This window comes from Schistocerca piceifrons, chromosome 5 (assembly GCF_021461385.2).
Source record: "Schistocerca piceifrons isolate TAMUIC-IGC-003096 chromosome 5, iqSchPice1.1, whole genome shotgun sequence".
NCBI lineage: Eukaryota > Metazoa > Arthropoda > Insecta > Orthoptera > Acrididae > Schistocerca > Schistocerca piceifrons.
This window is the reverse complement of record NC_060142.1, coordinates 409,691,922-409,927,965: the sequence shown is the minus strand read 5'-3', so window position 1 is coordinate 409,927,965 and position 236,044 is coordinate 409,691,922. Positions and strand designations below refer to the sequence as shown.

At 43.2% G+C, this 236,044-nt stretch overlaps 1 protein-coding gene across 1 annotated transcript; it reads left to right on the top strand.

The window, feature by feature from the left end:
• Positions 1-21,735: 21,735 nt before the first annotated feature.
• On the top strand, positions 21,736-219,943 carry LOC124799036. Its single transcript, XM_047262573.1, has 13 exons — positions 21,736-21,747; positions 21,824-21,927; positions 26,277-26,331; positions 36,363-36,500; positions 48,275-48,438; positions 70,693-70,765; positions 75,645-75,758; positions 78,917-79,012; positions 87,679-87,841; positions 99,687-99,771; positions 110,096-110,231; positions 117,186-117,237; positions 219,890-219,943. The coding sequence occupies exons 1-13, from the start codon at positions 21,736-21,738 to the stop codon at positions 219,931-219,933; spliced, it is 1,236 nt and encodes a 411-aa protein (XP_047118529.1). The 3' UTR covers positions 219,934-219,943.
• The last annotated feature ends 16,101 nt before the right edge of the window (positions 219,944-236,044 follow it).

The following is a 236,044-nucleotide window of genomic DNA, read 5'->3' as shown; positions in this document are numbered from 1 at the left end:
CTGGTCCAACTGAGGCGCCAGGTGGAAATGGCATGGCAAGCCGTTCCACAGGACTACATCCAGCATCTCTACGATCGTCTCCATGGGAGAATAGCAGCCTGCATTGCTGCGAAAGGTGGATATACACTGTACTAGTGCCGACATTGTGCATGCTCTGTTGCCTGTGTCTGTGTGCCTGTGGTTCTGTCAGTGTGATCATGTGATGTATCTGACCCCAGGAATGTGTCAATAAAGTTTCCCCTTCCTGGGACAATGAATTCACGGTGTTCTTATTTCAATTTCCAGGAGTGTATGTGGGAATCAACGCCCCAAGGAAAGGGATGGTGTCATTGACGCCCTTTATGCCTCTCCATGAGGCCTTTTCGTTTCTGTTGAGCGGCGGTATGTCTGAAATGTTTTCCTCGGCCAACCATGACAACAGCGCGTGGTTTCAACGCTAGGTGTCGCGGTTTTGACCTTCATCGCAAAGGGTCAAAAGAGTTAAGAGGGGCTGTGACGACCGCATCGTACGACACCTCTACGGTGTCGTTGGGAAGAGCTGTGGTGAAATTTGGTGATAACGTGACATTATCAACCCACGTTCAACGCCACACGAACTTCTGAGCTGTGGCCGTTTTTCCGCGTGTGTTGCCACATCGCTGTTCGAAGCGTCGACGAGACTCAGGGTGACGTCGCAGGGCGCCCCACATTTACATCATTACAGGGGAAGGTTGCAGCCAACTTTGAGTCAAACATCAAAGTTATTCGTCGGAATGGGAGACATTTAAGGGGTTTCGAAAAAATGATCCTTTAATTGGGTTGCGCAGTGTAGTTCTGCGATGCTTTGAGGGTGTTTCTCGTACCATTAGTAGGCCAACACATTCATGTTAGCGTAAATAGGAACCGACTTGTTTATTTTAACGTTCTCTGACAGCTATCTGTTTACAGTGTACATAAAACAGCAATAACCAATGAGAGAATGTGCTTGGTCATGCCTTCTGTTCTGTTCACCGTGTCCTATCACTCTGCTACCTCGTGTGTCAGATGAAGTCGACGATTGCTGTCGGTAAAGCAACAACTTAGATTCCTTTTCGTTTTTTTCGTTGTTTCTCTGGGCGGTGTATTTATTTGGTAAGACAGAATTTCCTAAATTAGTTGCGAAAGTGCCCAGAAAAGTGGTAAGACTATTACCATCCTGCTAAGAAAGCCATGTACTACACCTGAATTTATCCAGATCGGATATTATCTGCATGTACCAAAATGTAACGCTGTTTTTGGGTTTGTAAGCGATTATAACCTCCAAAACGATCTAGGTAATTAGTAACTTTTATCCCATGTTTCTCTGTTCCCTGAACAGAACTCTCGTTTCGTGCAATAATTCCTTTAGTTCTTAACGGGAATTAGTAATACTTTTAGCGCAAAAGATGTAGCAATTAAAAGAGAATCCGCAGGCTGATTTTAAAGTTATTTGTTTACTGTTTTGTAAAACATTGAAAAAGCCGCAATGAAGCCCCACTGCGAATACTGGTCTCAAACAGGGGATGAGTAAGTTGACGTCCGTAAGCAGCTGGAAATCGCATTGGCCGCTCGGGATTAGCCGAACGGTCTGAGGCGCTGCAGTCATGGACTGTGCGGCTGCTTCCGACGGAGGTTCGAGTTCTCCCTCGGGCATGGGTGTGTGTTCAAAAATGGCTCTGAGCACTATGGGACTTAACATCTGTGGTCATCAGTCCCCTAGAACTTAGAAATACTTAAACCTAACTAACCTAAGGACATCACACACATCCATGCCCGAGGCAGGATTCGAACCTGCGATCGTAGCGGTCGCGCGGTTCCAGACTGAAGCGCCTAGAGCCGCTCGGCCACTCTGGCCGGCATGGGTGTGTGTGCTTGTCCTTAGGATAATTTAGGATAAGTAGTGTGTAAGCTTAGGGACTGATGACCTTAGCAGTTAAGTCCCATAAGATTTCACACACATTTGAACATTTTTTTATTGTTAAACCATTGGGAGCTTCCTAAGAGTCGGGTACCAGACATACCAAAGGTACCTCAAGTTTTATCCTCTCCTGTGATCCTGTCTGTAGTACAGGACATAAGGGATCTATCGGTATTAGTCCACTAGAGTGAGAGTGGCGAATCAGCAGTAGAGCTTGGCACCCCGTACAGAGGAGGCAGGGGCAGAAACCTCTCAGCAACAAGTCTGAGGTCCTGTCTTTCACTAAAAACGAAACTGGCAGTGAGATTAACGTCACCTGTTTCGGAAACCAGCTGTGTCGTGAGTCAAGACGAGGCAAATGCAATAGGCTAAAGGTCAATTAATCGTCAGTAGTTCAAATGTACTTCTGATGAAAACTGCCGATACGGACACCAGGTGCACTCAGTGGAAGTGGGGTTCTGTGTTGCTCCATAGCACTAATAAGACATCATTGAATTAACAGCATTTATTTCCGAGAGTTTTACAATCACTCTGTGTTCTTCCCAGAGCGACCTAGCAGCGGACATGCTGTGCTCGCCTTGCACAGGTGATGATATGATGATGATGATGATGATGATTATTATGATGATGATGACAGTATTTGGCTTGTGAGACGCTCGACTATTTGGTTATCAACGGTCACACAATTTCCTAATCTTTTCACTGTCCAGTCTCGCCACTTTCCCGAATGATGAAATGATGAGGACAACACAAACACCCAGTCCCAGGGCGGAGAAAATCCCCGACCCGGCCGGGAACTGAAGCCGGGAACGTTGCACAGAGGGAAAGGGTAGTGTGTCAGCGCCCGGCGAGGAATATGATGGCACAGCCCCAGGTCAATGGCGAGGCCCCGACGCCGGAGGGTGTGGCGGCCGGAGCGTCACTGCAGCCTGTCGTTGCTGTGGACGTCTGTCCGAGTCTCAGCGCTCTCGTTGAGAGCAGCTGCGCTTAGGAGCGGCCACAATAATCTGCATGCCCCTGTTGTCAGTTGCTGGGTGATGTCGTGTGGGCAGAAGACCCAACTGCGACATGGAGGATAGACTAAGAGGCGATGCCAACATGCAGCTAGTAAGGTAGTACTTTTACTGCTCCCAAAGTAACCCACTCGCAGATGGGCAGATCGGTTCTTCATCCACGGAGGGTTGACCTGCCCCTCGTGATTGTCAGGAATGTAGCTCACAGAGGTGATGTTTGTTTGGTTTGTCGAGCGCTCAACTGCGCTGTCATCAGCGCACCGAGTTGAAGTTTCGTCCACAGCAAGATGGCTGCGGACTCCAAGCAGTGGACTCCAAGCTGGCAGCGGCTGGCAACACACTGTCGTATTCACCAGGTAATCCCCAAAACTAGCTGGCCTTCCATCCGTATCAGCGATGGAGATGAGTGACCAGACTCTGAGAGTGAGCGGAAGGTACATCTACATCTACACGGATACTCTGTAAATCACATTTAAGTGCCTGGCAGAGGGTTCATCCAACCACCTTCACAAGTCTCTAGTATTCCAATCTCGTATAAAGCGCCGAAAGAATGAACACCCATATCTTTCCGTACAAGCTCTGATTTCCCTTATTTTATCGTAGTGATCGTTTCTCCCCATGTGGGTCGGTGGTAAAAAAATATTTTCGCATTCGGAGGAGAAAGTTGGTGATTGGAATTTCGTGAGAAGATTCCATCGCAACGATAAACGCCTTTCTTTTAATGGTTTCCAGCCCAAATCTTGTGTCATTTCTGTGACACTCTCTGCCATATTTCGCGATAATACAAAAACGTGCTGCCTTTCTTTGAACTTTTTCGATGTACTCCGTCAGTCTTATCTGGTAAGGATCCTGCCAATAAAACGCAGCCTTTGGTTAGCCTTCCCCACAACATTTTCTATGTGTTCTTTCCAATTTAAGTTGTTCGTAATTGTAATACCTAGGTATTTAGTTGAATTTACGGCTTTTAGATTAGACTGGTTTATCGTGTAACCGAAGTTTAACGAGTTCCTTTTAGCACTCATGTGGACGACCTCACGCTTTTTGTTATTTATGGTCAACTGCCACTTTTCGCACCATTCAGATGTTTTTTCTTAATCGTTTTGCAGTTTGTTTTGATCTTCTGATGGCTTTATTAGTCGATAAACGACAGCGTCATCTGCAAACAACCGAAGACGGCTGCTCAGATTGTCTCCCAAATCCTTTATATAGATAAGGAACAGCAAAGGGCCTATAACACTACCTTGGGGAAAGCCTGAAAACACTTCTGTTTTACTCGATGACTTTCCGTCAATTACTACGAACTGTGACCTCTCTGACAGGAAATCGCAAATCCAGTCACATAGCTGAGACGATATTCCATAAGCACGCAATTTCATTACGAGCGAGGCGAGGGTTTTATGGTAGCCGAACATACCATGCCCATGTACTGGTGTCAGAATGTGCTCCTGTTTTGGAACCAGTCATCGTTCTTGGCTGGCCTAATGTTTAGCTTCAGAGCTACAGGGTGTCCTTTTATGCAAAGTTTACAGCTTGAAAAGCATTTTTGCATCGTTTCTAGGTGTGGTAACTACATCCAGCTCATTTGACAAAATTATCGTTTTGTCCGTTCTGCCCTGTTGGGAAGATGCTGAATCACGTGTTCTTGACACTGTCTCTCCTACAGTCTGAGGCAGTAAACTCACTATAGTACTTGTTTGTATTTCAGCTCTTCCGAGTGTTGACATTGGTTACGCCACTGTCACACACTGGAGGGATGTAGTCCACTTAGTGTTGTCAAAGTTGGTTATTCCTCAATTACCATTCTGCTGTGAAAAAAAAGAACTATGCCTATCGTCTGGAATGAAGTCATACAAGGATAATTTCAACGACTGGCAGAGAAGGCTGAGAAGATCAGGCTTGCACACATTGTTATAACGAAGCTCACGACTTGCAGCATTCTTCTCAAAACAATCGGGGCCTCCTGACTCTGAGACAAGTGGAAGCACTGAACCAAAGACTTCGAAGGTTCTGCGACTTCCTGCACTTATGCCGTAGGGTTGATAATTGTACAATTTCCTAAATGGCCCATGTGTGCACTATACATCAGAGGCTGCTACCAAGGTAATTGACTGTTTGTGGGGGTGCACAAAAGGATTTTTTTTAGATTAGCCGACTTTCCATCCAGTGTAGATAAGGATAGCTGTAGGGAACTCGTAAATGTCAGTATAAGATACAAAAAAAAAATACGCAATACAGGCGAGAGTGTGAAAATCATTGTGATTAACTGCCGAAGCATTCTAAACGAAGTGCCAGAGTTTGAAGTGATCCATTATACAAGGCATGGAAAGCTGGTTAAAGCCTGAAATTGATAGTAGTGAGATATTTGATGATAACTTAAGTGCATATCGATAGTATAGGTCATTGGTAAAAGGAGGAGGCATATTAGTCACAGAAAACAAGAAACTTACTTTCAATGGGACTGAAATTGAAACGGTATGCGAGATTGTCTGGGGAATACTCAATATCAAAGGTGGACATAAATTTATATTCGGATCCTTCTATCGACCAACAGACTCCAAACCTCAAGATGTGAGTTCCCTAATCATATTGTTATCGTTGGAAGAGACTTTAACCATCCAAAAATGCAACGGGAAAATTACAGTTTTGTAAGTAGTGTGCGTGACAAGATGTCCTGCGAAACATTACTCAATGCTTTGTATGCTACCTACTTAGAACAGATTATTCAGAATCCCATTCATGTTGGGAATATATTGGATCTAATAGCAACAGACTTGACCTCTATGACGATGTCCACTGTGAAATTTTCATCAGTGACCATGAGGCAGCTGTAGCAGTAATGATTAGCAAAGTACAAAGATCAACCAATAGAAGTAGAAGACTTTCTATTTTTAGTGACCTAGATAAAGAGGCAGCAGTGTCGTATCTCAGTGAGGAATTCCAAACACTTAGCTCTGGAGAGGAGCATGTAAAAGGACTGTGGCTTAGGCTTAGAAGAATAGCTGACCACAGACTTAATAGATATATACCTACTAAAACAGTTCATGGTGAGAATGACCCCCCAGGGTGCTGTAACTTCCTGTGTACACTTTGTGGTTCCTTAGTGGATACAGGAGTACGGAACAGACGCAGTTCGTGGACAGAGAAATCGGGTATTAATTTATTCTACGTCTAATATCAAATAAAAAGTAACAAGTAAATTTGTTTGCTGCAGTTGCAGCGCCAGTTGCTAACAGTTGATACGAATGTTGAAAAACATACACGTACAAAGGTTTACAATTCAGTTCTTCTTCAATACAATAACGGTTCTATAGATGAGGAACCCTGATCGCTATGAAAATCTGTAAATGTTATGAACTGCAAACACACAAAATTAGTAGTCAAAAACGTCATTGGTCCCGGGTTCGAAACCCGCCATCGCTTAGATTTTGATTGATAGTTAACATCGGCAGTCGAAGACTTCCAGCGTAAGAATTCACCATCATTCTGCCAACGGCCTTGTCAAAGAGGGCAGAGCAGCAGACAGAGGTTCAGGGCACTCTCCTGCCCTTGGGTTGGGAAACTGCCCCTAAAGGCGAAAGAATCAGCAATGATCAACGGCACGAGGATGCAGAAGACAATGAAAACCACTGCATTAAAGACACATAACGTGTATTCACAGAGAATGTGGCCTGTAATTAAAAAAGCGTCATGATGATCTCTTCAATTGGCAAAAGATTCAGGAATAGTTCCCCGTTCGGATCTCAGGCGGCGGACTGCGAAGAGGAGGTGACCATAAGAAAAAGACTGAATAATCAAAGGAATGTCAGAAGTCTCAACGTGGTAGGTAAACTAGAAAATCTGAAAATGGAAATGCAAAGACTCAATCTAGAAATAGTAGGGGTCAGTGAAGCCAGATGGAAAGAAGACAAGGATTTCCGGTCGGATGAGTCAACAGCAACAGAAAGAGATATAACGGGAGTAGGATTGGTTATGAATGGGAAGGTAGGGCAGAGAGTGTGTTACTGTAAACAGTTCAGTGATAGGGTTGTTCCGATCAGAATCGACAGCAAATCACCACCGACGACAATGGTACAGCTATACGTGCCGACGTCGCAAGCTGAACATGAAGAGATAGAGAAAGCATATGAGGATACTAAAACGGTAATACAGTACATAAAAGAAGATGAAAATCTAATAGTCACAGGAAACTGGAATGCAGTTCTGGAGGAAGGAGTAGAAGAAAAGGTTACAGGGAAATATGGGCTTGGGACAAGGAATGAGAGAGGAGAATGATTAATTGAGTTCTGTAATAAATTTCAGCTCGTAATAGCGAATACTCTGTTCAAGAATCACAAGAGGAGAAGTTATACTTGGGAAAGGCCGGGAGATACGGGAAGATTTCAGTTATATTACATAATTGTCAGGCAGAGATTCCGAAATCAGATACTGGATTGTAAGGCTTACCCAGGAACAGATGCGGACTCAGACCACAATTTAGTAGTGATGAAGAGTAGGTTGAAGTTTAAGAGATTAGTCAGGAAGAAACAATATGCAAAGAAGTGAGGTACGGAAGTATTGATAATGACGAGACACGCCTGAAGTTCGCTAAGGCTGTAGATACAGCAATAAGGAATAGCTCAGTAGGCAATACAGTTGAAGAGGAATGGACAACTCTAAAAAGGGCAACCACAGAAGTTGGAAAGAAAATATAGGTATAAAGAAGGTAACTGCGAAGAAACAATGGGTAACAAAAGAAATACTTCAGTTGATCAGTGAAAGAAGGAAGTACAAAAATGTTCCGGGAAACACAGGAATATAGAAATACAAGTCGCTGAGAAATGAAATAAATAGGAAGTTCAAGAAGGCTATGATGAAATGGCTGCATGAAAAATATGATGAAGTCGAAAAAGAAATGATTGTTGGGAGGACAGACTCAGCATATACATAGGAAAGTCAAAACGAACTTCGGTGAAATTAAAAGCAAATGTGGTAACATTAACGGGAATTCCACTGTTAAATGCAGAGGAGAGAGCGGATATGTGGAAAGACTATACTGAAGGCCTCTATGAGGGGGAAGATTTGTCTGATGTGGTAGAAAAAGAAACAGGAGTCGATGTAGAAGAGATAGGGGATCCAGTATTAGAATCAGAATTTAAGAGAGCTTTGGAGGAATTAACATCAAATAAGGCAGAAGGGATAGGTAACATTCCATTAGAATTTCTAAGATCGTTGCGGGAAGGGTAACAAAATGACAGTTCATGTTGATGTGTAGAATGTATGAGTCTGGCGACATACCATCTGACTTTCGGAAAAATATCATCCACACAATTCCGAAGGCTGCAAGAGCCGACAAGTGAGAGAATTATCGCACAATGAGCTTAACAGCTCATGCATCCAAGTTACTGACAGGAATAATATACAGAAGAATGGAAAAGAAAATTGGGGATGTGTTAGATGACGATCAATTTTGCTTTAGGAAAGGCCAAGGCACCAGAGAGGCAATCCCGACGTTGCGGTTGATAATAGAAGCAATACTAAAGAAAAATCAAGGCACTTTCATAGGATTTGTCGACCAGGAAAAAGCGTTCGACAATGTAAAATAGTGTAAGATGTTCAAAATCCTGTGAAATATTGGGATAAGCTATAAGGAGAGACGTGTTATATACAATATGTACAAGAGGCAAGAGAGAATAACAAGAGTGGACGACCAAGAACAAAGGGTGTAAGACAGGGATGTAGTCTTTCGTTCCTACTGTTGAATCTCTACATCGAAGAAGCAATGATGTAAATAAAAGAAAGATTCAGAAGTGGAATTAAAATTCAAAGTGAAAGGATGTCTACTATAAGATTCGCTCATGATATTGCTATCCTGAGTGAAAGTGAAGAAGAATTACATGATCTTCTGAATAGAATGAACAGTCTAATGAGTACAGAATATGGATTGAGAGTAAATCGAAGAAAGACGAAAGTAATGAGAAGTAGCAGAAATGAGAACAGCGAAACATATCAGGATTGATGCCTACGAAGTAGATGAAGTTAAGGAATTGTACTACCCAGGCAGCAAAATAATCAGTGACGGACGGAGCAAGGAGGACATAAAATGCAGACTAGCACTGGCAAAAAGGCCATTCCTGACCAAGAGAAATCTACTAGTATCTAACATAGGCCTTAATTTGAGGAAGAAATTTCTGAGAATGTACGTTTGTGGCACAGCATTGTATGGTAGCGAAACATGGACTGTGGGAAAACGGGAACAGAAGAGAATCGAAGCATCTGAGATGTGGTGCTACAGACGAATGTTGAAAATTAAGTGGACAGACAAGGCAAGGAATGAGTAGGTTCTGCGCAGAATCGGAGAGGAAAGGAATTCGTGTAAAACACTGACAAGGAGAAGGGACAGGATGACAGGACATCTCTTAAGGCTTCCATGGTAATAGAGGGAGCTGTAGAGGGCATGAAGTGTAGAGGAAGAAAGAGACTGGAACACATCCAGAAATAATTGAAGACTTAGGTTGCAAGTGCTGCTCCGAGATGAAGTCTGACACAGGAGAGGAATCGTGGCGGGTCGCATCAAACAAGTGAGAAAAAAAAAAGAAGTCGATGTTTGAACTTAAGTAGAACCGTCGCTGGAGCTCCGGAGAGGGGATGCTTGCATGTCATTGTCAGCGGCGTAAGCATTTGTGGCAGCGCCGTCATACCGCGCAGGTCGCATCCGAGGGGACACGTAAGAGAATTGAGGATACTGCAGAGGTTCCTGTCCACGAAGACTAGCCGAGGAGACAGCGTCGATGACCATGGGAGAGGCGATCTGCGGTGTTGATGGCAATGGCGTCGCAGATGGTCAAGCGTCGACCTCCGTCGACGAGACGGCCGCAGGTGGACGCGCCGTTCGGTATGCTGCGTAGGAGGCTGCGTCACGGCGGCCGGACGCTGTGATGTGAAGAAAGCCGAAACAGTTTCATCTGCGGCAGGATTATTGAATTCACTGATCCGTACATGATTTTGGTGGCGCTGGTACGTTCCTGCACAGCCGTAAGTGGTATGCTGCACACTGCCAGCTGATATGAGAATGCCAGGTTCTCACAACTGTGGCTTGTTGTACACTCGATATTGAACTCTGCCGTTCGAGTGAAACTTTTTGGGGAATTCTGAAGTTAGCCGGCCGGGGTGGCAGAGCGGTTCTAGGCGCTTCAGTCTGGAATCGTGCGACCACTACGGTCGCAGGTTCGAATCCTGCCTCGGGCATGGATGTGTGTTATGTCCTTAGGTTAGTTAGGTTTAAGTAGTTCTAAATTCTAGGGGACTGATGACCTCAGATGTTAAGTCCCATAGAATTCAGAGTCATCTGAACCTTTTTTTTTAATTCTGAAGTTGGAGCAGAGCGGTAAGGACGCAGCAAATGCAGCAAGCTCTGATGTCCTCTTGCTGGCGAAATGTCAGGTGCAGGCAAAGTACGATATGAAATCAAAAATATGAGCAAGGCATCATCACACGAATGTGGAGCTCAAAGTTTTGACTTCTGCGTCGTGAATGTTCGAACGAAACGTTCGACCTTGCCGTTAGACTGCTCGAGCGTTTGGGATCCCTATCAGGTCGGATTGAGGGAGGACATAGAAGCAATTTAGAGGTGGGTTGCTAGATTTGTTACGGGTTGGTTTGATCATCACGCGAGTGTTACGGAAATGCTTCAGGAACTCGGGTGGGAGTGTCTAGAGGAACGGAGGCGTTCTTTCCGTGAATCGCTACTGAGGAAATTTAGAGAACCAGCTTTTGAGGCTGACTGCAGTTCAGTTTTACTGCCGCTAACTTACATTTCGCGGAAAGACCACAAAGATAAGAGAGATTAGGCCTCGTACAGAGGCATATAGGCAGTCATTTCTCCCTCGTTCTGTTTGGGAGTGGAACAGGGAGAGAAGACGCTAGTTGTGGTACGAGGTACCCTCCGACACGCACCGTATGGTGGATTGCGGAGTATGTATGTAGATGTAGATGTAAGGTGCTGTCCTGACATGCTGTATTCTATTTTGATTGCAAATTTGTGAAAATTCCTTTCAAGAAAAAGGAAGTCAAATGTGAAGAACAGTCGTTTGTGGCAAGCCTTCGAGAGAAAATACATAAGCAAGCGCCTTGATAGCGCTGGCGGTATTGGTGAAATGCATTGGTATAACAAAAGGGTATTTGCTGTAACATTGACCATAATCAACCAATGTGTTTGCCAAAAGGAAGCAATGCGACAATGTGCCGTCACAAATCGTATTTGCTTAACTAAACCAATCCATGTATAATGATGACGCGCCAGCCGATTGGTGCGAACCCAGTGACCTCTGAGTAGAAGACTTAACACTTGCTGTTGCAACGAGGCGTCGTTAACACTCCTGTCTGTTAGTTAGGCGTGTGAAGCAGAATTAGACAATTCACAAGAGGGAAACCGCTGCGTTTCACAAATTACCTTTGCACTAAGGGATCGGGAATATATTTTTGAGAGCACGGTCGATCTCTCCGAGAGCAACTTTTTAGTAATCTTGGTGACTGGTCATGCTCCATGGTTTGTGCGACCCACAGTGAATCAATTAGAAAAGAATCCAGCACTTGGGAACCAGAAGAATCAATCTGTAAACGAGAAGCTTCCGATGCGTCAAATGCTGCAAGTGTGCCGACAAGTAAACGACACAATATGTCGGCATTTGCATGTTGCGCCATCGGGCGGTACACAATTTCATACTGGTAATTTGACGTTAATAGAGGCCAGCACTGAAGCTTTTCCGCAGTGCGCTCGGGAACTTGTTTCGACTGAAGAAACAATGCAGGCAATGGCTTATCGTACGTGAACAGGAAAAATTTTCTGCCATACAAGTAATGACGACATTTTGTGACACCATATATACTATAGTCAGGGCTTCCATCTCCAGCTAACCATAATTAATCTGAGCTGTGTTCGAAGTTTTGGAAGCAAATGCGATGGGGCGTCCTGTGCTCCCAGTTTTGAGGAATAAAACCGCCCCATTGTCATGGGACGAGGCATTTACAGCAAGAACAAGTCGTCTGAGCGGATCGTAGTGCATAAAGAATGTTGATGGAGCAGTGCATTTTTCAGTCTTTGAAAAGCTTGGTCACAGTCTTTCGTCCAACGGAACGGAATATTTTGGCGTCTCAGGCGATTCACAGGCGCGGCAATTTACGCCACGTAAGGACTATATTTCATGTGAAAAGTCAATGCTCCGAGGGCACCTTCAGTTCACGTAAATTCTTACGAGATGACTATTTCTGAATTCCTTGCAAATGTTCTGTCGAAGGACGAGCGCCACTGGCGTCGATGTGTCCTACGTAAGTATTCAGTCGTTGTGTGGAAAAATATTCCTGAAAATTACACTCAAGGCCCGCCTCAGAGAGAATTTGAAAAAGGCAGTCCGGATTATGAAGGTGTTGTTCCAATATTTGTCTGGAGACGATTATGTTATCAAGGTAATTAAAACAAGAAGGCACGTTACTTGTTTTAATCGACGCAGACGCGAAAGCACATTCGAAAGATAGGTGCTGATATTGAAACAAGCCAATATGAGTGTTCAGAACAATAATTCTCTTTGTCTCGTCGTCCAATGGTAAATTAAGATAGGCGTCTGCAAAATCAGTTTTTGAGAAGAACTTTACTCTCGCTAAGCGATCTAAAATTTTCTCAATACATTGGAGCGAGTGGGAATCAATAACTGTCTCAATTTACCGTGCGTTTGAAATCCGTACTAATACGAATGTTCCCATTTGGTTTACGAATGCCGACTAAGGGTGTTGACCACAGAAATAGGTTTTAAGACACCAACAGATTCCAGTCGCTGAATTTATGTAATAACGTCGTCGTTAATGCATGCGGCACAGGCAGTGAGCGGCAAAATTTGGGGTGCGCATTAGCTTTCAGCGTAATGTGAGCGTGAAAATCTTTTGCACATCCCAGAGTACCATCGAACAAATGTTAATACTTGTCACAGGGTTGTTGGATTGTGGCATATGAAATTTTTTTGGCGATGACATGCACATTTTACTGTATGTCTAATTCGAAGGAAATAAACGCATCCTTATTGAAAATATTTGAACTCGTGCGTGAGCGAACTACACTGACAGACACTTCTTCAGTCGTGTTTCTGTGTTTTTCAGTTCAGTGGCACGTTCCAAACACTGGAATGCTGTCGCAGTTGCGCTGTTGTAAGCGATGAGGTGCAGATTCGATGTTTGCGAAGGTGGTTGGCTGATGTTCTCGTGTGTATCTAGATTAAGCAACGTGACAGAAGCTCTGATATCTGTTTGACAAGGTACTGACTGCTTACAAATTTGCAATGTAATCCACAATTTTCGGCGTTTTCTCGGAATACAATTGTCCATTTCGTGTTGTGAAAAACTGTTCTCTGTTTCCACATGCAAGCTGGAGCGCTTTCGTGAACTTCGAGACTGGGAGAGCCTGCCTGAAGTGTATGGTATTGCCTCTGAACGCGCGTGTGTGCGTTTTCTACATCTTCGCTTATCTGAGTTTTGAGCAGGACGAGGCGCAGAATTTGAACATGAAATGAAATCTATTTTCATGTGTTCCTGCTTTTCATTACTTCGCATTATTCCCGTGTGAAACAGAGGAGGGCCTTCTAACCTTTTGCAGGCAGACCCGTTTTGTATGGCCCGTTCGATGACAAAAATTGCACTCAGCTTGTCTTCAGATAACGGGAGACATAGCATTTCACACACGACTTCGCTTTGCGCGGTGCTGAGTGAGTGGAATTAGCGTTGCAGCGGCGCGGCAAACGCTGTGTGTGGTTGTGTCCGGCCTTGTTTACGCGCTGCTGATTTGCGAGTGCTGGGGCCATGGCTGTGGCTGGGGCATGGGTTGGTTGTCTCAAGTGAAGCGATAACTGGTAGGAAGAAATCTTGCTCCGCTAAGTGTAGAACTCCGCGTGCATTTATAACTTAGTTCACTGAGGCTAGGGTTGCGATGCTTTAGAATATCGGCAATCAATTTGTTACGCGAAAGAACTTGCCCCCCTTCTAATAGCCGTGTACCGCAAGTCTCTAGAGGAACAGAAGGTTCCAAATGATTGGAAAAGAGCACAGGTAGTTCTAGTTTTCAAGGAGGGTCGTCGAGCAAATGCGCAAAACTATAGGCCTATATCTCTGACATCGATCTGTTGTAGAATTTTAGAACATGTTTTTTGCTCGCGTATCATGTCATTTCTGGAAACCCAGAATCTACTCTGTAGGAACTTAAGTAGACCCGCCCTTGCAGCTCCGGAGAGGGGATGCTTGCTTATCATTGGCAGCGACGTCAGCGTTCGTCGCAGCGCCCTCATACCGCGGTGGCGGCTGTAGGAAAAGCGGCCGACAGGATAGCGGCCCACACCGCGCATGGTATGCAGTCACTGTAAAAAAACTTCTAAAGGAACAAAGACCACTGTAAAATAAATGTAAAACAAGGCAAAGGGCTAGAGATTGCGAACTGCTGAATGAAACGCATTTGGATGTCAAGAGGGCAATGCGTGAAACCTTTAACGACTACCATAGTAGAATATTAATGAAGGATCTCTCACAAAACCAAAGAAACTCTTTCGTTCCATTGGACCCGTAGCATAGTATACTTCAGTATAAGACATAATGAAAATGGTGCTCCAAAACTAGGTGCAAGAACGTTGTATATTTCTTTAAATAGTTTATACGACAGGCATGTCTCACCTTATTACTATTCTCAAGTGATCAGTGAAAATAACATTGGTAAGATTATCTCTACGTAAATCGTGTCTGTTGTGTTTACAATTGCATTGGTACTTACGTCTAGCTGGAAGTGACGACCATACTGCATCTATAGTAATTTTTTTTGCCATGTCTTGGTTAAAATATTACTTTTTGTGCCTACAGAACGTAAAAATACGTTTTTGTCAGACATTTTGACAGTTCAGTTTTGACAGTTCTTTCCTATACGTTAACAAAGTATATACAGCTTACCAGAGATGATGTTACATTATGTTGTTCTTAGTTTGCCCTGAATTTTATCTATGGTCTTTGTCAATTTTGTTTACCGTAAGATTATATCTTTTCTTATTCTGTTATGTCAATAAAGTTTTCGAGATAGTATTTATGTTTAAAATCTGTGTGTACATTTAAAATTTCGTGTGGGTATTCCCTTGTATCAATATAAATTTCCAGTTCTTCGAGAATGTTCATAACAATACTTTCGGTATTTTGCATAATATTTCTAACGCAGTTTCGATTTTCCCAGTTTTGTGGTGTTGAGTTTTCAGATGTAAGTAGAAGCTTGGCGGATTACTATCACCGTTTGTAGTGTGTTCTTTAAATCTGACATTAAAATTTCGTCTCGTTTGGCCAATAAAGAAATTGTGAGAGCTGTATATTCCAGAAGTGGCATATCATGAGATTTGGTTGTGCTTGAACGTAATTTCCTTAGAAGAGTGTTATTTGTACAGAAAGCCAGTTGTATGAATGTCGATTTAAACAGTGTATTTATCTTATTTGATATTCATCCTAGGTAAACTGTCGGTATGTAGGTTGTTCCATTTTTTGTTAAGGTTTCTCTGGTAAGATGTATGTCATCATGTAGCAGAAATTGTGGAAAATGAATTACATAAAGCGAAAATACATAAGAAACAAAAGTTAGAACACATCACTCTTAAAGTCATCAATCAAAAATTACATGCAAACGATGCAATTACAGTAAAATCGAACATAGGAAATTATGCCGTTATAACCAACCAAAATGACTACATACGTAAATAAAGTTATGACATTTCTCGAAACTAACATCACAGAACCGTCACATAACACAGTAAAGAAACACAAAGCACAACTAAAGAAAAGGATTAAATTGCAATGTAATACTAACGAAATACTTAAAGAAATAATATATTATTAAGAACTCACGCACACCAACGTTACATGCTCAACCAAAGGTACATAAAATATCGACTCCGATTCGGTAGTTTGTGAATTACACCAGTAGCTCTATAAATTTGGTAAGTAAAATATTGAACAAACTACTAACTGAGCTGTATACATACAACAAGAAATATACCACAAAAAATTCACGTAGTTTAGAAAGAGCAATAAAAGACATACAGATTCCACCTAATGGCAAATTTGTCTCTTTTGACATTAAAAACATATATACCAACATACCAGTACAGGAAACAATAAAAATTCTATTACAGCACAAGAAAACTTTTATTGCAGACGTCTATTGCAGCTATTTATGAAACCATAGATCTACTTAAAACGAATTTATCACAAAATTATTTCAAATTCAATGAAAAAATCTACACCCAAGCAGATAGAGTAGCTATGGTAAATTGTTTGGCCGGTACAACTGCAGATAATTTCTCAACACATTAGAAGAAAAAGTTTCAGCTCACAGTAGCAAATAATTAATAAGATCATCTACTTTTATAGATGCGTAGATGACAAGCTAATGCTGACTGATGGAATCAATACAGACATCAATAATATCCATCAAGCATTGAACAAACTCCATCCCAATATCAAATTTACTATGGAATTGGAAATAGACAATTCAATAAACTGTCTTGACCTGAAAATTAGCAAAGACAACAACCGCCGCCCGAATGACATACGAAGAAAACCTACCATCACAGATAGTAAACGCCAGCTCTTGCGACCCTAAAACACAAAAGCAGGCCTTCTTCCACTCCATAAGTAACAGAACAATTGATTTACCTCTAGAACAACCAGCTACACAAAAAGAAATGAGAAGACACTGTCATTTTGATCTAGACATACTGACAAAATTACACATCAAACACAGAAAACTGAAACCCACCACAATACGTGATGACAAGAATCGTACCAGAGAAACTTTAACAAGACAGAGAACAACATACACGTGTCGATTGCAACAATTTCTATGTTGGCTAAACCGGACGAAATTTTACTACCAGATTTAAAGAACACACTAGAAACGGTGATAGTAATCCGTCAAGCTTCTATTTACATATGGAAACTCAGCACCAGAAAGCCGAGAAAATCGAAACAGCGTTAGAAATATTAGATAAAATACCGAAAGTACTTATTATGAACATTCTCGGAGATCTGGAAATTTATATTCATACAAGCAAATATCCACACGAAATTTTAAATGGACATACAGATTTTAATCATAAATACTATCTCAAAAGCTTTATTGACAGAATACGAAAAGATATAGTCTTAGGGTAAGCAAAATTGCCACAGACCATAGATAAAATTTAGAACAAACTAAGAACAACGTAATGTAACATCATCTCTGGTGAGCTATGTATACTTTGTTAACATATAGCATCGTAGTAAAGAACTGTCAAACTTGAACTGTCAAAGTATCTGACAAAAACGTAATTTTACGGATTGTAACTACAGAAAGGAATATTTTTACCAAGACATGGCAGAAAAAATTTACTGTACATGCAATATAGTCGTCACTTCCAGCTGGACTTAAGTACGAATGCAATCGTAAACACAAAACATACGATTTACATAATCTCACCAACGTTACTTTCGCAGGTCACTTGACAATGGCAATAAGCCAAAACTGGCCTGCCATGTAAAATATTTAAAGAAATATATTACCTTATTGCAGCTAGTTTTTGAGCATTCATTTTAATTATTCAAAGGACTATTAATATGTATTGGGTGTTAGTGGTACAAAAGTTAGTGTCCAGATATTCATCAACTGGACAGAGACTGAAACAGAGAATAGCAAAGCAAAAGCAGAAACGCTGAACTGTATTCTCAAATGTTCCTTTACAAATGAAAATGCACGGGTAGTGCCCCAGTTTAATTATTGCACCACTGCAAAGTTGAGTGAGTATTTGTTAGTGTCGTCGGTGTTGGGGAAACAGCTGAAATCACTGACATCGCACAGAGCTACAGGGCCCGATGGAATCCCTATCAGATTTTACACCGAATTTGCGGCTAAGTTACTCCCTCTTGTAACTATAATCTACTTTAGATCCCTCGAACAAAGAACCGTACCCATTAGTTGGAAGAAAGCACAGATCACATCCGTCTGCAATAAGGACAGCAGAAATGACCTACCTCCCAGTATCCTTGATATTCGTTTGCTGTGTTAGAACAGATTCTGAGCTGAAACCTAATGAGATATATTTAACTGATTATGTGGTACAGAACTCGCGTTTTTCTCACATGATACCTGAAACCGATACATCGAGACGGTTAGGTAGATGCATATTTCTCGATTTCCGGGTAAGCAGTTGACTCAGAATTACATCTATTCTTATTATCAAAAGTAGTATCATATGGCGTAACGAGCGAAATTTGAGACTGGATTCAGGATGTTTTGAGGGGACGCAGCTTGATGAATTGTATGGAGAATTATCGACAGATGCAGAATTAACTTCGGGTATGCTCAGGAAAGTGTGTTGGGACCTTGGTTGTACATGTTATATATTAATGACCTTGCAGATAATATTAATAGTAACCTCAGTTTCTTACATATGTTGCAGTTGTGTACAAATTGCACAGGTATATCAATCAGATCCTGGTAAGATTTTAGAGTGGTGTAAATATTGGCAATTCGCTGTAAGTGATCAAAAATGTAAAACTGAACACTTCACAAAACTAGAAAAACGTTTTTATGTATTCTATTTAGATGTGTACACTTTTTTATGAGTGTGGTGCTACCTCTGTACCAATCTGGCCAGGTGGTACGACTTTATTAAGATTATGTTCCGTTCAGTTTGATTATTTGTTTAACATTCTATCCCGCCGTTACGTGATATATTAGTTGTGTTTGACCAGTCTCGGCGGGTTCATTTGACGAGATATGTGCTTCATGCTTCATTCTAGCAAAGAACTTTGTTTGGTTTCTAAAATGTCGTAAAAGAAAAATTTTATGTTCAGTAACTATTTCTTATTCACAATTAGAATCGTGCATGCTAGCTGTGTAGGGATACGAAATGGAATGGTCACATAGGTTCAGCGAAGGTAAAGCGGATGGAAGACTGCGCTTCATTGGTAGAATACTAGGGAAATGCGATCAGTTAATAAAGAAAATTGCTTACAGATCACTCATGCATACCGACAGAAAATTGCTGACTTGCATGGGGCACGTACTAAACAAAACTAATACGGGATGCTGAACGCTAGAGAGAAGGACAACACTAATGGTCACAGGTCTGTTTCGGTGAGTGGGAAAATGTCACAGAGATGCTGAAAAACTGAACTGGCAGACACTTGAAGATAGATGCAGAGTACCATGAGAAATCCTCCTTACAAATGTTCAAGTACCGGCTTTACACGATGGCTAGGAATATACTATAAACATCTACGTGTTGCTCCCATAGGGACCGTGAGAACAAGATTGGATTAATTACAGCACGCACAGCGATATTTAAACAATCGTTCTTCCCACGCTCCATCTGTGAATGGAACGGAAAGAAGGAGCCCTAATAACTGGTGCAGTGGTAAGTTCTCTATGTCAAGTATAGATGTAGATGCAGATGGAGAACGCAGCTATTGCTGCCGCAGCGATATTGTGTACGCAGACAAACGTGGACCGCCAACATTCTCCCCCTCCCACGCTCGATCCTCAGCCATTTTGTTATTTTGATCGGGGCATAATTTTTGCCCGATGCACATGCTCACTTCAAATGTTTTACACGGTCTATCTGCAAAGGATATAACACTTGCATACATCTGCAAACCAAATGTGTGTGATTCCTTGTTCGTGTTACTTTTATTAGTACCAGGAGTGTATTTCTGTGGAGACTATTATGAACGGTTGTAGCTCGCCACACTGACTGGTTTATATCTACATCTACATCTACATCTACATGGATACTCTGCAAATCCAGTTCTGGCAGGTGACTCATCGAACCACCTTCACAATAAACATCTATTACTCCACTCTCGAGCAGCATGCTGAAGAAACGAACACTTATATCTTTCGGTGCGAGCTCCGATTTCCGTTATTTTATTATGACGATCTTTTCTCCCTCTGTAGGTCGGCGTTAACAAAATATTTTCGCATTCCGACGAGGAAGTTGATGACTGAAATTTCGTGAGAAAATCGCGGCGCAACGAGAAACGTCTTTGTTTTAATCATGTCCACCCCAAATCCGTACCATGTCCATGATACTCTCTCTCCTATTTCTCGATAGTACAAAACATGCTGCTCTACTTTGGACTTTCTCGGTGTACTTCGTTAATCGTGCCTGGTAAGAATACCACACCGCGCAGCGGTACTCCAAAAGAGGACAGATAAGCGTAGTGTAGGCACTATCGTTAGCAGATCTGTAGCATCTTATAATGTTCTGTCAATAAAACACAGTCTCTGGTTCGCCTTCCCCACAGCATTTTCTATGTTTCTTTCAAATTTAAAGTGTTAGTAATTGTAATTCCTAGGCATGAAGATAAATTTACGGTCTTAGGATTTGATTGATTTATCGTGTACCTGAAATTTAACCGATTTCTTTCAACACTCATGTGGATGGCATCACAATTACCGTTATTTAGGGACAATTTCCAATTTTCGCACCATATAGATATCTTTTCTAAATCGTTTGGAATTTTTTTGATCTTCTTATGACTTTACTGCATGGTAAACGACAGTGTCATCTATAGACAACCTATGACGGCTGCTCGGATTGGTCCTAAATCGTTTGTACAGTTAAAGAACAGCAGAGAGCCTGTAACAGTACCTTGGGCGACTCCAGAAATTTCTTATGTTTTAGTCGATGACTTTCCGTCAGTTACTACCAACTGTGATCTCTCTGACAAAAAATCATGTATCCACTCGACTAAAAGACGATATTCCGTAAGCATGAAATTTAATTACAAGCCGCTTGCGAAGTAGCGAAGTACACTGTTGAAAGCCTTGTGGAAATCTAGAAATACTGAATAAATTTGAAATTGCTTGTCAATAACACTGGACAATTCGTGCGAAAAAAGAGCTAGTTATGTTTCACAAGAACTATGTTTTCTAGGTCCGTGTTTACTGTGTGTCCATAGACCGTTCTCTTCAAGGTAATTCGTAATGTTCGAACACAACATATGTTGCAAAATCCTGCTGCATATCGCCGTTAATGATAAGGGCCTGTAATTTAGTAGATTACTCCTGTTGCCTTTCTTGAATGTTGGTGTGACCTGTGTAACTTTCCAGTCGTTGGGTACGCATATTTCTTTGAGCGAGTGGTTGTATATGCTTGTTGAGTAAGGAGCTACTGCACGTGGCCACCGGTGCAGGCCGATCGGCGGAGTCGTGGGTAGTGCTGGACGTCCGTTGGATCCACACGGCTGGGTTATAACCGTGATACCTATCCACTGCAGCCTCAAGCAGTGTAACCGAAGCCATCGCAGCCTGGAGCCGAGAGCATCTGCACACAGCAGTCACACAGTCCCTATCTATACTAAAGAACGTGGAAAACTACACTACACAAACAAAGAACTATCGACATGTGCTATGAAACTGTACTGTATACACTGACGAAAACGCAAGAAGTGAGTCTAATAAAGTAACATAATATGCAGAGACAGAAAAACTAAACCACCAAAGCGCACAGGAGACCCTAAATAAATCGCTCGTTATTAGAAACTTGTAATACGTCACAAAATCGGTTTATTTTCCGACACAAACGAAAACACGAGAACTGTGTCTATTGAACGTTCAATTAACACGTAGAAACTCGAGAAACTAAACAACTGAAGCACACAGATGAAATTATACAGTTCGCTCCTGGTTAGGAACTCGTAAAATGTCACAAAATCGGTTACTTCCCCTTTGTTGCTTCTGCCGGCTGCTGCTGCCTGACTACATCGGTACTTTTGGACTGCAGAATGACGTCCGAGGTATGAGGGCTGAAGGAGGCCTCTCGCTGTTGCAGACGGCGCGTTCTGCGGCGACTGCCCGGTGGCGGACCCGCAGCGTAGCGTGGGCGGCTCGGTGCTCATCCCGTTCAACACGGGCTGCCGGAACGAGGCACGCTGCGAGTCCGATCTGCGCCTCTCCGTGGACGCCTCCTGGCAGCCGTGAGTCACTCCCTGTATCACATACTACTGTACATCCGTTTTTACGATGCAACAAGTCGTCTTCGACTACCGCGCACTTCTCGACGTTGCTTCAGCCTTCAATCCTCCCAGGATCTTTCCGGTGCTTTCTTTGATGTCATCTACCCACCTTCTACTTGGTTTTCCTCTAATCCTTGACTTCTGCCTTTCCAAGCGTTACAGTTTTTTCTAGTGAATCTTTAGCCCTCATGTTATGCCTAATGTACCTTATTTCCATTGGTCCGCAGTGATGTTTTTCGTTTAATTTGCCAGGACTTATTTGTTACTTTTTTTCACACCTTGTAATCCTCAGGACCCTTTTCCAAATCCACACTAAAGAGAATCGATTTTTTTCTGATTTACTTCTTTCAGTCTCTGCGAGTCATATCCGCACAAAACTATGCGGGAGCTGACAGTTTGTGATCTGTATTTTGGTCAGTAGTTTGTAATGGTACTTGAATTACGTAACCATTATGGTACCTCACCTGAACTTCTCGATACCAGTAATATTCTACTGTATTTCTGTTAACTACTTAACATATTTCTGAAACAACGTTCAGATTTGATTTCACTTTTGATACATCGATATGTTTATATTGCAATGATATTATTCTTATGTGTATTCTTTCTTTTGTCATTATGATCTTTGACGTACTTGTAACTCTGATTTTTGGGAGCGTAAGCGAGTTAGTTGTTGAGTTGTTAGAGAGTCGGACCTTGAGAAAGTCAAGTATTGGACGTCATGTTGGAAAGACGCATAACGTAGTCCGCTTACAAAATGTGAACTTTAACAGTGACTGTGAGAGAGATGTTTTCAAGTATGTTTCGTATTGTGAAGTGATGTTTTGTGTTTACGTGATATTGCAATAAAAGCAATTAAAAGGAAGTGTAACTTAATTTCGGAGTGCTGATTATTCTTTTCCATCACCACTGTCCAGAAAAAGTGTAACCTTCAAGGATGGTTTGTGAAGCGCATCTACATAACTTTTGAATATAGCAGAATAAAACCTAGGCCTCTTTGCATCCGAGCTTGGAATCATAACCACCTACATTTTCAACGATTGAGCCATGATTTTACGACGAGGCCAGCGGGGGAAACACAAAAAGATGAGTGCCTAGTTTTTTTATTATTACATGAAATGACTTTATTAACTGTGCTCTAATGACACCTGCCACATAATAACTTAGTTGTGCCCGAAAATGCAGTATTTAGCAGCGTGAGCAACACCACAATCGTTATTAAACGCTGACCTTTGATGTGGTAGGGTTGTTAGAAGTTGCAGTTTCCTTTCCATTAGCTACTTGCGTAATTTAATCGTTGCACCCTTTCCACGTTGTAGCCTTCTCATTTCCTCAGTGCAGCAGTTGCTTTTTGCTATCGTAAATTTTATATATGTACATCTATATTTTTCAACTTCATCAACGATTTCTCCATCTTCATTCATTTTGTCGGAATTTTTATGTCCTCTAATTTAGTCCTAGGTTAAATTTTTCACACTATTTTCATGTTTTTCCAACATACTTAAGGGGGTTTTCCGGTCAAGAGGTTTCAAAAAATTGTTTATTTTATTTTGACTCTTTACAATCTTAAGTACATGTGATCGAAGGGATGTTGTCGGAAAATTATTCTTTATATCTGAAAATCATATTTCAATGGAAGCATGCACATGCCCTCTCGATGCTAAGGCTGAATGCGAGTCGGATCGATATCTCCTTCTCTGTGAAGTTATTGTAAAAAAAAAATGTGTGAAATCTTACGGTACTTAACTGCTAAGGTCATCAGTCCCTAAACTTACACACTACTTAACATAAATTATCCTAAGGACAAACACACACACCCATGCCCGAGGGAGGACTCGAACCACCGCCGGGACCAGCCGCACAGTCCATGACTGCAGCGCCTTAAACCGCTCGGCTAATCCCGCGCGGCAAGAAGTTATTGTAGCGTTGTAGGTTGAACAACATATCAATATAGGTGTACTTGCCCACAAAATGTCTCAAATATATGCTTTCCAAAAAAGTGGCATGAAAGAAGCGGTCATGGCAACACATTATAACAGGTGTTCAACGAATGACAATTCGCAGCAAACTGAAATGAATGGGACACTGGATACTTTCGAGTATAAGCCACCATTAAGGAGTTAAGTTATTTAAGCTATCGCTGATGTATACAAACATCTGACAGACATTAATTTGATCGAGAGATGCCTAGGAGCCTGTACGGAGAATAACAATGAAGCACTGAATTCATTTGTTTGAACTTACGCTCCAAAACATGTTTTCTGGTGCAAAAGTCGCCCAAATTTCTAAAAATCGGGCGTGCGTCATCTTTAATGACGGATTGAAGGGTGTCCTGCATAACATGGGAGTCAAGGAGATCGTTATCAGAGCTACGGTTTGCTCATTCGTCGTGGAAAGGGAAGAGAAACGCCTCAAGCGTTCGGACCGGTGCTCCTTCCAGAGCGGCGTCAACGTTAGAATAAGGCCTAGAGACACTCGCGCTTTAGAAAATGGGGTCTTCGAATTCAAGAGGAAGATTTACTGTATGACCCAGAAATAACAAAGTAATGGTAAGTTGAAAGATTTTGAAGTTATATACCTAAAACTCGAACTCAAACCTTTAAGTCCGCATTACTCGAGACAGCGTTTGTTTAACTGGTTTGCATGATTAAAAAAAATGACTCGGTAAAATTGGATGACTTGTAATTTTGGCGTGAACCTCAAAAATCAATTGATACTTTCATAATGTTTGTTATTTTCTTAAAGGCAACAAAATACACTCCTGGAAATGGAAAAAAGAACACATTGACACCGGTGTGTCAGACCCACCATACTTGCTCCGGACACTGCGAGAGGGCTGTACAAGCAATGATCACACGCACGGCACAGCGGACACACCAGGAACCGCGGTGTTGGCCGTCGAATGGCGCTAGCTGCGCAGCATTTGTGCATCGCCGCCGTCAGTGTCAGCCAGTTTGCCGTGGCATACGGAGCTCCATCGCAGTCTTTAACACTGGTAGCATGCCGCGACAGCGTGGACGTGAACCGTATGTGCAGTTGACGGACTTTGAGCGAGGGCGTATAGTGGGCATGCGGGAGGCTGGGTGGACGTACCGCCGAATTGCTCAACACGTGGGGCGTGAGGTCTCCACAGTACATCGATGTTGTCGCCAGTGGTCGGCGAAAGGTGCACGTGCCCGTCGACCTGGGACCGGACCGCAGCGACGCACGGATGCACGCCAAGACCGTAGGATCCTACGCAGTGCCGTAGGGGACCGCACCGCCACTTCCCAGCAAATTAGGGACACTGTTACTCCTGGGGTATCGGCGAGGACCATTCGCAACCGTCTCCATGAAGCTGGGCTACGGTCCCGCACACCGTTAGGCCGTCTTCCGCTCACGCCCCAACATCGTGCAGCCCGCCTCCAGTGGTGTCGCGACAGGCGTGAATGGAGGGACGAATGGAGACGTGTCGTCTTCAGCGATGAGAGTCGCTTCTGCCTTGGTGCCAATAATGGTCGTATGTGTGTTTGGCGCCGTGCAGGTGAGCGCCACAATCAGGACTGCATACGACCGAGGCACACAGGGCCAACACCCGGCATCATGGTGTGGGGAGCGATCTCCTACACTGGCCGTACACCACTGGTGATCGTCGAGGGGACACTGAATAGTGCACGGTACATCCAAACCGTCATCGAACCAATCGTTCTACCATTCCTAGACCGGCAAGGGAACTTGCTGTTCCAACAGGACAATGCACGTCCGCATGTATCCCGTGCCACCCAACGTGCCCTAGAAGGTGTAAGTCAACTACCCTGGCCAGCAAGATCTCCGGATCTGTCCCCCATTGAGCATGTTTGGGACTGGATGAAGCATCGTCTCACGCGGTCTGCACGTCCAGCACGAACGCTGGTCCAACTGAGGCGCCAGGTGGAAATGGCATGGCAAGCCATTCCACAGGACTACATCCAGCATCTCTACGATCGTCTCCATGGGAGAATAGCAGCCTGCATTGCTGCGAAAGGTGGATATACACTGTACTAGCGCCGACATTGTGCATGCTCTGTTGTCTGTGTCTATGTGCCTGTGGTTCTGTCAGTGTGATCATGTGATGTATCTGACCCCAGGAATGTGTCAATAAAGTTTCCCCTTCCTGGGACAATGAATTAACGGTGTTCTTATTTCAATTTCCAGGAGTGTAGATCGATTTTCAGTACCCACTTTTTCAAGTGGCCGCCGTTTTGAAATGCACTTCAGAAATTTGATTTTCGAAGTTCACGCCATAGAGAATTTAATTCTGATAATCCACGTATGTTTAATTCTGTTTGCAGACCTATAGTTCGCCCTCAGTCGTGCGAACCGTTTAGCTACGCAATCCGCGCACAGGTATTTTGGCCGGCGCTTTTTGTTGCCAAGGTTCATCAATTTATAGGCCAAAAATTGTTTACATAGTATTTAAGATATGTACTTGCGTTTGTTGATAATGGTTTGGACGAAAAAATATTCCTTTGCAGAAAAAAGGTGAATATGAGCATAAAATAAGGCTCCGAGACCGGAAAACACCCTTAATGTCATTTTCACTGCATGCTATAAGTGTTGTGTCATCTGTCAAAGATTATTGATTAAACTCACTCTAATCTTTATTCCAGTTTCTATATCTGTTAGATCTGCAGTTCTCATTAGGCATTCACCACACAAACTGGAAGGAAACGGAGATATATTGCGTCCCTGTCTGGCTTCTTTTCCTATCTCGAAATCTTCTGTATATTCCTGCTTTTTTGCTGTTGCTTCTTGGTTATTTTATAGGTTTATGAACAGTTGTGTAAGGTGATCTGATATCTCGAAAAGCCCAGTACTTGCCTGAGTTTAGCATAACTTACACAGTAAAATGCTTTGCTGAGGTCTTTTATGTTATCTAGCTTTTTCCATGATTCATCACACATTCTTCACTGGGTCACTTGTCATTCTACCATCTCTGAACCCTGCTTGTTCCCCTGGCAACTCTGGGTCCAAATATGGTTTCAGTCGGTTCTAGATGATTTTCAAGAAAATCTTATTATCAGTTGATATAAAAGATATTGTTCTGTAATTTTCGCACTTTTCTGGCTTCCCTTTCTTCAGGGTTGGTACGTAAATTTTTTTTCCAGTCTTTATGCCACATACAGGTAGACCAATTTTTGGTACAATTTTTCAGTTGCTTAATTTTCTGCATTTTTTATAATCTTTGTTTGGAGGCCATCAAACCCTAGAGTTCTTCTTCCTACAATTTCTTTTAGGGCACGTCTAACCTCCTCTTTTATACTTGGGTTTCCTGCTATACCACATTGTCTCGTGATTGTCTTTCATACATTTATTATTTTGTATAAGTTTTCCGCAAGCTCTACGCATCTTCTAAGAACATCATTCCTTTTAACTGGCATCTCACTGTTATTCCCTTCTACCAAGCGCATAGCAAGCTGGAATGTTTTGCTTAGGCATTTGATCTGTTTGACCATGTCCTTTCTTACCCATTTTTATTGTTTTTCTGTTACTGCACATTTTTTTGGGGGGGGGGGGATATTTCTATTTGTCTTTTCTAGCTTGGTTTTGGAATTCGTCATTGTGCCTTGTGATCGCACTGCGAACCCCTCTTGCATCTTCTTTCCCACCAGTATCAGTGGCTTTTCTGACAGCCATGGTGTTCCGATTCGCTTTTCGTCTGCACGAATGATTATGTCAGCCGATATTTTACTTGTTGTTTTAATGTTTTCCCATAACTCGTTTACATCGCTGTCGACATAACCATGTAATTTGAACCTGTCCGTTTTCTCTACAGCGTAATTTTCTAAAATACAGGGTGACCCTGTAATCCATTATAATTTGAAAACTCATTAATTCACGGAATAATGCAGGTAGAGCGGTAAAAACTGACACACGTGCCTGCATTGTCATGGGGTTTTACTGAAACTAAAACCGAGGGCAAAAACCGGCCAACAGGTGGTGCTGGACCAATGAAATCCATTTTACATTCTGAGGATCTGTCAACTCCCACAACTGCAGAATTTTGACTACCGAAAATCCTAGTATTGTCGTGGGAACCCCACTGTATAATGGGAAAGTCACGGTGTGGTGTGGATCTGTTACATCAGTCGTGATTGGTCCCTTTTTCTTCGAGAAAATGTGGCGTGCCGCTTTTCCAAACGTCAGCGTGACTTGTGCGAGGTACGCCAACATGTTACGGAATCGCGTCATCCCCGGCCTGGCTGATATACACCTGGAAGGTACGACTTTTATGCAGATGGCGCTCCACCCTATATTGCTAACCATGTGAAATATCTCTTGTCTACATCGTTTGGTGGCGATCGCGTGCTGAGCCACCACTTCTGTTATGCTTGGCCTCGCATGTCTCTAGACCTCAAACCGTGCGATTATTGATTGCGGGGTTACCTGAAGTCGCAAGTCTACCGCGACCGCCCGACCTAATAAATGATGCTAAAAGACAGCACCCGGCGGCATTTTCTCACCATACCTACTGATATGCTCTACTGTGTTGTTCACAACATTGTCCCTTGACTAAAGGTATTGTTGATGACTGACGGGCCGACATGTTGAGCATTTGTTATAAATATCATCGTCTTTCCTACGAATTAATTGTTATACTAATTATTGCTTTGTATCATATGAAGCGCCAGCTGTTTGTCATTTTGTGCACTTTTCTTTTGGTTTCAATAAAATCCCTTGTCATTTAAAGCATGTGTGTCAGTTTTTACATCTTAACCTGCATTATTCCGTGAAGTAATTAAATTTTCAAACATTAAGGGACTTTTGGTTCACCCTTTGTTTTCAGTCTCGTACTTAGCGGCTTGCATGATGTTTTTAGGTTATCCAACTTCATCTGAACCCTGGATACAAGTAACTGATGGTCTCAATTGCAGTCTGCACCTTGTAACGTTCTTGATGTCCGGACGTTTTTTCCGTGATACGTCGTCAATTTTATTTCTCTATAGTCCGTTTGGCGATGTCCATGCGTATAGTCAGCATTTATAAGGTCTGAAAGATTTCATTTGTTAACAAGTGCGAAATATCATCTATATAACGCAAAAGCCAAAGCACGAGCAATTTAATTTCTGGTCCGGTCAATTCTGGGTTGCTTAAAACCCATCTTTTCTTCAGTTATTCGAACGCAGTTTGCGTATTAGCAATTTTAACGTAAGGAAGTCAGAACCGTGTTCGAACATTATATACCCCTTAGTCTTTGGGTCATCTTGATGAAGATGCTTGGATCTGCAAAAAACAAAATGTGTGTGAAATTTTATGGGACTTAACTGCTAAGGTCATCAGTCCCTAAGCTTACACACTATTTAACCTAAATTATCCTAAGGACAAACACACACACCCATGCCCGAAGGAGGACTCGAACCTCCGCCGGGACCAGCCGCACAGTCCATGACTACAGCGCCTTAGACCGCTCGGCTAAGCTTGGATTCTGCTTCAAGAGCAGTTTCCCTTTCGGTTCCCACTGTGGGGCCGGAAGTCAGCTGCCACAAAGACACTATTTGGTCTACACAGTTCTTAAAACATACCGGACTGGTTTGGGAAATTGAATGATGTTAAAAAGAAAGAGTTAAAAATATGTAAAAACTGTTGATGAATATGGTGATGTTCACGAGGGGTTGGCTGTGCACTGCAGATGAATGAATAGTTGCTGCTCCTGGTAAGTGTAAGCGAAGGGATGAGTGCCCACTTATTAATCACTGGAAAGAGAAATATAAGGGGCGTATCAAAAAGTTTGCGTTTGAGGGCGTCACCGCAGTATATGCAAAGTAGCGCTACGTGGGTGCGGTATATGCGGAGACTTGAACTATGGCGACGTTATTATCAAATGCCTCTAAACGGGACCAACGTGCTGTTAATCTTTTGTTGGCTGCCGAAGGACAAACATCCATAGACAACCACTGAAGAATGGAGAATATGAATGGGCCAGCCATCATATCTGTTGGAAGACACCGTTGGTTGGATCGTGCGACAAGGTGTTGAAAGCTAATTTCTTGTTAAGAAACGTGAAATACAGAGTTGAACCTTTTATCAGTGTCGTTTAACATGTATGTCAAAGAAGCAACCAACGAATTTACACAATTTAAAACAGGAATCAAAGGTAAAAAGCAACAGACAACTACGCATGAAACATAGTGCTTGTCACTGGTAATAACGAAAGCTTCGAAGAACTGATGAATAGAATGGGAAGGCTAACTAAGACGGAATATTTGATAAGAAACAAATGGAGAAAACAGTAATAAGTCATTCTAGAAAAAAATCATAGAATTATGAACCAGCGGGAAAATGCTCCTTATGGAGCACAGAAAGGGTGAGAATGGTCCTGTTTAAAAGTGTGAGTGATAAGTGGTATATCAGCTGCCTCCTTCTACCTTCCTCACCACATTTAAGAATTCTCGCAAAAATTACGGCATGCGAACTTACTCGCGCTCTTCTTAACAAGCAACTCACCTCTCGCTCACACAAGCTCTCCTAATTCTGGTCCACCCAGATAGCTGAATGGTAAGCGTGACGGGCTGCTGTCCTCACGGACCCGGGTTCGATTCCCGACTAGGTCGGGGATTTTCTCCGCTCAGGGACTGGTTGTTGTGTTGTCTTCATCATCATTTCATCCCATCCGGCGCGCAGGTCGCTCAATGTGGGGTCGAATGTAATAAGACCTGCACCAAGGCGGCTGGACCTGCCCCGTAAGGGACCTCCCGGCCAATGACGCCAAACGCTCATTTCCATTTTTCCTAATTCTAACTCGCTCACACCCACTGGTCCATCACTCTAAGTCGCTCGTACCCATCCACTCCCACTTCCCCATTCTCACTCATTCATTCAGCCCAACGCATTGTGATTATCTCTTTGTGTCTCGCTCTAGCTGTCACCGTGTCCTGTCTCACAGCCACCGTGTTCTTCATTCTGTCCTACTACTTCTGTCTCCTCTCACTGTCACTTCTTCCTCTTGCTCTCTCTATCCTCCGCTACCTCATTCATTCATTCATCCCCACTGCTTCTGTCTCTTCTCATTCTTCATGGTAACGCACCTCCCCATCTCCCCAATGTCGTAATGCAGAACTTACACCAACTCAATTGGGAAACACTCAAGCACCTACCCTATAGCCCTAATCCCTCCTCATGCTGTTATCACGTCTTCGTTCCCTTAAAAAAGGCCTTAAAGGATCGACGATACCTGTCGGACGAGAATGTGCAGCAGCTGGTTACGGATATTTCTTCACACAGCAGGACACAGTGTTTTATCAAACGGATGTTTTGAAGCTGGTGCGTCGGTAGGATGATTGCATCAATGCTCACGGCGATTATCCCATATGGAATACCGATTCTGGACTGTACGGCCTTCGATCAGAAACCTTTTTACCGTCCTTATAATACAAGTACACCCAACAAGAGCCTGCTGGGCGTTTTTTAGTAACATTGCAAAGGTTTTTAGTTGTCGAGTGGAAGTTAGAGATGTGGAATGGGACACTGAGAAGGAGGCAGCTGTGAGTAGATTTGTGGAGAGAAGAAGAAAGCTTGAACTACAACCGATAAGAATGATAAATTTCTGTACGCATTTTTTGATCAGAAACCAGACGCTATCTTGAGAAAGCTTGTGCAGTGGATGGAGGAGAGGAGAAGGAGATGTGTGCTGGCAGATGCGTAGGAGTGACCAGGTTGGACCGCGATGGGATTTTTCTGATTGATAGTTTCCGAATGTGCTCTATGAATTTGAAGCCGACTTGCAGGGAATTATAAAATTTGTAATGTGCAGAAGTAAATGTGGAATCAGCAAAGGTAAAGGGATAGAAACGGTTTTTGTTGGTGTGAATGACACTGAAAGGCTGTAATTCCCATGTTCATATTTAACTTGTTGTGAGCAAACAAAAAGGTTACAGAGGAAAGTTCCTAACTACTGCGAAGAGTTCCTTCACAGAATAGAAGGAATGTGTCACTACCACTGCTTACGTCTGAAGATTTGGAGTTTATCAGGTAGATTTTCAGTTCTGCTGGTAGCCTATTGAAAATTAAACGTCGTTAACAGAGGACACTCTGATGAAGGAAGTGTTATTGATGTGTAATTCAGTTTTACGCCTGTTGTTCACAGAATAAATGGTACAGTTTGTTCTGAACGAGTCAGTAGTGTCAACAACAAGTACCATATGAAATATTTGTACAGGGATGGAGGAATTTAGTTTCGAGACACCTTAAAAAAACCTCCTACACGGTGTTCTCGAACGGACACCGCAGGCCGTTATTCAGTGCTCTCTCGAACTATGATTGCATTAGCGGATTATCGAAGTTTTCCAGCTTTTATCATAGTACGGGCAGCTCTTTTCGGACTTTCACCGTGCTTCTACTACACAACCAGATGTTCAACCGGGGAACATCAGATCACTGAACTGCGCTTTTACAAGGTGGGGCGTGTCTATGTTTCTATGGATGTGTATTGATGAAAATGAATAACTTGATGAAATACGATAATAATACAGGGGTTATTTCTCTTCAAATCAATCAACCAGATCGTATCGTCGAGCGCAAGTTCTGCGTCCGTTAGGTAGATCATTATGAAATACTGAGGCAGTCTGTATTCGAAAGCGAGGAGTGTCGTACTGTGGTGATCACACATGTTTTTCTCCTGTAACTGTAACAAATCAATCATCTACATCTCCTTGAAAATGAAATGCGTCAGGCATAAAGAGGAATCTCACCAAACGTCGTTTAAACCAAGGTTTCATTTCTAAATGGGGCAACGCCCCCTGAGAGATATCATTTTCTTTCTTCTTATTCTTTTAAAACTATTATTCTTTTGTAGTACTGCTAATATCCCTGAGTCTCATCAAAACTGAGGTGGCTGCCCAATAAAAAAAATTATCGAATTTTTTTATCATCAGTAGACGTACTTTCAAAAAAGAAAACAAAAATCAACACTTGAATCATATTTAGACATTTGACTCGTTAAATGGAAAGTGTGGAAAGAAACAGACAGTACAAGAAATCTTATACTGTATTGTAAAGTTTGTGTCATGTAACATCAGATTATAAAATAAATTTGGGATAGAAGAGTAGATTGGATATGAACTTGACAGAAGCAGGCATAGAAATTAACACGGTCAGATCAGAGGCATGAACGAACAAGGGGGCTACTGAAATAAGTAATGTGGTAGAATTAATGAGGAAAAGGCCTTAGACGACACCAAAATAAGTAATGTGACAAAATTAAAGAAGCAAGGTCCTTAACAAAAAGGGATAAGAATTGAGGTAGGTGGCGGGGGGGGGGGGGGGGGGGGGAAGGCGGGGAGCTGCCAGAGAGAGAGATACAGAGAGAGAGATATAGAGAGAGAGAGAGAGAAAGAGAGAGAGAGAGGGAGAGGGAGGGTACGTTAAGAGAAGCCATTGAAGAGCCTACAACATATTCGTAGTGAGAGAACATACAGGGAAAGACTCCCAACGCCTCCACTGGCCCTCTAAGGAACATCTGAAGAACAACACATCAGAGTAGCCAATAAGGCGACTGAGAAGCCGCTCAACATTACGTCATGTCCAGGACAGGCAGTCTAAGGGAAAAGTGAGAAGAAGCTGTAGGACCGAGTGTGGAGAGGCAATCAGTAAGCAGTCAGTTATGGAATTAGACGTTGGAGTCAGTAAGAAGTAGTTACAAAAAGACACAGCCAGGGTTGCACGCTGGAGTCTCTGGGATGAAGTTAGTTAGGTGCAGAGCTCTGCTGGTCTTAGAACTGTACGAGGATCCCATTAAGCAGACAGAACGATGACAAATAGTCACTGTCACTGTAGTAGGAACTTGCTGCGGGAGTGGAAGCACCTCTGCTAGGGAAGTCATTTGTGTACTTAGAAATTAATTTTATGAGAAGTGCAGTCACTTAATCATCCTTCTATGCTATACATACACAACCAATGGCATTTCGTCCGGACAAGCAAGTCTCCCTGTCACTTCGATCAACAAGATGAATTCGCTTTAGCACGGACCCCAGTCGCTCACCGAACGGGACAACACAATGGTTAGCATAATGGACGCACATTAGGGAGGACGGCGGTTGAAATACGCCCCCGGTCATCCTGATTTAGGTTTTCCGTGATTTCTCTAAATCGCTTAAAGCAAATGCTGGGATGGGTCCTTTGAAAAGGCTCTATCTATTTCCTTTTCCATCCTTTCCTAATCGGAGCTTGTGTTCCGTCTCCAATGATCTCGTTGTCGACGGGACGTTAAACACCTCCTCCTCCGCCTCCCAATCGCTCAATCCCTTGCAAAACCCATGCTCTGGACACGACTCTAGCAGTTTTACTGCATCCAATGATATTTTGGTAAATATTCCCCTTATTTTTCTCTGTCTATTTTGGTGCCGCCTCTCCAGTGACGATGGGATACTAAAAGTAGCCGGAAAAATTTCACGCAATAAATTCACTTGTCCGGAACCAGCGCAAAACAACTCCATTTTACAAGTGAATGTGACACTAGCGTTTGAGAATGTTCTTTGAACCGGAAAATCCTATAGAAGATCCTAGCAGGGAGATTGAAACATCGATTATGCAAGAAAAAATTGAAGAGGAACATAACTTGGAAGACTGTACCTTCAATAACAATTTTTTTTTCTTTTTGATGGCCTCATGGTGGAGCAACACCTTTAGAACCCCATTAAATACAAGCTGATTGAAGTTCACATTCAGACAACACATTGGAATGTTCCCGATTCTAACATTAACATTATCGTCATCATCCTGAACAGTTTCCAGCGCCAGGCTAAGTCTGCTCGCAACATAAGCCTCGCCACCTAGTCCACCATCTTTCTGTGTTCACTCTCATCCAGTCCTTGTCTCTTTTTTCAACACACTCTTCCACACCTTTCAGCCATCTACTCATTGGTCTCTCTCTTGGGCGTTTCCTTCACGTCTCCATTTCGTGTATCTTCTTGGTAATCCTCTTGTATCCCATTCTCTTTAAGTGCCCATACCATCTTAGCCTCGATGTTTCTATTCTGCTCTGTAAGTGTTCTTCTTTCACTGTTTCCCTTACCTTTCACATTCTTCATCCTATCTCTCCTTGTTACTCTTATTCTACTTCCGAGGAACTTCATTTCACACGCCTGTTACCAGCTTTCATCTCTTTCGTTCATTACCCATATTTCAGGTTCTTAGATCAGTATTGTGATGCAGTAACTTCAATATATATATATATATATATATATATATATATATATATATATATATATATATATATATCCTTCTTATTTCTTCCATTTACCTCTATCACAATTACTAAGTACTTGACACTTCCACCTTCTTCAGTTGTTCACCTCCGTATTCCGTATTCCGCTAGTTGGTCTATCTTTCTTTTTGGTTGTAACCAGGATCTCACATTTTTTTACAGTAATTTTCACTCTATACTATCTCACAGTTTCTTCCCAAACGTCCAGCTGTTCCTGAATTCCACCTCCCTGTTTCCCGAGATCATCTTCTCTTCTCCAATTTTTCCTGCCACCTTAGTCATTATCTTATCCAAGACCACAATGAAGAGGAGAGTTGAAAATACACTTCCCTGTTTCATACCACATGTTTGCCAGAAGGAATCCATATTTTCATTTCCCACTTTCACACAATTCAAACTTCTAAAGTACATATCCTCAACTCTACTTATTGTCTCTTTTTCCACACCCTTCTTTTCTAGTGGTTTCCAAACCTTACTTCTACAGACGCTTTCACATGCCTTTTCTAAGATTAACGTATTTGGCAAAATCTTCTTTTCTGCCAGGCCCGCAGCATAGAATATGTCACGTAATGAGTAATCCCAGGTTAGCTGCAAATGGTTTAATTAGAAACGCTTCTTCTTTACTACAAGTTTGCTTCGATTGTAGCGCCATTCTAGAGTAAACCTGTAGATGTTATATCTGGTGAGTCTACTTACTTTTATAAACATTGAACATAAATGTCAGTATGCATAAATAGATGCCACATATTGCATCAGTGAGAAGAAGTCGACTATTTGTAGCTAGATCGTTATAATCAAATAAGTTTTGTTTTTACATAATATTTTCGTGAAATACTTTTGACATCTAGATTGACAGTTTATTCTCGGTTGTGCTTTACCTTTGCAGTGTAATCTGTGCTAGTCAGTGATGCTAGTTGCGTTTCATTACAACTATAAATTTATTATCATTTGTATCTATTGTTATCTTTTACTTTCTGTCTTGTTTGGAAATCTAGGACGGATGAAAGACAAAGTAAAATACTGCACGTGAGGTAACACCGCTGCACGCCGCTCCTTCCGCAGGTCCGTAGTGGGCCAGGGCGAGGCGCTCCCGGTAGAGCTGTTGGCGACGGTGGAGAACACGCCGGGCTACGACACGGCACACGTGGCCGGCGTGCGGCTGGAGGCGGCCGTGCAGCCCCCGGAGGCGGCGTGGGGCGGCCTCCGCCTGGCCGACACCAGCGGTGCAGACTGCGAAGTCCTGCCCGCCCCCAACGCCTCCAGCATCGCGCTACGCTGCAATCTGCGCATGCTCAAGATGCGCCCCGGCTGGAGGGTACGTCACCTACATGCAAGCCGTTATGTTACTTACAAGCCAATTCCACATTCATTTACCCAGACGCTTCACAAACCAAAAGTTACAATTTTTAAGCAACTCAGTTTTTTTTTTCATTATTAATATTGCAAAAGTAGGCCAAATGTGGTATCTAAATAGCACTGACGTAACGAACAATGTAAAATAAAGCCGAGGAGAGAATTTTTCTGTGAACTTACATAATCCAATGAAGAGTGTCCAGACACCCTTATGTAATGCCCAATAGTCCACTAGATGTCACAAGAGGTGTAACCACCACTGTAAGAAGAGACACCGAGGTGACAAAACTCATGGGACACCTCGTAATATCGTGTCGGACCTCTTCCTTCCCGGCGCAGTGCAGCAACTCGACGTGGCATGGACTGGAAAGGTCACTGGAAGTCCCCTGCAGAAATTTTCAGCCGTGCTGCCCCTATGAACGTCAATTATTGCAAAACTGTTGTCGGTGCAGGGTGTTGTGCACGAACTGATCTCTGAGTTACGTTCCATAATTATTCGGTGCATGGAGAGCTGCATCAAACCAGTCTCAGGATTGAAGACCACAACAACAACAACAATTATTCGATGGTATTCATGTCGGGCAATCTGGGTGGCCAGATCATTGTACTGAATGTTCATCAGACCAGTCGCGAACAGTTGTAGCCTGGTGACGTAAAACAGTTGTTTGGGAACATGAAGTCTATGAATGTCTGAAAATGATCTCGAAGTATCCGAACGTAAGCGTTTATAGTCAATTATCGGTTCATTTGGACTAGAGGACTCAGTCCATTCCATGTAAACACGGCCCATACCATTATGGAGCGACTACCAGCTTGTGCAGTGGCTTGTAGGCAACTTGAGTCCATAGCTTCGTGGGGCCTGCGTCGCACTCGACCCCGACCATCAGCTCTCACCAACTGAAATCGGGACTCATCTGACCAGGCCACGGTTTTCTAGTCGTCTGGGATCCAACCGATATGGACACGAGCCCAGGAGAAGCGCTGCAGACGATGTCGTGCTGTTAGCAAAGGCACTCGCGCCGGTCGTCTGCTGCCATAGCCCATTAACGCCAAATTTCGCAGAACTGTCGTAACGGATAGGTTCGTTGCAAGTCCCACATTGATTTGTGCGGTTATTTCACGTAGTGTTGCTTGTCTGTTAGCGCTGACAGCTCCATACAAAAGCTCTTCTCTCGGTCGTTAAGTGAAGGCCGTGGGCCACTGCGTTGACCGTGGTGAGAGCTATTGCCAGAAATTTGGTATTTTCGGACGCTGTGGATCTCTGAATATCGAATTCCGTAACGATTTCCGACACGGAATGCCTCATGCGTCTAGTCGTTACCATTCCGCGTTCGAAGTCTTAATTCCAGTTGTGCGGCCATAATCAAGTCGGATACGTTTTGACATGACTCACCTGAGTACAAGAGCGCTCCACCAACGTTCAGCCCTTTTATACCTTGTGTACGCGATACTGTGCCATTTTTATATGTGCTTATTGCCATCCCATAGCTTTTGCCACCTCAGTGTATTTTGTTATCAGTGGAGATGGCTCTGAGCACTATGGGATTACATCTGAGGTCATCAGTTCCCTAGAACTTAGAACTACTTAAACCTAACTAACCTAAGGACATCACACACATCCATGCCCGAGGCAGGATTCGAACCTGCGACCGCAGCAGCAGCGCGGTTCCGGACTGAAGCGCCTAGAACCGCTCGGGCACACCGGCCGGCTATCAGTGCAGAAGCAATGGCACAGAATAAAGGGTCAGGAGAGCTCACTGAACTCGAACGTGGTGAAATGGAGTTAATTACGATCTCTTAAATCAGCCGGGAAGGGCTGGACCGATGGGTATTTTACACACTTCATTGACAGGTACAACACAATTTTATTTTACGCAGTTCCAATCACATATCAGCCAACTAAACTTTTATTTTTATTTTTTAAATTAATCAAAAGGCCAAGCAATGAGACTCGCTTAAAACTCAAAGCCAATTTCAATAATTTACAGAAGATTTAAGATGAACTTTAACCCAAGATGACTTCATATTCTTTAAGACAAGACATGTCCTATACACGTCACAGGATGTAATGAGGGTAAAGCAGTAATAAAGGCAGACGTAAATCTAAACAGCAGTACCAGAATAGGTCAGAAGGGCCTTAATTACCAAATGGTGAGAATAATACATGATTTAAACCTGACAGATTAGAAGTCATGATCCTCTCGTCAGTACTGCTCTGTGTACATTTAGTATGATTGCTTCTAAAAGCCCTGTGTCGTATACTGATATTCATGACATGCTCTACACATTATTTAAGTAATGACAATTTTCATATGGTGGATTAAAGCATTTTAATCCTTATCCGTGAAGATGGTCCATAACTGAAACCAGTTGATATTTGGGTTTAAACCAAAAGCAGCTGATGGTCAAACATGCATTTTATAGATTAGCAAGCACCTGACACCATATTTAAAACAATGAAAATCAATTTAACTCTAAAATCTAGGCAAGATAATTTTAAACACAGGAACACATCAACTGAAGATTTAACACATGTCCAATAACACAAACCTAATTAGGTTATAACAGATTAAGGTATAGTTACGGATCCAAACACACGCCAAAATTTGCTAAGGTGAAGGCAACAAGCTAACAGATACAAATTCAGAATTATGCCAAGTATAACCTTAACTTGAACAGGAACATTAAGTAGTGTGTCTGCGGTTGAAGGAAACAATTCAAAGACAGACAACGGTGGCGAGAGCTGTCAAGTGAATGCACTCCAAATGACATAAACAAGAGGCTAAGCAAGCTGACGGAGCATAAATGGGGCCCCTTCGTGGGTAACATGTATCAGCAGTGCAGTACAAAAGTTTTCTGCAGCACAGGTAATATTAATTAGGATTCGCACAGACAGTCGTGCATCAAATAAATATTTCTTAGGATAGAATTAATTAATTTGAGTTCTTACAAAAGACCATTACAACTTATCTGCTTTTTTAATAAGTTAACCAAAATATTTAAGAAACCCTCTACAAATACTTTTAAAAAATAATTACATCAATAAAATAGTAATATCAGAAAATTTTCTGTTTTAGTAAACCATCAAATCAGCCACAAGGGCACTCACATGACATTCAAAGCTCATCCCTATACATATTAGTCCACAGCAGTTCGGAGAAAACAGATGCGTCCTGAAGAAGACTAAAATTTATCTGAGCCACTTAAATAGAAAAGACGCCCTATATAATTTCTTACACAGTACAGGCCTTTAGCACTAGCTTCAAGGAAACCAGAACAACAAAATCAAATTATAAACAGGTCAATAAAATTGCAAAATTACCACACATTCTGACATAAACTATTAAATATCCGTGGTAACTGGTAATACTAAACATTTTACTGCGCCTCCAACTGAAAATCGCATGACCAATAATTTACTTTCAAAATCAGAAGAATTGATGGGAGGTAGGCAGGAACGGGTAACGCATACACTAATGCACATTGCTAACCTTCGAAATAAGCTTTCTACTGGAACACGGTGCTTTACACTGGCTAAAGGTTCACAAAATGGCTCTGAGCGCTATGGGACTTAACTTCTGAGGTCATCAGTTCAAATGGTTCAAATGGCTCTGAGCACTATGGGACTTAACATCTATGGTCATCAGTCCCCTAGAACTTAGAACGACTTAAACCTAACTAACCTAAGGAGATCACACAACACCCAGTCATCACGAGGCAGAGAAAATCCCTGACCCCGCCGGGAATCGAAGGGTCATCAGTCCCCTAGAACTTAGAACTACTTAAAGCTAACTAACCTAAGGGCATCACACACATCCATGTCCGAGGCAAGATTCGAACCTCTGACCGTAGCGGTCGCGCGGTTCCAGACCGTAGCGCCTAGAACTGCTCGGCCACTCCAGCCCGCAAAGGTTCACAAGCGCCACGTATGCATAAGGTTAACACAGAAATTATAAGACGATATCAGCCAATGAATGAGTCTAAAATGTCTAGCAGATGTTGGAATCACATTACCCTTCGAAAACTATGGAGACACGTGCGTCCGACCCAACAAGCAGAAGGAAGACAGACCAAAATGACAGTGAACACTGCCCTGACAGCTCGGCGCCCTTCTCATAAATCAAAGCACAAACCACGTCGATATTCAATAACTTGCACCGGGTATCATGACCCCAATATTTGTCACCCGCTAACACCCCAGTGAAGAGAGCCCAAGGAAAGTTCGTTACAGCTTCGTTCCTCGGCTCAAACTGCTCAACAGACAGGACACCACGCCCGGAGCCGCCACAGCAGAGGGCGCTGCGCTCCAATGGCAACATGTTAATCGAAGATCATAAGAATAGTTATATCGATGCATTGCGAGAAAGGCGCCATCGCTCACGTCGACTAGTCATTGGTTGTCTCCTTAGTGGCAAATCCCTCAGGGTCATTTCAGTTCTTCCAAAGCAGCCCAAGTCGCCTGTTGGTGGTGTGATTGTGAAGTGGAAACGCGAGGGAGCAATCACAGCTGAACGAAGACCAGGCACATATCATGCACTAAGAGGCAAGAGCCGTCAAGCATTGCGGATGAGGGGGCTGTGTTGTAAGAAATAACATGAAATCAGCAGAAGGAATCATTCGTGAGTACCAAAATGATCCAGCATTCTAGCAACTGGGAAAATGACTGTGCAAACGGAGTTAATAAGAATGCGATATACCGATCCAACAGCTCCTCAGAGACACATATTTTTGTAGTTGTGCTAAGCGACGCTGGTGGTTTTAAGAGCGACGGCACTCGACAGTGGATGACCGGAAACGAGTGATGAAGAACGCTATACCCTGTGCCAATCCAGTGGAAGGGTTTGGGTTTGGCGAGTGCCCGGAGAACATTACCTGCCATCATGTGTAGTACCAACAGTGAAGTATGGAGGAGATGGTGTTCCAGTATGGGGTGTTTTTCGTGCCTAGGATGTGGTGCCCTTATTCCACTTGAGACAACGCTAAATGCGGAAGAATATGAACACATTTTACAGCATAGTGTACTGCATACAGTGGAGGAATGGTTTTTAAACGATTATAAACTAACAGCTTAATAAGGCACGCTGTCATGAAGCAGCATCTGTGAAGCAACAGTTTGTGAACAGTAGCTTTTCTGAAATGGACCGGCCCGTCCGGAGTTCCGAGATGAACCCAAGATAACAGCTTTCGGATGACTTAAAACGTCGAGTCCAACGTCACTAATATCTCTGGTTTTGGCTCTTACAAATAAGAGCTCTTGATGATCGGTTCTGGAGAAGGAATAGACTATCATTGCTTCACACAGACACATCATTCAAATCATCCCCACTAGATTTCAACCTTCCTATTATCCACGTACTGGAACCCACCGAGTATGAACGAAACAGATGGAAGAAGGAAGGTGCGATATCGGGCTGTAGGGTGGATGAGAAATGACAATGAGGTTTTGTGAGCTCCTCTCAGGTGCACAGGCTTCTGCGACGTCTTGCGTTTCCATGGAGAAATAGATGTTCGTTTGCATTATTTTGGTGACGAACATGCTGAAGTGGTATCCTCAATTTCCCAAGGGCAGGAGAACACCCTACAGAGTTAATCGTCACACCACGAAAGATGAAATCAAACAGAATAACCCCTTCAGAGTCCCAGGAGACCATCGCTCTGACTTTACCGGCTGATGGTTCAGCTTTGAACTTTTCTTCAGAGGAGAGGTGGTGTGACTCCATGCACTGCCGTTTTGTTTCCGGTTCGAAGTGATGAAACCATGTTTCATCGCATGCGATGATGTTCGACAAAAAATTGTCACGATCAACCTCGTATTGTGCAAGTACCTCCGCACAGATGGTCTTCGTTGCTCTTTATGGTCTTCTGTTAGGCGGCGACGAACCCAGCGGGCACACGCCTTTGAGCACCCCAACCAGTGGACGAGTGTGTCAGAGCGACCAACAGAGACGCCAGTCTGTGGAATGGAGTTCCACATCTGTTGCACTTCGTCGGTCAATACAGCGGCGATTAATGCTGTTTGTGGATGACGCTGGAGTTGTCGTCCGATGACGTCCCGTGTGTGGTCGATTGGAGAGAGATCTGTTGATCGAGCAGGCCAAGACCCCACACTCTGTAGAGAATGTTGGATTACAGCAGCGGTATGTGGGCGAGCGTTATCCTGTTTAGAAACACTCCCTGGAACGTTTATTCTGAATGGCGGCACAACAGGGCGAATCAGCAGAATTACGTACAAATTTGCAAGCAGAGTGCGTGGAATAACCGCAAGCGTGCTCCTACTGTCATACGAAATCTTACCCCAGACCATAACTCAAGGTGTTGGTCCAGTGTGCCCAGCCCTCACACAGACTGGTTGCAAGCGCTCATCTGCGCTCCTAACCAACACATAGCCATGAATGGCACCGAGGAAGAACCGGCTTTCATCAGAAAACGGAACAGACCTCCAGCCCCCTCTCCAATGAGCTGTCAATGACACAACTGAAGTCGCAAATGGCGGTGGTTTGGGGTCAGTGGCATGCACACTAAAGGGCGTGTGACTCTGAACTGTCCTTGAAGTAACCGATTTGTAACCGTTCGTTGTGTCACTGTGGTGACCACTGCTACTTCAATTGGTGCTGCAGACGCAATGCGATGCTCCCCAGCCATACGGTCTTCCCTCTCGGTAGTGCCACATGGCCGTCTGAAGCCCGGTCTTCTCGCGACCACACCTTACCGTGACTACCGCAGCTAGCTGTTATGTACAGTGACTACATTCCTGATATGTCTTTCAGCAGTATCAAGAAAGGAAAATCCAGTTTCTCGTAGCCCTCATACACGAGCTCTCGTTCAGGCTCGGTGAGATGCTGATAATCGCATCTTCGTCGTCTTAAAGGCTTTCTTGACTAACATCGATTCACTACGTCCAATCTCTTAAGTAACAAACGCAAACCTGATTTGCATCCTCGTAGTGGCGCAACTAGCGCTACTCTTAACCTACTGGCGTGAATATTGAATAGACGTTATGTTTCGGATGAAGAAAAACGCTCACCAATTCCCTTTTATGTTCCACAGCATCTTCTTGGTGCCGCGATTTTTTTCCGTAGCTGTATGTTGCGTCCATATAAGCAGCATCCTCAGAGAACATTTATTCTCTTATGAGGTTTGTGGTCAATAATGTCACAATATGAGAATAGCGGATTCATAAATATAAAACAAGAAGAAAGAATGACTTACGCTATTTGTTATTCAGCCTTAGTATGTAACTTAACCAGTAGTGTAAAGAGTGTAATAGGTGATACAATTAGCCTGAAACACAAACCGAAGTCATATTTACTTCACAACTCTTTCTACTGATGAGAAGAATTTCTGAATGTGTAATAATAAGCACACCGGACAAAAAATTACTCACTCAGGAGAAATCGTGCTGATAATGGCCGCGGTTCAGCGGAGAAGAGCATCCAAAAGTTACTTTATGAATGCCATATCCAGCTCGAGTCACTCATTGAAGATTAATTTTTCTGACGGGTTTGATGTGACCCACCACAAGTTCTTCTCCTGTGTCAATCTCTTCATCGCATAGTAGAATTGCTCCCAACGTCCTTAATAATTTTATGATTATATTTCAAACTCTGTCTTCCCAAACAGTTTTTCCCCGTACACCTCTCTCAAGTACAATTCAAGTTACTCTTTGATGCCTGAACTCAATATGTTGTGTCATACTGCCTACCGCCTTGTCATTGTTTTCCAAACATTGCAGATACCTCCTCATTTCTTGTTTTATCAGTCCATCTTAATTTTTAGCATCCTTCCACAACGCTACATCCAAAATGCCTCGATTCGCTTCTTTTCCAACTTTCCGAAAGCTCGTCATTCACTTCCACACAATACTATGCCACAAACGTACGTTCTCAGAAATTTCTTTCTCTTCTTAATGCCGATGTTTCGTACTAATAGACTTATTTTGGACAGGAATGTCCTCTTTGCCTGTGGTAGCTTGTTTATGTAATTCTAACTATTACTCTAGCTGTCATATGTAAATTTGCTTCCAGTGTAGCAGACTTCCTTCATTAATCTACTTCGTAGTCCCCAAATTTGGTGTTACGTTGATCGCTAATCTCATTTCTGCTACTCCTCTTTACTTTTGCCATTTTTCGGTTTACTCTCAGTCTATAGTCTGGTTTCTTTAGACGGTTCATTCCATTCAACAGGCTCTGAAATCCTTCCTCACTTTCACGAAAAATAGCAATGTCATCAGCGAATGTTTCCTTTGACGTCATTTCACCCTGAATTTTAATCCGACTCCTGAACCTTTCTTTCATTTTCGTCATTACTTCTGCGATGTACAGATTGAACAGTACGGAAGAAAGACTGCATCCCTGTCTTACAGCCTCTTTAATCCAAACACTTCGTTCGTGGTCTTCCATTCTTATTGTTCCCTCTTGGTTCTTGTAGATGTTGTGTATTACCTGTCTTTTTCTATAGCTTAGGCATGTTTTCCTAAGGATTTCGAAAATCTTGCACCTTTTTACACTGTCGAACGCTTTTTCTAGATCGACAATCTTATGAACGTATCTCGACTTTTGTTAAGCATTTCTTCCATTTTTAAGCGTAACGTCAGATCTCAACGGTGCCTTTACTTTTCCTAAAGCCAGGCTGATCCTCGTCTAATAGATTTTCAATATTCCATTCCTCTACACATTATTCTTGCCAGAAACATGTGTGCTTGGTGTTGTAAAGTTGAATGAGCGCTAGTTCTCAAACTTATCTGCCTTGCTATGTTTTGGATTGTGTGGGTGACATTTCTTCGAACGTCCTATGATATATCTCCATACTCACAAATTCTATAACCCAACTTGGATAGTCGTTTGCTTGCTACTTTTCTCTATGATTTTAGAAACCTCGATGGAATTTTGTCTATACCTTTTGCCTTATTCGATCACAAGTCCCGCCAAGTTCTGTTAAATTCTATGTCTAATACTGCGTCCCGAACATCTTCCATATGGATTCCCACTTCATCTGGGCCGGCCGCGGTGGTCTCGCGGTTCTAGGCGCGCAGTCCGGAACCGTGCGACTGCTACGGTCGCAGGTTCGAATCCTGCCTCGGGCATGGATGTGTGTGACGTCCTTAGGTTAGTTAGGTTTAAGTAGTTCTAACTTCTAGGGGACTGATGACCACAGCAGTTAAGTCCCATAGTGCTCAGAGCCAATTACCACTTCATCTGTTGCATCAGTTGATTGGTCCTTTTCCTCCTACAGGCCTTCAATGTACTATTGAATAGGAATGATGCGACTATTCGACCATGTTGGCAAGAATGACTGAACCATGGTCGAATACAGTGTCTATAAGGAACCGGTCGACCTAGAGAGACAACGGAATGTGAGGACCGAGCAATCGTCGGAGAGGCAATCAAAGCCACTGAATTATCATTATCATCGATCCGACGTACAACTGGTGCTTCAGCGACCACAAGGACCATTAACAGCCCGAAAGGATGCTGAGCTCACGGCGCCCTTTGTACTGATCACTACTGACCTCTCTATACCAAAAATCCGTTTTCAGTGGAGCCGCGCACATTCGGCCTGGACTCTCACTGACTGTGGTAGAATTGTCGTCATTTAAGAGTCCTGCTCCGAATTAAGCACCGATGGACAGCGAAGACGTGTCTGTAGGCTCCCCGGACATTGGTGGGACACCAATCTGTCTCCCACAATATGGCCCGACAACAAGGATTGATGGTCTGGGGTGCCATTATATTTCGTAGCAGGATCCGTTCGGTTGTCATCCACAACACCGTTACGGTACAGCGTTACTTCGAATATACACTACTGGCCATTAAAATTGCTACACCAAGAAGAAATGCAGATGATAAATGGGTGTTCATTAGATAAATATATTATACTAGAACTGACATGTGATTACATTTTCACGCAATTTGGGTGCATAGATATTGAGAAATCAGTACCCACAACAACCACCTCTGGTCGTAATAACGGCCTTGATACGCCTGGGCATTGAGTCAAACAGAGCTTGGATGGCGTGTACAGATACAGCTGCCCATGCAGTTTCTACACGATACCACAGTTCATCAAGAGTAGTGACTGGCGTATTGTGACGAGCCAATTGCTCGGCCACCATTGACCAGACGTTTTCAATTGGTGCGAGATGTGGAGAATGTGCTGGCCAGGGTAGCAGTCGAACATTTTCTGTATCCAGAAAGGCCCGTACAGGACCTGTAACATGCGGTCATGCATTATCCTGTTGAAATGTAGGGTTTCGCAGGGATCGAATGAAGGGTAGAGCCACGGGTCGTAACACATCTGAAATGTAACATTCACGAAAAGACCGAGACGTGTAACGAATTGCACCCCATACCACCACGCCGGGTGATACGCCAGTATGGCGATGACGAATACAGGCTTCCAATGTGCGTTCTCCGCGATGTCGCCAAACACGGATGCGACCATCATGATGCTGTAAACAGAACCTGGATTCATCAGAAAAAATGACGTTTTGCCATTCGTGCACCCAGGTTCGTCGTTGAGTACACCATCGCAGGCGCTCCTGTCTCTGATGCAGCGTCAAGAGTAACCGCAGCCATTGTCTCCGAGCTGATAGTCCATGCTGCTGCAAACGTCGTCGAACTGATCGTGCAGATGGTTATTGTCTTGCAAACGTCCCCATCTGTTGACTCCGGGATCGAGATGTGGCTGCATGATCCGTTACATCCATGCGGATAAGATGCCTGTAATCTCGACTGCTAGTGATACGAGGCCGTTGGGACCCAGCACGGTGTTCCGTATTACCCTCCTGAACTCACCGATTCCATAGTCTGCTAACAGTCATTGGATCTCGACCAACACGAGCTGCAATGTCGGAAACGTGATGTACGTATTTCTCCTCCTTACACGAGGCATCACAACAACGTTTCACCAGGCAACGCCGGTCAACTGCTGTTTGTGTATGAGAAATCGGTTGTAAACTTTCCTCATGTCAGCACGTTGTAGGTGTCGCCTCCGGCGCCACCCTTGTGTGAATGCTCTGAAAAGCTGATCGTTTGCGTATCACAGCATCTGCTTCCTGTCGGTTAAATTTCGCGTCTGTAGCACGTCATCTTCGTGGTGTAGCAGTTTTAATGGCCAGTAGTGTATTATATGCCCCGTCTTTTTGCCCTTTATCGACAGCCATTCAGGGCTTACATTTTAGCAAGATGACGATTGCCCTCTAAACGCGAGAACTGCTGCTGCTTGTCTTTGTGCTTGCCAAACCATCCCTTGGCCAGCAAGACTGCTGGATCTCTTCCCAAGTGAGAACATCAGTGGCATTACGGATATTTCGCTCCAACCGTCTCGGCATTTTGATGAGCTCTTGCGCCAATGGGGCAGAATTTGGCACGATATCACTCAGGAGGACATGCAACAACTCTATCAGTCAGTGTCAATACGAATAACTGCTTGCACAAAGGACAAAGGTGGACTACCGCGTTATTAAATTTCTTAATTTATAACACTCTTTCTCTTGAGTATATCATCCGTATTTCTGTGAAAGAGTAATCATTTATTTGTCTGTACATGTACATCACATATACCGATTTCCGTCCCATTGGGATAATTCCGTGCTGGTGCGTCGCTTTTCTCTCTCTCTTAGGCGTATTATCTGAAAAAAAAAATTGTTGGATTTTAATTACTGAACGATCTCTGTATAAGCTGCTTCCAGTTGTATACTGAGCCTGTACGGTGAAAGCGATTGTGTTGTGCCCGCAGGAGACGGTGCGGATGAAGGTGGCGCTGAAGGGCCAGGCGGCGGGCGTCGCGACGCTGAGCTGGAACGCGACAGCCTTCCTGCGTGGCCACGAGCTCCGCCCGGAGGACAACCAGCGGGTGGGCGCGCTGCGCCTCGACGCACCGGCGGGACTCGCGCTCACCGGGTAGGCCTCGCCTGCGCTCCCCGACAGTCCCCAACTCCACACCGTCGCACGGTTGCCTCCACTCTCATTTAGAGCTCCTATATAACAGCCTCAGTCGTCCGCCATGTGCGCGTGATTAGCCGAGCGGTCTAAGGCGCTGCAGTCATGGACTGTGCAGCTGGTCCCGGCGGAGGTTCGACTCCTCCCTCGGGCATGGGTGTGTGTGTGTGTGTGTGTTTGTCCTTAGGATAATTTAGGTTAAGTAGTGTGTATCTTAGGGACTGATGACCTTAGCAGTTAAGTCCCTTGAGATTTCACACACATTTTTCTGTCCGCCATGTTTTCCCCGTCTCTGAGGATTCAGCAGTGTTTACCTTGTTGGTGGTTAACCTATTCGCACAACGTTTTAGAGAATTTCATCAAAATATTTGATATTGCTTGTACGAGGTAAACCAAACAGTAATTAATATTAATAGAAATATATAGAATGTCGTTTCTATATAGAAACATAGATTTGGAACTTGTACATATTAAATGTAGTGAGTTAGGAACTCGGTACCAATGTCGTCCCATATGGGTGTTACACAGCAACAACCTGTGACTATTTATTAACTTTTCCTGTATATAGCCGCTTGTAAAAGAGCTGTTTATTTTTTATTCAAAAGGATGTACTTTACGAAATGCCGCATCTTCATTGTACAGAAGTGTATGGGGCGAGTATAATTCCATCTTGCAGTGAAACGAATTTTTATTAAAGCACCACTAACCATTAAAATTGCTGCACCACGAAGATGACGTGCTACAGACGCGAAATTTAACCGACAGGAAGAAGATGCTGTGATATGCAAACGATCAGCTTTTCAGAACATTCACACAAGGTTGGCGCCGGTGGCGACACGTACACCGTGCTGACATGAGGAAAGTTTACAACCGATTTCTTATACACAAACAGCAATTGACCAGCGTTGCCAGGTGAAACGTTGTTGTGATGCCTCGTGTAAGGTGCAGAAATGCGTACCATCACGTTTCCGACTTTGATTAGGGTCGCATTGTAGCGTATCGCGCCGGCCGGAGTGGCCGAGCGGTTCTAGGCGCTGCAATCTGGAACCGCGAGACTGCTACGGTCGCAGGTTCGAATCCTGCTTCGGGCATGGATGTGTCTGATGTCCTTAGGTTAGTTAGGTTTAAGTATTTCTGAGTTCTATGGGACTGATGACCTCAGAAGTTAAGTCCCATAGTGCTCAGAGCCATTTTGTAGCGTATCGCGATTGCGGTTTATTGTATCGCGACATTGCTCTTCTCGTTGGTCGAGATCCAACGACTGTTAGCAGAATATGGAAGCGATCGGTAATACGGAGGGTAATACGGAACGCCGTGGTGGATCCCAACGGCCTCCTATCACCAGCAGTCGAAATGACAGACATCTTATCCGCATGGCTGTAACGGATCGTGCAGCCACGTCTCGATCCCCGAGTCAACAGATGGGGACGTTTGCAAGACAACAACCATCTCCACGTACAGTTCGACGACTTTTGCAGCAGCATGGACAATCAGCTCGGAGACCATGGCTGCGGTTACCCTTGACGCTGCATCACAGACAGGAGCGCCTGCGATGGTGTACTCAACGACGAACCTGGCTGCACGAATGGCAAAACGTCATTTTTTCCCATGAATCCAGGTTCTGTTTACAGCATCATGATGGTCGCACCCGTGTTTGGCGACATCACGGTGAACGCACATTGGAAGCCTGTATTCGTCATCGCCATACTGGCGTATCACCCTGCCTGATAGCATGGAGTGCCATTGGTTACACGTCTCGGTCACCTCTTGTTCGCATTGACGGCACTTTGAACAGTGGACGTTAAATTTCAGATGTGTTACGACCCGTGGATCTACCATTCATTCGATCCCTCCGAAACCCTACATTTCAGCAGGATAATGCACGACCGCATGTTGCAGGTCCTGTACGGGCCTTTCTGGATACAGAAAATGTTACTGCTGCCCTGGTCAGCACATTCTCCAGATCTCTCACCAATTGAAAACGTGTGGTCAATTGTGGCCGAGCAACTACAGCGTCACAATACGCTAGTCACTACTCTTGATGAACTGTGCTATCGTGTTGAAGCTGCATGAGCAGCTGTAACTGTACACGCCAACCAAGCTCTGTTTGACTCAATTCCCAGGCGTATCAAGGCCGTTATTACGGCCAGAGGTGGTTGTTGTGGGTACTGATTTCTCAGGATCTATGCACCCAAATTGCGTGAAAATGTAATCACATGTCAGTTCTAGTATAATATATTTGTCCAATGAATACCCGTTTATCATCTACATTTGTTCTTGGTGTAGCAATTTTACTGGCCAGTAGTGTAATTTCATGTCATATAACCAGCATTCATTTTATGTACTTCATGACAGATTTGTTGCTTGCTGAGTTATGGTAAAAAATTATTCTTTAAAGTAATGCTACTTGTGCAGGTACCCTCACAATGACCAATCTGCTATAAAAATATCAGAATTTTCACTCTTTTTACCGTGCCTATATAAGAGATTGCGTTAAGCGGTATTCAGTTTGTTGGTGTATGTTTATGATAAGACGTATAAATACATCAAAAATATTCCTATCCACTTGACCAATTGCGAAAAAATCTGAGGAATCGCTAAATTTTGAGACGAACTGCTTCAGTTTTCGACTGGGAAGAAATGCAACTGCATACAGCTGGTTTCATGTTTATAATTACTTCTATTAACTTACATTGAGAATACACAACTTAGCGTCGAATGGTTCCAATTGTCTCTCCGTCAGTTTATGGTCCATATTTTTCTTCATTCAGGGTGACTAGGAAATCTAAACACGTGAAAACAATTTTTTCATTAGTTAATGCAGTTCACAGTTGTGCAACTACCGTTATTTACGAAGTATTTTTAAGTACATTTAATTAGAAGTCTCTTCTCGCATCGTGACTCGTATGTAAATGAGTACGAATATCCTATACTTTGGGGAAAACATGGCGGACATTTTAGCTCACGTTGTAGGAGTCGTACTGTCGGTCTTCCAGCTCACATTATTCGGCCCAAGAGCCAGATCGCTATAAACAACGAATTCAACGGGAAAGTCATGTGGACCGTGACACCTTCCAGACACCAGTTTACCAAAACCGTTTATCTTCGTGAGAATAAAGTGAAATACACTCAATCAATTGCAGAAATCAAAGGTTTATTCAGGACCCCTGACCTAGGTATCGATGTCTTTAGAAACTTCCTCTTCAGAAGTATCAATGTTTAACTCTACAATAGTTGATATTGTACATATGTTGAAATATAGATACACAGAAAAAGTGAAACATAACTCACTACCTTACAACGGATTACATTATCCAACCAATAAGTGTGAATAACACTGGTCCACATTGGGTTTTTTGCAGGAACCAAAGTAGACGGTCTTTGTAGATTTCAATGCCCTTAACACGAACATGTCGATAAAAATTCTCTGCTACCTCACGGTTACGGGATTCTACGTTGCACGTATATTACTGTCGTAATGAATACAATATATATACATCAGTTAAACCTCACGAGTTTATTCGTGCCGCTTATATTCTTTCCTTTTTGGATGGTGTCTGGAGCATCTCTCTGTAGTATCTTGCAGAAAAAACCAACATAGCAGTAGCCCATCATCCTGTGTACCGCTGTTCCATGAGGGAAATCTCCTGGTGGAACCGCTCGCCCTGATCTTCACTGAATGCACCATACTTTACTGAGAATACATCGAGGTGGAAGTGCAGGACGTGCATCTTCAGGGTCATGTTGCATCAATCACCTTATAAGGATGAATTTGTTTGTCCACAAGATCACTGTATTTTTCGGTTCTAGTGTTTCCTAAGAACAATGTCGTCATGTTACGAAAACACTGCCAGGCGTGCAGCTGATCAGGAATTAGAGTGGACTCAGTGTGCATCCGCAAACAGCTGTCGTATCTGTGGATCAATTAATATTCCCTTCATGATCTTCTCTTTGCTGGATAGTGGAAACTTATATAAATAATGAAATGCTGCTCCATTCCTGTGCACAGTCTTAATAAATGCTGTCATGAGTCACAGCTTAATGTGTAATGGTGGGAGAACATTTTTGTTTGGATTCCGTAGAGATTCTTCGGAAATATTTTTTGACCTAGGCGCCAGAGTCGTTCCTGAAGGCCATCCCCTCTGTATTAATATTTCTCTCTTCCGTGGCTGTCCCGTTCATACAGGTAGCAGCAATTGTTATTGTAACCTCCTTGTAAAGCCAACAGCATTACAATGACTATGAAATCGCCGTGTACCAGCCATTCACGCTTACTGTAATTAACACAGTTTACAACTGCTTTCAACATGGTGTAATTTTCCGTAGCTAAGGTAACATATGTGACAGGAATGATGGCCCTTAATACTATTCTGTAATAGTGCTGCCCTCAGGCTTGTTTTTAAGCCATCTATAACGACTCTCCTCTTGCCTGGTTTGTATGTAACGTTGAGGCATTTCAACAAACCTTCAATGTCACTGCATAATGTGGTGTCATCCTCAGAACTGAAATGACACTCAAATTTTTATGTGATTCTCCCGAAACACACACATGTACTGTGACATCGAGAAGGCTCCACTGCTGCAGTCGTGAGGCCCAGAGTTCCGTTTTACGCTTTGGAGGATCTAAATCCATAATGAGGTCACTGAGTCCACATTGCGTGGCTTTGTGTGATTCTCCAGATGACGAAGTTGGTATAAATGTAGGGTTAGTGTCACTAGAAATTATTGCACTTTTTCAGCTCAGTATGTCTATTCAGTATCACCGCTATCACTGATTGTCATTGGTACATGTGGGGGAACAGGAACTGGTAAATGGCAGATGGGATGTCAGTATATCTTCCTCTTGGTATTGACTCCTTTCCTCAGGAGACGTAACATACAAAAATAAGAATCCCATGCATGATTTGTAGGTCACCCCAAATAGTAGGCACACAGAACTTAATGTAGACTTTTTACCATTTACCCAAGCATTCAGTGTAGAAAAACATGTGGCATAACACTTGTATGGAGCCCACAATTTATCTTGCCCCCCAACTCGACAACCTGAAATACAAGGAATATGCTTCTTTCACTGCATTAGTCAATGGTCGCCTTCTTGAACCTCAAATAACATCGGCACAAATGTAATAAAAGTTATCTGGTTTGTCACTGCAGGTACGGCACGTTTTTGTGAAAGCACACATAGGCAGAATAACAATGTTCTTGAATTTCAACGCTTTACCTGACATAGATTCACCTCCAACCACAACGATGCTCGTTCCAATAAGAAGTGAACTAACGCAGTAGAACAGCAAGCAACTGTGACACACGACAACTAATATCTCGTCTGGTTTCTACATTCGACAATGCTCATGTGACTGGATGGTGCGCATATGAGTCATGGTATAAAGCAGTGTTGCCAGTTTTTCGTGGAAGCGTCCACCTCACTAACTCACAGCATAGGAAACCTTGTCACAATGCCCTTGCATGTAGCTCTTATAATGTCCCATAACTGTGATTGTGAAATGTAAACACATTATGTACTTCTAACCCTGAGATAGGAGACAAGTTTAACCTTGATATACGTTTTCAGTGTATATAAATCTGTAACCCAAAAAATAAAAGGGGAAATTTGTGGACCAGTGTTTTTGTTGTACGGTAGTGAGGTGTTTCACACTTTTGAATAAATCTTTCACTGCTGCAACAGCTTGGCTGTATTTAACTTTATCTTCATGAATATTCCATTCTAAAATTATAGCATTTAGCCAAATTCAAGATTTTAGAACCGTTTATACTTTATACGTATTATTTCCGAACTTTTTAGTCAACATGTAGAGGATGTTGGAATAAAAGAGAGTTCCAATACTACCTGTCGACTTTGACCACTGACGTCTTCACAAGCCCCGAAATGTAACAGAAGCATGTCTTCTAAATGTTGACCAGGACATCAATAATTCTCATGCAGTGAAAATACGAAACATCAATTACGGAATTTTGTAAATTTTGCATGGTAATAAATATTTAACATAATCGGATAACTGTGGGAAGTTGTAAGTTATGGGCGGGAATGAACTAAAATGTAAAATAACAATAAAATCACAAAAAAACCGAAAATATACACATAAAAAACCGAAAACCGTAATACCATGGTTGATATAAAAAAACGCAAAAAATTAGCAAACTATTGAATCTAAGTCGCACTGAAATCATTACTTTGACCTATGCACTCAACTAAAAAGCATGACACCAGTACAGAAACCCAAAATCCGTCACTAATTCAGAAAGGAAAAGTGCGATACCAACACAGTTGGCTAAAACCCGCGACAGTTAAGGAAACGCGGTATTAGTAACATCACTTGACCTACGCAGCTCAACTAAAAAGCCGGATGCCAATACAAAAATCGAAAAACCGATACCAATATAGAAACCCAAAATGCTATACCAATACAGTTACACAAAACTCGCGACAGTTAACGAAACACGGTATCGAAAACAGCATTTGACATACATATTCAAATGAAAAGACCGATAAAAGAAAAGTCTGTGGCGAAAGCCCGTGACCGGGCTATTGGTCTCGCTCTAGCATGAGTACAGCTTTCCATCGCCGCGACACAGAGAAATAATAGTTCAACAGCACTATAACGCACAAACTGAGCCTCTATCTCTCAAACCGAGTAGCATGCCGGGCAAAAATTGTATACCGTAAAGGAAAATATATTTATAAGAAATTACAAGTACACGTAAGTTACAATCACTGTTTAGGCTCGTGATTAGGACAACTAAACGTAGTCTCGTTGTCTTCTGTTCAAGTAATTAGATTTGTAAACGTAATAATATCCCCATGCCACCACAATTCACAACGCCCTCTACAAACTCAATGCAAACTACAACTTAGAAACTACAAGTACCCTCAAGTAAAAGAACCCAACGTTGCGCCGCTCAAAGCCGACATCAACATCAAAGGCTCAAATTGACCCAAATAACGTAACGTGAACGGTAAGGGTCTCACACGCTCATGAGTCCATGAAGGTTGAGTAATGCAAGACAGACTTAAACGAAGAAAAACATCAAGATTTCTCGTTTTCAAACGTGGGCGGAAGTGATCGAAACAAACAGTATTCACTCAAATGACATCCTTGCATTGCCCTAGTCTGCACACTGTTACAATCATACTGGTAAGTGAAATGCTGATAATGTTGGGTGCACACTTTGATTTTATATCGTGTAAATTATGGCTTTATCAAAGCTGGGTTATTGTTATTTTAAAATGGTTACTGTCATTATTACGAAAATCCTTAGTATGTGTGTGACTTTAAAGTGTTTACTGTTATAATAACGAAAATCCTAAGTATATGTGGCATGTTGTGATGATCTGTACTGAAAGTAAAGTAATTTACATTTTGAACACCTACAATAAAATTCTGGAAGGGATGAATGGATGTAGACGCCTCTCTGATCTCCCTCCCCACCGCTCCCCCCGCGCCACCGACGCGCCTTACCATATAAGATGAAGGTAAATCATATTTTCACATTTGTAAAAGTATCCTAAAATACGAATACACTGTGACCACCCACAGAACTGAAATCTATATCGGCACCTGCTGCTGAACACATGCGATAAGGTTCGGCGCTGTCGTTTAATATACAAAACAATAGCTTACTCAACAAAATTTGTGATTGTATTCAGGACTTCCGAGCAGATAGAACACAACACTTCGATTTTAACGGTACAAAATCGACAGTAGCCCAAGGGAATGATATAGAGTCATTACTGTTTAAAATACGCAAGTTTATTCGAAAAATGAACACGTTTAATTAATTTTTATTCCGCAAAATATGATTTGGATGTGAATAATCTGCTGTCCGCAACCGAGAAAAATGCCTGCGAGAGGAATGCGGCAGCATGTTGGGCGTGCACTGTGGCGTAGTCTGTAGCAGAAAATGCCCGGAGTTCTAAAAATATTGTCGTCGAAGCAATTATGTGAACATTGTGTAGCTTACTTGTTTACATGTATACTATGTGATTATACTAAATCGTCATACATATTCACTTTGCTCGTACTTCTGGAATAATAAAGGTCGAATTCTTCATTTGTTTGGCCATTGTATTAGTAGCTGCTGAACAAATAATGCATTAATTCAGCTACTGTGTTATGTTTGTTCTACCAAGGTGGATCCTTTCCCTCCCCTATACTTTTGCTAGGCATATACTTCTCTAGCATATGGTGGACAATACCTTTAAGTTCCGACCAAAGATGCTCAATGTCTTTGTGTCCCGCGGTGAATACTGGTACTTGGAGCTGATTATGAAGATATCCCCGAATGGTGCAGTGGTTAACGCACCTGCCTGCCAAGCAGCAGATCCCGGGTCTGAATCCGCATGTGGTACACGTTTCCACTCGTCCCACTGAGTCCGCTTAATGCCCCACTGCAGCGGACACCAGTGATCCCCTTCGATTTACATATACTGTTTCACAGCTACAGAGTCTGCGTTTTGTCTGTTCTTTCGGACATAGAATTAATAGGTGTTGGTGAAGCACATATAATTCACGATTTACGTGAATAATTACGCATCGAATTACACATGTTTGGTATTTAATGTATAACACCCTCAGGCCACGTGCTTAGAATAATCGACAGACTGGAGCTGCGGTCACTGCTAGACTCTCGCTGGGTGACAGTGTACTGTTGGCGCTGTTGGGCGGGGCTGCCTTCAGTCTAATCTCGTTCAGATATAAAAAAATCCAGAGAGGGCAGTTGTTTATAGTGACTTGGTCGAATATTGCAAGGGAACATACTGATTGAATGCGAACAACGAAACATGACACAGCAGGGCATCGGGTCTGCTAGTAGGGCAAAATTTTTAGGTTAGCCAATATCACTCACCCTTGGAACTCTCAAGGCGGAAAGAAGTGAGGGAAAGGACTGTTTCCTGCTTCCCCCCCCCCCCCCTCCCCCGCGCCACAACTCATCCCTCACTCGTAGTTTTCAGAGCAGCTTCAGTAGGCACCACTGAAATGATAAGGATCTAAGAATCTGTTTACTACTGCTAGAGCGCAGATACTTGGCTAATCGACCACTAGAGTACTCGCGGGAACAGACAGCCAGTCCGTGCAATATGGCTGCCATGCAACGTAAGGTTTTCTGCGTTTTGAGTTTGGAAGGAGTAAGTTCGCAGTTTCAATGCAGAGGGCACTTTCCCTCCGATTCTGTATATTGATCCTCCAACTAAGAGAAACAGAAGCCGTTGCTTTAAGTAATTTCAGCAAACTGGATGTCTCTCCAAAGGAAGACACGCGGGTCATCTGCATGTGTCAGATGAGGACAATTCGTCAGCTGGAGAAACGTTGAAACTTTATAAACTGTTTTTTGTGATGTTTTTAACTTTATGTTTCCATCTGATATAGATTATTCGTATCCGCTTTATATTTAGTGAAATAAAAATTCTTTAAAATAGGTCCATCGTATTGAATAAGCCTGTATATAAATTTTGTAATGGAAGCTTCACCAGGCTGAGCGCATATGATGCCCTTCTCTGGAGGAAGAATGCAACGTGAGAAGTCTCTAGCGAGACGCAGGACAGGAAGACTGCAGGGGATCGAAGATTTGTGTTGCAAATGTTAGTTGATCCTTAAAGTAAATAATTATGAGATATTGTGCACATTTAGGGGTAGGAATCCGAAGCTGTCCTATTACATTAAAGGCTATAAATCACTTAAACGAATATACAACAAAAAGTAAAGTATAACAGTAAAATACCGTGAAAGAAGTGGCTTATCAGACACTCGTTTGAACCATTTTGAAGTATTGCTCATCAGTATAGGACCCTGATCGGGCTGGATTAACGGAGACACAAGTAGGAGCGGCACTGTACACGACAAGATCTTTTAGAATGAGCGAAGTGGCAAAGGCTACAAGAGAGGTGTTTTGCATTATGGAGAGATTTACTGTTAAAATTACGATAACATAGGGACCAAGAAGAATCGGGCAGAATATTATTTCCTCCCACAAATGTCTCACAAAATGACCACGAGGAGAGAATCACGAGAAATTAGAAGTCATACGGACAGAGCGTTAACAATGACTACGTAGTTGCGACACCATTTTTAAAAAATGACCGCTTTTAGACCCGTCACGTCTAGAGACTACAAAGGAGCACAGCTCTAGAAATTAAAAAAAAAATTGAAAAACCACTGTTTTGACAGCAGTTTACCAAAAATATGATCGGATAGTAGTCAAATACTATGTATTTGAATGTTTGAGTGATACTGTACACGAATCTTCGTTATTAATCATAAAAGAAGCACCCATGACGAATTATTACCCACCCCCAGCCCACATGATGCTAAAACCATGTAATAGGTTCTAACACCGAGTAACACCCTCTCTAGCCTTGATAATGGTCTCAGTTCCGCGAGGAAGAGCGTCCACAAATTTCTTTAAATACACCATATCCAGCTGAAGCGACTTATTGATGATTAGATTGTGGGGTGTTGAGTACTACCTTCACCCACTGTTCCAAATAGCTCCCAGACACGTTCTGTGAAGTTCAGATCGGGAACTTCAGCGGAACAATAGAGGTGCGACAAGTTACCTGTGTGTCCTGCAGCGCAGGAACGTATGAGTACAGCTCAGTCATGGCGACTATTGTCGTCTTGAAAGACTGAAATGTCCACAGCAAACCCGCCATGAACACGTAAACGAAGTAGCAACAGCTGGTTGCCAAGAATACTGAAATATACCATCCTAATTCATATTCACAGTTACCTGAATGGGTGGCCCTAAGTTATGATATGAAGAACCCCCGCGCAAAACAGTACAGTACCACAATGAGATTTTCACTCTGCAGCTGAGTGTGCGCTGATATGAAACTTCCTGGCAGATTAAAACTGTGTGCCGGACCGAGACTCGAACTCGTGACCTTTGCCTTTCGCGGGCAAGTGCTCTTGCCCGCGAAAGGCAAAGGTCCCGAGTTCGAGTCTCGGTCCGGCACACAGTTTTAATCTGCCAGGAAGTTTCAGTAAAGTACGACGTCTGGTCTGTACTACACCCAGCACATACTGCGGGCTGAGCATCTCATTGGGCCATATATGCAACTAACGATTGGCAAAATGGCGACTCGTCGGACCATAGTACCCTCTTCCAGTCAGTCACTGTCCAGATGCTGCGTTATTTGGCCCATTGAAGACGAAAAGCTTTTTGTGCCGCCATGAGCAATGGTCTTTTACGATTTACCGACTCCAGATGACAACTGCATGCACTTTCCTTCCCAATGTTCGCTCGGAAACGAGTTTAGATACTCTTGCATTTACTAACAGCAGCACTTCCTGTCAGATCTGGAATTGTCATTAAGAAGGCGTGAAACTCGTCTCCAGTGCGGATGTTTTGATGACCACTGATATGATGCTGTTTCAAGCCTGCGAATAGCACAATTTGAACAGTCTGCGTTGATAAACTAACAAACGGAGGAACAATTCAAGGTGTCGTCGCTTGCACATACAAACACGATGGGTCTTTTCTGCCATTCTGTCATGTCTCGCCGTCACCCCATCTTATACGCTGATTCCATAAAACCGACTGGCGTGTTCATAGCATAGCACTGTCATTACTTACGTCAGCGGTGGAGGGTCACATTACCGCACGGTACCAGTTCGACACTGCACACAGCGTTTCAAAAGCCCCAGAGTGCTCTTTTAAGAGGGGTGGCTAATATATTTCTTGTAGTCTTACGTACACCAGCATTTATAGACAGGTGCAAGTAGGTAACCAGTACAAGGCAGTCCATCGTAAGTACTGTATGTGTTCAACCAAAACAGAATTACAATATACACCGTGGTATATGATACGTACGTTTAATAAACTGATTACAACAATGAGCCGAAACCAGTTACTGGGAATTGTGCAGCGTTTGTGATCAAGACGGACATTTATGAATAAAGTACCAAACATAATCACGGAATGGTTTACAGACTTTACGACTTCCGTTAGTAAATATCGTAGCATTAGATTTCCTCAGCAACATTCTATGTCAGTTTATAATTCTTGTGCTAAGTAGAAATTACACAGGTGTGCAAGAATATGTAATGGCTTGACGTTCCGTTTGCATTGGATTCCAGCAGTGAGTCACAGCATTAGTCCCACCCTATCTGGCCTTCGATGTGTCTGCCCTAAACAGAGATCGCAGGCCAAATCGACTCGTTTGGGGGAGAAACAAAACTTCACAAATGCACGAGCGTAATAGAGTTTTCGCATTATCAGCCTGTCGACCTATGTGTTGCTTAAAAATGTTATCGTTTGCTGCAGTACAGTTGTCGTTGAACTTCGATCGTTTTAATAATAAAACTCATCTACAGAGAGGAGTTTGAGGAGCCGCCAGGGCAGCCAAGAGCAGTCCGCCTTTAGCCGCGGAGCAGCTCGGACTTGGTTACGTCCCGGCTGCGAACGTTCGCGGAAGTAGCGGTGTTTACACCGTCGTCACTCGCGTGTGTTACTGTTTGAATCGAACGCAATGGCACACAATTTCGGAAAAAGCACGACACAGTTCACGTTCTGTAACGAGTATGCAAGACCGAAGGCTTTCGAAATCGAACGTTTCTTGAGGTACGAAGTGCATCTTAATTATACGGAGATTATTGGAATTCATTTATCAATCGTGAGCAGCACTCTTTACGGAAAGATGATTGATGACGCAGCATGCGATAGGATCATTGAAGCCGCCACGCGAGTATTCCAGTTCCGACACTCCGAAGGTCATATTGGCGAAGTTTTAGTTGCTCATTCGGACCTGGGCGTGCGTGCGATTCGAGTCTTCGAGCTGCCTTTCGAGGTACCCGAATCATTGGTCACTGAATCACTCCAGCCATATGGCAGAGTTATTAGTCATACGGCCGAACGTTGGGCAAGTTTTAGCACGTATCCAGTGCTCAATGATGTCCGACAGGTGCGAACTGCCCTTACGAAACATGTGCTATCGTACATAAACATCGGCGGCTGTAGAGCTATTGTCATCTATGATGGACAGCCCCGGACATGCTCTGGGTGTGGTGGTGAAGGACATCTTCGATCTGCGTGTATGCAGAAGAGACTCGTGCAACTCCCCAGCGGAGACTTCCAGCATCCGACTACACCAACGTCACTGCCGATGACTTACGTGACGGCGCTTCGCGGGGAGGCGACGCCGAGGTCGGAGCGCACTATCGAACCGACGCCGCAGTTGATTGAGGTGCCTTCGGACCCCACTGACGACGGAATGGCTCCGACCAACCTCCAATCTCAGACACTACAGGTGGTGCAGAAAGAGGATGACAGCATCACAATAGGCGTGGAAGCTGAAGTGGAACGGCTCCAGGGCGTTGTGGCGGCGGCGAGAACGCAGGAGATGCAAGATTCGCGAACACCAAAGGCCGAGGTTAGGGCCCGCAAACAACGCTCGCCAAAGCGCCGCAAGAAGCGCCGACTAAACTCTGCGGAGACGCTCCCTTCTCTTCTTGGGAGCCCAGATGAGTCTAACACTATGGACCTGTCTGACTTGGAACCACAAGCTCCGGATGTCGCAGACCATATGAATTCGGACAGTGAAAAGATGTCATGTCGTTCAGACGACGCACCCGCTCAGGGGCCTGCTACCCCTTCTGCGGCGGAGTCTAAAGCTGCGAAAGAACAACAGATGTCACACATCAATGCGCACAAGAAAATTTGGAGCACCCCAATAATATCAGCTGGTATGAGCAGGACGACGAAATCACCGATGTGGACCATTCTATTGGTGGGGTCTCGCATCCGTCCGCATCTCAAGAAACCTAATGCCGCAGGTACACGTCCGTCGGGCGACCCTCTGCGGATGTTCAAAGGGACTATCGACACGGTGAAACTTTGTCATTTTAACATCATGTGGAGATGACAGCTACTCGATCCCAGGCATACAGAATAGGGACAGTGAATGTAAATACCATTAGATCGCCCGTGAAACAGCAGTTGTTTAGGGACATGGTATACGCGTCGAATGTGGATATACTGATGGTGCAGGAAATTTACATTCCTGAGTTCCAGGAAGTACATGGATACATCTCTTACACCTCGCCGCACTCGAACAACGACAGTGGAACGGCGATATTGGTCCGGGCCGGGATTCCGGTTCGCGACCTGGCTTATCTACCTTCGGCACGAGGACTGGCGATAACTGTTAATGGAATTCGCATTCTCAATGTTTATGCCCCTTCCGGCACAGACAACAGACGGGCGCGTGCGAGATATTATTCGGAAGAGATTGTGCCCTTATTTACCGGCAGATTCGATCATTTCATTATAGGTGGCGACTTCAGTTGTGTTTTAGTCCAAAAAGACCAGACTCCACATTACAATACCTGTCGTGAATTGCATGTGCTATGCCGGGATCTGGAGTTAAGTGACACCTGGGACATGATTCATAGGAACCGTGAGGGATATACTTTTTTTATCAGTCACTCAGCGAGCAGACTCGATCGAATATATGTTTCGGTTGGCCTACAGGATAAGATGGTCGACGCGGAACGATGGCCTGCGGCATTTACTGATCATCTGGCTTACATTTGTACCATATCACTCCCTAGGCAAAATGTGTGGAGAAGCCGCGGGACATGGAAGCTCAATTCGTCACTTTTGGCGGACCCAGAATGTCGTCAGAGAGTCGAGGAGGTATCGGCCACATGTCAACGCCGTCTACCAACATATACCTCCGTGCTTCAATGGTGGCTCGAGTTACTAAGCCGGCAATAAGAAGAGCTCTAATACACTATGGTCGGGATAAGACGAGATGGCAAAGAGACACTCTTGATTATTATTACACCATGCTTCGTGAGCTGTCCTTCCAGGTGCCGTCTGCAGAACATCATGCGGAAGTTCATCGGGTCAAGGCACAAATCCTATCGATCACTCGACGACGACTGGGTGGCATCCCAGTACGGGCAAGATGTCTCGACACCATCTCTGGGGAACGTACCTCGATGCACCATGTGTCGCGGGAACATAAACGTTACCGCCGGGCATTGGTAACAGTGCTCCACGGTTTAGATGGCCGTCAACTGACAACACAACAGGACATTGCAAATGAATTTTTAGAGCATTTCCGCCACCTCTATGCCGGTACACCGACGGACCGTCGGATGGGGGAAGAGATACTGCAATATCTGCAAACGACACTGACAGAGACGGATAAGGCAGCGCTTATGGAGCCACTCACAGAAGACGACATAAAGGTGGCACTCACAAAAGGAGCGGCCCATAAATCACCAGGGCCAGATGAGATTACGCTAGAGTTTTATCGAGCATTCGTGGACATGATGATGCCACAGTTGGTGTCGATGTACAATGAGGCGATGCGTCCGGACATGCGTCTACCGTCGGATTTTGTGACGGGCTTTCTTCTTCCTATCCCGAAGATGGCGGGGAGTCGCAGTGTTAATCAATGTCGGCCTCTCACTATGCTAAACGCCGACTATAAAATCTTTGCACGATTACTAGCGTCTCGTCTCAAGCTGGCGATATCCAGGACAATATCCCCTGATCAGGCTTGCCTAGGGGTGCGAAGCAACATCTCGGCGTTAAGTGAATACCGTGACGTTATCACCCTTGCGGAAACGTGTAAAATGCGAGCAGCGATGATATCTGTGGACTTCGATCGTGCGTTCGACAGGATAAACCATGACTTCTTGGCGTCAGTCACGAGCCGAATGGCAATTCCACCTGTTTTCATCTCCATCGTTATGAGGCTAATACGAGGGGCTACATCAAAGGTGATTGTAAACGGTCGGGAAGCGGGCTCGATTCCTATTAACAGCTCAGTCCGACAAGGGTGCCCACTCTCCATGATGCTGTTTGCGATAGCGCTTGAGCCGCTGATGTGTGTTATGAGGCGCTCACTTACTGGGATAGCGCTTAATGAGAACTCTTTCGTTTGTCGCGCATATGCGGACGACCTGATCCTTCTTGTCAGATCAGGACATGAAGTGCGTCAGGCTGTTGAACATCTAGACTCTTACGGGACGGCGGCAGGCAGTGTCGTTAACATGACGAAATCCAAAATTATGCACATTGGACGGGGTCTGGAAGACGTACCGGGACCATTTCAGGCGGTGGAATCGCTGAGATGTCTGGGGATCACATTTACCCGTTCACTACGGCGGTCAGCGGCGGCGAGTTCAAATGGCTCTGAGCACTATGGGACTTAACATCTATGGTCAGCAGTCCCCTAGAACTTAGAACTACTTAAACCTAACTAACCTAAGGACAGCACACAACACCCAGCCATCACGAGGCAGAGAAAATCCCTGACCCCGCCGGGAATCGAACCCGGGAACCCGGGCGTGGGAAGCGAGAGCGCTACCGCACGACCACGAGATGCGGGCCGGCGGCGAGTTCTCGGCGGCTTCTGCAGAATGCTCGTCTGACGATACGCAACAACTCACTGAGAGCCTTTGACATGATCCAACGTGTGGCATACACTAACGTTCACATAGCGTCACGACTGCCCCATTTAGCGCAGATCCTACCAATACTGAAGGGTATTGCAGACCGCCTCATGGCTGCCTTTGGTTACTATGTTAGTACTGGGATGTTATTTAAGATCAAATATGACACGTTAACGCTACAGTTCCGGAACGGTGGCCTCAACCTCACAAACGTGCGAAACAAAGCTCTGGCGCTTTACATGCGAGCGATGATACGAAATTGGCAACAACGAAAGCATACTATAACGTCAGCTCTGATAGAAGTACTTGTTTCGCCTTCATACGAACCCCCTATTGCAGTGGGCAATATTTCACCTTCTCTTGTACACATTGCCTCATTTCTTCTTGATTACAGTTAAGTTCGTCTGAAAGTACCTTCGACGAGAATATCCATGACTCAGGAGATGGATCACCATAGCCGCAACATAATGGAATTCAAATACCCGTCGAGAACGTAGAACCACATTTGGTGTGCAGTGCATACTCCATTATTGTCAACAGCCGCGAGATTGATGTGGTATATTCTTATAAACCGTAAACTTGTGACCAGGAGTCGATTACATACAATTCATATGGTCGATTCTCCCCTTTGCACAAACTGTGGACTGTTAGCAACGGAAGACATTGGTTTAGTGTGTGGCGCAGCGAGGGACGTCTGGATGCTGACGCGTCGAATACTGGCCTTCCTTCGGCGCACTAACTACACAGAAATCACATCGGATGTACTTTTTCTACCAGACAAGACCTTTTTTCCCAAACAAAAGACATATGCGGTCAATTGGATCGCTGGCCATGCGACGAAATATTTGTATTCGTACGATATTAAGTCCGTGATGGATTATTGGATGTACACTCCTGGAAATTGAAATAAGAACACCGTGAATTCATTGTCCCAGGAAGGGGAAACTTTATTGACACATTCCTTGGGTCAGATACATCACATGGTCACACTGACAGAACCACAGGCACATAGACACAGGCAACAGAGCATGCACAATGTCGGCACTAGTACAGTGTATATCCACCTTTCGCAGCAATGCAGGCTGCTATTCTCCCATGGAGACGATCGTAGAGATGCTGGATGTAGTCCTGTGGAACGGCTTGCCATGCCATTTCCACCTGGCGCCTCAGTTGGACCAGCGTTCGTGCTGGACGTGCAGACCGCGTGAGACGACGCTTCATCCAGTCCCAAACATGCTCAATGGGGGACAGATCCGGAGATCTTGCTGGCCAGGGTAGTTGACTTACACCTTCTAGAGCACGTTGGGTGCCACGGGATACATGCGGACGTGCATTGTCCTGTTGGAACAGCAAGTTCCCTTGCCGGTCTAGGAATGGTAGAACGATGGGTTCGATGACGGTTTGGATGTACCGTGCACTATTCAGTGTCCCCTCGACGATCACCAGTGGTGTACGGCGAGTGTAGGAGATCGCTCCCCACACCATGATGCCGGGTGTTGGCCCTGTGTGCCTCGGTCGTATGCAGTCCTGATTGTGGCGCTCACCTGCACGGCGCCAAACACGCATACGACCATCATTGGCACCAAGGCAGAAGCGACTCTCATTGCTGAAGACGACACGTCTCCATTCGTCCCTCCATTTACGCCTGTCGCGACACCACTGGAGGCGGGCTGCACGATGTTGGGGCGTGAGCGGAAGACGGCCTAACGGTGTGCGGGACCGTAGCCCAGCTTCATGGAGACGGTTGCGAATGGTCCTCGCCGATACCCCAGGAGCAACAGTGTCCCTAATTTGCTGGGAAGTGGCGGTGCGGTCCCCTACGGCACTGCGTAGGATCCTACGGTCTTGGCGTGCATCCGTGCGTCGCTGCGGTCCGGTCCCAGGTCGACGGGCACGTGCACCTTCCGCCGACCACTGGCGACAACATCGATGTACTGTGGAGACCTCACGCCCCACGTGTTGAGCAATTCGGCGGTACGTCCACCCGGCCTCCCGCATGCCCACTATACGCCCTCGCTCAAAGTACGTCAACTGCACATACGGTTCACGTCCACGCTGTCGCGGCATGCTACCAGTGTTAAAGACTGCGATGGAGCTCCGTATGCCACGGCAAACTGGCTGACACTGACGGCGGCGGTGCACAAATGCTGCGTAGCTAGCGCCATTCGACGGCCAACACCGCGGTTCCTGGTGTGTCCGCTGTGCCGTGCGTGTGATCATTGCTTGTACAGCCCTCTCGCAGTGTCCGGAGCAAGTATGGTGGGTCTGACACACCGGTGTCAATGTGTTCTTTTTTCCATTTCCAGGAGTGTATTTACAAGAACAACACAAGTTCATACGGAGTCATACGAAATACAGGACTTACTTTTCCAATTTTTTAGGAAGTGTTTTTCGCAATCCACCCAACAACTGGGTGTCCCAGAACTGAGAAGTCTCCTGTAGCAGAACGACTAGAGACAGTACTGCGCGGTTCAATTATATCGGCATACAGCACACTGAGAAGACAACTGGCCCCTACCTGTTGGCCCCAGTTATGACTAGATTATGTTAACTTGAAAAAAAAACACACACACACACACACACACAGACACAGACACACACACACACACACACACACACACACAACGATGGTAAACACCTAAACCCCCTCAGATAATGGTCCTTCGAATGGTCGACGCGGGAGAAATACATGCCGCCCATAATGGCAGAAATGGTCAAGATTATATGGCTTTCTGCCAGATTTATGATGCGACACCGCTTGCTGCAGGGATTGTGATGCAGATGATAACTTCATTTTCACTCCCGCCCGTGACTAGGATTGTCATTTACTTTATTCATGCTACAAACAAAAAGAAAAAAAAGAGGGCGGCCTTTACGTTGATTTTATGGTTTCCAAATTGTTTTTGCTGTCTCGATACTTTTCTTATCCGTAGGACAGCACAATTGTACGAATAAAGATTGTTTGTTTTGCCTGCCTTCCTGTTCCCCACCCCCGCCCCCCCCAAAAAAAGTGGTCGCATTGTTGGACCATAAAGCGGAGGAACCGCGTTTTTATTTTTATTTTATTTTTTCTTTAAAAAAAGTTGGAAAAAAACCAAAAACAACAAAAAAGATAAAAAAAATTGGTAGAGCACTTGCCTGCGAAAGGCAAAGGTCCCGAGTTCGAGTCTCGATCATTACTTTAAAAAAAAATTAAAAAAAGAGCGCTAACTCGCTGCTTCCTGGACTTGGGTAGGCGCGCCGACCCTGGATCGAATCCGGCCGGCGGATTAAGGACGACGGCTGGTGTGCCGGCCAGCCTGGATGTGGTTTTTAGGCGGTTTTCCACATCCTCCTAGGTGAATACCGGGCTGGTCCCCACGTCCCGCCTCAGTTACACGACTCGTAGGCATTTGAAACACATTCACACTATTTCACGATTTACACTAGAAGCAGACAGCTGGGGTACACTACTTCCGTCCTGGGGGGTATGGGGTGGCAGCAGGAAGGGCATCCGGCCACCCCTTAAAATTAACAATGCCAATTCCGTACATAACCCCGCCGACCCTGCGCACGATGTGGGATAAATGCAGTAGCAAAAGAAGAAGAAGAAGAAGAAGACAGAGAGGAGTTTGAGAGATTGCCACATTGCGATCATTCCAACCCACCGCTTCAGTTTGCTACATACATAAACACAAAATGGTTCACACCTCCACAGAAACAAAAAAAAAATCTTACAAAAATCAAAAATTGATTTTCTAAGTTTACTGTAACTACTGCTCTGCCGAACGTAAGGGCGAAATAGATGAATTAACAAGTCGGTGGAAGTGAATGAAAGTGTAGGAGCATGTTTCCAGAAATATCCAGCTCGTGCACAGAAAGGTGGACGGCACATAGCGTGAAGTCGACATGACTTTAGCGCCAAATGCGGCTGGCCCCGCAACACCAAACCGGTTGAAGCAAGTTGGAAAAGATACTGTGTGTCAATCAGGGAGCAGTTACGGTGCACCGTCGTGCTGTTCTTCATTACAACATGGCCTGTAGACAGTATTTGGATGGTTTCGCAAGGGGAAGAATCATCGGGAAACGAAGGAGTGTGATATGTGGCGACTGGTATTGTTCATAGCGTTGTTTCACATGTATGGGGAGCGTTCCGAATTACAAGCACCGCTGCCCGAAGTCGACAACGATGAGCTACAGCAGCAGATGACCACTACATTGTGCAACAGGCAAGAAGGGACACACGTGAAACACCGGATGCAATTGCAACTTCACTGAATAGGAGAAATGCATGACACGCAACCTCGCGCCCCAGAGTGGCACGGCGACTGCATTGGAGTGGTCTGCCCGTCGACCAGTTCGTTGGCTTCCGTTGACACTCGCACATCGGCGGTACCGTTTGCGATGATGCCAAGAGCGTAAGGACTGGACCAACGAGGACTGGGATTGCGTGTCCCTCTCGGTTGAGAGCAGATTCTGGACGTACCCTCATATGAGGAGAGATGGGAACACTTAACGCATCCAGGAGCATTGCTGAACGTGATCGTTTTGGTGGTCCAGATATTAAGCTGCGGTGTGGCGTAGTGTTGCACAGGTGTGCTGACCTCCAAATCTTTGAATACGCTAGACTCACTGGTCAACGGTATTGTGATAATGTATTCCTTCCCCCTACGCGTCTTTTCAGGGACACATTCAGTGCTCGCTTCACTTTTGTGGATGACAATGCGCGACAGTATCCAACAGCGCAGGTGGAGGCGATCCTGGAACGAGAGGATATTCGGCGAATAAACTGGCTCGCCCATTCCTCCAACTTAAATCCCATTGAGCACGTGTGGGATGTGATGGGAAGACGTATTGCAGGACGTCCATATGGACTGGCGACCGTCCAGCGGTTGTCAACCGCGCAGCTGAAGGAATGGCGCCTCCTACCACAAGAACTCCTTTCCAACCTTGTGGCCAGCGTGGGAGCGTGTTGCAGAGCATGCATTTCTGTCCGTGCTGTTCACACATCCTATTAAGAATCTTGACCCATTTTCTATCACGTCCAGGGTGCCTTTATGAATCACTGTGATTTAAAAGCAATTATCGTGTTTGTATTAAGGTGTCATTTCTATTCGTCTCACTGCGAATTTATTTCCGTTACCTTCTAAATTATACCGTAACAGTTCTTTCTATGTATGGCCCAAGTTCATCGAGCTATGTTGCTTGGCAGTGAAACATCATGTGAAAGTTACTTTTTTCCTTAAATTTTGCACACCAGAGTCCGCAGCTCGTGGTCGTGCAGTAGCGTTCTCGCTTCCCTCGCCCGGGTTCCCGGCTTCGATTCCCGGCGGGGTCAGGGATTTTCTCTGCCTCCTGATGACTGTGTTTTGTGTGCTGTCCTTAGGTTCGTTAGGTTTAAGTAGTTCTAAGTTCTAGGGGACTGATGACCATAGATGTTAAGTCCTATAATGCTCAGAGCCATTTGAACCATTTGCACACCAGAGTATAACATAATTTCTGTTACGTTCATTTAAATATGAATTTAGACAGCAAAATGATATTCAAGATGCAGGAGGAAAAATGACTTCATAGAAACCGCTGTATGGTTGAAACTTCCTGGCAGATTAAAACTGTGTGCCGGACCGAGACTCGAACTCGGGACCTTTGCCTTTCGCGGGCAAGTGCTCTAGCACCTGAGCTACCCAAGCACGACTCACGCCCTCTCCTCACAGCTATACTTCTGACAGTACCTCGTCTCCTACCTTCCAAACTTTACAGAAGCTCACTTTATGGTTGATGAAATTAACAAACTTATCTTTTCTCATTCCAGAGGCACAGAGCCACGCTACATTTCTGCTGTTTCGGATGGCAGGGAAAGTTACAAATTCACACAGTTCTTCAGGGTAAGTATATCACGTAAATAGTCGTCTGCGTAACACTTAAAAACTTCATTACATTGACTTGCCTAACAGTGTCCCACAAGCTACTATTGTTCATATTTATATATCAGATTATTTACCCTCCTTGGCTCTTGCTAGTAAGGCAGAAACGAGGCTTATATTACGTTGGTCAATTTCATGTGTGCTTTATATGTGGGCAAATCACAGATCAATACAATACGTTGCGACTGTTGTTGAAACATACGAACATGGTTATGTCTTCCCTCATGACAATGACGATAAATAATCCGAAAGTTATCAGTTTACCCATTCGATGTGGAATGGGTAATCTAGGGTCACATTCAATATTTCCAGAGCGAGTAAATATACCGACATGCGATTTTCGCTAAGTTATAGCGTACGTCTCTTGGCACCCGAAAAATTTTTTAGCTTTTGTACCTGTCGGTGTATTAAACTGACTTTTTTTTTAATGGACCTGTAGACATTTTTCTATGGCACTGGAAAGAGCATATGGAGAGATGTTCAACGACATAACATGTGTGAAACTTGATGAAATAGTAACAAGATGACAGCGTCGCAAACGCAGACCGCTGTCCTGCCATCAGGAGAAGGGGTCCCACTAATGTTTGCTCTTTAATGCAAAATGAATGCGAATAAATAATTCAGGAACGGTTCATGTGTTCACTAGTGCACTTGAAGCGCATCGGTCGGTGCTCTGCTGTTGCCACGGTCAAACAAGATGTTCGGATTTCCACAATGTATAGGGCAGTTAAAATGTCATTATGGTCTTCGTTTATGGCGATTATCGGCACACTATTAGAAAAGCGGTGCAACCATATGCTAAAATATATCCTGTACTCACCGAGATGTCACGATCTACCTTGAAAAATACTATTTGAAAAATTCATGAAAATGGATGTTTGACAAACATAATGCACCATCGCAGAAGATGAGCCTCTGATGAGAAAATATGACTAAGCCTTTAATAGCGGTACCAGGTAATCCATTTCAGTACGAGGCATTCCGACCGTATGAGCGGAATCAATCAAAACAGTCGTCTGCGAATAGTACAGTCCAATGCATTTTATCTTGTCCACATTTCTTTTGATCAACAGTTTCATGGTAATGACTGCCAAAATCGGTTAGAGATCTAGTAATGATGTCAACGATAACTGCAACATGATGCGGCGCTTCTATTCAAAACTTTTTTACAGGTGAAGCATCGTTTACAAATCAAGGGCAGTTTAATCTTAAGGTAATATAAAAATCCATGCTGGCTGAGAGAAGTGGAGAAGCAGCTACTTTGACCTGTCAAAGTGTGGTGCGTGCATTTCAAAAATCGCAGCGTTGGTCTCTGTTTTACTGATGAGACTCTAAATGACCACAGATGTCCCTAACAGGTATGTCGCAGTTATTGGATATCCCACAAGACATAAGACAATCCATATGGTACCAGTGTTCCTGGTTTACCACAAATTCCTCACAGAACATTTGGGGACTGTCGGTTCGGTCGTTTAGGAAACACCAAACGGCCTGAACGTTTAGCAGACATATCGCCTCCGCACTTATATCTGCGCGGAAAACTGAAACTAGAGCCTGCGAAGAAACGTCGACGTCTCTTAAACACCTGAAACGACGTATTATATGGGGTATGCTGCGATAAGTTTCAGTGGGCAGTATCGCCAATGTGGTATCGATTTGTAGTATGCATCCATGTTCGAGGTCAACATTTCTAGCACTTGATATGAGTGATAATAATGATCACACGAACCTTCACTAGTAGGAAAAACTTCTGTGAGTTTTTTCCGCTTGACGCCACGATAGTGGCCTGCGGCGTTATTGTCTTGTTACTATTTGATGAATTTCCACTTGTAATATCTCTTTATATTCGATGAATTATTCTGATACAATTCTACCCTTGAATGACGTTTACTAATTTTCTATCTTCATACTCGCAGAATACATGAGCAAAGTAGTTTCATACAATAGCTATGCCATGAGCGCATAATTATTCTTTGTAGTACTCTCTCTGGTGGTTGTTAGAGATTGTCTTCGTGCCGATTAGCCTGAGCATTGTTTGAAGAATTGTAATCTGAATATTGAGATTTATGACAAAAGATAACTAATACGAAATTGTACGAGTCAAAGGGATATATATATATATATATTGCTCCTTCATACAAAAGGTCTGTAACCATTTACGTTATTTGACAGTTGAGAATTAATGATATTCTGATATTCATCGATATATTGCGTAGTGGTTAATCAGGAGAGAACTTCCGAAAGACTGGATACGAACCTGCATTTAATAATCCAAGAGCTCCATTACTTCTTCGGAAGGTTAAACTTCATCAAAGCCAAATATCCGCTCTGAGGTTTCCCGACTGATTATACAACGCTCCCAAAAATACGAGGCATTTTATTTGTACAGATTAGCAGACTGCTGCAAAGCACGAGCCTGCAGAGAAGAAGAATCATCGCCTGATTTCATTCCAACAAGTAAAATTTCTGAATCATTTTGAGTGACTGAGCTATGACTGTGTTTTCTATTATGAATGACTGATTGCTCAAACGAATTGGGAACTACATAATTACATAGATAGGAGGAAAAATTACACACTTATCTCGTCTATCCAATTCCACGGAAAACATATAGTTAGATTAAATGAAGTCAATTCAAAATTAGTTAAAATTAGCTTAAGTTACTACACGAAGTCGCACAAGGAGCCTGTGACCAATATCTAAACTCTGAGCACGTCTTATTTCTTTGGATTCTTAGGTGGTTAAAATCACCAGATTACTTGCTGCTAAAAATTATATTTGCTTAAGAGTTTCGGGCATACACTATGTGATCAAAAGTATCCGGACACCTGGCTGAAAATGACTTACAAGTTCGTGGTGCCCTCCATCGGTAATGCTGGAATTCAATATGGTCTTGGTCCACCCTTAGCCTTGATGACAGCTTCCACTCCCGCAGGCATACGTTCAACCAGGATGACAACTTCCACTCCCGCAGGCATACGTTCAACCAGGTGCTGGAAAGTTTCAAGGGGAATGGCAGCCCATTCTTCACGGAGTGCTACACTGAGGAGAGGTCTCGATGTCAGTGAGGCCTGGCACGAAGTCGGCGTTCCTAAACATTCCAAAGGTGTGCTATTGGATTCAGGTCAGGACTCTGTGCAGGCCAGTTCATTACAGGAATGTTATGGTCGTGTAACCACTCCGCCACAGGCAGTGCAATATGAACAGGTGCTCGATCGTGTTGAAAGACGCAATCGCCATCCCCGAATTGTTCTTCGTCAGTGGGAAGCAATAAGGTACTTAAAACACGAATGTAAGCCTATGCTGCGATAGTGCAAACAAGGGGTGCAAGCCCCCTCCATGAGAAACACGACCACACCCTTAACACCACCGCCTCCGAATTTTACTGTTGGTACTACACACGCTGGCAGATGACGTTCACCGGGCATTCTCCATACCCACACCCTGCCATCGGATCGCCACATTGTGTACCGTATTCGTCACTCGACACAACGTTTTTCCACTGTTCAGTCGTCCAATGTTGACGCTCCTTACACCAAGCGAGGCGTCGTTTGGAATTTACCAGCGTAATGTGTGGCTTATGAGCAGCCGCTCGACCATGAAATCTAAGTTTTCTCACCTCACGCCTAACTGTCATAGTACTTGCAGTGGATCCTAATGCAGTTTGGGATTCCTGTGTGATGGTCTGGGTAGATGTCTGCCTATTACATATTACGGCCCTCTTCAACTATCGGCGGTCTCTGTCAGTCAACAGACGAGGTCAGCCTTTAAGCTTATGTGCCGTATGTGCCCCTTCACGTCTCCACTTCGCTATCACATCGGTAACAGTGGGCCTATGGATGTTTAGCAGTGTGGATATCTCGCGTACAGACGTACGACCCAAGTGACACCCAATTACCTGACCACGTTCGAAGTCCGCGGAGCGTACCATTCTGCTCTCCCACGATGCCTAATGACTGCTGAGGTCGCTGACATGGAGTACTTGGCAGCAGATGGAAGCACAATGCACCTAATATGAAAAACGTATGGTTTTGGGGGTGTCTGGGTACCATGAAAGTGCAAGCAAAACGTGTAGATGACATTGAGAGTGAAACAGTTAAAAACTTTCACACATAAATTTACATACCGTATAACGCGCCTTAATTTGTAGTACAGCCCCACATAATCACATTCTTCTCATTGATGTTAAATTTATGGTGGGTTGCCGTTACAAAAACTAACTACAAGTACAACACCTGCGACAACGTGGCATACTGTGTGGTTGATAGAGCGTTGCCTCTACTGTAATGTGGGAAATTCAGGCTGCTGTTCCGCAGTGCAGATCCAGTATTTTCATCATTGTGCCACTTCACTTTTTCTCTATTTTCTCATTGACTTCGACAGCTTGTTTGTTGACATGATTCGTTTTTGGTACATGCATTTGAACTATAAGAACATTTTAATTTACATATAAAGATCATCTAAACGCTGTTATACGAGTAGCTATTTAATAATTTTTCTCCATGTTAGTTGCTCTTCTTCCAGCATATTTTCTATGTTTAGGCAGTACCCGTTGTTCCAATGATATTTTAAAAGTCTTTGAACAAACTGTGTCTGTTGTAATAAATTGTAGCTATTTCAACAATTTTTTTTTATCTTTCGGAATGATGTGCTCGTATCTGCTTTTGATTTAGTCCTATTATAGGATGTTCAGTGTTGTGTATACGCCTGGATGTTTTATTCGTATATGTGTGTAATGGCAATGTACAGAGTTTAATTCTTTACCATCTGTAAATTGAAGCTGCGGGCTGCATGTGTGATTTCAATACATGAAGTGAATCTGTAATTCATTTGTCAACAGGTTATTAACGCTGGCGCGTACCGTCTGCAGAGTTTCAACTTCAGCTTGCATTTACCTCTGGGGCTTGACTACGAAGGGCGGCAGTACGGTGGGATCCACTACGAAACGCCGAAGGTAATAATGAGCCCTGAGCAGACTTACCCTCTTGTACGTCCGTGAAATTCTCTCTCCTATGCTGAAACAAAAAATATGGCATCAGGTAGGTAAAGAACTTGCGATTATTTCCCAGGCCTTTCTAAGAAACAAAACTGAAGTACTAAGTAAAACATACCGGAACGTGAATAGTTCTCGGATAAGTAAACAAGTTAAAATGGAAAACTGATTGTTTCATAATGATTATTTTGTGAATAATATGTGTCTCTTCACGCCATGACCTCAAAATAAAGACACCTGTGACGTGTTTCTGATTCTCTGACCACTAATTCACATCGATTCAAATACCCAGCTCACTGATATTTAAGGGAACTGAGAAGCAAATCCTTTCCGGATGCTTCTGTCGTAATTGTAGAACTTTCGGCGCACTAGTGAATCAGTAAGTTCAGGAAAATCAAAGATGCTGGTTTAAGTTGTACTGGTGTGTAAAGTGTTATGGTGAATGACGACATTTACAATGAATGTGATCGAGCGATACCTCCGTAGGTATTAGAAATCTTGCGGGCACCCCAATTTGAAGCTGGGGTATGCCAAAATAATACAGACAAAGAAAGACTCGAATTTTGATACAGATTACCAACAATCAGAAATAAATATTTATCAAATTTTCGTCCACGTAAGACCAATCTCTGCTGAAACAGGTGTCATAAGTGGACAATAAAAACAATAAGATGTTGTCCATAGGAGTACAGTGATGGGCAGTCCGTCGGTTGAATGATGTGAACTCCACATTGAAATTACTTTTGTCCAGTTCCAATACTTTTTGTCAATGACGGACACGTAATTGCTGATCTAGCGAATCTCTCCAAACAGTGTTTTTCCCTAGCGTTTATCCTGTCTAGTACACAGTGCAGTGTTTGAGGATTTGTCAAGGAGAGTCGTGTGCACCATTTGTGTGTTCTGTATGTTATCGTATTTTAAGCGTTTTTCTATCGCATTTCCTGAGACAGTATGTGGGGAACAGCACAGCGTTCGGCTAAACGAGCGTGCGAAACGGTCGTTAATCCGCCACACAGATTCAATGCTGGTCTGACCAATTGCCCTGTTTCTCAGGTATTATGAGCAGGTCAGAATTTCCACATAGCACTTTTCGAAATGTGTACTCCGCGGAAAATCTTATGTATACTTATAAGTGGCGCTTTTTGCACAAGATCCAGCCTCTCAAATTATGCTGCGCGAATTCTTTTCTCTTCTTTGACAACAGTTCCAACTTTCTGTGACTTGAAGATTCCACTCTTTTGAATCTTGTTGGAAAATTTTTATCTGTACATTCGTTCGGGTTGTTGGTACTACATCCTGCTGCAACATACAAGACTGTAAGTTAATGTGACTCATATTTCTCTCCTTCGAAAAAGTCATGAGTGACGAATAGCGGCAAACTCCGTGGACATATAATCGACGATTGTTATCGTCTCCCTACCCAGGACCACAAAAGTCAGTGCGCCGGAAAGTCGTTTTTTTCTTTTTTGTACAAATTGAATCAGTTGAAACATACGTTTCGTACACAAATTATGCTTATAAACCACCTGATCAGTAGAATGTGGACAGCCTAAAGTAACTTGAAATTGGCCACTATCTGTCACGAGAAACGGACCTGCCGGAATAAAAGGAGACGGTAGTATTGTGTCACCAGGAGAGAAGCAGTAACAGCGGAATGGATTGGCCAGTAGAGCTCAGTGACTTCACCTGAGTAACAAATTCATCAGGGATTTTTCAACCCCTCTAAAGCTGCCCAAGTCGACAGTTGGTGATGTGATTACGAAGTGGAAACGCGAAGAAACAAACACACCTTAACCAAGGCCAGGCAGACTCCGTTTAGTGACCGGCTGGGACCGTCGAGTACTGCAGAGGGTGGCTGAAACCAGAGGGAGGCACTCGTGAGTTCCAATGTGCTGCCAGCAGCCCAGCTAGCAAAATGACTGCGCGTAGGGAGTTAAAAAGAATGACACACACTTTTCGAGCAGCTCATAAGCCACACATTTCTGTAGTCAGTGCTGAGCGACTCCTTAGTGCAAAGAGCGACGCCACTGGACATGGGCTGACCGGACACTAGTGATTTGGAGAGACGGATCACGCTACTCTCTGACTTCTCTCCAGACCACAGCGTTCAGCATCACTGCCTTCTCTCGTCTCTCTTGAGGTACAATGGACAGCCATTTCTCCACAGACATTCAGTAACCGCACTGAAAGCGTCCCTAGCAGAGTTGAAATCGTCATAAGAGTGGAGGGTGGATACACCCCATATTAATGTCCTCTAATACACTATGTGATCAAAAGCATCCGGACACCTGGCTGAAAATGACTTACACGTTCGTGGTGCCCTCCACCGGGAATGCTGGAATTCAATATGGTCTTGGTCCACCCTTAGCTCGACCATGAAATCCACCTCTCGCCTATCTGTGGATCTTGCTGCAGTTTGGAATTCCTGTGTGATGGTCTGGATAGATGTTGCCTGTTACACATTACTTCAACTGTCGGCCGTCTCTATCAGTGAAGAGACGAGGTCGGCCTGTACGCTTTTGTGCTGTACGTGTTCCTTCACGTTTCCACTTCACTATTACATCGGAAACAGCGGACCTAGGGATGTTTAGGAGTGTGAAAATCTCGCGTACAGACGTACGACATAGGTGACACCCAATCGCGTGACCACGTTCGAAGTCCGTGAGTTCCGCGGAGCGCTCCATTCTTGCTCTCTCACGATGTCTAATGACTGCTGAGGTTAAGAAGTACCTGGCAGTAGGTGGCAACACAGTGCACCTAATCTGAAAAACGTAGGTTTTTGGAGGTCTCCTGATACTTTTGATCACGTAGTGTAGGTATTCGGTAACTTTTGATTAGATAATCTGATAATGTACGTACCACTACGTAGCTTTCCAACGCAACAGATTCGATTGATCAAGTATGTCCGTGTTCAACTGCCATGAATGCACTCCTACCGCAATGTTGAAAGATGACGGAAAAGGTATAAAAATTTAGTCAAAATAAATCTTCCACTTCTTCCAAATTTTTAGTTATGATTCCTTTAATTCATTGCTCTTTGCTTCCAGCATTTCCTTTCATGTCAGACGCATTTAGCTGTACACAGACGCTTCATTTACAGTTCTTGCTTTCTCTAACAGACGAGCACGCCAAACAAGGTGACGTGCGCCACCTCATCTGGTTCTCCGACGAGCGGTGCGCCATCTTCCCAGGGGTCACCGGGCTGGATCTCTCAGGTGAGACCAATTCTTAGTAGTATGGGAAAATACCAAATTTCTTGCATAAAACATTTTTCGACGACCGGAGAGGAACCAACGCGGTAGACACGCCGGATTCTTATGTATGAAAAATCAGCGTCTGACCATGCAGGTTTAGATTTTCTATAGTTTTGCTAGTTCCTCGTTTCTTCACAGTTCCTCACATCTAAAAAGTGGGCCAAAAGAGCTTTCTTTCCCCACCCTTCTCCATGTGTATTTTTAAAAGTTGCTGCGGAACTGCAGGGGCTACTATACCTTGATTGTAAAAAGCAGTCTAAGTCGCGTTTATTTAATGTTGCGTTCACTTTCGGTCAGTGGGTAGTATTACTCATAAAAGTACAAAGGGTCATAAGACATAAAATAACATCGCAACAACAGCATAATACAATAAAAAGTGGGAAAAGGACTTGAATCCTTCTGACATTTGAGGCAGCATCGTCGGAGTCGTCGAAGTAATTGCTGATGGTATCAGTCAAGTAATGAGCAGGTATCATCTGAATAAGGACTACAGTCTGGCAGTTACAAAGGCCTAGCCATGCCTCCGTTACGTCACGTGGAATGTAATTTAATTTAGTAGAACATGTTTGTTGGTGTCCAGCAATCCACGCTACTCTATCCTGTGCAAGCCTCTTCATCTCCAAATAACTACTGCAACCCACAGCAGCTTTAACCTGCTTACTGTACTCGTCTCTTGATTTCCCTCTGCAATTCGCACCCCCTATCACCTCCCAAACAGAATTCCTCCTAACACATAACTGCCGAACTCTTGTTGTCTCAGAATGTATCTTATCAACTGATCCGTCTTTTTTTACTCAAGTTATGCCACAAATTTCTTTTCTCCCCATTTCAATTCAGTACCTCCTCATTAGTTATGCGATGTGCCCATCTAGACTTCAGCAGACTTCTTTAGCACCACATTTCAAAAACTTATATTCTTTTCTTGTCTGAGCTGCTTATCGTCCACATTTCACTTCTGTACAAGGCTACAATTCAGATAATACCTTCAGAATAGACATCCTAACATTTAAATTTATACTCGATTTTAACAAATTTCTCTTCTTCTGAAATGCTTCTTTTGCCACTGCTAGTCTACACTTCATATCCTCGCAACTTTACCCATCATCAGTTATTTTGCTGCTGAAATAGCAAAACTTTTCTATTACCTCTAGTAGCTTATTTCCTAATCCAGATCCTTCAGCATCTCTTGAATTAATAGGACTACATTCCATTAACATTGTTTTGCTTTTGTAAACTTTCGTTTTGTATCTTCCTTTCAAGACACTGTCCATCCCGGTTCAACTGCATTTCAAAGTCCAAAGTTGTCTCTGACAGAATTTCAACTCTATTGGCGAACGTCAAAGCTTTTATTTCTTCTTCCTGACTTTTAATTCCGTTTCCAAATCTCCTTGTTTTCCTTCACAGGCTAAAATCCCCTCTCACTTGTTTCTCAACCACTGCTTCCCTTTCATGCCCTTTGACTCATGTGACTTTAGTGTGGTTCCTGTACAGCTTGTAACTAACCTTCCTTTCCCTGCATTTTACCCCTGCCACATTCTGAAATGTAAAGTGTGGATTCCAGTCAACATTCTCAAAAACCTTCACAAAATCTACAAATTGTATGTGTGGGGACCTGCCCACTCGTCTCGTATAGTGTGCCTAAAGGATGCTGCGTTCTCGGAATGCTATACAACAATTCGAGCAAATCACATTAATAGTTTTTATTCCAAAAAAAGAAGGCTGACAATACTTAACTTTCAATTTACAACGGTGTCACAAGCAATGGGCGCCATGTAAATAAGTCAGAGTCCTTTTCTATATACACACACATCAAAAAAGTTTTGCATCACCCCAGTTCCCTGAACTCCTGAAAGTACGAGGGTTGTTTTTTAAGTAAGGGCCGTTCGCGCGTATAGGCCCGCAGTTCGCGCGGACGCCGCAACAAGTCACCGCGCCACTTGCCGGCATCCTTCCCGATCACACTGATGCAAGTTGCAGCTCTGTAGCTGACGTGTACGCATCGCTGTGCTACTTTATAATGTTTACGATTATTGAATCGCGCGCCGCGTGTGAGATACGGTCAGTGATACGTTTTTTGACCGCGAGAAGCCTATCAGCTGCAGAAATTCATCGTCAGTTATCAGAAGTTTATGGCTTGAATGCAATGAGTGAAGGTAAAGTGCGTCAATGGGTTAGAGAGTTTAAAAATGGCCGTCAAAACGTCCATGACGAAGAACTCTCAGGCCGGCCCTCTGTGATCACTGATGATATGGTGGCTGCAGTCGAAACAAAGATTCGTGAGGACAGAAGATTCACAATTTCCACTCTTTCTTTGGAATATCCACAAGTTTCAAGAACGGTTTTGTACAAAATTGTGTCTGAAAACCTAAACTTTAAGAAACTGTGTTCTCGGTGGGTACCCAGACTCCTCACAGAGGACCACAAAGGGAAGAGATTTGCCACTTCATTGGACTTTTTGATTCGTTACGAGGAAGTAGGGGATGACATGTTGAGTCAAATTGTCACTGGAGATGAAACATGGGTATCCCATATCACTCCCGAAAGCAAGCGACAATCGATGGAATGGCGACACACAACCTCACCCGTCAAGGTCAAAGCCAAACAGACGCTGTCAAAGCGCAAGATTATGGCAACTGTGTTCTGGGACCGGCGCGGTGTTTTGTTAGTGGACTTTATGCCACGAGGAACGACAATCAACTCAGATGCCTACTGTGCAACTCTAAAGAAGCTCCGCAGAGCAATTCAAAACAAAAGGCGCGGCATGCTGAGAAAAGGAGTTTTGCTCCTGCACAGTAACGCTAGGCCTCACACCTCTCAAAAGACTCGGGATTTGATTGATTCTTTTGGCTGGGAAGTTTTGGACCATGCACCATACAGCCCCGACCTTGCTCCTAGCGATTTTCACCTTTTCCGGTACCTGAAACACCATCTTGGCGGGCAGCGCTTCAATGACGACGATGAAGTGAAAGCGGCCGTGAACTCTTGGCTGTCGGAGCAGGCAGCCGAATTCTTTGAAGAGGGAATTAAAAACTTAGTTGTACGGTATGACAAGTGCTTTAATAAACAAGGCAACTATGTAGAAAAATAGGTAAAAGTGTGTAGAATCAGAAAATAAATGTTTTTTTACAAAAATATTTGTATCTTTTTTAAAAAATAAAAACGGCCCTTACTTAAAAAACAACCGTCGTAGATGCTGACTGTGGATATTGTATCACAGACACAGTCCTGTTGACTGTTCAGAAATGTCACTAAACCGTCCCAAAGATGTAAACAACCATGCATAAGTAGCACCTATTAGACGGAGGGGGTCCGACAGCCTATCAGTTCCAGTCATTCCACCAGAAAGGAGGTACACGGCTCGTGTTGTCTGTAGTTCAACCATGCCTAAACGGTCAATACCGATCGCGTCCGCATTGTTACTTTGTGCCAGGAAGTGCTCTCAACAAGGGAAGTGTCCAGGCGTCTCGGAGTGAACCAATGCGATGTTGTTCGGACATGGAGGAGATATAGAGAGACACGAACTGTCGATGACATGAATTGCTCAGGCCGCGCAAGGGCTACTACTGCAGTGGATGACCGCTACCTACGGATTGTGGTTCGTGTAGCCACAGGGCGTCGTGTTACGACTCAAACTGTGCGCAGTAGGCTGCATGATGCGCAACTTCACTCCCGACGTCCATGGCGAGGTCCATCTTTGCAACTACGACAACATGCAGCGAAGTACAGATGTGCCCAACAGCATGCCTAATGGACCGCTCAGAATTAGCATCACGCTCTCTTCACCGATGAGTGTAGCATATGCCTTCAACCAGACAATTATCGGAGACTTGTAGAGACAACCCGATCAGACTGAACACCTTAGACACAGTGTCCAGTGAGTGTAGCAAGGTGGAGGTTACCTGCCGCTTTGGGGTGGCATTATGTGGGGCCGACGTATGCCGCTCGTGGTCATGGAAGGCACCGTAACGGCTGTAAGATACGTAAATGCCGACCACCGACCGATAGTGCAACCATTCTGGCAGCATAATGGCGAGGCATTCGTCTTCATGGACGACAATTGGCACCCGCCATCGTGCACATCTTGTGAATGACTTCCTTCAGGATAACGACATCGCTCGTCTAGAGTGTCCAGCATGTTCCCCAGACTTGGACCCTATCGAACATGCCTGGGATAGATTGAAAAGGGCTGTTTGTGGATGACGTGAGCGACCAAGCACTTTGAGGTTCAAAATGGTTCAAATGGCCCTAAGCACTATGGGGCAATCTGGACTTGATGAACTTGTGAATAGTATGCCACGACGAATAGAAGCATGCAGCAATGCAAGAGGACGTCCTACTGGGTAGTAGAGTGTGTACAGCAATATGGACCACCACTTCTGAAGATCTCTCTGTATGGTGGTACAACATGGAATGTGTGGTTTTCATGAGCAATAAAAAGAGCGGAAATGATTTTTAAGTTGATCTCTATACCAATTTCCTGTACAGGTTCTGGAACTCTCGGAGCCGAGATGATGCAAAATCTTTTTTGCTGTGTGTAGATTGGTCACCATCTCGATATGGACAAGGGGGAAAAGGAAATCGATAGCGGACTTTTTAAAGGAACTATGTTGACTTTTGCCTTTAGTGATTCAGGGATATCGGAATACCTAAATCAGTGTGCCTCGCATTTTGTTTGGGATGCCCATGTCCTGCATGCAGGTGTACGGCTATACTCACTGAGTTGTATCTCTCGATCAGCCCTTTTTCGGGACGAGTTAATGAAACATCCATATACTGGTTTGAAGACAACAGTATTTTTTTCTAAATGGTCCTTTTCGAGGTTGCATTTCCTTCCTTCCTTAAGAGATGTGACATAATCTGCCGCAGGACCGTAGCTAGGATGTGTAGAGCTCTAGGCTGCGGGCCCTGCCAGCGTTAACTAAACCGCAAAATTTTCATTTTAGAGCAGTTTTTGGAATTAAAAAACCTGTAACACAGCGTATCAGTATTTTCATAATTAACTGTATAAAATTGTGCTGCTTTTAATGAATTGCTGTGATAAAGGAATTCAAATCATTGAGGTATTAAACACGAATTATTAACTGCGCTGTGAAGAATTATATGTTTAAAAGATCGACAACAAAAGTGGAAATTTATGTGCTTGTAAAAATCACTATTTCAATTTTAAAAGTGATGTATTATAACTATAAGCAATTGGCAGTAGTATAAAAACTACTACCAAAAAAGTTGTTTATAAAAATGAACTCATCTTAAATCTTCAGAATTTCATGCTACAACGCTTACATGACCCTGCAACACCGTCACGAGCCGTTTAACTATTTGGCACACATATGGATCTTAAGACGATCGTTTTCTGGAGTATTTCGTTAACGAACAAAGTTATCTGTAAAGTTTGATACCTCATTTGTGCATTTCCCAATTTTCGCTTAGCTACGAAAATTCGGAGAATAGTCCATTGTGGAATTCTCAGTCTTGTTTTCGCCCCGCTTAAACACTTGGTCAACAGCTGTCGCGGTTTGCATTGTCCTCAGTCAATCTATAAAATAAGCGGCTTTTTTTAAAAGAAACTAATGCAGCCGTTAACATAAACTTTTTGCACATTATTTATTGATTCTTGGAGAACGTTTTAGGAATTTTTTAAGAAATTCAGTCATCATTAAGCCCCACATTCGAGGTGTTAAAGTTGCTGTGTCCACAATGAGGTGTGTCTGTAACGGACGTCCTGCAGTTTGCAAATCTGACCTGAAATTAAAAAACAACCATACTAGTTTCTTAATCTCTATCATATTGTGCACGGAGTAATAGCACAGTTTTTTTTGTAGATTTGACCAAATAATTAACGGACGTATGTTTGAATCAAAGGTGTAGTTTTGTCGTTTTCGCTCGGTCACGTCTTGAGCAATAGCTACTGAGTAAATAAAAAAAATTACCGTATTGCTCCTTGCGGACATGTCCCAGGAGTAATTTAGCCAAATTTCAGAAAAATATCTTTATCAGTTTGCCCGCAATCCGTTCCGTCATCTACAGATACAGTATATTTTAAGCTTACGGAAGGGATCGCGGGAACGCTAATAATGACATATTTCTGAAATTTGGCTGAAATACTCCTTGGGCGTGTCCGCAAGGACTAATAGGCTACCTTTTTATTTTGATTTGTTCATTATGAAATCGCCCCTTAGAAATTTTAGTGAGTTACTGTGCTGGTAATCCTCTTACGTTATTTGATTTTCAAACAGCTGAGCAGAACTGGACGTACTCAGACATTTATCTCTTTACTTATTCTGATCAACACTAAACTGACACACAATATTTTTAGCGCAACGCAATCTGACTTTCAAAAATCCGTACAAAAGAATGGCCCTGACTAACAATAACCTATACCTTTCATGAATCACTTACTTCACAAAAATGTTCGTTACTCAAACTACTGCAATACAGCAAGCGCCAATACTGCCAGCTAAATTAAGGATTCTAACTCCTGAAGGCACTTACTACTGATAGGCATAGTTAGCAAATGAAAGATTTTGATAGAGAGCACACAATGTATTTACCTTAATAATGTTCAAAAGTGATCATATATATATATATATATCAGTTCATGATATCCAGTATTACAAATTTACTCTTTCTGATGGACACACGTCCACATCGTCCGTTCTCAAAATTCTGCCATCTCTCTTCCCACATCCACCACTGCTGGCGGCTCACCTCCAACTATGCGCTGTTCACACCCAACTGCCCAACACTATAATAGCAAATATTCCAACAATGCAAACCAGCCACAGACGGCACACAGCACAGTCAGTGATTTTCATGTAGAGCGCTACGTGGCGTTACCAACATAAAAACCTAAACAGCCTATTTACATAGCCCCAATGCTCCCCACAAAAAAATTAACAAATTGTTTTGGGCAGTGGCCAATAATGATTTGATACAATTTTTCATAATTACAATAACAAAGATATCAAATGCACACACTATTGATGCGATGTTGGTCAAAAGCAAAAATTGTTCTCATTAAGACAGTGCTGATCATTCATCACAACAGCAATTACAGTTTTCTTTCTTTTTCTCAAAGTCTGAGCAGTAAAGGAAAATGCACATGGAAGTAGTGGATTTCTATGCAGTCTTGAAGAAGTAGTGTTGTGCTTCCAACGGAAAGACAGTGCTGTCTCTTGACATGTAGACAGGTAATGGACCACAACAGAGCAAACCCACAACAGAGTCAGTCGAAGTTTTGAAGAATATTGGTAGGTAGGTCATCACAGAGCAGACCTACTGTAGTCCTGGTAAAGAGTATGGTACCGGTGGGCCATCAAAGGTGCAGACCCACTGCAGTCCTTGTAGAGACGGGCAGCAGCCATCTGTTGCGACTGTGCAGGTGCACAATCACCATCGAAGAGTCTTGCAGACAATATAGCAAGTGCATAAACCACCACTTGTGCACTCACAAAGTTTTTGGAATTGTCCTTAGAACCAGCAATGCTGTTAACCAGTCCCTTGTTGAATTATTGACACACGTGCAAACACTAACAGTCCCAACTTCTCACATATTGTGCATATACTATGACCAACAGAAAGGTGTGCAGTGAAATGAAACTTAATTTGAAGCACGGGTGTCTATACAATTATAAATTTACAATGTAAGAATACAATTACAAAGGTACAAAATACATCACTAAAGTACGTAATAGTACAGATAACATTTGTAGTTGGTTGGTTGGTTTGGGGAAGGAGACCAGACAGCGTGGTCATCGGTCCCATCGGATTAGGGAAGGAAGTCGGCCGTGCCCTTTCAGAGGAACCATCCCGGCATTTGCCTGGGGTGATTTAGGGAAATCACGGAAAACCTAAATCAGGATGGCCGGACGCGACATTTGTAGTAATATGGGCTTTACAGATGAATAGAAATAAACATATACATCAGGTTTACAGGGATTATGACATAAGTAAATACATAAAAGATCAGAATAGCTTTCGAAAATAATGTCTAAACATCTTTACAAAGTAAATAACATATTATTAATGCAAATTATATTTGAGTATAACAGTATTCCTCATCATAGTGAATTTAGCTTTGTGTTAGAAAAATTCTACAACATAAATCTTATTAGCTAAACACATAAAGACAGGAAAAACACAAATACACAAGGGTACACAAACACATAGCGGAATAACACAAAAGGAAAGGACAGGGTTTGTTTTCAGTGTAACATTTGGTACTGCAGTCCAACCCAAAACTTCATTCCATAGACCCTTCATCTTATTTCAACATTTGTTCCTACAAAAAAAAAAAAAAAAAAAAATCCTATCCAAGCATGCTTTCTGTATTTTATTCATATCCTCTTTCAAAATAATTATTTCTCATTTTACAATACTCATTTTGGCCCAAATCTTTTTCATATAACTTCTCACTGCATTTCTTCCAATTCATCACAACTCATTCTCTTATATAGCCTACCCTCTCTTAAGCTAACTTAAATTTACTGAGTTCAGAAGCATAAACTAAGGGACAAGGCAATGCAGCAGTACAAACTAATTAACACGACAGCAATGACAAAAAACAATTTAAATAATAATCTTTTCTAAATGTCGTAAGGAACCGCGAGGTGAAATGTTTTGTGCAGATCAGCACGGCAGCGTTTGGAACCGAGCTGCGCGCCTCTGCAGACTGCTCCAGGCTGGACAGGACGCGCTGCCAGACGTTCCAGTGCGTCGCGGGGCCGCTGGAAGCGGACGGGGACAGCGTCGACGTCAGCGTCTCCGCCGTCCTGCTCCGACGCTCCATAGGTACGTGCTGCGCTGCACACGAGCTCTCGCCTCCCCCCTACTGTAGTGCGAATGGTAGGGTTTGGGTTCGATGAATGCCTGGAAAACATTACGAGCCGACATAGCTTGTAATACAACAAATAAAATCATATGCCCACCGGATCAAGCGTACGAACATTTAATAAATGGGCAAAAAGCTATAACCATGCCTTGACACGTATCAGTGGACACATGAAGGCATAATCTGAAACTGCCATGGGTGTGCCAAATGACTGGGAAACTAGCTAGTAATTTGAAGAAAGGACCACAGAAAAGCAAGTATGAATACCAATAGATTCGCCAAAGTGCACGATGGGTGCTACTAGCTGGATGCTAACGTTAAATCTGTGCAATTAAACCCTAATGCAAATTAATTTGCTTTGGATCCACCTTGGCTCACTGATTGAATCGCTGGCTCAAGCTTACCATTATTGGATGGAATGAATGTGGAACCCAGCTGCAGTGGCAGCTGGAAATTCTGAGTCCAGCTTGCCCTCTGTAGCCTGCTGTCAGCTGGAGACATCTCTCTCTCTCTCCGACACTCTGGAGCAAGACTACTCGTCAGTGTCCCTGAGGCAAGTGCGTTCTTATCAATCTTTCTTTACCAAGCGTTCTTTTTTTCTGGTGCTTTAGGGCGCAAAACTACTAAGGCCGTAAGTCCCCGTATCCTAACGTAAGAAAAAAGGTGTACTAAATAAAAACGTGAGGCGACAAAGAAAAAAAAACAACCTACTAACTTTAAAAGAGAAGCAGCTAAGTCAAGGATGTCCACGGGTAAAATTTCTCAAAACCTCGTTGAGATGGCGGAGGTCCATACGGGACGCTTGAAGTTTGCTTCACCATACCGCTGCGGCGAAGCGAAAGTAAGACGCAATAAATAGAAAGCATATCATCCGCTACTACATCGGAAAAAGTAGACTGCAAACATAGACGTAAAAATAAACAGTGAAGAAATGGGCAACGGATCAGAAAGTGGCGCATCGTCAAGGGCTGAGAGTAGTAGTGGGGCAGGGTCGCCACTTAATAAATGGTGGTGATTGAAACGACAGTGTCCTATACCATGCCAGGCTAGAATCACTTCCTCGCGACCGTGCTATTGGGAGAGGTTTAATGTCCCGGAGTTTGTTTCCTTGGAGAGAAGACTATTGTGCACTCCAGAGTAATACTACACGCCGACAGACAGCGACACGAAGATCATCCGAGGAGAGAATGACTAGCAGGCCGAGGGAAGAGCTGCAGCCTTTTCTGCAGCAGCAGCAGCCTCGTTCCCTGGCACACCGGCATGACCAGCAACCCACATGAACACCACATTGTCTCCCTGCACAGTAAGCGAGTGGAGACTGTCTTGGATCCGTTGTCCTAAAGGGTGGACTGAGCACGCACGCGATGGCCCTAAAGAGCACTGAGATACTCTGAGCCGATGACTCAATTTGGAATCCCGTATCACTGAATGTACTGGGTGGCCTAGTAAAAGTCGCAGAGCTCTGCGGTAAAAGAGCACTGCTCAAGAAGCCAATACTGATAATGATCATCGCCAAGTGCAAAGGTACACCCGACACCATGATCAGTTCTTGGAACCGTCGGTGTATCCGAGGACACTGTGCGAAGTGCGAGACTCTCGCAGCGATACACTAGACCAGGAGTAGTGTTCTTAGCAACCGAGTGGAGTCTGAAATGAACACACACCTCTGCACACAGTCAGGGAGGTGAAGAGCTCGTGGCACCCATGGCAACGTGGCAGGGAGTGTGAAGAAGAACTGTCGAAGAAGCATACGAAAGTGAAAGGGAAGGCAACAGGGAAGATTGGTGCAGTCAATACTGGAGATCGAGGGAATCGTCAAAAACCGGAGCATAGGATGGGTGGACGGGCATAGAAGGTCTGTCTTCTACAGATGGCTCGCTTAAGGACTGACAAGAACATCCCGCCAGTAGGACAACGGTAAGTCAGCAGCTTCAGCATAAAGACGCTCAGTGGAAGGCACCAGGGCTAAACGTATCCCACAATAGTGGATGGTGTTAAGACGACGTAAGATAGACGGACGTGCGGATGAATATACGATAAATCTGTAATCCACTTTCGAACAAACAAGGGACCGGTATTAAGGGAGGAGGATGGCCCGATCCCTTCCCCACGGGGTACCGCATAAAACACGTCGAATATTGAGGGAGCGAGTACAACGAGGTGCCAGATAAGCGTGAAACGTGAGTCCCAACGAACGAAAGAACGAACGAACGAATGAAGGAATGGGCCGAGACGTAGAGATGGGGGAGGAACTCTCGGCGCCGATGGAAGTTCGTACAGACAGTCTTCTCAGTGGAAAAGCGGAAGCCATTGTTGATACTCACGAGTAAAGATTATCAAGACATCGCTGACGACGGTGCCCCAGTAGATCGGTTCGATGAGAGCTGCAGTAGATCGCAAAGTCATCATCGAAACGAGATCCTGAGATATCTAGCAGCAGACACTCCATAATAGGGTTAATCACTGCGGCAAATAAGACGACACTGAGCACAGACCCCTGAGGCATCCCGTCCTCTTGAATAAAAGTGTACCTTAAAAACACGGTCTTTTAAAAATTCCCAGATAAAAGGAGGCAGGTGACCCAGGAAGCCCCACTCGTACATAATACGGAGGATACCCGTCCTCGAACAGGTGTCATACGCCTTCTCCAAATCAATAAACACGGCCACGGTTTGGCACTTCCACAAAAAATTGTTCATAATATGAGTTGACAAGGTTACGAGATGATCAACTGCACAGCGATGCCCAGGAATCCACACTGGACGCTAGTGATGAGATTCCGAAACTCGAGCCACTACACCAGGCGACCATTTTTCATGCGTTCCATCACCTTGCAGATGCTGCTGGTGAGGGAACTGGGCGGTAGCTGGAAGGAATGTGTTTGTCCTTAGCAGGCTTAGGTATGGGAATGACAATAGCCTCAAGCCAGCTCATAGTTCTTAATGCACGAATTTTAGAGTCCATGTTTACTAGACTTTTTTGCTTGGGATGATTGTTCTAGTCGTATCGCTGATTACTGACCACTCCTCTTGGGATATACTGTGTGGACAATTCACTGCATCCAAGTGGCACAGGTTGTCCCTTACAAATTGGCTATTCTCTTCAAATGCAAACTGTGCTGTTAATGTATCGATTTAACCTGACTGAAAGGGTCTGGAAGAGATAAAAACGTCAAACTAAAAATCTATCAATGTTTTTGTGATGTATATAAGTTTATTCCGTTTGATGAGAGGATTAATAAATTTTAATTGGTTTTTGTCTAGGCAAAGCGTTGCGAGAGTTATCAGTGTGTATAGATTGACTTTAATTAACTGATAGTTATTAGAACATCGTGTTTTAAATTAAACTAGTTATCTGAATACAGATACTTTGAGCTCGAGCTCTGACTGAAATACCTCAATAGCTCCAAAAGGCTCTTATACAACAGTATCGCCGGCCGGAGTGGCCGAGCGGTTATAGGCGCTTCAGTCCGGAGCCGCGCGACCGCTACGGTAGCAGGTTCGAATCCTGCCTCGCGCATGGATGTGTGTGATGTCCTTACGTTAGTTAGGTTTAAGTAGTTCTAAGTTCTAGGGGACTGATGACCTCAGATGTTAAGTCCCATAGTGCTCAGAGCCATTTGAACCTTTTTGAACAAGAATATCGAAATTAAGATGTGAAGTGTTTTCGTATTAGGGTTTGGGGGATTACTTCTTGGAAGCTACCCCCTAAAACTTATTACTTCACTACGAACAAGAGCTAGTTCTGACCACCAATACACTGCAGTAATGTTAGGATAATTTCCAAACAAGAAGTACACTCCTGGAAATGGAAAAAAGAACACATTGACACCGGTGTGTCAGACCCACCATACTTGCTCCGGACACTGCGAGAGGGCTGTACAAGCAATGATCACACGCACGGCACAGCGGACACACCAGGAACCGCGGTGTTGGCCGTCGAATGGCGCTAGCTGCGCAGCATTTGTGCACCGCCGCCGTCAGTGTCAGCCAGTTTGCCGTGGCATACGGAGCTCCATCGCAGTCTTTAACACTGGTAGCATGACGCGACAGCGTGGACGTGAACCGTATGTGCAGTTGACGGACTTTGAGCGAGGGCGTATAGTGGGCATGCGGAAGGCCGGGTGGACGTACCGCCGAATTGCTCAACACGTGGGGCGTGAGGTCTCCACAGTACATCGATGTTGTCGCCAGTGGTCGGCGGAAGGTGCACGTGCCCGTCGACCTGGGACCGGACCGCAGCGACGCACGGATGCACGCCAAGACCGTAGGATCCTACGCAGTGCCGTAGGGGACCGCACCCTCACTTCCCAGCAAATTAGGGACACTGTTGCTCCTGGGGTATCGGCGAGGACCATTCGCAACCGTCTCCATGAAGCTGGGCTACGGTCCCGCACACCGTTAGGCCGTCTTCCGCTCACGCCCCAACATCGTGCAGCCCGCCTCCAGTGGTGTCGCGACAGGCGTGAATGGAGGGACGAATGGAGACGTGTCGTCTTCAGCGATGAGAGTCGCTTCTGCCTTGGTGCCAATGATGGTCGTATGCGTGTTTGGCGCCGTGCAGGTGAGCGCCACAATCAGGACTGCATACGACCGAGGCACACAGGGCCAACACCCGGCATCATGGTGTGGGGAGCGATCTCCTACACTGGCCGTACACCACTGGTGATCGTCGAGGGGACACTGAATAGTGCACGGTACATCCAAACCGTCATCGAACCCATCGTTCTACCATTCCTAGACCGGCAAGGGAACTTGCTGTTCCAACAGGACAATGCACGTCCGCATGTATCCCGTGCCACCCAACGTGCTCTAGAAGGTGTAAGTCAACTACCCTGGCCAGCAAGATCTCCGGATCTGTCCCCCATTGAGCATGTTTGGGACTGGATGAAGCGTCGTCTCACGCGGTCTGCACGTCCAGCACGAACGCTGGTCTAACTGAGGCGCCAGGTGGAAATGGCATGGCAAGCCGTTCCACAGGACTACATCCAGCATCTCTACGATCGTCTCCATGGGAGAATAGCAGCCTGCATTGCTGCGAAAGGTGGATATACACTGTACTAGTGCCGACATTGTGCATGCTCTGTTGCCTGTGTCTATGTGCCTATGTGATGTATCTGACCCCAGGAATGTGTCAATAAAGTTTCCCCTTCCTGGGACAATGAATTCACGGTGTTCTTATTTCAATTTCCAGGAGTGTATATACGAAAAGTTGAACTACTGGAAGAATTTCCTTTTCTCTTTCCGTGGTTGAACTACCCACCAGTAAAGTTGTGGCCAGCACCTCAATTACATACGATATTACAGTGCCTGTGTTGTTCACATTTATGATGCAATATTCCTTTGGACACGCATGCATGTCCGAAGGAACAGGCACTGCGGCGACTACAGCCGTTTTCAAATATGCGAAATGAATTCGCAGTTGCGAATATGGTCAACCGTCAGCTTTATAATGGAGTGACCACAATGGAGATTTGTGCCGCGTCAGGACTCGAGCCCGGATTTCCCGCTTATCACTAGCAGTCGTCTTACCATTAGGCTATCCGAACACGCTCCATGGCCAGACCCAATCTTCCCCATGTCTTCAACCAAGTGTCAACACGCTGTTCTTTTACATTCAATATGTACGATGGTTGGAACTGACAAAAAGTGCGGATAATTCAGTAGAATTAGTGGCAACTATTTATTCACAGCCGATACAAAAGAGTTACAGGTTTGCACCTTTTACTGTCCTTCAAAGTGGTTACCAGCGTCGTGTAGAACCCGTTGCCAGCGATGTGGAAGGCGTAATATACCGTTAGCAGTGCCTGTACTGTTGATGGTGTGAATGGAGCCGTCTAAAGTTATGGTGATTCTCGTGTACGACTGTGATGGTGTTATCCTAACGCATTACGTTCCTCCACGGCAGACGGTCAATGCACAGTAGTACTGTTCGTTTCTGGAGCATCACCTGCGACCAGCTTTGCGAAAGAAGCAGCAGACACTTTCTGCGCAACCCACCCATCATTTTGCACGATAATGCGCGGGGGCATACAGCGCAAGCTGTGGCTGCTCTGTTCGGTCGATGGGACTGAGAAGTACTGTACCATCCACCATACCCCCCCGGACTGAAGTCCTTGTGACTTTGATTTGATTCCGAAGATGGAGGAACCACTTAGTGGAACTGGCTTCATAACTGTTCCAGAGATTCGACAGGCAGTAGACCGCTCCCTTCACGCCATCAACAGAACAGGCTCTGCTAACGGTATACTACGCCTTCCACATCGCTGGCAACGGGTTCTGTACAACGCTGGTGACTACTTTGAAGGACAAAAAATGGTTCAAATGGCTCTGAGGACTTAACATCCGAGGTCATCAGTCCCCTAGAACTTAGAACTACTTAAACCTAACCAACCTAAGGACATCACACACATCCATGCCCGAGGCAGGATTCGAACCTGCGACCGTAGCGGTCGCGCGGTTCCAGACTGAAGCGCCTAGATCCGCTCGGCCACCAGAGGCCGGCTTTGAAGGACAGTAACAGGTGCAAACATGTAACTCTTTTGTATCGGCTGTGAATAAATAGTTGCCACTATTTAAGTTCCAACCCTCGTATATTCCAGTAGAGAAGAGACATTTTAATTGGAAGTCGTATGAATTATGTACGATTAATTGAAAGCCATTTAGATTATGTATGATTATCTGTGACTCGACCACCATCACATTGCAGGTGCTAACGTTATACGACCATTTTTTGTCAATATTGCCACATACCATAATCAAACTCCATTAAATTAATAAAACCTGCCGATCTACATTAGTGCTCAGTTATGAGGGTAACGTAAGTGATTACCGGATCTAGTTGCTAGATTTCTATACTGATTTCTTACTCAGGAGGATTGTTTAAATGTGTAGTTTGGAATGCTATAGGCTTGCCTATCCTTTGGACAGACACTGCCGCCACATCAGGGGAAGGAGAAGCCAGGTGGAGTTGAGACCAGTATATTACGTTTGGCCAAAGCTCCGCTGGAGAGCACCATCCGTTCTTGCGTCCTAAATGACGGAAAGCTATTGTGTACTGTTTCTGAATTCGCGAGTCCGCTGGCGCCAAGGAGGTGCGTCGCGAGCTGACAACGACGGGGAGTACAGTCTCGGAACGCCCTGTGCCCTGCATGTAGCCTGTATCCTGGGAACCGCTAGGCTCATTATGGTGCAAAGAGAGGACTCCTGAAGTGGAACCAGAGTAGAGGTCCTTCAGCTCTTCTGTGCTTAAGGACACGCCACCCGCAGAATCCAGGCAGACGTCAAGTTAATTGAATTGTTTTCGACCCAACTAAGGAAAAGTAAAAGCAGCTACTGTGAATAATACACTGAGATGACAGAGTAATGGGACAGCGATAAGCACATATACAGATGGCAGTAGTATCGCGTACTGAAGTACAAAAGGGCAGTCCACTGGCGGAGCTGCCACTTGCACTCAGGTGATTCATGTGAAAAGGTTTCCGACGTGATGCTTGCCGCACAACAGGATTTAACAGACTGTCAAGGCGGAGTGTTAGTTGGAGCTATACGCATGGGACACTCGATACAGCAAATCTTTAGAGAATTCAATATTCCGAGCTCCACAGTGTCAGGAGTGAGCCGAGAATACCAAATTTCACCCCAAGGACAACGTCGCGGCCGATGGCGTTCACTTGACGACCAAGAGCAGGGGAAATTACGCAGAGCTGTCAGTGAACACAGAAGCAACACTGTGTGAAATAACCTCAGCAATCAATGTGGGCGTACGACGAACGTATCCGACAGGACAGTGTTGCGAAATCTGACGTCAATGAGCTCTGGCGGCAGACGACCGACGCGAGTGCCTTTGTTAACAGCACATCACCTGCAGCACTTCTCCTGGGCTCGTGACCATATCGACTGGACCCTCGACGACTGTAAAACCGCGCCTAGGCAGATGACTCCCGATTTCAAGTGGTAAGATTTGATGCTAGGGTTCGAGAGTGGTGCAGACCCCACGAAGCCATGAACCCAATTTGTCAACAGGGTGCTGTGCAAGCTGGTGGTGGTTCAAAAATAGTGTGGTGTGTTATGTTCAGCTACTTGGAGACCACTTTAAGCCATTCGTGGGCTGCACGTTCCCAACCATGTCACCAGGCCGCAATTGTTCGAGATTGGCTTGAACATTCTGGACAATTCAAGCGAATGATATGGCCACCCAGATCGCCCAACACGAGTCCCATCGACCATTTGGGGACATAATCGAGAGGTCAGTTCGTGCACAAAATCCTGCACCGGCAACTCTTTCACAATTATGAACTACTATAGAGGTAACGTAGTTCAATATTTCTGAAGGGCACGTCTAACGACTTGGATTGTTGCACTACCCCGTGCAAAAGAAGGTCCGAAGGATATTAGGAGGAATCCCATGACTTATCACCTCAGTGCATAAATAAATTCTTCAGTCGGAGAATTGAACTCGTTTGTGCGTACTTGGAGAAGGCCTGGTTGGCTGTAACATGAAATAGAGCAGATGGTGGGTGTCAGACATTGCATATTTCTAAGTTCCACCACTAACAAACCCAACAATTGGTTAACCGTATTAAAATTTAGTATGTAACGGAGATTGCTGGATCGTTAGAACGGACGTGATAGGTCGGCGCTCGAAAGAATCACTGTCATTTGTGAGCAAAATCATGAACAGGGCTCACACTTAACATATACAGTAAAAATCTATAGAACTTACTTCCAAACGAGATTCCCCAGGGGATGCTTTAGCCGACAGAGGTACCTCTACTCTGGGCTCCGAATGAGAGCATCCTTCGCTACACGCCGGACGACGTATAAATTTCTGCCACCAGAGCCGTCACTCGTGGGTAGCGATAATGTGTTATGATGAGCAATTTACATATCGAGTTATTGGATGTATGTGAAGATTTTAGATTGACATTAGGGTTTTCACCCTTTTTATTCAAGTACGTTTATTAGCAATCCTGAGCTGAATATGTGCTCAATCAAGATACGTAGCTGGTGCATACACGATTCTTTCCGTAGTTCTTTCTTTCCTCTCTGATTAACATTCGGGAATCACTGTGTGACTTCTGCGAAGTTAGTTGTTTTCCTAGGTGTTGTGTTGACTTCAAAACATTCACTTCCTCTCATTATCCCATCTTTGCCAAGGTGCTGGTATTTTAATCCCATCGTAATCTGTATCACGACTAAATGAACGTAACAGTTTCCTGTCTTCGTGCACTTGTGCTTAACTTGAAATCTACAGGGAATTGTAATGAATGGGGTTTTATAGTAACCGTTCGTTTGTTTGATGAACTCCCGATTTTTATCATCTTGTGAAATACAGCTACTATATTTTACATATGTTACGTCTAGTCCTGCTTAATAAATTCAGTTCACTAAATTATCTATTGCACGACACCTGCAGTGATCCAAAGAGGAGCGATCTGATTATCAATAATGTCGGAAGGTGCAGATCACTCAGGTGCATTGAGGCCTCAACCATAACCTCATATTAAGCAGACTCGGTCTCGCAGATCATAGGAAACTTCGTTACTCAAGGGACAACTTGTTGGGACCAGAAACTCAAGTAGGATCGACATCTGATTTCCTTCTTTAAATGTGCAAGGGCTCAGCTGCGAGAAAGTGGGGGCAGAGTGGGGAGAGTAGGCAGTAATTTGCCCCCTCGTTTGACTATTTTATAAACTGTTCATTTTCTTGACATTTTGTTTGCGGTCATATTGATTCGGAATGAAACTATTTCTAGACAGCATTTCCAGACATCTTAAATGCCGAGGTGCACATGTCGCTGCAATAAATGGTTCAAATGGCTCTGAGCACTATGGGACTTAGCTGCTGTGGTCATCAGTCCCCTAGAACTTAGAACTACTTAAACCTAACTAACCTAAGGATATCACACACATCCATGCCCGAGGCAGGATTCGAACCTGCGACCGGAACGATCACGCGGCGCCAGACTGTAGCGCCTAGAACCGCTCGGCCACTCCGGCCGGCTCGCTGCAATAACCATGTGCCTGTGTGACACGTGTCGTGCCAAGTCTGCTACTGCATTTCTTAAGTGTTACTCACTCATTGAACACATTATGATGAAAATGTGTCTTGAAATTAAACAGTTTATGAATAACACAGCTTTTATTATGAGTGTATCTCGAGATCTTGAAATTCGTTCTTACGTCAAGCTTCAGTCCACTCAGCTTACATGAACACACACACACACACACACACACACACACACACACACACCATTTTCATTTAACTTAGTCATTGTCCCATTCGATTTCGTTCGGTCGCCGTAAAGAGACCGCGCCCCCACATACTTATTCGCCGCATGATGCGATATGGCAGACCAACTGCCTACCCGTGTTTTCGACAGGCACCAAACGCTCACCACACTCCGTAACTCACGGGGGATTTGCACGCCATGTGGATCTTGGGCTTAGCGGAGAACGGTAGGGATAACTTCCGATCTATCGAAGCGCCATTGATATTTGTACGCTCACAAGGCCAACTAAAGCAAATGAGCGAGAGGGCTCAAAGGAAATTTGCTTATGAGGCCTCTGCAGGGGATTTGCCTTTTTTATGCACGCCTCCCCTATCTGTGTTACCAAATGGTTAATTCGGTTCATGGTCCATAGTTCACTGGGTATGGCCGAATGGTAGGTTGCTTATATAACGGTTTTCAGGTGCAGCAAAAATTTGAGTTGCTATGTTTCAAGTCATTACGGCCTTGTCGCAGTGGATACACCGGTCCCCGTGAGATCACCGAAGTTAAGCGCTGTCGGGCGTGGTCGGCACTTGGATGGGTGACCATCCGGGCCGCCATGCGCTTTTGCCATTTTTCGGGGTGCACTCAGCCTCGTGATGCCAATTGAGGAGCTACTCGACCGAATAGTAGCGGCTTCGGTCAAGAACACCATCATAACGACCGGGAGAGCGGTGTGCTGACCCCATGCCCCTCCTATCCGCATCCTCCGCTGAGGATGACACGGCGGTCGGATGGTCGCGGTAAGCCACTCGTGGCCTGAAGACGGAGTGCTATATTTCAAGTCATTATTGACCAAATTTAAAAATTTAAATTCCGTTCATAATCTACTCATTAAGAGGTATAATCATACATTAAATTTTTAACACAGCAAGACAAATATTACAACTGGAAATTGTATATAAGTCTTGAGGCAGCATTGCTCATGACACGCAGATTAACCAGACTATATTCACCCAGTATTTGTGAATGGGCGCAACTGGCGACTTCCAACAAATTTTCTACATAATTTCAAACATTTTAGAACTATTTTCCTTCTGACACCCTGCCCCTCCCCCTCACAAAATGGCGAAAGGATAAAGTTTGTCGATTATTACATTTTTATAGCATCAGGCATGACTTTTAAATTTATTGCTCCTTCACTACTAACTCTATTCGCAACATTTTGCACACCTTATCCATACATACCATTGTAAATACCTGCAAACTTATATCACTGTGCAACACATAGTTCAGGAGATAGATGCCATAAACACAGATATGCTTGAAAAATTAGCTTGTGCTTAAAACAGAGTACAAATTACCCATACTACATCCATCCAGTATTTCATATTGAGAGCACTTTGTACACAATTTCAATCCTTTTGTAAACTTTTTGTCGTTTACCTTCTCTTCAAATACTTAACAACTTAACTCATTATTTTGTGAAACAATGTGGCCTTCGAATTCTTCTTTATGCGGGGATTCGATTCTTTAAAAAATTTGCATTTTCTCGACGAAACTAAAACGATAACGAATGTATTACTGTTGCAGAGGACGTGCTTTCCCGCGCTGACGTGGACGTCATTGGCCGCGCCAGGCTGCACATGCCACAAGGTGTGCTGCTAACTTCAGAACTGTAAGTATTAAACGTTTTCTTCAGGACATTACATCAATTTAGATACCCGTAACAGTCGTTTCACAACACTTTGCATATAGAATTACGGATGGTTTGCTTACTTTTAAGCATTTCCCATGAAGTATTCCATGAAATTCTCTGCGAACTACAATTTGCTGTCACTATATATCGGCGCAGAGTCTTGTGACGGTATTTACTTGTCCACTGGCAAAAAAGCACACTGACAAGGGAAGCGTGTCACCTCGCACGCTCAGAACGCACGAAAATGTATTTATCATATAAGCCTCTCATCCCGATAACAGTGTTAGGAGACATTCATAAGCAAAACTGCACTTCCTACCGCGGGAGACGTTTGAATGATGACCCATTCCAGGGCTAAAAAAAGAAAACTCCACTCGGCCCTTCGAGCAACACCTCAGTGGAGAGCTGGGGTTTATCCGTTTCACGATACTTGAACGACCTCTAAAGTGAGGAACCAGAACCAACAACCAGCTAGTGCTGTTAAGCGACTCTGCAAGGCTTAGGGTTATACGTGGTTTACAACGTACTTAGAAATGCGTCCCTGTTCAGCTTCATGCACGCTAAAGTATTACTTCATATGGAGACCATAATCTAAATACAGTAAGTGAGAACCCTTAACCGACATAAGATACATCGGTCATTAACTACGCTTCAATTTGGGATTACTTTAAGGCCTCTAAAGGTGAACTGCAAATGACAGCCACTAACAGATTAAAAAGAGAAAAACAACATTAATACTACAACAAAGTTAATCTCCTGGATACTCCCATAAATGTCCAACTTAACAACATCGAAAACCAGTAACCCCCCAGATAAAACTAATCTGGAAACCCACTGAGACACAAACAATTGTTCAAACTTAATAGTAAAATAATAAATATAAGCACCAACAACTAACGACATATTAAAAGAAATTGGTGATCTAAGCTTACTCAATTCCGGATGCGCTGGAATATAAAGACGAGCAACGTCACTCTGTTACTGTTTATAAACACACAATAAGGAAATTCTTGCAACCAAAGGCATGCCCCTTCAACTGATACGCTTATATGGGAATCGAACCAACTCCTCATGAGTATTTCTACCAGCGACGGACTTGTACCAGTAAAATGACAGCGATGTATAATCGCACCATATTTAATGGCTGCCAAACGAATCGGTGCATCACTTAACACTACTTTGCAAAACCATTGTAAAATTTACAGTTACAGTAGGGTATAAAAAAGGCATTTTGTACTTAATCTGTATGTACCTAATAATTGTAATCAGTTAATGCGCAACCAATAAATTATATTTTGTAAGAGGTCCATGATTAAGGAATTTATTGCTAGCGCACTCGAGCAGATGTAATTTCAATGGATTGCTCTGTTCATGTGCTGCCTGCGATATGTAAGCTATAAGAGAATCTCAGACCAAAGAGCAGTGTTGACTGCAGTAGGAACTGTGTGTTAGTAGTAGTAGTAGCTAGCAGTCGTGTGAATCGAGTTGGCTGGGCAGGTCGTGTAGAGCGATGGCGGAGCCTGAGCGTTGTAGTGTAAGGTAAAAGCAGCCTCGCGCATATGTAGCACTGTTATATCAAGTCCATGTAAATGTTTTTAAAAAAATCTCTTAGTAATAATCTTTCTCATAAAAAGTAACTTTTGACAATCATTCATTTCAATTTAAAGAATTTACTAATTTCTCCAAACCTTCGTCATCCCGATTATTGAAAAGAAATATCAGTTCTTTCTTTTTATACATGACAAATCTATCGGCCAGCATTGCACTGAGCTGCGCCAGAAAAATTTCTTATAGGAGCAGAAATATATACGCGTTATCCGGCGACCTAATTGAAGTAAGATTTTTCAATTTATTCAGAATGAATTTTCAGGGCCATGACGCAGCACTGCTGACGTCCAAAATTTCCCAGTTTAAATTCACAGTCAATTATTGAAAGGTTATAAGTGAGTCGCAATATAATTGAGAGGTTAGTCACATTTTATTATTGATAGGTTACGCAATTTATTTTTTGGGAGGTTACACTAAATGTGAATATTATTCATAATATTTATTTTGTGGGAAGGTTACAATCTTCCTTTGAATAAAAAGTGGATTAGTAATATTTGGGTTGGTTTAGTAGCAATATAACATTTCATCCCCTCAGTATAGTAGTGTTAAAACATATAAATATTTAAAGAACAGCTAGAGCTACGCAAACCACAGAATAACATTGTCAAACGAATTCCTCTTAAGGAAAAGCACACAGGTACAACAAACATCGCTAAGAGTGGCAAATTCTTAGTCCCTGCTTGTATTCGTTTAATAACACCTAACGTCAACAGAAAAACACAACAATGTTGAACCTGCCAATATGACAGCTGGAAGCGTATTGTAGTAATCAATGATCTCTATCTACGCGGTTCTTTCGTGGACATCGACAAGAAAACATCAGAAAACAAAACCACTCACTTCAACTCATCATCATCATTTCCTTGGGCCTTTGTCCCACTCCAACGCGGGGTCAGTTATGTTACTATGGATTTGGCAATTTTAGTGTCAGAGGGTGGCCGAACGCCCTTCCTGTTGCCACCCCGTACCCCCCAGGACAGAAGTAGTATACGCCAGCTGTCTGCGTCTAGTGTAAGCCACGAAATGGTGGAAACGTTTTCAAATGTCTGCGAGTCGTGTAACTGAGGCAGGACGTGGGGACCAGCCCGGTATTCACCTACTGGGATGTGGAAAACCGCCTAAAAACCACATCCAGGCTAGCCAGCACACCGGCCCTCGTCGTTAATCCGCCGGGCGGATTCGATTTGGGGCTGGCGTGCCTACCCGAGTCCAGGAAGCAGCGGATTAGCGCTCTCGGCTAACATTGGGGGTAAAACCGCTCACTTTAACTCTCAAAGACAATACAGTGTCGACAGCCCACGGCACAGACCACCGCGAAGGCTGCGGCCGACTCACTGGCCATTCTCCTGGATAACGCAAAGGGCACTGCCTGCTTACCCACTACGCAACAGTTTGAACAGTTTGAAACAGCGGGTCTTTTAAATTAACGCTGCAGCACACTATGGCAGATGGTCGGTGGAAAATGGCATACAGCACAGTGGGAAATTTGGTACTGTAAAGAAACAAAATATCGATATATGGGGCCAGAAACACACATATTTCAGCGTTGTGACATGTTGATGTATATTTGCAGGCTGAAGCGATGAATGAAAATTTGTACCAAGAGTGGGATTCGAACCCAGGTGTCCTGCTCACTAAGCAGATACGCTAACCACTACACCATCTTAGCAAAGTGAGTTTCGACAACTGCATGGATTGCCCTAGTATGCCACCCTCTGCAATCTAAATTACCATTCACACTTCAGGTCACTTGGCATTTCCCTTAAATTCGAAAAGCATTAAATTTGGGTTGATTAGGGGGAATACTACAGTAGTGTGCGCAGTTGTACAACGCCACTGTGCCAGGATGGCGTAGTAGTTAACGCATCTACCTAATGAACTTGAGAAATGATTTCGAATCTCGGTCTCGGTACAAATTCTCACAACTGCATGGTCTACCCCCCTCAGTTCAGATTGCCATTCACGCCTCAGCCCATTTGGCACTCCTCCAAACTCGAACAGCATTGAATTTGGTTTTTTTTAGAAAGGTGTACTAGGATATTCCTTGCAGTTGTAAAACGCCAATGTGCCAGGGTGGCATAGTCGTTAACGCATCTGTCTACTAAGCAGCAGATGTCGATTCGAATCCAGAGCTTGGTAATAATTTCCGTTTGTCTCTTCGGTCTCCATATATACATCATAGATGTTTGAAACTTGAAAAGTTCTCTGGAAACGTATAGTTTCATTTGACATATTGCTGTGTTTCCCTCTGCTGAAAATGATTCTGCTATCTGAAAAACAAACTTTTTCTACTGACCTAGTAGTATTGCGCAGCTGAAATGGAACAGAACGTATACACGTTTGACTACAAGCACTTTTCAATAGTCACATCACTTTTGCAATGAAGCAGCCCAATATAAAATGCCACACTAATTATGTTTTGAAACGATGGTATTGGTTGCCTTTTGCCAAGCATATTGTAGCAGATGGTTATACTTCAATGCAGGATGTTGATGATATATCATGTATCACACAGCGAAGCCTGATGATGGAATGACAATCGGGTAATAACTTTACTTGTGGTTTTTCATATTAAGAGTCTTGTAGTTTGTTGTTCGAATAGCATAATTATTTTAAGCAGAGGGAAATACAGCAATAAGTCACAACTTTGTGTGTTTTTGGCTCTGTTATATTGATATTTTGTTCCTTCCCAGTACGTAAGTTCCCTTCTTAGCTACGGAATGGGTAATCATTCAAATGCCTCTCCCAGTAAGACGCACAGTTCTTCATTAGAAAAATAGTCCAGTGGAGTTAGGAGGAGGATATTGGTGTTTAACGTCCCGTCGACAACGAGGTCATTAGAGACGGAGCACAAGCTCGGATTAGGGAAGAATGGGAAAGGAAGTCGGCCGCGCCCCTTCAAAGGAACCATCCCGGCATTTGCTTGGTGTGATCTAGGGAAATCACCGAAAACCTAAATCAGGATGGCCGAACGCGGGGTTGAACCGTCGTCCTCCCGAATGCGAGTCCAGTGTGCTAACCACTGCGCCACCTCGCTCGGTCCAGTGGAGTTAAACCTAAAAATTATACAAATCGGAAATAATTGCTACAAAAGGTTTTATTATTTTAACGGCTTCATTTGTGGCCCAATATGGCTGTCCTAGGTTTCCCACACGGCGGAGTTGTGGAAAAGTGGTGGGGGGGGGGGGGCAAAAATTTACCCGAAAAAGGGGTATTTTTCCGGTTTTGTGATTATATCTCGTAAATGACTCACAATATAGAAAATATAGTGGAATTAAAAATTGTAGGGCATGAAATTCTACGTTGAATGAGACCACCCGCATGTTTTTTGGACCACCCGTTCCATACTAGTGCTCTTCAAAACTGGACCAGTTTTACATGTTGATGAAACATTTTCGTTTCAAGTCTGCAGCTCGTGGTCGTGCGGTAGCGTTCTCGCTTCCCACGCCCGGGGGGTCAGGGATTTTCTCTGCCTCGTGATGACTGGGTGTTGTGTGATGTCCTTAGGTTAGTTAGGTTTAAGTGGTTCTAAGTTCTAGGAGACTGATGACCATAGATGTTAAGTCCCATAGTGCTCAGAGCCATTTGAACCATTTTTTTTTTTTTTTTTTCGTTTTAACCCCTGTGTTTTGGTAATATCGTTGAAACTACTCATTTATCAATAAAGTGGTTCCTACAAACGATATAGAGGAATAAGTTCTGCGTTTGATGAGACCAATAGTGAAATGGACCACCCGTTTCTGTACGGCTAAGTTTGTACTTTCATTGCTTTGCATGTAAGCTACTTCACATTTACAAATCTAGGTCTCTAGATCAGTTTTATGCAGAGAACTCAAAAATAACATTATCATGAGTAAAGATTGAAAAAAAATTTAAAAAACTGTTCAAAGTCAGGGGTAAATTCCGTGATAAGAAATTTGAGGTCAACTTTGGCAATCCCTTATTAAACGGCAAAGCCTTTTTGCCTTTGTGTATATGTTCTGCTTGGCAAGCCAGTGTAATAATGACAAAAGTGTATCTTTTGTAACTCCTAAGGTAATCGTCCAGAAAGTTACCTTCAAAAAAATCAGAACCCTACATTTGACCAAATTTGGAGGCAAATATATTTTATATGGGTCACCTCTGATTTTCATTTAAAATGCACTATTTGGAGGAGCAGCTTTTGCTTTGCTAGAATATTGTGCATAATGTGAATGTGCAGTTTAACAAGACACTACAGCGGAAGTGCGACAAGTGTGGTGTTCGATAGCTACCCAGACGTCCTGCCCACCAAGAACATCAAATATGCTGAGCGCCTCCGCCGAAACAAAAGAAACACTGCTCCTGAGGTAATCTTTACCGAGTTGATGATGGTGACTACGACTCAGGAGCAATTCCTTTCCAATGACAGAAATAAAGCACGTCTCCTTAGTTTGCTTATTTCGAGGCTTGAAGATGAAGGCTTCTCAGTAAAGTAAGCTAATGAAGACGCAGACCACCAAATTGTTGCCACAGCGCTTGAGGCATCACAGGAACATGAGAAGGTTGTGGTTGTTGGTGAGGATACGGACCTTCTCATCATGCTCAATGCCCTAGCCACACCATCAGCAAATATATATTTCTTGAAACCTGGAAGAGGAAAGACCTCATCAAAAGTATTTGGTTCCAGCAGTTTCAAATTGGCAAACAACATCAGAAGGCCACTCATATTTCTCCACTCCGTAAGTGGATGTGACACAACTCCAGCACTCTTCGGTCAGGGCAAGAAGAAGGTGGTCAATCTACTGGTCAAAAATAAATATCTTCTGGAAGATATCAAACTTTTCTTAGAGCATGAGACTCAAGCTGAAGGTATTGTCGAAGCTGGCCTCCGATTTGTAACAACCCTCTATGGAGGTACGGCAGGAGACACTTTAGACAAGTTGCGATTCGATCTGTTTTCCAAAGCGACTGTGAAATACAGATTCACCCTAGCATCCCTACCACCAACGACGGAAGCAGCTCACCAGTGTTGCTTGAGGACCTACTTACAAGTACAAATGTGGATAGGACACGAGACGGATCCGCTCCTCTGGGGATGACAAGCTTCAGAGTTTGGTCTTGGCCCCGTTCCTACCTCCAAAGAATCAGTTCCACAGTCTCTTCTCTCAACAATTTCCTGAAAATGCAACGAGGGCTGTGCAGGTAGTTGTGTGTGTCGGAAGGGTGCTATTAAGTGCTCATTAATTTGTGTCAACTGCAAGGGGAACTCACGCACTAACTCCCTGCAACCAGATGAAACGGACGAACCAGATGTTGACGAAGACCTGGACTGTATATATGAGGTGATGAAAATTACTGACTTTGAGGAGCCGAGTCGTGCAATGACAGTCAGACGTCGACGTATGTGAAATTTGTGTACATACCTACTTTTACCCTTTTCATCTCATACATTTATGTAAAATTTTGTAATTACGGAATATAATAACTACTACTTAATTTCAAGGAGTGTCTATCACTTCCTGCCGCCTTCATATGAGTTGAGTGAGTATCACTATATTATATCGAGGGTTAAGAACGGAGACCACGTATCTGACAAAAAGACAAATTTTACAGGGTAGCTAAAAAATATACCTTTTTAGTAAATATTTTGATTGCTTTGATTTTTTTGTTTAGAGCATAATCATTTATTACTCTCAGGTTGTGCGTTGTGTTTTTTGCATAATTTTGTTATAACATATATTTCTTCAACTTGCAAGTTTTTTTTGAGCCAGGACTTTTTCTGACATCTGTCAGATACGAGGTCTCATTTCTTAACCCTCGATATATGAAAAACTTTTTTAATATTATTTTTCAAATTTTACAAAATTTTAATATTTTATTCTATCACTATATTAAATAAGTACAAGACAATGGGTTGCTATTGTTCTGTTTTTAAAAAGTGTACATAAGAATTACTGAAGAACTACATTTGAAATTGTCCTCATTGACAGTGAGAAATGGTCCAACTTTAATGAGGAGCTGTACACAATTGGGTGGGCCAATAAATTCACTTTTGGTTTCATCGAATGCAGAATTTATCCGTCCATATCTTTTTTATGAACGACATTATTGATAGGTGGGTTAGTTTCAACGATATTACCAAAAACAAAGGTTAAAACGAAAATTTTTCATGAACATGTAAAATTGGTCCAATTTAGCACTAGTATGGAAACGGGTGGTCAAAAAAATATGCAGATGTTTCATTCAATGCAGAATTTCATGCCCTACAATCTCTAATTCCACTATGTTTTCGATATTGTGAGTCATTTACGAGATACAATCACAAAACCGAAAAAAATACCCCCTTTTCGGGTACATTTTTGCCCCCACCACTTTTCCACAACTCCGCCGAGGGGGAAAACCTAGGATAGTCATATTGGAACACAAACGAATCCATTAAAACAATAAAACCTTTTGTATGCTTTTGAATGATAATTCTACTGGACTATAATTCATGCGACTGTTCTTGGGAAGCGCTGTTTATATTCTAAGCACATTTTCATGCACTTCTCTTGTGAGCTGTCCTATTGAAGACTCCGTCGGCGCATGCACGGTATACCAGACTGTCACTGCGCATGCGTTGTTTGAACGCATGAGCTTCTTCAGCAGCTGTGTGCCCTGTTCCCAGCACCTTCTGTAGTGAAATCTCGCCTCATCGACAGACTCCACACCGTTAAATAGCAGAACGGCGCCAGATACGCAGAGAACGATGTTTCTAGTACGATGGGGTGCCGTGCGGTCTCTAATTGGAAACGGCATCGTTCCGTGCGTTTTACCGTGTGAAGGTGATCGATCAGATACCGATGATGCGAGCTTCCATCACAGAGGGCGCGCGGAAGCCCGTGACAGAAGCGCAATCGTTCAAGCGCCGTACAAGCAATGACAACTCAATATCTCACGCATGCGCCAGCAGGATCTTAAATGTGGAAGCTCAGTACACTTTCGCCAGTGTACATCTAAAGATGGCTAGAAGACTCTGAGCCGACATATCGTGGCAGCATGTTACTATACCATATGGCAATGCGCCCGACTTTTCACTGAATAAATATGTACTTGTTCATATGCTTCATTATTTATTAGATTAGGAATTATTTTCTTATTTATCACCCTGTCAGAATGTCAGACAATGGTGATTATTCAGCAGTGTAGATACTACTTTAATTTATATCTAATTTGCGATTATGAATACGCTCTTTTATTGTAAATTATCGGTTTATGTTCACTTGCTGGGGCAGCAATAGCAACCGCTTGACAAGTTTCTTAAGAGGTGTGCTTGGAAAGTTTTAAGAATGGGTACGCTACTGCTTGGTTCAGCGGACAGGTACACGGATGGTGGGGAATGAGTCATTGCCTTGTTCTTGAACTCCCTCTGACAGGAACTGCGTTTCCTTTAGTCAGTTCGTTGTGGCAGCTGGCTGAGTGTGGGTCTCTTGGGGCTCGTTGCCGGATTCTGTGTGCGTGAAAATGGACATAAAATGGAGCAACGAGTTTGCGTAAGATTTTGTTTTAAAACCGGGAAATCAGCTTCTGAGAATTACGAACTATTAAAAAAAGCTTTTGGAGATAATTGTATGAGCCAGTCAAACGTTTTTGCCTGATTCAATAGATTTAAAAATGGCCACGAATCATGTGAAGATGAACCACTATCCGGTTGTCCTTCCACCTCAAAAAACGAACGAAAATGTTGTGAAAGTTCGCTACTTAGGGAGATGGCTGATGAACTTAATTTAAGTTTCAATGCAGTTCAGTCAATTTTTTCTGAAGATCTGAATATGCGTCGGGTGTTCGCAAAATTCATTCCAAAAGTGTTGTCAAGTGACCAGAGACAACACCGACTTGAAGTGTGCCAAGAAGTGATTAATCAGATTAAAAATGACACAGATTTGTTAAATAGGGCAGTTAAAAGCGACGAATCGTGGGTATGTGTATATGATCCTGAAAACAAAGTACAGTCTTCACAGTGGAAAACTTCAGGTTCACCGCGACCGAAAAAAGCATGGCAAAGTCGGTCGAAGGTAAAGACAATGTTGGTGATATTTTTCGATTCTACCGGTATTGTGCATCATGAATTTACCACTGGAGGACAAACGTTTAACCAGGAATACTACAAATGTGTCCTTGAGCATTTGCCCGAAAAGGTGCGGAAGAAAAGGCCTGCATTGTGGAAAGACAAAAGTTGGGTGCTACACCATGACAATGCTCCGGCTCATCGTGCCTTCTCCATCGTTGAATTTTTGACCAAATTCAAAATTCCTGTGCTTCCACAGCCGCCATATTCCCCTGATTTGCCCCCTGCGGACTTCTACCTGTTTCCTAAATTGAAATTTTTCTGAAAGGGAAGCGATTTGACTCGATTGAAGACATCCAGGCAGATACGGAGAGCGTCCTTAACACACTCCAGAAAAAAAAATTTCCAGGAATGTTTCCTAAAGTAAAAACACCGTTGCAGTCAGTGTGTTCAGTCAGAAGGGGTCTATTTTAAAGAAGATGCATCACAGTAGCATGTAAGTACCACCATTGTACAATTACAAGCCATTCTTAAATCTTTCCAAGCACACCTCATATGTGTCTTTCACAAATGAATCTAGAGCTGTAGGATGTGAATGTAAAACCTATTACTCAAACTTACACATAATGTGTGTAGTGCAGGACAACAACAAGACGTTTACTAAATGTATCAAGTACCATGTTTCAGGTCCAGCGAAACAAATACGACGACTACCATTCTGAGCCCCAACATCCAGAGGGCGGCATTGGCTCCTTGGGTGTGGATCGTTTTGGTGGTGGTCGCCCTGCTCATCTATGCTGCTATAGTGGCCGTCCTTTATAAGGTACTTACTTTAAAGCAAGCTCATGATTTTGCTGTGAATGTGGTATCATACAGTTGTTGATATCTCGAAAGATAGGGGGTGCTAATGTCTAATGTTGCTAGAGGTAATTGGTAATATCCCATTAGTTAGTCCACATCTTACCGTTTTACGTTTTCTTGAGTATTAGTTTAGCCTCCCCCTCCCCCCCTCCACCACCACTACCACCACCCCCCTCCGCTGTGCAACAGTCATATTCTCTGACTGTACCTTCTCTCTGGCCAGTCAGTAGGATGGTTGCCATGTTGTCGACGTGGCTTTTTCTCTAGGGCATTGCTTATTTGAACCATTTTTACATCTTTCCCACACCTTTTCCGCTAACATGTGTTCGACATCAAGGACTGGGACAGATCTACATATATTTTCCAAATTTTTAAGTAATGCCTGTACGAGGAAGGACGTCCATTGTAGCGCACTTTCTACGTACTGTGCAATTCTGTCTGAAGCACCTCTTATGTGAGTGGTCGAATTAGGCGCCAAAAGTCGAACACGGGAGCCAGTCTGTTGTAGGGGGGTCGATAAGTACCCGAGAGGTCGCAGCTCCCTAAAAATGTAGGGAACGCACTGTTCATGCCAGCGCTACTAACTCCTGTTGCGTACCTTGGAATATGTGCCTGTCGAATTTGGGGCACACGGACTCCAAGAAATGGTTACCACTTCAGGCAGCCATTGCTGTGACGGGGTGGCATCCATGGGGAGAAGACCTAACTGGAGTGTGTGACGCCATGGTGGATGATATGCGATGAAGAGGATCAAATTTTTGCACAAGGCCCCAGAAGTCTCATCAGACAGAAAGAATCGGTTCAGTGCGGAATGTTACAACCTAAAGGCTTTCCCTTACCTGGCCATGTCATGGGAGGAAAATCAACTCTCGATATTTTGTCCATTTTAATCTCCAGAAAAGTCTTAGACCAGCTGCTTCAGTATTGCAGTGGGAGAGGAAACCTCGTGTTGCGAGTCCTGTAAAGGCGTCGGTTCGAAGGCTGAAAGAAAGCATCCATAGCGGTTTTGTTTGTTTCTGAACGGTATACGATAGCAATCCGGGAATATGCAAATATCAGTATTATGGAGGAGAAAGATGGAAGATTAGGGTTTGTCGTTTAATGAACAACGGGCTTCTTTAAAGTTAAAACTGGGAGAAGAATGGACATCTGCTCTCAAAATAGTGGACAATAAATTCAGATGTAACAAAGGTTGCGACTTGATTGCTCACTCATTGCAACTTCGCTCCTCTAGCTACGTTTAAGTTCGATCAGTAGCGGCTAGTGACTGGTACAATTTATTAAGCATATCCATTAAGTTGTTTTAGAACACTTGAATGTTTATTCAATATAAACACAGAAATCTGCAACCAGCTAGTTTTTTCAAATGTTTCGAATCTTCTCAAGCTCGTCTTCAGATGATGCAGAGGAAGTTAAATGACTATTTCATAGCGTAATGGTGGGAGCTGTCTCTGTGACCATAAGATGTAACATGCTTAACATGCTTTAAAATATCATCATTAATATTATTTATAGGGCGATTTGGACCAAAAAATGAATTCTGTGCTTTCTGTGACAGTATTGGCGACTTTGTTATTAATATATATGTACCAGCTTCCATTGTGATTGACAGTTGGTAACACATCACTCACTTTTCACAGGCAACTTACATAAATATCGATGGTTACGAAACATAGCCAGCATGCAGCATGTACGATACAGCAGGTGCTTGTTACAAAGAACTTCGTAGGAACGAATAATGTTGTACGTTAGTAAGAGACACTATGCGGTCGACGCTTAAATCAAAACTAACAGTAGCTTGAATGCCCAAAAACGAAATAAAAGAAAGATATAATATTTGCGAAAAATTGTATCTCTTTCTTTGTACATGAAATTTACACTTGAAAGCAACAGGAACAAAACTTCAAATGAACTATTGTCTTGTTTTGTATTCTTACATTAATATGGTCTGGAATATTAGTGAAACCATATAATCCTTATTGCAGCTAAAGGTAATATGTTATGAGTTGTATGGATTAGTTTATCTGTAACAGCAGGATTGTGAAAGACATAAAGAAACGAACATTATAATGTCAGTTGCCTCCAGTAATGGATGCAATCCTGCTGTAGTAGGTACACTAATCCATACAACAAAATTAAACCAACCCACCTAGCTTGTAGGTGAAAAATCATTACAAAGTTGCTTTTCTTTCCGAAATTGAGCTGCCTTTAGTGTTGCCTTGTACGATAAGCAATTCAGACAAGAAGAGAAGCTTTTAGAATGTGATGCTGTAGGAGTATGCCGAAAATTAAATCGGTGGATTAGTTAACTAATGAGCAGGTACTGAATCTAACTGAGGAGACAAAAATGGCACAACTTAAGGAACTAATAGGCTGTGAGAAAGCGTCGTATGACATCATGGAATCGTCCTTTTGGTAATAGACTGAAGTGTGGGGAGGAAAAATTGTAGAGTGAGATCAAAGGTTGGCTGAAGCTTCATATGGATGTTATTCGCACATTAAGATGATTTTCCCGGATAGTTCAACACTGTGAACTACAGCAAAACAGTCTGCGTACTAAGGACAACAATATCAACAATGAAACTTCCTGGCAGATTAAAACTGTTTGCCGGATCGAGACTCGAATTCGGGACCTTTGCCTTTCGCGGACAAGTGCTCTACCATCTGAGCTACCAAGCACGACCCCGTCCTCACAGCTTTACTTCTGCCAGTATCTCGTCTCCTCGGTTTTAATCTGCCAGGAAGTTTCATATCAGCGCACACTCCGCTGCAGAGTGAATATATCATTCTGGAATATCAACAAGAACAACAACAAAAACATCTGCTACGTGAAATGAAATCAGTTTCCAATATGAATTTCCCATGGAGTGTGAAGAAAATAAACCGTATAAACAATGATTTATCGTCGGTGTTAATCCTGAACGTTGACTCGGAAGAGTGGTGCAAAGGCGACTGCGTCCACTGAAAGTAATGTCAGAAGCCAATAAAGTTGGCGTTTGTGTTGTTCTTTATAAATGGTGATTCAAACCACTTCACCCATGGTCCGTTTCTTTTCTGTTGTGTTTAAGTGCGTGGGTGGTTCGATGCTTCATCGTGGCAGATCGACGTATGAACGATGAAACTCCGTGTTTAGCAGTTATCGACTAACAGGAAGAATGTGTGGCGGTCGATGTTGTGACAGTGGAGGTGATACTATTACTACAGTTAACTTGACCTTATAGTTAACACACATTCATAGTTCTCCTATGTATATTCAGTAATGTCCATCGGAGGGACAATTCTGAGTTACCAAGAGAAGGTGCTCGAAGGTAGGAGGCAAAAATGAATCGGTACCAAAGCAGGTGTGCAGAAAACATGATTCAGAGTAGTTGATGCCCTGTGATGTAAGACGCGCAGTCAAATGAAAACCGAACTCCCACCACAGTTGGACAATGATTTGATTCCGTTCAAAAGCAAGCACCACACGCGTTAAAACGTTTATCCTTCTGGGAGACGAGACAATCAGTTCCTGTTTCTCAGAACGCGGTGGACTGCTTTGACGGTTCTACAATCGCATCCATTCTTGCACTTCCTCGTCTGACTGAAACCAACGTCTACACACAGTATTCTACAGGTCGGCGAAGATGTAAGAATTACACGGTGGAAGATCCGGGCTGTACGGGGGATGTTGCAGTGCTTCCCAACCTAATCTCTGAAACGTACCCTTCTCTCGATTGGCAGTATAAGGACGGACGTTATCGTCCGACAGCGTTCCTGAGCGTTTTGGCTCTATGGTGCGTCGCAGTTTCTGCAAAATGTCTTCATAGCGCCTCAAAAATGTCTCCATACCGTAGCGGACTGATTGTGGTTCCACGCTCAAGGAACTCAACGAGCGGAGGGCCTCTGCAGTCGAAGAAAGAGGTCATCGTATTCTTACCGGGACTGAGGTGAACAGTTTTGGATTTCTTTTGTTGGAGAGATGTGAAATATTTCCTCTGTTCGCTTTGCCGTTTGCTCTCGGACTGTTGAAATCCTGTCCAGCAGAATCACCCTGTTGCACTAAAACACCCGCCCGCACACTGCCAATCGGACGAAAGCTATGATTCAGCGGTTTGGTTGGGAAACACTCCACCATCCTCCATACAGCCCGGATATTTTACCTTGTGATTTTACATCTCCGGCGACATGAAGAAAGACATGCGCGGACATCGGTTTCAGTTGGACGAGGAAGTGCAAGAGTGGGGTGCGGTAGAGACCCCTCAGCGGCCGATTGCGTTCCATGAAACAGAAATTGACCGTCTCGTCTCCCAGTGGGATAAATGTCTTAAAGCATGTGGTGATTACTTTTGAATGGAACCATTACCTGGTAACGTTGTGGCGAGTGTTGGGTTTTCGTTTGACTAGCCCTTTAACGTAGTGCTTTCTTTGACCGTGCAAACTGCTTACTATATTGGCAAACAAATTTAACTGCTCTTTCATTCATCGTCAGTAGAAAATTTGAAAGCTTAATCTGAATTTTTCTTTGTTTACTTATATGATGGACACAGCTCAAGCCCGCATCTCGTGGTCGTGCGGTAGCGTTCTCGCTTCCTACGCCCGGGTTCACGGGTTCGATTCCCGGCGGGGTCAGGGATTTTCTCTGCCTCGTGATGGCTGGGTGTCGTGTGCTGTCCTTAGGTTAGTTAGGTTTAAGTAGTTCTAAGTTCTAGGGGACTGATGACCATAGATGTTAAGTCCCATAGTGCTCAGAGCCATTTGAACCATTTTTTGACACAGCTCACCTGACGTTGTTGATGGTCATGTGTGAAGTTACAAAGTATATCTGCAAAACAAGAGCCTACAGACATGTGGAATATGTTTTTCATCAATGAAGCTGAAATAATTTCGCAGTGATCGCGGAAGTGAAGTTACACAATAAATCTGCAAAACAATGTACTTAACGAAATTTTCGCAATAGTTGTGATGTGAACACAACAAGCGTAACTAGGACAGATCTTACAAGAAATGTACATGTTCCTTTTCACGGTCCAGATATCAAAGTGTGTTAGTATAAAATGTTTAACAGATCAGAAACCAAAATACTGTACGGAATTGTTGACAAATGCCAGAAGATAGTCATACAGACCAAAACTAGCAGCACATTTTAATCACATTTATAAAGTAGCTGATGGTGTGGCTGCGTAAGTACGAGGGTTGCCCAAAAAGTAATGCATCGCATTTTTTTCTTCAACAATTTTTTATTGAACATAATGAGAATTACACACACGAAAGAATGGTGTTTTATCTACATACCCTATTTTTCCACATAATCTCCATCCGATTCTATGGCCTTCCTCCAGCGCGAAACAAGGTCGTGTATGCCCTGTCGTTACCAGTTCTTGTGTCCGCCCTGGTAGCTCAGTGGTCAGCGTGACAGACTGTCAATCCTAAGGGCCCGGGTTCGATTCCCGGCTGGGTCGGAAATTTTCTCCGCTCAGGGACTGGGTGTTGTGTTGTCCTAATCATCATCATTTCATCCCCATCGACGCGCAGGTCGCCGAAGTGGCGTCAAATCGAAAGACCTGCACCAGGCGAACGGTCTACCCGACGGGAGGCCCTAGCCACACGACATTTCCATTTTTACCAGTTCTTGTCCTGGTGGCGGAGCCAGTGCTTCACTGTGTAAATCGCCTCACCATCGTCCTCAAAGTGTCTTCCACGAATGGCATATTTTAATGGTCCAAACAAGTGGAAGTCCGAGGGGGCTGGGTCTGGGATGTAGGGTGGATGGGGTAACACTGTCCAACCCTGTTTTGCGATGTGTTCAGCAGTCCTCAGACCGGGGCCGAGGATTATCGTGTTGCAGCAAAACATCTCCTGGGTTCCTGTGGCGCCGAAGTCGCCGGAAGCGAGTCTTGAATTTCGTTAATGTGTTTACATATACTTCTGAATAAATGATATCGCCTCTTGCCATCACATCAATGAAAAACACACCGTCACAATCCCAAAAACGGTGATCATGACCTTACCGGCGGAAGCAGTTGCTTTGAATTTTTTCTCCTGTGGGGAAAGGGAATCGCGCAATTCCATCGACCGATGAACCAAGGTTTCATTACCTGTCACAATCCGGGACAAAAAGCCTCTCCCTCAGCTTCAAAACGTTGCAACAAATCAAGACAAATGTTTTTTCTGTGCGATTTGTGATCCACCGTTAGACATCGCGGGACCCATCTCGCACACACTTTTGATTATCCAAGAGTGTGGATAATTGCATCCACACTTCCTTTGCTGATTGACAGATGCAGCGCCAACTGCCGACTCGTAATGCGTCTGTCCTCGCGAATGACATCAGCTCGTTGCAATATGTCAGGTGTGACAGACGTGGATGGTCTCTCGACCACTGCAAATCGTGGAGCTCCGCCGAAACGCCTTCTGATGACCTCACCCTCCTTGCACAGCGACTAAGTGTACTTCGTCGACAGCAGATGCTCCATAGACGTTGCACAAGCGTTCGTGAATATTCCCCACGGTTTCTTTCTCTGCAGTGAGAAATTCAGTGGCGGCACATTGCTTGTAACGTACATCACCTAAAGACACCATTTTGTAATTGTCGTGCAGCTACACTATCTGTCGGGAGTGACGGATACTTGGTGCGCTTTCTCAGGAGACTTTAAAGTAATACATACGTAACGTTTCGCATTCGTAGCATTGTTTTCGGCTGAGAAAAAAAAATGTGGTGCGTTACTTTCTGGGCAATCCTCGTATGTCTTTCATTAATGATTTCATTTAGCGATTTTCGATGCGGGTACCTGTTGATCTTCAAGATACAGTCTTTCCACACCTACTAGGAAATTTAGAAATCCATTTAACGGGGATTATGATTTTCTTCTTGTTTATGTATGTATTATATCTCAGGAATTTCTTGATACTAATATAGCGGTTTGTTATGTGGTTGCAGATGGGATTCTTCAAGCGAAAGAAACCCACAGCAAGGAGATCAGAAGCAGAAGGTAAGCTGATGGGTTATTTATCTATGAAAAGTAACTGATCAATCCAGGTTGTGCTCAGTTTTGTACGAAGCACAATGTCTTTAGATTTTAAAGTAAATACAGTACTTACACGATTAATACACTAGTAGTTGTGAAAACAGAAAGCAAGGCAGAGAGATGGAAGATTCGAATACAACGTTCCGTTGATGAAGAGAACACTATAGAGCAAGCAGTTGTTCAAATTGGACAAGGATGGGCCAGCGAGTTGTCGCGGCCTTGTGACCTGGGACGCCGACTGAACACCAACAAATCCAACACACAACACGTACTAATCACTGTCGGCTACGCGCAACCTTATATTAGGTTGGTGCGTAAGTTCTTAGCGTTTTCGTTTTGAGTGTTGGTATTTCGATTCCTATAGGAGTATTTATCGATTTTCGCTTTTTATTTGTAGTTCACTGTTGCTATTTGAGTTTACACATTGTCATTTTGTCATCTGGAGATAGTGAGCGGACCTGCGGATGCTAGAAAATGAAGTGCCAAGTGGAGAAATCGTAACATTTCGACATAATTCTTCTGTTTGAGTTCAATAGGTGGTCGACAGCAGCGGAGGTAGCCAGAAACATTTTGGCCGTGTATGGCGATAATGCCATGTGACAGAGCACGGCAAGAAAACGATTTTCTCGTTTTTAGGATTGTTTCGACGTTAGTGACTCTCCACATTCAGAAAGACTTTCGGTGTCTGATGAAGATCCTTTAAACCAGTTAATCTACAATGCCTATGTGAGTGTACTATAGGACTGGCAAATGTGGTGAACTGTGATCATTCTAACATCGTGCGATATTTACATGCACTGGGGAAGCTTCAAAAATTAGGTATATGGGTACCGCATGCTCTAAGCCAAAATCACAAAAATCGGCAGGCGGCAATATGTGCATCTCTGCTTGCTCGTCGCCCGTGGGTCGTGATCAACACCGACCGCTCCTATCCTGTATCGTTTCTGGTGACGAGAATCGGAGTCCTTATGCTAACAAAAGGAAAAAAGAGGAATGACTGAGCCCAAACAAAGCAGCAACTCCCCATACAAAGACCAGCGTGCATCCACAAAAGATGCATCTCGTGGAACAGCGACGGTGTGATGTACTACGAATTGCTTCCTCGAGGTGTAACTATCACTGTTGACATTTATTGTCAGCAACTGAGACGTCTTGCAGAATCAAACCAAGAATAAAGACCGGGAAGACTGCGTGAAGTGACGCTACTCCACCATAACTGAAGATCACAACAACAACAACATCGAACAATCTTCAAGGAATTTCATTTCTGTAGGAAAATGGGCTCCGCCACGTAGCTCGATGCATTCTATAGTCATTTCTACAGTTGCGGAATCGGAAAGCTACCCCAGCGTTGGCAGACTGTTACAAATAGTGAAGGAGAATATATTACTGATGAGCAAAGTCTCTGTTACGTGTATCTGTTGTGGAAATACGCGACGAACTTATACACCAATCCAGTACTAAAGACAGTGGATTCAGGCTTCGCTAATTAACGCGATATGTCGCACGAATAAAGCAAATATTTCTGATTAGGTGAAAAAACCGACTGTAGAAATCCCAGCGAAATATTGTTATAAAGCTCTGCTTTATACTATGGAAATATCGCAACTTATTATGAATGGGGGGAAAAGCGAAGGAGCATAAAGGTTCATGCATCGCGCCTGTCAGTGTCTGAAGAGATAGGGCTATCCAAACAACGCTATCGACTCTTGACTCTTGAAATGTATCGCTCTCTATAAGTATCAGGATGTTACTAGAAAACGTTGTAAAAATTCCCACACGTACTCAAAAATTTTGATAAGTCATTAACAACAGAACGCCATTTCCTGCATCATAGTTTTCACGCAGAGACATAGTCTGCAGCTGCAATATGTTCGAAGGAGTGAAACGGTCCAACAGTTGTTCTTTATTCATAAATTCAGTTTAGAACATTATCGATTTTCGAATTATAAATAAAGTCTTCAGATATCACCTGATCATTCATATCTATTATAATGTCAATTGAAACGTAAAATATTTTACAGCAGTCTGTGTCTATACCCATCAGAGAGATCGGCCCTTCACTGATAGATTAACTTTTTTTTTCACGCAATGTTGCTTCGACTGTCTTAATAGCGTGATACTGTTTCCCCTCTCTTCCTATGTGTTACTACGTTCTTGGTCTCGCCGGCCGGAATGGCCGAGCGGTTCTAGGCGCTTCAGTCTGGAACCGCGTGACAGCTACGGTTGCATGTTCGAATCCTGCCTCGGGCATGGATGTATGTGATGTCCGTCGGTTAGTTAGGTTTAAGTAGTTCTAAGTTCTAGGGGACTGATGACCTCAGAAGTTAAGTCCCATAGTGAGGGGACTGATGACCTCAGAAGTTAAGTCCCATAGTGCTCAGAGCCATTTGAACCATTTCTACATATTTACCACATCCAACATCTTCCGTAATCTGTTCGACATATTCTTGTCTTTACTTGTCCTTTCAGTTTTCCTCTCCACAATCACTTTGTGTGTTAGGTCAACTGTTACTTGATGCCCAGAAAAATATTTCTCCCTTTTTGAATCGAAGTTTCTTGTATTTCTTTTCTGACCTATTGTTTCCATTATCTCTTCCGCTGGTAGTTCATCTGACCAGTTTTAACAACTTTATACGGCACCGCATTTCCAACGCTTTCAGTTTCTTATTTTCCGTCTGTTACATGTTTGAGTTCAGTAATTCGATACAAAGCAGTATTCTTGATGAACACTTCCAGGAACTTCTTCAACTTCATATCAGTTTTTTATACCAGTAGACCCCCTTTGTTAGTCTATCGATAAGATTTATTCGCTTGAATGTACCTATTTGTGGTATATTTCTTGCTTTGGTCATCTTGCGTAATCTCGCATTCCAGGTACCGTACATGAATTCTTGCGTTCGTTCAACAACTTTGTATCTCCAATATTGATATTAAGCACCTAAATATTCCCCAATAACTCTCTACGAGGCTACCTTAGCTGACTTTATCCTGATTCCACGTACTGTGCTAAGTATACTTTTCATTTCGTGGAGCGTGTTTTCTCTTCTTTGTGAGGTAGGATAGATGTCCTCCAACCTCTCCATTGCTATCTGTTCCTCCTGAATTCTTACTGCTCCTCTGATAACGACCTTTGATCTGTTGTCGCCAGAAACGTGATTCATTCAACGAAGCGACACGTTTCCAGTGATCCACAGTCCTAATCTCGACGGTCACGAATCCATTGCCATCGCAATTGACGATTTCGTTGGGTAAACATGGGAATACATAAGAGTTCGTCTGCTACGGAGCCCCACGAACAACAATGTGCGCGGAACGGTGTGCTCCTGATACTTGCGCCTGCATCAACATTGAATTCTGTCGCCAGGTTGCCACAGATTGCCGCCTGTCCTCCTTCACAGAACGGGCAAGCCTTCGACCTCCACGATCTGGAATGAGGCGGCGACGTTGCTTCTCATGATTTCACCTTCTAGTGCTCATGACTGAATATGCGAACAGCTTCACTGTTTCTTATCTGCTCGATCCACACCATAACAATCTGTCCTTTATCGAAGTCGTTTATGTCAGTAAATTTGTGGCCTGTATGTTGCTTTGCTAGAATGATTACCCTCTCGCCTTAGCTCCGCTTGCATACAGGTTGGTTATAATTAAACCTTCACTACTTTAGCCAGTGTAGACGGAAAACTATTTACCGTAAGGGTACCCAGCTTCATACGAATGATGTTCAGACTGTGCGCTACGGGATTTGCGATGTTATTAGTGTTAGTGTCATGAATTTCCGTTAGGTACGGCGACGTGGGATTGAAACACAGACATCAGTGTGCATTACAGCTGCAGACAGACAACATGGGTCTGGACAAGGTGAACAGGGCTTTACTCGTAAAGCTGTGTTATCAAAACGAAGGCAATAGTCCTGCTGATCTTAGCGAGTGTCGACGAACGATAGGAATACGGGAGGGGTTCTCTTTCTGCATCTAGTTGAAAATCATGATTCGGAAGTTTGAATTAACTGGCGATTTGGGAGTTAGCCTTGGGAGAGGCCGACGGCCAATTGCACCACAAATTGTTGAAGAACTTACTGTTGGCACGGTTGAGGACGCTGGACGCAAAGTGCGTTCTTCAAGCTGTGCACGAGCTATCACGACAGATGCACATTCCGTAGTAGATCGTTCGAAAAGTGCTGTGAACATTTGTGAAATGTTATCCCTACTGCGGTTGCAGTTGAAGATAGTCGTCACATCGAGCAACGTTTGTAGATTGGAAAGTTAACATGGTACACGATTAAAAAATGTTACCCTCGCATGTGGAAATGAATACGTTTCCTTCAATGTCCGCAAAATAACACCACCGCCTCCGAATTTTACTGTTGGCACTACACACGCTGGCAGAAGACTTTATTTCTCTTCTGCATGTGCTTAAAAACGTTCCCACAAAATTCCATTGTCCTCGTTTCCACATGGGCCCTCTCAGGTAGCGAATGTTTAATTAGAACCACCCTGTACTACCCCTACCACACCACGTGTGGCATTCTATCTCGCAGTAGGCAGTGGTCATAGACTTTGGTTCATCAGTGTTTGTTGAATTTAAATGTAAAGACAAAATTGTGCTATCTATAGTATACAGAGAAAGATGCACCATTCTTCAAGAAGTACACTATGTGATCAAAAGTATCCGGACACCTGACTGAAAATGACTTACAAGTTCGTGGTGCCATCCATCGGTAATGCTCGAATTCAGTATGATGTTGGCCCACCCTTAGCCTTGATTAGAGCTGAACATGAATTAAAAATTATGCAATGGCAGCTGCCAGCAATGCCTAGGCTTTACAAAGGAATCTAGTCGCAAGAACATCGATCATTTCGCTCATCTAGTGCAAGATCCCGAACATAAGTCTCTCTCAGTTTCTTTTTTTTGTAAATTGTGAGATGTCACGGAGTAAATGCCGCAGCACAATGAGCGCTCAACTCTCTCGCAGTCGAATTAAGCATGTGCATTGAATAAATTGACGCTATAACTGTTAATCTAGTACTGTAAGATCATTTTCAATGATGGGAGGTAGCAGAAAAAGTAAGGTATATGGATTCTTCTCTTTTAATCTGTTGGTGTCAATTACACGTAACATTAGGGTTGTCATCCTTCCCGATATATCGGGACTGTCAGCGTCATGGACCTTATTGTCCCGACAACACCAAATTTTGTTCCGGTTTTGCAAAATACTGTTATGAGCTTGGCTCAAGTACTGAAGTAGCACCATCTGTTAGTGCAGCACGCAAAAGCAGGCTCAATTAATTTTATTCATGCCAGCAAGTTCAAGCTGATTATCCTGGACCGAAGATGCAAGAATCTTTTAAATCTAGCGCCATCATTCGAGATACAGTAGAGCGTCGATTATCCGAAGTAATTGGGGGACATGGGTGTTCGGAAAATTGATTTGTTCGGATAATCGAACTGTACATGTTTTTTTATATCCGTAATTGTCGACTTCCCCACCTTGTACTCATTGGATAAAGTGGTTGCACATTCACCTTCTTCTGACCTTTTAATAATCTCGTACTTGTCCTTCATAGAAAGGACAACACGTTTACGTTTAAGCATTTTGTACCGTCAAGTTCACTTCTTCACGCAGCAGCACACAAATGGTCGTAACAGAGAACAGAAGGTGACTGCACCGTGAGAAGCTCTTCTTGGGGCGCGCAATCCTTCAAACGGCGCAGAGTGCCACGCCTCAACTCTAAGCTGGCGCAGCTGTTGCTGTGAACAGCTTTGATACTGCCGCTACTTCTACTGCGTGCCAAGCCGACAGAGGTGTGCTGATTGTTGAAACACAGCGACTGGCGACTTGGCCGGTCAGCAGCGCCTTGTGAAGGCCCCATTAGAAGCAATGTTCCGCCAGCGGTGGCCCAGTGCGGCGACCACTGTGGGAAACTTGGTTTGGGAGTGAGGGGGATGATGGACGGTAGGGTGGGAAAGTGCTGTAATACCAGACTTCTCCAGTAGAACGGGGCTGGAACTACTAGCAGCGCCACGCGAAAGAACCGGACGGTTCCCATTTGAATAGCGATCTGATAAAACGATTCTTTCTAAACGTATATCAACAGCGAGTGCAAGTTCGTAACGTTTGAAGCATTTCCTACGGGGTATCCTCCTCCGATGATCCATGGACCTTGTCGTTGGTCGGGAGGCTTGCGTGCCTCAGCGATACAGATAGCCGTACCGTAGGTGCAACCACAACGAAGGCGTATCTGTTGAGAGGCCAGACAAACGTGTGGTTGCTGAAGAGGGGCAGCAGCCTTTTCAGTAGTTGCAGAGGCAACAGTCTGGATGATTGACTGATCGGGCCTTGTGACATTAACCAAAACGGCCTTGCTGTGCTGATACTGCGAACGGCTGAAAGCAAGGGGAAACTACAGCCGTAATTTTTCCTGAGGACATGCAGGTTTACTGTATGGTTAAATGATGATGGCGTCCTGTGGGGTAAAATATTCCGCAGTTAGAGTTTCAGAGAGAGCATTAGAGAACGATTGACAAGAACAGGGTCACGCAATACAATAGTAGAAAAATGGGTAACTTTGAGAAATGAAATACTGAAGGCAGGAGAGGACCAAGTAGGTAAAAAGACGAGGGATAGTATAAATCCTTGGGTAACAGAAGAGATATTGAATTTAATTGACGAAAGGAGAAAATATAAAAATGAAGCAGGGATGGCTAGACGACAAATGTTAAGGATATAGAGGCATTTCTCACTACAGGTAAGACAGATTGTAGTGGACTAACAAGACAGCCAGTCGACAGTGACGGGTAACCGAAAGGCACGCGCTTAAACTCACGCAGGCTGGCGTGAGGTCTGAAACAGGATGCGTAATGAATGCTATAAAGAAAAGTACGTAGCTGCTGGAATACTTAACTTTAATCCACAATTGGTGAACATTGGTCTTGTTACTGTACATGCTTCATTAGATACATGGCAAAGGATAAATGGCGCCTTGCTAGGTCGTAGCCATTGACTTAGCTGAAGGCTATGCTATCTATATTCTCGGCAAATGAGAGAGTCTTCGTCCGTGTAGTCGCTAGCAAAGTCGTCCGTACAACTGGGGTTAGTGCCAGTACGTATCTAGACCTGCCGTGTGGTGGCGCTCGGTCTGCAATTACTGACAGTGGCGACACGCGGGTCCGGCGTATACTAATGGACCGCGGCCGATTTAACGCTACCACCTAGCAAGTGTGGTGTCTGGCGGTGACACCAGATAGTGCCTACAGGAAAATTAAAGAGATCTTTGTCGAAAAGAGAACCACCTGTATGAATATCAAAAGCTCAGATGGAAACCCAGTTCTAAGCAAAGAAGGGAAAGCAGAAAAGTGGAAGGAGTATTTAGAGGGTCTATACAAGAGCGATGTACTTGAGGGCAATATTATGGAAATGGAAGAGAACGCAGATGAAGATGAGATGGGAGATATGATACTATGTGAATAATTTGACAGAGCACTGAAAGAACTAAGTCGAAACAACGTCCCGGGAGTAGACAACATTTCATTAGAACTTCTGATAGCCTTGAGAGAGCCAACCATGACAAAACTCTACGTCCTGGTGAGCAAGATGCATGAGACAGGCGAAATACCAACAGACTTTAAGAAGAATATAGTAATTCCGATCCCAAAGAAAGCAGGTGTTGAAGGTGTGAAAATTACCGAACTATCAGTATAATTAGTCATGGCTGCAAAATAGTAACACTAATTCTTTACAGACGAATGGAAAAACTGGTAGAAGCCGGCCTCGGGGGAGATCAGTTCGGATTCCATAGAAATGTTGGAACACGCGAGGCAATACTGACCCTACGACCTGTCTTAGAAGATAGATTAAGGAAAGGCAAACCTACATTTCTAGAATTTGTAGACATACAGAAAACTTTTGACAATGTTGATTGGAATCTCTCTTTCAAATTCTGCAAGTTGCAAGGGTAAAACACAGCCAGCGAACGGCAATTTGTACAGAAACCAGATGGCAGTTATAAGAATCGAGGGCCATGAAAGGGAAGCAGTGATTAAGAAGGGAGTGAGACAGGTGTAGCCTATCCTTGCTGTATTCAATCTGTATATTGAGCAAGCAGTAAGGGAAACAAAAGAAAAATTTGTAGTAGAAATTAAAATCCATGGAGAAGAAGTAAAAGCTTTGAGGTTTGCTGACGACAGTGTAATTCTGTCTGAGACAGCAAAGGACCTAGAGGAGCAGTTGAACGGAATGGACAGTGTCACCAAAGGAGGATATAAGATGAACATCAACAAAAGCCAAAGGAGGATAATGGAATGTAGTCGAATTAAATTAGGTGATGCTGAGGGAATTAGATTAGGAAATGGGACACTTCCAGTAGTAGATGAGATTTGCTATTTGGGGAGTAAAATAACTGATGATGGTCGAAATAGAGAGGATATAAAATATAGATTGGCTATGGCAAGGAAGCCGTTTGTGAAAAAGAGAAATTTGTTAACACCGAGTACAGATTTAAGTGTTAGGAAGTCTTTTCTGGGAGTATTTGTATGGAGAGTAGCCATGTATGGAAGTAAAACATGGACTATAAATAGTTTAGGCAAGAAGAAAATAGAAGCTTTTGAAATGTGATGCTACAAGAAGATGCTGATGATTAGATGGGTGTATCACATAACTAATGAGGAGGTACTGGACAGAATTGGGGAGAAAAGAAATTTGTAGCATAACTTGACTAGAAAAAGCGATCGGTTGGTAGGAAACATTCTGAGGCATCAAGGGATCACCAATTTAGTAAAAATCATAGAGGAAGACTAAGAGATGAATACAGAAGCAGATACAGAAGGATGTAGGTTGCACTAGTTACTCGCAGACGAAGGCCACAACTACTACTACGGGTATGTAGGGCGTGAAGTGTGTAGTAACATGTACCTCTATGACTAAAGTGTTATTGTCGACTGTTTATCGTCTGATAAACTTATCATAGCTTACGAAAATGCCTAAGGATAATTATACACTCCTGGAAATTGAAATAAGAACACCGTGAATTCATTGTCCCAGGAAGGGGAAACTTTATTGACACATTCCTGGGGTCAGATACATCACATGATCACACTGACAGAACCACAGGCACATAGACACAGGCAACAGAGCATGCACAATGTCGGCACTAGTACAGTGTATATCCACCTTTCGCAGCAATGCAGGCTGCTATTCTCCCATGGAGACGATCGTAGAGATGCTGGATGTAGTCCTGTGGAACGGCTTGCCATGCCATTTCCACCTGGCGCCTCAGTTGGACCAGCGTTCGTGCTGGACGTGCAGACTGCGTGAGACGATGCTTCATCCAGTCCCAAACATGCTCAATGGGGGACAGATCCGGAGATCTTGCTGGCCAGGGTAGTTGACTTACACCTTCTAGAGCACGTTGGGTGGCACGGGATACATGCGGACGTGCATTGTCCTGTTGGAACAGCAAGTTCCCTTCCCGGTCTAGGAATGGTATAACGATGGGTTCGATGACGGTTTGGATGTACCGTGCACTATTCAGTGTCCCCTCGACGATCACCAGTGGTGTACGGCCAGTGTAAGAGATCGCTCCCCACACCATGATGCCGGGTGTTGGCCCTGTGTGCCTCGGTCGTATGTAGTCCTGATTGTGGCGCTCACCTGCACGGCGCCAAACACGCATACGACCATCATTGGCACCAAGGCAGAAGCGACTCTCATCGCTGAAGACGACACGTCTCCATTCGTCCCTCCATTCACGCCTGTCGCGACACCACTGGAGGCGGGCTGCGCGATGTTGGGGCGTGAGCGGAAGACGGCCTAACGGTGTGCGGGACCGTAGCCCAGCTTCATGGAGACGGTTGCGAATGGTCCTCGCCGATACCCCAGGAGCAACAGTGTCCCTAATTTGCTGGGAAGTGGCGGTGCGGTCCCCTACGGCACTGCGTAGGATCCTACGGTCTTGGCGTGCATCCGTGCGTCGCTGCGGTCCGGTCCCAGGTCGACGGGCACGTGCACCTTCCGCCGACCACTGGCGACAACATCGATGTACTGTGGAGACCTCACGCCCCACGTGTTGAGCAATTCGGCGGTACGTCCACCCGGCCTCCCGCATGCCCACTATACGCCCTCGCTCAAAGTCCGTCAACTGCACATACGGTTCACGTCCACGCTGTCGCGGCATGCTACCAGTGTTAAAGACTGCGATGGAGCTCCGTATGCCACGGCAAACTGGCTGACACTGACGGCGGCGGTGCACAAATGCTGCGCAGCTAGCGCCATTCGTCGGCTAACGCCGCGGTTCCTGGTGTGTCCGCTGTGCCGTGCGTGTGATCATTGCTTGTACAGCCCTCTCGCAGTGTCCGGAGCAAGTATGGTGGGTCTGACACACCGGTGTCAATGTGTTCTTTTTTCCATTTCCAGGAGTGTATAATAGAGAGGTCTTTTGTCAGGAAAGGACGTACGCATCAGGAAGCGGTATGTGAGATTTGTAGCTGTTTCTTCTCAGTAACTCACGGAGGTAAGGTAGATGTGGCATCACATATCGACAAAGAATCATACAAATAGATTCACGATAGCATCAACCTCAAAGCCTGCGTCTATATTCATGATTAAAGAAGAAACTCAGGAACAAGTGCTCCCTGCTGCTGCAGAACTAACAACAGTTTATAAAGTTGTTAAGCGTCAACAATCCTGAAGTGCTCTTGACTGTACCATAAAACTGAATGCTGCAGGGTGTCCTGATTCTTAAGTCGCCGCAAAGCAGTCTACCGCCGGGACCAGAGCTACAGCGGTTGTGAAAGATATTCTCGCACCACACTCCGCGTCCGAATGCATAAAACAATTCCAAGAAGTTTCATTTTACGGCATAGACACTGACACACGAACAACAAGGCTCAAAAGATGTTTCCTTTAGTTTGAAACGTCCCCTTCGAAAAATTAATGAATTACTGTGCTGATAAACCACTTACGTTATTTGATTTTTAAACAGCTGAGCAGAACTGAACGTACTCAGACATTTCGTTCTTTACTTATTCTGATCAACACTAAACTGATACACAAGGGACGTCGAACAGATGTGCAGAACTATAGACCTATACCTCTAACGTCGATCAGTTGTAGAATTTTGGAACACGTATTATGTTCGACTATAATGACTTTTCTGGAGACTAGAAATCTACTCTGTAGGAATCAGCATGGGTTTCGAAAAAAACGGTCGTGTGAAACCCAGCTCGCGCTATTCTTCCACGAGACTCAGAGGGCCATAGACACGGGTTCCCAGATAGATGCCGTATTTCTTGACTTTCGCAAGGCGCTCGATACATTTCCCCACAGTCGATTAATGAACAAAGTAAGAGAATATGGACTATCAGACCAATTGTGTGATTGGATTGAAGAGTTCCTAGATAACAGAACCCAGCATGTCATTCTCAAGGGAGAGAAGTCGTCCGAACTAAGAGTGATTTCAGGTGTGCCGCAGGGGAGTGTCGTAGGACCGTTGCTATTCACAATATACATAAATGACCTTGTGGATGACATAGGAAGTTCACTGAGGCTTTTTGCGGATGATGCTGTGGTATATCGAGAGGTTGTAACAATGGAAAATTGTACTGAAATGCAGGAGGATCTGCAGCAAATTGACGCATGGTGCAGGGAATGGCAATTGAATCTCAATGTAGACAAGTGTAATGTGCTGCGAATACATAGAAATATAGATCCCTTATCATTTAGCTACAAAATAGCAGTTCAGCAACTGGAAGCAGTTAATTCCATAAATTATCTGGGAGTACGCATTAGGAGTGATTAAAAAAGGAATGATCATATAAAGTTGATCGTCGGTAAGGCAGATGCCAGACAGATTCATTGGAAGAATCCTAAGGAAATGCAATCCGAAAACAAAGGAAGTAGGTTATAGTACACTTGTTCGCCCACTGCTTGAATACTGCTCAGCAGTGTGGGATCCGTACGAGATAGGGTTGATAGAAGAGATAGAGAAGATCCAACAGAGAGCAGCGCGCTTCGTTACAGGATCATTTAGTAATCGCGAAAGCGTTACGCAGATGATAGATAAACTCCAGTGGAAGACTCTGCAGGAGAGACGCTCAGTAGCTCGGTACGGGCATTTGTTGAAGTTTCGAGAACATACCTTCATCGAAGAGTCAAGCAGTATATTGCTCCCTCCTACGTATATCTCGCGAAGAGACCAAGAGGATAAAATCAGAGAGATTAGAGCCCACACAGAAGCATACCGACAATCCTTCTTTCCACAAACTGGAATAGAAGGGAGAACTGATAGACGTACTCAAGGTACCCTCCGCCACACACCGTCAAGTGGCTTTGCGGAGTATGGATGTAGATGTAGACAATATTTTTAGCTCAACGCAATCTGACTTTCAATAATCCCTACAAAATAATGTCCCTGACTAACAATAACCTACACCTTTCATGAATCACTTACCTCACAGAAATCTTCGTTACTCGAACTACTGCAAAACAGCGAGAGCCAATACTGACAGCTAAATAAAAGATTCTAACTACCGAAGGCACTAACTACTGATAGGCATACTAAGCAAATGAAAGATTTTGATAGAGAACAAACAATTTACTTACCTTAAGAGTGTTCAAAAGTCATAATATATATATATATATATATATATATATATATATATATATATATATATATATATATCAGTTCATGATATCCAGTATTACAAATTTTCTCTTTCTGGGGAAACACGTCCAGATCGTCCGCTCTTAAAATTCTGCCATCTCTCCCCACATCCACCACTGCTGGCGGCTCACCTCCAACTGTGCAGCGCTACGCGCTGTTCACATCCAACTGCCCAACACTACAATAGAGAATATTTCAACAATGCCAACCAGCCACAGACTGCTCACAGCACAGTCAGTGATTTTCATACAAAGCGCTACGTGACGTTACCAACATAAAAACTTAAACAGCCTACTTAGAAGTTGTTCAATACTTCACTGAAACTGTCGGAATCCAGTAGAAGCTGTTAAAGTTTGATACGCTGAATAACGTAACATCGGAAACAATTGCAAAGTTTTGTCCAGACACTGTAAGACAACTACAATTTCCATTAAATAAGTGAGTTGCTTTTTGTGAGGACAATCCAATACCGACTTCGGAGGGCTTCATCGACACGGCCAGCGGAATGTGTTTCACCAAATTAAAGAAGAACTAGGAAAAAATGGCGAAGAAAATGGATGCTCTGCCCATATTTTCCCGAATACTCTACCAAGCTCTGCTGGAGTCTTAACTGTCGATATTGAAATAGTCGTCATGAAAATATTTGATTATATTTCACTATACGTGGTAATGACAGAGAATTTTAAAGAATTCTGCTTATGCGTTGATGTCAATCATCAGACTTTTTTATCTCACTCAAAAACAAGATGGCTGTCGTTAAAGCCAACAGTTGAGAGAATTCTTAAGTTTAGGAATCCATTAAAATAATTTTTTGGTCGAAGACAGGCCACCTAAAATAATTTAAGATTATCTTCAGTGATGCGATAGGAGATTTTTACTTCATGTTTCTACAGTCAAACATGGCTCTGTTAAAAAAAAAAAAAAAAAAGGCGTGGAGGAGGATATATTAACCGACACTAAAGATGTCGGAATGAAAATAAAACTGCCATTTTTATTGACTTGCAAACCAAGATGAATTTGAACAAATTAAAGAATGAGAACCCTAACTAAGAAATAATTAGTTTGATTTCGAAATTTGAGGAAGAGACAATGGCTTTCCATACCGTAGCATTTGATTACTTAGAGAAATGGGCTATTTCTTTTAATAAATATCAAATATTTGATCGGGTGATGCTATCTGAAACCCGAGACTGGGTGATGATTGAAAACACTGTTATGTACCCGACTAAAAACGGTGTGGAGATTTCAGGCGACAATTGTTTTCAGGAATACGCGTATCTGAAGATCTTTTAGAAACTAGGCATGACGCGAAAGAATGCAAGTCTAAACCCTACGTTGAAGAAAGGTGGATTTACTTTCTTAAGGAAACCGAGTCTTGAACAAATGCCTACTGCTAAAATTATGCGAGTATTTGTTTTCCATTCCGGCACACAATGCCACTGCGGAAAGAGTATTTTCACTGATATCGGTCCAGTGGCCTGATGAAATAAATCGGCTGCTGCCAGGGACTGTGGAATCAGTCTTACAGTGCCAGTTTAACTATAAGCTAACTTGCATAGAGTTTTATAAACACGTAAAAGGGAAAAAAGACTTGCTGAAAAAACTGAAATCTTTCGAAAAAATATGGTTTACCAACTACTTCTTCCGCAACAACTTCCAAGTAGTCGTGTTCTAAATAAAAAGTAATTACATTAAATACATTTTGTACTTAATTTCTACACCCCCTTTCAGAGTGAGCCGACCAGGTTCCAGCTGGATAGGGCAACCCAATTTTTCCCAATATTCTAATACACAAGCGCGCTTGTCTGCTGCAGGTTTTTTTCAAAATACTGGCGTAACTCAGTTATGGAATCACTGACTGGTGTAACGACACCGACGTTGATTGGACAAAAATAGTGCTGAAGTGTTGGCAGAAGAGCCAACACTGTGTTGCTAGAGGAGGCCGAAATGCACGCGTTTAATTACACGCTGACTGGCGTGAAGTCTGGAACAGTTAAGGGAATTAATGGTAGCAAATAAAGTACGTAGTTGATATAATACTTAACTTTAATCCACAATTGGTGTACATCGCTCTTGACGGTACATGTTATAATCTCAATATCAAATGCTATGGCGCCTTGCTAGGTCGTAGTAAATGACGTAGCTGAAGGCTATGCTAACTACCGTCTCGGCAAATGAGAGCGTAGTTGTCAGTGACCCATCTCTGGCAAAGTCGGCTGTACAACTGGGGCGAGTGCTAGTACGTCTCTCTAGACCTGCCGTGTGGCGGCGCACGGTCTGCCATCACTGACAGTGGCGACACGCGGGTCCGTCGTATACTAGCGGACCGCGGCCGATTTAAAGGCTACCACCTAGCAAGTGTGGTGTCTGGCGGTGACACCACAAGTGCATCATCCGATTTCAAACTGGTAGACGTAGCAATAGCGGTTCTAGCATTACTCATGGATGCTTCCGTTACAGGTACTGGTGTTGAAGTGAGGATAGTAGCATACTCTTTCTGAAGTAATTGCGCAGCGTTGTCTGCCTCTTGGAATGTCCTGAAGCCAAGTTTTTTAAACCTAGATTCAATATTGGCAAGGATACGAACAGCCCGTGTATGAAATTGTTTCAGTCTTTCATCGATTCATTTAATCAAGGAATCCAGAACACTTCGTGCTTCATTAAGGTGCTTTACATGTCTGACAGCTTTGCACAAATATCTTGTATAAGAGGTATAATTAAAGAAACAGCGACGTATGACTCCCCTGAGATTGTTGTTGTTGCTACTTCGGAAGATTCAAGAAGATCTATTATCTCTTGTATAGCTAAGCAGTTTTTTGCTGCGAGTAAAGGCGGTGCTTTTGAACTTTCATTGATCGCAACAGGAAGCTCATTTCGTACTTCAAAAATTCTTTTGAGCCTGTGGTATGAGCTGCTTCATCGAATCGGCACCTCTTGTATCAGTTTCAGTTCTTTTTGTTTGCTCTTTTTTGAGCATTGCACAGTTTCACTGGCGAGTGTAGTGTTATGAAAGGAAGTCACAACAGACTTTATTTTCAATAAAACTTCGGAAAATGATTCTGCTTCGAAACAATCTTGTATTATTAAGTTGATGCACTGGACAAAAAGGGTGAATGTCAAATCATTAAGATTTCGGCAGTTTTTTCATGACTGCAGCGTTGTCTGTAACCACTATTACTGTCTTATCACTAATATTGTACTCCTGTGAGATTTGATTGATGACCTGGAAAAAAAATCAGTAATGTTAAAATCATGTGCCAATATGTCCGAAATTTCGCATAATGTTCTCAAAAAAATTGTTTTTTCAGTATCTTGTTATCTGAAAAGTTACTGTCGTATACAGAAAAATAATTCTCATGAAAATTAGGTCTATATGTTACTTGTCGATGCTCAGTGTAGCTTCAGCGTCTTAGAAACACGGGAACAGCAGGAAGAGTAAGAAGGAGAAGAAGAAGAAGAAGGCGGTCACCACGATGAATAGGTATACGAGAGGGGAAATGTTTACTGGTCTGCCGTGCAATGCTGCTACTTTAGGCGTGCGTGCTGATGAGCTGCCGCAGATGTGATATAAACTGCCTACAGGAATAACAAGGTGTAGTGAAAGCGTACTGAAAAAACCAGGGGTGGCTTCGTTGCTCCTTGTATTTTTTATGAGTAGAGATGACGGTCAATACAAAAGAATAGTGCCATCACTCTACTGTAGTGCTACAGCTGCTACACCGCCGAGGTCGGCGCCACTCGTGATCTTAATACAGTCGACACGAAGTGTATAGCTTGCAAAAGTTTTCTTGGGAATTGTGGCGTTCGCCGAGGGAAGCGCACGGAAAAGCATAAAGAGCAAAATAGTGATGAAGGGCAAGGAAAGGGGCGGGGAAAGACGGCAGTGTTAGTATCTTCACCCGTCATACCGATTATTCCTATAATAAATCCGGGTCGCCCAAAGTTTGCTCTTGACGGATATTGATGGACGGAGTTTCGTTGGCTTCGCTGTAGATGCGATATAACAGCTTCCAGTACACAATAACTGAGAGTTTTCCACTAACGTTCGAAAGTTCCGATTCAGTTAATGCGGTCAACTTTACAACTTGCTATGATTAGCCTTTTTTGGCCAGAAATATGCATTAATATTAACGCTATTTTATACTCACCGGTAGTTTTAATTTTGTTCCGATTCGCTAACACAGTGGACAACACTTCCGTATAAATCGCACCCCAAAGCACTTTGTTTAAATATTCGGAAGACAGCAAGACAGTAATTGTAACACCACGACCAGATGATTTTGCTATGCTATATTAATTTTGGTGCAGACGGTGTTGGAGTGCGCGTTCGTTTCTCACTTGTTACTCTGTTATCGTACAAACTTGAAATGCATCTCTCTAAGTGTAAGCTTTGGGCGATCCGCTATAGTGACGCGCGTAAGTAACAACGTTTCGAGAAAGCGCTTTATAGAGACGTCTGCTTTCAAATGTGTTGCTTATTTATAGTAATGAGTAAGAAAATAAATTAAACGTGTCGTAACACAATTATTCAATGATTTGTTAAGGCTGGCAGTGTCCGCAAACGGGACACAAAAATGACGCGACGGCTTCTAATTTCTATCGACAAGTGGGTGAGGCGCGAGGGGGGGGGGGGGGAAAGGTAAAACTGCTAGCAAAAACTTTACAAGCTACACCGACTCAACTTGCATGGATCACAAGAATGAACTGAAACACAGCATGGCATTGACAAATTAAAAAAAGAAACATTTTAAAAACTGTTACTTACATGTGCCACGGATTCTGCGCTATGATAAACTACAATTTCTGTCACTTTTAATATGGGTGAAGCTGATTTTTCGTCCATTAAAGAGTAGCAAGTCAATGCCAATATGCCTTCATTCACGTTGCTTGTCCATATCTCCGCTGTAAGACTAAAAAAATTGCATTTTGGAAGGCCTTTTTTTAAAATTTGTTCTTTATCTTCTGTCTAAGGCATGAACAAATTTTTTTTAAATTTGATGGTCGGAAGCTCTGTATGGGAGCATATTGATAGCGATCATCTGTACATAAAGAGAAACAAGTTCTTTTTTTTTTCTTTGAACTGGCGTCGTACAGCTGATTTCTGTTAAAACATTTTTATAGAGCTTTTACATATTTTTGGTTGCACCTCTTGCACTAGATCTAGCTCACAAGTTGATCCCTAGAATTTCAGTTCTATCACTAATCCATGGTTCGCCCGCCGGTTAGCCGTGCGGTCTAACTCACGGCTTTCCGTATTGGGAAGGAGCGCCTGATCCCCGGCACGGATCCGCCCGGCGGACTTCGGAGGTCCGTTGAGCCATCCAGTCTGTGGATGGTTTTTAGGCGGTTTCCCATCTGCCTTGGCGAAAGAGGGCTGGTTCCCTTCATTCCGCCTCAGCTACACTATGTCGACGATTGCTGCGCAAACAAGTTCTCCACGTACGCGTACACCACCATTACTCTACCACGCAAACAAGGGGCCCCCACCGGGGGCCGAACAGTACAATAACCCTGAAAGAGTTGTTCAGTGTGGGGCGGCAGAGGGGTGAAGTGGACTGCGGTAGTCGTCGTGCGGTTGTGGACCACTGCGGCTGCGGCGGGGACGAAGCCTCTCCGTCGTTTCTAGGCTCCCGGTTAACATACAATACAATACAATGCAATCCATGGTTCTCTAGGTTTTCACCATGCTTTGTTTTTAAGTGATCTCTTGAATTAGTCGTATACGCTGAATGTTTATATTCTTACTGCAGATGGTACACTTCACAAACTATTATCCCCCACTTCCTTGAAAAAATTCCATGCCAATGATTGACTTTTCGATTCATTTTCAAAACAATAACAAAAGACTATTTATGATCTTGTCACATAAACAAAGTGATCCTGGAAGCGCGGGATTTCCTCGACCAGTAGAGACTGTCGGTGGCGCGCGAAAACTGCTGACCGTTTCATGTCAGCACCATTCATGGCCACTTCATGGCGACTGTGCTCTTTGTCTCACTGCTGACAACGACAGCGATCAACAGTTGTGCCACTATAGTTGGCGTGATGAAGAATGATCCTGTTGTGTGGCTTTTAAATAACGAAATGAGAGGCGAAGAAGCCATCATTGGCACACTGAAGTCACAGAACTAGAAGCTTTACAGGCAACATTCTTACTCGCGACACTCGAAAAATTATTAGTCTGGACGCAGAATGCTGTAAACCAGAAAAAATAAAAAAGTAAAAATAATGGTGAGATAATTCCCCCGCTGCACAAATTTCATCAAGGGGTTTCAGCATTAACAGGAAAGAGCTTATCAAATATCTACAGGATTAGGAGTTTTTGCGAAAAATTCCCAGACATTCATGGTCAACTCTTGGCAAGAAGAGATTATTCATAGAATGAAGGCTTTCACGGCAGGTGTTGTCATCACTTAACACTTCCGGGCTGAGATGCCGTGGTCCATACATAAAACTCTCCCCTGACGTTTCGCCATCGACTGCGGAAGGCATCCTCCAGGGACAATGGGCGAACTGTGTGGACCACGGCATCTCAGCTCGGAAGTGTTAAGTGATGAAGAAGAGATTAGTTTTGTCTGACATCCATTGAAACATTCACATGTCGCCCGAATTACTTATGAATATGTATTGCAATACCATGGAAACAGATAGCATGTAAATACAGCTGTATATTTTAATGATTATGTCCAGCCACCATACAAATAAAAAAATTTGAGACTAAACAGGTTGTGCTTCTACTATATTCAATTTTCCGGGAATCGGTGCGTCCTTGAAGGAACAAGATGTGCTAATCGAACACAACGCAGCCAACCAACATATGAACGATATTTGTGCTTCTACAAAAGTGGGTATGATGCAGGCGCTTTAGTTTCGCGTCGATATTTTGTGTTTTCGAATCACCTTAAACATCAACACGTACAACTGAAAACACTTGTAAGTACAATAAGGACTCAAAAGAGGGCAACAGTGGTTTTTTTAATTAATAACAATAATAACCTATTTATTTTAAAATACACTGTGCAATACAATCACAAACGCTTAACAAATCTTTAAAATGTCATTTTTTTCCTCTGATAATTGCGTTTTATTACAACACCCTTTTTACGTTTGTATTCCTTGCTACAAAAAAGTATTCTCACACATTTGAGGATGACCAACTACATAATGCATATTCATGAATCCATCTTATTTACGTGTATAATTTGTACCATAAGCATCTGATCGGTACAACATGCAAACGACTGTGAGCTATCACTGAAAGACAAACGAGAAAATTCCCTCTCCAACGTCCCATCCCCCACAGCGGCCAATCTATCAACAACATACGTATGGTGATTAAATACCTCCATGCAACCTGTTTTCCCTCTGCACTCCACACGCCATGGAGGTAATAGGATCTGACAATTTTTAGCGAGCCAATTAAAGAAGAATTAACTTATACAAGATATGATTCGATAGTTAAACCAGACTATCGATACTGATGATAGCGGTACACTATCGATTAACCGATAGTTCATCGATGTTTAAGTAACATTACAGTACACAATGTATAACACATTGTGGGCCAATATTACAGTGTGACCCAGCAGCAGCCAGTCGGTAGCAGAACTACGTTTTCACCCACTGCTGTTTGGGAGTCACTGCAAATGGATCTAACCACCTATTACCATCTCAGCCTACACTGATAGCATTAATTCGTCTTTGTTCCATAGTTACAAAAAGCTATTTAACAAAATAAACAACGTCACTGTTAGAACTGTTTACACTTGTCTCGATGAATCTAGTCACTGTCATTGACATCAGCTTACCAATTCCATCTACATCACTCTTCCAATCACAGACTTAATCGGCAACAACGTAGTGTAGCGTTCGCCAGACCATTTGACGCACTGTGATGCTATGAGAGTTCGATTCATTGGAGACATAGACAGCCGGTTTCTCAACTTTTTTTTCATTCTGAATATCTTGCTGAAAACAAAAATTATTTTTTTTTGAAAATTTTGAAGTTGGTATGTCTCATCTCTCACTCATCCTCGTTTACTAAATAATCTCACTAGTTGTCGATATGGATGGTAGCAGTAAAACCAAACAGATTACAATCTCCTGGCAATAATATTCCGCTGTGGAATGCGAAAGTGACAGTATTGCCAGGGTGTAGTCCGCTGTGTCACCATACAAATACGCACCATCGTGGGATGAGATTTCTCCAACCTGAAAAGTATGCACATTGCGCCTTAATTAGTCCTATTTTTATATACGTTTAAAACATAGCACCACATTTTTACTCTTCATATACGGATTTTAATTAAAATTATTTTTGAAGTTCGTACACAGCGTATTATTATGTAAAGCTGAATGTACCTTGTGATAAAATCTGTCAGGTTCAGATTCCGAAGAAACTTCTGTTGGAGGCACATCCAAGGGCAAAGAGCTCATTCATCATCCACTTCCTGCGTTTCAGGTGGTACAAAATGTGCCAGTGAAGTAGGTGCAACTTCTCTCTCTGTATGAGACAAGGCTATTTTTGGAGATAATACAGATAAATGGTCGGCCGTGTGGCCGAGCGGTTCTAAGCGCTACAGTCCGGAACCGCGCGACCGCTACGGTCGCAGGCTCGTATCCTGCCTTGGGAATGGATGTGTGTGATGTCCTTAGGTTAGTTAGGTTTAAGTAGTTCTAATTTCTAGGGGACTGATGACCTCAGACGTTAAGTCCCATAGTGCTCAGAGCCATTTGAACCATTTGAGGAGATAAATGTTGTAACAAAGGGTCATTAAATGTAAACCGCATCTGAATTTCCTTACATCGACAAACTAAGAAGTTGTGGCATCTCTCACTAAATTCTCTTATAAGGTGAGGCACGGCCATAACATCGTTCGACTTCATTGCTTCCAGAAATTCTACATCTAAATACGTACTGTTAATGTCTACTGTTAATGTCAAAAAATTGGTCTCATTTGCAACCCCTACACTGTAACCAGAGAGTCTTTGTGAACATAATCATGTTTTATGTAGGTTAGAAAAAGTCTTTAAAATTTTTCCAGTTGTTTCTTTAAGTTTAGCATTACATCTTTGAACGTTGGAAGTAAGCAATCATTGTATTAAATTTGTTGCAAAATCCACTTTAGAAACAGAAAAAACAGTTTCATAAATGAATCACGCAGCAAGATTAGAGTGTCTTCGAACTTATTAAAATTTTCTTTTGCTCACTGACTAATAAGAAATGAAGTCAGTCCATCACACAGCTCCATCATTCCTTGGGCAACAGTAAGGAAAGAAAGCTAAAGAGTCTGCGCTGGATATAGTATTTTACGTCCTTTTAGCTGCATATATTTTTGAAACTGAGCTAACTGACACTGCCGTTTTCAACTAAGTTTTTAGTAATTATGTTCATCTCTTGCAAGTGCCTGTGCGGTGGTGCTCTTCGGAGGTAAGCCGGTTCGAATCCTGACGGTGGATGAAATTTTTCCTGCCAGTATTTTACAGGCAAGCTGAGGAGAGGTGGTGGCGCAAAGTTCCAGATCACTAATCTTTGCGCCAGTGTCCTGGGTTACAGTCCTAATCCCTCCGCAGTGTCTCGTGAACCAAGGGCATGTGACACTGTTAATAGTGATCCGACCGGGGGATGGATACGTTAAGCTAGACGACCCCCGTGATGCTTTTATAGGGGCGTACGCTGTTTGCTGGCACAAAGTGTCACCCTCTCCCATTTCTCATCACCATCATCCTAGGACACAAACATGAGATTAACACGCGTCCGTTACACCCATCTACACTTTACAAATACACATACACATACAACGCGTGTGCGGAGGAAAAACATGCTTTCCGACAGGCCGCTTAACCCATCCCCTTGGGATAACACCGTCAACATTGTCATACAAAATTTTACACTTACATCGTTTTATCTAAACGTTCGGACATCTTATCAAAGTAGCATGCTTGCATTTCTTGGTTATGTCCAGTTTTGGTCATTTTTGTACAGTAAGGTCAGCCATAATGTGTAGTACAATTATATTATTTTACATCTCCGCATAAATTTACTGTTTTCCAAATGTTTTCAGTGCTTCATTGTTGTGTGTTCGACGGGTGCAGATCTTATCCAAGTGCAACCTTTATAGAGCAACGTACGCTGCCGTTATCGATACATTCGGCGCTGATTGGAAATTAACACTTTTCATCTTGCGTTTTCAGCCGGCCGGTGTGGCCGTGCGGTTCTAGGAGCTTCAGTCTGGAACCGCGCGACCGCTACGGTCGCAGGTTCGAATCCTGCCTCGGGCATGGATGTGTGTGATGTCCTTAGGTTAGTTAGATTTAAGTAGTTCTAAGTTCTAGGGGACTGATGACCATAGATGTTAAGTCCCATAGTGCTCAGAGCCATCTTGCGTTAATCAAGGAAATTTTCATTTCCTCTACTTCAGAAAGATACAATAAACACAACCAGGCCACCACAGATGCAGTGAAAGCCGAAGCGAAAAACCCGTGGATATCTTAGGAGATACTGCAGCTCATCTTTGAAAGCAGAGGATGAAAGAACGCAACGGATGTGACAGGAAATAAGAAGAGGCGAAATCAGAATGGATGAGAAACAAACATTGACAAAGTGACTTCCTCAATGGCTGGAAAAAACGACTGCAGCTGTCTTGTGATCTGAATACGCCAGTGACGGCCGAAACCGGTAATTTTCTGTTGTAACTGTTATGATTGTACCGAAACATCAATTATTTTCAGAACACACAAGTAAAGAATTTGCACAAAAGATGGTTTGCAGATAAAACTGATCTCCCACAAAGGAAAACGGAACACGAATTGTGGAAAAGATGTTAAGCCATAAAGCGCAGATAGTAAACCTCTTACAAGTGTAGAAGGAATGGCACGTATTTAGGAGGATGTTCCTTTCATTCCGGCGGAACGCTCTTCATCCGGTATAACGTACTGGATTCTATTGGTGAAATATTCATGGGGCCAACCATTTCTTTCCAGTGAATTCTTCCTCTTTTGAGCGAGTGCAAACGTCTTCGCTTTCTATTTCATTCTTTACTCCAGTATGGTTATCATTTGGACAGTTGTGTAACAGCTACCTTGGTGGTGCAGCAGTCCACCCCTTCAATTATTGGGACTACAAACTGTCTGCTCATAACTGCTTAACGATTGATTTAATATGTTTGTGAAACACGTTGGTGAGTGAAGACAGAGAGAAATCAGTTACTAGACATTAGTTGTGCGAACGAGGATTGGTGTCAGGAAACTATGAAGTTGCAGTGTACGAGGTCTGTTTGTTTGCCCACAAAATTTTTCTACGTTAACCTTTTATTTATTGTGCCTGGTCTCCTTCGAAATACTCTCATGTATCATTGATACGCCGCTACCAACGGCGTACCCACTTCCGGAAGCAGTCTTGATACTCCTATTGCTTGATCGCGCGAAGCGCCGTCTGCGAATTTTCGTTTATCTTGTCTATCACTGCAAATCTTCGTTCTTTCAACGGGGTTTTCAACTTTGGAAATAAAAAGAAAGTCCGCTGGGTGCAGGTCCCGAGAGTACGGAGGATAGGGTAGCACAGTGACTTCGTATCTTGTGCAATAGTCACACATGACTCATGAGCCGTGGGACCAACTTGGCTGCAACACGATGCATTCCAAGACGCTGTGTCAGGATTCCACGATATGATCCAACTGAAACGCTACATTCCTCTACAATCTCTCAGACAGTCACACTTCGATTGGCTCGCACAATTTCGTTGACGATCCTGACAAGAGCGTCGTCAGTAGACGTCCAAGAGCGTCCTGAACGAGGGTCATCCTTAACTTCCGTCCGACCATTTTTAAACCGTGTGAACCATTCGTACCACTGAGTACGGCTTAACCTTCTGACAGGCGCGCCTACCGTTATCACACGAGCAGGCACGCGTTGTAAAATTTACAACATGGTCATTTGTCAGTAAAAACAAACTTGTCTTAAACAACCTATTATATTTATTGAAGAAAGCAGTTCACATTCACTATCTTCAATATTTATAACAAAAGTTTTTGCTCTTTTACTTCTTTAAATAACGATTTAGCCAATTTTTATGACATATGTTCACTTTCATAACAACTTTGACAGACAATTTGTTTGTGAATTAGTTTCAGCAATGTTCGGAAAAATGGAAAAATACCAAATGGCCACCTCCCTGTAATTCTTGAAACGGAGTATCAGGAACACAGTTTACCTACAACATAATCACCTTTTGTCATGTTGTAGTCAATCATGATTTCAGGTTCGTGTGTTTCTTCACCCACTGTCGTCATGTCATGCACAATAGACAAAAGTATAACAGCATGGTTTTTACAAGGAACATATGAAATTAAGGTATTATCCTTTCGTTTCCAATTTCTCTTGTTTTATTTGGGAGAAATTCTGGGAGAATTTCGCGTCCGTTATTCGTCATTGTACCAATGCAAGTGATAGTCTGCTGCAGCAAATATTCAGAAAGGAGGTATCTTGTGAACCAATTTTCAGTTCTAGGGTTCCTGTTAGAATTTTCTATAGGCACCACCTACCTTTTCACTATGTCCTCAGGAGCATTAGATATCCGATATTGCCATTCAGTTGCATGTCGCAATAAACTTCCAATAAAATATTTTTGCATCACAAGGTGCAAATATTTTTGTGCCATATTTAGCTGATTTGCTGGGTATGTACTGAATCCATTTACAGCGGTCTCCGTAGGGGTGAAGCGCTTCATCTACTGTGGTGAATTCACCAGGCTGTAAGAGCGCTGACAGTTAGCAACAGAAGGGTCCAATACTGTACGGATTGCGACCAACTTATCAGTTTTTCTCCTGTCATTCCTCGTTTCCATATCATTGCAGACCTAAGCAGTTGCATTCCTCTTCCGTCTACCACCCAGAGTTCCAGCACATTAGCATGGTGGCATTTTCTTCTTCTTAAAAAAAAATCCCGACACAGCCATTATTTCGTCACTTTATTATTTCTTTCACGCGAGAATTGATGTGCGTCTTGCTATTTGTTTATATAGGTATTTGTATAGTTTACGATTTCATCATAAAAGACGGGATCAGTTATTTTCAGAAAAGCACTAACTTCATCAGTTGTACCCATCACCTTTCTCTTCGGATCTGGTAGAATTTGCACAATGTTTTTTCTGCTGGTTTTTGATGTTTTGGCACACTCGCTTTTACACCAACGCGAAACTTTTTCTTTTCGATAGAGAGCTCTCGTACATCTGCTAGCTCTTCGAGGTGATCACCATCCTCACCTGCAAATTCAAATTCACTGGCATGGTCCGGGACCTGTTCAGTGTTTTCATCACTCAAATCTGCTTTACTTTGCCCCAGGTCTGAAAAGTCTGGATAGACTTTATCATCACTTTCTTCGACCAGTTTGCAAATTTCTTTGTCTGATGCACCCTTTGAATTGGAACAAAATATCAAAGAAATGAAATGAATAAATACATTCAGATGTCAATGTAACCAAAGTAACGTTCAATGTGCATCTATAAAAACTAAAAAAACGAATCATTGTAGGTAACTTTTAATTAGACAGCGGCATTGCGTTGTTCGCACCTCAGGAAAACGGTCTGCATGTTTGCATTGTGTGAGTGGGGCGCGTGGTCCCGCTCGTGTTACCCGCAGCTAGGAAAAAGCACCTTTAAGCAGGACAGACGGCAATATCGCAGATATGGTGATAGAGTACGCTACTAATGTGGACACAGGTGTTCCGGAGTACAGCGTTCGGCACACATTGTTGAACAGAGGACTCCGCAGCTGATCATCCCTATGTGTTCCCATGCTGACGCAACGACATCATCAATTATGACTGGAGTGGGCACGGGACCATGAGATTGGACCGTGAATCAATGAAAACTTGCCGCCAGGTAGGATAATTTCAGTTCACAAGGCCACAATCGGGCTACGGTGGTCTGAGAAGCGTGTTAGTGAAAAAGTTGGTCACTAAATTCATCTATTGTGAAACCGATGCAGCGCATCTGTGACGTAATTGGGTGTCAGCTCTGCGTCGACATGCCACTGGCCCGCAAATTACGGGAGTTGTCTGACCTGAGCATGGGAATCTATTGCCACAAACCTCCAGAAACCCACCAGAGAATTTTTGAATGCACGCCTCGCAGAATCCCTACTCTGTTGGGGTCAAAGGTGGGCCAACACGATATTATGGACGTGGTCATAATGTTTTGGCTCATCATCATGTAAGATGTCCGAACGTTGCGACTAGTTAGAGCGTTTGACGCGAGAGCAGAGACGATATATCAGCAGTCTGTTATAAACAGATGTTAAGTGAGGGTGGCAACACCGTCTTTCAATTGGCTTGATAATCAGTGCAAGACGTATGAGTCGTTGCATAACAGAGATTACACTGGAATTCTGATTTACGGTGTAAACAGTGCCTAGGGTAGATCTTCAGTATCGTAGAGACAAAGCTTCCATATGCGCAAATCGCTGCATAGGTCGACCTCAAGTGTTTTACGGATGCAAGTCACCTCCCCTCGCAGGGCGATCGAAAATATCGTGTGGCTCAGATCGCCGCCCATCTGTGGGTGGGGCGTCAAGAACCCATATCTATAAGGACTGCACGCAGGCAAATAAGCGCAAAGGCTACAGCAGCCGCCTTACCAATGTCAATACAGTTTCTTCCGTTGGCTTGTTGCCACTCAGTTTAATAAAAGAAACATCATACATAAAGTAAGTCCCCAGACTATCGAAATAAAATGGGCAACGCATTGCGGAAAGCTAGTGAACGAAGTGAAAACTACGGTGTGACTGCCATGTGCGACAGTTAATGCTTCCCAGTTGTTTGCACCGTTCCTTTTGCTCCGGTTGAAAGTAGCAGCTACACTGATTGCAAGTTCCTGTCTGAGATAAGGTTTTTGAACCCACAGAACGTAACGCCGATCTAATCACATTGTCACCCCTGTCTAGTGTCAAGAGCAGGCAGGTATGGGTTTCGCATGTCGATTGTTTTACAACTGCGTAAATTGCTACGGCCTATTCAGAGCAAACTTGATCTAGATGTGCTGCAGAAACTCGACAATGCTAGCGCACATTTTCCCAAAAAGCTGAGATAAGTGATGCAACGTATACACCGTATAGTCCTGGTACTGCATCTGCAGACTTCCATCTGAAGTTATTCCCTGGCCCTTCAGGTAAAACGGCAGTTATGTCTGGTATGAATCCCAGATGATGGACTGCTACGAAAAATGGAAGTTTTCAAAATAGTCTCACTACATGCTTGGAAAATTTAGACAAGGCGGTATTTCTCCATATATCCACCTTCCGATAAATCAAGGTGCGACAACTATTACCTGCCTCCTACATAGGGATGGTATTTCTTCTATTATTTGCGGTGAGAGCTAGGCCACATCTAATTCTCAAGTTCATATCTCTTTAGTTAATTAGTTTATCTTCGTCCAAATGTTATCTCGTTGTTTACTTAATTGGTTCAAATTGTTCAAATGGGTCTGAGCACTATGGGACTTAACATCAGTCCCCTAGAACTTAGAACTACTTAAACCTAACTAACCTAAGGACATCACACACATCCATGCCCGAGGCAGGATTCGAACCTGCAACCGTAGCGGTCGCGCGCTTCCAGACTGAAGCGTCTAGAGCCGCTCGTCCACTGAGACCGGCTTACTTAATTGAAAAACTACATTAACCCGCCACTCTTTATGTAACTTTGTTGACGCCATGCGCGTTTCAGGTTCCACTCATTTTGTGTTGACCAAATACACTTATATGCTCATAAGTAGGGTAGAGTGTTGAATATTGGAACGTTTTCCAGACTTTAGCATCTAGCCAGTCCTGTAAGGGATGTTTAACATAATTTTTACTCTATTTTCAAATGATAGCATTCACTTTTAGCGCGCTGTAGTCTTTTTCTAGAATTACAAAATATCTCCACAAAATTAAGGCTATTCGAAGTGTGAAAAAATGGTACAAGGAACAACATCGTCCTGTACCTAGGAACAAATATTCTACTGAAATTTATAAGTGTTACAGTCGAAAAAATCTTGTCAGTACTGCATTAAATAGTCTTTTACATTATTACTTTACAACACACAAATAGTCAGTAAGTGAAGTCAAATTAAGTAGAAGTATTCTCGAAAACCAGTTACAAGTAATATACACTTTGCAATGGAAGCTGTCAGGAACTATCAGGAATATCCATTTTCAAGACAGGTGTATTTGTTAAGATATTAAAGAAACTCAGATCATTTACAACTATCACATGTTTCCCAGCAGAACAACTACCTCCGTTTCAAGGTACAAGATGGTGCATGACCGACGAAGTATGGCTCATCCGTCCACACGTTACATAAGTAGTTTTAAAAATATACAGAATTTTCATCATCATAAAATTGTTTAACTGGAGAATTAACATAGTTTTAATATATTATGTAGCACTGAAGAGTGTAGAACCAAATGTCGTTGTCGTATTCTGTCCGAAACTGATTTAATGAAGTTCTCTATGCGAGGCTCTTCATCTTCGAATAACCACTCCAACCTACATCCTTCTCAAATGGTTCAAATGGCTCTGAGCGCTATGGGACTTAACATCTTAGGTCATCAGTCCCCTAGAACTTTGAACTACTTAAACCTAACTAACCTAAGGACATCACACACATCCATGCCCGAGACAGGATTCGAACCTGCGACCGTGGCAGTCCCGCGGTTCCGGACTGAAGCGCCTAGAACCGCACGGCCACCGCGGCCGGCCATCCTTTCAGTCTCCTTACTATATTCATCTCTTGGTCTCCCTCTGCGGTTTTTACCCTCCACACCTCCCTACAGTAGTAAATTAGTGATCCCTTGATGTCTCAGAAACTGTCCTATCAACTGATCGCTTCTTTCAGTCAAGTTGTGCCACAATATCTTTTCTCCCAATTCTGTTCAGTACCTGCTCATTAGTTACGTGATCTATTCACCTAATTTTCAGCATTCGTCTGCAGCACCACATTTCAAAATGTTCTATTCTCTTTTTTCTAAGTTGTTTATCGTCCGTGTTTCACTTTCATGCATGGTTGAAATGGTTCAAATGGCTCTGAGCGCTATGGGACTTAACATCTGAGGTCATCAGTCCCCTAGAACTTAGAACTACTTAAACCTAACTAACCTAAGGACATCACACACATCCATGCCCGAGGCAGGATTCGAACCTGCAACCGTAGGAGTCGCGTGGTTCCGGACTGAAGCTCCTAGAACCTCTCGGCCACCGCGACCGGCCTTTCATGCATGGCTACACTCCATACAAATATTTCAGAAAAGGCTTCCTCACACATAAATTATTGTTAGATGTCTTCTCTACTTCGACCATCATCAGCGATTTAGTTGTCCAAACAGCAAAGCCTATCTACTACTTAAAGAGCCTCCTTGTCTTACGTGTGTTGATTTTCATTTTATATCCTCCTTTCAAGATGCTGTGCATTCCATTCAACTCCTCTCTGTCTCTGACAGAATTACTATGTTGTCGGCAAACCTCAAAGTTTTATTTCTTCTCCCTGAACGTTAATACTCTTTTTAAAACTTTCTTTGACTTCCTTCATTAATTGATCGAAGTACAGATCGGATAAGAGCGGAAATAAGCTACAACCCTGTCTCACTCCCTGCTCAACAGGTGCTTCCCTTTCATGCCCCTTGACTCTTATAACTACTGTCTGGTTTCTGTACAAATTGTAAATAGCCTTTCACTACCCACGTTTTACTCCTGCTATTTTGTTTTTTGTTTTTTTGAAGTCTTCAGTCTCCTGACTGGTTTGATGCGGCCCGCCACAAATTCCACTCCTGTGCCAGACTTTTCATCTCAGAGTAGCACTTGCAACATACGTCCTCAATTATTTGTTGGATGTATTCCAATCTCTGTCTTCCTCTACAGTTTTTGCCCTCTGCAGCTCCCTCTAGTAGCACGGAAGTCATTCCCTGATGTCGTAACAGATGTCCTATCATTCTATCCCTTCTCCTTCTTCCTTCTCAGTGTTTTCCACGTGTTCCTTTCCTCTCCGATTCTGTACAGAACCTCCTCATATATATATATATATATATATTGCCGAAAAAAATTAGGGCATTCTTTCAGAGGTTTCCAATTCACTCAAGATTTACTGTTGTAACTGTGGATATAGAGAACATGAGGTGATTGCATTTACAGATCAATAGTGCAAGCGTTTGTGAAGTACCAGGTATCGACCAGTGCTGGAACATCCATATAGTACGTGGTGTAAGATACACGGGTGGCAAAGTAGGCGCTGCCTCTGGCATCCAGTCAATCATACACATGGCATATACTGTCTTGGGATACGTTATGCCACGCCAGCTCGATCTGCTCACGTAGTTCTGTAAGAGTAGTTGGTTGATGGGTCGCACGAGTCGCTTCTCGTCCCATCATATCCCACACGTGCTCGATTGTATTCAAGTGCGGCGACCATGCTGGCCAGGGTAGTTACTGCACGTCTTGTAGAACACATTGAGTTTCACGAGCAGTGTGTGGACGAGCATTATTCTCTTGGAAGAACACATCACCTTCTTGCTGTAAGAAGGTTAAAGAAAGGATCTAACAACATTCTGCACGTACCGAGCGATAGATAGCGTTCCCTCCAGAAACACCAAAGGTGAACTCGAGTTGTAGCTTATCGCATTCCAAGGGACCGATGACCGTCGCAGTCTGGTCCCTTGAATCCCCCCAAACCAATCAGCCTTATCGCATCCCAGACCATAAAGCCTGGGGTTTGGCCATTGTGTCTTGGACGAATAAACTCTTCGAGACAGCGCTCACCGGGTGTACCCCATAAGCGCAAACCACATCACTTGCGTGCAGGCAGAATCTGCTATCGTCTCTGAAGACCATGGCGCACCATCCCATCTTCCAAGAGATCCTCTATCGGCATCAGTCTACCTGTGCACGTCGAGGCTGCGGCATGAGTGGAAGACGGGTTAGAGGTGAGGGTGCCCACAGCCTCAGCGCTGCGGGGTTCACAGCAGTTCGTGTTGAGACATCTGGGCTCAAAAGCACTCTTATGTGTGCTGCGGTAGCTGTACGATCTGCCACTGCTGCCCTTACAATACGACGATCGTGGTGGGCGTTTGTACTACTTGAACGTCCAGAATCTCGCCTACAGGCCTGAGAATGTTCGCGTGACCGCTGATACCAGCATCGTTGCACAAGTGATGCAGCATGTCGAATTTGTGTGGCCTCTCGGAAGGCCACAATTTGATCCCTTTCAGACTCGCTCGGCTGGCTGTAAGAAGTACGAGTGTGTCTCTGTGGCATGATCGCCTGCTTGCTTGACACGTTTGCACCACACTGAGCCTTCTGGATGTGAGCATCCCTATTGGACACAGCTGCCGATCAGGTAGCTATGCACTACGCTGTCCTTTAGCGGATTACGCTGATATCATTATCAGTACATCTACTGTCCCCCAAGTGGCATATGCCGCCATTGGATCAAAATCGACGTCGACTTTCTTAGGTTAGATTAGATTAGATTCAGTTTTCGTTCAATAGACTCAAAAAATGTGATGGTTCTCGTGGGTGTGGACCATTCCCATGTGTACTAATTTTGTTCCCAGCAGTGTACATACAAATAACACACAAAACATAGCCTCATATCTCACAACAACAAAAACACTAGAAAATGGCGGAAACTGCTTATGTTGGACTGTAGTGCGAATTCCGTGATGTGATTTTAAAATCGGTCACTAAACTGAAACACCAACTAGAAAACCTCGTGTGTTCCTAAATATACTACTGTCAAGGTACAACGCTCTCCCCTACACCGGACAAAAAAAAAGTCGTTGGCAGGAGATTTCGCGTTACTTTATAATGGCACCAGTTCGTCGAGCAAGACGGTCCACAAATTTCTGTAGGTATTCCACAAGCAGATGAAGCAATTCGTTGTGGTTTTTTCATCCCGTAGTGCTATCAAATTGCAGCATATTAACTGCTTACTTTCACCTGCTGTTTCAATAGCTCTGCGCCTTTCTGTGGTACTAAGACCAAGTTATTAAAGAGTCAAGGTGTGAAAGGATGCCTCAGTATTCCTCAAACCAGGAACGTATGTGTGGAGCCCTGTGAACACGGTTGTTGCCATACTGAAAGACGGGAGCGGCCACAACATACTCATCATGCAGATGTAGAAGACAAGGCGTACTCCGGCATGGAGAATGGTGAAATAAATGGTTCAAATGGCTCTGAGCACTATGGGACTTAACATCTGAGGTCATCAGTCCCCTAGAATTTAGAACTACTTAAACCTAACTAACCTAAGAACATCACACACATCGATGCCCAAGGCAGGATTCGAACCTGCGACCGTAGTAGTCGCGCGGTTCCGGGCTGCAGCGCCTAGAACCGCTCGGCGACAGTGTCCGGCAATGGTGAAATAAATAAGCTCACCTTAACCTCATGAGTGGGCCCGAGTCATAGTTCAAAATACATCCCCAAACATCACAGACCCAACTCCAACCTGAATCTCACTCTCCACACACTGCAGGTTAAACGACTCATTGCACCATTAGTCATACGACGCCTTGCAACATTTGAACATAAGCAAAATCTCGACGCGTCGGACTGCACCACACGCCTCCAGTTACTGCCTAGTTTCTGGGTTGTTTGGCCTCTGAAGACGTGCAGTTTTATACCCCGCAGTGAGCAATGGCCGTCTGCGAGGACCCAACTCCGAATGTCTATTGCATGCAGTTCCTATCGCAATATTCGCTCGGAAACTGGTTGAGATGAACCTGCATTCACCGATACCATCAACTGCTGCCGGAATGGAATCTGATTCTCACTGACAAAGCGTGACACTTGTTAACGGTCCCTGTTCTACGACCACTATTCGTACACCGTTTGTTACATGGCTGCGGTGCGTAGGCCGTTCATTGTTGGCAAGTTGGACTGTCCACGTTGATACACCAACAGATTGGGCAATTTCATTCATGGTTGTGTGGTGGGCACATCAAAACTCGACAGCTCCTTTCTGTCAACCTGTCATGTCTCCACGTGGACACATCTTGCTGCCGTTGTTCCATACAGCACACTGTCTTCCACACGTCATTTTACTACCCTGAGTTATGTCTGCTGTGGAGGATAATGTCACCGCCTGGTACCAATTCTGCAGCAACCAGTGTGCTCTTTTATTCTAGTGACTAATATCTGGTCCGGTTAGCTAAGCATCATACTGAACGTTACTGCAATGCTGTACAAAATAACAGTTCCTTTAGATAAGATATTTTCCGGGTCTCCTATTTGCATCCAATTTAGAATTACTTACACTTACTTTTATTGAGTATCTTGAACTTCTTGTTTCGAATTTATACCTAAAAGTGCAGGCATTATAAAATCTGATCAAAAGTATCCAGTCACCTGTTACTGGACAGTCGCCTTTTCCACGGCTTGAACTCTGCTGGAGAGACTTTCAATGAGGTGTGTGAATGTCTGTGGAGGAGTGGCTGCTCACTCTTCTTCAAGTACTGAAACCAGGGAAGGTAATGACGCTGGACCCTGAGGTCTGAAGCGAAGTCGGCGTTCTACCTCTTCCCAGACATGTTCCATTTGGTTCAAGTCGGCATTGTCGGCAGGCCAGTCCATTTCAGGGATGTTATTGTCCATAAACCGTTGCCTCACGGATGCTTCTTAACGACAGGGTGCATTGTCATACTGATACAAAAAAATCATCTTCGAACTGTTCCTTTACTATAGGCACTACACACTGCTGTGAAAAGTGTTCATATCCTTCCGCAAGTAGCTTTTTCTTAAGCGCAGTAAGAAGACCACCAGTGACCACAAAAAACAACATCCTGCCGTAACACCACCTCTTCCGTTTTTCACATTATGGCAGGTAATGTACTCCAAAAGTTCGCTAGACCCAAACCGTCCACCGGATTGACACAGGGTACAGCGTAATTAATCACTCCAGATCATTCGTTTCTAGTCATCCACTATCCAGAGCCGCCGTTCTTTAGGCCACATCAAGCGTCACATAGAAGTGACTACAAAAATGTGTGACCTACGAGGAGCTGCTCTACCCTCGTACCCGATCCTTTTTAACCTCATAGTCACACTCATCACTTCAGCTGGACTGCTGGCAGTACATCGGAACTCACGAGTGATTCCTCCCATTAACTTCTGCGATATTTTACAACCAGCCTATGCGGTGTTCGAATCTCCCTGTCCGCCACTCCATGAAGTCTGCCTCGTTTAGGTTTGTGATGCCGCTTTTCCTTCGCATTTCCATTTAACAGGCACATCAACAGTTGACTTTTGGTTCAAATGGCTCTGAGCACTATGGGACTCAACTGCTGAGGTCATTAGTCCCCTAGAACTTAGAACTAGTTAAACCTAACTAACCTAAGGACATCACAAACATCCATGCCCGAGGCAGGATTCGAACCTGCGACCGTGGCGGTCTTGTGGTTCCAGACTGCAGCGCCTTTAACCGCACGGCCACTTCGGCCGGCACAGTTGACTTTTAGAAGGCTTCAGATGGTCCCGATGGATTTATTAATCATGTGACACCCAACGACCAGTCCATGCCAGAAGTCACTGAGATCTCCTGACGAATTTATTCTGCTGTCAACATTATTCAGCTGACAACACAATGCTCCCTTCTTCTTTTAGACCAGCGGATTCGCTCTCGTCACACCTAGTGGTCAATTTCGCATTACACAGGGATGTCCTGATACTTTTGATCAAATACGGTATGTATATGAATGAGAAACAAGGAGTGACTAGGTACGTTCGTTCACGTAGTTGGCCTAACTGCGAGTTAAAGGTAAATACATGGTGACACAGGAAAACGGGAACATTTACACAATCCAATGAAACTAGAACCGATGAAGGAATGAAATTACATTCATAGTTATTGAAATCTTACAACTTCGCCATTTACAAAACATTGATGGCATTTATCATTCGCTGCAGTCATGGACTGTGCGGCTGGTCCCGGCGGAGGTTCGAGTCCTCCCTCGGACATGGGTGTGTGTGTTTGTCCTTAGGATAATTTACGTTAATTAGTGTGTAAGCTGATGACCTTAGCAGTTAAGTCCCATAAGATTTCACACACATTTGAACATTTATCATTTTTTAAAAAATTATATCCTTTAGATGGCGTCCTCCTGTACGAATACATTCGTGAAATATTTTGTTGAGATTCCTCATTGACTTCTGCAACATCTCAGCTGGGATACTGTGAATTGAATCCCGAATTCTCTGTTTTAACTCATCCAGGGTTCTTGGTCGAGTCGTGTAGACTTTGCTCTTGAAGTAGCCCACAAGAAAAAATCACAAACGGATAAATCTGGCGATCTAGGGGGCCAAGGAATGTTGCCTCGCACACATGCCATCGATTGCCGTGCACTGTGTGATGTTGCTCTGTTCTATTGAAACCAGGCTTCCTAAACGTTTGTAAAGTTGTTCAATGCAGGTGTAACGAAAGTTCGTAACATCTACGCGTAACGATCGGCATTGACAGCTATTGTGTTTCCCTGTTCATTTGTGAAAAAATACGGTCCGATAATCCCATGTGATGAAACACCACACCATATTGTCACTTTACTATCGGGTAAAGGGCGGTCATGAAAGTCATTAGGATTTGTGTTTGCCCGGTAACGGTAGTTCTGTTTATTCACATAACCTGTGAGATGAAAATGTGCCTCATCTGGCATCCACGACTTGTTTAGAAATTCACCGTCATTGTTATCATTTCTTGACAAAATTCTAATCTTAACTGGTAATCGTTGTCTTTCAATTGCTGCACTATCTGTAGTCTGTACGGATGAAATTTTAAATCAAAATTAAGAATTCTGCGAACACTCTCCCGGAATATTCCTACCACTGCTGCTTGCTTTTGAATGGAACACCGCTGGCTCCGTAGGACGGACTCGCGTACATAAGTGTTCGCTGCAGAATGCATACTTCTTGGTCGTCCTGTTCATTTCTTCTTAAGGGCAGATCCAGTCTCTTCAAAGTTATTGATCCAACATTTTATCGCGTGTTTCGACGGAACGGCATCATGACGTCGTAAATTCTAAAAACGTCGAAACTCCCTCTGTTACCAAACTATCATTGTTTTCATGAAACATTTTCATGGCTAACGCACGCTGTTGTTCGTTCCACTGACACATGATTACTGAAATGGCGAACTGTCACGAACCCGCAGTGCTGCCACCTGCCCATGGCTGCCATTACTCATTTCAGACATTCCCGTTATTCTGTGTCACTCTGTATACGACACGGGAAAAGTGGCACTTACCTTTCTGAATACCCGTCGTAGACGAAGGCAAATAAACACAATTTCTGAAAAAATCAGTACAACAAGAAATCTCCGGAAAACTGTGCTTCATTGTGGTCGCGATTACAGAGCTGTTTACGGAGTTCAGACGAATCTAAACCAAACAGCTCCGTACGTCTGAGTTCTTGTGACTGGAGGAAGTGTCAGATGATAACGCCGATACGTGATAGCGTTTCGGCGGAAAATAAAAATGAGTCCGCCGGTAGAATCTGCAACGCATCACAGGTGTGGCTCTAAGGTGGTGACGGGCAAGTCCCATTCTTTGTCGTTTCCAATCTGCGACGCGCAATACGCCTTGAGGCACATGTATCCGACGTAAGGAAACCAGTTCCTGCTAGCTTGGCATTTGACGCTGCGTACGACTCGAGGTGGTTCCCCCCGTCTACGTTTAGGAAGATTAAACACCACGACATACGTTGATGTTGTGTTTATTAGTAACATACACTGTGGTGACAAAAATCATGGTACCTCATTTTGTGAGAAGTAGTGCATCAAATCGACGTGGCATGGACTCAACAAGTTGTTGAAAGCCCCTTACAGAAATACTGAGTAATGTAGACGTCCAGAACTGCGAAAGTGTACCAGTGCAGGATTTTATGCATATCTCGATTAAGTCCAATAAAAGTTTGATGGGATTCATATCGGACGATGTTCTTCAAACCAATCGCGAACAACTGTGGCTCGGTAACGTGATGCATTGCCATCCATAAGAATTCCATCGTCCTTTGGTACTGTAAAGTCCATGAATTGCTGCAAATGGCCTCCAAGTAGCCGAACATAACCATTTAGTCAATGATCGGTTCAGTTGACCCAGAGGAGCCAGTACATGCCAAGTAAACACAGTCCACACTATTACGGAGACACCACCAGCTTGTGTCTTGTTGACAACTTGGGTCCTTTGCTTCGTGAGGACTGGGCCACATTCGAACCCTAGTGTCAGCTCTTAACAACTGAAATCGGGACTTTTCCGACCAAGCAACGGTTCTCCAGTCGTGTAGTGTCCAACCTATATAGTCACAAGCCCTGGAGAGGCGCTGCAGGCAATGTCGTGCTATGAGCAAAGACACTCGCGTCGGTCGTCTGCTACCATAGCCCATTAACGTCAAACTTCGCCTCACTTTCCTAGCAGATATGTCATCATACGTCCCACCTTGATTTCTGCGGTTATTTCACTCAGTGTTGCTTGTCTGTTAGAATTGACGACTCTAAGCAAACGCCATTGGTCTCGGTCGTTAATCGAAGGCCGTCGGCCACTGCGTTGTACATGGTGAGGGGTAATGCATGAAATTATGTATTCTCGGCGCACTCTTGACATCGTTGATCTCAGAATACTCAATTCCCTAACGATTTCCGAAATTGAATGTGCCATGTTGTAAGCGTCTGTTTCCATTGTACGGCCATAACCACGTCAGACATATTTTCACATGAATCATCGGAGTGTAAAGGATAACTCATGCAGTGTACGGCCCTTTTATACCTTGTGTACACGATACTACCGCCATCTGTAAACGTGCATATCTCTCTCCCGTGACTTTCGTCACCTCAATGTACGATGAACACAAACTGCTTATTTACTTAGTTGTTAGTATTTTCATGACGCAAACAAAAGAACGCTAATTAAATGCAATGAATTAAAACTGAGAGGGCTCAGAGTAATTCGTCAGAAGTACTGGATATTTTCATTGAACGAGGTAAGCGTGTGGCTCTGAGCACTATGGGACTCAACTTCTGAGGTCATGAGTCCCCTATAACTTAGAACTACTTAAACCTAACTAACCTAAGGACATCACACACGCCCATGCCCGAGGCAGGATTCGAACCTGCGACCGTAGCGGTCTCGCGGTTGCAGACTGTAGCGCCTAGAAAAGCACGGCCACTCCGGCCGGCTAAGCGTGTGTCTAGGGACAATTTCCAAAATGGAGGTAGATAATTAAACTGTCTACGAAGTTGGAAAGAAGTGCGGCGTGGTCAGGCTTCGCTGCCCGCTTTCGCAACGCATAAGTCTCCTATCGACTTGTTGCTCTGTGCGTTGATAGCGTAAAATCACCTGTGAAGTGAATCTAAGAAATGCAGACTTTTTTCTGGAAATAAAGTTCCCCTGTATGCGGGACTGCTTCTCATTCTTCCTGTAGAGCATGATACCCAAAAATCATTCTGCTGCCCTGTAGATGTAAATGAGTGTACCGAATTGGCTCTGTCAAGTCATCTACTGGGTAACAAGGCTTGTCTGAAGTCGTACTGAGAACGCAGTGGTTACTTATTTCGGTCCTACAGTATCGCTGGAGTAGTGTGTTTACATTTCGCGGCGTGCCGTTGCAGCTGTAGTGGCTATGAAGTTCTGGCAAAGTTGTTTGTGCACTGTTATACAGTTATTAAATTTAGTAGTTTCCAACGGTGTGTAGCGCTGTTTCTGGTGAAATAACGGTGTGATAAATTATTGGAAACGTTCGCTCACTGTGTTTTTTAGAGTTATCTGTGCGCTGAAGTTGTTTAATAAATTCCGTGCGATAGTTTTCATCTGATGTTTCTAATTGTTTTTAGTGAAATATTTCTGTAAAATTTTCATTCACTGTTTTAACTTCGTTGAGTGTTCCAGTGGCCACTCGAATTTTTGGTTTTACCTAACAAATTGCGTGAAATTTTGTTGGTATTGGTATTAGTTGTGGTTTAGTAATATTAATAAAAGTTGTTGCTTTCTTAGTTGAGAGAGAATTTCGAAACCACTGTTTTTAGCTCTATAAATAGTTCTACTGGTGTAATTGAACTTAGGTAACGTAGACGTTTAGTTTTTTTTTCAGTAACTGTAAAATTTTACCATGAGTGAGAAGTGTGGGCTTTGTCGTAGGTTTATGAGTAGTTTGTTACGGTGTGGGATTTGTTCAAAGAATTTTCATTGGAGGAATGCAGTTGGGAAGCCAGTGGGCATTCTAACGAGATCCTCTCTTGGTAATATAGAATCTGTAGCAAAAGTAAGTTGATAGAGAAGAAGGAGCGTAAGATCTGTGCCCTTCAGGTGCAGTTACAATACGAAAGGAGGAACTAGATAGGTTGAGGATGGTGAGGGGTGCTGGGGAATGGGAACTGGCAGTTGGCAAGAAGGCAGTTAGGAGGAAGAGATATTCAGACAGTTGTACTTTGCCTATATGCGATAGTTTTGTCCAACTGTCAGAGTTGAGAGGGGAGGAGCCTCTTCTAGCTGTAGGTGTAGGAAACATGCAGCAGTCCTCAGCAGTTAGGAGACCTAAGTCAGTTGCAAAGTCTAACAGAAAGAAGAAGGTTCTGCTGCTAGGTAGTTCGTACGGCAGAGGTGTGGGCCATGTAGGAATTTCACGCAAGAGGATCAGGTAGTGATTGTGGGTGGAGCATGGAATAGTCTTGAGAGGGACAGGGAATATGATGTAGGTGGTGACCTGGTAAAGATAGCTCCTCAAATTGGTGACACTAATAAGCATTTCATGCAACTGTTTTAGCGTCACGATCGGCCTCATCTTAAAGCGGCTGTTAGGAGTGTTAACATGGGGCTGGAGAAGGCACGGATGGCAGAAGGCATGAGTCACATTGCAGTGGTGCTACTTAAGTCTATCAGTAGATCTAGTTTCACTAGACATGGCCTGCACCTCAATAGGTATGGGAAGGGGAGGCTGCGAAAGCTTATAGGTGACAGTGTAGTGGGTGGTGGTGAGATCAATCATGGAACAATTCCTGTAGTAGTTGGTGTTAGAGCTGCACCTTTTTTAGAGTGAAGTCGGCTGATAGGTATACCTCCTTAAAGGAAGTCCCTCTAACTAAGGAATCACCTTCAGAGGAGGTCAGGTATCCAAGTATAGAAGGAATTTGCGTATTTCATCAAAATATAATAAGAGGGATAAAGTTAGTGAACTGCTTATAGATGTTGACTCTGACATTATTGGTATATCGGAGCACCACTTAAATAAGTTGACAATTCGGCGGCTTCCTTTACCAGGATACAGATTAACTGGCTGCTTTTCAAGGAGCTCCTTGCGGAGTGAGCGAGTGGCCATGTACGTAAAAAACAGTATTCTGTTTGAGTCCATAGACATATCACGGCAATGCACTGAACAGATATTTGAATACTGTTCAGGGACAGTTGAATTTAGTGAAACTAAACTTCTAATTGTTGTTGTTTGTAGATCCCCTAACTCTGACTTCAGATTATTTTTGTTCAAGCTAGGGAGGGCTCTTGGTTCACTTTATAGGAAGTACCAAAAATTAGTTATGTTTGGTGACTTCAATATTAATTTTGTATTGGATTGTTCAAGAAAAAGAATGTTGGTACATCTCCTAAACTCATATGGTCTGATTCACATTGTGTTTTCTTTTTCCAAATAGGGTGCAGGGGAACAGTAGCACAGCCATAAACAATGTTTTTATTCATTCTTCATTACTAGATGAGCATTCTATTAGTAAAACGGTGAATGGCCTTTCAGACCATGATGCAAAAATTTTAACACTAAAAGGCTTTTGTACTGAAACAAATGCCACATATCATTACAAACTATGTAGGAAAGATAAACCAAGGGCCATAGAGTGTTTTTTAAATCTCTTTTAAGGAATAAGAGTGGCAGGTTGTTCACAGTGCCGGTAACATAGATGACAAATATAATGCTTTCCTTAACACATTCTCTTTGAGAATTGCTTTCCATTAGAACGTTCTAAACGGGTACTAGCAGTAAAAAGCAGCCTTGGTAGCTGACTAGTCGGATAAGGATATCATATAGAACAAAGTGTGGATTGTATCAAAATGTTGGAATAGTCACAATAAAGCTACAGTAGCCCATTACAGACACTATTGTAAGGTGCTTAAAAATGTTATTAGGAAGACAAGAGTGTGTGGTAAGCAAATAGAACAGCTAATTCACAGGATAAAAATTAAAAAAATTAAAACCATATGGTCAGTTTTGAAGGAAGTGTCTGGTCACCAGCTCAAGGTGGACGACATGAAGTCAGTTCGTAGTAAAAATATTTCTGTTACTGGTAAGTCAGATATATGTACATGTTCTGTGCATTTCTGGGGAATTAAATTAAAATTGTTTCTACAGGGAATCATATAACTCTCTCGGCAAATGCCTTTCCGAGAGTGATGCTTGAATTACTCGTCTGTGCTACTGACAAGGGGAAGATTGAGTCAATAATTAAATCACTGAAGACTAAGGACTCTCATATATATGATGGAGTGACTAGCAGAATATTTAAGCACTGTCCTGCAAATATTTGCGCTGTATTTAGCCATAATTGTAATTTTTCCTTTAAGAATGTTCAGTTTCCTGAACGATTAAAGTACTCAATAGAAAAGCCGCTTCACAAAAAGGGATAATGTAAACAATTTTAAATCTATTTCTATGCCATCAGTGTTTGCTAAACTTTTTCGAAAAGGCGATGTATGTAAGGATAATTGACCATTTTATATCACATAATTTGCTATCAAATGTACAGTTGAACTTTAGAAGTCGTTTAACAACTGAAAACGTTATATTCTCTTTTCTCTGTGAGGTACTGGATAGATTAAACAAAAGGTTTCGAACGCTAGGCACATTTTTTTGACTTAACTAAGGCGTTTGATTGTGCTGATCACAAACTATTGCTCCATAAGTTGGACCATTACGGAATACAGGGAGTAACTCACAATTAGTTCACCTCTTACTTTAACAACAGACAGCAAAAGGACATTATTCACAGTGTTGAAAATGGCTGCTATGTGGGGTCTGAGTGCGGTACAGTCAAATGGGGGGTGCCCCAGGGATAATTGTTGGGGCTACTCCTGTTCCCTGTTATACAAATAATATGCCCTCTAGTATTATGGGTAACTCTAAAATGTTTCTGTTTGCTGATGACTGCAGCTTGGTGGTAAATGAAGTTGTGTGCAACATTGGCGCGGTTTCAAATAGTGCAGTTCATGACATAAGCTCATGGCTTGCAGAAAATAAACTAACGCTAAATCACAGTAAGACTCAGTTTTTACAGTTTCTAACACACAATTCAACAAAACCCGAAGTTTTAATTTCACAGAATGGGCCTACGATTAGTGAAACTGTACAGTTTAAATTTCTAGGTGTTCAGATAGATAATAAACTGTCGTGGAAAGCTCACGTTCAGGATCTTGTTCAGAGACAATGCTGCCATTTCCACTATTCGAACGGTATCTGAAGTAAATGATCTTTAACATGAAAATCAGTCTACTTTGTTTATTTTCGTTTGCTTATGTCGTATCGTATTATATTTTGGGGTAACTCTTCCCATTCTAAAAGACATTTTTGGTTCAGAAACGGGCGGTTCGAGCAATAATTGTGGAAGTTCGAGAACCTCTTGTCGACTCCTCTTCACTAGTCTGGGTATCTTGACATTGGCCTCTCAATATATATATTCTTTACTGTCGTTTCTTGTTAACAACATCAGCTTATTCCCACGAACTAGCAGCTTTCACCGAGTTAATGCTCGGCAGAAATCCAATCTGCATTTGGATCGCACTTCCTTAAGTCTTGTGCAAAAACGTGTGCAGTGAACTGCTGTATCCATTTTCAATAAGCTACCACAAGAATTCAAAAATCTTAGCAGTAATCCACGCGCTTTCAAATCCAAACTGAAGAGCTTCTTCGTGGGTCACGCCTTCTATTCTGTTGAGCAGTTCCTTGAAAAATGAAGCTGATTCCTGTGTTATATTGATGATAGCGTTTACTTAAACTTATGACTTGATTATGTTTGGATTTATAAACTTTTATTTAATCTGTTATTACTTTTATGTTGTTATTTCATGTACTGACACGTTCCATGACCTTGGAGATTTGTTTCTCAATTTGGTCCTACGGAACTAGACGTGTAAACAAATAAATAAGTAAATATATGCAGATAAACCTTAGATTTCAAAACCATATTAATTTTGCTTGTATCTGTCAACAGTATAAATAAACAAAAAAGAGAAGAAAGCTTGGGAAAGGCAATGTGGATACTTTTCGGTCTTTCTTTAATGCTTTCTGAATGTGAACATAAAATCATTAGTTCCACAATCACGACAAGACGTACCAAACGTGATGTCTGTCAGGACTATTAACGGATGCACAGCACAGAATTAGCGATTCAAGTACAAAAATAATCTGTCGACGACGATATAACAGTTACTGTTCGTAGACCGCATACACTGATGCGCAGTGGAACCTACAAGCAGACTGCCCGCAATGCAAGGAAGCGAGTAGTGTTGCTCGCAGAGGCAGGAGTTATCGTCCTGGTCACCTCCCACTACATTGCCCGACAAAATGGTGAGGCATCTAGTAGGGTTGGAAGAAGCGAAATTAAACTGCACAGGTTGAGATAGCACTGATGTTATTTCAGTGATTACAAATTCGATTCAAATTTACAAATAATGAGTCCACTTATCAGTATGATGTTGCACCCTTTCTGACCTAGATATATGGACTGATTCGGTTGTGAAAGGTGTTACAAAGCCCTTGTACCCTCTTCTGAGGAAAGCTGGCCGACAACTGTTGTAACAAGTCCTTCATTTCCTCGATACTGGCTCAGGGATGGAGTTGACGTCGGAACTGGTGACACACAAATCGTTTAGGGGACATATCTGCGGATCCTGCTGACCACAGAATTACCTCAACACCACGCAGACAGTTCACAGAGACAAGTCTCACGTGTGGACGAGCATTGTCCTGCTGAATTAAGATGAGGACGCAGAATGTCCGTGGCGTACCGTTGTGCCTTCAAAGTTCTCTCATTCATTATCAGCCTTGACTTAAAGTCATCCCCAATGACTCTCCACACCATGACGCCATCACTAACACCGCTGTGCCTCTACAAAACACTGCCAGTATGGAACGTCTCTCCAGGTCGCCACCATACTAGACGACAATGGTCATCTGGGTAGTATAGATTGCGATTCATTGTAAAAAATAATTTAACAACATTCATCTGCAGTCTACGCTTGCTGACCACAACACCTCTCCAAATGCAGCCTTTTGTGTTGTGGTGATAACGTGAGCTTGTGCGTGGGACGGTAGTTTCCTAGTCTGTCTGCTGCTGTTCTCCGACCAATGGGGCTGGATGACACAGAATGAGCAGGGCGTCCATTAATTGTCCTCGGATGGCAGCTGTGAATTTGAAGTGGTTACGAAGTGCTTGGTGGAGAATTTGTCAGTGCTACCATGTGGTGGTCAAACATGGTCGACATAAATGTTGACAATGAGTACGCCTGCTCTCACTTTCCCGTGCCGTCCAGTATCGGGTCACTGTCACATGCGAATACACTACAAATCTGGATACTATACGATTCGACCAGCAGGCCAAATGGAGACCCACAATGAGGCCTCTTTCAAACTACATCAGATGCTGAAAACACTGTCCCACACAGCCACACGACATCCACGTGTTCTTCAGTGAGATTATTCAATGTCTGGCGCTATTCACGCCCTTTATATAACCTACCAGACATGGTAACAGCAGTAATGCACCGTGGTGTACACGCTGACGGTGTGTACATGTAATAAGTTACATCGACATCTTACCATGTCTTACAGGTGCTTCACTTTTTTTGACATGAAGAGTATTTCGTACTAGATGGCAGAATCTCCACTGCCGTAAAAGGACAGATTGGTAAATCAGCCAAGAACTCTGCCACTCAAATCCGCAATGCTGATAACCAGCAGCATAGGTAGACGCCATAAGAAGACTAAATCATCGACTTTACTATGTTTACACATTAACAAATACAGGTAAACATACACTAGACTTTTACTTTCTTATATCATAGAGGTTTTATCCCAGGATTAAAGTCCCCCTGTTCTGACCAAGGATGTATGAATGGTCATCAAACAGACGGACGAAACTATAGACATATGTCTGTGGCGTTCGATGTAGCAAAATTTTGGAATATGTTTTAGGCTCGAGTATTTTAACATTTCTCGAGATCAAAAGTCGCCTATGTAAGGATCAGCATGGGTTTCGCAAACACAGATCGTGTGAAACACAGTTCTCTCCGTTCGTCCACGAGATCCAGAGGAAAGTAAATACTGGAGCCAAGAATGATGCCATGTTCCTTCGATACGGTTCGAAATTGTCCCCTACTGAACAGAAGTGCATGGTAGATAAGCTCTGTGATTGGATTCAAGCGGTCTAAGGCGCTACAGTCATGGACTATGCGGCTGGTCCCGGCGGAGGTTCGAGTCCTCCCTCGGGCATGGGTGTGTGTGTTTGTCCTTAGGATAATTTAGGTTAAGTAGTGTGTAAGCTTAGGGACTGATGACCTTACCAGTTAAGTCCCATAAGATTTCTCACACATTTGAACATTGTATTCGAGAGTTTCTAGCAAACAGAGACCATCATGTCATTCTTAGCGGAAAAGAATCTTCAGATAGAAAAGTAACCCACGCAAATGTTACTGGACCATTAGTTTCACAACATACAGGATGAACGATAACTACACCGATAAAGTTTGAGAGGTGATAGTATGTACGTACAAAAAAAGTCTAGTAAACATGGGTTCTAAAATGTGTATTCTAAGAAGTAGTTCTTTGCTTTTCAGTATTTGGAGAAGTGATAGTATGGAGCAAAACAAGCAAAAAGGTCTAGTAAATATGGGGCCTTAACCGCGTACCTTAAGAGCTTTGTGCACTTGTTCATCGTCGCTATTGTGAAACAATATTTTCTGCTGTACAAGTGTCCATACCTCTTAAGGTATACAGTTTAGAGTCAATGATTACTGCAAATTTTTACTTCTTTTGATCTATACTACCTCCTTCTACAATATGGAAAGCAAAGAGCTTTTAGTCGAAGAAATGTATCTTACAGTATCAAAGATGAACAAGTAATCAAATGTTCAAATGTGCATGAATTCCTAAAGGAACAAACTGCTGAGATCATTGGTCCCTAGACTTACACACTACTTAAACTAACTTATGCTAAGAACTAGACACACACCCATGCCCGAGGGAGGACTCGAACCTCCGGCGGGAGGGGGCCGCGCAATTCGTAACATGGCGCCTCTAACCGCGCGGCCACTCCACGCGGCAAACAAGTGCTCATTGCTCTTAAGGTATGTGTTTTGAAGCGCATGTTTGCTAATCTTTTTTCTTATTTTCGTCCATACTATCACCTCTGAAAGTTGTTCCGCACACTTCTGGTTCGGCCTGCATACAAATGACCCAGTGGATAACGTCGGAAGTTGATGCTGTTGTACATGGAGAAGTCGCAACGCTAGAAAACTGTAGCGAAATTCAGGAAAACTGCAGAATGTCATATATAATGTACTGCACATAAGTATTCAGAAAGACCTGTAACTGTATGACGGGAAAGCGCCGTGGTGATGCTCATCCATATCCAGTGTCAGTCACTACAAGAGAGGGAGAGGCGTTGTGCATCACACTGGACGTTCCTAGAAGCGTCAACCAATACATTAGTTCGTCTTAAGCCTCTCTCGCGAAAAGACCACGAAGTTAAAAATCAAGGAGATTCGAGCTGACATGGAATGTTACGAAAAGTCGTTCTTTCAGGCTTCATTCACGACTGGAACAAGAAATGGTGAAATTGAAAGTGATAGACAAAGTACCCTTCCCCAAACATCGTTGGCTGTCTTGATGTGAACAGCTGTGCGTGCGAGTGTAGGATTTCTCGACGGTTTCTTTGTTTGAAGTACAAATGTCAGAACTGGAAGCATCGTTTCAAATATTCTTATTTGGTACTCACCTGCTCACCTGCCCCACTGCCATCTCGCCCAATATTTGGCTGAAAATACGATGAGTCTACACTGAGCCGGATCTCAAACAGCCTCCTGTACTGAAATTGTGAGCAACAACGTGAATGAGAGGCTGGGCGAAGGAAAACTGGGTACTTGGTGGATGTTTACCGGAAGACAGATTCATAAAAATATTTCTGTGGTATCGTCCAGAGATCTTGGTGCCACAAAAAAGTCGACAACGCGAATCGATATCACAGACATTAGCGAAAGCTCGCTGCAGTCTGCAACAACCAATGGAAGGCACGTCTCCCTTCCAGCATATCAGGACTGTCACGCTGAGGTCAGTACAGAGTCGTGCATGCAAGAGCTCAGCGCCAAATGAAACATCGGCTACACCAGTCAACAACATCATGTAGTACAGTGATAGTTAAGTTTCTGATGAAATATACTTCCGTAAATATTGCATTTTGTAGTACACGGCGACAGTTTGTTAATCTTTGCATCAAGTAATGCTTTCGTAGTTAGTTACAGCTGTAAATCATCCAGTATTCGTGTGACAAAGAAGTGTGGTAAATCTAAGTAAATATTTTATTCAATTATGTAATAAAGTGAACTAATATTTCATGTGGTCTAGTTTGGTAAGCCTTCTCCCAGAGCAATCAAAGAACCAACAGTGATGGCATAACGAAAGTAGTTTCGTCTGGCCCAATAATTTCAGTGCAGAGTCTGGCAACGTTTAGGTTAGTAACGGTGAGTTCGATTTACACTCATCATCTCAAACACCAGACGTCAGACAACATTGGTAACGATAGACAAAGATTAGTGATAGTGCTCTCGAGTAAGCGATATTTTTTAAGGTGATAGTCACTGATTTTTGGCATCGTGATTGATTCCTGACACTAAGTAGAGATCGTATTTGTGCGCATTACACTTCATGACTGAAAAACGACATGGTTGACATGTGACAAATGGACCTTTTATCACGACAATTTTATGGTCTACAGAGTTGGAGTCGCGACGGTGACAGCTATGCAATTCTGATGTTTCCTCGTCCAATCTAAGTTCATGATTTAGCTCCAAACAATTCGTTTCTACCCTCTATTTTCAAGAATCCTCTTGGTGGGAACAAATTATATCAACAAAAGGAAGTTATCACCTCCCTAAGGTATTATTTTGCAAATTATGACTAAATATGAGAGGGTGTACTGAAAAGCATTGCCTCTAATTTTTTTGTGTGAAAACTGTTAAAGCTTTTTGAAAGCAGCAAGCCTTATTAACATTCTGCATCAATATTCTTCATGTCTACAGATTCATTTCCCAACATAGTATCCATGGTCACGAACACCTTTCTCCCAACAAGAAACCAGTTTGTTGGTACCGTTACTGTGGTGTTGTTGACAGAGTCACAACCTCACCTTTGCTTGTACCGCTTCATCACTATCAAAGTGAACTCCAAGAAGGTGTTCCTTGAGTCGGGACTACGGAGGATGATCGATGACAATGAATCCAAAGCGTCGGATTGTTGCAGATGTCGCAGCACTCGTCTCTGGTCTCTCAGTGTCATGCTGAAGGAGAGGGTGCTCCATGTATGGACGAAGAGCGCATATTCTAAACTCGGTTACAGCACGCTATTTCGCTCGCCATGTTACACGCTACAATTCGGAGCCTCCTAGCGGCAGAAGGTTGTAACTTGCGTCAGCGAAGCGGGCAAGTCGACCGAGTAAAATGCATGACATGTAATACCTCAATCAATATTGAGAACAGAATTAAAAATTCGGAGGCACTACCTTTCAGTAAGTGTGGGAAGGGGGAGGGGTTGTAGGGAGGGAGGAAAGACAGGGATGGCCTTGACAGGGATCATGGGACAGATCTGGGAGAAAATAGTAGTGGTAAATGGAGCCTGTGGTTATATGTGTCCTTTAATGTTATATTAAGTGGTCAATCAGTTTAAAGAGTGTGTGGTTTGCCATGTTGATCTGATCATTTATGTGTTTTTTCTTTCCTGTTATGGTTTTTTGGATGTGGTCGTTTTCTTGTACGGTGAGGTGTTTTTTGTTGTTGTTTATCCTCATGATTTCCATTTCCGTGTCTCTGGTTGTAACTTTATGTTGGTGTTGGTGTAAGTGTTCTGCAAAAGTTGAATGATTTGTCCTATACTTCCATGCTCTTACATGTTCTTTGTGTCTGGTGTGAAATGTCCTCCCGGTCATATCTACGTACCTTCCATCACATGTATTGCATTTCAGTTGGTATATTTTTGATTTCTGATACAGATCAGTTTTTTTTCTATTGTTTTTGTAAGTACTACTGAACTGAGTTGTTGGTGTGGTGTGCTATTTTTCTACCTTGTTTTTTGAAAATATTGGATACTCTGTGTGTGTATTTGTGGTTGTATGTCATTGTGTACCATCTTGTACTTTCTGTTTCTTTCCCACTTAGTGTTGTTTCTATTCTTGTATTCTGTGTATTTGTTTGTGCGTGATTTTGTCCTTGTGTTGGTGACAGTTGGGTGTTTGTTCTTTTCTCTTTCTTGATTTTCTTGTTCAGCTTTGCTGCTAAGTTCTCTTTGTATCCATTGTTTGTAGCTATTTGTATTATATGATTCTTTTTCGTAATTGTCTGTATCTAATGGCACTGTGTTTAGTTTGTGGAGCATGTATCTAAGTACTGCCTGCTTTTGAGAATTGGGTGTTGTGATGTCTCATGTATAATGTCTGTTGTCGTCGGTTTTCGGTATATGGAGAATGTGTGTTGGTTGTTTTGAATCTTTATGTTGATTTCCAAGAAATATGTGGTGTTTCTTATAGTCCTGTCATCTTGTAATTTGTATTTTTCTGATAAGATTTTCAACATGTATCCTGCAAGTCGGTAAGTGGGAGCGTTTCCATAGTTCACAATAGCTCTGACGAGGAGATCTTTCTTGTGTAGCTTTAGTTGGCATCGGAGGGAAAGTGCACTGGGATTTGTTTGTATCAGTTTTCCTTTTTCAGTGTTTTCTATTGTATGTTCAATGTCTTTCAGAGTGTTTCTAATTTAACCTGAATGCTGCCGAGCTAGTTACGTACGTAAGCTTATGAGTATACGCTAATGGACTAAAACATTACGGACGACTTCCCACCGAGAGATCTAAAACCGCCTAATGCCGGTCAGAGGACGTAACGCGGTAAGGAAAGTAAATAAGCGGAGGAGAGACGAATGGAAGATGATATGGGCCGAAAGCAGAGAAATAAACTAACATCAGAGACTTTGAGGGAAAGCAGATTGTTATGGCCTGGCGTGTGGGAACTAGCGTCTCGGGAATGGCGAAGTTGGTCGGCACTTCGCGTGCTACTGTCGGAAGCTCTATGGAAACTTGTTGAAGGACGGTGAAATCATGAACAGGCGACCAGGCGTTGAACGCCCATACATCACAGGACGCGGAGATCGAAGGCTTGTCTGCTCTGTAAAGCAGGATAGGTGACATCCTTCTACAACACCGCGTCTCAAACGCTTAAGTTCTCTTCTATTCCTGGTTTTGCTGGTTTAACACTGCTTCATACTCCTGGAAGCTACAACTGACGAAAACGGGCTTCTTTAAGGGAAGGTACCAGTAAAATTTCATCCTAGTTGAAAAAAAAAAAAAAAAAAAAAAAAAAAAAAAAAAAAAAAAAAAAAAAAAAAAAAAAAACGGAGTGGACTTATAATTTATTCCATAGCTCTTCTTAACCTGCTGGATTCATTGTGTAAATCCAATTTTCTAAACAAAATTTTTCATTTTTGAGTTTTGAAAAAAAAATCGTTATTTTTTCAAACCTATACGTGGTGTTGTCGGTTATCACAGAATGAAATCACAAAAACGTTTCAACACAAAAAATTTTAAAATTGTCAGAGAAGTAACATTTTTTTTTCTTTCGATCATTTTGATTTTTTTTCAAAGAAATTGAATAATAGTTACCTTTTTAACACTAGATGCATCCGAAAAGTGTAAATCAATATCACAAAAATTTTGTGTTTATAATATGTGACAAGAATTTATCGTAAAATAAGATTCCTACGACATTATACAATGTTCGGCCCAGTATCAAAGTAAAGTAAATAAAAGACGACTTGGTACGTTTGAAAACTGCATCCTTTACTTTCGATTACGTATTACATCACACATTCCCGTCTCCGCAGCGTTCACATGGGCGGGCGTCGGCCGTGGGTATAGCTGGCCACGCGAAATGAAAGTGGGTCATTTCTGGCCGCCAGAATAGGTAGACTACAGGGACGTTACCTCTAGAGCGTTCGTATGTATCGTGGTATCAATGAAACTATGTAAAGTAACTGGGCTGTGTTGATTACCTGCTCGACCTAAGAATTTCACACCCCGCCGCCATCCATCCCGGACCGGAAACCTTTATAAATATTTACTTTCCAGTTCACAACTGAGTCCGCCGCGAACGTAAACCGGCAGTCTCGAAATTACAAAAAAATGTAAACTATAGTTACACTTATTTATTAACATTGATTTCGAAAGTAGATATACATAAGGCACATATACACACATGATTACAGATGTACGCTCAGTTTATACACATAAAAAGACATATTCATATAAAATTAATGTTTCAGTTAAAATGGTCACAGTAAAAAAAAAAATGCTACTCCTCCGTCAATTTTTCACATTTTTGGCTCAAACTTGTTTTGCGAATACATTCCTTGATAACCAAGAAATCTACGTATGGGTTTAAAAAAATAATGGTTTCTTCAAAACTCAAAAACTAAAAAGTGATGAAAAAATTTGTTTAGCAAATTAGATTTAACCACTGAATTCAACCAGCCAAGATAAGTTATGAAACAAAAATTCAGCCATCTGCGATTTTTTTATAGCTGGGTTTAAAATTTCACTGGTATCTCCCTTTAACAAGAACTATACCCGCGACTGACAAATTATAGCACACAGTATTAATAGATAAAGATGCTTCACTAAATGTGAGGTCAAGGACAGAGTGTAACTTCTTGCGTATTTGGGTTTTCAGTGCCATGTGTATAAACACACTTCGAACACTCCTATTGAAGTTTTAACTGCTATTATTTAGAGTTTTATCAATGTGTTTCTCTTTCGATGTATTAGATGAATGGATAGCACGAATTAGACGGCGGTAGAGGCAGTAAACGTTGGATAAAGTAATTTCCTGATCGACCTTTTAAGGTAATATTTTACCGCCAAATGTGCTACGTTTATTTTCTGCTACATTATTATCTGTCACCGCAAATTCCGTCGATGCTCGTATACACTTCAGGTAGTGTAAGCAATGACGTAAGTGGGAAGCTAATTTTACCGCCGGAGTCAGCATGACTACACATTCCCTACGTCCACTCGGATGCAAACAAGCATATCAACTACGATTTCTTTCGGAGTTAATATGGAAGACCAACAAACAATGGGATAATAAGGTCGTCTTCATAACCTAGTCTTGATTCCCATGTCCTTTGAGGTAACACGTTCTTGCTAAGTTTAATTAAAGCAACAGTAAATTACGCGTGGCACATATTTATACAGGGTGCATCGAATGCATTTAAGGGACCTTATGGGGTGGGATTCTTCATGTCAAATATTAAGAGAAGCATATATTATTACTTATACACTAGTGGGTAGCATATCGGTAGATGTAACTGATAGTCTGCAGTATTTTACGAATGGATCTCCACGTGCCGAGTAATATGTATTCATGAGAGCTCGCACTAGTTCAGATATAGAAAGAGACCCCAATTAATTAAATTCTTAATTATATTCCTACATGAGATTGACAGCATCACTATGGTTAACAGTTTGATAGATTACATTTCTTTACATTAATTTTATTTTGATATATGTATTTATTCAGTTGCAGTTCCCCTCCACCCTCTCCCCCTTCCCTCCCAAGGAAAAAACAGAGCGTAAATACTCATCCAGATTCCTCGCCTAGTGCAGAACAGCATCCCGGAATCTGACCTAGGTGTCCAAAACTAAAGCAACAAACAGAGATAGTGAAGTAGAAACAACGTAAAGAATACAGCACGTAATCAACTGCAAAGAGCATAACGGCAGACAAAAATGTTCTTCGCTTTTATTTTCAACTTAACTCATTTGCACACACAATCTGACGTCTGGTTAATGTGCTTGATATAGGGTGTGACGATCTATGGCACCAATACGGGCCTGACAACGACGGGACATACTGTGAATGATGTCATCAATCTCATGTTGAGGCAATAACACCCATTCTTCCTGCTGAGCTGCTCACAAGTCATCGAGAGTGGTTGCTGGATGATGACGTGATGCAACCAGTCACCCTAGTGCATCCCAGAAAAGCTCTATGGGATTCAAATCGGAAGAGCGAGCAAGCCACGCCATGCGTGCAATATCGTCCGCTTCCAAAAAAAAAAAAAAAACGTCAACAACCCGTGCTCTCTGAGGTCGAGCATTATCGTCCATCGATATGAAATCTGGGCCCACAGCACCTCTCAACAACCGCGCATGAGAGCCCAACACCTCCTCGCGGTACCTGACAGCGGTTAAATCTTTTTGATTCAACCGTATAATTTTTGAAGAGGTATCCCTGTCCACACAATTAGGAATCCTCCTCGATATCGATCACTTTCTACAATGTTTCGGTCCAAAAATCGTGTTCCATGTGCCCACCCAGGTGCGAATCCATCGAGAATCACCCTCCAGCTCAAATCGGTACTCGTGGAAAGAACAATGCTCACCGTTCGACCGCCTAGGTAGCATGTTGACGGCTCCTGTCTAGACGTTCCCTTCCTTGAAGGCAGGCCAGAGGTAAACAGATAGCAAGTCTCCAACAATAAAGGCCACTCTGCCTCGATACAATACGTCCAGGTGATGCTGCGAGGTCAGATGCCAATTGCAGTTCAGTAATGAGGCGGTACCGACGTGCCCTTACAGCCAACGTTACACATGGTCTGCCCTGTCCTGGTCTCTGGTATACAGTTTCGGTCTCTATAAACTGTCGCCTCATCCGAGAAACAACAGAACGATTCACATTAACCCATCGGGCCACATCAGTCTGCGACTCTCCTGCTTCCATTCTTCCTATGGCTCTCCACAGCAGAGAGTCTGTAGGCGTCATCTCTACGCCATAGAGCACCATCTGAGCTGTGGATGTGGGACTGCTCAGCAAACACTACCCCGCTTTATAGGTGCCCTGACGTCATTGCTGGCGTGGTTGTCCGTCGATAGGAATGCCATCTTCCGTGCAGATCACAATCGTAACGATATCTGTTGACAGTCTGTGTGATTAGATCGTAAATTAGTCACGGGACGAGGAAATAGCTGTTTCTTGCTTTAATTTTAGACACCAGTGTATGATACTAACATCACAAGAAAACTTATTAATTTCTCCTAAAGGTAGACAGCCACTTTGATCTCTTGAAATTCTGAGGAATCCTTTCTTATTAAAAGAGGCACCCAGATATAAAATACATCGTCCTGCACATCGGTAGGCAGGATGGGAAACCTTAACAAACGAAGACATTATCTGTTTTCTGTGTCCCAGCAGGCAGAACTTTGTCGCTGCCATTCTCAGCAATTGGCAGGAGACATATTATTTGGACTAGGAAGCTTACACAGTAACGGTCACCCCAAGTTAATGAAACTCGGAGTCGCAGCCTTCTCAACCCACTTCCCTTGTGCGGACATCAACGGTTGCTCTTTTGGAAGACGCCAACAGTTATCGCATTCGTCTCCGGGCACTTTCCGCTTAGAATCTCGTTAAATTTCTTCTGTTCATTACCTCGGACAGAGACGTGTAATGACGCCTGCAATAAAGCGCCATTGCTTTGACGCGGCACTAATATTGGTTTTAAGCAGGAACATTGTAGCATCCGGATGAATGCTGCAAGCTACCTTCGACATCGCCAGATGGAAGAAAACATCGCAACCACACACCTTTTGTCGCTTCGACCGAACCCTCCCGAGTGCAATGATCTCGCTCTTATCTGTCTGGGACACAGGTTATTCAGAAAATGGGCCCGCTTTAATTGATTTGTATTTCACGAAAAACACTCGAAGGGAAAGAAACGACGCAACACGAAGGAATAATCCGAGTGGGAGGGAAATTGGTAGATGTGATTTACATGTACAGGCAAGCATATTATTACAATTTCTGAAAAATTGGATGATTTATTCAAAAGAATGAACTTCAAAAACTGAGCAAATCAATAACGCATTTGTCCAACGGTGGCTCTTATGTAAGCAGTTATTCAACTCGAATTGATTCACAGAGTTGTTGGATGTCCTGAGGGATATCGTACCAGATTCTGTCCAGTCGACGGGTTAGATAGTCTCGATCGGACTGGAGGGCCCTGCAAAAGTTCTCAGTTTGGGAGAGGTCAGGCAACCTTTCCGGCCAAGGCAGGATTTGGCAAGCACGAAGACGAACAGTAGAAACTGTCGCCATGTGAGGGCGGGCATTGGGGCTCAGTTCTAAGCAGGAGTCATCAGTGAAGACCTCCAAGAGTCAATGGGATTGCAGGCCGAAGACGTTACTGGAGACGCCCGGACAGCGATGGAATACCAACGCCATACGGAACGATAACCGTGAGTGATGGTCTGGAGCTCCATTTCTTTTCATAGCAGGACACCTTTGGCTGTCATCTGAGACACCCTTACAGCACAGCGGTACGTCGATGATATGCAACGCCCCGTTTTGTCGCCCTTCATGGCAAACCATCCTGGGCTTACATTTCAGCAACGTAATGGTCGCCCACACATGGCGAGAGTTTCTACTGCTTGTCTTCGTGCTTGGCAAACCATACCTTGGCCATCAAGGTTGCCGGATCTCTCCCCATTTGAGGACGTTTCGAGTATTATGGGTAGGGCCTCCAACCATCTTGGGTTTCTAACGATCTAATCACTTGGACAGAACTTGGCACGATATCCCTCAGGAGGACACCCAACAACTCCGTCAATCAATTCCAGCCGAATAACTGTTTGCATAAGAGACACAGGTGGACCAATGCGTTATTGACTTCCACGGCTTGTGATGCTCTTTCTCTTGAATAAATTATCTAATTTTTCTAAATTGTTATTATTTGTTTGACTGTAAAAGCACATCACATCTACCGACTTCCATCCCATTCTGATAATTCCTTCGTGGTGCATCCCCTATTTTTTTTGTCTTAAAGCGTATAAATTGTACATGAACTATCTACATCCCAATGAAAGCGCGATGTTTCAAAATTCTCTTAGCACAGGTTACAGCGCTCGCTGTCTCCCCCATTTTCTCATGGCAAACATCTAAGAAGTAGCCATGCTTGCCCTCATACGCGAAGAAGCATGTCTTATGCTACAGAGTTCACCACAACTGTGACACGGTTCCTCAGGTCGGCCAGATTTGTTGACAGTGGTGGTACGTAAATAGCCTCCTTAACATAGCCGAACAAGAAAAAGTCACAGTACAAGAGATCAGGACATCTCGGTGACCAGAAGTGTAGAGCCGGGTCTTGATTTCTCATGTGACCTATCCAACGCCGAGGAGGGTACCGTTTTTAAATTGCTCGGACTCGACAGTGCCATTGGGGCGGGGATCCATCCTATTTGAAAACGAAGTCTTGCGGATCTTTGATAAGTTAAGGAAAAGTCATCGTTCCAAAATGTCCAGGTATGTTATTCTGTTTACAGAGCTTTCACGAACAAGAATGGTCCATACCCTTTTTTCCATGATACAGCTCAGAACACGTTTAACTCGGCCGAGTCACTTTCATTCAACAGTGTTGTACTGGGATTTTATAGAACACGTATGCGAGCACTTCGTCTACTCATTTTTCCACTAAGATTAAACGTAGCTTCATCGGTAATTAATTAGGTGTGGTAGAAACGTCTTCCTACGTCGTTTTTAGCATATCACAACAAAATTCAGTACGCAGTCATTTCTCATTCTCAAGTCGTAAGTAGTAGGGCTTGTACAGCAAACGCCGTCCCAAAAATTGCTATACAGCTGTCTGCAGTATTCCTAGTTCCATACTAGCTCTATTTGTCGTCTTACGCTGCATGAAGATCAGTCCTAAAGAAAGCAGGGAAAGCTGAAAGGCGGATGATGATATTTGGGTTGTGGGGCGCTCAACTGCGCGGTCATCAGGCCCGTACAAAGTCCCAATTTTTGCACATTCTATTTTTTTTTCACAATCCAATCTAGTCACTGTCACAAATGATAATGATGAAAAGATGAGGACAACGCAAACACCGAATCTCCGGGCAGAGAAAATCCCCAACCTGGCCGGGAAGAAAGGTGGAAGAAGTATATAGAGGGTCTATATGAAGGAGATTAACGTGAAGGCAATAGTATAAAAATGAAAGAGGATGTAGTTGAAGATGATATGGTATATATGATACTGCGAGAAAAATTTACAGAGCACTGAAAGACCAAAGCCGAAACAAGGCTGCAGGGGTAGACGACATTCCATCAGAACTATTGGTAACCTTGGGAGAGCTATCGATGACAGAACTCTTCCAACAGGTGTGCAAGATGTATGAGACAGGAACGTACCCTCAGACTTCAAAAGGAATATAATAATTCCAATTCCAAAGAAAATAGTTGCTGATAGGTGTGAAAATTACAGGACTATCAGTTTAGTAAGTAATGATTCAAAAATACTAACACGAAATCTTCGCAGAAGAATGGAAACCTGGTAGAAGCCTACCTTGGGGAGATCTGTTTGTATTCTAAAGAAATGTAGGAACATGCGATGCAGTACTGACCATACCACTTCTTTCATAAGATAGGTTAAGAAAGGCAAACCTTCATTTATATCATTTATAGACTTAGAGAAAGCTTTTCACAATGCTGGCTGGAATATTGACTTTGAAATTGTGAAGGTAGAAGGGTTAAAATACAGGGAGAGAAAGGCTGTTTACAACTTGTACAGAAACCGATGGCAGTCATAAAGATTCGAGTGGCACTGAAGGAAAGCTGTGGTTGATTAAGGAGTGAGACAGGGTTTTAGCCTATCCCAGATGTTATTCAACATGTACATTGAGAAATCAGTAATGGAAACCAGAGAAAATTTCGGAGTAGCAGTTAAAGTTCAGAGACAAGAAATAAAAACTTCCAGGTTTGCCGATGACATTGTTATTTTGTTTGAGACAGCAAAGGACTTGGAAGAGCAGTTGGACAGTGTCATGAAGGAAGAGTGTAAGATGAACATCAACAGAAAAAGAACAAAGATAATGGACCGTAGTCGAATTAAACTGGGTGATGCTGAGGAATTAGGTTAAGGAATAAGACACTTAAAACAATATATGAGTTTTGCTATTTTGACAACAAGGTTTCTGATGACAGCCGAAGCTGTCACAACTAGACTGGCAATGGCAAGAAAAGCGCTTCTGAAGAAAAGAAATTTGTTAATATTGAGTATAGATTTAAGTGTTCGGAAGTTTTTCTGAAGGTATTTGTCTGGAATGTATGGAAGTGAAATATGGACCATAAACAGTTTAGACAAGAAGAGAAGAGAAGCTTTTGAAATGCGATGCTACAGATGATGGCTCAAGATCGGATGCTTAGATCACGTAACTAATGAAGAGCTACTGCAGATAATTGGGGAAACTAGAAATTTGTGGCACAGCTTGACTAAATGAAGGGATCAGTTGATAGGTCGCATTCTGGGACAGCAGGGGTCACTTCTATGGTGTTGGTGAAGGGGGAGGAGTGAACAGAAACATGGAGGGAGATCAAGAGATGAATGCAGTAAGCAGATTCAGAAGGATGTTGGTTACAGTATTTATGTTGAGATAAAGAGGCTTGTAGAGGATAGCGTATCATGGACAATTGCATCAAACCAATCCTCTGGCTGAAAACCACAACAAAAACGACATGGACTACGAATAAATTTGTATTCCTCTCACGTCATCCTCTGACTTATGCTGTCAGCCTACGCTTTTTTTCTTTGCTGAGGCATCCAGTTTGTTGAAACTGCTTAAAACAACAGTATATGTTTTTCCTAGTTTTGGTTATATGTCGAATCAGAGGCGAAATTCCCGCTGCACCGTAACTAGCGACTCACTTCTCGCAAATACAAGAACGCTGAAAATGTGCTGGTGCATCATAGGCATATTATTCACAACTGCCCATTGGCGCGAGTACCCTAGCGCAGGTTTATGCAACTACCGCCGCCCGAGCTGCCTTTTACACTAGTCATTAATAAAACAAAATTTTGGATCTCCTTCTTTCCTTCAGTACGTATACTGTTCATGTCTTTTTCATATGTCGAGAAATGCAAATTAATTAAATTGGGTCCATCTTTTTGAATAAACCTGCAGTACAGAGGTTAAATACACTGATTAGCCAGAACATTATGTCCACCTTTCTAATAGCCAATATGTCCCCCTTCGGCACGGATAACAATGACGACACGTCGTGGCATGAAAGTAGTGAGGCCTTGGTAGGTCATTGGAGGGAGTTACTAACATATCTGCTCACACAACTCGCCTAATTCCCGTAAATCGAGCGAGGGGGGCGACGAGCTCTGACCCCACGTTTAATCACATCCCGTATGTGTTGGATCGGGTTTAGATCTGGTGAGTTGGGGGGCCAGCATATCAATTGGAACTGTGTTCCTCGAACCACTTCACCACATTTCTGGCCTTGTGACATGGCGCATTATCTTGTTGAGAAATGCCGCACTGCCATCGGAAAAGATGATCGTCATGATAGTGTGTACGTGGTCTGCAGCCAGTGTACGATATACCTTGACCATCATGGTGTCTCACGCGAGCTTCACTGGACCCATGGATGCCCACATGAATGTTCCCCAGAGCAAAATGGAGCCGCCACCACCTTGTCTCCGTCCCGCAGTACAGTGTCAAAGAGCTGTTCTCCTGGAAGGTGACGGATTCGCACCCTCCAATCGGTCTGATGGAGAAGGTATCATTCTCAGACCATGCAATGCTCTGCCACTGCGACAACGTCCAGTGCTGATTGTCACACTTCCATTTCAGTCGTAGCTGCTGATGTCGTGGTGTTAACATTGATTGGCACATGTATGGATCATCGGCTGCGGAGGCCAATCATTGCGAGTGTTCAGTGCACTGCGTGTTCAGACACACTCGTACTCTGCCCAGCATTAAAGTCTGGTATTAGTTCAACCACGGTTTGCTGCCTGTCCTGTTTTATCAGTCTGTTCAGCATACGACGTCCAACATCTCTAATGAGCAGCGAGTGCCCAACTGCACGATGTCTGGATGTCATGTTGAATACACTCATCACAGCACTCCTCGAACATATGATAAGTCGTGCTGATTCCGAATTACTCGTGTGGAGCCTCCAGGCCATCACAATCTGCCCTCGGCCAAACTAAGATCACACACCTTCTCCATTCTAAACGCTCACTGATTATGCACCGTGAGTGTGTTTGACTAGCAGTCTTTCCTCGTCAGGTGACACTGTTATCGCGTGGACGGGTTCATATCGATAATAGGTTGGTGGTCATAATGTTGCGGCTGATCAGTATGTAATGTCTAGAGTAACGGCACGTTGTCCGCCACTATGTAGCCACTATTTGTTTAGTAATTTATTAACACTGCCTGATTGTTTTCAAGCCTCATTATTTTGCTTATGGTCTTCTAGACTGAGTCCTTTCAGACATCTGTTTTTACATGAAGGCTATTCTTGCTATATGACAATTCTTCGTTTAATATTGTCACGTCGCAACCACACTCAATTTCCAATCCGAAATCAGGGTCGTCAATGAAGTACAAAACACAGAACTAATAGCACGTTTGTTCCGATGATCTTGGTACAGCAAGAATAAAACTGAAGTCCTGGAAGGAGAGTGCCGCCATTTACACAGATATCGAATAATCCAGAACAATCAGACATTACAAACATTTGATATTTCAAGAAGCTTCCAAAAATGGTAACTACTGAATAAAAAATAATACTGGTGATCCGGTTTGCGCTGGCGACCAGCAGTACCCCAGCTGACGATGCTAGGCATTACGCCACATTGGGTGCAGCGCAGCTGGTGTCAATACACGAATATTTTAATGATAAACTTTTTTCGTTGGGTATTGTAATCACTATCAACTACTCAGTTTTTTGAATAATCGAGATAGAACCCCTGCAACTAGGAAAGAGTTTGCTCTGACAGCAAAAAAAATATTGATCATCACCTTAACACAGTAAAATGCTCTCTTTGGAGCGCTGTGCGCAGTGTAGAGTTGGTGCCACACAGTCGTGACGTAAGCCAGGGCAGTGACGTGGAATGTACACAGTGCGTCCCAGTTCCGTTAGAGCTGCTCGTGTAAAATTCCAAACTACAACACTATTTCGCGGCGACCTGTGGCGTTACGATCCTTGAAGTTTCAGCAAGAGACCGCCTTCCCTTCAATTACAAAGGAACGATTCTCTCTCAAGACCAGTTACGACCTCACACAAAGTATTCCATGCTCACAACTCCAGCGAAGATTTCAGCTCACTGCCGTAATGACTTCCTAACATGGTTGGTATAGACGTGGCATACAACACACACTTACATACATCCACATCTCATGAGTTAAGACGTATTTCTTCAGTGACTGGTGCTGCATAAACTGTCGAGTTAACAAAACCTCACAGAAAGATGTCAAACGGATTTTAGTCTAAGGAACACGAAGAAACCTGTCCGCAAGTACGGTACCCACCCAATGACCAGGCTAGTGTGCAATAAGACGTAGTCTGTCGCTAGCTGAAGTGTGGAGGTGTGCCATTGTGCCGTCGTGTATGAAGAGCATTCTTTAATGGAATTACAGTGAAAGTCACCCAAGTAATCACGCACGAAATACCCGTACGAGTAAATCGCACCTGAGACTTCTTGGGTATTAGAATGAGGATTTAAATGTTCCGCCAAGCACTAATGTTGGAAATTCCATACCGCATCACGTCCCATGGTTGTGTCATCGTTTCATAGCTCAACAACGGAAACTCCCGCAAGTTGGAAACCAAGCATTTGCGAACCTACATTATATAAACGTTTCTTTGACCGAGCTTAAGTATTGTCCACTATTTTTCATTCTCCATGCAGTTTCGCCTACGTAAGGCGTCTATGTGAGGCACTACGCATTAGCGATTATTCATACTTCAGAAATACGCAAAGGAAAAGAAAATATGAGACGGAACAAAGCTTTTTTTCTTTCCCTGTGTTCGTAAAACGACTATTATGATCTGTCTTCTTGCAAGAACACAATTCTATGGGCGTTTTTGCTGAAATAAGTTTCTATAAAGTTGTGGCGTGATTAGTGGGCGTTCATCTATTTTATTTGAGAATATCGATGTAGAAACTGTGTGAATTTGAAATCCGTGAGCACTTTATTTTTCACTGCTGTTTGCACTGTCAGCTAAAAAAGTAATAATCATCCCCTTAAAACAATAAAATATTCTCTTTGGAGCGTTGTGCGCGGTGTAGAGCTGGTGCCACGCAGTCGTGACGTCAGCCATGGCAGTGAAGTGGAATGCACTCGGTGCGTCGCAGTTCCGTTAGGACTGCTCGTGTGAAATACCAAACTACAACACTATCTCGTGGCGAGATGCGACGTTACGATCCTTGAAGTTTCATCAACAGCTGTTTAGCAGGTCAAAGCGCTAGCATCGGTGCAGCTGGCGTCCTCGCCACGAACGTGATAGTATGTGCCCGACAAACGTCGAGAAACGACATTGAAGCAGCGAGGTGACACCAAGTTTTAAGCTTAATATTTGCGGGAGAGAATTCGTCAAATTCGACCTGAATACCGAGAGGCAGGTTCCTTGTTGCTCCTTTACGACAAAGCCCCATCCCACAAAGGAAAGATCGTGCGCGAGGTTTCTGCTAACAAACGGACCACAGTCCTGGATTAGCCGCCGTATTCGCCGGATTTGGCCCCAGCATACTTCTGGTTGTTCCCCAAACTGAATCTGGCAATGAAAGGACACCATTACGATGCAGTTAAGAACATTAAGGAAACTGTTCTACAGTACTAAATGCAGTTCCAAAAAGGACTACAGTGACTGTTTCAGATCTTAAAACGATTTCAGCCGCGTACTGATTCAGGGAAAGAACACTCTGAATAAATACAATAATTTTGTAAACATAATCCACTGCTTTATTTTTCATAGCCAGAGTCCTAAAGGGACTGGGACACACTGTGTATACACCAGTAAATTGAATGGAACCAGGAAAGTGAGATGTGTCGACGTGGAGATGTAACAGAATGGTAGACGGGAGGTATTGTATTTGGACGTGCCCAAGACCACACCATGAATAAAGTGGTCCGATTTGTTTTTGTATCAACGTGGACTATCCAACGTGCACTACCACACCCAAGCTGACTGCCCCAGTTTTCGTATCCCATGTGGCCTGAATGAGCTTGTCCCAGTTAGTGGACGAATATAGATTGACAGGCCGTCGGGGTCTCATGTTATTATTCTACCCAATATCAGATTGTGGGAAGGCATGCTTTACGAGCCTACTTGCAGGAAGCCACTGATTTAAGTAAGTACTGGGGGAAGGTGGTAGAAATCAGAACATAAAATAAAACATTTGGAAAGTAGCACAAAACATATATTCTGTATCAAGCACAGAACAACCTATTGTAGCACAAAGACATATATTCTGTAACAAGCACAGAACAACGTATTCTTAACCATGGGCAGCCCCCACTGACGTAGACACATTCCCAGAAAGACGTACAGAGATAGCATTCACCTGTAGCTACATAAGTTGAATTGAGAACTCTTCGGAGTGAGAATACTGTACCATGAGAACAAGGTTTCAGCAACAAAAAGGGGGTGGAGGGTTGAATTCGATCAACCTTACTCCATGGCTGGCGCTGCTGCTGCCCCATAATATTGTGAAATACTTGCGATCGCTAAACGACCGAACTGGCGATCGACTCCGAGTATCATTATTAGTCGGTACCCGAAGTCATGAACCATTAACTGTGCTAACTTTCTTGGTGGTCAAGCGACTAGCAGTCGCCTACTGGGCCATAAATATGACTCCTTCCTTTTTGCCCCAAAAGTTTCCGAACCCAACGCAGCCTCGGCCGTTCGGATCGCAGGATGTTTGTGTTCTCAAGATTAATCTTGTTAACGGCCGCTTCCTTTTTTAATAGTTTATTAATTTCTCTCAAAACGACACCAGCAGACAAGGTTTCTTTCGTTTTAGTAGTTATTTAGATGCTTTAATTCGCAGTGAATCTTTAGATACTTCAAAAAAAAATTTATATGCAAAATATGGGTAGCACAGCGGTTTGCTCCTCCTCAAAAGGTCCCGAACCTGTCACCTGATTTCATATTCATTAATTACTTGTCAACTCATCCTTGCGCAGCCACCCAAGTGCTCGTAGCAGCACGTGACATTCTTGGGAGCGTTCATAATACGATGTGTTACAAACACGTGTCCTCACAGCAATATACTGTGGCGCAATAACAGTGCAACTGATAGGGGACTAGGGATGTGTGACACGCCTTCTTAGTGACAATCACTTTCAAACCAGATACGAATTACTGCTGTCAGTGAATAAAGATCCATCACAACCCATTTCCGAGTGAAGATTTTGAAGGGAACTTAATGGACTAGACAATGGGAGTCGGGTACCTCGCAAAAGACCGTTGCTCACAGCAGCACATTGAATCAAACGGCGCAGAAACTGAACAATAGCAGACTGGAGACGAACAGTGTAGTCCGTCGAGTCGCCATTTTAGCTCTTTTGTGACGATGCAAGGCCTCAGGTACACCGATGGTCTAATGAGGCCCTTCACTCACACTGTGTGGAGGGATTATTTCAGGCAGTAGGTGGTTCCGTCATGTTTTGAGGGCGTTTTGATACCACGACGGAGCCAGTCATTGACGTCACCTTGAAAAGGGTGTTTAGTTCAACCATTCTCGGAGATCAAATGTTAGTCTTTCAACTACATTTTCCTGGTCTTCCAAGATGTCAAGGGCCATGTTCAGTGAGTTGCATACATACGTTCTTGATTTGAAGAACACTTAAGCGTCCTGCCAGGTCTTGACTAATTGCCCCAAATCACTCTGGTTTGCTGCCACAGATAAATTTGTGAGACTATTTGGAACAGGGACTGAAATATAACAATCAACACCCTCACAATTTGGTATCTGTATGGGATTTAATCTTCAGTGAGAGGCTTCAGCCTCATACGACATGCCTGAAGAAACTTGTGGCCTCTGTTCCTTGTGTAACTGAGATCACACAAAGGCTAAAGTTGTGCTACATGGTATTAACGCGGACATGATACGAGTGCTTACTTCGGTCAATTGCGCCTTCCTTTAGAGGATATTCGGTATTTCCCGTGACTGTCGATTCATTCCAATCAGAGGTCTATAGTACGCATCAACCCTTCCGCAACACAGTGATAACATCTGTCGAGCGTACGTTCCGTACACATCATAACATAAAATAAACGAGACATGCTGGCGTCTGTCAGCTTTGATACTTGCTGCTGCTAGTGTTTGACGCACGATACACGGATTTTTTATGCGCTGCTCCTGCTACTGTATATTTAGCAATACATACCTAATATGTATATGTTAGCTCATTGAGAGGCGCACGGAATTGAGAGGTGCAGGTCATTGAGAAGTGCAGGTAAAGATTTATTAACTGTGGATCTTTCTGTAGATTTTCTCCTGCAAATTAAGGATTCTGACCGTATGGCTTTCATGCCAAAAGTCGCAAGTTTTAAAATAAAAAAGTTCAGGATTACAGCTACTACAAAGTTCATACAACTATTTCAACCAACTCTACTGCAGTTTGAGTTACTACTGCATGTTTACAGTTCTTTGCCCCATTATTATTGTTTGGGGTCAATGGCCACCTAATCTGCCTCCGTGCTATTGGGTTTCCGTCTGTGTGTGGCATGGCTTTCTGCAATAATAAACTGGACAACAAAATAAATGATTCCTTTATAGAGACCTTGTCATTTCCTCTCCTTGTGAGGGAAATTCGAAATTTGGCTCGAAGGTACCTACACTCTTCCTCTGTATTTCTGCAAAATCGTTGTGCCCCCCGATGTCACCCTCGCTCTCGGCGACGCTTCAGACAGCACAGTGTTGCCACATGCAAGGAAATAGCCAGAGCTCAGAAAGTCATGTGAAATGTAAAGTAGCCTAATAAAGTCACACGGGCATCACATTTCACTACAATTCAGCACTCTGCCACCATGAACGCGTCACAAAATAGTAAGGTACTCACACTATTCCTGCGCAAACCGCATCACTTCTCTTGACATCTTTGCGATGGAAGTCAGATCACGACGTCCAATGTTGAAATCACGCAGCTTTCTTATAAGTGGACGAGGGAAACATTTCGGACGCTCCCCTCCTCAGAAATGACACGAAAAAGCCGTAGAAAGTTTCATACCTTTCACTTAGGACATTCATTTTCGTGATCGAAACCGACAGTTCGCAAAGTGCATTCATTGACACTACTGACAGCTCGAAACAAGTCAACTTTTCTCTAAGAACATTATAGAGCTGCAACCCCATTGAGCATGGTCTCGTCCCTTTGGAGTGTAGTGTGGCTGCACTTATTGCTTTGGTATGCAGGATGGAACCACTGGAGACCATTCAAGATCATTTAACGAAGTTTCAACGTTATCCGCAGCAGAAAAGGGTGTTAATGGTTTTTCGTCCCTCCTCTTTCGAGAACTCTTGCGGGATGTGCGTGAGGAGGGGGGAGTGGGGGAGGGAGGGGGAGGAGGACAGTAACGTACATGTGAGTAAAATGGCAGATCATTCGTCTAGCACCCCCTAGTTTGGCTACACCCTGTTGGGCGCTTTAAAAATGTCTGTGTACAGACACATTATTCACCAATTCCTAGGCGTCGGAGGGGTCGGCAACTCTTTAGACACCGCTCAGGCTCCACATGCGGCGAGCAAGTGGTGGTGCAGCAGCATAATGCCACTCTGCTGTTTTGTTTTGATGCACAATCAAATTATTCTGCAGACAGTTCTCGCACAGTGTGGTGTGTTTCTTTATCCTGTTATCATAATTGTTTCCAGTGCATGCTAAGGATACTGCAAATATCGACTTGCTCATCCAAGTGCGAGGAACTGGAGTGTAAAATAAAAAGCGAACAGCGATCATTCACAAATCGTGACTTTTATATTAATGCATGATGCCTATCGAGGTATGGGGTCTCTTTTCACATCAGCCTACATAATATTTCAAATTGAGGTTACTACCGGTCAACAATAAATAACCGTATAACAAAGCGACACATTGTGACAACAATTTTTATAAAACTAGGACAACCTCAAAAAATTCGTTACTGTTTCCTGTAGTGGTCACACGGGTTTAAAGCACACTATGGTCAAACAGCAGGGGAGTGCTTGTTTTGGTTTACAAAATGGTGTGCCTACACACGGATATTTTTAAAATGTCCAACAATCGTGTGTGACTATGGTGATGAGAGGGTGTTATTGAATTGAAGATGGTGATTTGGGGGGGGGGGGGGGAGGTTCGGAAGGACCATTTGCCGTTTTACTCAGTTGCCTGTCAGTGTTCAGCTGCCCCTTCCACACACACCCTCCCATCCCCATCCCCACCCTTCCCGCCATTGCACACGCCAGAAGAGTACCGTACCTGAAAGTGGAGGGACAAAAAGCATGAACGCCTTGTCTGCTTCGGATCAGGTAGTCTCTGGCAGTTATACCTGGCATACCAGAGAAAAAACTGCTGTCACACTACACTCCAAACGGACGAGATAATATTCAGTGCAGCAGCAGCGCCCCCTCCCTTGTCCTTAGCGAAGGGTGAAATCGTTCAAGCGGTGTCGGCAGTGTCAAAAATTGTCAAGAACGTCGTCTTGTTGCACATTGCACTGCAAACTGTCGGTTTCGACCGCGAAATGTGTGAAAATGAATGTCCCAATGGAAAGGGTGATTTCAGTTACCTTTATGAGACCTCCTGAGGCCTTTTTCGTGTAAATTCTGATCAGGAGTGTGTCCGAAATGGTTTCTTCGTCCATCTGAAAGAAAACCGCTTGATTTCAGTGATGTGCGTCGCGATCTTACCTTCGCAGGGGCGTCAATAGGAGGATGGAGGCATGATTAGGAAAGGCGTGACTATCTTCCCATGACATCGAAGTGGCGTTGGACAGAATTGTGGCGAAATGTGGTGCCCGTGTGGCATTATTAAGCCACTCTACACTTCACAAGACCTTCCGAGCTCTGGCTGTTTCCTTCCAGGTGGCGCCTCCTCGCTGTTTGATTTGTCGCCGAGCGCGAGGGTGAAGTCGCAGGGCGCCACGATTTTGCACACAAACAGGGGAAAGTAACTTCGACACCAGTTTCGAACTTCTGCGTCCCAAAGGGGGGAAGTGACGGGGTTTCAAAAAGTGACCCCCCAATTTTATTGCGAATGTTATGTCCGCCCAAAAAATCATTTAACAATCACGAAGACACTACACGTGTGAATAAGATCGACATATATGAACAAATTGTCACTGCTAAGGTCATTATGGCTGGTACAACTCGATTACGGTGTCGCAATTTCAATCAATAATTTTCTTCATACCACCGTGTAGTTTACGTCCTTACTGAGCTCGCTAGTCTTAATTCTAAACTTACGAGCATAAAACAGCTGGAGGCTACTGCCGAATCTGTGAGCGTCTGTAGAGATTCTTATGATGTTTTACAATTGATATAACTATTATTTGATGTTTGTCACACGTCCTGTTCATTTCCGTCGTTTCCTCTTAAGGAAAATGACGGCACTGGCGACTGTGTGAATAAAACGTTTAATAAATTCTGGTTGTTTATGCTTATCGATTCGTTTCTTAGTTTTACAGTTTAGTATCTGATCGAAATGTGCAAATAACTGCTTCAAGTATGTGGCCATTCTAAAACTATTCTACTGCTTAGTGGCTTAATACTATCCCAACTATGCCGGAACCAACAGATTCATTACATTATGGAACGTGTGTACATGGCTTCCCCCGTTTTATTGTTCGGACGTGATCTGCTCGATTTCTAATAAATTTCGATGAACTAAACCTTTGTAAAAATACGATCTTTCAGATTTTGTATAAATAACTCTCCGCACAGTGGAATGAAAATTGGCTCCCCTTCGAGCGCGATGATCCAATCTACATCCAAAGAATAACTGAATAACATTACATATTCCCAACATAGTGCCGGTGGAACATCGACCTATAAAATCCCGATAAAATATGTTTTAGTCTATAGTCGCAATTTATTTGTTTTGTCTACTGGCTACCATTTCGGCACACGTACCATCCTCAGGCCAACCCCTGGTATGCAGTCGTCACCCTCGGTTCCAAGTAGCTTTGTCTGTCAAAACTAAAACATGTACTTTTGCAGCTTTGAATAACATTTAACGTGAAATTAATGAATCAGATATTTAAACAATAAGAAGATAAATTATTGTCAGCTCAGAGCACATTTTCTACCCCTTTTACAAGCAAATGAGTCTTCTATCAGACAAAAAATTCAATAATGATTGCTGTAGCTTTTTGTTTTGCTAATCGTTTCAGACACATCGTATTCTCCCCTAAATTTGTCATTTTTACGTTCAGTTACACATTCTCTCGAATTAAAGATAAGCCACATAGGTCGAATGTTGACGCAAATATTTTCTGCAAGTCTATACCATTTGGACAGTCTTATTCTCATCATACCTGCAGTGAGTGTTAGCACGTACCTGCGGCGTCTCACAGAGCCACCCTGAAGCTTCGATGAAGTTCACACAAAGAATGTGGCGAGCGAGTCTGGTATTACTCCAACGTTAAACTAGCCGATGACTGTTTCTGCGCGTGTGTTGTGAACTTTATAAAAAACTGTGAGGTCGATTATCAATAAACAACGGTATTCTTGGAAGTGGAAGCGTTTTTAATTATTTACGTTTGGTTCGTGACGCTAGAGACTCCATGCTTCATTCGAGGAAAGACGACTACAGGCGTTTCTCCTGCCATCTGGGAAAATGAGTACATAGTTGTAACGTCATATTTTCCAAGGCAGCTGTCGACTTATAAGATTTCAACGCTATAAACACGGGACTGACTTCAGCAGCACATATGAAAAGCAATTGATAAGCTCCGTCACCCGAATACTTCTTCACAATGTCTTGTGGAATGTCACCTACGACGTTGTCAACAGTGATTTGTCTTGAAAGGAACATATTAAGCCTAGCAGCTGCTTCGCTGCTTTTCGGGAGAAGTACACTGTAGAAGGACACTGTGCTTCGGTCTCTCATTACCTTTCATTCCAAAATCATCCTTAATAACATGTACATACGTCGTGCTTTAGGAACGCCCATCGCTGCTATTTACGCGTTACTTATACGAGATGCGTCGATTAGAGTAGCAAAATCGCACCACAATAGCTCTGACAGGTGACGCATTTGTTGAGAAGTCTGATTCTTAGCATTTTAATATACAATTAATGTGTCGCAGCAGCAAGGAATCACGTTATACAATTACGAGGTAGTAATAAGGTATGGGTACGGGGTGTGAAAACTATCAGTTGTTTGAAAAGCACTTTGAAAGACTTTGGTACATGTGTGTGGTTTTGAAAAACTGCAATTCCTCTACAAAGGACATTGTGGCGGCTGCCTTATCTAAATATTGATTAACGGAATCGCCTCTAGTGTTCTGAAGATTATAGTTTGTCACGGATGAAACACCGCAATAAAAGGTCTAAAATAAACTTCCCCGGAGGCATTAATTTACCTGTGTAAAAATAATGAGTGAAGCCCTATAATACGTATCGAGTGGGCTCAGTACTAAACTGGAGAGACAACTCAAAAGTGTCTTTGCATAGAAAAGTCATATTGGCGAGGGGCACTCGGGATTGTTAGTACTCCTCTTTCTTGCGGCTTTCGAGCGATTCTGTTTTTGAACTACAAACTAAACCTAGACAGCGTCATGTAGTATCAGTAAATAGTAACTGCATTTCTCCTGTTTAGTACGCTACTGGGCATTAAAAGTGCTACACCACGAAGATGACGCGCTACAGACGCGAAATTTAGCCAACAAGAAGAAGATGCTGCGATGTGCAAATAATTAGCTTTTCAGAGCATTCACACAAGGTTGGCGCCGGTGGCGACACCTACAACGTGCTGACATGAGGAAAGTTTCCAACCGATTTCTCATACACTAACAGCAGTTGACCGACGTTGCCTGGAGAAACGTTGTTGTGATGCCACGTGTAAGGAGGAGAAATGCGTACCATCACGTTTCCGACTTTGATAAAGGTCGGATTGTAGCCTTTCGCGATTGCGGTTTATCGTATCGCGACATTGCTGCTCGCGTTGGTAGACATCCAATGACTGTTACCAGAATATGGAATCGGTAAGTTCAGGAGGGTAATACGGGACGCCGAGCTGGATCCCAACGGCCTCGTATCACTAGCAGTCGAGAAGACAGGCATCTTATCCGCATGGCTGTAACGGATCGTGCAGCCACGTCTCGATCTCTGAGTCAACAAATGGGGATGTTTGCAAGACAACAACCATCTGCACGAACAGTTCGACGACGTTTGCAGCAGCAAGGACTATCAGCTCGGAGACCATGGCTGCGGTTACCCTTGACGCTGCATCACAGACACGAGCGCCTGCGATGGTGTACTCAATGACGAACCTGGGTGCACGAATTTCAAAACGTCATTTTTTTTTCGGATGAATCCAGGTTCTGTTTACAGCATCATTATGGTCGCATCCGTGTTTGGCGACATTGCGGTGAACGCACATTGGAAGTGTGTATTCGTCATCGCCATACTGGCGTATCACCCGGCGTGATGGTATGGGGTGCCATTGGTTACACGTCTTGGTCACCTCTTGTTCGCATTGAACAGTGGACGTTACATTTCATATGTGTTACGACCCGTGGCTCTACCCTTCATTCGATCCCTGCGAAACCCTACATTTCAGCAGGATAATGCACGACCGCATGTTGGAGGTCCTGTACGGGCCTTTCTGCATACAGAAAACGTTCGACTGCTGCCCTGGCCAGCACATTCTCCAGATCTCTTACCAACTGAAAACGTCTGGTCAATGGTGGCCGAGCAACTGGCTCGTCACAATACGCCAGTCAATGCTCTTGATGAACTGTGGTATCGTGTTGAAGCTGCACGGGCAGCTGTACCTGCACACGCCATCCTAGCTCTGTTTGACTCAATGCCCAGGCGTATCAAGGCCGTTATTACGGCCAGAGGTGGTTGTTCTGGGTACTGATTTCTCAGTATCTATGCACCCAAATTGCGTGAAAATGTAATCAGATGTCAGTTCTAGTATAATATATTTGTCCAATGAATACCCGTTTACATCTGCATTTCTTCTTGGTGCAGCAATTTTAATGGCCAGTAGTGTATATTGGGCCATCAAAAAGTTTCCGTTTGGTGGCCGTACATTCCAGAATCGGTATGCCAATCAGGGAAAATCGCCGTGAGCATTGAAGCACTCCACCTACACACCAGACTGCAAATAAGTGTTTGGTAAAACAGTGTCCCGCTTGCGTGGAGAAATCGGTAACAGCATGGTGCACATCCTCGTTCAATAGGAACCGTGTAGCCTTCAATGCATTTTGTAAGGGACCGAAAGTGTGATAATTGCATGCAGAGAGATCAGTACTATAGGGCGGGTGCTCGAGTTTTGTTATCCGTAATAGATTACGCTGTCTCACAGATCAAGCGGCTCCTTTTGCCGAATCGCGACCAGCACAGAACTTGATGCACCATTCCACAACGGTGCTTTTCGACAGACATCTTTCTCCGTACTCATTCTTGATTCTCCGATGAATATCTGCTGGCGTTAGTCCTTCGGCAGCCACGAACAGAATAACAGCACGTTGGTCCTGTTCGGATACATTTGGCAATAACGTCGCCATAGTTTATGTTTCCGCGTTTAAAGCATGTGGTAAAGACAGGAATGACACATTAACCTCTTTCCTATATGTCGGTGTTTTTATAGCTGCATCGGAGTCGAGCTATGCTGCATATGCGCTGCAGCAGTGCCCTCAAACGTAAATTCAGAATGCAGTCAGAGTACGATGCCGAAGAGAGCTGACTGCATGCGTGTGCGGCCGAGGCAGCCGACTCTGCAGCGCAGGAGTTGGCCGATTGCCGTCTGGCGGAACTTGCCCTGCTGGCGGCCCCTTCAGCCACTCCGTTTAAGACGACTTGGCTATGAACGGTGCACAACCGATGACGACGGCCCGGGCTTCGGATACACTATATACAGGCATCGAAAGCGAAGGGGACGAGGTGTCCAGGTCCAAGCCGTGGACAGTAAGCCCATGTCATCGAAGACCACGATCCAGATCAAGTCAAGGCAGGGTGACGTTGGAAGGGTCATTACTTTGTCAGCTTACACTCCACCTCCTATTAACATCACAATACCGAGGAACTACCTAGAATGGTGCGTCATCGACGAGGGTAGACGTCAGAGGAATCAGCTTGTCAGATACAGGGCCGCCAGGCGCTGAATGTTAACCTCAGACCATAAACGGTGCGACTGTTCACCTGAGGGAGAAGGCACATCTCCACAGGGCTATACATCGGACGCTGGCGACTTGAGACGAAGGCAGAGAACGACCATCTAATAAAAATGCCACCAATGGTTAAAAAGTTGCCGCGTTCTGGGTGCTACAGCCCTTCTGAGGGTTGTGACGAGTTTGTTAGATTGGATTCAGTGGGGCACTTCGATGAAAGCCCGATGTTTCCGAATGCGATGCCATCTTTCTGGAGCGACTAACCCCACGTACTTCAAGTGGCAAGATGTCGGTCGAAGAGTGGCGATATTTTTGATCAGTTTCCGTGTGGATGCTTCGTTGGCTTCTTGGTGAGTCTCGATGTGCAGTTCTTGATGTAAATCACTGATGCCTTCCCACCTGCGGGTCTCCTATGATAATCCTCAAATACCCATGTTGTAAGGTGTGAATTGACTTGAGGGTTGAGTTGTAGATGGTGCCCCACGAGGAGCAGCCATATAGGATGACTGGTAGGATCGATTTCTGGAAATAAGTGCAGTTTGGTGCGGGTGTTCATGTGTGTAATGGCGAGCGGCGGATAGAACTGGTGCACTAGCCGTAGGATATGAGTCCTCTTGTTGCAAAGATATGATTTGAAACGAAGGATCTATCAATAGCTTCACCCAAGTACTTAACTTCGTCCAATCGAGGGAGTTCGACGATTCCTATCATTAGGTAATTTCGTAGATCAGAACGACCCCTATTGAACATGACATCTAAGTCTTTTCAGCATTCAGCTGACTGTGGTTGGCTGTTGCTATTTGTTCTGTTATTTTGAGTTGTCTCTGAAGGCGCCAGACTGCGGCGTTGATACATTGGTTGCTGGTCAGAATTTCTGTATCGTCTGCAGAGGGTGCTAGAACCACTTGGGGGAGCACTGGAAAACCGTTGACATAGAGTATAAAGAGCAAGGCCGACGGGACAGATCCCTGAGCGATTCCTTCGATAAGATATTCCATGCTGGAACGTTGATTTTCTATTTTAACGAAGCAGTGGTGGTTTTGTAGGCAACCGTCAATAACTTTCATGCAGTAGTCGGGGACGGCTCTCTGGTAGTGAAGCTTGCTGAGAAGTTTATTTTTCCAAACTCGATCACACTCCTTTTCGATATCCAGGAAGTCAACCACGATGTATTTGACGCAGATAATATTGTACGCAATGTATTCTGGCACCTGAAGTAATTGCAGTTCTGCCAGTAGTCGCGGTCGAAAACCAAACCGATCAGATCGTATGACATTGTGGTCGAAGACTACTTGCCGGAGACGTTAAAGAATAACCCATTCAAAGACTTTTGTGGGAGCTGAAAGTAGGCTGATAGGCCTGTGGTTGTGGGGCAAGCTCAAGTCTTTCGCCGGTTTGGGGATTGGCACGTCGAGGGCAGCTTTCCAAATCGTCGGGAGTAGCCGAGAATAAGACAGCTATTGCAGATTCTTGTCAGCAGCACCACAGGTTTCCACGGCAGATTCTTCAGCTGGTGGCAATTGACGTGCTTGGTTTCTGCTGGTGTAGTTAGAACAGAGTCAGTCCATCGTGCGACGTTTCTCATTTCTTCTGCCTGTCTCCTGCCCCAGTGATCTTCAGGGCGTTAGCATCCAGGTGGGCAGGAGACTTTTTAACGTCGTGGGTGTTAACGAACAACTCATCTGTGATTAGCGGGTCGAATAGGTGGCCCGTCGGTTCTCGGAGCGCTGTTTTTGGTGGCTGCAGGTATTTTAAGTGCTCAGACCAAACTCCATTCGTCGCGAGACTGAAGTGTAATTGTATTATATTTCCATATCTCCTGTCGGTATTCCGTGACTCGGAAGTGTACATGTTGAGAGAGGTGGTTTAGCTCTCGATAATCCAGCCACCGCTTCCGTACCCGATTTTTGAGAGTTTTGAGATGCTGCAAAAGTGGGGAAATTTCATCTCGATGTGGTACATGCCGTTCGGAGTGATCGTCGCCCAGCGAAAGACCCGTTTGATTTTGACTGTAAGTGACGTCACTGCCTCCTACACGAGGGATGAGGTGGGCACATCTGCAGTGGGTCAGATGTCGTTGTTCAAGAAGCTTTGGAACTGGTTCCAGTGGGTGGCAATCCTTATTGGTGACCAAACATGTTCCAATGCCTTCGATAGTTTGCCATGACAGAGAGGTAGACCGAAATAAAATCGTTAATCGCCTGCAGGTATAGATCCAATCGACGATTGTTTTAGGTCGCAATACCCAGCACGTCTGGCAGATGGTGAGGGTTGACAGGGACGTGCGTCTGATCTTCCGATCCGTAAGTAATCGCTTCCACTCGTTCTTCAAATACGTATAGCGGGATTCCTCTCGGATTTGTGCACCGCGAGTTCCACACAAAATGCTTCGCGTTAAGATAGGAGGAATTTGCTGTGTTGATAAAACAGAGTTGTGAAATACCCTTCCACTAATGACCTTGTGGGGCTGAGATAGGCACCAATAAAGGCGATGTGTCCGCGATGGGTTGAGATGGTTATGGCTGACACCTCCAGTGATTGGAACTGTGGTGACACTACGCGATTGACCCCACTATGAAGATGGCTGCACCAGCACCCCTGCTAATGGCGCGGTCATTTCGGCAGCCAACCATCTTGCGGGTGTTGGTTATGCTGCTCAGAGATGTCTCTGTGTAAGGGAAAGGATGTCTCCGTGGAAACGCTGAGGAAATTCCTCTAATTCCGGTTTTTTGTTGTAAACTCCGTTGGGGTTGTACGTACAGAATGTGAGATCTTCATTTCTGTTTGGTCTATGGGCCATTTGTTGCAGAAAACGGTTTCAAGGTTCCAATGAACAAGATAACGATTTCTGAAATGATGTCTGATGCTTTGTTGAACTGATGCATCGTTTCCCGTAGAATTTGAAAAATGTTTTGCCGTCGGAGCGCCGCCAGGAAGTCAGTGAATCTCGAAAATTTTTTTGATCTCCGAAAAATCTGAGGTTGATTGCTCCGATGTTTTTGGGGTTGTTTGCTGCTGACGCCTCGTCCATGCGCGAGAGCGTTGGGCGGTGATGACGGACTTCGTCTGAGTTGGTTGTGGTGGAAAAGTGGTTTGGTCGCTGAGGTTAGGCGGCGCGAGACCTGCAGCCGGTGGTTGTAATCAGGTGTGTTGCTTTTCCTTGTGCTGCAGGGAGGTGTATGGCTTCCTGGAATGTTGTACACTCCCTCCAGATGACAGAGTGTTCGCCTTTGCAGTTGACACACTTCGCTTTCTGGAACAGGTTTCTGACAGGCGTTAACTCTTTAAAGCCTGTACTATGGTAAGTTGACGGGCTTCACCTTATAAGAAAGGATTTTAGTAAATATGTTGACCGCGTGTACCTGAATGGAGGCAAAATCAGACTTACACCCACTCAGTAACAACAATGATACGTCAAGCAAGTCTAAAGTGCAACTACACGTTAGGACGGGCAAGAAACATACACAGCAGATGCTACCAATTGTTAATAATACGGTCGCCAGCCTGATTAGGCATTAAGTGAGTTTTTTCCTTGTACAAGTGGATGTACGTACAAGCATAACAACACGTAGTAATACTGCATTATATGGTAAATTTTAGAACCAGAAAAATCTACTGAACTAATATTTTCCCTTTCTGTACTAATTTGGACAAGCTATAAATACACAACATTACACTATAATGATTACTACAAACTGCGTTTTGTCTATTGATCCGACTGAAATCGGGCATAGGTTACCCTAGAAATAGCACTTTTGAAACACACATACAATGTCAATTTTAAGAAGGGTAAAACACTGATAAATTTATTTTTTATATTAACTTTAACTTTGCTGGTCAAATCAGTTCAGTACACTTCAGAATTTAAATGAATAGAAAAAAAGGGGGGTTGGGGGGGACCCTGAAACTGTAATTTGTAATTGTCACTGTATTGAAATTCTTTGACTATTGAACTCATTAAGCACTCAAGGTCTCCAATATATGAATTACTACTCTTTTTGTCTTATTTCTTGCTTATTTAACTACCATTATTTTTGTCTCAAATTAATTATACTTCATTACTAAACCAATTTCAACATTATCCTCCAACTTTGTCAGACCTATGTTCTTTACTCGTATATTCATTAACAATAAAGTTTCTTAAAAATCATTCTAGCATAGATAGGTCTGCAGGTAATTCTTATTAACATAAACTTTAAATCTTCATTTCGGGACACTCGGATTGCACAACATGTGGAAAGGACCCTGTCTAGGTTAGTGATGAGGATAATTAAATGATAGGACAATTCTGGTAAAAGTTAAGTTGTTATTGAACAGTCGGGAACAAAAGTAACACTGGTCCACACGAATACAGCACTAAATGTTTCAACCTGTTCGTGTCGAAGCGGCGGTTGGCGGGCGGCGAGATGGCGAGGCGCACAGCACACGTACAATCACAGCTATGGCTCTTGATGTATCGGCACTTTGCTTCTTCTTAGCGTCGCAATCCTTTTCCATTTAGTGCCTATGGAATATAGCCATACTGTATAGTCGTCGGAAACAGCACATCCGAGGCTCAATGAAATCACGTTTTCCAGGACAGTCTCCGCGATCCAGAGCGTGTTTCTCAGACCGATGCCCAACTCCGACTACTACTGCTGAGCCCGTTATGCCGTGCCGCGCCCGTGTGCATTTTCCCGCGCTCGCGTGCCATCCACCTTTTACCGCTCCCCTACAGACAGGGTATTCACCAAAGGTTTTGCACTCCACATATCCTAATACAGTGCCTACGTATGGACCAGGCGCACAATTACAACTTTAACATCTTACAATAGTTTCAACATTTCTTACATTTCCATTTTGTTATAATATTGCTTGCAATTTGACATAAACATTAATATTCACATCGAAAGTTGCTTACAGTTTCTTTAACATAATGACACGAAAAGAAAAAGAAATGAAATCAAAACATTGATTACACTAATTTATCGAAAATCAGAAGAAAAAATTATTATATGTACAGTTGTTGTTACACATGCCCCTGTTTCCAGTACATTTTACTAAGTACAAATTTGATGGGAACACTAATTTTTATATTTATACAGTGGTTCTGAATCTTTGTGTGAATGTCCTAAAAAAAAATTATACCACAAGCTTCCTTTCACTCACATTATATAGGTCTACACTTTTTAACATATCAAGAACATTTACTTATCATTTACTTAAGTGCCTTTGGCACAGTCCAATCTCCTATCACAACATTATTTAAACAGCAAATTACTCATTTTTACTAAATTTCTCAAAGAAATAATTTCAAAATCTGGAACACAAACATTTAACTACAAAAGCAAATGCAAATATCTATATACACTATAAGACAATTTGTTGCTGCTTGCATTGAATGGCAGTCCATTTCCTTACTTACTAAAAAAACACACAATAATATTCAGAAAATTTACTACACATATTTGCTGCCTATTATTCAGATTTGGGCAGTCCATTTCGCATCATTTTACCACATCACCTGTACCACACTTACAATTCTCCATTGACTATTTATCTGCCCTCATTGGTGTTTGGCAGTCCTTTATATTATGACTCATATACTGCCCACTTTGATTTTTGACAGTCCCATCTTTTATTTGGCTTGCAGCATTTACCCTTTCTTTTCATCCCTTTTCTCCATACATCTTTACATTTACAGTACATTTGGTAATCTGAAACTCACATAAGTACATTAGCACACTGATATTGGTACACGTATATTTACAAAGATTAGTTACATTTGGAATAAATTAGTTTCAGCATAAGATACAGCATATTTACTGCAAATTGCTCTCTGAGTGTACTTAGGTCACTCACTCCTAGGAACATACAGTTTCAGGTCCACAACATTTCTTACACCTAAGGGTTTTTTGGATTTTGGGTAGATCAGGTAGTAAGCATTATCATGTGGAATGTTCTGTATTATATACGGCCCATTGTAAATATATTTAAATTTGGAAATTTCATGGTTCAGTTCACTAGACTTTTCGTGGTTTTTTAAAAGAACATAATCCCCAATTTTAAATTTTGAATCTTTCAGATTTTTTTCATGTCTTTTATATCTAGATTCAGCTTTTTGCTTTGTCCTTTTTCTGACTAATTCTTTCTTTTGACTCAACCCCAAGCTTGTACAAGGTGGAAACTCTAGTTTTTCCTCAATTAAACTTTTACTTCTGCTGCCTAACAAAATTTCTTCCGGTGGGAACCCAGTAGATTCATGATGTAAGGTGTTTATGACATTCTCAAAATCCGATATAAATCTACCCCAGGCTCTATGGTTATGACTGCAGTACGTTCTACACAATCTCCCGATTTCTCGCATGTACCTTTCAACCGGGTTGCTAGCTGGATGGTAGGCTGCGATATATTTAACCTCCACATCATTTTGTTCCATTCCTTCTTTCCAAATTTTGGATATGAACTGGGGTCCATTGTCAGATAGTACTGCCTTGGGTTTCCCGATGGTCCTGAAGTATTCTGCCATCCTACTAAATACAGCTTTTGCTGTTGCTTTTTTCAAGGGGTATAATTTCACAAACTTTGAGAATACTTCCAAAATTACTAAAATATATGCACAATTTCCCGAAGTCTTTGGGAGGGGACCATATAAATCTACCGATAATAATTCTAGGGTGTCTTCAGGTAATGTACTTTGCATTGGACCTCTATTAGTTGTGTTCGGTACTTTGGCCCTTTGACAGACATCACACGACTGAATTCGTTCCTTTACCCTCTTACTGACACTACCAGCAATCACTACTACATTATTCAGTTTATCCAAACATTTCTTTGGACCACTATGCCCCAATGCTAAATGAAAATAGTCTATGACCTCGGTATCGAACTGGTGTGGCCAACATACTCTCCATTCCTCAGTAGCTAATTCTTTCCTCCTATATAAAATGCCTTTAAAAATTTTGTAATACTTCTTAATTTGAGGATACTGCACACTGTCAAAATTTACTTTCACAGATTTCCATGTCGGATCTCATTTTGATGGTATCTCATATTTTTACATATTTGTTCAATTTTCCTTTTTCCTGAAACCTCTTTCATATACCTTACCTGAAAAGTACCCTCTTCACCATTTTCATTGGGCACTTCACTCATCCATTAGGCAATCGAGATACGCATCTGCCACATAATTCTCAGTACCCTTAACATAGCAAATCTCGTAATCAAATTGTTGCAGGTACAAAGCCCAACGAGTTAGCCTGCCATTAAGTAAACGACAATCCTTAAGAAAAGTTAAAGCTTTGTGGTCAGTATGTATGATGAGTTTATGGCCCCACAAATAATTTCTGAATTTCTTTAACCCCCATATAATGGCTAAAGCTTCCTTTTCTGATATAGTGTAGTTTCTCTCGTATTTTGTTAGAGTTCTACTTGCAAATACGATAGTCCTGTGTTCGATTTCCTTGCCATCACAGATTTCTTGGAAAACTTCTATACCAATTCCATAAGCACTGCTGTCAGTACTCATATGGAAAGGTTTTGACAGTATGGGGTGATGCAAAATTTTGTCATTCGAAAGTTCACTTTTTAAATTTTCAAAATCTCTCGCGCACCATTCGGTCCACACAAAAGCACTATTTTTCTTAAGTAGATTATTCAAATGAGGACTATTAAAAACTTGCCCCTTGACGAATTTTCTATATAACCCACATAAACCCAAAAAGGCTTTCAACTGTTTTCTATTTCTAGGAGCTGGACACTCTGCTATTGCACTTAATTTCTCCGGGTCCTTGCCAATACCGGTCGTAGTAATAATGTGCCCCAGAAACTTTTTCTCCGATTTCACAAATTCACATTTCTTCCACTTAAGCGTCATGCCACCTGCTTGTAGAGCAACGAAAACTTTATGCAATAATTCACAATGCTCTTGCCATTCTTCTGTAGCAATCAGTAAATCATCTACAAGAATGGTTAGCCGGGAACTCAGTTCTCTCCCTAATACAAAGTCCAGTGCCCTAATAAATACTGCCACCGAAGTGCTAAGCCCAAATGGTAATACTTTATACTGACAGCATTTCCCGGCAAATAGAAAAGCGGTATATTTACGGGATTCTTTACTCAAAGGAATTTGCCAGTATCCGGCGATCATGTCCAGACTGGTTAAATACTTCACATTATAAAATTTTTGAAGCATTTCGTCCAGATTTTCAGGTCTGTCTATTTCCTTTTTTACAATTTTGTTCAAAGTCCTGGCGTCAATAACTACTCTTACTCCCCCATCCCTTTTGTTCACGATGATAAGGGGACTATTATATTCGCTGCTACTCCGTTCGATTACACCCCAGTCTATCATTTTATCTATTTCCACTTGCACAGCCTGCCTCTTTGATATGGGTATCGAAAACGGTCTTACAAAGAAAGGTTTATGCTCTATTGTCTCAATCTGGTATTCAAAGTTCTTAACTAGGCCAGGTTTGTCCGAAAATACGGTGCTGTTACTTTCTAAAATATCAAGCAATTCTGTTTTCTGTTCGGGAGATATTCCCTTCAAATTTTCCACCATTTCTTTAAAATCATGCCCCTGCTTGGCACTCTCATTTATTAACCTCTGGACATGGTACACCTCATACTTGTTTGTCAAACCATCATTCCCTTGGTCAATCTCCAACAATAAAGAATCAATTTCTGAATCGAACACCTTCCCATTTTCCTCAAATTTTACTTCTAAATTCCTAGATGTACTATCAATTTTGATCACTTCCTGGCTACAATCAATAATAACCTTTTCTTTATCCAACCAATCTATTCCTAGAATCATTTCAGTACTCAAGTCTGGCACAACCAAAAAATCGTGTTCAAAGTTTTGTCCTTTTATACTAAATTCAACCAAAATCTGGTTCTTTACCGGCTTGCTGGTTTTGCCAGTAGCACCAACAATTTTTACACCCGTCACTGACATAATTACTATTCCAGGCTCATCACAAATGTGTTCGAAAAACGACTGGGAGATTGCACTTATCTGAGATCCCGTATCAAGAAGTACCTGCAATTTCACATTATAAATTTCAACTGGTATTACAGTTTGTTTCACCGTCGAATGTTTCTCATTGTTGTGATCTTCCCTAAGCAAATCCGGGTCGACGATAACATCTTCCCAAGATATGCTTTTAACATTCACCCCACCTATATCTGGCGGTTTCTTTAGTTCCGGGAGTTCAAAGTCATTGATTACTTGAACTCTTTGTAAAATAGACCCTGAGTCGTCAGGTGGCTCTTTCTTTCTTTGTTCGGTCTCAACATCTAGATTTTGTTTTGAAACTTCGTCATCATTAGGTACAATATCGCAATTAGCTGCATCCCCATTATTTTCACCAGTACCGAAATATTCGTCATCTGAACTATCGTCCGAATCCGACCATTCTGGATCGCTTTCAGGTTCTAACATAAAAGCTTTTCTGAGACAGGCGCTAAGTTCTTCCTCTGCGTTTTCGTCAGGTTTAGATTTTAACTCAGTATCCTCTTTCGGCAAAACGTCCTCATTGTCAGCTATACTCACATCTACTGTTAATTCATATTTCGTGTAATCCTCGTGGACTTCAATTACTTTCAGGTAATCACCTGCTCCTTCCTCACGGTGCTTTTCGGTAGCAGCTCGTACTGTTGGCGGATCGTTAACAGAAGTTACTTCCTCGTCAATGCTTAGTATTTCATCCTCCAATTCCTTCCTATCTTTAATCATCGTCCTATCGGCAGCACGCGTACTCAGCGCGGCGCTGTTTACTCTCTCCTCTTCAACTTTGGGCCACGTCACCTTGTCGACGTACCTATTATCTCCTTTTTCTCTAATCAACTTCCTTGCCTCATACTCCTTCTTAAAATCCTCCCACTCACATTGCTTTAGGCCCTTGTACAGATCGTCGATCTGCACACACTAATCAGTTACTTCTGCTAGATCATTCTCGCCATTTACTAACACTGCTAACCGCGCCTCTCTGTGTCTCCACCGTTTCATCAACTATTTCCTTCGCCACGGAATTACCACTCGTAATGTATGCACCAGTACTTACGGCAGTGCTCGTATCTAATGCTGCCGCATTGCTATCGGTTTCTCTCTGAACAGTTGTTTTGATAGGCTGGGCCGTTGCCCTCTGATGCTCCACTCGCCTGTTAACATGTAGCGCTCTGCGCGGCAACGATGACTCATTTATGCCCGCACCTGACGCTTGTTTCGCAACAACACGTTGCGTCGTTCCACGCCTGTCTCTAACCTGCCTCATAACTTTACTGTCGGTCCGGTAACATTTCTTAAATCGGGGCCGGTATATACTGTCCGCTTCCGTTTGGCCCGCAACGTTCGCGGAAATCAGTTTCCCGCGTCGTTATTATCTTGCGCGGTATACCTTCTACCGCGACCTAGATAACTTCCCCTTCCTCTTCCTCTGCCTCTTCCTCTCTGTATCACGTTGACGCGAAACCCTTCGCCGTCATATCTCTCGTCATTATTACGATTATTCCTGTTACCAATATTTTGATAATTGGCACGACTTTCGCGCCAGTGGTCTTCGTCTCCGACCCTTTCGAGAAACGCTTGGAAGCTACGATGATTGCTTCCCACGTATCTCTTCGAATCTTCTGGAAGCTTTTTATATAACTCCCATATTATTTCAGAATCGGATCTTCTTCCTCTTAAATGCATCAACTTCCGGTACCAATATTCGCAGAAATCTTTTAAAGAATTCCTGCCCTTGTTATCATGAAGTTTGGCCATGATAAACTCGCGCCACAAATGATCCTGTTTTTGTTCGGACCAATATTCTTCCGTAAACTTTTGCTTAAATTCTTCGAACGTCATTCGTTCGGTATTCAAATTAATTCCCCAGCGCTTAGCGTCACCTGCTAAGGCGCTAATTACTACGTTTATCTTTTCCTGATCAGACAAGTGTTAAGGAAATATTCTCTCGCAATTTTTGATGAAATCTAACGGATGCCATCCGTTATGTTTCTTGGCGGGATCGAAGCGTTCCTCACCATCCAATAGCTTCGTAAGTGGTGTGCCATTACAGACAACACCAGGCCTATCTTTAATTTTACCCTCAAGATCGAAAATTTTGCCTTGAATTTTCGATGTATTTTGTTCACACTTTAGTACACATCCGGTCACCTTTTCGCCTAATTCTCTTTCAGTGTCTGAAACTGCCTTTTTCAACTGTGATATTCCGTGTTGACATTCGTTTACGATCTCAGTTTTAAGACCGAAAACTTTTTCGTCTACTTTCGTTTCAACTAGAGGCTCTACTTTCTCTTGGATGTTGAGAATTTCAACATCAAACCTACTGTTAATGTTGTCAATTTCCCCCTGCATAGTATCCATATTTTTGTTAATTGTGTCAATTTCAAATTTCATAGTATTTACCACAGAACTTAAATTACCCACTTTTTGTTCTACCTGTTCTATTTGTTTACTAATTTTAATTCCTTGTTCTTCGACCTGTGCTTTAATCTGATTACTTTGTGTTTTAAGCTGCTCGTCAACGAGTGTTTTAAGCTGACTAACCTGTGTTTTAAGCTGATCATTCTGTGTTTTGAGCTGCTCTGCAACGTGTGTTTTAAGTTGATCATTCTGTGTTTTGAGCTGACTAACCTGAATACTGACTTGTTTCTGAAGCTGATCACTCTGTCCTACAATTTGTTTGGTTAATTGTTCAAATAAATCGTTCATGCTTAAAATTTTCATACTGTTTTGTTCTACGGAATCAGTGTGTTCCGATCCTACCTCAAAAGTTTCTTTCGGTTCTTTCTTTATCTTTGGAGAATCAAACATGTCAGTGGTTTCGTTCACGTACCCACTATCGTCTACAAAGTCATCCCCTACTTCTTGTTTTATCTCTTGCTGTGTTCGAGGCAATCTCGACATTTCAATCTGTTCATTAACATGTTCGTGATATTTTATATACGCCAATTGCCTTTCACTAACGCCATCTGTTATCTGGCCGCGTAAACTCCTGCTATTGCCATGCGCCTCTTCCATTACGCTCGGCACATCTACTGTGTCTACTCTCCCGTCCATACTGAATGCAAATTTCACTACACTATCGTATTTTACGTCCACTGTTATTTATTTTACTAAATAATATTGCAATTCGTGCCACTGAACATCCACTGTTCGGTATTCACATTAATTTGTGACCGATAACAATTGGATGTCCTGTCACCGGGAAGCCACTTATAACGTCTACGCTCGGGCGTACGTTAACTCTTTAAAGCCTGTACTATGGTAAGTTGACGGGCTTCACCTTATAAGAAAGGATTTTAGTAAATATGTTGACCGCGTGTACCTGAATGGAGGCAAAATCAGACTTACACCCACTCAGTAACAACAATGATACGTCAAGCAAGTCTAAAGTGCAACTACACGTTAGGATGGGCAAGAAACATACACAGCAGATGCTACCAATTGTTAATAATACGGTCGCCAGCCTGGTTAGGCATTAAGTGAGTTTTTTCCTTGTACAAGTGGATGTACGTACAAGCATAACAACACGTAGTAGTACTGCATTATATGGTAAATTTTAGAACCAGAAAAATCTACTGAACTAATATTTTCCTTTTCTGTACTAATTTGGACAAGCTATAAATACACAACATTACACTATAATGATTACTACAAACTGCGTTTTGTCTATTGATCCGACTGAAATCGGGCATAGGTTACCCTAGAAATAGCACTTTTGAAACACACATACAATGTCAATTTTAAGAAGGGTAAAACACTGATAAATTTATTTTTTATATTAACTTTAACTTTGCTGGTCAAATCAGTTCAGTACACTTCAGAATTTAAATGAATAGAAAAAAAGGGGGGTTGGGGGGGGGGGACCCTGAAACTGTAATTTGTAATTGTCACTGTATTGAAATTCTTTGACTATTGAACTCATTAAGCACTCAAGGTCTCCAATATATGAATTACTACTCTTTTTGTCTTATTTCTTGCTTATTTAACTACCATTATTTTTGTCTCAAATTAATTATACTCCATTACTAAACCACTTTCAACATTATCTTCCAACTTTGTCAGACCTATGTTCTTTACTCGTATATTCATTAACAATAAAGTTTCTTAAACATCATTCTAGCATAGATAGGTCTGCAGGTAATTCTTATTAATATAAACTTTAAATCTTCATTTCGGGACACTCGGATTGCACAACATGTGGAAAGGACCCTGTCTAGGTTAGTGATGAGGGTAATTAAATGATAGGACAATTCTGGTAAAAGTTAAGTTGTTATTGAACAGTCGGGAACAAAAGTAACACTGGTCCACACGAATACAGCACTAAATGTTTCAACCTGTTCGTGTCGAAGCGGCGGTTGGCGGGCAGCGAGATGGCGAGGCGCACAGCACACGTACAATCACAGCTATGGCTCTTGATGTATCGGCACTTTGCTTCTTCTTAGCGTCGCAATCCTTTTCCATTTAGTGCCTATGGAATATAGCCATTCTGTATAGTCGTCGGAAACAGCACATCCGAAGCTCAATGAAATCACGTTTTCCAGGAGAGCCTCCTCGATCCAGAGCGTGTTTCTCAGACCGATGCCCAACTCCGACTACTACTGCTGAGCCCGTTATGCCGTGCCGCGCCCGTGTGCATTTTCCCGCGCTCGCCTGCCATCCACCTTTTACCGCTCCCCTACAGACAGGGTATTCACCAAAGGTTTTGCACTCCACATATCCTAATACATTGCCTACGTATGGACCAGGCGCACAATTACAACTTTAACATATTACAATAGTTTCAACATTTCTTACATTTCCATTTTGTTATAATATTGCTTGCAATTTGACATAAACATTAATATTCACATCGAAAGTTGCTTACAGTTTCTTTAACATAATGACACGAAAAGAAAAAGAAATGAAATCAAAACATTGCTTACACTAATTTATCGAAAATCAGAAGAAAAAATTATTATATGTACAGTTGTTACAAGTAGCGTTGGGATGCATTGGGGTGGCCATCTTTCGAGCGGTATGTCTCAATCTGGACTTCCGTATCCGACAAATTTCTTACTTCGTAAACCGACTCGATGGCTGGTCCAGTCGGTAGGGCGACAATACACCGGCTGGGGGTCAGCTTGTTCGTCTTTTCGTCCCTGATCGTGAACTGATGGACTGCGGCCTGCGGCAAGCCGATGGGATGCAGTTCTTGCTCCACTTCTCCTTCTGCCGTCTGTTCTGGACAGTATTTCCCTACCATTTTCAGCATCGTGTGTATTGGCACTGTTTGGGTGAAAAACGGGATTTTCGTAGGTTGGAAAGTTGCAAGCCCAGTCGCTGGTCTTCTACTGTTTCGAAGTGGTATTTAATTGTGTCTCCTTTACCGATCGCTTTGATAGTTCGTTTGAATTGCTTCTTGAGTTCAGCGTTGAGAGTGAGATAGAGCCCTGTACATTGTACTGTTATTGGCAAACCTTCGCCAGTGACGTCTTGCTTGACCGAGTAAGTGCATTTGCAGTGTCGGAACTTGTTCCTTCCGTGTCTGGCTGTGGTGTCACATCCACTTGATCCCTCTCAGGTTGCAGAGCGGCGAATTTGTGGGGCAGAAGAGACTGAATTTGACTCTTTGTTGCGTCGTCCATCTTCTGCGAGTTTTTCGCCACTTGTAGAACAATTTGACTGTTTGCCTTGACCTACCATGGCGACTGTGACGTATTGCGTCAGGGCTTGGCTTCATGGAGAAGTCTTTCTAGTTTAGTAATGAGCTACGTATATGCGTCTGATTGTTATTAATATTGTTCCGTCGTAAACTAAATGATAAAACAAGGAATAATTTATTGCTGTAGTTCCACACGACAATTTTAAAAAACTGCACCCTCTGCAAACTGACCAAAATTAAAATAATCTCACTATGCTTTAGTTCACTTTGTAAAAGAAACGATTGACAACTGGATCAACAACAAAATTATATATTCCTCCAATAACATTACAGGCACTGCGCCTTGAAGTAACATTCCTCATAGTCTCTTAAAACATTAATGTTAGCTGCAATACCCCTAGCCTGACTCAACTATGAATACGTCATCCCAAAATGCAGACAAACTGTGAATGACTGATACGCAAGGTTAATTTCTTTGTTTCTGGGCATCCACAGCGGATTGCCGACGTCGTGAGATTTGACCCTGTATTCCGCTCCTCCACCTCACCCACATCCATCTTCTGGTTACTGCATTTCCCAGAACTTTAAACGTGGCTGCTAGGAAGTTCTATGTCAGTTACATGTAACACATTTTTCCAAAAACCTGTAATAAGAAAGATTTTTCCTCACTTGTCGGCCTTCTCCCGTCAGTCAACAACAATTTGAAATTAATATTTTATTAATTTATATTTAAGACTATTATTTTAAGAGGAAGTAAAATGAAACGTATCTAATTGGACCGTTACATAATTGCTTTGCATAATTGCTTTTAAAATACTAGTGTGGTCTGCAATGAAACATTACGAAATTGTGTGGGGCCTATGAGGCTAGTGTAACGGAGGATATCGATCATACGAAGGAGGACTGCATGGATGGACACAAACTTATCCGACTACAAAATGTAACAGATAAGCTGAAAACTCCTAAATGGCGGGTAATTAAAGACTAGTGCCTTATATCACACAAAAATTTCGTTATACATACCGGTTAATCTACAAGTATTATTTTTAGTCCCGTACTTTTGGCTCCCATACAGACTACTTGAGGGAAACAACAGATGCTACAAACACAGCGCGACATTCTTCCCGCTTCTTTCACCGACTCGAACAGGGCGGAAAAGTAAATAATATGTGGTACAGTATAAAGATATCTCATCAGCTCACCGCCGCGCGGGATTAGCCGAGCGGTCTGGGGCGCTGCAGTCATGGACTCTGCGGCTGGTCCCGGCGGAGGTTCGAGTCCTCCCTCGGGCATAGGTGTGTGTGTTTGTCCTTAGGATAATTTAGGTTAAGTAGTGTGTAAGCTTATGGACTGATGACCTTAGCAGTTAACTCCCATAAGATTTCACACACATTTGAACATTTCATCAGCTCACCGTATAATAATTTTTACTGTGGCAGATATAGATGTCTTCTAGTGTTGTCTCTTTCTTATATTTATCGCGTCGAATATGGTCCGCTGATTTGGCTAAATTTAGCATAATTTTCACTTTAGTGGCTGGCTGATCTTCCTGTCTCTACGGATAATCATTTGTTTGCATTTGAAACGAAAACTTTAGTCCATAATTCTGTATAATCACATCGTAATTTTATTCTAGCTGCACAAGATTACAATAACTGCTTAACAAATAGAAACTCAGAGCTCTCAGAAGTGTCAGTATGAGTAAATAGCACTCATCGACGTAAACAAGCCTGCAGTTCCGAATATGTACCCTTGGGGCGCCGGTGCAGACACACTTTACGTATATCATGTGACAGAGTTACCCAAAAAATTGGCGTTTCTTTATGATTGGACCTGCAATGAGATATATGTCTTTGAAAGAACATTGTAAGTAAGGTCTAAGTATCACTGCTTAAATCATTTATTGATTATTACGACAGCTGTTTCGGAAGATTTCCGTTTTGAAGTATGCCTACGTTGTGTAACATCCGGTGTGACTGTATCTGGTGACTGTTCTCGTTACATTTCACGCGAAATTCTAAAATATTGATTTCACGTCGATTTTGTGCTGTTCATATAATGTGGCGTAATATTTTGCAATAATATTGTAGATATTTCCTGTAATTTTTTGACAGTTCGCACCATAGATATTTTACATTTACATACTATGTTTTATCTTTGCATATTGTGTAAATAAAAAACATCTATAGTACTGTCAAAAAATTACAGGAAATATCTACAATATTAGATCAAAATATTACGTCACACTGTATTAGCAGCACAAAGTCGACGTGAAACCGATGTTTTAGAATTTCATGTGAAGTATAACGAGAACCGTTACCTGATACAGTTACACCAGATGTTACGTCAGGTCAACGTAGACATACTTGCAAATGGAAATCTTCCGAAGCAGATGTCGTAATAATCAATAAATGTTTTAAGCAGTGATATTGGAACCTTACTTTGAAAAAAATGGCGATTCCAGACTTGTATACTTGGGACACTGGTGCACACTTTCGTACGATGAGTGTGTCGTGTAATACCAGCTTAACATATTTTAAATGCTTGTTAACCGTATTACCGGAGGCGGAGATCTGGGAACATCCCAGCTATTGCATAAAGGAGCGTGAAAAACCGTCAGAATTCACAGGCTGGCCGCTGTACCAGGCCAGTGGTCGTTAATACGCCTTGCAGATGCCTATCCGTTTCTGGCTCATCTCCCGTCTCGCAAGACAGCGCGCTGCGCGTTAGCGATATGAGCAGATGAGATGTATTACAGACCTGCAATAATTTAATCTCTTCTCAGCAATCCTGATACAGACTTTCAGAGATTTTCTTTAATCGGGTGGTTCAGAAAATAAGGCCAGCGCAAATTTTTTTTATCTCGTGTATATAAAATAGCGCATCTTCTTTAAAAGCCTAGGTACAGACGATATCGGTTTGTACATGTCAAAACACAATGTGGATAGTAATCGGTTATTATTATGTGGGACGATACTTATTATATTTATATGTGTCATGCTACTCTGTATATCTGTTAAAGTGAATTATTAGGTTGGTGCGTAACTTCGTGTCCTTTTTCCATATGTTTAATAAACACAACAGATACACATAACAGAGACTTTAGACATCAATAATATATTCTCCTTCACTATTTACAACAATCTGTCAACGCTGGGCTAACTTTTCGATTCCGCGAGTGTAGGAATCACGTGGATTTGACGCGATGAACTCGTCGAGCCATGTTCGGAGCGCATTTTCATCCTGAGAGGAAGTTCCTTGAAGGATGTTCGTTAGAGTGCGTAAAAGGTGAAAATCTGAGGGTGCGAATAAGTTGGGTGCGATTTGACCTTCCAACGCAACTTCTGTACAGGGTTTTTTGTCAGTGTAGCAGAATTCGGGTGGTCGTTATTGTAGAGTAGCATCACTTCAGGCAGTCTTGTTTGTCGTTGTTCTTGGACTGCGTGCACAAATGGTCTCGGTTGTTGTCAATAAATATCAAGAGTGATGGTTACACCTCGGGATGGCAATTCGTATTGCACCACACTGTTGTTATTCCACCAGATGCTAAACGCTATCTTTTGTGGATGCGCACAGGTCTTTGTACGGGGACTTGCTGCTTCGTTTGGGCTGAACCGTTCCTTTCTTTTCCTTATGTTAACATAAAGACACCATTTCTCGTCTCCAGTAACGATAGTGGACAGGACTGGTCGGTGTTCCTCACGAGCCAATCGATGACGAGCTAGCACAGACGCAGTTATGGCCACCCGCTAATTTTTGTGTTGTGGGTTTAGATCATGCAGTACCCATATACCCCTTTTTTGAACCTTTCCCACTGCATGAAAATGTAGCATAATGATGAAATGAAAGCAGTTCATCATATCTGCCAGTTCTCGGGTAAACTGACGTGGATCATTGTAGATTATTGCGTATAAACGATCTCCATCAAACCCCGAAGGTCTTCCTGAACGTGGAGGGTCACCAATGTCGAAACGATACTCTTTAAAACTATTTTCTTGCCGTGTTCTGTCCAATGGCATTATCCTCACACACGGCGCAAATGTTTCTGCTGCCTCCTATCCCGTCACTTCTCTACTGAACTCAAAGAGAAGAATCTGTCGGAAATGTTCCGGTATATCCAGTTGGCACTCCATTTTCTACCGTCCACAGCTCCGTTCACTATCTCCAAATGACAAAACGATAAAACGTAAACTCAAATAGCAACAATGAACTACAATTAAAGAATGAGAATCGATAAATAAACGCAAAGCAACCGGAATTCCATCATGTAAAAAAAAAGCGCTACGAACCTATGCACCAACATAATGATATTTCGTTGTTTTGATGGTCATGATGAATAACTTACTTATTAGCACTTAAAAATATCCTGCTGGACTGGGAGAGGTTAGCTGAGATGCAATAAACTTAAATTTTAATGTGAAATGACAGCCTTGGTGGAAAAAGCATTGTCAACTTTCGAACTAGATAACCTTTGCCCTTTTCTCATCTTCTTTATGCCGTTTATTTTACGAGCACATCGAAAAACGTGTGATAACATTCTGCTTTGAGCTAAGAACTGTTCAGGCACTCCCGTCTTATGCCACTGACGTCACCGACATAAAACACCTGACTACTTCGCAGTTACAAGGCTCAGTCTTCTGAGAGATAAATTTCGATGCTTTTCAGTTACTGCGTGTGAAGTACCAAAATATCTCAGTCAACAGAGCCATCTGACCTCAATTTAATATGCAAAAATAAAAAAAATGAAAACGAATTAACTAGGTAATTGCATCTAAGGAGCTGTGGGGCGTCGCCGTAGGAGCCGACCGGCGGGGGGGGGGGGGGGGGGGGGGTGACTGTTTGGGAGGAGAAAATGGTACTAGATTACTAGATCAGAATTCGTCGCCGCCGCTGCTATGCGAAAGGCCCGGGTTCAATTCCTGATAGTGTCAGCGATTGTTCTTGATGGGAGTACTGCTACAGAACGCACTCAGCCTCGTCACGCCAATGTCAGGGAAGGGTTACCTGTGGCAGAGTGTATGTCCTGTAATTACACTTCTGGCCATTAAAATTCCTACACCACGAAGATGACGCGCTACAGACGCGAAATTTAACCGACAAAAAGAAGATTGCTGTGATATGCAAATGATTAGCTTTTCAGAGCATTCACACAAGGTTGGCACCGGTGGCGACACCTGCAACGTGCTGACTTGAGGAAAGTTTCCAACCGATTTCTCATACACAAACAGCAGTTGACCGGCGTTGCCTGGTGAAACGTTGTTGTAAGGCCTCGTGTAAGGAGGAGAAATGCGTACCATACCGTTTCCGACTTTGATAAAGGTCGGATTGTAGCCTATCGCGATTGCGGTTTATCGTATCGCGACATTGCTGCTCGCGTTGGTCGAGATCCAATGACTGTTAGCAGAATATGGAATCGCTGGGTTCAGGAGGGTAATACGGAACGCCGTGCTGGATCCCAACGGCCTCGATCCATGAGTCAACAGATGGGGACGTTTGCAAGACAACAACCATCTGCACGAACAGTTCGACGACGTTTGCAGTAGCATGGACTATCAGCTCGGAGACCATGGCTGCGGTTACCCTTGACGCTGCATCACAGGCAGGAGCGCCTGCGATGGTGTACTCAACGACGAACCTGGGGGCACGAATGGCAAAACGTCATTTTTCCGGATGAATCCCGGTTCTGTTTACGGCATCATGATGGTCGCATCCGTGTTTGGCGACATCGCGGTGAAAGCACATTGGAAGCGTGTATTCGTCATCGCTATACGGGCGTATCACCCGGCGTGATGGTATGGGGTGCCATTGGTTACGCGTCTCGGTCACCTCTTGTTCGCATTGGCGGCACTTTGAACAGTGGACGTTACATTTCAGATGTGTTACGACCCGTGGCTCCACCCTTCATTCGATCCCTGCGAAACCCAACATTTCAGCAGGATACTGCACGACCGCATGTCAGGTCCTGTACGGGCCTTTCTGGATACAGAAAATGTTCGACTGCTACCCTGGCCAGCACATTCTCCATATCTCGCACCAATTGAAAACGTCTGGTCAATGGTGGCCGAGTAACTGACTCGTCACAATACGCCAGTCACTACTCTTGATGAACTGTGCTATCGTGTTGAAGCTGCACGGGCAGCTGTACCTGTACACGCCATTCAAGCTCTGTTTGACTCAATGCCCAGGCGTATCAAGGCCGTTATTACGGCCAGAGGTGGTTGTTCTGGGTACTGATTTCTCAGGATCTACGCACCCATACTGCGTGAAAATGTAATCACATGTCAGTTCTAGTATATTTGTCCAATGAATACCCGTTTATCATCTGCATTTCTTCTTGGTGTAGAAATTTTAATGGCCAGTAGTGTAACATAACCAGCGAACATAAACAACATTTTCCAAAGTGATTTGTGCACCAGGTGTAAGCCTATAGAATCAGATAATTACACAACGACGCCAATATGAACGGTTACTAAGTATATCATCTAGTGATGAGTAGCTAGGCAACTTCAAAAGGGAAATGGGAAGATAAAATCGTTACTATCGCAAAAAGCGAGCCGTTGCAGTCACTATTGAAAACCGTTACGGGTCGCAGCATCGGTCTTCCTCATCCATAGTAGATAAGAATAATTTAAAAAACCGCTATGTTGGCCAGAGAACTAAGCGATACCGACCGATCCCTGCTTAGTCTCTGCCTAAATACGTTTGTCTGCGGTAAGGGGGGGGGGGGGGGGAGCATGTGGCTAGCATTCTCCCTCCCTCAGTCGTTCTCTCGGGGATGAGCGGACTCACTTGATGCTACCGGGAGTCAAATCCAGGACGTCCGTGTGGCAGCCATTTGTGCTTGCCGCCTAGCTACCAACAGTGCTGCGTCAGCCAGTGACTATTTCATTTCAGCGAAGAAGCAAAGAATGCAGAGAACAAGTGTTCCATGCCTTTCGACGTGAGTGTACTCAGGCAGCTATTCAGCCTGTTACGTAGAAGGTAGGAGAAATCGTCCTTTTTTTTACGCGCTAGTCTCCTCAGTCGTGCAGGAGCACGCTCGCAACAATTTCATACTGCTTGCCGCTGCGTTGCAATATCTTCGGTGTGAAAGGTGACGTGGCTCTAATTCGGGAGCCGCGATCGCCGCTTTCCAGTCAGTGGACGCCCGGAAAGTTCACCTCACAAAGTGTTCACCGACCGGTCTCAGCGAGTTTAAAATAGCAACTTTCCATCTCGAAAGCTGCTGCGAACCGTTTTGTCGCTGAAACTTTGTCAGAACCCGACATTAAATAAACTCCTACTCCTGGCACTCTATCTGCAGATATGCCAGTGTTGATCCAACAGCAACACTGTACACCACACTAGGTACTTTTCTGAGATGACTGTAAAATTTGAAATAGGCAGTCTACTCAACCAATTTGCGCAATTTAACCAGCTATAACTACGGTTTGTATATTAAGATAAACACCAGATTTACGGCTATTTCGGGAGCAACATCACATTTTTCCGAGACATTGTACATAAAAACACTTAATAGCTAAATTTGCCGATAATATTTTGCACCCTTTAGTGATGTATTTAAAACAATAATGTTAGTAGCAAACTGCCGGATAGCAGTACGTGTTAAAACGTCGCTTCCGAGACGGGGAGGTGCGCCGGTCCGAGTAGAATCCACCAGGCGGATTTGCAACGAGGTCGATGTACCGGCCAGCCTGATTGTGGATTTTAGGTGGTTTCCCACATCCCAGTAGGAGAATACCAAGTTGGTACCCCAGTCCCTCCTAGGTTACACGATGCGCAAACATTTAGAAAACTTTCCTACAGTTTCACGTAAATAACACTACACGCAGACACTTGGGGTACACACATTCATTCTTCGCAGGGGGTGGCGGGGGAGGGGTGGGAGGGGGGACGGAGCGGCGAAGATGCGGGACGGAAAAAGAAAAAGAAGAATGAAGAATATAAGTAATAATGAAGTTTACTGACGAAAACGAGTATAATAATCTATAATGCTGTTTGTTCAAAGGAATATAAGCTTCGGGCTGGAGACACAGCAGAATCTCGAGATCTATTCTGGAAATAAGGTAGCGACACATCCCTTGTTGACCAGACTTTACTCTCGACGATGTTGTTCTGATACGCAGTACATGGCAATGATATGCGTCACTTGTCATCATAGTCGCCATTATTGTTCTAATGTCTTTTGGGAATGGATGCCCGTATAAAAAGAAACCTACGTCCCATCATATCACTTCCTGTTGGTATACTTCAAGACTATTACATTTGTGATTCTCTTGACTGCAAGAATTTACCAAGCAGCTTTTACTACGACTGCTGTTCTGAAATGTGAAGTTCTTACTGCATTCCGCGTGTCATTAATCAGCTGCACCACTTTTGAATGTTTATTCTGTAGTATAGGAACTATCAGTGATTAATATCCTGGAAACGTAATTTTTACTTTTTGTTTTCTCAAAGGATTTACTTTGTATGATCTAATTTCAGTGCAGAAGTAAATGAAAGACTCTGCGTCATCTAATATCTATTCTTGAGCAGTGAACCACCTAGTCTGCATTTTAAAGTGTGTCTTGATCTGTTTTCTACACTTGAAGTGATGATTTCTGAAGCATGCCAAAAATGTGATCTGTTTTACATGCGTTGTAGCAGCGAACCTTGGTTGAGTGCGTCATTCCTTCTATGGTGATATCGGAGTAAATATTCCTGCAGTATTTCTTGTGGAAAGAAGATTAAATTAAAGAAGAAACTTATAGATTGTCCTTTCATTGAGCTGTATGTTGTTGTGTTCATTTTGCCTTTCAGCACCAACTGTTAACCTACAAAACTAACCTTAAAGATTATCCAAAAGAATTTTGTGATTTTCACTGTCGAATTTCCTTGGTCAGATCAAAAAAAAAAAAAAAAATAGTAGGTGAAATGTTGTTATTCAGATATTTTTAACACAGGTGGTGAAATGTTACGTTCAAAGAACAGAGTAGAGGCTGTTCAGGAATCTAACTTGTAACTGATAAAGAATCTAAGCTTAAGGGTGTCCCAGGAAAGTAATGACAAACTTCGACATGTTGTAGAGAGTTTCTTGAGGAAGAAATCGTGGATAGGTACCCTCCTCCAGAAATTTCATCCAACGACGCTACAGAGCGTAGAAGTTATAGGCACCGGCGCCTGCCATTAGCCCACCCCTTCAACAGCAAACGTGACTTTATATGCTGACGGACCATAGGTGGAACGTCTCGTAGTGTTCGTTGTTATTCAGTAATTTGCAACTGATTTCTACGATCGCTAGTGAAGAAGATAGACCTAGCTGCTGCCAAGACAATGCTTGTCTCCTATGAATACGATGCTCTGTTACCTCGGTGGATGACAGTCGTGGACATGGGTTTGCTTCTGCATTTTATTTTTCTCCTGTATACCGAAAAACATGGTAGATTTTAGATGGTTCCATGAGAAAAATAAACTTTGGATGGAAACCAATGTCCAAAACTGGCAACCACGAAGGCAACAGAGCATTGCACTCTCCTTGTGGGTGGAAAATATCCCCTCGGTAAAGCCTTTCTACGCAGCAGCTAGCTCCATCTTCTACACCGGCGATCGTAGCAATCAGTTGCGATCATTGAATAATAAACAACTTTGTGACACATTCCGCCTATGATCCTTCAGTGTACAAAGTCGTATTTGCTGCTGGAGGGGTGGCCTACTGGCAAGTGCCGATGCCTATAACTTCTACGCTCTGCAGCATCGTTGGATGACATTTCTGGATACGGGTTGCTATCCTCGATTAGTATCCTCAAGACGCCCTCTATAACCCCTCGACGTTTGTCGCATTATTTATTAGACACCCTACATACAGATTTGTTTAAGCATTTGAAATTAATAACAGGCCGTTTCAAAGTGTTTACATCAAACGTCTAGGGGTGATAGATCAGTCATGGAGAACGACTTTTACTAGAGACAAAGTGTTAGCTGCCACGCCCCAGTGACGCTAGGCATGCTTTTGTGTTGGTTATGCCCCCGAGAGGCGGCAGCCGCGCGGGGTAACCGTGCGATTTGGGGCGCCTTGTCACGGTTCGCGCGGATGCCCCTGTCTGAGGTTCGATTGCTCCCTCGGGCATGGGTGTGTGTGTTGTCCTTAGCGTAAGTTAGTTTAAGGTAGATTAAGTAGTGTGTAAGCCTAGGGACCGATGACCTCAGCAATTTGGTCCCACAGACCTTTCCATAAATTTCCAATTGAGAGGCGGGGTGGCATGGGTAATGTGCAACGCGCGTATGCAGTGAGTGTTGCCTCTAATACAGTCATCTGCTTCACATGTCAAGAGGAAGGCTCATCAAAATTCAAGTTCCTGACTCACTTCAAAAATATCTTTCTCCACATAGAGACACTCGTTCTTAAGTTTTTCTTATTGAAAATCATTCTATCAACCTACTGTGGTAGGTAGTAGCATGCAGCACACTCGATTATTAGACACTGATAGTTCGATGAAATTTCGACGTGTCAGGGTCGTCTCTTTAGAACAGTCGGTAAGTGTCACTGAACACTTAAAAAAAGTGTTCCGCATGACTTGATCTGTTATCTTAGACATTTGATGCAAATACTTGCAGATGATCTGATGATTTGGGGGAATAAGGAGGAGGAAGACCAGTTGGACGTATGGGAACGAACAGTACAAGAATATGGGGTGAAATTTAGCATAAGTAAGAGTGAGATGGTTATCAGAACGAGAAAGAATGGGAGAGAAACAACTGGAATAACAGTTGGTGGGGAAAGGCTGAGGTGAAAGGAGAGTTTTCAAGTACCTAGGAAGCCTGATACAGGAAGATGGAGGAAACGACAGAGAGATAAACGAGCGGGGGAGAAAAGCAGAAGCATTTCGGAAGAGTGTGTGAAGCCTGATATGGAGCAAGGATGTACCCGAAATCAGTAAAAAGGTTATATACCGGTCATACTATGTCCCGATCCTGATATATGCATCAGAAACGTGGGTTATGAAAGGAAGAGAGAAAAGGGAAATACAAGCTAGTGAGATGAAATTCTTGAGAAACAGTATTGGAGGGACAGAGATAGACGGGTTAAGAAATGAGACGATGGTTCAAATGGCTCTGAGCACTATGGGACTCAACTTCTGAGGTCATTAGTCCTCTAGAACTTAGAACTAGTTAAATCTAACTAACCTAAGGACGTCACACACATCCATGCCCGTGCGGTCTCGCGGTTCCAGACTGCAGCGCCTAGAACCGCACGGCCACTTCGGCCGGCAAGAAATGAGACGATCAGAGAGTTAATGACGGTGGAACCATTTCAGGAGGAGAGAGAGAAATCAAGGCTGAGATGGTATGGACACGTTAAGAGAATGGAGGAGAAGAGGATACCCAGGAGGATACACTAGATGAAACTGGAAGGAAAGAGACCAAGAGGAAGACCGCGAGCCAGATGGCTGAAAGGAGTAGAGGAATGCGTCCAGAAGAAAGGGGAAGACTGGGCCAAGGTGAAGACGGAGAGATGGTGGCAAGACAGAAGACGATGGAGAGGCCTATGTTGCATACAGACCCGGCCAGAGGGTGGAAACTGTCCAAGAGGATGATGATGACCTACACACACTGACGTGAAAAAGGCATGGGATAGCGATATACACATATACAGATGACGATGGTGTCGGGTACTCAAAGGATTATAGGGCAGTGCATTGGCGGAGCTGCCATTCGTACTCAGGTAATTCATGTAAAATGATTCCCGAAGTGATTATGACCGCTCAACGCAAATTAATAGACCTTGAAAACCGAAAGGTAGTTGGAGCTAGACGCATAGGACATTCCATTTCGGAAATCGTTAGGGAATCCAATATTCCGAGCTCCACAGTGTCAAGAGTGAGCCGAGAATACCAGGCATTAACTCTCACTACAAACAACGCAGAGGCCGACGGCCTTAACTTAGCGACCGAGAGCGGAGGAGTCTGCGTAGAGTTGTCAGTGACAACTGACAAACGATGATACGTGAAATAACCGCAGAAATCCGTGTGAGATGTGCGGTAAACGCATTCGTTAGGACAATGCTGTGAATTTTAGCGTCAGTGGGCTGTGACAGCAGACGACCGACGCTGGAACTTCTGCAAATAGCACATCACCTGCAGCGTCTCTTCTGGGCTCGTGACCATATCGATTGGACCCCAGGCGACTGGAAAACCGTGGCTCAGTCAGATGAGTCCCGATTTTAGTGGGTAAGAGCTGATGATAGGGTTCTAGTGTGGCTCAGACCGCACGAAGCCATGGACCCAAGTTGTCAACAAGGCACTGTGCAAACTAGTGGTGGCTCCATAATGGCGTGGTCTGTGTTTACACGGAATGGACTCGATCCTCTGACCCAGCTGGGCCGATCATAGACTGGAAATGGTTATGTTCGGCTACTTGGAGACCATTTTCAGCCATTCATGGAGTTCATGTTCTCAAACAACGAAGTCATGTCACCGGGCCATAATTGTTCGCAATTGGTTCGAAGAAGATTCTGGACAATTCAAGCAAATGAGTTGACCATCACCATAGCCCGTCATGAATCCCATCTAACATTTATGGGACATTATAGAGAGATATGTTCGTGCACAAAATCCTGCTCCGGCAACGCTTTCGCAATCATGGACGGTTATAGAGGCAGCATGGCTAAATATTTCTGGGGAGGGGGGGGGGGGGTCGACTTCCAATGATTTGTTAAATACATGCCACGTCGAGTTACTGCACTACGCCGCGCAAAAGAACGTCCAGACGCGATGTTAGGAGCTATCCAAGATTTTTGTCACCTCAGTGTACATGAGTTAAAAAAAAGGTACTTCAGAGCTGTAAGAACTATAATTATTCCAAGCCGTTAGCATTTCAGCGGCCTTCTGAGTTTCAGCTAAGTAATGCTGTCATCTGACAGACATAGACGGAACCTTTCGGCGTGGCATTTAAGGCCCATCAAAGCTCATAGCTCCATGCCCTGTGGTTCTTAACACTTCACGCAAGTCTGTCCTGTAAAAAAATTGTTCAATGCAGTAAATTATTGATAAGGGGAGGCGACAATAATTTTATTTCAAATGCCATCACCGGGTTTGACAGTCTGGAAAATAACGAGCAGCAATTTGCATATACGAAAAACAATTGGACACCTATTTCTTGGATTAAACTACTGCTACCAGTTTGTGGTATCTTCCGTAAGAACTTTGATAATCGTTTATAAATGGTAAACAATTCGAGCGGGGAAATTCATGTTCTCATTGCAGCATTTTCTACAGAGGTATTTGGATATTTTCAAAAAAAATTCCGTGATTCAAATGGTAGTCTTTTTTCTTGGTCATAAATAGTTTTTTTTTTGATAGAGTTGTTGCGAGGATTATGACAATTATTGGGATAATGAATCTAATAAAAACTCTTGTAGATAATATTAGGATTGTTTTTCTGGATTTATGTCAAGCTTTCTGACTGGGAGTCAGATCTCGAACTATACAGCTATTTGGTTATAAAATCAAGAATTTTATTCAAACGAACTGTTCAAACCGTTTGCGACTTGGAAAGTTACTCATAACGAACTGTTTACAGCGTTTGCGACTTTGGAAGTTACTCACACTCAAAAAGTACACAATTTTCTTGAGATTACGCATTACGTATTCCAAATCAGGCAAAATGGTGATCCTAACCTAAAAAAAATCGGCGTCAGTAACCCCATGCGGTTACGGTAACAAGTCGGCTGGATACCATTTATAAATAAAATTCAACTGTAATATTCTGTAGCATTTAGAGAGTATTAGACTTTATTACAGAAAAAGGTATGAAATACACATAAATGAAACTTCTAACTTTTGAGCTATACAACGAATGCTTGATTTCCACTGCAAGACCTCAATGAGCATTCATTAATGATATTTCTCTTTTTTCAGATGAAAACTTAGCCGAGGCTAAGAAACTCATGGAAGAAGACTGAGTAAGCAGAGCGACGTAACTGACGAAGTTTTCATGACACATCGCTTTTAAGGCTAAACTAATTCTAAGAACTATTAGCAAATCTATTTTTTTCAAAAACATGGCTAATGTATGCTATACACTTCTGTAAGAACGACATGATTAAACTTTGAGTATATGACGTCCAGTCTTTTCTCCAAATGTATTTTGATTTTCACTTAAAACTGAAGTTAAGATTCCATTTTCGAGCAACGGGAGAAAGCAGCCCAAGTGCTCGTCTGTTAATCTAAGAATGAAATAAAAATAACAGAGTATTTTTATTTTCCTATAATATGCTCTTCAATTATGCGAAGCACTTACTTTGAAACATTCAGATCCTTGGAAATCTTGTCAGTCGTCCTGTCATTTGGTGAATTTATAAGCTGAAATGATAATTAAATCGACACCCTAGCTGCAAATAGACGTTGATATACATCATTGGGGACATTTTGAAAATGTGTGCCCCGACCGGGACTCGAACCCGGGATCTCCTGCTTATATGGCAGACGCTCTATCCATTTTTTAAATCTCATTTTGTTCGTTTTTTAGTTCGTTGCATCTAATCGGGGCGGACGTCGCAAGACATCCGTTTCAGTTCGTCGTTGATCCATTAACTCAGTTTTTTTATTACAGAGGGTAGCTAACTCTCTGACCGAACACGCTGAGCTACCGTGCCGGCTATAATGATGATGAAAGACACACAACACCCGGTCATCTCGAGGCAGAGAAAATCCCTGACCCCGCCGGGAATCGAACCCGGGACCCCGTGCGCGGGAAGCAAGAACGCTACCGCTAGTTTTTTTTTTTTTTTTTGTCAAAATTCAGCAATGTGAGCGGACGAAGATTGGCAGCAGATAAACGACCAGAGGACTTCGGAATTAAAACAATTTTCCCTACTTTAAAATCGGCAGGCACATCCATTCCCCTGACAATCTCATTTAAAATCTGCGTAAAAATGCCACCCAAAAGAGGCCAAAAACGGAGATAAAATTCTTTAGGCAGGCCGTCTGGACCCGGCGATTTACTGGACGGAGAGCGAGCAATAAAATCGAAAACATCATCTACCTGGAATTCCCGGAGAAATTCGCCGTTCGCTTCAGGCGTGATCGTCGCAGCTAGATCCCCAAGGACGTCATCCGAAAGAGACTCACCAGAATCATCGGCAGAATAGAGACTAGCGTAATACTGATGGAGAGCACGAACCATTTCCTCCTGTGCAATAAGCTGCCGTCCATCATCCACCATAAGAGAAGAGATGAAGGAGCGACGACGACGAGTCTGATGCCGTAGCAGGTGGTACAAGGATGTCAGTTCACCTTCAACAAGAGAGTGAGGTTTCGACTTAACTCGCAGACCATCCATCTGTCGTCGTTTAAGGCTCAAGAGCTGGGCTTTAATACGACGAACATCATGGATCCGCAGAGGAGAGGTACCCGCCGCGTCATATAGTTCACGCAGGACAGAGTAGTAATATTCATACGTGTTCTTAAAATCACGCGCCCTTGCAGCACAGTAAAAAATCAAAGTCTGACGAATCTTGGGCTTGGCAAACGCAGTCCACCAAACCAGCAAGGAGGGGTATCGCGGGACAGAGCGAAGACATCGCTCCCACACGCCACTTATAACATCATCCATAGCACTGTCGGCAAGGTGGGAAACATTTAACATCCACTGGGAACGATAAAGTTTTGCAGGTTGGTGACTAAGATTTACAGTTGCAGTAAAAGCACAATGGTCAGAAAAACTAGTAGGAATAACATCGACAGAAAGAATTTTATCCCATAAAAAATCAGATAAATAGAATCTGTCGAGTCTACTGCATGAGGACGCGGTAAAAAACGTATATTTCACCAGGGTTGGATATTTGTGTTCCCAAACATCACGCAGATGCATCGTACGAACTAAGTCATGTAAATCACGGCAATAATTAAAATTGGGGGATTGGTCTTCAGGGCGTAAAACACAATTAAAATCGCCTCCGAGCAGGAGACTCCGAGGACTCTGGCGCAAAAGATAAATAAGCTCTTCTTTATAAAAGCGCGACCGAGCCACAGTGTGACCCGAACCAGAGGGGGCATACAAAACAACGAGGCGGAGATCAAAAAGACGACAACCAATCCCACGGCCAGAGTCAAGGAATTCAATGTCAGTAATAGGAATGCCCTCTCGAAAGAAAAGAGCAGTTCCTGTTGAATATTCCGGCGCGACATTAAAAACAGTTTGAAATCCAGGTAGAGAGAGATCAGAAAACAACACTTCCTGCAAAAACACTACGTCCGCACAGGCGTCGTAAATAAACTGCCGCAAAGAGGCAATGCGAACGTCGGACTCAATACGGTTAACATTTAAGGTAAGAAAGGTGTATGCTTGAACCATAGAGAGAAAAGCGAGAAAACAAATCACCTACACCGACGCACCAGCGTCACAGTCCATAGCAGGGGTGACGGAGGCATCCGAGGGAGGGGGACTGCTACCCCGTTCCGCGGATCCCTTACGTTTCGGTTTTTACGAACAGCATTAACGTTCGGCTGAACGCGTAACTTGCGTCGGCTGACGGGCAAGGAAGCTTCAGCCGCCGGTGACGTAGGAAGGTCAAGTTCTGTATCCGACACCACCCGCGCCGGTCCACATGCGGGATCCGGGGTCGCGGGGGAAACATCCGACAAAACGGAATGGTCAACACCTGCACTAGCTTCCGGCAAACATGGACTGCACGGAGGCGAAACGTGAACAGGAAGGTCCGAGGCCGCAAAGTTGGAAGGAAGCGGAGCAGCTCCGCTGGCAGAGGTATGGGGCAGCGAAGCAGGAAGTTGTCGCGGCTCCACTTGTTGTGACAGCGAAGTCGGTTCGGAAGACGGCGCCAACAGGCCCGACCGACGACCCGACTCGAGAGAAGCTGCGTCGGAGGCCGGAGGGGCGCCAGCAGCCGCCACCGGAACCGCTACCTCAGGAGGGCAGGGAGCAGCTACAGTACACAGTGGCTCGGAGGATGCCGGTCGCTCGGACTGGGGCATCTCAGGGAGATCCTCATCCGTACTATTTCCATCGTGTGGGCGACGCCTCTTATTATTCAAAAGTGGCACACCCACCTGAGGGACAGACGGAACAACATCAGATTTAGCACGCAAAGGAGGAAATTCTGTGTCAGGGGTGCGCAAAACCTGTGGCGGGGCGCTACTACCACTGGACTGTGCTACACCAAGAGCAGAACCACCTGCAACGAGGTCAGCGACCGTTAATTTGCGACGCTGTTCGAGAGAATTTTTTAAAACAAAAACTCTCCGCGGACAGTCGGTACGCACGTGACCACTTTCATTGCACAAAAAACAGGTGCCAACCTGACCACTATATGTTACATGGACACGATATCCACCGATCTGCAGGTGAGATGGAATATTCTGCTTAACGTGCATTTCGACTGAACGAATACCACTGTAACATTGCAGGCGATGTTGGCTTGACCAGCGTTCAAGGCGAATGCTCTTTACATCACCATACTTCTGTAGACCCTCCTTAAGATAGACATTATCCACCTCCGGTGGAAGGTTGTAAACACGAACACTGGTGTACGTAATGGAAGCATTGGAAAGCAGCACGGTACTTACAGAATCATCCCGATGCCGAAAGAGAACTTGATGACCGTATTTAGAAAGAATTTTATCAACCTGAAGTGGGTCCATAAACTTAACAAAGAAAACATACAGTTCGGTATCAAAATAAGCAGTGTGCACCTGATCCGAATGAACACCAAAGGTATCTACCAACCAATCATGAATCTCAAGAGAACTAGGTTGCACATGGCGGGTTGACTTGTCAAAAGCAAAACTAACTGTAGCCTGACGAGGAATAACCTGGGACGACATTTTCAAAATATGCGGTCGAAACCGCTACACAAAAAACACTGAAAGAAGGACAGAAAAAAACACAAGGTACGAAACAACGACGGAGAAACACTCACAGAAGTTGCAACACAACACATAAACAAAAACGATAGTCCACTATACGTAACGCTACGGCGGAGCGGAAGACTAGGCACGTCCACACTGCACGACGTCTAAAGCGGAACGCTAGGCCACGAGCCGTGGACGTCCATTCGAGCCACCGAGTCCACAGAGTATAGTACGCCTGCAGGGGCTTATCCCTTGCACGCTCCCCGTAAGACCCACATTCCCAACATGTCCACACCACTACATCTATTAGGCGCACTATGAATATAGGGATAAGGGATAAGTCCCTGCAGGCACACTATACTCTGTACCCTCAGTGGCTCGGATGGATAGAGAGTCTGCCACGTAAGCAGGAGATCGCGGGTTCGAGTCCCAGTCGGGACACACATTTTCAACATGTCCCCAATGATGTATATCAACGCCTGTTTACAGCTAGGGTGTCTATTTAATTATCATTTCATTCTAGAGAAGCTGCACGGTCATCAATGGTATCTGTTCTTTCGGGAACAGATGCTACGTAATATATAATTTATAAACTGTTCATTTGCTTGACCTGTTATTTGCTGTCGTATTGATGCCTTCATCGGACTGTGTGTACACAGCATTTAGCGGCAACTTACTCCTGAGGTACAAATATCGCCGTAATAAATTCCGTAACTTTCTGCTCCGGGAAACGGAGGTGTTACCTAATTGTAGCCGCAGAGAGCATTAAGTTCTTGTAGTCGTACACCACTGTCAACTTGCATTTCCGTATCTGGCGTTTTAGTTTGTGTTGTTGAGACTGAGAGCTGACTCTTGACAGTGGCGAAGCAATAGGCCGCCTGTAGGTGAGGAAATGGTGCTGCTTCCGCGCCGGGACGTTGGTTGTAGAGCTGTTGGTGGCTTGAATCACATGAAGGTCCATTAATGGAACATCCCAGACTACAACATGAAGTTGCCGCCCTAATCTGTAAGTATTGTGTTGGGGATGCCAAACGTCAATAACTAGTTGTTCACAACTGCTTATGCTACAATACTCGTTTGTTGATTTGGGACGGCAATCATCGCTTCGTCACGTAAAAACTTTCCTATGACGGTTAACATGTAGCGGTTATCCGCCAGTGTGCAGTTAAGACTCAATATATCCATCCCCACCATTTCGCACAGCTTGTACGCCTCCAGTACTCTTCGAAGCGGTACCTCTCAACTTCCTATCTTTGGAATCTCCACCAAAACCATTCAACTACTCTATGGTCTGTTGTTATCTGCCCTTCAAGTGCTGTTAACACGTGATCACGACCTTCTTTTAATACTTCTTCCTTTATTGATGCAGTTACCATGACATGTGGCCTGAACAGTAGCGCATCTCGCATAAGGAAGAGCAATTGCGTTTTGAATAACTGGTAGTCGACATAAGCGGTCTGTGCCTTTTGTTACTTTTTAAGAGTTTGGCGCTTGTATGATCCCAATTTTTCTGCTCAAACAATCCATACTGCCATGCTTCCTGCCGAATCTGTGCACTTCCTCAAAGTCAGATTCACTTAATTTTAATGCCCATCGAGTCAATCTGTGTGATGGATTTTTCAGTCCTAATAGTAACCTTAATGCTGCATGATCTACTAGAACTACGAATTTCATATCAAACAAGTGACAAAGTAAGTGATACGTAGCTTAGGCTAAACATCTCCATCTCCGTACTTGAGCAATTCTGTTTCGCTCTATTTAACTGCCTTGATGCATCCGCTGCTGGTGGCTCATTGCTATCCACTTCCAGACACAAAACGCATCCCATCACCTGAGTTTTTGCATCACGCTTTTCCGTAATTTGAAAATACTAACATAGGACAAGTTTTAGGCCTTTTTTAATCCCTTAAATGCGGAATGACGGTCAGATGTCCACTGAAAATTCAATCCTTCTTCGACAAATGCTTTAATAGTGTGGCAACCTCGGCAAATCCCTTTACAAATTTCCTATGATATTTACATAACCCTAAAATGACTACAGTGGGTTCTCTGTTCGTAGCAGCGTGAAATCACAGACTTCATATACCAGTCTTCGATCTTCATGCCATCATGGTTAATTAGATGACCTAGTGAGAAGTTTTCTTACTTCGTATATTGATACATTCTAATGAAAGTTCTTCAATAAGCGACACTGCAGAGTATTGCGAAGAGTATAAAGCTTCGCACAATCCAAATGTCGTGGCAAGAAAGCATGTTACAATGACGATGGCGTAAAATTTCTTTTGAAAGCACCAAGTAGTGCAAACCAGTTGATTAATCTGGACTTAAGATTTTCATTTACCAGATAAAACAATTATATCTGGGGCTGTACCAAGCCAGTGAGTACACTGGTTGATGTGATTGTTCAATGACGCATGACAGATCAATCAAGAACAGATCTTACGCATGAAATTACATAACGCAAAAGAAATGATCGGCATATCAATCTCAGGGGGTGGTTCTGTCTTCTATTATAGAAGAATTAATGAATGAACGAAAACAGTGTTTGGTCCTTTTATCATCGAACAATTCGCTTCCAACTCCTTTCATTCGGTCTCTGAAAAAGTCATAAAACACAATAAAAAATCACTTTTATGACGAGCAGATAATGAAGGTAGATGATTAGAATATAATATACCCAACTACATGTAATCAATAACATTATTATTAGTCAGCAATTCATGGTTTACACAGCTCACATCCTTTCTCGACGATCTCAAATCTGTGAACTGCACAAGTGAAAAAGGTAAGATATCTAAATACCAGTCTCTTCGTTTGTCAGCTGTGGCATAAAATAAGCGTTTAACAGAATTACGGAAGCTTTTTTGTGAACTGAATGCTTTCTGTCTCTGCAAGAGAAGAGTTCGCTAATTTCCTGCTGAAAGAAAAATATTCCACAGAATACACACATTAACTCATTGTCCTTACTTTACCCACAGGTTAGCATTTTAAATATCACTAAAGAAAAATGCCGGCCGGTGTGGCCGTGCGGTTCTAAGCGCGTCAGTTTGGAACCGCGTGACCGCTACGGTCGCAGGTTCGAATCCTGCCTCGGGCATGGATGTGTGTGATGTCCTTAGGTTAGTTAGGTTTAAGTAGTTCTAAGTTCTAGGGGACTGATGACCTCAGTAGTTAAGTCCCATAGTGCTCAGAGCCATTTGAACTAAAGAAAAATAATGCTACATAGTCCTTTTCGATGCTTGAAGTTATGGCTCAAACAGCCTACTCTTCAGGAATCCAGTCACATCAGGGATGTAGTGAATTTCAAAATAATACATGTTAATTTTTAACCAAAGCTTCATACGCCATGGAAGGAGTAAAAGTATTCGTACTAAGGCCTGGCTAGAAAACTTATAATTACAATTATTATTTGATATTCATTTTGACTAGCTCTGTTGCGCCATGTACGCTTGGATTGATACAGGTTTTAAGTCACTTCAGTGCTAGATGACAAATTAAAAAAAGTGAATAGCCTTTTATGGTTCATGCAAAACTAGTTTCAACGTTCTCTCCCTCCCCATGTGCTCGCAGCACACGGGGAAAAGAGCCAACAAAAACCAGAGTGACGGCTGTAAATTCTCATTTGCCTCACAGTTCACATTTGACCATTTCACACAAATTAGTGACAAGTGAAAGATTATATGTTAATGGCTCACGACTACATTTTAAAACTTTATCCAGTTACACTTGTTTTCTTAGTGTACAAAAACTGCACAGTTTTCAATAAAATTTTTGGTAAGATTTAATAACGTTACTTCCGCATGACGCATTTGGATTGTTAAAATGCAAATTGACCAGCTGAAGGTAGCTATGTTTCTTTGTTACTACATATTTTCTTTTAAAGTTTCTCTTCTTATACGTCTGTATACAAAGAAAAAGTATATCGATATTGGTCGATCGGCAGACGTAGAATTGCAGTGTGGCTGCGAGAATGCGAGGCGAAGGTTTGACGTCAGTTGGCACCAAATGGGTGACCTCGATGTCGTTTGATGATCCGACGCAAATCCTGGCGTTTTAGTTACAGGAAACAGCCGATGGTCTCACGCAGGTAAGACTGGCAACTCATCGTCAAACCGCTCATCATAGGACTACATAAAACAGTCAACACCAAATCATGACTTTACATACGCTACAATGCCCTGGAATGGAATCTGGTTAATACAAACATTTCATTAGAAAGTTTAATTTACTTATATACACATCAGTGCAATCTGCATTAACTGGAACTTGTTTTTTCCATAGACTGCTAACTGGTAACCCTGTTAGCCTACTGTATTACAGTACCTTAAACTAAACCGTCTCTCACAGTTCATAACAAAGTATACAACATTCTGCTCTCACTTTAGTGTCTGAGGCTTGTAGATTGACACAAGACAACAATGGTGTCTGCAGCAAACACTATCGTTGGCTGCATGCATGGCAGAAATTCAGTTCCTTTGCTGCAATTGTACAGTTCCCACGTGTATGCGTATAAGTCCTTGGCTTTTTGGCTTTTGGATTTAAGATCACCTGGTAGTTTCACGGAAGATAGGAGGCATCCGTGGATTAATCACACAATTATACGTTACTTCCAGTTTGTCTGAGGTGAGTACACATTCACCTTGTGCCTCCAAATGATTTTAAATGTTTGTCCTTGAGCATGACCTCATAACATCACTCGCAAGAGCTTCGTGTACATAAGTAAACATGAGCTTTACTACGAAGCACTAAAAGTTCACACATTTTTAATCCGTAATTACTCTATATCTTTAAATTCCATGGATCATAAAATTCCTTTTGTCATAGCAAAGATCATGCAAATTTACAGTAGTTAGTATATTATATACAAAACCCTCCTTTTCCGGAAAATTTGGCCATATTTCTGTGATTTAACTCAGTGGCTTGATGCTTACAGATAAGAATCTTTTACTTAAACAATAAAATTGCTTACTTCAATACTCAGGACACCACTGTTCTATACCCGCATGGGAGAAAAACTAACATGCCTCAGAACGAATCGGAAAGAAAAGTGGAAACAAGTCACAACATAAAGCGTTCACCACCATTACGTTCAAAATCCAGTGAACAATTCGTGGCCAACTTTACAACTAGTGCCATGACATTAGGTTATTTACATGTGCGGAGATTAAGAATTCACTTAACCAGTCCTAGTGAAAATCATTTCATTCTAGTTAAGAAGTATAAAACACGTCATGTGTAATGGTATGTTAGAAAGCTTTTACTCTGCTTTTTGCATACCTTAAAACTGAGGTATCTAGCCTTTAATTATATATGTAATACATGCTGTTTGAATAGATAATATTCTGGTCTCAACAGTTCCATTTTACAGCTAGAAGATGCCATATATTTAACTGGTGCATCATAAAAGATCGTGAAGTTCCTCGGAAATTACATACTGGATTCAAAATGTGGGTCACTCATTAATTCACATTCACTATGCAAGTATGTGTTTTGAACACACAACTTGACACTTTCCTCTTTTGCAGAACTGTTCATATGGCAAAAATATTCTTAAGAAAATGCAAAATAAAAGCACATATGTTTTCACTTGGTATTTATACAAACATTTACAAGATGTTAACAAGCAAAAGTCAACTAATTGTCTCTTGTGACAGTGTATGGATTGTACACATATGTGCAAAAATTTAAGTCCTCATTGTCAACCATGCTTCATTTATAGATTACGAATAATATCTTAGGAAACCACCATATAGATGTACATACAACATATAGAAATGTGCAAGTAATGCTTTAATCTCATCCTAGAGCAGATGAATACTTCATTTGTAAGCTTATTTTGAGATTCTCAACAGGAGACAAAAGTTCATCATACTACACACACATACACACACACATAAACACACACGCACACACACACATGCACAAATCATAGAAAACTCAACATTAAAAGTAGAAGACACGTACAAAAACCTTCTGAATTTCTCGTTTCACGACCTCACTTCTTGTCCATAGGATGGAGTATGTTTTATTGCATTATGTTTCATGGGGCACCACTTCCATATGATACTGGTATCCTTTTATGATTCCAGGTTTACGGACAAAAAGGCACATAATAATAATAAATCCCCTAGCTCCACTCTCGGTTAGTCACGTAAGCATTCTAATTCCATGGTTTTTCTTGTGGATGTCAGTCGAGTTACATTGCACATCTGGTGCAGTACGAGAGCAGGGTTGGTAATTGTTGAGTACACAGCACCTTGGCTTTCACTGCCTTAATTTTTACCCTTTGGCAGAAACTGCCATTTTGTGCCTTGTTTCTCAATAAATCTAAAACAATGCTCCTTCCACCTATCATCTTGCAAGCAATCCATTCTGATAAAACAGTTTTCAGCCAGTTCACTGACCATGAAAAATGCGCGTCTTCTGGCTCCGCACTCGAAAACTATTTACATTCTGAACTCTGGCACCAATAGCTCCAGACAATGCACAATTTTGAACTAGCAGAGTAAGCACATTAGTTGTCTCAATGGTTCAAATGGCTTAAACCTAACTAACCTAAGGACATCACACAACAATCAGTCATCACGAGGCAGAGAAAATCCCTGACCCCGCCGGGAATCGAACCCGGGAACCCGGGCGTGGGAAGCGAGAACGCTACCGCACGACCAGTTGTCTCAATATTCTTTTAAATAAGTTGCTGTTCTCTGCACGATTCAAACTCATCACATAACTCCTGTTGGATGTCAATGTCATCATTACACAGATAAAACTGTTCATTAGAACTGATGCGTCTATCACATCCCGCGACCATCATCGGGTAGCTCAATGAGGTTACGTCTCGTTCACGTCTCGCCTTTAGCTGAGGGCCATTCCTCTGTCACCTCAGCTATGTGAACTTTGTGGCTGTACCCAACTCGGAGCGGTCCCACGTTTGGTACCCGTCTATTTCTGTGATTATTCTTCTGAAGCTACGACTGGTTCCCAATGTTCGGTGGCCACTGATTGCCCTAATGCAGCTACCTCTGAGTGCCAAGTGGTCCACTGAGATTCATGTTATATGCCGGACTATATCTACTGTTGTTATTCTTCAGCCGACAATAAAAATGCGGAGCATTCTGCATATTTACATTCTTGTTTGGGTTTACCAGACCAGCATGCGCTGCTGCCGCGTTGCCACTATGTTCATCATTATGACCATGATCGTTGGCAGGCCCAATGAAAGGCACAGACTGCGCAACGCTCTTGCTATCGTTGTTCTTAAAATCCTCTTGTGTGAGACCTGTAGAATCAAGGACTGATAAGAAGTACGCCTTTTGCTGATGTTTTGTTCAAAACATATCCTGAGGCGATCTCGTTTGGTGTTATACACTTCAGGATTGAAGACTTCCTTTAGGAGTCGTTCTTGTATGCATCCTGGCCAGTATTTATCCAAGAACGCTTTTCTGTTCTGATCATATGTACTGCAATTTTCTGCAGTTTCAGTCCCCCCTTCTCCATAGGGAATATTTAAACTGGCGGTGCTCTAGAAGACTTTCCTCTAAAAGTACCGCTGTAAAAGTGGGTGCTGACCCTACCCATTCGAACTAATATTCAGTGAATGGGCTAACCTCCAGTGCTTCATCACGACTGACTCTATTATAAGAGCTTGTTGCCTCACACATTTTACTCAGGCAAAAAGGTATGGGTGACTTATCACGCACCATGCCTTTCATCGTGGTAATTTCATGACATAGGTCAGTGACCCGGGAAGTCGCGCTGTTCTGCCACTCGGATATGATGCTGTAATTACCTTCGGATAGCCTCATCTGCGATACCCAGTTCTACTGAAACTTCTGTACCAACAGACTGTACAGCTGCACGTACCTCAGTCTCCAGTTTTTCAGTAATGAGATAATCTTCCTCGCCCACTCATTGATTAAAATCCTCCGACAATTTTGTTCCTTGTGCAACAAGACTTCCATTAATTTTGGATTCCTTTTTAGTGGCCAAATCACTAAACTGTTAACTGTTTGACATTATCCTCAAGCGTGACGTGAGATGTTTTTAAAACACTGACGTCAGCTGTTAATTTTTTAACTGCTTCTTGTATTTCCTTATAGCTTTGTTTTAAATCGGATATCTCTGTCTCAGTGCTTTCAAAACAGTCCCTGATATGTGCTGCTTGTTCTTTGGTAACACGGTCAAGTGTTATACCGATACGTTCCGTCTGCTCTTTAGCAATTTGCTCAAAATTCACTTTTAATAGTTCTTTTGAAATTCGGTCAAAGGTGGTGTCGATGTGTTCACACTGGTCTTCAGCAATTTGTTGCAGCAGTGTTTATTTGAATGACGTGCTCCCGTGTGAACTGATCAAAATTACTGTTCATCATAATGGCTAATTTATTTCTATAAATGGGTCAGTAGCTTTACTAGTTAGAACTTCCTCACCAGACTGGGATTGCACATCTGATTCATATTCAGAAGTGGCGGGATTCAGGTCCTGAAGTGTCGAATCGACAAGATTGCTGCCATCGACATTAGATTCCGCATCTACATCATTCATCATATACATTTCTGCTCCATTTCCACATTTAATCATACCACATGGCAATAAATTTTATTAAAATTGATTATTTTGTAACAAACAACGTAATTTAATGAAAACTGTATGCAGCAGAATTAATTTAAGGTACAAATCGACAAGACAGACGCTGCTACGTGAAACAGCAAGAGATCATCTTCAATCCATCTTGCCTTCCTCCTGCACCAAAACTGCCATGTTGTACATGGCATTTCACACTAATGTAATTTACAAACTGAAAACATTTTCACTTCAAAACTTACATTAGCTGAATATAGGTCATAAATCACTCAATACAATGTCTGAAAAATCGTAAAATGCAAAGGCAAGTGATAGAACTACGATGCCCTCACCTTTCCTATTGTAACTGCTGCTCCCTTGGATATCACAAAACTTCTTTATCATTTCCAATCTGATATTTTTCTTTTATTTTTACAGCAGCTTTCGTAATAATTTTTTCGCGTAATATTGGTTTTCTCTCCAATGTTGGTTAATGAACATGTAACAGAAAAAAACCTTATGTATGACGAACAGTAAAAATTTTAACATGAGCCATGATGGACGCCAGATGATTTTTTTTCGTGTATTCAGATATTCCGATGAAAGTTTATCAATAAGCGACATGACAAAGCATTGCAAAGAATATAAAGCTTTCCATAATTTAAAAGTCGTGATGCGAAAGCACATCACAAGGACAATGGTGTAAAATGTTTTTTGAAAGCACCAGACCAGTTGATTAATTTGGAATTTAGGTTTTCATTTACCTAATATACACCACCCATTAAAATAATATCTTGGGCTGTATCAACCCTGTGAGTACGTTGGTTGATGTCATTGTTCAATCGCGAATGACGATCACTCAGGAACAATTCTTACTTATGAAATTACGTAAGGTAAAAAAAAGTGATCGGAAAATCCGTCGAGAGGGGGTTCTATCTTCAATTAAAGAAGAATAAAAATAGTGTTCAGTCATTTTTACCACTGAACAATCTGCTTCCAACTACGCTCATTCATTCTCTGAAAAATTCCTAAAATACAATACAAAACACTTTCATGACAAGGAAATAAGTGAGGTAGACAGCTATAAAATCATGCAATTAATAACATAATCATTAGCCAGAAGTTTACATTTATATCACTTCCGAAGTGCTCACACCAGTGAAAGCTATAAATGGAAAACGTAAGATAACTGAAGATCAGCCTCTTCCTGTGTTAGCTGCTATATAAAATAAACATTTAAGAGAATCCCAAAAGCTTCATTGTGAATAAATGCTTTCTGTGACTTCAAGAAAAAGAATTCGTTGATTTGCTACTGAAATAAAAGAAATATTCTACAGAATATACACAATAATTCATTTTCCTTGCTTTATCCGAAAGTTAGCTTTTTACATATCACCTAGGAAAATAATGCTACACTAGGTAGCTCACTTCTACGAGTGCAAAATAACACTTTTTAACTCTCAACGTTAATTGTATTGAACGCAACTGCTTAATCACTTCTTTCCGCCATTGCATGTCCTCCCTCATATCCATAGGAAAAACAGTAATATCATCTAACTAGACGATACACTGGCATGGTCTTAACACGCTCAAATGTGGCCGGTGCATTGATAAGCCTTAAAGGCATGCACCGATATTGGAGATGACCCCATGAGATGGTAAAAGCGATCTTTAGCTGGTGCTCTGATACTATTACCAAATGGCAGTAACCAGTTTTCAGACACATTGACCAGGATATATACCTGTAACAGTTCGGCATTTGAGTAACAGTAGTTGCAACAGAACCTGTATTTCCTCATTCCATTCCGATGATTTTTTCACATGATGACAATAGGTTCTCATCAGGAGGCATCACTCTCTACAATAATACCATCATTCGATTGTTGATAGATGAACTCTCTACTATTGGTTGCTGGTGATGAGGAATTCTGTACAGCTTCTTACAGACAGGAGGATTATCCCCCAATAAGATCCCATATTGCGTCACAGGTGGTTACTAGGATTGGACAACAGTGAAAACTGTGTCAGTAGCTTTTTTATAGCTACCTTATCCTTCCCCTTCAAATTCTGTACTTTCTTTGCATAATGCAGATGCATCGATCGTTAGCCTACGGAAAAAGTTCACATCTGACCCATGTAAATCATCCTCATCTAGCATGTCCAAACTGGCAACTCATAATGTGTTTGTCCGCAGCTCGTGGTCGCGCGGTAGCGTTCTCGCTTCCCACACCCGGTTTCCCGGGTTCGATTCCCGACGGGGTCAGGGATTTTCTCTGCCTCGTGATGACTGGGTGTTGTGTGATGTCCTTAGGTTAGTTAGGTTTAAGTAGTTCTAAGTTCTAGGGGACTGATGACCATAGATGTTAAGTCCCATAGTGCTCAGAGCCATAATGTGTTTAGCAACACCACTTCATTGGCGCCAAAATTATTCACCTTAACTGGCTCTATGTATTCCCATTCATTCCCTGCATGCATGCCACACTCATACCACACTCATACATACACAACAACGCAGTATATCCAAGCAGAAATTGTGTTCCAATGGCTCTATAACTCACAAGGTACCACGAAGTAGGTCTATACCTAAGCTTACAGAGAGTAGTTTTCTTCTACCTATTGGCGCTTTATTGTAGATACTGAGCCAAAATTATTCACCTTAACTGGCTCTATGTATTCCCATTCATTCCCTGCATGTATGCCACACTCATACCACACTCATACATACAAAACAACGCAGTATATCCAAGCAGAAATTGTGTTCCAGTGGCTCTATAACTCACAAGGTACCACGAAGTAGGTCTGTACCTAAGCTTACAGAGAGTAGTTTTCTTCTACCTATTGGCGCTTTATTGTAGATACTGAGCCTTAATAATGGTGTACACACTTCAATCAGTTCCACCTTCGTGCTAAGAGAACCTTGTGGCAGCGTATCATTTGCAGCGGTCTCTCCTAGTGACAAAAATATTCCACTGGGCCTGACAACGTGACATGAAAGATCAATTTTTGCATGATGCTTATTCAAGGAATCCAACCCCAGGATTGCGAAGTATCCCTCACTGACATGTGGCAATACTTCTATATGCTCTCGAAAATTCCCCTCTCCAATACAGAAATCACCACAATGATGCCATTCATTGTCCCTTACTTCACGTAATCTATAATAAAAAATGGTTCAAATGGCTCTGAGCACTATGGGACTCAACTGCTGAGGTCATTAGTCCCCTAGAACTTAGAACTAGTTAAACCTAACTAACCTAAGGACATCACACACATCCATGCCCGAGGCAGGATTCGAACCTGCGACCGTAGCGGTCTCGCGGTTCCAGACTGCAGCGCCAGAACCGCGCGGCCACTTCGGCCGGCGCAATCTATAATAAAGTTTCTTCTTAACCAAGAGGTGCAGACTAACTATCGATACATGAGCCGCTGTGACCACTAAAAACTTCTTTTTGCCCAGATTTGCCATTGTTATTTCCAGGCTTTTATTGGCTTCATGATGACACTGTTTTTAAATGTTTCCAGTGCTTATGACAGCATGGACTTGAACATCTTGATACAGAAGCTTCAGTCGATGGGGATCCCTGATCTCATTACCCGCAATCTTTACTCCACGTTACGAGTGCATACATCCTAACTTGACACAA

Excerpts from the sequence above, each read along its gene's own strand:
- LOC124799036 (XM_047262573.1), top strand. Across the intron at positions 26,332-36,362 it reads GCTACGCAATCCGCGCACAG|CCCCCGGAGGCGGCGTGGGG; the intron begins GTATTTTGGCCG and ends GCGGCCGTGCAG. Across the intron at positions 99,772-110,095 it reads GTGCTGCTAACTTCAGAACT|GTCCAGCGAAACAAATACGA; the intron begins GTAAGTATTAAA and ends ACCATGTTTCAG.